Raw genomic sequence first — 249,589 nt, forward strand, 5'->3', positions numbered from 1 at the left:
CCTCCACTATTGCTGCTTTCTGGAACTTTCTAAATGCTCTTGTTCTGGTGATGGTGCACAACTTGGAGGTATGGTTTTTGCATTTTTTTCCTTCTGGGCCAGGTCAAGTCTTCAAATTGAGAACTTCTGCCATAGCTGCCACTCTCTTCCTGTCACAGGAGCGGGACATTTCCAGTTCCATCAACAGCAGAGCGTGGCCATGGCTTGTATTTCTGCTAGACAAGGTTTAAACTCTCACAACACAAGGAGACTGCTGCCCTGTCAGGCCCTGCCTCCAGAGGGTAGGCTTCCCAGGCCATTGCTCTCTTCCCAGTCCTTCACCTGCTCCTTCATCCCCAGCCACCATGGGATTTTTCATACTGTTTCTGGCCTATAGAGATGTTTTAAAAACCCGTTTTTACCTTAAATTTCATGGGAAATAGTTAGCTACCCACCCTGTGTATACCAAATTCTTCGTTACAGATATCTCTGTTAAGATTTCATGGTAAAAGAGAAATATTAAAAACAAAACAAAACACCAATACTTTTGAGGCTGGAGATTTAAAGCACCTCTTGCTTTTGTAGAGGACCTGGGTTCTAGTCTCAGCACCCACGTGATGGCTCACACCATCCATAAAGTACCTCCAGTCCCAGGGACTCCTATGTTCTCTCAGTGGTGAAGAAAAAGACAGACACACAGACAGAAAGCTGGGACCAGATGATCCAGGCTCTCTGTCAGAGAAGCCACAGTACCCCAGAAACTCAGCGTGTTTGTTACACAGAGCTCAAGAGGGAAGCAGGGTTATTGCAAACAGCTGAACAAGGAGGCGGGTATTACATACAGCCCAGCGAGGAGGCGGGGTTTATAGCATATTGCTGAATCAAGGAGGCAGCTTTAGTTGACCTTGGTAGGAGCGGTTTCTGTAGGGAAGCAGTCTTCTGGCTGTAAATATTCCTGGGGTGGCTGGGGAAAGACTATGTTGGCCATTTTCTGCACACTCTGTCTACATCCACACTTGGACCAGAGAAAGGCTTTTGTCATGCTTCTCAGTCTGACACTGGGGCAGCTCATGTCAGCAATACAGTCTCGCTCAGGACTTCATTCACCTGAGGCTTTCTCTGATCCCTACAGGGTGGCAAATATTTCCCAGTCTGGACATATTTCTGCATAAGCATTTCCCTTTTCCAGTATTAATAATGGCAATTCTTACTGCTGTTAGATATTTTAAATGAAAAAAGTTCTCATTTTGTACCCCCAAGCAAATGACTTAATCAGTTTCTCCTTGACTTACACAAAGGGAATTTGAAGTTGATGATTTTGAAAGCTTTCCATAAGACCTTTTCTCCTATGCTGCCCATCAAACTGACTTTTTAGTCTACTGCTAATGATGTTGCAATAGTTAAAATAAGACTCCGAAGCATTGTGTGAAGACAAATAGAGATTCCATTTATATAGATAGAAAGAGAGAAGTGGGATGTACTCACTCATAATTGGTTTCTAGCCATAAATAAGGGACACGGAGCCTACAATTGGTGATCCTAAAGAAGCTAAGTAAGAAGGTGAACCAAAGGAAAAACATATAGTTATCCTCTTGGCTATGGGAAGTAGACAAAGCTGACGGAGAGTAAATTGAGATCTTGGGGGTGGGGTGGGATGGGGGTAAGAGGAGATGGGGAGAGAAAAGGGAGAAGGGGAGGAAGGGGGGAACTTGGAGAAAAAGGAGGATTGGGATAAAGGAAGATTGGATAGGGGAGCACGGAAGCACAATTCTTAGTTAAGGGAGCCACCTTAGGGTTGGCTAGAGATTTGAACCTAGAATGGCTTCCAGGTGCCCAAGCCGAGGTCCCCAGTTAATTCCTTGGGCAGCTGGGGATAGGGAACCTGAAATGACCCTATCCTATAGCAATACTGACGAATATCTTGCATATCATCATAGAACCTTCATCTGGTGATGGATGGAGATAGAGACAGAGACCCACACTGGAGCACTGGACTGAGCTCCCAAGGTCCCAATGAGGAGCAGAAGGAGGGAGAACATGAGCAAAGAACTCGGGACCACGAGGGGTGCACCCACCCACTGAGACAGCGGAGCTGATGTATTGGGAGCTCACCAAGGCCAGCTGGACTGTGACTGAAAAAGCATGGGATAAAACTGGACTCTCTGAACATGGCGAACAATGAGAGCTGATGAGACGCCAAGGACAATGGCAAGGGGTTTTGATCCTATGTAATGTGCTGGCTTTGTGGGAGCCTAACCAGTTTGGATGTTCACCTTCCTAGATATGGACGGAGGGGGGAGGACCTAGGACTTACCACAGGGCAGGGAACCCTGACAGCTCTTTGGACTGGAGAGGGAGGGGGAGGGGAGTGGGGGGAGGGGGAAAGGGGTGGGAGGAGGGGGAGAGGGGTGGGAGGAGGGGGAGGGAAATGGGAGGCTGGGAGGAGGTGGAAACTTGTTTTTTTTCTCATTTTCTCAATAAAAAAAAGATTAAAAAAAAAGAAAGAGAGAAGTGTTGACGTGACTCTTGTCAATGGGTGCACAAGGCAGCTCTGCATCACCCTAAGTCATTAGTGACACATATCGTGTCTGTGTAGAGTTTCCAGTCTGCACATCTCCCACAATGCAGAACAAACTACTTCACCTAAACAAACCAAGCAGAAGGGAAGGAAGAAGGGAGGGAGGGAAGAAAAAAGAAAGAACAAGAAAAGTGGTGTAATTCATGTGTCTTTTAGGATTGAAATCCTCTTAAGTATGACCCATGTAAACTTAGAGGGTACTAGGCTTTATTTTTTCTATTTTTCTCTTTCTGTTTTTAAAGAATTGTTTAGGGTTTGACTTTGCTGTTCTCAGCTTTACTATCTGTGGGTGGGGTGGGGAGGAATCAGGAAAATTTGAGAATGAGTAGTGGAAGGGGAACATGGGAAACATCTAAAGAGGAACCTCATCGATGTAGAAGGGGAACATGGGAAATATCTAAAGAGGAACCTCATCGATGTAGAAGGGGAATATGGGAAATATCTAAAGAGGAACCTCATAACCTCATCGATGTAGAAAGCAAAGCCACCTGCAGGTCAGGCACACAGAGACAGGAGGCGTATCTCCCACTGGGGAGAGGTTACTGGGGAGCCTGTCGGCAATGCAGACTCCAGACCCCCCCTCCCCAGACCTTTACACTCTGCTAATGGACTCCCATTACACCATGAGAAGCTCTGCATCCAGAGATAAGGGAAAAAGTGGACTTGCCAAGGTCACTACTCACAGCAGGGGCAGTTGCTGCTTCATCTTCACAGTGACCGTGATTGTAATAACCTGTCATTAAGTTCCTATTTTGTTTATTTATGTTGATTGGTTAATATTGCTAGGTGTTTATTTTGGTTTCTTTTCTAAGAATAATGTCTAACTTTGTTGATATTCTTTGGTGTATATTTTCTACCTCTTTAATGTCTGCTTTGACCAGTATTATTTTCTTCTTTCTTTGATTTGATTCTAGTATTTATTCTAATTCTTCGGTTAACTTGTAAGAATATTAAACTTTAAACTGTCCTCTTTCTTAATACAAACACACAAGGCTGCAAATTATTCTCCAAGTTTCATGACAGATATACATCTGACAAATTCTGACACATAATTTTGAGTTTCTTTATAGTTCCAAGTATTTTCTAATGTCTCTTGTGATGTGTGTTTAATACATGTTTTGCAATTTTCAGATGTAGGATGTTTGTTAGATACCATTTTCCTTTCCTTTTCTTTTTTTAAAGTTTATTCTTTGTGTCTTTTACATCACGTTTCTTTATCCCATTTATTTCCTGTCCCTGAATATCCTCCCTCTGCCCTTGCAGTCCCATCCCTGATAAAATTTAAGAGAAAAAACGGTGTGTGTGTGTGTGTGTGTCTGTGTGTGTGTCTGTGAAGTCTCATAATGGAAGCTGCAGTGTGACATAGTGAGTCATACAGTGAGTCCTTTTATGCATATATCTTCACTTGCAAGTGTCCATCGCAAAGTCTCATTTGTGTGGTTCAGGGCCTCTGGTTTCTGCTGTACTATCAATGCTGGGCCCCCACTGGAACTCCTCTTATTATCCTGCAGCTTTGGCTTTGCGGGACCAGTCCTTACATGTGCTTCAGCAGATCACAGATGGGGCGGATGTTGGGTTGGGGCAACCCATAACCCACGGTTCTGGGTCTGGGTAGTTGCAGGGTTGGTCAACCCACCAGGTTGTCCTCACAACCAGGGTGAGTTCTGCATTGCCTTGATTAGTTCACCCTTTGCAGCTAAGTGGGGGATGAGGCCAGTTCCCCTACTTTCATGTCTTCAGGCTCAGATCTCCCACACCTCCACCTTCATGGCCAGATCTATTGTGTTGCCCAAGTGTGGTGCAAGGACCACTCTCTTGAGCACTCCTCCGATGAAGTATGATTTGATATTATGATCTCCATGACTGTAATCCTTCATAGATTTGTCAAAGTATGTAGGTTAAAATTCTCCAAGAGATAAATTTTGGTAGCGTATGTAGTATCTAGATGAATTTGGAAATGTATTTAGTAGCTGCTCAATATGTATTTACTATTGAAAATAAATAAATTTCATACACATATAATGTGTTCCCACTGCTCCCATTATTTCTCCTCAGATTCCTCCTTTACCCATATCTTCTATCTTCCTCGATCTCTCTCTATCCCGTCACACCCTCTAACTTCATCTGCTCTCTCTCTTACACCACTGAGGGGCTGGAGAGAAGACCCCGTGATTAAGAGCATTGGCTGCTTTTCTAGAGGACCTGACATACACACGATTGTTCACAACCATCAGTAAATTCAGTTCCAGGGATCTGACACTCTCTTCTGGCCTCTGCAGGCACCAAGGATGTGTGCATAAGGTGCAGGCAAAAACATATACATAAAATAAACAGATAATCCAAAACCCCACTGAGTCCACTCAGTGCTGCTTGTGTGTGCATGTGTGCAGGACCATCTAATGGAGCATGTGTAGCCTTTCAGGGGCAACATCCCTAAAGAAAAATGACTTTTCCTTTCCCAGTATCCATCAACTGACAGTAACTTCTCAGATAGAGGTGCGATTTCTGACTGCTCGCCATTCATGCTGAGATTTGGGCTGACTTGTTCTTATGCAAATCTCGTGCATGTGGTCCCAGTCACTGGAGATTAATATCTGTCATGACCCTGCTATGTCTAGGAAATTCTCTTGATGCAGCTGTGTGCTGCTTCTGGCTCTTGTAATCTTTCTGCACCCTATTTCATGGTGATCCCTGAACCCTGGTGCGACATATACATCCCACTTAGAGCTGAAGGTGCTAACGTTTCTTCTGGCTGCATATTGCGCAGCTGTGGTTCTCTGTATGAATTACTATTTCAAAAGAAACTTCTCTAAAAAGATTAAATTTATACTATATATTATATATAATATATACATTATATATATATATGAACTTAGCAGACAATTTAATACAATCCCCTTTATAGAATAACAGTATTAGGTTCCTTAGTGTTAGAGCCTATGGCCTAGCCAGCCACCAGTTTTTGACCCAGTTAACAGTACTAGACATGGAGAGAAGGCTTTAAGTTCCATCAGAAAGTACTTGGCTGCTCCTAGAACATTCATGCCACTATTGCACCAGCAGTCATATCTAGCCAGGCCAGTTGCTAGTGTAACAGTATTTTTCATATTCTGCTAAGTACTAGATATAATCAAATTTAGAACTATTGTCTGTTTCTGGACAACTGGTTGTTTTGTTGTTCACTGTGTCAGTACTTTTAGCTCTAGTAATGCCTTCTGCCGTACTTCACTCAGCCTGACGTGGGAATTATACAGTAGGCAGGAAGAATTATTCATACTATAAAACACATAAATCATCCCAAAATATGTACAGCATGAGTTTGACTACATCAGAAAATATTTAGAATAATTTGGGAGACAAAAATTAAAGTATTTGAATAATAGTTGAAAACATCTTCAAAAATTTTTATACTGCACAAAGTTTGGAAAGGAAGCTTTATTTACTACAATTGAGACTTAAAATCTGTATCAACAATTAGTATAAAATTTATTGTTTATATGTTCATTTTAAAATGAAAACCCTATATATTTAATTTACAAATCATATTTTACTTAAAAATATAGTATTGTTGTTCAAAAATGAATATCCTTTGTTCATTGATTGATTTTGTTAACCTAAGCTTAACCAAGTTTCCTAAACAAATAAGTTCATTTCACACATACAATGTTATCTTCCTAAACATCTGAATGTGTTCACCCATGAACAGATATACAAAATAAATTTTCCAACTTCTAAAGAAACTTTCAAACTTGCTGGGGCATGATTTACATGCCTTTAATCCTAGAGGCACAGACAGGTAGATCTCTGTGAGGTCAAGGCCAGCCTGGTCTATATAGTGAGTTCTAGGTCAGTCAAGGCTCATAAAGAGGCAAAACAAGAACCAAACCCAAAACCAAAACCAAAAAACTTACAAACTAATAAATATAGCAGGGCAATTTTTCTAGCAAAGTTGAAGTTCTATGACCCAGATACGATTTACCTTCAGTCTGACTCTATCCAAGAATGGAGGGCTGAACTGGACCAGTTCTACCACAGGAAACCCAAACACCAGATTTCCAACTGGGATTGAATTATTCACTTGGTATCCAATGTGTCTGGACCACACTTCAGGTTTAGGTTTTCCATTTTAACCTGGTTGGGTAGGGGCATGTTTCATTACTGATCTCCTCTCAATTTTGTTGGATTAACAACAGTTCAGCTATCTAATTGCTACTGTGTGCTGCAGTTTGTCTACTTGTCATTTGCTTCTCAGCCACAAATATGGTCTCTCTTTACTGACATGCTCATCAGAAAGTTCACAGGAGGAAGTGATATCCATGCTACGGGGCAGGAACTCAAGGCACTGCCTGTAACTCCAGCTCCCGGGGATCTCACTCCCTCTTCTGTCCCCTATAGGTATCCACACACACTTGGAATGCACACACAAAGAATACATGTACACATAAATAAAAAATATAATAAAAAAGCATGTTTCCAATATACTAGGTTGTGAAACAACAAAATTTTTGATTATTTGCTTGTTTTGATTATATTAATTTGAATATGTGTTTTTCTCCAGTTATTATAGTATTTATGTCATTAAGAACTTACAAAAGAAATGCTGACAATTGTTACAGACAAGACCAAAAACTCTGTGCGGGGAAACAGAGACTGAGTATATTCATTTTGACTCCTGGAGATCACACGTGAACCAGGTGAGGGTGGGCTTAGACCACGTATCAGAAAACACCTAGACCCACTCACTGCTCGTGTGTGCAACCCTCAGATTCCTCCCAGAAACCCAGAATGTTCCATCTTAATCTACTAGAAAAGTGAACACGATCATCATCATGATGCTCACAAAAATCTACAGAAGGGTTAGTGAGCAAGAGACCCAAGTCCTTGGAATACCTGTGAGATAGATGGCCCTAGGCTCAATTATAAAAATGTTCTTCAGAGTTAATGTTTCACACTTCCCCTGAACGTGCTTGCAATCAAAACTGGCAAGTTTCACTACAGAAAATTATTTTTATTTAAATAAAAAGCAACTCACTGTCTGTCCCTCAGTGTTTCACCTCTGGGCAACAGTCCCCACGCAAGTATGGAGACAAAAGATCACCCCCATGTTCTAGAACTCTAAAGATGCCACTAAATGCTAAACCGCTTTGAAGTCAAGAGATTTTACTTCAAGCCTTAGCTCAGCACTTATCTCCGATACACTCAACAATTTGGGGCAGTTGTGATGATGGGTGATGAAGGAGAGAAGGAAAAAGGAAGTGAGAGGAGGGGAGAAGGGAGAAAGGTGTGGGTCAGACTAATTAGACAGATCGATGGGAATACTACATGTGGTTGGGATTGCTTCCTGGCTACCTGTCAGGATATGACAGAACTGACAACTAATAAAGGGATGGGCTGTTATGTGGAGCAGGTGGATAAAGCTGAAATTGATATTTAACTGATAAGATTGGTAGGGGATGAAGGTTCCTGACGTAACTCCATCCTAACACAGAGAAGCTTGTCGTAGCTTCTTATGGTAGTCTCATTAACAGCCACGGAGGTAGCTGCAGGATTTTCCTAGAAGCTGCAGTGGGGGACAATGGTTGGCGCCTTTTCCTGCAAATAACGAGTGCCAAGCTGCTAAGACCTAACAAAGTACCGCCCGCACACTGCAGGGAAAATGTGGACCATGAGAATGAACAGAAGAAAGTGAATAGGTTCATTATCTGGGGTGGGACGGGTGACCCACTGTGGTGACAACCCAGGCTAAATTACAGTGTGGGAGGCCATCTACCCCACATTTTTCCTGTCACTCTGAAAGCTTTTTATTCCAACTTATTTTAGGAGTGGCAAAGGTGTGTTTCTAATTCTGTCCCTCTCTTGCTCTTTTTATAGTCCTTGAGTCTTGGCAAATATCCGGAAGAAAAAGGTGTGCCCCCCCCTTTTCTGCATTTTATCAGCAACAAGTATAAAGACCCATATTTCTTGCTTCTATATCTTCCTCACCTGCTGTGTCCAGTTCCAGCTGCAACTCTGAGGTTTGCAGAGAGTATGGCTACTTGCTGGACTGCCTGCTGGGCCATGGGCACTGCCAGCAGATAGATGATAGGCCTTGGTGTTAACAGATAGTACTTAATTATCTGATATTTGTCACAGAGCTGGGGTCAGGGGTCTCAGTCAGAAAATTCTCAACAGGAAATCACTATTTACCTATGAGTAAGACAGCCATCAGTTTGCAGGGGTGTTTTGTTGACCTGTGAAAGGCCACTCTCCTAAGGACGGAGCTGAAGGGCGCTGCAGATACTGACATGGCCTGCACACGTATACCTGGCCTCCCCATTTGTGCTGGCTGGCTTCATTGCCAACAGATGGCACCTTGTTTCCTGTTCTGAGCGCCTTTTGTTGCTCTGGGGCTCCTTTGCCACCTGGACATCTGGCCAACGTGCCAGAAAACGGAAGTCCTGGAGCAGCGTCCACGAATGAGTGACAGGAGTTGCTCTCTACACACCTCAGCTTCCAGCTCTCTGGGGACAGGCATGGTGTGCTTTCAGCTCTTGGCACATTGGCTGCCTTCTCCTCCCGGCCTTCCTTCCCCAAACCCTCAGTATGTCCTGGGTTCATCTCTGGAATCTAATTTGGAGGGAAGGATCCCAAAGATAGGTGTTTCTGGCCAACAGTGGGGAGTCCTGGGGGAAAATGATGAACTCACCTGTGGCTTCCACTTCCTACGCAGTTTGGGGGCCCTCTGGAGGGTGAGTGATAATGACCCCAGTCAGGCCAGTCAGGTTCAGGGTGGAGATTAGTGAGGTGGCTAGACATGGTCCACCAGCATCTTCCCACCAGGCCTTCATCCCATGTGCTAGGAGCTGGAGGTGAAAAATGCAGACTGAGATTACCTGCATCTCACTTACCTTTTAAATTTTACCTGGTTTTGCTTTCTTCAAAGCATTTAGAGGGATTTAGGGAAGGCCTGCTAAGAATAAACTCTTATTTTTTGTTTGATTGAAGATTTTGTTTTATTTTACTTTTTTTCTCTCTTTGAGATAGGGTTTCTCTGTATAGATAGCCCTAGCTATCCTCTATGTAGACCAGGCTGTCTTGAATATATTTTACTTTTGAATGACATTTTAATTGAACATATTAGCTTAATTTAGAAGAATGTGTGTTGGGGAGCAGGATGAGGATACAGTGTGCACACACATGAGGACATTAGAGAACAGCTTGAAGGGGTCAGTTCCCTCCATCACATGAGGCCCAGGGACTTCTCTGGTTATCAGGTTTGGTGACAGTGTCTGCTAGGTTTTGAAGCCTACAGTGGTGTTATTTTGTTAGACTGGGAACACTGCTGTCACACTAGCTCTTCGTGTACCCGAATGCCCGTCTCCTCTCTCTGATCTAGATATTCCCCTAGATGATGCAGGTCTAGGTATGGGCTGTTTTTATTTCAGGACTCCCTGCTGCTCAGATCTGAGGGACACTTTACTAATGCTAAATATGACCTTGGAGGCTTGGCATTGTTTCTTTCCACTCTCTTGAATTCCTATTAGGGATATGATGGTCTTATTCTATTTTCCACCTGGGCCTATCCTTCAACTGACAGACTCTTTCTTCGGCTGTGTCTTAACAACAGCATAGCCACCTACCCTGGAGTAGTTCAAACACCCCTACTTTTCATTTCTAGTTTTCTATTTTGATTTTCTTCAAGTACAAGTCACATTATCCTCACTTGTTACTCTGTTATGGTTTTGACTTGAACAGGTGTGGCCTTTATTCGGAGCATTTTTTTTCTGTGAAAAACACAACAGTTGGTTGTGGTACTGGCTTTCACTCACAGTGGGATGCACCCTTTAATGTTTGCTAGTGTTGTTATTTTAAGCTGTTTCCACAGGAATGCTCTTGTTTTGTTCTGTCTTGTTTTCTGTAGGAATCCAAGACATCGCGGCTCACAGAAGTGCATAATCATCTTAGTTCTGTTGTTGCCAGATGCCTGGAGATAGTCAAGGCAACTAAAGCCCTCACTACCTCAGAGCGGGCTGCTCGGGATCCCTTCTGGGGGCGGAGACTTGGCCAAGTCCCTCTGCCTGAGGCTGCCTCACAGCCCCTCTGGGGCTTTTGAGTCTTTCTTCCTTGATTGATCTTTGAAGCATTTAGTATTCCTCAGGTGGAGCTCCGAGTTCATAAATATTCTTTGGAGAACTGAACCAGGAGAAATCTGTTCTGTAACACCAGCTTTTGATTGCTATCTTTCATCTTTGATCCCATAGGGTTGGGGAGAGTGTGGCCTCAGTTAGCCAAAAGATACTTTAATCCAAGTGCACAGAACGAACATGTCAAATGCTTCTCCGATAAGATGCTAAGGGGCCATGCCAGCTGGGAGCTGCCGGCAGAGGTAAATGACAATGCTTTTCCATGGCTAGGTGTTTATGTTATTACCATCTCTCTCCATTTGTGAGCCAGGATTGATCCAGTGGAAAAGATCTTTCACACAGCAACAGTTTCAAAGGTTCCTGAAGCCACAACAAGGTTGTGCCTGAGGTCACTTTCCTTGGGCACACCTTAGATTTAGGATCCTCCAAATCCATATGACAACAAACAAGTAGAGTTGTTAAGGTCAATGCCTCCTGCCAGCCGCTTGCTTCCCTCAGCTCAGCCATACCCTCTCTGAGGAAAGTGAACACAGCAAGCACACATTTATACACTCCCGTGGCCAAGCTGGAAGTGCAAAACAAAAGGCTTAAATTAAAATTTGACTCACTGATTTCAAGCTCAAAACAAAGTTACATCCAAGTGTGATGGTGCACACATGAAATCCCAGCGCATGGTGGGTGGGGGCAAGAGCACCAAGGGTCATTTCCAGCTACAGGGCCCATTCTGGCCTACTTGGGACCTCTGGAAAACCACAAAAGTAAAATTACACCTGAGGCTCAGCATTATCGGTGTAAAATATAAACTTCCTTAAAATACTAGATTTTGTTTTTAGTTTTGCAAAGACGCTTTGGTTTGGTGGGTTTTTTTTTTTCCTTTTCCTTTTCTTTTCTTTTCCTTTTTTTCCCCATAGACTAAACTGGCTTGCTGTGGGTTTTCTTGGTTCCAAACAGCTATCGCCCTCTGCCCCCTAGTGGCTTGGTGACAAATTGTAAGACTTCTGGATTCAAAGACAACTTTTTTCATTTCTCACTTTCTTCTTGTTTTTCCTGCTGCTCTCAATAAAAGACTTTCTTAAATGCACACAGACTGTAACAAAATGAAATTAATTCTGAGCATTATATTTTTTTACTGGAAAGTAGCCAGGAGAACCTCTTAAAGAGTTAAGCTGAGTTTAGAATTTGATCACATAGGATTTGGAACATGAGACCTTCTCAGCCCCAATTTCCAGGGCCATTTTCATCAGGGCAAATACCTTCTGAGACATTGATCAACACCATGGGAGCCCTTGCCCCTGATAGTAGCAATGAGATCTGAGCTTGACTTCACCTGACTTGCCACTGTAGGCAGCCCTTCTCAGCTTTGCTGGGTGTGACACACTGGGTCTAGGAATAAATAGACAGGAAGGGGTTCACAATCACTCATGAAGGAGAAAGAAGTGACCCATGTTCTGACCTCAGAAAGTCCAGACGGGTTGGCTAGGTGGATTGTGTTTCTCTGTCCACCAGGCACACTTGACATACGGTAGAAAACCCAAGGGTTGAGTATCCCTCTCCTGTCCCTCACTTTCCCTGCCCTCTCTTCCTCCTCTTCCTAACCCAACAAGGTAACTTTTGTATTTGCTTCTCACTGCCTGTCCCTAAGGAAAGTTTACAATGTGGGGTCCAACTTACACGAGGTAGGGTAGTATGCAAATCTGTAAGATAGGAAATAAAGCTAGGGCTGCCAATGCTTGTGGAAAGGACCCTGGGCAGGTGCACCTGTGTGCTGTGTTCTATTTGGAAACATGGGCTCGTTCTGGAGAGGAATAGAAGTGGGGCTGCAAACCACAGGAAGGAAACCAGTGTCACGAAACCATCACCTACAACGTTTAAGGCAGTGCATTTTGTGAGTCTTACCATAATTATGAAGGAAAAAAAACTTGTTATAAATTTACATATACTATAATGTATTAAGGACATAAAAACAAACTGATGGAACACTGTAGAAACTCCAGATAGCTTTATATACTGTCACCTGATTAATGACTCTGGGTAACACTACAGGACAATAAGGAAATGATGGAGGAGAGTCATCTGTCTATGTGTTGCCTTCATTGATTAATAAAGAGACTGCCTTGGCCCTTTGATAGGACAGAAAATTAGGTAGGCGGAGTAAACAGAACAGAATGCTGGGAGGAAGAAGGCAGTGAGGCAGACGGCACAGCTCTCTCTCCAAGATGGATGCAGGTTAAGATCTTTCCCCGGTAAGCCACCACCTCGTGGTGCTACACAGATTATTAGAAATGGGTTAATCAAGATGTGAGAATTAGCCAGTAAGAGGCTAGAGCTAATGGGCCAAGCAGTGTTTAAAAGAATACAATTTGTGTGTTGTTATTTCGGGTATAAAGCTAGCTGTGTGGGAGCTGGGTGGTGGAACGCAGCCCACCGCTCCTTCTACAAGGAAAGATTGGTCTTTTTCAAAGATGATGTTGGTTAAAGTCAATGTCAAAATAAAACTACAATAAGAAGTGATAATAAAGGAAAGTACCCTAAAACCATAAAATATTCATATCTGTAACTAAATTCACTCTTTTTTTTCCGTTTTTTTTTTTTTTTTTTTTGGTTTTTTGAGACAGGGTTTCTCTGTAGCATTGGAGCCTGTCCTGGAACTAGCTCTTGTAGATCAGGCTAGCCTTGAACTCAGAGAGATCCGCCTGCCTCTGCTGGGAATAAAGGTGTACACCACCACGCTTGGCCTAAAAATCATTCTTACTGGTGCTGAACTATCCCTGTAAGATCAGCAACAGAATGGCAGCTTGCTACATCACACTGCAAGTTGTGGCGTGTGAACAAGATAGGAAAGGACATACACAGCTTAGAAACTAAGGAAGTAAATTCTCCTATTTGCTGATGACATGATTGTCCGCGTGAACAACAGAGAAGCACTAATACTGAAACCCCCAAAACTCATCAACAACTATAGCAAAGTTGCAGGACATAGGCTAGTGCACAAGCCAATTGCTTTCTTTGTACCAATAGCTGATAGCTGGAATTTGATATTAAGAACACAACACTAGTTGCATTAATGGCAAAAATTCAAATACTTATTTCTAAATATTAAAAGAAGTTCTCAACTATAAGATCCCAGATATTTATTTAAATTAAGAGATATTTCATGTTTATGGATGGAATTCACTCTTCCAACATTTAGTTATGGAGTCAATATAACCTCAAACAAAATCCAAGCCATTTTGTGGATTTTGGCAAACCATTTCTGCAACTTATATACAAAGAAAAAATAGCTAATATGATACTGAATAAGAAAAGTATCAGAAGATTGACATCAGCCAACTTTAAGACCAAGCTTCAGTGATCAGCATACTGGAAGCTTAGTGAAGGGACAATTAGTCAATGGAAAATAATAGAGAACTCTGACCTGTATGGACAAAGTTGATTAACCCTTAGCAAAAGGGAAACGCAAACTAGTAGGGAAACAATAATCCCTGCAGGTAATGGTGTTTGGTTATAGAAGGAGCAAGTAGGACATATCTTTATAATCTCCTTAGCTTGTTGCTATGTAATAGAAAACTCTTTCTTTAAATCTTTGGTATTGAAATAATGTTTTTTTTTTAATGAAATTCTGAGGCCTGCAACATGCTTTCAATCAATAACTGATCAATTTCTGCATTGCCTTGTGCTAGAAAACCTGTCAGAGCTGCATAGGATTGAATGTATGTTATGTATATAGGACAAAGCCTATTCCTGATTATGTCTTGCAACTGAATAAATAATGAAGTCAATTCTGTATCATCTGGTATAAATTCAGTGGTTTCAACTCTTTCCTAGTTCTTGAATCCTGTCCTAAGCAAATAAGGCTGATTTGTGGAATAGAGACAAGATTTGTTCTTTAAAGAGCTTGAACCTGTGGGTCAGCATAAGGGCCTTCACCAAGAATTTGATATTGGGAAGTCTCAAGGCCTTTTGTTTTCCCTGTTATTCCAAAATTTTTGCTTCTTCTCTGAAATAACATCTAAACATTAATTGTGGCCCACCATCCAGGACTGCTGAAACTAACTGAAGCCAGTAATGTGGTGTTGCGTTGATGCTAGAAGACCATGTCTTTATCATCACCCTAACAAATGTGGAATGCAAGCTATAAGTTACAACAGCTTGCTTAATTTCTTTTAGATCATTCATTCCTATAGGTATCCATTTACCTTGTTTGGATCCTTGTGGGCCTTTAGAACTTGATGCTTTGTCAGAGTAGATTACAGGGTAGGAAGCTAAAACCTTGGGTAAGTCATCTCTGACAGCTACTGGTGATGTTGAATTCTGTCCTTGTGCCTTATTTTTCTGCTCATCAGCTCCAACAATTTCCTCAATTATTTCAAATCTTTTTACCATTGTCTTTTGTAAAGCCTGAATCTCCTGGCCTGTATATATTTCTAGTGATTTCACTGAGGCACCTAGCCTCTGATCCTCATTCTGTACATGTGATTCCAAGGTCTGAAGTTTCTCCTTTAAAGATAACACCTCATCCTTCGACAACAAGGACACTTGCTCAACAATATTCATAGCAGCATTATTTGTAATAGCCAGAACCTGGAACCAACCTAGATGTCGCTCAACAGAAAACTGGATAAAGAAAATGTGGTACATTTATACTATAGAGTACTATTCAGCTGTGAAAAACGACATCATGAAATTTGAAGGCAAATGGATGGAACTAGAAAAAAACATCCTGAGTGATGTAACCGAGACTCAGAATGACAAACACGGCAATGTACTCACTTGTAAGGGGATAGAAGATGTAAAGCAAAGAAAAACTAGATTACAATCTACAGCTCCAGAGAACTGGGAGCATATGGGGAGGGTGGAGGGGGAGAAGGGAGGGAGGAAGGGGAGTGGAAAAATAAATATAGCTCAATAAAAACAATAAAAAAATATTTAAGGCCTTATTTGCATGGGTTTGGTTACAGGAACTGATAAAGTGTTCACTAAACACCACCACCCCATACAGACTATACAGCTTGGGTTCTGCCTGCAAACAGGAAGCGGGTGAACTTTTAACACGTGTCCTGGGATGCTCAGCCTAGAAAGGTGGATGGCTCTTGTCTGTATCAGCAGGATTGCCATTTACATTGCTTCCTTTCTTTTCCCAACATTTCATCTTGTCTCTAGTTATGTGGAAGGAAGCCAGAACAAACATGACAAACCCCTCCAATTTTAATCTGAAGATTGTGAAGATGAAGTTTTATTGTGAGCAAAATGGTCCCACCTTGCATTCACAGATCACTCTAGGGAAACCAGAAATGTTAAACTCAGAGGGCTGACCTGTTTTTCCACCCAGAAGGCTGAGAATGGAGCTGACTGATGACCTGTATTATCTGAAGGGCCAGGCCTTACCTGTTCTCACAACAGAGGTAAAATAGTCTAGATGACTTCTGCATTATCTACGTGACCAGGGGCTCCCCCAAGTCCCCACAACCAGGACTGGAGATAGTTAATAGTCTAGATGACATTTCATTAACTGTATAAGCGGGGGTGAGGGTGTCCCTTAAACTCGCACAACCAGGACTGGAGGTAGCTAACAGCCAAAATGACCCCTTCACTATCTGTCTGACCAAGACCACTCCAGATCCTTCCCTATGCCCTTAATGCACGCAGCCTATCTCTAGAACTCATCTTCTTGGAAGAAGTGGCATGAACTTTGAGCTTCAATATAATGTCTCCCCATACTCAATTACACTAGGCTTAAATGCACTGAACTACATTTCCTTCTTGCCTCTGGCAGATCAACACTCTGCTGACACTGGTGGTTGCAGAGTCCCACAGAATTTCAACTGATAATTGGAGGACAAAGGTGAAACATATATGTAAATGACATGTGATAGGAAAAGAGGACACATGTTTACCTGTGATAGGTGGCTGCTGCTCCTGGGAGGCATGGCACATTTTATAATCTGCTGAGGCACTCTACAGGTAGCCATTAAAAGTATGCTGGATCAGGAGTGTAATTATTCAGCCACAAATAGGGCTGCACTTCCAGGTTCTAGAGTATTGCATGCCCTCAGGCAAAAGTGCCTGAATGTTAAAGGGCCCTGTGTGACCCACACGTGTGCATGTGTGGTTACATCCACTATGACTCAGGTAAGCCCTTGCATGCATGCATGCGTGAGCCCATCATCTGCGTATGACATAGTCATACCAACCTGCTATGTGCATGTGCTAGGTAGCTTATAAAATTCTGGATGCACCATCTTTCTCTTTGTGTGCACACCGATTCCCCAGGCCTGTACATGCCCCCTCTAATAAACTCCTAAGTGGGTTTGTTGCATGTTCTGTGTTTTCTTCTCACTTGTGCCAGGCAATTTCAAGGTGGCCAATAAGAACATTGCTTGGTTTAGTCCTGGCTTACAGGCAACTCTTAATCCTAAGATAGTTTTGGCACTTCCAGGCATATTTGGGAGGCAGTTTTCTTAAAGACTTGGAAATGAGTATGGTTGAGTTCAAACAGGGTCTAGGACTGGACATACAACAATGAAAAAAAGGTCAACTGTCATTTTAATGTCTTTTCAACAGGCAGACTTAGCCATTTGAGGAAAAGTCCAAGTTCACGGGAACAAGACAGAAGACCAGAAAGTGAAAGATTTCAGTGTGAAGCAAGCAGCACTTCCCTGTCCTTAGAAAATAAGAATGACAAGAGTAATTCAAGTTGTGAGAAGGAGCAAGAACATTCTCCACACACTCTGTTGCTTGTCCTTTTACACAGGGTAGAGCATTGTGCTCTTGGAACAAAATAAAGCAAAGGGCAATGAATGTTGTACTTATTTATGGGTAAATTCAGGGTGGGGAAGGTCCAGAATAGGGAAAGCATCTTGAGGGCCATTTGCCCATTTCTTCTTGATGTGTTTGTTCAATGTGTTCTAGAAAGCAAAGGGGCCATCTGAGGGAACATATTCTGTTTTCTGACATTTGTGTGCTGGCTTAGACCCTCAAGGTCTCTCAAGACCAGCAGCCATCATCACAGCTCAACCGGGTGCCTCAGGTTTTGAGTCAGTGATGGGTTCTTGATCAAGGCTGAGTGCATTCAACATGCAAATCATTTGGGGTGCGGACTTCAAGGCCTCCTTTTCCATCATGGTCATCCCCAAACTGACCAGGCCTAAGTGTAAACTTGGTTCCAATTGATAGAGCAGGTAGGGTAAGGGCTAGGGAAAAACAAAACAGTCACAACTACTTTAGGGCTATTTGCATTTTTAAACACATATCAAACATATCTATCAATATCAATACAGTCCAGATCAGAAGCAGTTTGCCTAGAGTCATTTCTATAACATGGGTATTAAGGAGCTGAACTAGAAGAACAAAGCAGTACTCAATGACAGGAAATACACGGAGCCTTTCCCCACCACAATCTGTCTTTCCTCCCCTTTGTTACTTAGGACAGCACTGTGTTGTGCTCTTGCTCTATGCTGGAAGAGTGATGACTCTTACCGTAAGGCTCCTGTTGAGCTGCAGATATGGTCCCTGGGGAGGCAGTTACAGACAGTACAATCCCCACCTTTATGGAGACTCTTCTGCTTTGCATCAGGGATGAATTCAAAAGACCTTCTCATGAGTGTCCAAGGACTGTCAACATAACCCAGCAACATGGGCTAGGGCCAACAGTGACATCACAGATGTTACTCCATAAGATTTCAAGCAAACCACAGCAGCTTTCTGTTTTGCTCTGTTGCCTAGCCCCAGGGATTGCAGGGCTAGGCAAATGCTAGATAGAACTACAATTATGATTACATTTCAGTATTTTAATTTCCCATGGGACAGACGTGCATTATAGGAATTAAGTGGTCACCAATGACACCACCTTACAAAGCAGAAACTGATACAAGGTTCAATGAACACTAGGATTTGATACAGCCTCACTGCCACACTTAGTGGCGAGAATTACTTTCTATTACAATTCGAAGAAAACTGTTAAACAGTTTCTTCCGGCAGTATGGAGCTCATATCTTCCCCAAAGCTAAACCTACCAGTAGACGGTGCTATAACAAAAGCAAGCAAAAGAAACCAGGGTCCTAGTTGGGTCCCTGGCTCCAACCTGGCCTGGAGTTTGGAGGGCCAGGCTAAGCTGAAGGGCAGAAAGCCTGGAGGCCTGTATCTGGCAGCATGTGACTGATCCAACAGGAACCAGAGTCCAGGCCCTAGCAAGTCATTAGCCTTCCTCGTGCTCCCATGTGGTTCCCAGTTCCTCTTCTTCTTCTTCACAAACTTTCCCAGTGGTCTGGATTCCCTCACCGAGGCGAATACACCCTCAGTGAAATCCTTTCTCCTTAATACTCACTGTGCTGATGTCACAGCTTCAGGGGTCTTCAAGTATTAAGTACTTTAAAGCTCAAAACCCACTTCATTTTATAAGCAGCATTACATATAGTATTAGAAGGTATCTTGGTGAACAGAATTTGGTGCGGGAGAAAAGCTGTCATGTTACAAGAACTGAATAAATTCCTCTTAGGAACTAACTGGGGAGGCTCATACATAAAACCATGGAGACTTACCAGTTGGTAAGTCTGTACCTCTTTAGTTCCTTCACATGGATGCAACAGAAGAAACTTCCCCTCTCCATGTACTAGGTATCCCAAGTTTCCAAAGGGAACTTATATCTCCACAGTTTTTCATATGCAGTGTGTCCACAGTGTCTCAATGACAGAATGGACAGAGATGTAAGCACTGAAGGAACCGGGGAACACACACATACCTCTGTCTTGTTGCTTTTTCCCACATCCTTTTGCTGGGCCTGGTGGGAAGCTGCCTCTGGTGCCATCAAGTAGTCCACGAGTACTCACTGACTCTGTTGACACCCTCCACAGGCTCTTCCACAAAGGTGACATGTGAACTCTGCTAAAGTGGGAATCTGGAAAGCTAGCCCAGCTTGACAGGAAGTAAGGCACTGGGAAAAACTAGACACTTGTGTGTGGCTTCTCTGATCCATGACCCACATGGTGTGATGCAGAATAAGGGATGGAAGGGCTAGAGAATGGGGCAGGATCAGGCTCCTGAGATGATGTCACTTCCAGTGCAAGGAAGAAGGTGTCTGCCGTATTTTGGAAATCCAACTCCTTTAGTACTGGGTCTGGGTCTAGCACTGTGCTGGAGGGAGCTAGGCCTTCTCCTGTGGCCTCAGTCAGTGGTCTGGGCTAGTTCAATACTATTCTGGGCAGACCTGAGGGGAGACAGATAGAAACGGAAGCCACCTGTCTTCCACATACAGCTCTTGCTTTGCAGTCACAATAAAAGGTACATTACCCGTTCATATGATCTCCTAGAAGAACTGAAAGCCAACGTGGTTCTGCAGGAATAGATGCTTCCCATGAGCTCTCCCCTATGCAATCTCCAACTAGCCCCCCTTTAGTGTCTTCACTGTATCATATTAAGAGGAAAAGGATAACACCAGCTGTGTATACAGATGACCAGAAGGTCAATTTTACTACCTCATTCTCTGCAGTCAAACTTGTTAACTATTAAGGAAACACACAAACTGCAGTCCATAATGTTGGTGAATCTCAATCTTGCATCTATTCCTTTCAAATGCAAGATGGTATGACTGTAAGATATACCTGGGTGCTGAGACAAAAGCTCATGGATCCAGTGCTTGTAAATTTCATATTTATTATAACAAAAATTATGACATGTCCATTTGTGCATTCTGCTTCAATATAACTCTGGATGTGTAGACAATCTAAGGGACTCTATACAGTCATGCTGATTGTGGCAGCAGGAAGGAACACAATTAAAAAGTGTTAGCTGGGTGGTGCTGGCACACGCCTTTAATCTCAGCACTCGGGAGGCAGAAGCAGGCGGATCTCTGTGAGTTCGAGGCCAGCCTGGTCTATGAGAGCTAGTTCCAGGACAGGAACCAAAAGCTACAGAGAAACCCCGTCTCGGGAAAAAAAGTGTCTGCAAAATGTTCTGGGGTTCCCAAGAGCAGGCTCTTGTCCAATGACTTCAGAACCATGTATCTACACAGAAACACGCTGACCAAATGGCCCACACTGAGGATGAGTGAGGAGGGGACAGGACAGGGAAGGCTCCTCAGAAGGGGCAGAAGTCAGTTCTTTAGACTGTGTCCTTCCGCCAAGACTACAAACACTCAAGCATCACTGTGCAGCATGGAACTATTTACAATAGAAATTTCTCAATCAACTGTTCTCTCAGAGAAAATTAGTGAATCCCAGTGACTTACGTCACCTGACAGAGTAAAGCAACTCCTAGGAGTTAGTCTCCATATTCTACAAACGTCTATCATTTTCAAGACAAAAAAAGCCTTTCCCCACAAAGAAATACACAATTACAATATTATTAAGTCATTTAGCAATGGCAACTTGGCCTGCCTTCCAAATAAAACAAAAAGTAATTTTTAAAAATTACATTATCATTAACTGTTTCTCTGTAATATATTAAACCTTTTGTTCTTTGTCTTTACATATTTGATATGTTAGGGAAAAAAGTTAACAAATTTAAATCATATTGGTAAAGTGTCACTAGAAGAAAAGTGGTAATTATTAAAAGTAACCAATACAAAGAGAGCCTACAGATGAGCTGCAGAGACAGGTGGGGCAGTGTCTGGGAGAAGGGCATGGAGTAACACCCCTGGTTTAATGTGAGCCTGGGAGACTCTCCTGGTTAGTTTATTGTTTAAAAGAGTACTCAGACTGGGTCATAGTGGTGTGTCGTAACAGTCTGGCAGGTGGTCCACCTGGAACTGCCGCTGTGGCTGGGGCAGCTGTGGTGGTGGCAGCTGCTGCTGCTCCTGATGATGTTTCATGATTTCTTTGACTTCCTCCTCCAGCTCTGGGGGTATGATAAACTGATCATCTGGATCTGGCTGAGCTGGGGCTGCAAAATAGCCTCCCGGCTTTCGGAGAGGTGCATCTGTGGCGACCTCTATCACGTTGTGGCTCCTTTCCTGGGGTGCTACAGAGCCATTAGCCCTGCGTCGCCCAATGGTCCCCACAGCAGAGAAGTCTGCCTTCTTGGAGAAACCAGAGTCATCCTCGTTGGCACTGATGACAATGCCCTCATCACTGGCCTCAGCTGGCACCTGAAGCAGATGCTGTTGTTTCTCCTTCTCCTTGGCCCGGCTGCAATGGATGTCCACTTCTACCTCTACCCGGCTGCCATTGCTGAAGACACCCTCAATGGGTTCTTCATCATCACTGTCAAGGCCATTGTCAGAGAAAGCACTGGAGAAAGTGGCGCTGGACAGCTGACGTTGGAAGGAGTTAGACAGGCAGACTGGGTGCAGCATGCAGCGCTGCTCGCTGGGGTAGGCGGGGCTGTTCTCATTCAGGACTCCAGATGGGGGCTCATCAGAGGCTGTGGAGCCCACCTCACTGCTCATCTCAGAGGTGGAGAGTTCACTGCTGATCTCAGAGGCCATGCCACTGCTGGAGGATGGCACACCCAGTCCATCGGAGGGGCGGTCCTTTATCACCATGTTGACGGACGGTGGGAAGATGCCTGGACTAGGTGGTGGCATGCTTCCTCCAGCACTAAGCTCACAGCAGCAGAAGCTGTCTTCTGTGACACTGAGTTGCACTACTACAGCGCTGATGCTTTCATGGCAGCCATAGCTCTGGGCCAGAGTACACAGCTTCTTGGCAGCAGCCAGAGCATCCGGCACATTGCGCACGGCCTCCACAGCCTCCTCATTGGACAGGCTGTCCCACAGTCCCTTACTGCCCAGAATGAAAAACTCATCCTGTGGAGTCAGAAGCACTGACTGCACATGGGGCCGAGGCACCACGCTGGGGTGGAGGAAGGTGTAGCCCAGGATGCGTGTGGACTCTGTCACTCCGTTCACCTTGCCATCCTAGAATTTCCAGAGAGACAGTTAAGGAAAGAGCACACGTGGCTACTGAGCAGTCTCCCTCCTGGCCACAGGGAAGTATTAGAGGGAACTGTTGCAGGAAGAGTTGGCCAGACCAGGCAAGGGGCCCTACATAGAGTGATTAAAGTGTAGATCGGGGCTAGGAAGGAGCAGCAGGGCGAAAGGAAGTGTTTCAGCCATTCCTTTAATAGGGACCACATTCATACTAGATGGCAAGACCTATCTCTTCATGACAAGCTGTAGTGGCATTTTATTTGTATTTTAATAAATAAAGCTTGCCTGAAGCTCCAAAAAGCAAAACTGTCAGTCACTGGCTCTTACCTCGACCTCAGTCTGAAAATGGCGATCCTGCCTCCAGGAATCTCAGAATGAGACTGTGACTGAGAGCTGTCTCCTTCCATCTTCTAATCTCTAGGGATGAGACTAAAGGCATGCACCACTGGGAATAAATGCATGCAACACCTGGTTTCTATGGCAACTAGTGTGGCTAAGGGATTAGAGGTGTGTGACACCACTGCCTGGTCTGCAAGGCTGACCAGTGGGGTTGCTTTACTCTCTCATCTTCAGGTAAATACAAATGAAACACCACTACACAAACTGACATCCAGCCTCACATTACATGCATGTTCACTAGCTTTTAGAAAGGTAAGTCACCCAGAGACAACATCACACCTTTGTTACTGGCACAGCCAGCACATGGAAAGGCGAGGGGGTCCTGTGTGGCACCCAGACATTTGTAGCTGGGTCACAAATCACATACATTTGAAAAGGTGATGCTAACAGAACTACCCATTCTTTTTATTTATTTAGTTTTGTTTTGAGACAAAGTTGCTTTGTGTAACCCTGGCTGTCCTAACCAGATTAGCCTCCAACCTGCCTCTGCCTCCCAATTGCTAGGATTAAAGGTGTGTCTCACCACTGTCTGGCAGAAGTATCTATTCTTATGATTTCCTTGAACCCAACTTCCAAGGACAAACGTAGAAAGCAAAGTTCAGATGGCTCATGCTGTTTAGAGCAGCAGCCAAATCCAGGCCATTTGCCTGGGTAAAAGGTGAGTACTTTTAGATCCTAGCTACATGCAGCAGCTGTGTTCTCTACTTTCCAGATTTGAGGGGCTTAGGCTTACAGCCATGTCTATCCTATGTCCTAGTTTTAACACTCCTTCCCACAGAAAGTTTCACAATGAAAAATGCCACTTTTGTGAGCCTCTGGATGAGCAAGCTTTTGCCAGAGAATGCCCTTGCCCCTCAGCCCCACCGCCTGCCTCCACCTGGGCTTTTGGCTGCCTTTCCCCATGAACATGACCTCACCAGCCATGTTTAAAATAAGGTGACAGTATAGGTACTAAGAAGAGTAAACAGGCTTTCAAGTAGTTTTACATTCCCTCGACTCTAGTAATAAAATCCGCTGCGCCTGGTGTGGGATCTGGCAAGATCATCCTTGCTGCTCCAGCCACCCTTCAGGTTTCTCATCAGTGTGTGCTTTGAGAACATATTCAAGGTACAGAAGCAACCAAGTGAAAAGTTCTCATTGTTGAAGACCGAGCGGAGCAGATGAAAGTGAGGAAGAGAAGCAGCACAGAAAAGGGGGAAACACGCTGACCTGCAAACTGAGTCAGGCAGCAGACATCTTACTCTTCAGAGCTGGCACGTAACAGTGACCACGTAGTTCACTATGTTCTGTATGTTAGACTGTGCCCCTAATTTGTGTTCATCATCTCCTTTAATCCTCAGCGACTGGAACAGACAAGAACTAAGCTTATACGTGGACTCACTTCTATAGTCTCATGGCAGGCTTGTGTTTTTCTTGGGTACTCAACACAGCCCCCTTTTCCCCTTCTGGACACTAGCTTTCACCCTACAACCCATTGTTGTGGAAGTTTGATCACTAGGCCTTGTGGGCAGATACGTATCTCTGGGTGTTTCCAGGCTAATGTTGGGTGACCACCATGCTGGCGAATTAGTAAATGAAGAGCCACAGAAGCTACTCTGGAAGTTTCGCTGACAAGGATTCATGCTGCACTGTTATTCTAGAGTTTGTCACCAGCAGGACTATTGCCATTTGGGACCAGATAATCTCTGTTGTGAGACTGTGCCTGCACTGTAAGCTGTTTACTCATACACCTACCTAGATTTACTCGCTATGTGGCAGCAGTACCCCAGTTTTGATGATCAAATACATCTCGAGGCCTTGTGTCCTGTCCCCTAAGGACTGTTATTACTCCACTGCCCAAAGAGAAGCAGTTACACTGTTTCAGACACTACAGTTTATATGAAGTAAAAAAGGCCCCTACTTTGCACATGAGAAAACGAAGACTTAGGGTATAAAGGTCATATCCTGCAACTGGTCAAGCTGAGACACCAACCGAGCAGTGTGATTTCAGGAGTTGAGTTCTCAACCACCTAACCAGCCTTCGGAAATCCACTGGGACAGTATTCAGGAAGTATTCCTGCTTCCATGGCAACTGACGAATGCTTTACTATTCTATAATAAACTATAGGGATATCCTACAATAATCTAAAGACAGCACCACGGAATTTACTCGGGAATGTTTAATTTTGAATGTCCTCCGAAGACAAACGTTTCCTGAGGAGCCTCCACCAGAGGGGGCTATGCCCCTGTTGTCTGAGGAAAACCTCACCTCAGTGATGATGGCCTTATGCTGCTTAATTCTCTTCAGCTCTTCTTCACAGCTCATGATGTATGATCTAGACAGAGGCAGCGGCTTCCCATTTCGACAGAGAACTGTTTGGCACTTGCCAACATTAGCAGAGGTCAGTGTAAAGGAGCCTCCAAGGTCCACAGGGTCATGCTTGATGTGACACAGGACAGCAGCACCCCCAAGTTTCTGCCCAGCAGTTCCCAGCTTCCTGAACCCAAAGAAAAGGGTGAACATTCAGATGCCTCAGCATATTTTGTTTATAAAAAAAGGACTACATCAGTGCACAGGACTAGCGATTAGACTTGGCCCTTTCCACTAAAGCCACTTGGCTTCTCAGAAGAAAAAGGTCTCTGGAATCTGACAGCAAACACACTCACATGTCTGCTCATATGTGGAGGGAAGTGTCAGCTTTTGTTAAAAGCCCACATTGCTAGTCCTGGCCTGCTGTGTCCAGCCGGCTGCCTTGCGTCAGTTATGTGGCCCCAGCAGTACATTCCAAAACATCAAGAAGGTGCTGCTTCTCTCCCCACCCACTTCTCCAAAGCATCTCTGTTCCTACATAAATCAGAATAGGAACAAACACAGGATGTCCATGCAGGCACTGTAGTAACCCTAAGCACCATCCTTCTGAAGCATCAGGGCAATGCTCTATTCTTGCCCTGTACAGCCAAGAATTTCTTGATCAGCACTCTTTATTCTACAAAGCATACAGGGACAGCATTCTGGTATCAACCACCATGTGATTTGCTTTATCCTTCTATTTGTCTATTAACCCATGTCCTTATTGAACATTTGAAGCACCTAAAATGCTGACCATCAAAAAGTGCAAAGAACGCGGACTGCAGGTCCCACCAATGTCATTCCTCCAAGGCTCCTATAATGAGCCTTGACAGTCATAAAACAAAACAAAAAGCTGCCATCCTGAAGCACTAATTTAAGCAGCTGGGAATAGCCTAGCCATATGTCCTTGACAACAAGGCACAAAAAATAGGCAGTTACTCTAAAGACTGAAGTGCTCACTGCTCCTATACCCTGTTAACTAAGAGATAAAAGTCACCAAGAAGACTCAGCAAGTAGGCCTAGTATATACATATCTAAATTCTAGCTTCCAGTCATCCATGGCTATATCTGACCAGTGTACACTTTAAGACAGCATTACTTTCAAATACACAAAGTTGGTCCTCCTAAGGAGGGGCTTTTGCAACCAGAGCCTGCTAGAGGGTTATGTATAGGGTATGCATATGTGTGTACATGTGCACACATGGTACATATATGTGTGCCTGTGTATGACTTGTTTCCAGTCATGGGACAGGGTGGTGGCTGAGCATCTAAGGTGGTCTCAGGACTGGAGGGCCAGGATCCTGACTGCACAGCCTATTAGGCCTTAATGCACTCTGCTTCAACTCTATGTACCTTGGTTTTACAAGCAAGATCTGAAGAGCAGCAATGCATATCCCACTAGGAAAAATTCAGGGCACGTAAGGTAATTAGAATATTTAACTTGGTAAAACTTGTGCTCAATTGCTGTCTGGACCCACTAGGAATCTGGTAGATGGGATGCATTGGAAGCAAGAGCCAGAACCCTGACTGTTACAGTTCTTTGTGAGGGCTGCTCAGGGCACCGTTCCATAGCAGACACTACCTGCCTTGGCTACAAAGCCATCATCTCTGTCAGATTATCCATGGGGAGAGGAAGCAGAGGAAGGCACCACTGCTGCTATAACTGCAAAGCACTAGAATCCTTAGATCCTGTAAGAGCAGGGTCTGCAGGACACTTCACAGTGAGGCAATTCCAGTACAATCTATAAAGCCCTCAAGGTGACAGATGACTGAAAATTCTTTTGAGAGAAGGAGTCCTTACAGTATTTGACCCAAAGCTCTGGTGCAGGTGTGAGTGACAGGTAGCAGCTTAGGAGTCTGCAACACTTGCTTCCACACTGGGTAACACATAAAGAATGTTCTAACTCTAGCTTTAAATTTGACCCATTCAATTTTAAACCAGTGAAAACATTTCCTATTGGTCAACCAACGGGGATAGAAATGGTCCATAACTCCACCATACGAGGAGGTCTAAGGAGCCTGTGGTTTGGGGGAGGCTGGGTGTTACAAATGATGAAAATATGGAATCAACAGAAGCCAGTAAGGCCCAGTTCTCTGAGAGACAAGTGACTGAAGATTGACATCAATACATTTCAAACTGAACTGCAGTCAATCCCTTAGGACACCGAAAGAGCGAGAATACAGACCCAGGGACACAAACTATAACCCCTCACTCAAGAAGTTGGGACAGGAGGCTCTGAAGTGCAGGGCTGACCTGGTTATGCAGTGAGACTATGTCTTAGAATAAACAAGCAATAATTAAAAAGAACTAGTTGTTTACCTTTGCATGACTATGAAAGTATTGACCATGTATTCATCTTCATTTTTTGTTTTCTGAAGCTCTTCAGCCAAAATGTCACTCATGGTACACTGGAGAAGGTAGGGCACCTCCACATTCCGGTCTCCATCAAACACACCATAGAGGGCCTCCCGGTTGTCACGGAAGTTATTCACAGACAGCGCTGCGACACATAGCCTGTGGGGTAAGAATACTTCTGAGATGAGCCCATTCATCTTTCCTTCCCTGTGCACAACTCATTTGTTTTTGTTTTTGTTTTTTTTTTTTTTAAAGGAATGCACTGGTTTGTTTCTTCTTGTCTCCAGGAAGATCTGGGTTAACAGATCCCAGATGGTTTCTATCAACTAATTTCTGCTTGCCTCTCTTCCTTCTCTTCTGATTTTAATATTTTTTAAATTATTTATTTTTTAAATTTTATAGGTGTGAATGTTTTGCCTGCATGTATGTATGTATACCACATGAATGCGTGTGGATTCCCAAGGAGGGCAATTAAACTGGAACTGCAGGTGGTCTTGAGCTGCCATGTGGTGCTAGAATTGAACCCAGGTCCTCTGCAACAGCAGCGTGTGCTTTTAACTGTGGAATGGCCACTCCAGATCCTATTTCTAATATTTAAAAAGACTTTAAGTGTGTATGTGTGTGGGGGGGTGTTGGGATGTGTGTGCACATGAATGCAGATGCCTACAAGGCTGGAGGCATCACCCTCCCTCAAAATGCAGTTGCAGGCAGCCTAAGTGTCCTGACATGGGTTCTGGAAGTCAGTAGGAACTGAGCCTGAATTATCTGCAAGAGGAATTTAAGTGGTTTTGACTGTTGAGCCATCTCTCCAGCTCCAATTGTATTTTTAATGGCAATGAAAAATGGAGAGTAAGAGGAATGATAAATATTAGAACATAATCTCCTACCTACACATGCATACAATAAATAGTTATTAAGGAAAACTCTCACATCAAAATAGAGTGACAGATTAAACACAGGGAGGAAATAAAGAATGTGAAATGTTTAATAAAAGAAAAGATTAGCATTCAGCCAGTGGTGTTCACCCTGCTTATTTACTGGTTATGCCCTGGAGCTGAAGGAAGAAGACAACAGTGTTGGCTGTGGAAGACCAGAAGGCAGGATCTGCCTCCAATATAAAACCAAGAAACCAGGCACAGCAGCACATACACATAATCCTAGCACCTGAAAGGCGGAAGTGAGAGAATCAAAAGTTCAAGGCCAGCCTGAACTACATGGCAAGACCCTGCCAACAAATCCCACAAAACAACAGCTAAAGAAGACAGAACAGAGAAAGAGGACTTTGTAGGAGAGTGGTGGAACAATGTCAGAAAGCTTAATGAATGCGAAGGAGGACTTAAAATAACTTTATACACTTATAGCTACAATTTCAAATCTGATGAAAACTATAAACCTGTGGATACAAGGAGGTCAATAAACTACTTGTAAGAGATATAGGGGAAAAACTTAACTGAAGCTTAACAAAAGCAAACTACTAAAAACTAGCATGAAGGTGGGAGGATGGATTGCGGTGCAAAGCCAGAATTGCAGCAGACTCCCTGTGGCGAAAATGCAGGTGACTACAGAACAGAATCTTCCAGTACTAAATAGAAAGCAGTCTAGATTCCCAAACCAGTGAAAGACCTGTGTGTACACTGTGAGGATGTGTTACTCAGAATTGTTTAATAAAAAGCTGAATGACCAATAGGTAGGCGGGATTCTCGGTGTAGAGAGAACACTGGAGAGAAGGCTGAATTGTCAGCCAGATGGAGAGGAAGCAACAAGCAGCATACAGAATAAAGGTAACTGAGCCTCATAAAAGAATATAGATTAAAAGATACAGGTTAAATTAAGTTGTAAGAGCTAGTTAGTAACAAGCCTTAACTATGGCTAAGTTTTTATAGTAAGAAGTTTCTGTGTTGTGATTTGGTAGCTGCCAGGAGGGACAGAAAAATCCACCTACATATGGTGACCAATATCCAACCACATATATCCACATAAGACCCGAGAAAGCTTAAAAAAAGTTTCTAAACACACAGAAATGGAGCAAAACATGACTTCCTGGTCTCGTGTCTCTCGTGCCAGCTGCAGTACAGAGACCCCACTCCTGGAGGTGCTTCCTTGTGCGGGCTGCAGTAGAGAGACCTGTCTCCTGGAGGTGCTCCCTTGTGCGGGCTGCAGTAGAGAGACCTGTTTCCTGGAGGTGCCAGTGTGCATGAGTTGCCAGTGCACCAAGAGCTAAACCACGAAGCAGGTTTAAAGTTTTGCTCAAGTAGACAGATAAGGTTACAAATATGCAGTAAAGTTGGTTCAGATGGAAAAAAAAAACTCTAACAGATTACAGTGTGTATAACAATGTGTGTAGGCTTAACATAAAAAAGGGTATAGACACTCATAGAAAAAAATAGTTTAAAAAATAAAGTAAAATTTTCAAAGAAAGAGTAAAGTAAAATTAAAAACTAAGTCACATAAGAATTGAAAATACACAGAGTCTGGACCCTATATGGTGTCTCGTTAATTCTGAATTTTTAAATGCAAATGTACATAAAATAATAGATGCTGAAAGACACTGAATTATAGAAAATGCTAAATTAAACCAACGTATATATTTTAAAAATATCTTAACTTCAAAATGAAAGTTGGATAATGTGTTGCCTTGGGAAAGACTGCAGGGCAGGTGATGTGTAAGCTGTTCGCTTGACATGGGAACAGCAGTGAGATAAGATGAGACATGATAAATTTTATTAGCTACAAAATCCTCATGACTTATTATTACATGCCATCCGTTCATATGGCATGATAGAGATACATATTACAGTTTAATTATACAGTCCAAACACCCTTATAAAGTTTACGGCTGTCTTTTACCTGATCAAACATATAACAAAAATGTCATCTTTAACTGACTTGTGCACACCACACATTCCATACTTGTGTTAATGCAGATATGCATGTTACCTTTAAAAGTTTATGTGTTTTCAGAACAAGGGGACTAGACACCAATGAAAACGGGTGGCCTTGATGATCCAGTCTCTCAGAGTGCCTCTGTTGTAGGTTCCTCAGAGTTCTGCAAACAGAACAACTTCAAAGCTTTTGATTGAGATGGTCAAGACTCACAGAGTACTCTAGTCAGGACTTCAGATAAACCTTACACTTTCCTGTTGCACAAAGACTGGACAACAAATAATATAGCTAACTTATCCCAGGACTTGACCATTATAATTAATATACGTACTTCCAGGGTCTCCTAAAGATGTCAGTGCCATCAGACAATAGGAAACAGTCTAGAGAACACAACGCCCACATTCCCTAGAGGCGGGGTGGTGGTGGTTTTTAGTCATTCAATGGGTTACAGATGATTGTCATCATTTTGGAGGGTTGATTACAAACTGTTATTGGTCATGGCCAGGAAAAACGCTAAACAAAAGAGTTAAATTCAATGATAGAACAAAAGGGTGGATTGTTGAGTTTACTTTTGAACAACCAATAGTCTCAAATATTTTACATTGGTATGGGTTTTGGTTACTGATACAAATTTAAAGTTATTTTTGTTTTACTGTATATATGTTTCTATTCTAGTTTACGGTATTGTACCTGTATAGCTATTATAAAAATGCAACATAAAGTTTTAGTTCTTAAAAACTATTTAGAATAATAAAGAAATACAGGCTAATAGTCATCTATAACAATCAAAATTATAGTCATGTTAGGTATATTTTCATGGCCGTATAGAGATATATTTTAGACAGATAGGAGTATTTCCTCCCAAATTACAAAGTAAAAAAGGACTGAAAATTGTGAGTGTAATTCTTATCTGATAATTGTTCTTATTATACATAGTTTTACTATGTCAGAGTTAAATCCTTTCTTTTATATTCAGACAAAAAGGGGAAAATGCTGTAGAATAATCTTTTTGTACACTGTTAAGATGTGTCTTTGCCAAGGCACCTTCTTATTGGTTTAATAAAAAAAAATGACATGGTCATCAGCTAGGCAGGAAGCATAGGCAGGACTGTAAAACACAAAGGGAACAAGATATGCAAGAGGATAGGTAAATGCCATGAGTCACATGGCAACAAGTAGATGAATAGAAATGGGTTAATTTAAGTTATAAGAGCTAGTGGGACACGCCTAGATATCAGCCAAGTTTTCATAATTAATAAAAGTCTCTGTGTCATGACTTAGGAGCAAGATGGCAGGAAAGGAAAATCCGCCTACACAAAACAGCCTGGAAAAGTTAAAACTGATGACATTTCAGATGTACAACAAAAGGACTTCCCACCTGACGATTTCACTGTAAGAAATACAAAAGGAGACCTGATGTCTACAGAACAATGAAGTACACCACAAAGAACAAGTGAGAAAGACATGTTTTACTGCCACAATGGGAGTGTGGCACCTACCATATGAAGACAAGAAACGCTGTTCAAACCCAAAGTAAATATGATGAAGGTCTCTTCCCCGGTCACCACCTGGCTCTGAATGTCCAGAATACTGATGCTGAGAAACACTACTTGAGAAAGCAGAACACTAAGCTAATAATACTAAAAGCATATTTTTGAATTTTATAACAAACACGTAAGTAAAACACAAGGCAACAAGTACAAAGGCAGAGGCAGAAGTTGAGATGTTCCTAAGATTCTTCATGAAGTGATATAGAATTAGAGGTAAGGTGCAATAAATAAAAGATTATACTAAGCCTAAGTAGTATACACACATACTCATGAACACACATACACACCCTACACAGTACACATACACATGCTCACAAATACACACATACCCTAATATACAAATACAAATACACAGCATACACACACACACACACACACACACACACACACACACACACACACTGACACACACTGTAAGCAACACACATATATTCACACATGCATTTAGGTAGACACACAACTGAAACAAGGAAGATAACATGAAAAATGAGATAAAAACATTTAACCCAAAAAATTATGAAAAGGAAAAACTAAAATTTTTAAAAGAAAGCAAACAAAAATAAAAAATAAGTTGAAATTTAAACTTAACATATTTTCATTAGATACAAATAGGAGATCTAAAACTACCTACCAAAAACAGAAAAAATCAAATGGGGGTGGTAGAGAGATGTGACTATATGCTGCTTATAAAAAAAGAACATTTTAAATTTACACAGAGGCAAATAGGCAAAAGTAAGAAGATACACACCAGCATATCACCTTCTAGCCACTGGTACCTAGAAACACTTGCTACCTGAACCCCAGAGGCACACCCAGCTAGGACCCAAGTCTAGCTTCCACTGTCCTTCACTAGTCTCAGCCACCCCAGCCCTGGAGCAGCTAGTTGCAGGAATCCTCCCACCTACCCCCCCCCTCCATCACACCTGCCTCTCCAGACACTTTCTCTGTCCTACCAGCAGGAGCCCCTCTTCCCACCACACCTCGACTCCCTGGGAACCCTGCCTCTTGGTGTGGACAGGACCCCTATCTTTTCCCATAACCTTTCTCAGCCTTTTCTTCTTCCCATCTCTAGTACACTCTGTCACCTATGGACCTGCAGAAGCACTCGATGCCAGAGAACCCACAGCCACAACACTTTCTTAAGGTCCAGAGAGGGAAGCAGAAACCAGGGATGGAACATCAGTCCAACAAAGACAAGACCAAATATCTGGACCTAGAATTGCTTCAATCATCCTAACTCCAGATGCAGAGATACCAGTGCAAAACACAAGAAGAGCACCTGTGCTCCCACCAGGGCTCAGCAACCCTGCTAAATAGGTCCTGGGAAATGAGGCATAAGACAATAACTTCAAAATAGCTACTGTGAACAAGTTAAAGGACCTTAAAGAGGATGCGAAAAAAACTGCCCAATGAACTATGAAAATACACACTGGAATGAAATAATGAAAACATTCAAGACATGACAGTAGAAGTAGAATCACTAAAGAGAACTCAAAGTGAAATAAAACTGGAAATGAAAAATGCAGAGAAAGAAGCCAAAATGGTTTTATTTGCAGACAATACAGTTATATATATAAAAGACCCTTAAAATCTACCAGGAAACTTCTACAGATGAGAAACACTTTCAAAAGTGTAGCAGGAACACACAGCAATCAGTTGCCTTTCTATACACAAACGACAAACAATGAAAAAGAAATCAGGAAAATATCTTTGGGAAAGACTTATATAATAAAAACTTTAGGGCCCTGGAGAAAGAATGTGAATAAAATCTAAGGAGATGGAAGGATCTCTATTCTTTCCACCAAAATTCAATATAGAGCTTCAACTCTAGTTACAGCAGCAAGACAAGACAAAGAAACAAACGTGATACAGACAGGAAAGAAGAGGGTGTCAAACTACCCCTGTATTTGTAGACAATATAACCCACAAGAAAACTTTCAGAACTGCCAATGGTTAGCAAGACAAGACACGAAATCAGCAGCTGTCCTGTATACCAAGGAGATTCCCAAGATGCTACCAGAGAAATAAAATAGCTCATAGTAGCTTAAAATACAAAATATTAAATAGACAATGATAAAACACATAGGAATTTATCTACCAGAAGAGTGAAAAAAATTCTACAATCAAAATTTTAAGACACTGAAGAGAATGATAAATACAAGATGGAAAGACTACTCACACCCAGGGATTGCAGAATTAGTTTCCTGAAATGGCTGTAGTACAAAAAGCAATTTATATTTCATGTAATCCCCATCTCATTCCAGGCATTCTTTACAGAACTGGAGTAAACAGTCTTGAAATTCATATACCAGTACAAAAGACCCTGGATAGTTTATGCCATCCTGGACAAATGACAATGCTGAGTTAAAAATTGTAGTACCCAACTAATTATTGTAGGATAAACAGCAAAGTTTTTGATAAAAAACAGACACACAAATCAAAGAAACAGAATATCGGACCCAGAAATAAACCCACGCAGCTACAGTCAAAAGATACATATGTTATTTTTTTTAAAACAAAAATATCATTGAGTTCATTTTGTACTGACCAACCATTCCTGGTCATGGGGGTCTACCTTGAAGTGTAGTTAATATACCTATTGAGACCCCATTAGAGAAAACTAATATTTCCTTGGCAAATGAGTATCAACTGCAGATAGCTTCTTGGGTAAGGGTGGGAGTCTGTGTCCACTTCACCTTCTCAGGTGAACCTGAGAGGTTTGAACCTGTGTAGGCCCCATATGTGCGGCCATATGGTGTGGGAGGTCCTTTTGTCTATGCGTTGCTTTTATTGGTTTCAGACAGTGGGATCAGGTCTACTAGGCTTACACAGGCAGGAGAGCATGGCGGATTTCTGCTGCCATACACAGAGATATTTCCAGGCCGCGCAGAGGCAGATTTAGCTATTACTTCAGATAAAAAGGGTTTATGTGCTGCATGCTAATTCTCAGAGTTAAAATGTTGAGTGCAGCTCCTACCAGACCAGGCAGCAATGGTACGTCCACCATTTTGAAAGTAGAGACAGGTGGAACCAGCATCCAGAGTAGCTGCAATCAAGCTGCTTACCATTTTAAAAGCCTTCAAGACAGTAAAGAATTACAGATAATGCAATAAGGACAGATTCAAAAATAAAAGAACTCTAAATGGGTCACAGTATTGCATAAATGTACATAGGCTTGGGAGAGAGAAGAAAAAGAGTATATAGAGAGTTTAAAAAAAAGTGAATTGTTTTAAAAAAAAGTCTTTAAAGAGACAAAGTACAAACAATCATAGATTAAAAGGAGTAAAGGAAAAATAAGCCACGTAAAGATGAAATATACAGAGAGAGTCTGGATTATGTACATTATTGTGTTTTCTCTGAATTTTTTCACTGTAAAGGAGCTAAGTACAGAGAGACATTTCATTGTATGGGCTGCTAAACTAAACCAGCATGTATATTATAAAGGTATCTTGACTTTAAAATTTGAGTCTAAGGATATGTTCCTTTGGAAAAGAGGTTCTTCCATTTCCACAGAGGATGAGAACCTGTGGATTGCTTCCAGACTGGTGTGGTATGATGGACCAAGACCCCCCTGAAAGGTCGCCGTAAACACTCAAAAAATTACTACACCCAACTGTTGACTGAGATGAACCTAGCATATAGGATACACATGAAAGGCCTAATTAACAGTGCCTCCAATCAGCAGAAAACAGTATGAACAAAACTACACCCATATTTCCAAATGTTGTCTATAAATGTTTGTTTACATTTAAAGGGGGTATGATATAGATATAACTAACTTGTACTGATATGGATCTTGGTTTGTTGATATAAATTTAAGACCAATTTTGTTATATGTATATGTGTTCTTGAATAAGATATTGTGTTTGTATAGCTCATTAAAAAATATAATGTATAATTAAAAATATAAGTTAATAGATAATCATCTATTATAGTAAAGCTTGTAGTCATGTTAGTTAGATTTTCTAGATGTATAGAGATATATTTCAGTTAGATAGATATTCTTCAACTTTTTCAGAAACCTTCAAAACATGGCATTTAAAATGTTTAAGAACTTAGGACTTTTCATGACAGTGAAACACATTTGCTCCTGGCAGCACCAATAACTTCAAGAAAAAGATGGGCATCAAAGAGGCTTCTTATGGAGTTTGCTAGCCATTTGGGCAAGAAACTGCTCTTGCCTGGACTGCTTAACTGAGCATACAGGACCTACAGAGAAATGACTGCTGAACTTGCCTACAGGTGAGATGGTCCTTTGGGGTTCCTGCTTCATTAAACACTCTACTAGACATTCTGCAGGATACAAAAGAAAGTGACTGGTAAACTGCCAATATAAGCAAAATTGTCTTTAAAATTTTCTGTGTCGTGAAAAAGTCTGCTGGATATTATGGGCCAGTAGGCTGAAGATGGATGCCCCAATGGTACAGAGGAACTTTAAGTGACTGTCCAGGCAACGAGAAGTCTCTGTCAATTCTAGAGTTTTGGAAGTTATATATAAATACTGTAACTGTAATTCTTGCTTGATAACTGTCTTGTTATATGTAATTTTACTATGTTAAAGTTAAAGATTTCCTTTTTTGTTTAAACAGAAAAGGGGAAATGTGTGGGAGGTCCTTCTGTCTGTGTGTTGCTTTTACTGGTTAATAAATAAAGAAACTGCCTTGGCCTATTGATAGAGCAGAACTTAGGTAGGTGGGGAAAACTAAATGGAATGCTGGGAAGAAGACGGCAGAGTCACGGAGACACCACGGAGCTGCCAGAGTCAGACATGCCAAATCTTTGCGGGTAAGCCACTGCCACATGGCAATACACAGATTAATAAAAATGGGTTAAATTAAGATGTAAGAATTAGCCAATAAGAAGTCAGAGATAACGGGCCAAGTATACAAGTTTCTGTGTGATTATTTTAGGGCTGAGCAGCCAGGAACTAACAAGCAATCCCCTCTTCCTACAGCCATAGTCTTTGTTTGTGGTCACAAGATTTTTGTCCAAGATGCTGAAAGCATACACTGGAGAAAAAAAAATCATTATCTTCAACAAATGATGCCAGGAAAACAGAACATCCAAATATTGAGGAATTAAACTAAATCCCCATTTTTCCCCTGTACAAAAACAAATCAAAAATTGATCAAAGACCTTAATACAAGGCTTGAAACTCTGAAATAAAGTTCAATTTTATAATCATCTAAAATTCTATTTTCCTCCATTGGATGGAGTGATGTAGTTTTTCTTAAGTACAGGGGCTCCCTCAGATTCCTTTTCTATAGAAGCTTTCCATGTTCTCTGGTCTGAGAAGGACCCAAAATACCCAAGTGCAGCTCCCTGCTTGGGTTCCTGAGGATCTGAGCCAATACAAGAAGAAAGCATCTTCCACATGGAGACCAGGAGAGATTGAGATGCTCCCTGTCCCCAAGGGAGCAGACAGCTGGCTCCTGGCTCAAAGGACTAGTTCATTTGTAAGGGAATAACATACACAGAACATCTAAAAAAAATACCTATTTTAAAAAAGACTCTCAAAATAATGCCCCCAAACACATGTGATTAGTCCTAGCAGTGTCAAAGAGTCAAAAGCTGGGAAAAAAAATGAGGGTAGGGTACACTGGGTTTAGGGGTTGTTGTTTGCTTTCTTTTTTGATCCAGCTGGCAGCCTGCAGGTATGTTCACTCTAATAGCTCACAGGTCAGCACATTTGTCAATTAGATAGTTTTCTCAACCTTAAGTTAAAAAAAATACGGAGGAAAACCAGGTCTAATTGTTGTTTGTTTAACTCACATAAACAAGTAGATGATAAATGTCTTGGAATTAGAAAGCAATTTCGTCCTGGAATTTGTAAGACAGTTTTTCTAGTCTAACATGTAACTGCTTCCACAGAGGCATCCCAAGTGTCCTGAAGAATATGTTAATCTCTTAATACAATGATAGCACTAAGTGAGAACAGCCAGAGCCCAGGCAGGTGTTCTGCTAAGTCTCCCGAGAGGTAAGAAGGAAGGGACCCATGGTCTTCCGATGCCCAGATAAGGACTTGGCATGGCAGCACAGCCCCACGTTCAGGCTCCGTGAAGAACACTCAGAAAGCCTGTGGTTTTCAGGTGTTGACACTTCATAATACCTCAGGAAACTCTAAAACTTTCTGATTAAGTGGGTCTAGGGTAGTGGTGAGGCAGATATGAAGGTGGGTGTGTCTGTTCATCAGTACCTCCTCATACAAATAAGCAAGTCTGATCAGCATGACTATATCTCAGGAAAATTCACATTTGTACTGGAGAGAGGGGTGACTGGTGAAGTAGGTCAGAAAAAGAAATCCCAATGAACTACTATTGGTGGCAAGAGAAGAAGATGATGCAACGGGGTATCAAGAACTAAGGCTACCAAGCTAGTGTAGTCCCCAGGCATATTCCATTCAGCACTGTGATCCTGAGTATACACAATTAGCTATTTCTCTCTTGTAAACAGGTTTCCCAGAAAGATAAAGGGGCTTTTCAAAGGAGCAGAGATACATTTCAATACTCAGGCCTTTTCCAAACACTGGAGCTTACATAGATATAATGTGTCAGTTACATCATATCCTATCAACATCCTTCACAAAGGGAGAGTATGTGATGCAGAGCAGGTACCCAGCCTGGTGTTTAGACGTTGAGGAGTGAATCTCATTCTGGAGAAACACACACTAAGAACCTCCACAGTAGAAAAGGATGTGTGCCACCAGGTCTCCTACCCAAGGAAGGAAGCAGACACGGGCATTTTTGGTTCTAAGTTCTACTCAACATACTTGTTTTTTACTCCTGATGCTTCAGTGTAACCATGACTCCATACTGCTGGGGCTCCAGATGCATCTCCTGTTGAAGGTTGGTCAATCTTGAAGCAGCGGATGTTACTAAGGAGAGAAAAGGTAGCAGGAATCATTAGGAGCAGTGGAGTATGAACTTTCACCTTTAACTAAGAAGTGAAAACTGTTAGGCCCTCTCCTCTTACCATAGTCTCTGCTGCATCTACTGTGAATGAAGTATTTATCAGCATCAAGAACCTGCTCCTCAGGGGCTTGAAGTTAACAGTGAGAACAAGGGCACAGACCTGGCATAAGGAGTAGTTTCCATGGTGACACCACAGCAGCAGGTAGAGACAGGCAGACTGTATGCTACACGTCCGCTCTTCCCTCAGTCTTGGCATGCATAAACACAACTTGGGAAAACAGTAAGATGTTTAGTTGGCAAGCTTGAGAGAACCTGACTTTGACCTCAGTATTTGCATAAACAGTTGTAATCCCAACATTGAGGAGGCAGAGACAGGATCCCTGGTCAGTCAGCCTAGCCTAATGGTGAGCTCTGTCTCAAGAAACAAAGTGGATGGCTCTTGAGGAATGAGGCTGACCTCTGGTTTCCAAGTGCATATGCACACACATGAACATGAACACATACATACTTAAATAAAACTAAACTTAAAAAGTTTAGTTGAGTTATAATTCTTACATTGTGAACATCCATATTTGAACAGAATAAATATTACAGTTAAGTGATGGTTAGAGAATTCTGCAGTATTCATCCCCAAATCCATATCATCCATTCAAATAGCCAACAAACGTTACTGAGAACTTGCCATTCCCTAGACCTTACAGTTTCCTCCTTGTATGTCTAAACCATCTATATTAAGACAAATACGATACAGTGGACATATAAAATTACATTAATGAATTACTAGTTAACATGTCCTGAGATATGAGATTTAGTTTTCTCTTTGCTATTAAAGAGTCAGTAGGACTGAAACAAGGACATGCCATAAGGAGTTAAAGCTCCCTGTTTCTAAAGCAGCCTGTCAGACAGCACCCAGTGTCTTTGGGCAGGAGTTCTAGCCCATGGGAAGGAGCCCTAAGAACGAATGCATATTATGTGGCAAACTGAAGCCTGCTCACTGTGTATTACCACTGGGATCTCTTCACAGTATCTGAGCAAAAGAGACAGTAAACACATGCATCATTTCATGACAACCTAATGCTTAACTCTTTTGGTCAAGACCACAAGAATTTTAAATATCAGAATATTCTTTCTAAGAACTGTAAGTGTCACAGCTCAGATGGAAAGGGGTCCTAGCAGTCGGGAGCCAGGGAATACTGAGTGTTACAGCTCGGGTGGAAGAGTGCTCTGGCAATCGGGAGCCAGGGAATAGCACAGGGCACAGAAAGTGTAGCAGCTTACAGCCCTGCTCTAGGGAAGGGTTCCCAATGTAACAGCTCTGCTCTGCAGGAAAGGGCTTCCCCAGAGAAGTTGTAAGTGCTGTGAGTGTTGAAACTCTGTTCTGCTAGGGGAAGGTTTCCCCATTGAAAGTGTTATTACAGTTCCCTCCACTCCATCTCTGCTCCAGTGAAAGACCGACTTCACCCAAACGTTGTTCAAGAGATTTATTGGGAGGGAAGGATTCAGGAGAGGGGCTGCCTCTACCAGGGTGGAAGAAGAGCAGCCGCATACTGAACAGCAGGGCTTCTTAGGGGAGGGGTTTCCCCAGGGAGATGAGGAATTGTTTAGTTTTTCCTGCTCAGGAATTGGTTAGTTTAGTTGATTTCAAAGCCAAACTGTGCTTCTTTCACTGGCCTTTTTAAGCTTGTTTGGCTCTAGTTTTGGGGCCAGGGCGTATTTCTTTCACTGATTCTGATTCTAGGGACAAAATGTGTTTCTTTGACACTGGTTTCAGAGTCAGGGCATGTTTTTGGGTTTTTTTGTTTTTTGTTTTTTTATTTTAGTTCTGGGTTCACAGCTAAAGTATTTCTTTCACAGGCTCAGGTCTCAGAACCAGAGTGTACTTCTTTCACTGGCTCTTGTTTCAGACCCAGGGTAGGTTTCTTTGGCTGGCCCTTTTACCCTACAAGAACCAGTTAAAATTTCACTAGTGTTCATTTTGGTTGTAGAAATACATGATTGCAATTTCTCTGGAATTAATAAGTTTGCTTAAATAAAAAGTTCTAAGGGCTGGAGAGATAGTTCCGAGGGTAAAGCAGGCATGGCTGTGAGCACCTGTGCTGGTTTGGGAAGGGGGCTAGAGACAGGAGGATTTCTGGGGCTTGCTGGCTGCCAGCCTAACTACAGGTTCAGTGAGTGTGGTAGAGGTCATCTGAGTGCATGTTCAGGTGTACACATGCCCCCAACACACACACACACACACACACACACACACACACACACACACACACGAGTACACTCTCAATTACTAGCTATTCACTTTCTCACTTGGAAAACATAGGTGGTATTAATAAAATTAATTCTTAATTTCATAGTAGGCTATTAGGTCATCTTTTCAATGGTTTTGATCTTATCAATAAAAGAAAGGCAATTGTGGAAAATTCATTTACACTGTGTGAATATATACCACTGTATAGCTGAACAGAATAAGGTTAGGCAGGAAAGCCAAACTGGGAATGCTGGGAGGGAGAAAGGCGGAGTCAAGAATCACAAAAAAATGCACAGAGAAAGATGGGCATGCCACTGTGAGAAAAGGTACTAAGCCACATGGCAAAGCATAAATAAGAAAAATGGTTTAATTTAAATGTAAGAGTTAGCAAGTAACAAGCCTGAGTTATTGGCCGAGCATTTATAATTAATATTAAACCTTTGTATGGCTACTTAGGAGTGTCTTGGGCATGAGACAGAGCCCAAATGTTAGGCAACTACATCCACATAAAACCAGAAAGAGCTTGGGAAAGAGTTCTAGACACACAGAATCAGAGGAAAGAGTGACTTCCTAGTCTCATATCTCTCATGCTGGCCATAGTACAGGGATGCGTCTCCTGGCCTCAGCACCATGGGATAAGCCACATGGTCGGTTCCCACAGTCTTTCATGCCGACTGTATTACAGAAAAGCATCTTCTGGCAGTTGCCTGAGGGAGGGAGCTATCTGGCAAAACAGGCTAAAGCCACTTAGCAGTATAAAGGCTCATGCAGTTAGAAAAGGATTACAGATATACAGTAAAGAAAGATTCAGACAAAAAACCCTCTAACAGGTTAAAGTGTGTTTAAAAACATACATAAGCTTAGGAGAGAGAAAAGAAAGAGTATATACAGTCATAGATTAAAAAATACAGTTTTAAAATAATCAAGTCCTTAAAAAAAGAGTAAAGTAATATAAAAGAAAAAAAGCCATGTAAAAATAAAAAATACACGTAGAGTCTAATACTGTATCTTATTGCTTTTTTTTTTTGACTGCTGAGGAAGGAGTAATAGCTGCTAAGAGACATTGGATTATAAAAGTTGCTGGATTAGACTAACCTATATAATTTAAAAATGTCTTGACTTCGAAACGGAAGTAAAACAAACATTATGTTGGGGAAAGGATTATGCTTTTGTTCCCACAGTAAATGAGAGGCTGCAGATTCATTTAAAATTAATGATGATCAGGTTTGATTAAGGAAGACCCACTGAAAATCCTAGCTACAAACATAAAGAAATAAACCAATAAGAGCAAGACACATGATGTATATTTTAACTGCTCAAATATAAAACAACAACAAAAACCATTTTTGGCTGACTTGTGTACAATACACAGTCTATACTTACAATAATACATAAATGGTTTCTACTTTTAAAAGTTTATGTATTTTCAGAACAAGGGGACCAAACACCAGTGAAAACTGAGGGCTCAGATGATCTTGCATTTCAAAATGCCTCTGTTACAGTCTCCTCAAAATTTAAAACAGCTTCAAGGCTGCTGGCTGAGATGGTCCAACCTCACAGACTACGCTAGCCGGGACTTCATTATTATCCCAATTTTCTGGAGGTACCCACAGACAAGTAGTCTAAAGAACAAGGCCCACATTCCCAAAAGATGGGTTGTGGGTGTTTATTATTTAAGGAGGTTTAGTTACAAATTGTTATTTGTCTTAGTTTTAAAAAAACTAAGCTATAGAGATAAATTCACAGATCTCTTTCTAAAGGAAGCAAGGGGGATATGATATAGAAATGATGAGATGAAAGGGTAGATGATTGACTTTGCTTTAATCCAAAAAAGAACTATTAATCTTAAATTTACATCTGTATGGATTTTGGTTTACTGATACAAATTTAAGGTTAATTTTGTTATATTGTATGTATATTTCTACTCTTGTTTAGGGTATTGAGTTTACACAGTTCATTTAAAAATGTAGTAAATAATAAAGAAATACAGACTAACAGTCAGTCATCTATAATAGTCAAATTATAGTCATGTCAGGTATATTTTCAATGTCATAAACAGATATATTTAGATAGATAGATGGTCTTCAAACACTTCAAAGACTTACAGAATATGGCATTTAATATTTTCAACAACCTAAGGCTTTTCATGACAGTGAGACAAGTCTGCTCCTGACAGTGCCAATATACTTCAAAGAAAATGATAGGCATTGAAGAAACACAGTATGGAGTTTATTTTCTTTATGGCAAAAGCTAGTCATTTGGGCAAAAAAAAACTACCCTTGCTGTTCTGTTGACAGTATACTGTCCAAACTTGACCAGCAGGGCATAAAAGGAGACTGCTGAACTTTGTCAATATGAGGTAGGACAGTCTTTCCAAAGTCCCTACTCTTCAGAAATGTTGGTCAGATATACTAGGCCTGTAGGCCAAAATTGGATGATCCAACATTATGGAAGAACCTAGGGTAACTGTCAATGCAGCCAGATGTCCCTGTCATTAGGTTACATTTCACTCTTTATGGAGTCTTTGACAGAGTTGAAGATTAGACAGTCACAGTTAAAGTATTCCTTAGTTATAATCAAATGTAAATTAGGTATAAAACTTTAGAGTTACAAAGATAAGATAAAATACAGAGTATTTTCTCTAAACTAGTCAAATATAAATGAACTGGATATTTTAACTGTAACTCTTAATATCTGTTTTGCTATATATAATTTTACTATGTTAAAGTTAAAAATCTTAATTATACAAAATGGGAGAAATGAGGACTATTCCTTTACACTGTGTGAATATATGTTCTATGATTAGCTTAATAAAGAAGCTGACTGGCCAATAGCTGAATTGAATAAGGTTGGGCGGAACAGCCAAACTGAGAATGCTGTGAGAAAGAAGGGTGGAGTCAGGAGCAGATAGAGAGAGAAGCAAGATGGCCATGCTATACTTAGAAAAGGCATCAAACCATGCAGCAAAGTGTAGATAAGAAATATGGGTCAACTTAAATATAAGAGTTAGCTAGTAATAAGCTTGAGCTATTGGTTAAGCATTTATAATTAATATTAAGCCTCTGTGTGTTACTTGAGAGTGGCTTGCAGGACAGAAACTTCCACCAACAGGCAATAAAAAGTAAATGCACTGTTATGTACTCTCAATAGATGCTATACTATATTTTCTTCCTATAAAATATTATCATGTTCCTGTCCCCATCTGTCACACACTTCTGCCTCTTTCCTGATTCTAAGGACAGCTGATGGTCCATTTCCAAAGACTTTACAGGTGAAAAATTTTCAGAGATATAATTCCATTTTCCAATTGTTATAGGAAAAAAGTCAATGTCTCTGCCTTGTTCAACAATCCTTTGTGAAGCACTTCATCACTCTAGCTTAACTAAGTTACTCAACAGTCGCCTAAAAGATGGCGGCATGAACTCCTAGCATCTTGCCAACTGGAATGGAGCTAGGGCCACAAGAGCTCCCGTACTCACTCACTCTAGTTCCCACAGAACAAGTCCATCAATCCCCAACCACAGTAATGTGTAGAGATGCTCCAGTTATTAAGAAGACACAGTCTCTGTAACACTAACCAGAAGGTAACATTTTCAGTATTATGATTCATCCTTACTAATTATTTTTTAACTCTGAGAGTACAACGCCTTCACCACAGGTCAGTCACTTCAGTAACATATGCTAACTGCAGAAACTTTAACAGATTTTGTTCATGCAAATATTATTGTGGGATCACTTATCTGTTAGCAATATACCTGTCTATATATCTGTCATCTACCTATCTATCATCTACCTAGCAATTATCTGTGATCTGTCTGTCTGTCTGTCTGTCTATCTACCTACCTATCATGCATCTATCATTTATGGTGGTTCAGCATATTTTTATAATTATGTCACAAATATTTTCAAGTTATTTTATATTCATTCCAAATATAACTGGAACTACCCTGGTAATTATCTCATCTGAACTGAAGATCTGTGAACAGTTGATGACTTCTAGGGGATAGGGTCAGTTTTCTTTGAGGGTGTGATAGGCTGACCACATTCTAGTGGATGGCCCCACACCTAGGAGTATAGAGTGGACAGGTCATTTATAACTCAAAAACTTCAAGGGACTGTGAGGTAGGATTGTGTCTGGAAGGAACTAGGGGAAGAATTTGGAGGCTGGGAGTAAAGAAGAAAAAGGAGAGAAAATTAGGAAAGCTAAGTTTTAGTATTCGGAGCAATGACCTAAGCAAGTGTTTGAAAGACTTACAGGATGGGTCAGTTGCTTTTAAAGAAAGCTGTACTAAAGAAGGCAAAGTGCTCTTAAAGAGTCAGTCTGAAATGTCTCAGTATTTTTTTCTTGATATACTAATAAGCTTGAACATCTTTTTGTGCATGGGTATAATTCTTTTTAAAAAAGTTGAATGTCCTTGGCTCATTTTCTATTTGAATTAGAACTAAATTAATTAGAATTAAAAAAGAATTAATTTTATTTTTAATTCTGTATATGTGTACATGCAGTATATTCAGGTAACTTCTTAGGACATAAGAGGTCATTGGATCCCCTGGAGCTGGAGTCCTCTGCAAGAACATACACTCTTGACCACTGAACTATCTCTCCAGTCCAAAATGAGAGTATTTCTTCCAGGCTTATAGGAGTGATTTCTGATAACTGCATTAATGCTTTAGTTTTTCCAGTATTTCTTCCCAACTGTCATCTGTCTTTTAGATTTACTTTTAGTAGTTGTAGGAATAAAGGCATGTGTGTGTGTACACTAGTCTACATATACTGACTTTTTTATTGAGACTTTCACAACCCTTTCTGACATAAAAAATAAATCTATAGTTTACAAATACATTAAAATCATTCCCCAAATTCTTATCTTTTCAATTTTCTCCTAACATATGGCAGATGACTTACAAAAGAAATGAAAAAAACCCATCAGTGTATAGGAACATATGGCAAAAATAATAACTACACTGGGCCACCACTCACATAATCCTACACCTTAAAGGAGAATACTCTTACTATTTGCTACCTATCCTTTAGGGTGTGTTTCAGGTGTATGCAGATACTCACATGTACAATATACACACATTTAATTTGCAAAACATGGGATGATGTGTGTACAAAGTTTTTGGAAGTTTTTTTTGTTTAATACTATATTGTAAATATCCATCTGATTACTACTACAGCTTGATATCGGAGTGTTAATGGCTGTATTTGTGAAGCACAATTTAATTATATCATAAATATCTGGAGTTCTGTGATGAATAGTCACATAGTGGTACCTTTTCTACTGATGCTACTTTATACTTCAACTCATTACCCTTTATCAACATTTACCATTAACTCTCAAAATGGAAGAAAACTTTTGCAGGACCTAACTGCAACTATCCCACACTTCCATTTTCTTTTCCTCAAAGAATCTAGATTTGAGTTTGTAACAGCTTCCTTCACATCACCTACCTGGTTCAAAATCTTTTGGTTACATCCGCATTAGGTGTCACAATCGTGTTACCAGGAACCACTGGGACTTATGTTCCCATTTTGGATAATACCATCCTTCTGTGTTCTGTCCAGCTGTGTATATGACTAAGTCAAAGGAATCTTCCTGTTTCAAATGTATCAAGTTGTAAATCCCACTACCAGTGAACACTTGAGAAGCTACAGCGCTTTGCCAATACTCACTTCAGCAGCTCCAGGCTTTTGTGGTCCAGGGCGAGGCGAGGGTTTCCAGTCAAGTCTAACTCTTGCAATTTAGGCGGCATGTTTTCAGGTAACGTGATTTCGCTCAGCTCATTACAGCTCAGATCTACACACTGACGGAACAATGGAAACAAGGTGATCTGGAGAGGCTGTAGACGAGCACTGACCACTACCAAGGCAGCTGCCTGCCACTGTGCCTCACTCACTTAAGGATTTGGCTACATAAATTCTTTTCACTTTCTTTGACTCTACCATTAATCTTTTCCATTGACGTCTAGCGCTGCATTTAAGACAAAGCATTAATTGAAAAAAACAACAAAAAAAACATTTTCCCATGGCTTATATCTGTGCCTGCTTGGGCCTTCAGAGCTATAATTTCAAAATTAACATGAACTCCAAGGACCTTCTCAATGCAAAAGAAAAGAAGAGAAAGACACAGAACTTTAGAAACAAAAACAAACCTGGACATAAAGAAAATAAATAACAAATTTGAAAATGGGGAATAGGACTAAACAGCTTTTGAAAGATAAAACACAAACAGTTGACCGCACATTTACACAATGGAAAATTATTCAGCTGTTAAGAAAAAGGGAATTATGAAATTTTAGGTAAATGAATGGAGCTAGAAAAAGTCATTCTGAGGTAAGTAACCCAGACCTCAAAAGGCAAATGTTGTATGTTTTCTCTTACATGTGGAAGTTAGCTTTTAAGCTTTAGATGTGTATGCTTCAATCCAAGTAACTACAGAGGTTAGGTACCTAGTAAGGGGCCAGTTGAGAGGAGGAAATCTTCCAAGGAAAGGGAAATAAGAGCAGAGTACTTTAAAAAGATAAAAGGGAAACTAAGATAGGAGAGTTAAATGAGGGAGGGGGACAGAAAGAAGGGTAAAGGGGGGAATATGGGAAGGGACAATTAACATCAAAGTGCATTTGAAAAGCCATATGGAAACCTAGTACTACAGAAGCTTTCTAAAATATATACAAATAGGAAAGAAATCTAAACGGAGTCACCAAGCAATAGGGTAGACAATGCTGCAACCAAACATCTCATGCCACCAAGTGAAACCTCAAGTGACAGGAACTGACTACATCTTTCTGAGTCTATTGGCCAAAGGTGTCCACGGAACCTCCAAATATTATTGATTACTTTTCACAACTTGATACTAAGTCCCTATTGCTGAAGAAAATGTCATCAAACACAAGAGAAGTTAAAAGCTTCTACTGATTAGCATTCACGGTACTTAAGGTACTCTGCATGCTACTGGAGGAGAAATGTAATTAGTATCACCCCACTTCAAACCCTGAGATTACAACAGGAACCTGCCCGCATAGATACTAGTGCAATAGTGGACAAAGGGGGAGTAGCCAACCACTTTTTTTATTGGATCTAAGGCCCAGTCTTGGCATGGAATCTTTATCTGACACTGCTGAAGTGGTCAATACCTGAAACTAGATAGTGAACCAGCCTAGAGGGAAAACCTATGATTATTATTTCGCTAAAAGAACACAGCAATAAAATGACTTCTGATGACATATCTACATATCATATGTATATACTGCTATACCCATAGTGCAGTGTCCCATATATATACCATATGTATACATTGCTATAGCCACAGAGCAGTGTCCCATATATATCTCTCATATGTATACACTGCTATATCCATAGAGCAGTGTCCCATATATATGCCTTATATGCATACACTGCTATGCCATAGAGCAGAGCCTCACTCAACTGACGTTAGAGAAGCTTCATGCTGCAGATGGGATTTAAGCACGGAGATCCACAACTGTACAATGTGCAGAGAGTGAGACACTTTGGAGCATTCAGTCCTAAAGGGGATGGATGTCTTCATCAAATCCTTCACCTCAGGTCTCAGGGATTATGCAGAACAGTAGGTGGAGAGACTGTAAGGGCCAGAGTAGACAGATGACTCCAAGGAAACTGTCTTTCAGACCCAACATGACTGATAACATATGAACTCACAGAGACTGTGGCATCAGGCACAAGACCGGTACAGGTTGAAACCAGATGGGATCCCAGTACTGATAGGGAGAAGTGGACATCAGGTCCCACTGCCACCCAGGAAGCTGTTTGCAAGTGATACACCTGTTGTCAAAGGAAACATCACTTTCTCTAATGGACTGTCCAGGGTATATTAACCACACTCCAGGGAAGGCCATGCGCCCAGAGGTAGTTGGCCTTCAAAAACAAGCTCAATGGTAGTTTTGCTTTGTTGTGGCATTTTTTTGTCTTACTGGTCTTTTGCCTGTTTTAATTTTGTTCTTATGGGATTTTTCATTATTTGCTTCTTTGTTGTCTCTTTGTTTCTTATTTTTTATTTTTTGTTTGAAAGAGAGTGAGAGAATAAAGCTAGCTAAGTAGAGGAGTGGAACTGGGAGAAACTGGGGGAATGCATAATCAAAATATATTATATGAAAAACATTTAATTAAAAATTCATTCATTGAACTTGCATCAGCAATGTAGGAAATGATTAATAATGCAAGAACACAGAAGGCAAAATCAACCCTGGAAGATTGCATAGTGATCCAGGGAGTGATAATAGCCGGTCCTTGGGAGGAAGAACTGGCCAGAACAGGAACCAGTGGGCAGAAAACCCACTGTACCACCTGAGTGGTCTGTTATAGGCCTGGCACATGTTTCTATAGCTTTGGTTACACTATAAAGAAGACCCAAGATTTTCACAGTGAAGAAAAGCAAAATGGTATAAAAAATAATAAAATGCAAAGCAAGCATGAGATTTTTGGCTGAAAAGACCTGAAGAGAAGTTACGAGGACACCCCATACTGACTTCCACATTCCTCAGAGTAGAATCACACTGCCCTCACCCACAGGCAAAGGAGGTCATCTCAGGGCTGCGTCTGAGGACCAATCACAGTGCATCACTTTGTACAAGGGCATCTGTAAGCAGCCGCTGAGTAAGGACAGGAGCTAACACTGGCCCCATTCTTATCTGCTCTGTAAGGTGAGAGACATGGTCTTATAAAAAAGGACATAGTCTTGAATTCAGAAGTATCTGGAGAAACTAGAGTTTAAAAACAGATGGAAATACAGACAGTCAGAGTGCCATAATTTTATAGGAGAAAGAATGCGTAAGCCGAGCTCACTGCTGGTCTGTTCCTGTGGAGGCCAGAACAAAAGTGGCTTTAATGGCCTTCTCTCCTGCTTGCTGCTTCTTCTGGGCCCTTTGAAGATGCTCTGCCCCAAACGAGAGCTGACATCAGAGTCCCTGGTTTTCAGAACATTTCCTATGCCTGTTGCTGAATCTGATTCCAGGACTCGGATGCTGGTTTCTGTCCCTGCTGCTGTATGTGCATCACAGAAGCTGACCTGACTTCAAATCCATGGGCCCAACTACTCTACCCCTTGCACCTTTACCCAGCTGCTTTCTTTCCATCACCTCATGTTCTGGCCACTTAACCCAGCCTTCTCACCACATTCTGGAGATCTTCACAATGAAGCACACCTTTTAACTGCACACTAGTGGAAACATAAAGAACACTTGCTATTACTTGAACTCCAGTTATCAGCCTCCTGAAAAACCAATAATTACTGTATCTGTTTGTAATGGGGGAGCTAGATATGGGAAATGCTACATCATAAGACAAAGAACCAAAAGAAGCTAATTTGAAAACAGCACCAGAAGCAAACATTTAAAAGGGAGCTCAGGGCTGCAGAAATGGTTCAGCAGCTAAGAACACTGGCTGCTCTTACAGAGGACCAGAGTTTGGTGTTCAGCACCCACATAGAAGCTCACAACCTCCAGTTCAAGGAGATCCAGCACCCTCTCTGGCCTTCACTGGTGTGCACAGAATGCACTTTATTTTTAAGAAACAATCCCCACCAGGAAAAAAGTGAACAGAATTTTAAACGGAGGCATAACTATGTTAGAGAGAATAGCAGAAAAAGAAGGAACTCCATAGAAACAGAAAGTACTGATTCCAGAATCCGTAAGTCCAAGGAAAAACCTAGAATAGGATTAGTTTTTCACTCTGTAAGACCATATAGTGAAAATCTGAGCATTTTAAATGTCCATTTCTAATCCCTTCTCTTCTCACCTCTACAGGGCTAAGGCATGACGGTTAGTGTCAACTGACAATCTGACAGAGTCTAGAATTACCAGTGAGCCAGGCCTCTAGGCAGAACTGTGGGGAATATCTTAATTAAATTAAGTGATGTTAAAAGACCCCATCTTACTTGTAGGCGGACTCACCTAAACTGCAAGAACAGAGAGAGTGAGTTCTGCACAGGCATGTGTCATCCCTCTCTGCTGGCTGTGGGGACAGTATGACCAGGCAGCAACTCCAAGCCCCGCTGCTCTGGCTTCTTCCCCAGGATGAATGGTATCTTGAATTGTGAGTTAAAATAAATCCTTTCTCCCTTGAGCTACTTCTGTCAGGGTATTACCACAGCCGCTAAAAATAACTAAGGTAGAAGTAATGAAAACCAGGATTTCGAGAGGGCCAAAAACCACCTGCCAGCAGCACAAGAGAACACTTCCTAAGTAGAAGCCCAGTAGCACAGACACTGACAGCAAAAATAATAAATGTGACCTCCTGAAACTGAGAAGCTTCTGCAAAGGAAAGGACACAGTCAACAAGACAAAATGGGAAAAGATCTTCACCTACCCCACATCGGCCAGAGGACTGATTTCCAAAATATATGAAGAACTCAGGAAACTAAACATCAAACTACTAAATAATCCAATTAAAACATGGGGTACAGATCTAAACAGAGAATTCTCAACAGAAGAATCTTAAAAAAACTGAAAGACATGTAAGGAAATGCTCAACATCCTTAGCCATCAGAGAAATGCAAATCTAAACAACTTTGACATATCATCTTGCATTGATCAGAAGGTTAAGATAAAAAACATTGTTGATAGTTTACGCTGGAGAGGATGTGGAGTAAGGGAACATTCCATTTTACAGCCACCGGAAATCAGTATGGCAGCTTCTCAGAAAACGAGGAATCAGTTTACCTCAAGACCCAGCAATATCACTAGTGGGCATATACCCAAAGGAGGTACACTCACACCACAAGGACATCTGTTCAACTATGTTCACAGCAGTATTATTTGTAATAGCCAGAACCTGGAAATAGCCTAGATATCCTTCAACCAAAGAATGAACAAAGAAAATGTGGTACATTCACACAATGAAATACTACTCAGCAATAAACAAAACAAAACAACCAAAAAAAAAGACATCTTGAAACTTGCAGGCAAATGGATGGAACTGGAAAAAACTATCACGAGTAAGGTAACCTAGACACAGAAAGACAAATACAGTATGCACTACTCTAAGAGAATATCAGCCATAAAGCAAAGGATAACCAGTCCACAACCCCAGAGAAACTAGGACCCTAAGAAAGGCATATATGGACCCCCCTGGGAAGGCAAATTAGACAAGATCTCCTGAGTAAATTGGGAGCATGGTGGGAGGGGGGGATAATGAAAGTGGAGTTGGGCGGGGAGAATGGGAAGGAGAACAGGAGGGCTCTGGAAGGTTGAGTTGGGAGAAGGACAGAAAAGGAGAGAGAGAGAGCAAGGAAAGAGATATCTTGATTGCAGGAGCCTTTCTGGGGTTAGCGTGAAACTTAGCACTAGGGAAATTCCCAAGAATCCACAAAGATGACCACGGCTAAGAATCTAAGCAATAGTGGAGAGAGTGCTTGAACTGATCTTCCCCTGTAATCATACTGAGAACTACCTTAATTGACATAGATTCCTTAACCAGAAACTGATTGAAGCAGATCCAGAGATCCACAAGTAACCACTGGGCCAAACTCCTGGACTACAATTGAAGAGAGGATGGAGTGATAATATAAACAAAGGGGTCAAGGCCATGATGAGGAAACCCACAGAATCAGCTGTCCCAAACTAGTGGGAGCTCACTGACTCCAAACTGACAACTGGGGAACCTGCATAGGACCAAACTAGGCCCCCTGAATGCAGATGACAATGGTGGGGCCACTGGCAGTGGACTGGGATCTAACACTAGTGCACGAACTGACTTTGTGGAGCCTGTTCTCTATAGACAGATACCTTTCTCAGCCTATACACGGTGAATGTAGGGGAGGGAAGATGTGAGTAGAGGAAGGAAGGGGAATTTGGATTGGGTTGTAAAAATAAATTAAGTAAATAAATAAAATTATGATAGGTAAATTAAAATAAATAAAATTATCATAAGCAAGAAAGAAAATTAAGACTTCACACAATTTAGCTATGCAAGCACACAAACAAACAAAACCGCCGCAGCAAAAGAGGAAATAGCTATGCCTAAGAGGTGCATTATATTAAGCCAGGCACAGAAACTAAGCAGAAACAGGATAAATGTTGAGTCTCTATGCTGGCGTGCAACCCTGCATGGTGTACAAGACAGCCACTACAGCACAGCCCCACGTTTGGGAAGCCACTTCTTTGCTGACTTGGAGCCTGGCATCCACAATCACCCACAAACCTTGACTTCTGGGAGCTGCATGACTTCAGGAAAGACTTCAATACAGTTGGAGTGGGCAATCACTGTGTGCATGCGCCTGCAATTCAGGATCGTTGTTGGGATGGCTTTCAGTTTATTCCCACTGATATCAAGTTCTTCAAGTTCCTCCAGTTTTGCCATTTTACTAAGAGAAATGGAGGGAAGAATTATCAATTCACTATAAGGCAGTTTAAATGGACAGACACAGTGATAAAAAGAACTCATGACTTTAAAGATTCACTTACAATAGTCATTTTTGTAAACATTTTTCATTTTTTTAAAAATATTTATTTATGGGCTGGAGAGATGGCTCAGTGGTTAAGAGCACTGCCTGCTCTTCCAAAGGTCCTGAGTTCAATTCCCAGCAACCGCATGGTGGCTCACAACCATCTGTAATGAGATCTGGTGCCTTCTTCTGGCCTGCAGACATACATGCAGACAGAATACTGAGAATATTATATACATAATAAAGAAATCTTTAAAAAATATTTATTTATTTATTTATTTATTTATTTATTTATTTATTTATTATGTATACAGCATTCCTTCCATGTATGCTTGAAGGCCGGAAGAGGGCACCCAGATCCCATTACAAATGGTTGTGAACCACAATATGGTTGCTGGGAATTGAACTCAGGACCTTTGGAAGAGCAGGCAATGCTCTTAACCTCTGAGCCATCTCTCCAGTACAACATTTTTCATTGTTGCTTTTGAGTAGCGAAATGTTTTATCACCTCCTTTCCTCTCACAGAACAAAAACTTAAGTTCAACTCTTCAACTGACAACAAGAAGGAAAATGGAGGTTCTTTTCCTCTTAATTTTTTTTTTCTATGTAGCTTAGTCTGAACTCCAGTGGAAATCCTACTTAAATTAAAAAAAAAAAAAACCTAACATTAATCACGGCAACTGCTTTGAGCTGAGGCTGAATGTATGACTTCTTTGTGTTGAAGATGAGTCCTAAAGCAGATACTGAGAAAACTACAAAGCTCCTATTCGCTACGCCTGTCCTCAGACCCAGCACCCACTGACAATTACAAAGTGCTGGAGCAGAGGAAACTGTTTGTATACAACACAATTCACCTCCTGTTCTGGAGAGCCTAAAGTCAAGATGACTTCATCATCTATGTAAATCACCTCAACCTTGCTTTAGTAACAAGTTTTAATGCAATTTAGCATTTTATATTAAAATATTTTATTTTTCAAACAACTGTAATTTAAACAATTAAATTAAGCAACTAGGGAATACTTCAAGAATCAGAGTGCCATGCTTTCTCTGTCAATCTGGAGGACAGAACAAATTCTCCACCATGGCAGCATCCACTCCTTAGATCCATCTACCACCCTGGTGAAAAGTGACTAAGGAAGGGAAAAAACTTATGAGTTCCTTACAGTTCCTGGCATTTGTTTCTACTCATGATTCTACTTGTTCCAATACATTTAAAAATGCCTTTGCTATGCAAAGTCTCGATGGTTAAAGACTATCTTTCTGGTCTCAATAGAGGCATAGGCCTCAGATATAATGACTAAGTTCCCTTATGAAATCATATCTTTGATATCATCAAACACATCCATCCACCAGGCTAATGTAGTTATATCACAAAAAAATATAGAGTATGAAGATAGCTGGAAATCACGTATCATTTTAATATGCTGTTCTTTACATTAGGAAAGGAATATGAAGAAATCAGTGGGTAATGAGGCAAGAAGAATGATGAACGGTATGTAAATTAAGCCCAAGAAAGGAAAAGTTTTAATTTCTCAGCATAGAAAGAAGGTGACCCAGCAATGGCTTGATTGCTGAGATATGTTCACCATTGTCTGGTTAGGGGTCTACTCTAAAGGAGACAGAACCCTACGGGAGGGAAATCATAGCAAGATTAAGTTTACCAAGCACATAATCAATCTTTTGTATACTTCAGATTGGTGACTGACACCTGGCGTGGGTAAATAGAGGCAGAGTCTCAGAGTCAATGATCAGTTTTCACAAAGAAATTACATAGATACCATCAAAAATCAGACAAGAGAAGCCCTTTTAGGCACATTACTATCTTTGTATTCCACTGTAAAGTACAAAAATGCATAGAAGTAACAGTTTAACCATCAACAGCAAATGAGTGGGTAATGGGAATGAAAACGACATTACCAGAAACTAAAGCAATATCTAAAGTCAGCACATACGTGGATCTCCTTTCCTTCTGCAAAAGCTTCAATGGACTGAAAAGCAGAAGGAATGTTATTTTGTACAGCACATTTCATTTGTATTTTAATAAATAAAGCTTGCCTGAAGATCAGAAAAAAATAGGCACACTGGCCAGCCTTACAGGCAGCAATGACACACACCTTTAATCCCAGTAGCCACACTAGCTTGCCATAGAAACCAAGCAGTAGTGGTGCAAACCCTTAATCCCAGAACTGGAGAGGATTATAAAGTGGGAGGATATTACAAACAATGCTGCTATGAACATAGTTGAGCATATACTTTTGTTGTATGATAGGGCATCTCTTGGGTATATTCCCAAGAGTGGTATTGCTGTAATAGCCAGAACCTGGAAACAACCTAGATGCCCTTCAATGGAAGAATGGATGAAGAAAGTATGGAATATATACATATTAGAGTACTACTCAGCAGTAAAAAACAAGGACTTTTTGAATTTTGCATACAAATGGACAGAAATAGAAAACACTATCCTGAGTGAGGTAAGCCAGACCCATAAGAGGAACATGGGATGTACTCACTCATATTCGGTTTCTAGCCATAAATAAAGGACATTGAGCCTATAATTCATGATCCTAGAGAAGCTAAATAAGAAGGTGAACCCAAAGAAAAACATATAGGCACCTTCCTGAATATTAACCTTCATCAGGCGATGAAAGGAGACAGAGACAGAGACCCACATTGGAGCACCGGACTGAAATCTCAAGGTCCAAATCAGGAGCAGATGGAGAGAGAGCACAAGCAAGGAACTCAGGACCACGAGGGGTGCACCCACACACTGAGACAATGGGGATGTTCTATTGGGAACTCACCAAGGCCAGCTGGACTGGGTCTGAAAAAGCCTGGGATAAAACTGGACTCTCTGAACATAGCGGACAATGAGGACTACTGAGAACTCAAGAACAATGGCAATGGGTTTTTGATCCTACTGCATGTACTGTCTTTGGGGGAGCCTAGGCAGTTTGGATGCTCACCTTACTAGACCTGGATGGAGGTGGGCGGTCCTTAGACTTCCCACAGGGCAGGGAACCCTGATTGCTCTTTGGGCTGACAAGGGAGGGGGACTTGATTGGGGGAAGGGGAGGGAAATGGGAGGCGGTGGCGGGGAGGAGGCAGAAATCTTTAATAAATAAATAAATTAAAAAAAATAAGAAAATACAAATAAATAAATAAATAAAATAAAAAAAATAAAGTGGGAGGAGTCAGCTCTCATTCTCACTCTCATTCTGAGATTCCTGGAGGCAGGGTCACCATTTTCAGACTGAGGTTGAGGTAACAGCCAGTGGCTGGCCGCTTTGCTTTTTTTGGTCTTCAGATTAAATAACTGAATATCTGTCTCTGATTTTTTATTAATCATGTCTCAATTTTGATCTGGTGCCTTTGCTGATCTGCGCCAACCAGCAGAACACCAGAAGGTTAGTGTTTGTGTTTGTGCTGTTTAGGTGTGTGTTCCAAGTCCTAACTTGTAAGAAAAATATCAGTGTAATAGAGTAAATCCTCTTGGCATGTTCAGTGTATGAGATTCTACAAAGTCAGACAGCATGCCACCCCAAACAGAGTCTTCTTGGGGTCATTCTTTAGTGCCAAGCCATTTCTATGTCTGTACAGGTCACCACTCTGTTTTTGTCTTTTTGTTTTCTTCCCCCCACCCTGCTCCTCTTTGTTTGTAGCACTAAAGATAGAACCCTGGGCTCTCTGCACTGTAGCTTCTGACATAGTCACTGATTAGTGGTCTACTATGAAGGAAACAAAAAGTCATGAGGATTTCTTACTTGAACATGGAAATCACCAACTGGCTAGGTTTGCCATTCAGTGAGCGGACTCTGAGACCCATCTGTCTTCCAAAGTTGGGGTTACAGCACATGTTAGCATGTGTGCTTCTCTGTGAGCACTGAGCATTGAAACTGGGGTCCTCATGCTTGTGTTGCAAGTACTTTACCCAGTGGGCCATTCCCTCACACCAGGCATGAATAAAAAATGGCTTCCTGGTTTACATGCCAACTTTTTCCTTCCATGAAAATGAACTAATAATTTAACTGTAGGTAGTATTCACTATGTTTTCAAAAATGTCATAAAATAAAGGCTACAAATGCATTGTTATAATAAATATTATATAAAATTGAGTAAGTACAGTTCAAGATAGTCTCAAGTTATTACTAAATTGCTACAACAGGAGAGTTTGCATTAAGTATTAAATATGGACCAACTTAAAACAATTTTAAAATTTTTACTGTTTGTTTATGTGTCTTGTGTGTGGGGAGAACAGAAGAGGGGGTTAGATATCCTAGAATTGGAGGTGCAGATGGTTGAGTCAGACTTAGGGCACTGAGAATAAAACTTGGGTCTTCTGAAAGAGAAGTAAGCAATCCTAACTACTGTGTTTCCCTCCCATCTCCGCTGCTCGCTCGCTCTCTCTCTCTCTCTCTCTCTCTCTCTCTCTCTCTCTCTCTCTCTCTCCCTCCCTCTCTCTCTCTCTCTCTCTTTCTCTCTCTCTCTCTCTCTCTCTCTCTAAGCTTTCCTTTGTCAATCTAGAGAAATGTATTCTTAGAAGTACTGATTACAATATCCAGCAGAATAATATTACTTGGTAAGATTTGATTGTCAACTCTTTTTAGAAGTAATTTATTAATTTATATTTATTTTATGTGTAAGAACATTTGCCTGCATATATATGTGTGCACCACATGTATGGTGCCTGTGAAGGTCAGAAGAGGGTGCTGGATCCTCTGGGACTGGAGTTATGGATGGTTGTGAGCCATCATGTAGGTGCTGGAAACCTGAACCCTCTGTGAGAGCAAGTTACATCTCTCCAGTCCCCCACATTCCAACCCTTAAACACATTAGTATTTTTGCTTTTGGTTTATCAAATAAAACTGACTAACTAAAGAGAAGCAATGAAAAAAAAACTGTCTATTAAGATCCTATCTTATTTGAAAACCTTAAGAACATTCTAGTTGTTTGGGTATTCGTACTAGAAAAGCCAATACAGGTGTTCTAACAGAATGCTTACTGATTTGGCATACATACAAGATGACTATAAACGAGGAAGAGCAAAGGCATACGTACATTACCTTGAGCTCAAGACAATGAAAGGTAAAGGTAAAGCTTCCTCAGGGGTTCTCCCCTCCTGTGGATAGAGATGTAAGAACATCAGTGTACAACTCTGTTACCTTGCTGGGAAGCTCTGGAGCCGGTTATAGGCCATGTGCAGGATTTTCAGATGTGGGTGCCCTGTTAACAAGGGCACACACTTATCGGTGAGGCTGTTGTTTGTCAAGTACAACTCCTGTAAGATACTGCTTGTCTCCTCAGATAGCGTGGCTGGAGGCAGAGTTTCCAGTTTGTTTGCAGATGCATTCAGGAATCTCAGGCTGCAGAGACAAAATGCAGCAAAGTCCATTGATCGCTCAGAAAATCCAGAAGTTACACAAGCAGGCAAAGGTGGAAGCTGGGTTTAGTAAAAGGAACAGAAAGTCCTGGATTCCAGGAATTCAATTCAGCAAACATACGGAGAGGATCCTTGCAGCAATGAGGTTCCAAATCATTCAAAAAGAAAGGCAATGTGTCATAGCTCTGTTCTCATAAGTAGCCTTTCTGACTCAAAAGACATCAGACTATGGAGGTGAACAACTAGGCATGGAGCACTCAGGGCACAGGGTTACCTGCCCACCGTGGGAATCTGCTACAAGGAAACACCCCATTCTCATGGTGCAAAACATCTTTGTTTGGTATGTAGAGAAGTGTCAAGCCCTAAATAAGACATCCAAATCACACCTCTTCTTCCAGGCTCAGAGATCATTATGACAGAGAGACTGTAAGAGATGGGGGTGGTGGATGTCTATAAGAAAAAAATGCTTTCCAGACACAGTTGGGCAGGTGAACACATGAACTCACAGCCATTGTGACAACACCTATCAGGCTTTTGCAAGCTCAAGTCAGAAAAAAAAAATCCCAGCATGAAGGGGACAGGTGGGTATAATGTCCCACCCCTAGCTGAGGAGTTACTGGCATTTGACAGCTATTCAGAGAGGGATACTCAGTTTTCTTTAGTGGTGTGATCTGTGGTAGGCTAGCCATGTTGCAGGGCAGCCCCTTCCAAGAGTATTTGGGAAACACAAATTGGAACCCTTGGGTTAAGAGGCAGGAGAGTATGAGGAAGAGAACACAAAGTTGGATGGGTTGAAAGGTGACAGCTGATCTGAAAGAAGGTGGAGAAGTGAGGATGATTAGAATCCAGATAATTAATAAAAATATTACTTAAAAATTCATCTTGGTTTAAACATTCAACATGGGTTCTGGACCATTTTAACAAATGTTGAGAAAGAAGAATTTTAAAAGGGAGACTACGTAATGTTAGGTATAGTTACTTTTTATCTTGGATTTTTTAAAAAAAGTCTTCTATTAGGAGCCCTCCCTAGTACTGTCACTCCAAGCTTTCGCGTGCTAATTTAACACTCCAATTCTGCATATATACCACACACACACACACACACACACACACACACACACACACACACACACACACACACACAGAGAGAGAGAGAGAGAGAGAGAGAGAGAGAGAGAGAGAGAGAGAGAGAGAACACTACATTACTTATCTGAGGAAAAGCAACTTCCTCAAAAAAGAATAGTTTCCATTAAAGAAAAACATGCACTCTGTTGGCATTTAAAGAAAATAGAGGGCATGGGGATAGAAGAGGGTTGAGATGGGCCGTAGAGACCATAAAACAGTCATTGGAAATTATAGCTATGTGCCACAGAGTAGAAAATGAACTGGTCTTAACTAGGAAGAAAACCAGTTTCATTACTAAAATTCTTTTATTTTTAGGTCCTATTCCTATAACCTTAAATATATCAGTTAAGAACTTCCTCTGTGTAGAATAGAATAAATTAAAATGTGAGAATTGCATTTTTATTGCCCCTAAAATACTATGGAATGGGGTCAACTGGGAAACCATCCGATAACTATTAAAATACAATTCTCTAGGAAATGTGCAGTTAAAGACACATAAAAGCCTGGAGAGGGAATGAATTTGGGAGTATTTGCATAGTTTTAGACCACAAAGAGAGGAAACGATGCCTTTTAAACCCTGGCACATCAGTGCTCATCTAGAAAGCTGCAAGTGATGGTGAAAGCCCTCGGCATCCCAACAAGAGGAAGACAGTTATTTCCAAGGACTTCTCGTTGCCTTCAAATTGCCAGCTTTTATAGAACTCTACACTCTCTACAGAAAATTAAGAGTGGCAAAAACCTTGTACCACACTCCTCCAAGAAATGAAGCTAAGTTAGCTGGAATTGTGGGGTTACCTCCAAAGGACGGTTCTGAACTACACAGAGCACAACCATACTATCTCCAAACATGTAAACTGACTTTTTATTTTTATCATGATCTCAGGAAAATTACATGCAATAGCCATTCTCTAAAAGAGTCTTTCTTCAATTTGAATATTTTAGCAGAAGCCAAACTGAATCGATTTAACAGTCTAGGTGCCATTCTTCCTCCACAAGGAACAACTACTTTCAATATGCAAATCAAAACCCTCCAGTATGGAGAGTAGCTGATTTCATGACCAGCTGCACGGCTCTCCCCCATCTTCAACCTGATGGATGAGCTACGTCTTCAAGCCACAATGATGTGGTGACTATTCTAAAGCTTCCAACTTAACCAATTTCTGTATATTCACATACGATATCACAAAAGCAAAGAAAGGTTATGTGCTAAGTGATGTTTCAGCCATGAAGTCTCCTCAGGACATAATAATCTAATTAAAAAGAAGGTAATACAATGCTATCAGTGTTTTCATTTATCAGGTGCTTAAGGAGGCAGAGCACACTCCTCTTTTCCATTGCCGTAGATGATCTTATCCCAGCTACCCCTCATATTTCACAGGAGACAGAACCAGAGCTGAGAAATGCAAATCTTTTGGCAGTGTTTCAAACAGTGATGAGTGGCACCGACAGAAATTTCATCAATCTCAACAGATCATTATCCCTGAAGCAGTTCTCCACGATCCCGATGTTAGAATAGTAATCAAAACCCTTTCCAGAGACATTTCCGTGAGCCCCTTTCTCTCAACTGCTGGGGTCTAGGCAGGACCCAAGAGCCTGTGTGCACATACTTCCAAATCAATTCTTAGAATCACCTTCACACAACACCTCCTCTTAGCAGAAAGCCACTTCCTGCCTCCAGAGCTACTGCTTCATTCCTCTGCCTTGGCACACGCTCTTTGCTTGGTCCTATGCAGTCTTGTTTGATTTTTCAGAAGCTCTCATATACTCTAAAATTCTACAGCCATCCTGTCTCTGTAGAAGAGCAGGGCTCGGTGCTATGACAGATTTACCTTGATCATGGTATCTTAGCACAGCAATAGAAAAGTAACTAAGACAAGAATGTTATTCCTTGTTCATCATCACTGGAATGAGGTTGTATAGAGTGCTACTATGTATGGGTTGCTCCACGGTTCCTCATCAGTAGAGTCCAGCTGTGTAAAATGGTACTCCATACAGGCTGCTCCATAGCTTATCATCATTAGGATAAATTGTGTAGAATGATATTCTGTGGAAGCCCCAAAATGTGAGCCTAGTCCACCTTGTCTGAAGGTCAGAGAGTCTGTGCTTGCTCAAAGGTGTTGACAAAAACTGTACACACTCTGACCTAGGGTGTGGTTACTTGCTGTTTTGGATATTAAGATGGCCCAGAGAGGTAGCCACTCCACCCTGACCAAAGGTCAGAGAATTAAAGCATACTTCTGCTCCTTCTTTTGAAATAAGATGTTTGACCTAGGGAGTGTCTGCCTTCTGGATACTTGGTCTAGGGTGGGTTCACTGTCTAAACAACAGAATGCTTTTCTCAAGAATTAATGACGTGATGTCTCAAGTATTGGGGCAAGTAACTGTTCTGGTTGTCCTTTGTATCATGTTAAAGCAGTCGTTTCCTTTTTCCCAGTTTTGTATTGGAGTATAAAAGCATATGGAAAATTAAACACGAGTGAACTCAGAACTCAAAATTCAGCATTCAGTATTCCTGGAGTTGTTACCCCGATACTATCCTGTGTCTCTCTGATTCTTTCTTACGTCTGTTCCACCTAGCTAACTTTTCTAATCTTCACACCCCTACCCTGGAATGTACAAACCTGCTGTGGCTAGGACTGCAGCTGAAGTCACCCCAAAAAGGTGGCACATGACAGTACTCCTCCATGGTTTATCATTACAAGAACGAGACTGTGCATTTCTGGCAGAGACCAGCGGCTATACCACTCTCCATGCACCGTATTAGACGTATTAGATGGAACATAGCCAACGTCTTAACTACTGTCAACATTCACTCAGATTATTTGGTATTACCAATTATAGTCAATTAAACTTCCATTTTCTCCACTTTGTAGCCAATAAATTTGCGGGGAGATCATTTAAGAATGTCAATATCCCACTTATCAACATACTTCTTAAATTTTATTTATTTATTCATCTTTATGTGTATTGATATTTTCTGTCCTATGCATGTAGAATCAGAACACTGTTTGCAGGGATTGCTTTTGCTGTCTTGCCATTTGAGTCCCAGGTACCAACTCAGGTCATCATGTTGTTGGCTCTTGCTTATTATCTTTGGCTTTTAAGAATTTTTTTTCAGTAATGTTAGTCAAACTGTGTGACTCCTTTTACTTATAGTTTGTGATTTGGAATTAAACTGTAAGGAGAATTCTTACTTATTTACTCAATTTTTTACTTTGTGTTAATTACAATTTACAGGAATTTATTTTTATTCTATTGGGAATAATTCGTTACTCTCATTTTGCATGTATCACTAAAACTGTCCCAGATACAACATGTTTTCTGACATAATTTTATGATGCACAATTAATAAAAACTCAGAGAGAGAAATTAGAGTTCAACCCGAAGGTCAGAAAAATAAAACAGTCATCCACTGGCTCTTTCCTCTATCTCAGTCCGAAACGGCGATCCTGCCTCCAAGAATCTCAGGATGAGACTGAGGGTGAGAGCTGTCTCCTCCAGTCTTGTAATTCTCTCCAGGGCTGGGATAGGCATGCACCACCTGGCTTCTCTGGCAACTAGTTTGGCTGCTGGGATTAAAGGTGTGTGTAATCACTGCCTGATCTCTAAGGCTGACCAGTGTGGCTGTTTTACTTTCTGAACTTCAGGCAAGTTTTATTTAATAAAATAGAAATGAAATAACACTATACTTCTGAGTTCACCTTGTGTTTAGTCAGCTCTAGTGCTAGAATCAATCCTGGTTTGCGTCTATGAACTTCAGAATGTTTTTTCTTTGTATAACTTTTAAACATTTCTTAAGTTTATTCTAAGCATCCTATATTTTTATGCTATTTTAAATGGGGGTTTGCAATCAAAATACAGTCTCCCACTGGCTACTGCTTGTACATGAGAAGCCTCTTAATATGAATGTCATATCACGCTACCCTATCTAACTGACATATTTGATACTGAGTTATTTATTACCAACTCTAGAGTTTTTAGGTATGCTACTGTGGGTGTGGGTGTGTACGCACACACACCTGCCAGCTTGTGCATGCATGCACACATGAAAGCAAGAGGCCATTGCTAAACTGGGTGTCTTCCTCAATCCCTCTCCACCTGAGCTTTTGTGGCAGGTCTCTCACTGAACCAAGAGCTCACAAATCCAGTTATATTAGCTGCCTGCCCCTAGTTGGGCTACAGGCACGAGCCACCCTTCCTGGCTTTTTACTGGGGCTGGCGATCTGCAGGTCCTCATACTTGTGAAGCAAGCACTTTACCAATTGAGCCGTTTCCCCAGGCTGGCCCTTCAGATTTTTATACGGCAACTTACTAATTTATCGGTTTTTTTTACTCTAAAATCTTCACTTTATTGCCATAAAATATTCTTTGGATTACAATTCTAAAACTTAGTTCTGTCAATGGTTTGCATTGTTGCTCTTCAAGGACTTAAACATAAGCCACTCCTTTCTTTTTGTTCTTTATTTCATCCCACTAACTTACCATTAACTTCTAAGTTCTTCTTTATTGCATTTTGAATTTTTTCATCTAAGTTTCTGTTTGTTGCTACATTATTACTTTGCATTAATATTTTTTTGGGGGGGGGGTCTGATGACTATCCAAATATGTGCCCTTTAAAGTTCCTTTATCTTTTCAAATACAGTCCTGAAAAGTTTTATTTTTCTGAATCTAAATTTGACTATTAGATTTCAGAGTTGATCACTGAGATTAGTTCAGGTACCTAATTAGTAGATCTTCACAAATATACTTTAAGATATTTTTGTGTGTTATAAAAAGTGTATTGAACTTCAATATTTGTAAGTTCATTCTATCCCACTCTTTCTCTGTTCTTCAAGAGCTCAATATTTAAACTCTGTTCCTTTGGGGCCAGTTTTCCACTTCCCCTATTTGTCTCTAACCCTTTTATTTCTTCATTTCGCATTCACTTTTTTGCCTGTCTTTAATGTCTCTTTCTGAACGTTTATTTGAAAGTAATACCCTTTAACCACCTAGTAGTATGCTGCTCATTTATAAAATGATTGTTGTTCTTTTCCATTTTATGAGTTCAATGACATTTTCCATTTTTGTTCTTAACTTTCCAATTTTTTTTCTTTTTTATATCCTCAAACGCTCATGAGTATATTTAATTCTGCTTGGAATGCTGCCTTACATTTGTATCTAAACAATAACTTAGGGGAGGATGTGTGTTCTTTTTGTTTTTTCTTAGGCACTGTTTATGGGTATGTTCACCATTTCCCTGTTGATTTTCATGGCATCTGGTTATTTATAATGGTCTCTTAAGGATTTTAAAATTATGTGTATATGTGCACAGTTTTATTGCAGTGCCTGTGGAGACCAGAAGGCGTCAGATTCCCAGAGTTGGAGTTAGAGGCGACTGTGAGGAACCTAAGTGCTTGAGTCCTCCGTATGAGTGGGTAGAAAGCCATCATAACCACTCAGCTTCTCTACCCTGTTAATGAGATCATAAGTCACTAGGACTATGTCCTACCCTAAGCAATTCTGTTCACACTGAGAACAGATGGATGTTGTGTACTCTAACTTTCTGTTCATAGATCTTTGTATTCCTGGTCCTGTTTCCCTTCCCTTTTACCAACTGTGTTAGTTACGGTTTCTGCTGCTGCAACAAATCACCATATATATATATAAATCCGTTACTGTTCATCACTGAAGGAAGTCAGGACAGGAACTCAAACCGGGCAAGAACACAGAGGCAGGAGCTGATGCAGAAGCTATTGAGAGGAGCTGCTTACTGGCTTGCTTCCCATGGCTTGCTCAGCCCACCTTTTTATAGACTTCAGGACCAGCAGCCCAGGGATGGCACCACTGAAAAATACTTTACAGCTGGATCTCAAAGAGGCATTTCCTTAGCTGAGGCTCCATCTTCTTATGATTCTGCAGTTTGTGTCAAATTGATACACAAGACCAGCCCGTACAATTGACCTCTTGTTAATCTGACACATAAACACATCACTACTAAGCCACAATTCTTTCTTACTTAATTGATCTTAAATAATTTTAAAAGTCCACAGTCTTTACAAATTCAAACATATAAAATTTTAGTTCCTTTCAAATAGTCAAAGTCTTTTAAAATTTAAGTCACTCAACTGTGGGCTCCAGTAAAATATGTTTTTATTTCAAGAGGAAGAATCAGGGCAGTCACAATCAAAGCAAACAAAATTCCAACTGTCCAGTGTCTGGGATCCACTCGCAATCTTCTGGATTTCTCCAAAGGGCTTGGGTTGCTTCTCCAGCTCCACCCTGCACAGTATTCACAGCTTATCTTTTAGGCTCAGCTGGCTTCCATCCGATTGCTGCTGCTGTTCTTGGTGGTCACTCCATGGTACTGGCATCTCCAAAACGTTGAGGTCCCTCACTGCAACTGGACTGTACTTTCACCAGTAGCCTCTCATAGGCTCTCCTTATGGTGGTGTCAGGTCTCAACCTCTTTGCACGACCCCTTCAGCAATGGGTCTTCAACTGCCACTAAGGCTGTACCTTTACTAAAGGCTTTCCCTGGTCTTTCATAGTGCAAAGCCTCAGCTGCTTTCTTTCTATGACCCTGAAAGACCTGGATAAACCAAGACACCGCACCCCCCGCCCCCAGCAGAAAAAAAGTAGAGTCAAAAATCTAAGCAGGGAGAGAAGAATCAGAAATCTAGATTAACCAGTTCAGTGATTGTTTCAGGAACTAGCTGAAGATAAAGTTAGATTGTAATCTTGAGAAACAGGGAGTTACCCCCTTGTGATTATCACTGGTATTTTCGGAATTTTCAATGATCACTGGTATTTTTGGAATTTTCCAATGACGCCCTCCCTACCCCCTTTGGATTACTGGGCTATGGTTTCTTCCCTTAAATACCCCTTCTCCCAGCTACTCGAGGTCGAACTCTCTACCCTGGCATGGGAAATGAGTTTCGGCCCCAGTGCACTGGCTCCTGTGCTGTCAATAAACCTAGTGTGACTGCAGCAAGGGGGGTCGTGTTATCCTGAGACTTGAGTGAGAGTCTCCCCGCCCCGGAGGTCTTTCAACCCCTTCATGCCTTCAAATCCAGAATCAACTAAGTGAACCTTATACATTACCAAGTCCAGCTGCCAGCACGAGGTACAACCGTGGCTGCCTCTGGAACACAGATTCTCTGTGGTCTCAGGAAACACTTCCCAGAATATTCACCTCAATGATGCTGGTCTCTTCTTAATGACTTAATTTCTTAGCTCTTGCTGACCAGCATCAAGTATCCCAACAAAGCAAAATTTTTGCTTTGGTAGTTCTGATATCTTGTTAATCAGTTGATTCTTCAGCCTCAGCTAACAAGAACCACAGGATCTTAATTCAAAATAATAAATGGCCCTGATAGTCTTTAATATTCCCTCTGAAACTTTACAAACCAGGCCCCCATTTTCTGCACTTCTCTCAATATTCTTATCTTCCAAGTCCCCACAGAATGGCTTTCCTAGCCCTAAGTTCCAAAATCCTTCCACAATTTTCCCTAAAACATGGACAGGTCAGCCACAGCAATACCCCTTTCTATTGCTGTGATAAAACACCAGGACCAAAAAGCGAGTTGGGGAGGAAAGGGTTACACTTCAGCATTGCTGTTCATCACTGAAGGAAGTCAGGACAGGAACTCAAACAGGGCAGGATCCTGAAGGCAGGAACTGATGAAGAGGACATGGGGGGTGCTTATTGGCTTGCTTCCCTGGCTTGCTCAGCTTACCTTTTTATAGAATCCAGGACCAGCTGCCCAGGGATGGCACCTCCCCCACAAATCACTAAATGAGAAAATGCCTTACAGGTGGATCTCAAGAAGGCCTTTCCTCAGATGAGGTGCCTTTCTCTGATGATTCTACAGCTTGAGTCAAGTTGACACAAAACCAAACCAAGTGCCTGACCCTTCAGATAGGTCGCATTGCCAGTCCGTCTCTGTTCTGCCAAATATCTCTTTGTTGGCTTGATGTGCTGCCTGAGGGTAAGATGGGTGGAATGGAATCTGAGGCTGCCTGCTGAAACCTGAGGTTTACTTCTCTCTTAAGTGTCACCTCTTTCTGAGATAAGATTAGAGGATCTGTAACTGAAGCAAGGCTTCCCAACTACCGTAGGAACTCTCTGAGGGCAGCATTCATCTTCAACCCTCAGTTACAGGTAAGTGGTACATGGGTAGACTCAAAATCTAACTACCAGAGTCCTGGCTAGTGTGAAATCACAGTACTGCATACCTCCCATCCTAACACATTCTTGTGATTTCTTAAGAACAGATGAGCCCCATAAGCACCAGTACAAGAGCAAATGATTCCTGATTCCATCTTAAGACAGCACTGGAGTGTGGGTAACAGAGGCCACTGATTTCAGGACAGCATTCTTGAGGCTCTTCCTGGACAGTATTTATTGCTACTCTTATACAAAGACATTTAGAACATTTGGTTAAAGCCTTCTGGATCATTCCTGTTAGACCCATAAGGAATTAGTCACCAGAATATGATCCCTGTCAATATGATCACATAGCTGGCCATCCTCTGATGTTCACCCTTTCCTTCTGTATGATCCAGGGAAACCTTAGAACTTTTCTGCATAGTGTTCCAATTCCCACTGGCTGATTCTCTGCTTTTGACAAACTGACAGCCAATGTTGGTGCTAATAACCCCAGAAGAGCCGCCACATGCAAGTACCAGAGAAACACAAGAGATGAGGCATATACATCCCAAGAGCAGGAACACCCATGGTCACCTTGAGCTTTCACTGTCTAGTGGACCTTGCAGACTAGAATCCCAAGGCTGACCTCATTAAACATGCTGATTCTGGCTCTCCTTCTAACATCTCAGTCAGTGGAACTGCTATGAAAGTCAGGAATCTGCAAGTTCTCTAGATGATTCTCAAAGCATGCTTTTAGAAACATTTTTAATATACCACATCCCTCCAAACATCAGAGCTTCAAAGATAGCTCACTTAAATAAAAAAGTGTGGGCAACTCAGCTCTCCAAAATGCCAGAAATAACTGCCTTTGCCAAAGAGCACCAGTTGTCATGGTCAACTGATCACCTTCTTTTGATTTTCTGTTCTTTTAGTTCCTTTGATATTTACACAAATTCTGTCTGAGTCACTCAAGCTTATGGTTTATGGTGTGACTAATACGCTGGGGATAGTTAATGAGTACAAATGAGAAATACCAAAAACCTCACTGGCACATGGACGGCCCCACCCCCATCTCCTGCCTCTGAGTATCCTCGGTCTGCTCCAAACAGGTATAGAAACAGTGAGTCCCACCACTACTGGGGGTCTATACAACTGTCTTTTAAAAGCATTCGTTCCAGCTTTGCTAGTGGGACTGATTCCATCGGGAGAGGTTATCTGGCCATCAAATGTGCGTGATGAGCCTAGGTGGACAGGGGGTCAGTGACTGCCAAGATTCTACGAAAGAACAGAAGGATGGCAGTACCTCTGGCTGTGACTCATCCACTGGTGACCCACGGGGAATTACCTAGCCTTCCTCTGACCATCTGGTGGTCACAGCAAAGTATCTGAAACTCCTTTGGTGTTTCATGAGAATTCTCATCACAGAGCAAAAAGATGTTCAGCAAGATGAGGAGTAGATTATTTACCAGTTTACTCAGCAGAACCAAATCTTGCCCTCTCTCAGGATGCAGTATCATAGTCAATATCTTAACAATATATGGCCCTCAAATTTCATATCCATCTACAACTTTGAGCTATGAGCTTTCTTAAAATACATATTATTTTTAACTATCTTAAGTCTACATGCATTTACATTTATAGTGTGACATTTCAATTCAACTATAGAGTATGAACTGTCATTTTTTAAAAACAACTCAAATAAAACTCAAAGGTGAATACAAAAAGTAAATTCATAAAATGGTGATCAAGTCATAAGAATACAAAAAAGCTGGCTGCAAGCTTCCAGAGAGAAATGAACACTTGACCAAAAGTCACCAGATTGAAAGTAGATTCCCTTTTCTTGTTTACCAAATGACTCCCTGCTAACAGGGAGAGCAGACAAACATGTGCTATTTCTCAATTATATGATCCAACCCAGAACTGTAAACAATAATTTACTATCACAAAGAATATTTGTAAAAAGTTATTGTTAAGATTTGAATTATGGAGTAAACTGACAGAGGAATAATGCCTGGGGGCCACCTGCTAGACACAAACAGTAAATTCATCCTGTCATACAGCAACCAAGTGTTCTTCCTCATACCAGTGAGCCAGGCTGTCCCTATTTCTGCCTTTTCTGTTCTCTTAAATCTAACTTCTATTATGTTCACTGAGCAGAGTTTTTCAAACTATGTATTAGGGTTTAAGAAACTTGGTAGAAACAGCTACATCCAACAATTTTCAGTGCCTACAGCATCCAGCACAGTGGCTGAACCATCAACTAAGACAGATCACAACTGAATGTGCAAGACACTGGTGACAGGCTGCTTCGTGAAAACCCCCAAAACTCTAGTGTTTTCTCTGATGGTCACCACTTCTGACAGCTGCTTGCAGATCTGCCCTGCGGACCAGAACTCAAAAGGCCTCCCTTTCTCGCCTCTTCTCCATCTCCTTCCTCCTGGCAGTTGCCAAGATTTATAACTTGCCTACTCTGAATTTTCTCTCAACCTCCAACTAAATGTCCACTGAATTTCAAAAAGAAAACAAAGTTTCCCTTAACATTTAAATTAATCCCTGTCTTGGGGTTTTTATTGGTGTGAAGAGACACCATGACCACAGCAACTTTTATAAAGAAACACATTTAATGGGGTGGCTCACAGTTTCAGAGATTTAGTCCATTATCATCGTGGCAGGACATGGCAGCATGCAGGCAGACATGGTGCTGGAGAAGGAGCTGAGAGTTCTACATATTGATCAGCAGCCAAATGGAAGTGAAGTGAGACACCAGACGGCGGAGGCCCCCAAATCTGAGCCTGTTTCCACATTGACAAAGGTCAGAGAGTTGGAACTTACCTCTATTCCTTCAAGGGAATTGTGTTTCTACCTTGGTCCCACCTAGATTTAGAGTAGTGATTTCTGCTCTCTCAAGGTTATTGTCAACAGGTGTATTTCAGACTTGTATTTCAGGAATAGAGAAGCAGATACTTTTCTATCTCAAAGAAAAGTCTAAGGATCTAACTAAGCCCAGTTCACTTAAGGAGATAACTTTGGATTACACCCACAGATTGGTTGCCTATAGAATGTTTTGGTCTAGGGTGTGAACATGACTGGTTTTGTTTAGTAACAGAATGTTTAGCTATGGATGTAGCTTGCGACTTTCAACTGGTCTGTTCATTTCCTTGTATCATGTTAACACAGTTTTTGTCTTACTCCTACCTTTTGGGGTCAGGGGTTTTTAAACAATTGGAAATTAAACACGGGCAATTTCAGTTCAGAGAACTCCCTCTCTATATTATTCTATATGTTATTACTTTATTATTATTAAATGTGTCTTCGTATTCTTTACTATATTTCTAAATCCCAACACTGCTACCCTGGCAAGCGGTATTTTTGTTGAGGCTGGTCCCTGACACTGAATATGGCTTGAGCATATATGAGACCTTAACACCCGCCTCCACAGTGACATACTTCTTCCAAAAAGGCCATATCTACTTCAACAAAGCCACACCTCCTAATATCGCTGATGGGGCCCAATTACATTCAAACTGCCACAATTGCTCATCAAACCAACTTTTCAAATGCTTAGATACCAGTTATTTAGGAAAACTGTACAAATATGAGGGTAAGTAGCTCAGTGGTAGAATGTTTGTCTACAGCCCAACATATCTCAGGCCCTGGGTTTGACTTCTAATACCTAAAAAATCTAAAATTAAACTTTTGATTATTGGGAACAACCACTCACTGTGGGTAGCACCCTTCCCTGGTCAGATTCCTGGACTGTATAAGAGTAAAGGAAATGAGCTGAACACTAACTGAACACAGTTAATTCGCTGTTCTCAGTACTTGACTGTGCATGTGATGAGACAGCTGTTTGAAGCTCCTGCTTAACTTCCCTACATTAAAGGGATTATAACCTGGAACTGTGAGCAAATAAACCCTTTCTCTCCCAAATTGTTTTTGTCAGGGTGTTTTACCACAGCAACAGGAAATGAAGAGAATCAGATAAGTAAGGGAAGCCTAAACTTACCTGCACAACTCCTGCTCAAGGAGTAGTACAAGAGTTCACACCTCATCCCCATGACACATGTTTAGCACAGTGCAAAATACCTTTCTCTACAAAGAGCAGTGAAATTAGTAATGATCTGAAGGGTTCCACACGAAATGGTAGAAAGGTGGCTAGCCAACCAATTACTCATACACCTAGGAGAGACAGTAAATAGCTAATAAAACCCCCAGCGACGTTCAAATCTTTACCTGTCAGCCTTCATGAGGAGGTTAGGTGGGAGCTCAATGAGCTGGTTATGCTGCACATCCAAGACCTCCACAGATGTTCTCTCTAGCCTTTCAGGAAGCCTTGTCAACTGGTTGTGTCCTGCCAGTAATTTCCGGAGACTACTATTACAAAATAAGCTGTAAGAAAGGGAACAAAAACAGAAGGCAACTATTTATATTGGGCTAATTTGGGATGAGGATTTAAAAACGTAAGATTTAAATAATCATTATTTCACAAATTATATATTAATTCAGTATAGGCTAACAGGTTCATTTTGAAGTATTAGATTTATTTATTTTAGTCAATGTATACGAGTGTTTTCCCTGCACGTATGTACGCACACCACATGGGTACCTGGTGTCTGCAGAGGTGGGAAAGGACATTCACTTCCCTGAAACTGTGAGCCGCCATGTGGGCGCTGGGAATTGAACTCAGTCTTATGCAAGAGCTGCAGTGCTCCAGAATGCTGAGTTAGATCCCTAGCTTTAGCAGGTTTATTTTAATATAAACTTGGAGCTATTTGTATTTCAGCGCTTTCTATATTTGTGTCATGGAAGGAGTCACTGAAGAGTGTGGTCTCGTCTTGTTCCACAAGGCGAGCTTTACAAGGCTGTGTGCTTCTTCAGACCCACAGGCTAATGTCCTGTCCCGAGTCTGAACAAACACAGCTGAGCCATCTGCACAGAGATTAGGACTCAGCAAAGTCTTCAATGGCATCAATCTTTCATAAACACACCTAAGAAAATTTTACTTCATACATTGTACATAAATACATTTTACTTCATAATTTAATTTCCCCCTTTCTCTCAGTAATGCCATATATTTTAGGGATCCATAGTTTAACCCTATACCAAAGTAGACATTCTCTCCTAAAAAGAATAGAATAGGTAGGTTTAATTAACTGCAGTATTAATATTAAATGATAACTAGATTCTGTTTAATCCTTCTGGATACTATCTAAGCACTAAGATATTGCTTTTCTTTTCATGTATTTTCATTATAAATAACTTGTTTCATTGAACTCATCACATACCCTCCTTATAGAAACAAAGTTTCAATATCAAATCAATTCTAATAAATCACTGTTGCTTGAATATTAGAACATCAACTAGATTTCTGCAAAATCTACAGTTCGACACTGAGGGAGAAAGTAAGAGATACTGTTTTTGTTTCACATTTTAAAAAATGTAGATAAACACTGGATTGTATGACAAAATGACACTTGGCATTTACTTTGAATAAACATTTTTTTTAGATCCACAAAAGCCTGTACTAGTACAGAGCCAATAAAATACTGGCTTTGAAAAAGCGGTAAAACCTCCAGCTATCTTGTATTTATTAGTGTGTGGAGGTGCACTGGAGTGTAAGCACATTTAGTCCCCGACAAGACAGAAGAACAGTAAGACAGACAGACAAAATCTCCAACAATTTACCTACAGACATATGGCCACTTTCCTTTTCATGTTCCTCTGCTAAAAGGACTGGGCAAAGTCTGTGTCTGTCTGTCTGTTTCACTTTCTCTCTCTCTCTCTCTCTCTCTCTCTCTCTCTCTCTCTCTCTCTCTCTCTCTCTCTCTCTAGTGAGGACTGCTGCATGAGGGTTAGGTTAATTAATTGCTCAATTAACTAATACTCTGGGGGCAGAAAACATTTTTTAAATGAACCATATTTATGGATATTATGATGGCTGAAGAACAAAGAGAAATTCATCTCTACAGGGACTGAAATATAACTTCGATTTATTTTATGAGAGCAATATTCTAACATAATAAGAGCTACATATACAATTGGAAACTCTGGGTGCCACATTAAAAAGAAAAATGAAACAATTCTTATTACTAGATTTACTATGTCTAAAATTGTTTAAGTATTGTTATTATAAATATTTTGCACTAACTATATTTATAGACCTTCTCTAGAACTAGTTATATGTCAGGTGCTCATTGTGTGTGTGTGTGTGTGTGTGTGTGTGTGTGTGTGTGTGTGTGTGTGTGTGACTCAAACAAGTCAGCACTGTTTATCTTCCTCAATCATTCTCTCTCTCCTCTGTCTCTTTCTCTGTCTGTCTCTGTCCGTTTCTGTCTCTGTCTCTCTCTCTTGAGGCAGGGCCTCCCACTGAACTCATGGCTCAACAACGGGCTAGACAAGTTGGCCATTGCACTGCAGGGACCCACTTGTGTCTGTTTCTAGTGCTAGGGTTACAGATATATGTGACCAGGCTTGGCTTTTCTTAGGCAGGAACTAACGATCCAAACTCAGGTCCTTACATGTGTGTGACAGACACTTTACTGACTGACCCATCTCCCCAGGCCCTATTCACACTTTTAAAAGTCAACTGAAAGAAGTCTGATGTGAAGATCAAAAGAAAGGTTAAGCTAAATGTTACTTTTCTCTTATTTGTATTGGTAGCTTTGTTTATACATGGATAGAAACTACTTTCCTCTGTCCTATAACTGGCTAAAAATGTTGAAATAACTGAACTTAAATCCTGGTAGCAACTGGCCATCAATTAAGTTTGAATTATTACTTAAATTAAAATCAATAACCAGTGTCTTGTTCAGAAGAGCCACACTTCAAATGCCAGGCGTCACATGCAGACTCTAGGAGTACTGAGGTACACACCATGTTCATCAAAGAGAGTTCCTATGATGAGCTAGGAAGGCTTCTGTGGTTTATTGACTACCTGACTAGTCACAATTACTTAACTAGAAAAGACTTATCTGTACCTACGGATACTTGAAATCATCACATGGTTACTTTAAAAATTTTGTTATTAAGGAACAAATTATGAAGGGGAGACAAGTTAGTGGGCAGAGCTCTTGCTGTATGTGAGGCCTGACAAACTGCATTTAGATCCCCAGGACCTGTAGAAGCAGGAAGCAGTGGCACTCCTGTATGGAATCCTTGTGCTGCTATGAGTGCAACAAAGCTCTGTGAGGCCAGCTAGGCTGACGTGCACATCCGTGCACAGGACAGATCCTGTCTTCCCCACGTGTGCACTGTGCACACACCCCAACACTGTAAAAACTACAATTATGAAAAAGGTAGGAATTAAAGGAGAAGTCTGTAGATTTCCTATTTCAAATTTGAAATAAAAAGTACAACCTAGTTTATGGTTTCAAGGTTTAGTGATCTAACCATATCCACCTGCCTCGTATCCCACCACCACCAAAACTGTATCCCAGGGCAAACAAAAGTTATCCAGGATAAGGTAGACATATTATCAACAGAGTCGAGTAAGGTCCCTAGGTAAACCATTTATACTGGTTTCTCAGTCTCTGAGCATTCCCTTCAGTTTATTTGTAATTTTTCAGGAACCACTACAGCTTGGTATGGATATGAATGTCAGCATGAAAGTTAAAGCTCACTCTACTCTCACCCCACAATACAGGAACCAAAACAATGCATGTATTTGAAAACAGACGGTCTTGGAGTTCATAACAACAAGCTAACAAGATAAACACTAAGTCAGCATCTTAATACTAATTATCTATTTGATCTGAAATACTTACCGAGCAGGAAGTTCACATATTTGATTATGGCCAATATCCAAAACTTCTAACTTTCTGCTTTCACATACCCACTCAGGCACATTTTCTAGGCAGTTTCTGAAGATAAGAACATAAAAATTATTACTTTAAAAATTAAATCTGGCCTCAAATATGTAATTTAATTTTTTAAATTTATATATGCCTGTATGTGTACATTCATGCAGGTGCCCAAGGAGGCCAAAAGGAAGCATAGGATCCCTTGGAGCTGGAGCTACAGGTAGTTGTGAGCCACTGATATGGGTGCTGGAAATGAACTCCAGTTCTCAGCAAGAGCAGGACACACTCTTTATGCTGCTGGGCCATCTCTCCAGCCCCTCAAATGTACTTTAAGCTCAAAAGAACTACATAGAAACAAAACTTAAAAAAAAATGCCAAATTGTAATGAGCAAGATCAAAAGGATATATGAAAATCACTGTATTTTAAAATCAAGATGAATCATTATAAAAGAGAAGAAATAAACTAACACAGATACGCCATTAGCGTCATCTCTAACATTTAAAAGATCACTACCTCTAGATATTAACACCCCTTCAGAGACCACTGTGAATTTAGAAAGAGGGAAAAGTGATCCAGGTAAGTCAATTATAAACTAACCAAGTATTACTTTCAAGTTCACATTTTTACCATTGGTATTAAAATAATTTCCAATTCTTCCTGGCATCATAAAAATACAGCTACTGGGAAGAACGGGAAATGAAATGGTGCACTACAGTGAAGACTTAGAATTATTTGAAAATGTTTACTTGGGCATTTAACAATAATTACAGTTACCAGAAACAAGTGAACTGAACCAATTATGACATTATTAAATGATCTGACCACTAGAAAAATATACTATATTTGAATTTCTTTCTTTTACCTTTAAATAAAAATATGTAAAGTAATGAGGCACACATAAAAGCACATAGCTATTTCTCCCCTCCTACTCCCAAGCGAGGGCATCAAAGGCCACACACGTTTGTCAAGATGAATGCATGATGAACAGCTGCACAAGGCTGAGCAAACATGATGCTTGGGACGTTTTAATAACATGGTGGGCTGTCCATGAAGTGAAAAAGAATTATGAACGTTTTGATTAAATATGGAAATAGAAGACATTGTTTTCTTACTATTTATATGGGCACACACTGTTATACTCAAAAACTTATTTTATAATAGTTAACTCTTGAACAGATGAACAACACAGAAAAATAGAAAGAAAAATAGAAGTCCTTCAGCAATCACAGCATAAGGAGGAAATTAAAACTATAAATGGTAGTGTAGAATTCTGCACTGAAGAACTCTTAAGGTCCACGAAAAACCTTGCTCAACACCCTGGGAGGCAGGGCACATGAGGTGAACATGCATATCAGATGGGCACACAAACACATGAGGCTGGCATGTGCCAGAGTCACAGAGGAAGATAAGCAATATTGAAGTTACAAATTCAGGGTCTTGGCCTAGGGATTCCTAAGAGGACTATGTGCCAAATACATTCTATGAGTAATAGGAAAACAGGTTCTATAGCCAACTCTCTGAAGTAAATCTATACACAGTATATATATGTACATATGTATACAAACTCCCGATATGTATATTAAATCCTGAGCTTTGATAAGAAGTGGTAGGAAAAAAATCTAAGAACTAAATCAAGTAATGTCTGAGCTTAAGTTAATGAAATAAAACTATAGCAACTTAATAGAAAATTCATGAAACAATTCAAAGAACTTTATTTCTAAGTTCATAGTAAAGTTGCAATTGGAATAATTCTCCCAATAGCTAAAAACTGAAAAGGTATTTATTATTAAAATAGCTAAATTTGTGTGCTTTCATGATGAAAGGTAAAATTCTATACTTTATAACTCACACTGCCATGGGGATTGCAACGATATGGTGATTCACAAGCACACCACAATTCACACCCTCAAATGGCTAACAGTAGGTATCTTCAGAGAGCCAGACTCCTATGTGTTCTCATATTTTGGGTATTTCCTTAAAGTGAGTTTCAATTTTAGTAGGTTAAAATTACTGAAGTTTCACTTGTGTAAATTTATAATGTAGACAAAGTCATGCCTTTATGTCACCGGGGGGGATCTATTTTTGTATTTTTCGGCACTAGAATAAGTAAGACTCACTGCACAAGCAAAGCCGCATGAAAGCCTGTCTACCTAAAGCAAGCTAAGAGCCCAGCAGCTCTCAGAGCTTTTGGCAAGTACATGTGTGTACAAAGTGACAAAAGGGAACTTAGAGACACAGCAGTGTTATAAACCGTAGCCTCATAGTTCCTGGGGGGGCAGGGACACAAGATACAGCTGATATATAAAGGGCTAGTGGACCTTCAAGTTACCCTGAAGTCTCCAGTCTTTATATACAAACCTAGGATCTAAACTGGTTTCAGAGCTAGGGATGGTACCTCATTGGTAGGAGCTTGCTTAGCTTGTAGGAGACCCAGAGTTTGATCTCAGGTATAAGAAAAACACAGATGGCATCCAAAGGTCCTTTTTTTAAAAATGAAACTTTAAATTAAGTTTAATTTTTTATTATTTTAAAACATTTTAGTCAGTATTACTGTCCTTCAAAAATTTATAAAACATCTTAGCATAGGCTTGGACAGAATCAGCTAAAGAACTCCCCAATAGGCCAACAGTTCTGTGAGGTGCTGTCTTCTTACCTTGAGACATCCATGTAAGACAGATAATTTGGAACTGGGTAAACATCGAGTTGAACAAGTTCTACAAAGGGAAGAAGCACAAACACATTACTACCCACGAGCCTTTGTCTGTAGAAAGCACTGTACTTTTGGCCTCCTCTGTGTATTTAGTTTAGGAAGTACAATGCATCTTCTTGTATTACTTTAACTGCAGGAGACTAAAGCCATCCTCCCACGCAACCGTGAGTCATTCATTCTCTGTTCCCATTTGTTTATGTGCTTTCTCGTGGTTCTGTGTGCCAAACTGCACCTAAAAGGTCATTCAAATGAACACCATATTTTTAATACTCATGTCATCCATAAAACCGAAAGGTCTTCCTTGTTGACTCCCTCACAACTGAAACACCATATTCTAGAGCATCACAAAAGAGCTCTGCTGGTCAGATCAAAAGGTTTTCTGAACTTAGGAAATATGACACCACTTTCTGCAGGAGCAGTTTCTGAAAGGCCTGCTCTCTTAATTCATAAGAATTATATAGCTGCTTATTCTGGTCCCAGTAAGAGGCTTATAGATTAATTTTTGGTACCAGCTGTTTTCTTTCCAATGTAACATTTCAGGTACCCACCTTAGAGAAATGAGCCATGGAACACATTTATGGCCTGCCTGCAGGTTCCCTTAGCTCACATGAAGTACATCTTAGTAGCCTGGACAAGTGGTGGTGTGGATTCTCTCGCTCCTCTGTTGTAAGTGTGTCTTGCCTACTGTTCTCGCTATTAATCTGAAAGCACCACTACTAGCACAGACCTCCTCTTCCTAAGGATCTCTCTTAAAAGTCTCACTATCTGATTCCACACCTACATCCCATAATTTAAAAAAACAACCCCCAAATAAGGGTTTTATTAAATAACTAAGAACCTTGCTGTCATGATATTCCTGTGGGCACATGGTTCAGGTTTATCTTTGAGGAGTCCCCTAGTAATGGAACATGAGATTGCAGGTCTTGATTGGAGCCTACAGTGGACTTCCCACCCTCTAGCATTTAGTCAGGAAGTCAATAAAACAGTTTACCTCGCCCTTACTTTAAGCAGAAGAAACAAATGACCAGTGGGAGCAATTTATCATAATGCAAAAAGCAAGCTAGGAACAATAAAATCTTCCCTTCTGGTTCCTGTAAATACCAAGGCAACATTCTTCTTTTATGACTTTTATCTTGGAAGGATTTGATCCTTATTTTAGTAAATGAGGAAAGAAGAAAGTCAGTAAGGCCGAGATGATGATACTGGGCAAACAGCGCAGCCTGGATGTGGTCTGCACTTACCGTTAGAAGAAGCATAGAGCGCTTTTAGGAAATAGCCACAAATGTTCAGTGTCACCAGCTGATTTTTTTCGCAGTGCAGAACTTCTATGTTGTTGAAAACCATAGCATCTAGATCAGCAAGTTTATTGTCTCGCAGGTCAAGCTGGGTGACATGCGGCACAAAGTCCACTTCATCTGCTATAAGCTTTCTGAGTATGTTCAATCTTAAGGAGGAAGGACACAAACATGAGCTACTTAACCACAATACTATAAATAAACTGCTGAACCCATATAGTATGAAGTGATGAGACAGGACTCAGTTCTCCCTGTATTAAAGCTCCCCCTGCCATCTTCAATTTTAGCATCTGCCTTGTTTAACTGGCAAGATACACTAGTTATTTTTAGCTATAATTCTAGAAGTCTGAGCCTTTATGATATATTTCAAAACACAATTTGAAACACTATTTAGGTCATGAAGGCTAGAAGGGAGGGAGCAAGTGTATTGATTTTACCTAATTCACTTCAAGAGAAGAAAAAATATCCACTTAGGCACTTACTTCCAAAGAAAGAGGCTGTAGTACAGATAGCATACTGGAAAGAACATGGGAAACAAACCCAGACATACTACTGCACTGGCTCCCTAGAGGAAGAGACAAATGTAAAGAAAAGTAGATGGGCAATCATAAAGGACAGAATCAAGGACAATGACCTCAAGCCACATATCGAATGGGAACACCAGAGATGGAAATGTAGGTACAGGGATTCTTTATTCTCAGCATCCGAACTGATAGCCAAAGCTATTTCCATACAGAGACTACTACTCAAAGAGCAAAGTGGAGAAGACACTGAACACTGGCACCCAGGATTTGAGAAATCATAAAAGGAAGCATAGGAAGATGGCAGCATGACAACTACTGGACTGAGTGAAGTTATTGCAGATAAGCAGTGAAAGACAAGCAGCAATGGATCAATATGAAAAAGATATGAAATCAATATAACAAATATAAATTTAGTGTCCACTGCAAGAAAACAGATGAAAACATCACTTCTTGGTGCCAAGGAAGTCTACACCTCCTTTGGAAAGAAACATCTCTCTCCCAAGGTGAGAAAGCTCCAAGCTTGTGTACTTGATAAAAGGCATTGTTATTATGCATGGAGATCAAACATTCTACGGGGTTTCTGCTCTTCAATAAACAAAATAGGTATGCATACAAACGATCAAGAGAACTATCATAAAGCCACTGACCAAAACACAAGGATGAGTGACAGCAGAGCAAGAATCTGTCAACAACCAAGGGTAGCACATAGTGTCTTCAAATGTCCCTAAAACGATGCTTAAAAACATCATTCCTTCTTTCCTTGTTCTAGGTTCAAAGATTCAAAATTTGGCCTTAACCCAGAAATGTGCCTATTTCCAAATGCTCACTAAACTATCAGAATGTGCACGATGGATAAAAACAAGCCTTATTTTTGAGAAAACAGAACTGAAAGAATTTAAAGAATGTTTTATGTTCTTCCCAAAATTACACTTTGAATAACCATGATAGTATTATCTTCATTTTATATAGCAACTCACCTACCTACAAGTCACTGTATTGGTACCAAGATGATCAAAAACTCTGTTTTAATAAGGACTTAAAAAAGTCTATGAGGAAAGGAAAGGTGGCATTCCTGTGTGTAGAAGAGCAGCTTGAAGGATTATCTTCTAGCTCTAGGTGGAGAACCCAGAGCAACAGTCACCTCCTATCTGCAAAATGAGAAAAACATCTTTCCTATTCTTCAAAATAGTTAAGAAAATGAAAGAAATACCTGTGCTCCAGTTCTGGGTACACTGTGAAGGGCTGTGGTCATGATCATGGCAAGGACAGGATGATGACCTCTGGCTTTATATTGATCAGAGTAACAAGATGAAGTGCTTTGCACTGTTCCACAGGAGAACTATGAGTATGTGATGATATTGTAGCAATGTACAAAATACAGAGAACCTACAAAGCAGGTGCTATTGAGAAGGAAGCACCCATCTGAATCCCAAGGGTGTGGAGAGCTGGGAATAGTAGTTCACAGGAAGTGGCACTGTGGCTTCCAGATCAAAGAACAATGCAGTTTGTGACTTTCAAGCGTGCTACAAGCTAAGTGGAAGGAGTAGTAACATGGCTGGCTATATTCATGTTCTCCTCCATTCAAAGTACTTAGCAAGGGCTTTACCTACTATATACTAACACTGTGAGATCATGGATAAGTAAGAACATTGCCTAGCAGGCCACAAGAAAGGGCTGTTTTCTAAATTTCTAAGTAATCACAGAACACACAAGCACACAGCTTCTATCACATGACTTGCTACTCAAATCTACCACTTTCATCGGCTGTTCTTCCTGTGTAACCAATCTGTCATATAGTGTGTGAACACAGCATCAATGTCAAGTCACCACACATTTCTTTCTTTCTTTCTTTCTTTCTTTCTTTCTTTCTTTCTTTCTTTCTTTCTTTCTTTCTTTATTTATTTATTTATTTATTTATTATGTATACAATATTCTGTGTGCATTTGTGCCTGAAGAGGGCACCAGACCTCGTTACAGATGGTTGTGAGCCACCATGTGGTTGCTGGGAATTGAATTCAGACCTTTGGAAGAGCAGTCAATGCTCTTAACCGCTGAGCCATCTCTCCAGCCCCACCACACATTTCTAAAACATGGTTTCTATCTCACTGTGGAAGAGCAGCAAGGAACGGCTTCCCAGGCTGTGCTGGAGAATACACTGAGCAGCTCTAAGACAGATCCTCTCGTGCACAGGACTTGTATGCTAGTGGGGTGGAAGCAGGTAAAAGCTAGGAAAACTTAAGACTACTTCACAGATATGGGTGAGTATATAAAAAAGCAAAACTAAGGATAAATGGTCCACTGGCAGCTGAATGAAACTGGTCCCAAGAAGACAGAGGGCTAAGCAAAGTTGAGGAATGATTGATTATACAGAAGAATGCCTTTGTAGAATATTGTTTTAAGTTGTATTGCTTTTGTTTATGCTGCATTTGCTTAATTCTGTGAAGCTGGAATTCTTTGTCTAAACCACCTGATTGGTCTAATAAAGAGCTGAATGGCCAATAGCAAGACAGGAGAAAGGATAGGCGGGGCTGGCATGGAAAGAGTATAAACAGGAGAATCTGAGGAGGAAGAAGGGAGAGAACAAGGAGAGTAGGACATTAAGGGCCAGTCACCCAGCCACAGAATAAGGAAGATCTACAGAAGTAAGAGAAAGTTGAAAAGTCCAGAGGCAAAAGGTAGATGGGTTAAATTAAGAAAAGCTGGCTAACAGCAAGCCAAGCCAAGACCAGGCATTTATAAGTAATAATAAGCCTTGATGTGTGATTTATATATATATTGAGTCACTGAAAAAAAAGAGACCTAAATTCTGAGATATAAAATTATATATTAAACAACTCAGAGTTAATAACATTATGCTTGTAAATAAATTTAACCAGACAAAGCGTTGGTCCCTGTCCCATTCTAAAAAGTTCTCCAATTCAGATAAATTACAACTATTTCTATTTGCTAAATTAAGATTCTAGTCCTGCACACCATTTTTCAAGTTAGGAAAGCCAGCCTTCTTTAGTGTGAGGAGAGATGAAGCCAAGCAACTCTCCATTGGCAGGATGTGTGGTCCACAAGCCAAACCACATAAGTGGGAAGAAAGGGAGCAAATAAAGGCTCTTTACTGAATGAGCTTCAGAAGAAAAGTAGGTACCAAAAGAAGGACAGACCCACTTCTACAAACAGAGTGAAGACGCCAAGAAAGACGTTGAGCAGGCTTCAGGAGTGGAAACAGGCCTCAGTCGGGTAACAACTGAACATAACCCTTTACTGGGAGTATTAGGCAACTCAACTCAATTCTCTCCACAACTTCACGAATTATGCTCTATTATTAATTGTAATTTATAAATCAGAAGCAGAAGCATAGAAATTAACTCGCTCAAGATTTACTATGGCCAACAGGCATCAACTTCTGGTTAATGGGGGGAATAATTTAGTTGAAAAAGTACCAAACTGAGCAAGCTAGCACTAAAGACTCAGTCCTATACATTGTTTTGTAAGAAGTCGAGTCCATAACAGGCTCTTTTCTTTTAAAAAGATAAAACTTAAAAATCTTCCTCCTTGGGCACATAAGAGATAGCTCAGCAGTTAAAAGCACTTGCTTGCCTTTGCTGAGGACCAGGATTGAGTTCCTAGCATCTACATGGCAGCTCATAACATCATTTCTAGGGGACTCGACACCTTCTTCTGACATCAGTGGGAACTGGCGTGTACGTGGTACATATGTGTATTCAGGCAGAACACTCATACACATAGAATAAAATAAATAAATCTTTAAGAGAATGAAAACATGGATCCTCTTGCGTAAGGTAGCTCAGTGATTAAAAATCACTAGCTCAGTGGTGCAGGCACCTGCCTTTAATCCCAACACTCAAGAGGCAGAAGCAGGTGAATTTCTGTGAGTTCAAGGCCAGCCTGGTCTACAGAGCGAGTTCAAGGACAGCTTCCAAAACTACACAGAAAAACACTATCTTGAAAAAACAAACAAGCAAAAAACCCAAAAACAAAAAAGAAAAAACCCAGTAGAACCTGACCTTCCAAAGGCTGATGACAAAGCACCCATGGGCAGCAAGGACAGTGCCAAGGCTTCTAGTTGGGTTTCAGAGTGGTTAGACTAAAATGAAGGCTCTCTGCTTTTATGAGGGATCAGAGTAGAGGGGGCAGCTAACCTTGTATCTGATTGGAGATTAATAACAGAATTTATGTTTTGTGAAGAATGATAAGCAAAACTCTGAGCCACTTGAATGGACAGAGAAGAAATTAAAACATTTTAATTTAATACGTACATTAAGTTAAGGAAAAACAAACAAACAGAAAACAAGAGATGCTCCACAGTATCAAATGTCTCAGACTGGGAACAATGTCCACCATGCTCTCGATGATTTCCAGTTTATATATAGAGTCCTCTGCTCCAGTGCTCCCATATATTCATGCGAATTAAAACTGGATTCAGGTTCACAAAACCAAAGTGGGATTTTTTTAAAGCAAGCTTCAGGGAAGAAGAAACCCCCATAATTCGTCATTTCTTCCCTCTGTGGACTAGTTTACCCAACAATACAAGCCAATCACTCAAACGAGATGCATTTCTCAAAAGAGGTTACCGTAGGTCCACGTGTTTAATATGAGGCATTCTTCTTAAAGCCTGTAGTCTGAGGGTCTCCATACAGTTCCCAGCCATACAGAGCTTATCCACAGCAGTCAACTTCTCCAATACCTCCGGGACGTCAGTGAATTCATTAAAGGAAAGACCCAGATAGCTGAGCTGGTGCATGTTCATCAACTCGGCAGGAAGAGACTGGAGAAAATTCCCATCCAGCAAAAATGTCTGCAGGCTATCAAAGAAGACATAACAATTACACAGAAAAATGTACATTTTCAACATACAAGTTCATGAAGATTGCATTACTGTAACGCTGCAAAATGCATAAGGACAGGCAGAAGGTAACAATGAACAAGGGGGACAAAATTGGAAATAAGGATCTTAACCTTCGATTAAAATGGGAAATGTTACCTACTTCCTCAGCTTGCAAAGGTCTACATGGGGAAGTATGCTAATTGCAATACAAATCTGCCCCAATATGCACTTATTTTTTCTTAAAATTAATTTCTAATACTTCAGAAAATGAAAACTCTCTTATGTTTGGATATACTGATTCATAGGAACTGCAGTTTAAAACTATATTTTAGTTTTTTACAAGCCTTTGAAAAAGTAAAGTCCTAACAAGTGACCTCTACACACTACTCATGCCTTACTGCTAGATGTGAGGCCAGCACTTCCTTGGCAAACATAACAAACTAACATAATGTGAAACTTCCACAGAGCTTCCCAGATTTCCCCGTGGTTTAAAGTACGTACTTCTGCATAGCTCCAACAGCTGCTGGCACTTCTCGAAGAGCATTGCAAGACACATTCAGCTCTGCTAGGGTAGGAATGCTGCAGACTGCTGATGGAAAGACTCCTAAGTGGTTATTGGAAAGGTTAAGGCTCTTCAGCTTGGTGAACCTATCACAGGAAGACAGAAAGAAGAAACAAATGTCACAAGTGCACAGCATAGCCTGGAGGATACTCCCACTCTATTCCCGCATCTAACTGAGGTAGAACTCCATCTCTTCAAGGCATAGGGAGTAGCAAAGTGCAGAGTGAATCGGACCCAAAGGCCAGTGTTTTACCTAATATATAAACATATATCAGAAAGCCTTGCTATTGTAAAATCAGGTTGACTGAGGAATAAGTTCTACCGGAACAACTTTTTAAACTCCATTGTTGGTGTGGGAGGTCCTTCTGTCTATGTGTTGCTTTCAATGGTTACTGAGTAAAGAATCTGCCTTGGCCTTTGATAGGGTAGAATAGAGCTAGGCAGAGGGGGAAGAGAACTAAACTGAATGCTGGGAGAAAGAAGGCAAAGTCAGAGAGATGCCATGGTGTTGAAGGAGCTGCGGGCTGTGTTCCTGCCACCCGGCTCCCAGCTGCCTGGCTAGCTTATGCCCCGAAATAACAACACACAAACTGTATTCTTTTAAACACTGCTTGGCCCATTAGCTCTAGCCCTTACTGGCTAATTCTCATATCCCGATCAACCGATCTCTAATAATCTGTTTAGCACCAGTCTTACCGGGAAAGATTCAGCAAGTCTGACCTGGTGGCTGGCTGCATCGCATCTGCCCTGGAGAGGAGTGTGCATCTGCCTCACTTCCCCTTCCTCCCAGCATTCTGTTCTGTTTACTCCGCCTACCTAATTTTCTATCCTATAAGGGCCAAGGCAGTTTCTTTATTTAACCAATGACCTTCCTCCATCACTATGGAGCCGCCAGAGGAGAGAGACGCAAGCCACTAGCTGGAACCTTACCAGTAGGCCACGAGCCTCATGGCAAAATATAATAGAAATGCGTTAATTTAATATGTAGTAAGAATATGTTAGAGTCACTGGCCAAGTAGTGTTTTAAATAATATAATTTTCTTTGTGGTTATTTTGGGAGTTTGGGCGGCCGGATAACAAACAAGTGGCCTCCTACTACACATTGTCCTTTACACAATTAACACTCGAGTAAAGATGGTCCTGAGGAGCCAGAACAAGCCAAGCTGGGAAACACGGATTTCTGTGGCTTCAGACAAGTCCAAAATTTGTTCTTCTCACCTCCAACCCCAACCTAGTACAAGAAACAATCAAAGCCCGTTTCCTAGATGTCCAAGGCTCTGTAATGACAGATTTAGGAACCAGTTACCACCATCCCCCAATTCCACACAGCACTTTCTGTTGCTGCCCACACAGCCTTCTCAAGACCTCTTCTCGCTTCATCTCGATGACATTTCCTTCACAGAGCCCCTCCTAACTCTCCTTAGTCCCCTTTCCTAAGACTGACACCCCCAGCCTGTGTTTTCCTTGTCTTCTTCTTGCACTACAGTCACTTTCCGTGGAAATCTCACCGCTACCTCAACAGTTTGCTCAATCCAATCACAACCGTCTCTGTTTCAAGCCATTTACCTCTTCCACCAAAAACTAAACTTACCAAATCTTTATCCCACCCCAACATATCTTTTCATCTGCTCTATTTCTGGTGAAATCCTTTAATTTTCTCAGTTGTCCAAGCAACTGCAGGAACTATTTCTAATTCTCACGCTTGTGTACATTTGCATCACCTCTTCATATGAGACGACAATCAGTTAATTGTTTCAGAATCTTCTCCCAGAAGGTTATACTTTTGCCAGGAGCAGCTATATGATCACATGACCTATCTACTGAAATTTATAGCAATAAAGCTGTAGTCCAAAAGAAATGCAGTTATTCAGCATAGAAAACTGATAATGTACCTACTGAACAAAGCCAACTGTTACCATGGCTTTTAAATAACGGTTATCTTACTGGATGCATGGATGTAGCTGGGCAGTGGTGGCAAATATCTTTAATCCCAGCACTCGGGAGGCAGAGGCAGGTGGATTTCTATGAGTTCAAGGCCAACCTGGCTTAGTTCTAGGACAGGCCCCAGAGCTACAAAGAAACCCTGCCTCCCCCCACCTCAAAAAATTGTTTAACTGAATTGCCATTTTAAGTTATTTTAATATTGTACTTTGATCCATTAGAATTTCAAAAAGATTGTTTATTCTGCTTAGATACATCTTCTCCAATATAAGAAGAGCGGATAGGCTCTGCTATTCAAAGTACAGTGGTTAGCAAAGGATGCTCGGGGCCCTCCTAAGAAGTTTCTCACTAAATCCCAAGGTCAAACTATTTTTACAAATAAAAAATTCCAACTTGCTCTGTGCTCCTTTTGCTTTTTCAGGTATTGAACAGACTGTACAAATTGACCATCCTTGTGAAAGCACATCTACTGAAGGCAGAGAATCCAGACAGAAAGTCACAGATTTGCAAAAGCAGAAAACAATGACATCCATGTTGATATTTGTGTTATGTAAAATGGTTTCCAGTTCCTTGACCCTTCCCCTTACCAGCTGCAGCACCCGGGAAAGTGGGCCCTGTACTTGGGCAGCACAGTAGAGCTGACTGTTGGCGAAGGTGTAGGTGAGTCAGCCCCGATGTGGTGACAAGGGCAGAGGGGGATGCCCTAACACAACACCCACACCACTGTCCATCAAGGCCTGAGGCAAGAGTTCGAGCTGGCTCTGGGGTCTCAAGAGCTCCCTATCCTTCATCAGCTGCAGCATTTGGAGAGTGGCCCCTACACCTCACCTGGGCAACAGAGTAGAGCTGGCCCTGAAGGCGGAGATTTGAGAGAACCCACCCTTAGGACTCAAAAGCAGAAGAACTGGCCCTGCCCCTTGCTCTCTCTGCAAGGGTGAATTCTCCAGGGCACTGCAAGAGAGCTCACCCTAGTGGTGAGGACCTGGTCCAAAAACCAGAGCCCTGTATTGGTCCAATGCAACATTCACCCTATCTGTGATCTACTGGAGCACCAAGGGTGGGGCTGGGGATGGGGTGGGGATTGGTTCTGCAAACCCAGGGATCTCCACAACACAGGGCAGCAACAGGATGTCCAGGAAAAGCCCCAGTGAGGGCCCAGCATTGGTGGTGTAGGAGAGACCAGGGGCCTCAAACCAAATCAATTATTCTTTATTGTGAACGCCTACATGTAAAGATGTATGGATGGATAAAGGGATTTACTGTGTGATTTACTGTGTTACACTGCAGCTTCCATGACAAGATTTTCTCCTTCCATTTTTTTCTCTTAAATTTTATTTTGTTTGGTTTGGGGAGGGGGCAGGATTGGGATGCATTGTGTGAAAACACAAAAAATAAAAAGAAAGTAAAAAATTGGTTTTCATTTTAAAAAGTCAATATTATATAAACTTTGGGGTTTTTGTTATTGTTGGTTTTTCGAGACAGGGTTTCTCTGAGCTTTGGAGCCTGTCCTGGAACTAGCTCTTGTAGATCAGGCTGGCCTCGAACTCACAGAGATCCACCTGCTTCTGCCTCTCAGGTGCTGGGATTAAAGGTGTGAACCACCAACACCCATATATAAATCTGTTTTAATTTCTAATTAATTAAAATATAAAGTTTACATAAAGGAAGTCTACTGCTCTGATGTTCTTCAGTTTGTTTTTTTTTAAACATTTATTTACTTTATTATGTATACAATATTCTGTCTGTGTGTATACCTGCAGGCCAGAAGAGGGCACCAGACCTCATTACAGATGGTTGGGAGCCACCATGTGGTTGCTGGGAATTGAACTCAGGACCTTTGGAAAAGCAGTAAGTGCTCTTAACCGCTGAGCCATCTCTCCAGCCCTGTTCTTCAGTTTTTGAGATAAACTACAGAACACCACTCAATATGATGTGCAGACAATTTTTTTCTCTCATTAACTATGTCCCAAATATTGTATAAGATATACTCATGCTAAAAACTAATCATCTATAACTCAACTTTAACTGGTACTTGCTTCATCCCTTTTCCCCCTCAGATATGGTGGCTTTTCCTCAGATAAAACCACTGTTCCCATTCAAACAAAATCATGGCCCTCTTTCTAGATGCTTCCCACATTTGGTGAGAACAGGGTACAGCTTGAAATTTTGCACACTATTAAATTGAGAATTTAAAAAAGAAGATCTTCTGGGAAGGAAATTCATCTGCTAGACATATAGCTTTCCAGAAAGTGGAGAACAAAGATTACAACATCAGTGAGTGTTCAAGAGGGGAACCAGAAGGCCTGGCTTTGGGAGAAGATAAGAACGCAAGGCAAGGTAAAACTTACTTATGCAAACAAATGTACTAGAATTCTATCACTACTGAGAATAAACAAAAGAGTAAAAGAGTCAAAAGCAGCTGACATGCTTAAATGGAAAGGTGGCTCTTAAGAGGTCTCAACTAAATGACAGATCCTAGAGGACTTAGGAAGTAACAATGATCCCTAGGGGCCAAGCATCCTCTAAAGAACTCCGAACAAGGCTACACCTAACAGGTCCATTGAATGGACCACACATTCAAATACATGAGTCTATGGGACCATACCTGTTCAAACCACCACAGGTATACTGATTAAACAAAATTTATCACTAAAATTATTTCACCTGTTTCATTTGTGCTTCTCATAATGCAGATGGCCAATGAGTTATTTAATATGGAAAAGGAATAAAAAGCAAGATCTCAAATTCCCCACCCAAATGATATGCTTCCAGAGCTTGTGAGGGTCTCTTCCCTGGTCCTACCCTCTCTCCTACACATGCGCCACAGGCTCACAGTACAGCATCTGGGCTACAGTGTGACACTCATAAGGTAAGAAAAGGAACTAGAGATGAGATGCAGTGTAGGCTGCTGCTATACACAGGTACACCCAGGGCTTGTACGGGTCGAATCTGCACTGTGTTTTCCACGTTATGGAAGGAACATATTTCACCTTTTTCTAGCTGGACTATAATTTAAACATCCAAATACATAGCTTGTGAACCTCTACTTACATTCTTCTAGAGCTGTGAACTGTAGGAGCTAACTCTGATTGACAAGTACTTTCACAAGTCCCTTCTCACCACATCTCACATGGCCTGGCTCATCCCTGAACAGCCAATTCCCAAAGAGGGTGAGGGATAAAAAAGCACAGTGAGAGTAAAGATTATTTATTTCGAAAAATTCAAGTTACTATCCAAAATACACCAACAATAAATTTCTCTTGTTTCAGCAACTCTGACACTTAACTTTCCTAGAGTTAGCTTTCTGCATATGCAGAAACAGATTATAGCACTGTAGATTCAAAACTCCTGCTAGAAAAAGATCACAGGAGTTTTCGCATAGAATGCATAGAACACATATACCTCTGCTACTCACAGTGGTAATAAATACGCACAGACAATGAACATGTTCTGGGAGACAGAGATGAAAATGACCAGCTACCTTTTCATCATTTTGCTCACTTAAAAAGAAAGAAAAGGGACTAGAAATCACAACATCCTACAACACAATACAGTATAAAGTGCTAAGCTCAAGAGGCTGGAGAGATGTCACAGTGGTTAAGAGCACTGCTTCTGCAGAGGACTGCTGCTCTTTCTAACCTCTAGTCCTCCAGGACTCCATAACCCTTTTCATTCCAGAACAGGCATAAGTACAGACGAGCACACACACAGAAAAATAAAATAAATCTTTACAAAAGACTTTAATGTCAGATAAATAATGTGTATATAAAATCAGTTCTAGAATAACACTAGCTGATTTGTAAGGAAAAAGTTAAACATGAGCATTTGGCAAAATAGTTTTTTTTAAATTAATTAATTTATTTATTAAAGATTTCTGCCTCCTCCCTGCCACCGCCTCCCATTTCCCTCCCCCTCCCCCGATTAAGTCCCCTTCCCTCAAGAGCTCAAAGAGCAATCAGGGTTCCCTGACCTGTGGGAAGTCCAAGGACCACCCACCTCCATCCAGGTCTAGTAAGGTGAGCATCCAAACTGCCTAGGCTCCCACAAAGCCAGTACGTGCAGTAGAATCATAAACCCATTGCCATTGTTCTTGAGTTCTTAGTAGTCCTCAATGTCCGCTACATTCAGCAAGTCCGGTTTTATCCCACGCTTTTTCAGACCCAGGCCAGGGGCCTTGGTGGGTTCCCGATAGAACATCCCCATTGTCTCAGTGTGTGGGTGCACCCCTCGGAGTCCTGAGTTCCTTGCTCGTGCTCTCTCTCCATCTGCTCCTGATTTGGACCTTGAGATTTCAATCCAGTGCTCCAATGTGGGTCTCTGTCTCTGTCTCCTTTCATCGCCTGATAAAGATTAATATTCAGGAGGATGCCTATATGTTTTTCTTTGGGTTCACCTTCTTATTTAGCTTCTCTAGGATTGCGAATTATAGGCTCAATGTCCTTTATTTATGGCTAGAAACTGAATATAAGTGAGTACATCCCATGTTCCTCTTTCTGGGTCTGGCTTACCTCACTCAAGATAGTGTTTTCTATTTCCATCCATTTGCATGCAAAATTCAAGAAGTCCTTGTTTTTTACTGCTGAGTAGTACTCTAATATGTATATATTCCATACTTTCTTCATCCATTCTTCCATTGAAGGGCATCTAGGTTGTTTCCAGGTTCTGGCTATTACAAACAATGCTGCTATGATTATAGTTGAGCACACACTTTTGTTGTATGATAGGGCCTCTCTTGGGTATATTCCCAAGAGTGGTATTGATGGGTCCAGGGGTAGGTTGATCTCGAATTTCCTGAGAAACCGCCACACTGCTTTCCAGAGTGGTTGCACAAGTTTGCATTCCCACCAGCAATGGATGAGTGTACCCCTTTCTCCACAACCTCTCCAGCAAAGGCTATCATTGGTGTTTTTGATTTTAGCCATTCTGACAGGTGTAAGATGGTATCTTAAAGTTGTCTTGATTTGCATTTCCCTGATTGCTAAGGAAGTTGAGCATGACCTTAAGTGTCTTTTGGCCATTTGAACTTCTTCTGTTGAGAATTCTCTGTTCAGCTCAGTGCCCCATTTTATAATTGGGTTGATTAGCCTTTTACGGTCTAGTTTCTTGAGATCTTTATATATTTTGGAGATCAGACCTTTGTCAGTTGCGGGGTTGGTGAAGATCTTCTCCCAGTAAGTGGGTTGCTTTTCTGTCTTAGTGACAGTGTCCTTTGCTTTACAGAAGCTTCTCAGTCTCAGGAGGTCCCATTTATTCAATGAGGCCCTTAATGTCTGTGCTGCTGGGGTTATACGTAGGAAGTGGTCTCCTGTGCCCATGTGTTGTAGAGTACTTCCCACTTTCTCTTCTATCAGGTTCAGTGTGTTCAGACTGATATTGAGGTCTTTAATCCATTTGGACTTGAGTTTTGTGCATGGTGATAGATATGGATCTATTTTCATTCTTCTACAGATTGACATTCAGTTTTGCCAGCACAGTTTGTTGAAGATGCTCTCTTTTTTCCATTGTATACTTTTAGCTCCTTTATCGAAAATCGGGTGTTCATAGGTTTGTGGGTTAAAGTCAGGGTCTTCTATTTAATTCCATTGGTCGACTTCTCTGTTTTTCTGCCAATACAAAGCTGTTTTCAATACTGTAGCTCTGTAATAGAGTTTGAAATCAGGGAAGGTAATGCCTCCAGACAATCCTTTATTGTATAAGATTGTTTTGGCTATCCTGGGTTTTTTGTTTTTCCATATAAAGTTGATTATTGTCTTCTCCAGATCTGTGAAGAATTTTGATGGGATTTTGATGGGGATTGCATTGAATCTATAGATTGCTTTTGGTAGAATTGCCATTTTTACTATGTTGATCCTCCCAATCCAAGAGCAAGGGAGATTCTTCCATTTTCTGGTGTCCTCTTTAATTTCTTTCTTCAAAGACTTAAAGTTCTTGTCAAATAGATCTTTCACTTCCTTGGTCAGAGTTACCCCAAGATATTTTATGCTATTTGTGGCTATCGTGAAAGGAGATGCTTCTCTGATTTCCCTCTCTGCTTCCTTATCCTTAGTGTATAGGAAGGCAACTGATTTTTTGGAGTTGATCTTGTATCCTGCCGTATTACTAAAGGTGTTTATCAGCTGTAGGAGTTCTTTGGTGGAGTTTTGGGGGTCGCTTATGTGTACTATCATATCATCTGCAAATAATGAAAGCTTTACTTCTTCCTTTCCAATACAAATCCCCTTGATCCCCTTATTTTGTCTTATTGCTATTGCTAGAACTTCAAGCACTATATTGAAGAGGTATGGAGAGAGTGGACATCCTTGTCGTGTTCCTGATTTTAGTGGGATGGCTTTGAGTTTTTCTCCGTTTAATTTAATGTTAGCTGTCGGCTTGCTGTAAATAGCTTTTATTATGTTTAGGTATGACCCTTGTATCCCTAATCTCTCTAAGACCTTTATCATAAAGGGGTGTTGAATTTTGTCAAATGCTTTTTCAGCATCTAATGAAATGATCATATGTTTTTTTTTTCTTTCAGTTTATTTATATGGTGGATTATATTGATAGATTTGCGTATGTTGTACCAGCCTTGCAACCCTGGGATGAATCCTACTTGATCATAATGGATAATTTTTCTAATGGGTTCTTGGATTCGGTTTGCCAGTATTTTATTGAGAATTTTTGCATCGATATTCATGAGTGAGATAGGCCTGTAATTCTCTTTCTTGGTTGGGTCTTTGTGTGGTTTTGGTATCAGGGTAACTGTAGCTTCATAAAGGAATTTGGCAATGATTCTTCTGTTTCCATATTGTGAAATACATTAAGGAGTATAGGTATTAGCTCTTCTTGGAAGTTCTGGTAGAATTCTGCATTGAAACCATCTAGTCCTGGGCTTTTTTAGGAAGGGAGATTTTTTGATAACAGTTTCTAGTTCTTCGCGACTAACAGATCTATTTAGATCGTTTACCTGTTATTGGTTTAGCTTTGGTATATGGTACTTATCTAAAAAAATGTCCATTTCTTTTGCATTTTCCAGTTTTGTGGCATACAGGCTTTTGTAGTTAGATCTAATGATTCTCTGAATTTCCTCTGTGTCTGTGGTTGGCAAAATAGTTTTCAAAAAACCTTATTTTAAACTGCCGTTTCAATTCTATTGTATTTACCCAGGCTACAGATTTGTCCTTATAACTGTTCAATATACATAAGAAGAGAATAAATACATTGAAGAGTTTAGATTAGTAAAAAAATATACATTTTAAAGATGATTGTAACAATAATTGCATAATAATAGGGGAAGGCTGATGGTTAAAAAGCTAAACATTCAAGGAAAAAATCATTAAAAATCTTATTACACTTATTACAGTGAGGGAGTATGTGTACTTGTGATGGTCTGAATGAGAACGACCCCCAAAGGCTCACGTATTTAGATACTTGGTTCTAGCTGGCAGAACTGTTTGGGAAGGATTAGAGGGTGTGGCCTTGCTAAAGGAAGTATATTACTGGGGTAAACTTTGAAGCTTCAAAAGACTCATACCATTCCCAGTGTCCCTCTCTACCAAGTGGTTGTATCTCCATATGTGAGCTTTCAACTACTGTTACAGCGCCATGCCTGCCTCATGCTCCCCATCTCTAAAGCTATGAGCACCAAGTTAATCACTCTCTTCTATAAGCTGCCTTGGCTATGTGTTTAATCAGGGAAACAGAAATGTAACCAAGACAGTTATTTTATACATACACATCTCACAGCACATAGTCTCAAGGCTAAAGAAAGTTAATTAAGTGCACAGCCCTAAATCCTTATAATGAAATTTACACCAATGTTTAAATTTATAAACTTAAAAATAGGATTAATGTCCTTATAAAAGAGGGAGGCTGAAGGGAAGACCTTCACCTCACCATGTGAGAATTTGGGGAGAAAGTACAGACTCAAAAATAAGCTCCTGCAGAGAGAGAGAGAGAGAGAGAGAGAGAGAGAGAGAGAGAGAGAGAGAGAGAGAGAGAGAGAAGAAGAAGAAGAAGAAGAAGAAGAAGAAGAAGAAGAAGAAGAAGAAGAAGAAAAAGAAAGAAAGAAAGAAAGAAAGAAAGAAAGAAAGAAAGAAAGAAAGAAGAAAAAAGATAAGTAACCTCCCAATAAACACCAAATCTACTGGTATATTGGCCTTAGGCATTCCAGCCTCTACTGAATTATAAACAATAAATTCATGTCGCTTTCCAATTAGTCATTGTGTAGGAAGGACCAGAACTGTGGTCCAATTTCAACACAAGGAGTGAGCACCCGAGTCTCGGATCCACTGTCACTTAGAGGAGCGATCACTGGAGACACAGAACCCACTGCACCAATTGGAGGAAAAGATGTGCAGACAAAGTAAGAATATGCTAGAAAACAAGAAGAGCAACGTGGCACCCCAAATACTAGTGTCTCTATAGCAGCAAGACTAGAACACCCCAACACAGATGAATCAGAAGAAAACAACCTAAAAATAACTTTAGGAAGATGTTTGAGGCCCTTAAAGAGAAAATAAAAAATTCCTCAAGAAAGAGGAGGAAAAGACAAACAAAAAACTGGAAGAAATCAATAAATTCCTTAAAGTAAACAAAGAAAAAGCAATCAGAGAAGTGAAAGAAACGATTCAAGACTTGAAAACCAATTACTCATTGTAAGGTATAATACTAGAACAGTCAGAGCAGACTAAAATACTGGGCATTGTCCTAATTTCAGGTAGTTTTTTTTTTTAAATCAAGAATAGAAGAGGACTCTGAAGTTGTCTTATTTCCCAATGTCACAGGTAAAATGCTATGAGAAAGTTGTGTGACTACTGGATACAGCCTTGACATCTTTCAACATATCACCATTAAGAATTCAATAGAATTCTACCTGTACATGTTATAAGAACTAGCAGTCACAATTCTTAGCCACAGGTCAAAGGAAGTATTGTAGAAAAGAAAATGCTACCTCTTCACTCATTTTCTCCTATCAAGCCAACAGGGATGCTTTTTCAAATACCTTTTTTTTTTTTTTTTATAGAAGTCAAATCCAGACTAGTGTTCCCAAACTTCCAAAAATATGAAGACTGACTTCACTTTCCAAAGCAAGCAGTCTACTTCAGAAAAATAAAAGTAGCCCATGCCCATTGGTCCATCATCAGAGTACAGAGGGGGAAATAAACATGTACAGAGAACCTAATGAAGAATAATCTTAGCCAATAAAATGACACTGTATGATGCAGTGTTACAGCACAACATTAAACAGACAACATCGGGCAATGCGAGAGTTTAGACTGTTTGACTTACAAGACACTCCAAGGCACATTTTTGCTCCTCAGTACTGGCAGAGGAGTGTCCAAGCACTGGACAGACTCCAAAATTTTCAGAGACAAGATCAGGAGCTTGCTCATTACAAGCAATCTTGACATCCCATTCAAGGTAGGTACCATAAAAGCCCCATGTATAACGAAGTGCAATTACTTGTTAGGAATGGGTCTCAAGCGCCAGGTGCAGAGTGGGGTCAGGGCAGGCTAGTGGAAGGAAATGGTAATCGCACTACGGGTCAGGTTGGTGGCAGTTCCTGATGTGCATCCCTTACTCTATTTACATCCTAGCAGCACGGACACTGGAAAGGAAATGCCCAAAGTGCTAACATATGAAAGGGTGCTGCCTATTAGTCCACGCCATTTTAAGTCCTTAGCTGTTCTTTCTGCAGCTTCACAGACATAACTAAAAAGTAACAGAAAGGAAAACTTGCCCTCAAAAACTACTACTGCAGAGACAGAGCAGTCATTACTTTTGTCCCTTCTCCTTAAATCCAGGGCAACACCGCCATGCAAATGTGTTACTGTCTGTTCTGGCTAGTTTATGTCAACTTAAGAAGGGAGCCTCAACTGAGAAAATGCCTCCATAAAAGCAGAATACAGGCAAGCTTGTAAAGCATGTTGTTAATTAGTCATAGATGGGAAAGGGGACAGCCAACCAGAGCTAGTGGTCTTGGGTTCTGCTCCATGGAAAGCAAGCCAACAAGTCAATAACTCCTCTATGGCCTCTGCATCAGCTCCTGTCTCTAGGTTCCTGTCCAGCTTGAGTTCCTGTCCTGACTTCCCTCAGTCATGGTGTTTCATCACAGGACAGTAACCCTAACTAAGACACTGTCTATACTTAGTTTTAAAGAAAATTTTTAAATTAAATTTTGAGGTATAATCTTTGTGACTACTCCCTTAAGCTAAAGGTATTTAGATCCACAAACCAGAAGAGTAATTAGCTTCTTCCACTGATTAGAAATGTTAAAACACACCAATTTATGTACACAATATTTCTACTATTATTTATCAGCTATATGAGTGTGCAAAACAGCAACCCCACAGCTGCAAGCTTATTTCATTCTGGCTTCCAAGGAACTACTTAGGAGCAAATAAGCCCCACAGTACATGAAGTGGAGCATCCAAGGGCTGGAAAGGAAAAAAAGCTAGTGTTCTACAGCGTCAAAGTTGAGAGGACTGAATAAATACAGAAGTAAGACACACAAAACTCTTCATAAACTTTTTCCTTCTGGGCTTATTTGTCAAGGTTATGAAACATCCTTGATTTTTCTAGTTTCTTAGAATTTGTTCTATCTATCTACACTCAGTAACATACTAAAATTCCTTTTGTACAAGACATGGATATATGTATTTTTACATGTTTAGAAAATAAACCAAGTAGTATGATGATTATTTCAGACATGATATTAATTAGTCTTTGTTACATATAAGTTTAATGTTTTGTCCAAGAACAAAGCACACTTATGATGGAGTGTCTGGATGTTTTTGTTTTGTGAGATCTTCATACTAGAGACTGAACCCAAGGACTCACTCATTTCAGGTGCAAACACTCAAGTGAGCCGTGGCATTTACCCTAGTAGTTCTATTTTTAATCATATCATAAGTACTCAAAGTGAGCATGACAGCAATACCCAGTGAATTGACAGAGAAAAATTAGTACTATTTTTGAACTATTTTCCCATTATTAAAACCATTTTCCATTATTATTATTATGATTATGACTATTAAAGCAGAATTTACTAGTTAAACAAGCGCTATACCAGTGAGCTATATCCTATATCCCTAGTCCATTTTCTTTAATCATTATTGAACATCACTGTGCTAGTTAAAAACAATTCAATAGGAGAAAGGACTTTCATTTCAGAGCAACAGCTCTTGTTAAAATTGTGATTTACCTACTGTGGAACATACTTTTAGAAATTAAAACTTTGACTCAATGTTAAGTCATTAAGGACTGGCTGTAAGCTTAGCTGTGGGCTTAGTCCTCACTCTGTACCAGTTCATCCTTACAGGCTCAGGTGACCTATGCATGGAGAGTTGCCAGGCTGCAGTCCTAAGAACACTCACTGGACGTGCTGCCACAAGAACGTTGCCTTTATTTGCTAACCAAAATAAGACATGCACATTACCACAGAAAACTAGAGAAGTGTGTAAAGAACAAATTATGAGCTCATCCTACTCTTTGCAGTTCCACCTCCCCTGCAAGTTCAGTTCACATCCACATCCAGATACTGATGTTCAATTTTATTGCCAGGGCTCTGTTTTAGCCATAATTCTGAAATCCAAAAGATCCTGAAGGAGAAAAAATTGAAAGTTCTGGCATTGACTCAATTGGTATCAAAGATGACCTATTGACATGAATATTCATTTGTTCTCCAGAAACCAAAACGTTCTGGTCGATCTGTCTTCAGGCCTCACTCCATGTGATATAAAAAATCTCTGATTCCAAAACCCAAATGGGCTCAAAAGTTCCTGAAAAAGGAACTGTGAATTTGTAGTTCTGAAAGTATAACTAATGGAAAAAAGAGTATAGTAATTAATATTTCAATATATGATACAAAATTTTAAAACAAAAACCTGCAAACTCATTCTTCCTATCAGCCATTCAGAAAGAGTTCTTCCACGCCTTCAATCACTGCCACCCACATCCTCCCAATTGTTTCTCATCCGAAGACAAAGATGAAAAGTCAGTTTCATCTGTATTTCTCAGTAAAACTGAACTTTTTTACAAAGGGGATTGGTATTCACAAAATGTCTCCCAAAGACACCCATATCATTTGTCCATTTTTCTAATGGGCTTTTAAAAAGTTTGAGGAACTTTGCGAGTATGATCGGCATATATTATAAATATTGCCTCCTTGTAGTTTTCATGCTGTTGAACAGTATGCGTCTTGCCGCACACTGTTTTTAAGTTCTATTGGCTCAAATTTGTTATTCTTTCCTTTATGGACTTCTTTTTTGTTTTTTCATTAAGAAGGTTTTATTTTTATTTCATCCCAGAGTGATAGAACTTACTCTGAATTTCTTTTAATATTTACTTTCAATAATTTTCATTTTTTATCTTAATTCTGGTCCACATTTACTATTTCTTTATTAGTAATTTTCAGTTAATATAATAAATTATGGAATTTTTACACACAGTGTATATTGCACTTTTCCATTTGCCCTGTCCCTCACTGGCTGCCTCTCTCCTCCAAACAGCCCCCTTTATGTTCTTATGACATCTCCTTTGTTGTAGACTGGTAGGAACAGTCTATTTTCTTTTTAGTCGCTAATTACATAAAAATCATTTACTATGTAAATCATTATTTTTTGATGCTTATTTTAAAAATTCATACACTGAGGAGAATAAGAGAAAAGCTGCTGCTGCTGCTGCTTAAATAAAACAAAGAAAAGCATGGGCAGTAAGATTTAGTTTGTGCTTTTCTGTCTTCCACGACAGATTCCCAAACCATGCTTAGCTACTGGTCTGAGAGGCCACCTTGAGGTACAAACAGTAAGGTTTCTCTTTAGGAAGACTAACCTTGGGAGGGGGCCAAAACCCTCTTTATAGTGTTTATGTATACTTGACCTCAAGGAACAATAGGTAAGCAAATGAATGAGAGAATTCAATCATCAACACACCTGACTTACCATCCATGTACTCTTGCAACTGAAGCCCTTCTTGTTGCTCTATCCAATTGGAAACTTGATCCCACAGTATGTCAGGTGTGACACAAGCAACCAACACGTACAGAACAGTTAAGGAGCAGAGAGTACTTTGCACGATAGAGGCTCATGCTCCTGGATGCAGAGGGGCTCAACAAAAAATACCTTCCGCCCCACTGTCTTCCTGGGGCTGTCTGTAATTGTGGGGACATGAAAACCTCTTGGCTCCCAAGGCCAGCATCGGCATCACTATGAATACCTCCTCAGAAGGCACGACTCATCTTCTGGTGCTCACATTACCATCACACCCCAAAGCTACTGCCCTATGACTGAACTTCCATCTCTTCTCAATTTCCTGGCACATATCAGCCCTTTACAATTCCTGAGATGGATCCATGTGGATTTATGTATGCCCTTCTGCCCCAAGAGCTGAGCAGTCCATCAGCCTCACTTCAGGAAGCACCGCCTGCCTTCTGGGGTTCAGAAGTTCACAGATACAACCATGGCAAACAATGAACTTCTCAACATCTGAGCTAAAATAAACTGAAACCACCCTATCTGTGTTCTCAACACCATAAATGACTCTTGGAGCCAGCAAAATAAACACAACACCATCTCATATGATTAGAAAACAGAAATAAATACATGAATATTTAACTTGGCTTAAATTTTAAATCTACTGTTACAAAAAGATATGTTCAAAATCTAGCAAAAGCTTTCCTGTAGATATTAAAAGCTAAGGCAGCATAGCTAAAGTAGGGGTGCATGCTCTGCACCTGCTAGTTGAGTCAATCCCCAGACCAAGCAGCTTCTAGACAGGAATTTTCTAAAGTAACAAAAGACAGAGAGATAGAATGGTCAACATTAGGAATAATTACAATCGGCCTACTGTAGTAATGGCAAATTAAAGCATTCCCTAAAAAGACATTTATATTTTAATCCTCTTTAATATTATTCAAATAAGAGAGAGCACTTACTGATCAGATCCTATAGTAGGTTAAACACACATACACACATACACACACAAGTAAGAGAGAACACTTACTGATCAGATCCTATACTAGGTTAAACACACACATACACACAAGACAGCTCAAAGGACGATGGCAAAGGCCTGGCAAGATGGCTTACAGGGTAAGGGGGATGCTGTACCAGCCTGGAGACCCCAGTTTGATCCCTGGAATCCGTGTAAAGGTGGAAGGAGAGAAACTCCACAGTTTACTCTGCTATCTAGGTGTGAGCAATTACACACAGCCTCCCTAATAATAAAAACACTCTAGATCACAAGACAGTCATTATGTGGGAAAAAAGCAGGCAGTAGATTTTAAGTATGTCATATGATTCTTTTACAAACTGACAACATAAGAATATGCTATGCTTTAAAATCTCTAAGGAACTTGCTTCTTTTCTTTATTTGCCCATGACCAAATTCTTTCTTTTTTTTTAATCAACAGACCTACCCAGCAGAAGAAGATCTAACCGCCAACACTATTCAGAAGAGGTTTCACATTAACTACTGTGCAAGTAAGACAAGTAACAATGTTAGAAGATTTCTGTACAAGACATAAAACAGACCAGCATTTCCCTTCTCAACACAAAGAGGTGAGTGTGCTTTGTTAAAAGTACAGTTGACTCATGCAAGAATATACGAGGAAAGCCAGAGACCTTCGACATCAAAGCAGTACATCCCCAAAGGAATGAGAAAATGTATATGAGCAAAAGCCACCGAGGAGAGCTAAGTCACAGGAATGCACTATGAGAGATGAGATGAGAGGCGCAAGCGTCTTATCACGGAGAAATGAAGTAAAACCCAACCCCACAAACGTCACAAAGGATAGCTCCTACGTCATCACTCACTGACAAGCTCTGAATCCTCACTGCTGACATGGACGACACAGATGAGAAAGGAGGCACGATGCTACGCTCCAGGCACTCAGAATGTCTGAGCAGAGAGCTGCAGCATATGAAGTAGAAGGTGGGAACTTAGAGAAGAGTGTTGTGCTTGCTCAGAGGGGTCTCACTGTAGGGTGCAACAGGCTGATGACTGGAGACAGAACAGCAGCATTCAGACTCCTGGCTCTGTGACCAGAGGGTCTGACTGAAGCCTGGGACAGAGAAGAGGCTCCAATGACTCCAAGAAACACCAGTGTGTGTCTAGCGTGGGTGCCTCCTGAACCTTATTTTGGGAAACACTGACATAAAGGGCATAACTACAGGGAATACTTGGGAAATAATAAGCACGCAAAATTCAAATAGAAAAGGAATGCCCAGGGCGGTAAAGTCTGGTTAATGCTTAACCACAGAGCATCTCAGCAGAGAGATACTTGTATTTATCTAGAAAAACTTTGTATTTATCACAAAAATAACACCTCCCCTTCCTGTCATCTGCCCAGAAAGAGATGGATGTGCTCCACCTTTTACACAGCCACTGCCAACAACATGCGGGCACACGCCATCATCCAAACCTTCCGTTCCCATCTGAACGGCATGTGGCAAACAGCATCAAAATTAGTTACTTAGGACAAAAACAAACTCTCTTGGGACTTTATCTTACAACAGTGACACAGGTATTGTGTGAACACTGGGAATTAAACGAGAAGGGCAGACAAAGAAACGTTCTGCTCCAGCAGTGTGCTTACACTGGCCACCAAAGGACACATTTCATAAGACATCAATAATGATGCTAAAGATGTCCCCAAGTCCTAAGTCAAAAAGACATTCACGATCCACTGCCATAAGGCAGAGCATCCGCTAGCCTGATGTACCCTAGGAGATGCAGACTGAGCAGCTACTGTTACTCTGAACAGCAACACCGCAAAGGCTGTGTGTGGCACCAGACTCTTAAAATTAGGTTAAGGCTTGGAGAAGATAGCACAGAGATTAATAAAAAACAGAAAAATGGAGTTGGGCAGAATTACATGGCTGAATTACAATCTACCAGAGGCTTTTAAAGTCACTACACTCCCCACATATTTATTCCTAAGTGGGATAAAAGTTAAAGAGCATCTGAGAAGAGGTCAATAGTTTGACAAAGTTAACACATTCTGGGTAACAGAATTCTTTTTTCTTCTGAATTTCTGTTTAGAAAGTGCTGTCTGAGAGAAAGAGAAAACGGACCATGTCTGGCAAAGCTGAGGTGGCAGAGAAAGCTGAAAGGAAGACTAAGCACGCAGGGTCCCAGAGCCCAAAGCCATCCCAAGGCTCGGGGCAGGAAAATAGAAAGCCTATGAAATGGAAAGCATCCCAAGAGGATCCAAATTCCAGCTGCAAAGCCCAGCTGTGCAAAAATCTGCAGTGTGGGTAACAGCTAACTGGAGAGGGGCATTCCAAACACTCTATGGAATTCCTTCATCACCCTGCAAGTCTCAACCCCATGCTGGGAATCTCCATTCCTCCAGCAGCATGAGGTACTGGCTATATTATTCCTTTGCATGGGTGATCCCTGTCTTCAGTGATCATCTCCAACCTTTACAACCTTTATTTACATGGAAGAGTATCCTAAGTATTACAGTCTAAATCTAGTAGATGAGCAGAACACATGTCACTTCTTGTTCCAGTTTGCAATGAGTGCTATCACCACCGAAATGACTTTCCAGAAATTACTGAAAAAGCAAAAACAATTTCTTAAACAAAGCCTGCAAATGTTAAAGTGTGGTAAGGATAATTTAATAACTTCCTACCATTGGAATGTTAAAAGCCCCCACCCACCCAAAACACGACAGGAAATGGGGTCATTTGTTTCCTATCCCATGAGGACCAAATATGTAGAAACTGAAGCAGAATTATGAGTTCCTCCACCTTGCTTCTCTACAGGGGTCACTCTGTTACATCACACCATGCTTGCCCAGACACCTTCATGGTCTCTCCCACCACTCCCCGCTCCTTTTCAGTGAATATAAATTCCACACCTACTTGGAACGAAATTCATTTCTCAAGTCTTTAATTCACTCCTTCCAAGGGAAGCAACTCTGACCTTGTTTTAGGTGATAGACTTATTTATACTACCCCAACTCTAACATACACACCTAAGGTTCACTGACATTGATAGTTAGGTACCACATTACATTGTGAACAATCAAAAGGCTTCTTTAAGGGACCACTGCCACCTTAAATAGTGCTATATATGAATTGCATTGCTCAAGGCATTTTGGAAACCTACTGTCCTTGGTGATGGGGAAACCAATAACTGAACCTTTGTACCTCTCTGCCCTCCCTCCATTCATCCCTAGGCTAGATATAAAGAGGAAACAGGGAATACAAAAGCAGAGACATTCCATCCCTATGGTCAAGAAATTTACAAATAAAAGTCAATTTAAAATATTTCTAAAGAACATAGTAAGAGGTGTGTGTAATAAAAGAGTAAGAATGTTTACAAACCAAAGGAGGAAATAAGCACACAGAACTGGAAATAACCAGACTCTCCAAATGTCTTTGGAAATATGCTTTGAAGGGGAAATGGGACAGAAGTCCAGACCTGGCTTGGGAGGGGTAAAGGCAATAGGGTGTGCATTCTAGTAAGGCAGTGGAGAGAGAACGTGAACTATTTTAGAGATTGGTAGTGCTTTTTGCTTTGCTTTGGGAGTTTTGTTTTAGTTTTTGCTTTCGAAAAACAAAAACATTATCATGCTATCCATTTAAAACTTACTTTTTTTTTCCTACTACCAATTTTTTGTTTCAAATTTCCATGTCATATTTCTTAAGTGGTCTCATTATACAGTTTTTTCCCCCATCAAACCTTCAACCAAAGAAAAATGACAAATTACCAGTTGCACTTCCTTCTACAAGTTGCCACAAAAGCTCATGGCAAAGGAGAGTGTGATCAGCTTGGAAGTGAGTGACCAGCAGCAGTTCCCACCATCCTCTCATGTGCTCATTCACAGGTACTTAATGGTCTACCTCACAGTGGAAATCACCTCTGGGGGAAGCCATTTAGGAATTCAAAGCTGAGTGAAGTGCTTAAACAGAATAAATTGTTTCTTTATGAAAGAGAATTATACTGTAATTAAAACAAAAATCAAATGTGTAAAAGTCAAGGTTATACTACTATTTCTATGCCTTTTTTTAAAACAAACTTTTTTTTCAAGCTTCTCAAAGTAACAGTATTTAGGATTTGTTTAAAAAACTCACTTATTACAGATTATTTTAAATTTTTATATCAAAAAACTTCACTTATCCTTTAATTTACCTGTGGGGTATATTTACATGAAATATAAAATGAAATAACTGGTGTCAAAAGGGAGAGATGGGATAAATATGAATTATAGCTCTATGTAGGTTTTTCTCTCTCTCTTTTTAAATTTATTTATTTATTAAAGATTTCTGCCTCCTCCCTGCCACTGCCTCCCATTTCCTTCCCCCTCCCCCAACCAACTCCCCCTCCCTCTCCAGTCCAAAGAGCAGTCAGGGTTCCCTGCCCTGTGGGAAGTCCAAGGACCTCCCCCTCCTTCCAGGTCTAGTAAGGTGAGCATCCAATCAGCCTAGGCTCCCACAAGCCAGTATGTGCAATAGGATCAAAACCCAGTGCCATTTTTCTTGACTGCTCAGCAGTCCTCATTGTCCGCTTAGTTCAGGGAGTCTGGTTTTATCCCATTGAGCCTATAATTCGTGATCCTAGAAAAGCTAAATAAGAAGGTGAACCCAAAGAAAAACATATAGTCATCCTCCTGGATATTAACCTTCATCAGGCGATGAAAGGAGACAGAGACAGAGACCCACATTGGAGCACCGGACTGAAATCCCTAGGTCCAAATCAGGAGCAGAAGGAGAGAAAGCAGGAGCAAAGAACTCAGGACCACGAGGGGTGCACCCACACACTGAGACAATGGGGATGTTCTATTGGGAACTCACCAAGGCCAGCTGGACTGGGTCTAAAACAAACTTTTATAAACTATTGCATAGAATTCTGTGAAACTGCCAGGGAATAAATTATCACACTCAAACAACAGCAACAAACAACAAATCACTACTGAAAGAAATATTGTGTAAATATCTAATGGTACACTTATCCTTTTTGTATATGCACATTCCAGTGCTATAGTAAAAATGATTCATTAATAATTCAAGTGGTTGCTCTTCCTGTAAGTGGCCAGAGGTGACCTGTGAAATGGTTCGCTACTCTCTTGACCCAGAAAACCCCACAAAATCATGCAAATCGAGAGGATCAAACCTTCGGGTTCACTTTAAAAACACCCGTGAAACGGCCCAGGCCATCAAGGGTATGCATATCCGTAAAGCCACCAAGTATCTGAAAGATGTCACTTTGAAGAAGCAGTGTGTACCATTCTGACGGTACAATGGTGGAGTCGGTAGGTGCGCCCAGGCCAAACAGTGGGGCTGGACACAGGGTCGGTGGCCAAAAAAGAGTGCAGAATTTTTGCTGCACATGCTGAAAAATGCAGAGAGCAATGCTGAACTGAAGGGTTTAGATGTGGACTCTCTGGTCATTGAGCACATCCAGGTGAACAAAGCACCTAAGATGCGCCGACGAACTTACAGAGCTCATGGCCGGATTAATCCATACATGAGCTCCCCCTGCCACATCAGATGATCCTCACTGAAAAGGAACAGATTGTTCCAAAGCCAGAAGAGGAGGCTGCACAGAAGAAAAAGATATCCCAGAAGAAACTGAAGAAACAAAAACTTACGGCACGGGAATAAATTCAACATGAAATAAATGCAGTAAAAAAAAAAAAAATTCAAGTGGTTTTCAAGTCACTTACAGTACAAATTTCTAATGATATTAAATGCTACAAAATTAACAAAATGACATGAATAAATTTAAATCTTGTGATAATAGCTGAATACTAATGGTTTCAATTCTCCCAAGCAAAAAACACAAACGGTTAGAGATGTAAAGCTAAGTTTAGAAAATTAGTTTCCATTTCTTGTGTCTTTGTACCACGCACAATGAGCTGTACAGAGAGACATAGAGAGGCTCCACTCCTTCTGCTGTAGGCCCCTGTTCTATGCTAATCTCTGTATCGCCCTCTCCAGCTTCTGACTCTCCTGCCACCTCTTCATGGCAGATGTCCACTCTCTCTGACTTTAAAACCTTTTTACTTCCCCTTCTTCAATGATCCTTGAACCTCGGGGCAAGGACTGTGATATGCATTACCATTTAGAACTGAGCACTCCACAGCCTCTTACTCTCCAGATGCTGAACAGTTGTGGGTCTCTGTATTACTCATCATCTACTAGAAAAAGAAGCAGCTGTGGTGACACATTAATTTATGTGTATAGAGATACGGACTTGGGAGGCAGAGACTGGCGGATCTCTGGGAGTTCGAGGCCAGCCTGGTCTACAAGAGCTAGTTCCAGGACAGGCTACAAAGCTACAGAGAAACCCTGTCTCAAAACTCCTCCCCCTCAAAAAAAAAAAGATACAGACTTAGGGAACAGTTAATTACTATGTGCACTGAGCAGAATAACAGTACTAGACCAGAGAACTTTGTTTGGTTGAAGTGTCACCCCAGTCCCTAACATCCTTATTCCCAAAGAGTCTGGGATGTTTGAGACCAGGCTTCACCCCAATATTTGGGTGGAAAGTTCCATCTCAGGCTGCTCCCCCCTGGGAGTTGCCTCAGTCCAGACACCATCTCCAAGAAAGCTTGCCAAAGGATGCCCCTCCCCAGAGATGCTCAAGACCACAGGCTACTTAAACTGTCCCCCAGAAAAGAAACACATGGTTTTCCAGTCTCCCTTCCCCTGCCACCCAGGAGTGCCGGCATCCATTAAACCTGGGGTTTTTCTAATTTGGTTTGATTTTGATTATTGCATCGGCGGAGAGATTTATCGGGGTGTAAAAACTTTTCATTCTTAACAATGCAGGGATCGCACTCCTGAAAGAAGCTGTGAACATGGCTTTCCTAAAGCAGATGTGGCCCGGGCTCTTCTTGCTCTTGTTTGCGCTGAACTCATTGACTAGCTTAATCACGGCACACTTACTTAAACCTTACATTATACTTTTGTGAAGTTACTAATGATTTCAAACTAAACTTCCTGTGAACTGGAAAGCCGGAGCCTCCTTTCCCACAACAGATAAGATAGGTAGCTTGTGGTCCCTCATCTGCATGAGCATACAATAGAAGGTGATCATCACGCTTCTGTACTCTGGAAAGACTTTTGCTCAGCCATCAAGAAGCTTCCTCCTGTAGCAGATGGGAATGATGACAGGGAACCACAAACCTTGGATAAGTCTCAGTACCTGTGACTCCTCTCAAAACTTCTCACTCTGCCCCCTACCCTAAACCTCTCCCTCCCAGGGGTTATGCTATCCTGCCCTTCCCCCAGCCTGATCCTTTTTGACTACTTGGCTTCTTGGTACACAAGCTGTCTTGGCTCCTGCTTGGTTCAGCTTCTGGATCTCTCTTGATCCCCTTGCTCTCTTCTCTCCTCCCCCCCCCCCCCCACCATGGTCTGGACCCTTCAAGGTGCCTCTGGCTGTGCTCTCCCTCTTCAACCATACCTAGGAACAGCTGTATTCTCACTTTCCACTCAGTCTTCATCACATCCCCCCTCCTGGAAGAGGACCTGGTAGACAGAGTGCAAGAGCCAGGAGGGAGGGAGGACACCGGGAGAAAAAGGCCCTCCAAACAAGCTAAGCAAAGCTCATACGAACTCACAGAGACTGAAGCAGCAAGCTCAGGGCCTGCACCAGGTCCTCTGCATACATACATACTATGGCTTTCAGTTTAGTATTTTTTGGGGTCTCATGAATGTGTGGACAAGTGGGACTCTGATTCCTGTGCGCTTTCTCTTGGGCTCTTTTCCTCCTCCTCTTTCTCCTTCCTTTTTTTTTTTTGCTTCATCCAACCTCAAAGAAATAGTCTTTGTTATATCATACTGTATTTTATTGGCTTTGTTGTTAGAAGCCTATACTTTTCTAATGAGAGAAAAAAGGGGAGTTTATCCAGTTGGGGAGGGGAGAAGGGGAGGGACTGGAAGAAGCTGAGGGAGGGGAAACTGTAATCAGGATATTTTATGTGAGAAAATAACCTATTTTCAAGAAAATAAGGGGGCACATTAAGTTGGGAGGCAAAAGTGGGTGGGAGAACTTGGAGAGGAACTAGAGGGGAGGTAGTAGTGGTGGATTTTATTAAAGTACAATATATGCAGGCAAGAAATTCTTAAATAACAAAATACCTTAAAACAAAAGTTAGTATTCTTCCTATGAAAGTAGCCCCACTCCAGAGCAGTCTGGCTACTGGTGCTAGCTTTGCTTCTCTATAGCACTTGACAAAGTGCAAGAGTTAGAACGAGGGCTTCCATCCATGTTTATGAATAACAGTGAGAACAAAGCAATCCAAGACAAGCAAAACATTTTCAAGTAACTTCTATTTAACACATACTTACATGCAGCAAAGAAACTCATACACATAAGTCTTTTTTTAAAAGCATGTATGCCAGCAAAGAATGAGCTTATGAAAACTGTAACTTAAAAATGTAATTAGTGATTTCTGAAGTACAAATATATATTATAATTTTTATCACTAGCATCAATATATATGTCTTTATGTGTGTGAGGGTGTTTATTACTTATTACTTTGAAAACAAATTTGAACAATGGATGTCACACAAGTACTGCATAGTAAGAAGGATCTAGTTTGAAGTCTCCTTTGTTTGTTTTCTTAAGGGCAACATAATGTCAGCCCAGCATCTCTAATGTCACAGACCAAGTCTCTTAGCCACACCTGTTCAACCTTAAGGCAACAGAGAAGAAAACAGTGCTTATATAATGTAAAATGTCATTTGATACAGGTCATTTGAGCTGGCCAATCTGGACTGCTGAGCTAAATACCAAGATAAACATTGTTTTGCTTTTAACAAGGAGTAATATAAGAAAGAAATTGGATACATGCACTCACTATATGATCCACTTATGTCTACTATATAAGCAGGTAAGATTGAGTCAGTGTCAGAGGTCAGGACAGAGATCATGAGTGCTAACAAGGGGGCAGAGAGAGGGTTGTTGTATGGTGATAACAATCTATTTCTCATATGGGCAGTAGTTAGATGGACCTGTGTATCTGGGAGGAACCCAGCAGGATACACATGCCTGTGTATGCCTGTCCTATATTTCTGTCACACACACACGGAGGGGGGCGGGGGGACATAAGGAGACATTAGATCTCATCGATTCCAGCCAAAGAGTTTATTCCCAAAGAAACTAACCCAGAGAATAACTGGTTCAAAGACATCAGGCACAGCAAACAAGAGGACTAGACAAAAATCTACATGTATAACCTTGAGATTCTGGTTCTCTTCCACACCCTCTCAATCTTGGCATGCATCATTAAGAAGCCAAAGGAAGCCTCTCACATAGAACTGACGTATCCTGAGGAAAAGATGTACTCACTGTCTTTGCTAGTTAACAGGCAAAAAGACAAATACCTATACCAGCTCCAGAAAAGGAGCAGTATCCAAGTAATAGGTGTTTGGAAGAGTGCTAAGTTCTGTCAGGAAGACCACATAAGCTAAGGAAAGAAAAAAGGAATACAAATGAAAAGGAGAGACCACTAATAAAGCCAGCATCAGAAATGTTACCACAGAACTTAAGTTCCTTAGGTGGGAGCAACAGTTCCATGTTAACATGGTAACAGTGAAACCAACTGGATCATTCAGGAAAATGGGGAAAGAGCTGTCTGTGCATGCAGCATGAGGCAGGAGGGGTGTGAGACAACAGAAGAAACAAGGCCTCACCTTCTTAAGGTAGCAAACCAGGACAGAATGTCCAGCATGGCAGTATGTGCATAGTAGTTAGGGAGATTAGAGAAAACAATAGATCCAAATGGCACAAAAGTAAAACATAGGTGGAGCACTGTACTGGAAATTTAGAGAACTATTTGTTATAAACCTTTAGCAGAATTTTAAAATTCTATATACAGCATTATTTTAATAAGGAATAAGTATACACTTTTTTAAAGCACAAAAAAGTTTTTATACATTTCATTTAGTTTTTTACAAGAAACAGGCTAACTGTAGTGGGATTCTGCACAGAATTCCAATGCCCAGGAGCTGACAGGGCAGGTACAGGGCAGTGAGGGAAGTGTGCACTCAGGAAAGCTGGAGAGGGAAATGAAGGAAGGGGTGGTACCAGGTGCGTCTGAAAGAAACAACAGTCAAGGCGGGGCCCAGATCCCACTTAACTGAGAGCCATCTGGATATGCGATCATTTCACAGATGCTGACTGTTTTGTGAATGTTCTGGAAGTGACAAGAAACTCATCTTATGTACGCTTTAATTTTGGATTACTACGGAACATTTAAGTAGAATGGAGCAAATAATGTCATCCAGGTATTTACAATTGCATTTGTCAAATGCTAACATTTTTGCCATATTCCTTAAAGAAGAAAACATCACATATTGACTGAAAACCCCTTGAGTCATTCTCTAGTCCCAGAATCTAATTTCCTCCTCAGATCATTACTAACTGGAATTTGCCTAGATATCCCATAGTCCTCACCCCTCAAATGGGCTTAGTTAAAAATGAATCCAATGCCCCTTTCTGTTCTAAGATACCAGTTGTCAAACTTAAGTACGGTATCAAAGAATATTCACAACAGTTGAAAGAACAACTAAAGCACTCTCTTAGGGATTGGGCCTAGGGTGTGATGAGGCAGAGAGGAGAAAAATTAGAACAAAGTATGAAGACGCAAAGGTCCGAAGAAATGGTGCAATGAAGTCTATTTGTGCACTAACTTTAAAATGTTAAATTTTAAAGAATACTATCTTATTTTGCTATTAAATATACAGATTTTACAATAAAATTGGTTTGATTTTTCTTTCTGGGTGTTAAAAACCATAAATATATAATCAAAATGACTGGTTAGCATGGCATTTTCTCTAACCATATCAGCCACTTAAAAAGATATGAACCCAACTGCTCCTTGAGCATAGCTACGTCCTTTTCCAGTACAGTCTCTACATGCACTAATGAGGTGGTTCATTCCCACAGAATCAAGGTTGGTCATTACTCCAGAAGGGGACAGCAAAGAATATGGCAAACTCTCAGACCTGCTTTACAGATGCTTCTAGTAGTAATGGGGCAGAATACCCTGCCTTCACACACGACTCAACCCAACCTTCAGATGCCACTGTGTTTTGGATTTAAACCTTGGTTCTTATATTTTTAAGATAAGTATTTTCATTGAAAAAAAAACTGATTCAAAAATTTCAAAACAAAAAAATGTATTCTTAACAGACTCTTGAAGTTAGAAGAAGCACACTAAAGACTATTAATTTCTCACAACCTATTTGCAGATATTCTAGAGAATGTTTAAAAAGCACTGCTCTTTTGTAAATCTACCCAGTGAGTAACTACAATTAAAAATTTTAAAGGCAGGAATCCTTAGGGAAATTTTCAGAGTGATAATTGATATTGTCCTCACTGTATAAGAAAGTCATTTTATCTTGTCTTCTGAGGGGAAAATAGACTTGTAAGGATAGTCAAGAGCAAACTCCCAGCTAGGCTCTTCTGAAGGATTGCAGCACTTCAACAGGCTCACCTTTGCAGTTCACCAAGTCCTCTGGCAGCTGGGAGAGTGGGGCTTTGCCTCAGAAAGTTTTGTTTTAAATTGAGATGAGTAAGGTCTTGGCTGTAGAAGAGGTTGGCAGGCAGATGTTCAAGGCTACAACACGAGAGGTCTACTGAGCTTATGCGCTGGGATGCAACCTAGAGAAAAAAATAATAAATTTAATTCATTTTTCCTGTGACTACTGTCTATTACGATGTACCCTTTAGGGAACCCAGGTGTCTCATGAAAGTAGCATTTCTTGTTCACAGTCAGAAGAAGCAGCCAAAAGCAGAGTGTTTCTCAGCACATGCTAACACGGGGAAGCAATGACAGAGTTCAGGCCACAGAGAAGTGGAGCCACCAGCAGATGTTATGGAGTATTTTAGACCACTGTAGGAACTCTGGCTTTTAATATGACCAAAATAGAATACTTCAAACCGTTTTGAAAAGTGTGACATGCTCACCAACATACTTACATACCTTCCTGGGGTCCTATGTCTCTAGGCTATATGCCTGTAAAGGCAAGGACTGCTTTACGTTGTTCACTGAAGAAACCACACTGAGCATTCTCTATGACCCTCAGGATGCTGTGCATCCTCACAACTCCTTCCTTCTACCACCTTCACCTTCACTAGTTTGCTCTGGCCAATCTAAGTACACTATTCGCTTGGAGTTCAGAAAGAGACAGAAGAGACATGCTCCCTTTGGACTGAGAGAAGATGATTAAACATTAAGTTGTTTTTTGATCCATTCCTCATTCTGGACTACAAGCTGTTCCTGCTGGAATCAGGAGGAAGCAGGCACATTAACAGGATAAAAATCAGACAGCATGGTCTCATGGGAACCACAGTGGAAACATCTATAGTAAGAACATGAATCCAATGGATAACAGCCATAGGGTGAGCAACCAAGGAGACCACAAAGGCGACCACAAGCTGCTTCTTTGACCAGATCCACATCCTGGAACCAAAACAAAAGTCAGTACATCAGCTCAGACCAACCAAGGTACATCTTTTTCAAAAGAGAAAAGTGTTCTTACTAGAAGGCCTGCCTGATACCCAAACAAGAAAAGCTGGACATCCAAAGGAGCTGTGCTACTAAACTCAGATCCTTCCCCAAATCTACAGATGCAGAAATTATTAATAAGGAAGCCACCTGGGTACACCTCAGAGCAAGCAGCCTCTGCTATCCAGCATCCTTTCCAGGGAGTTGTAACTTACTGTTACAGAAAAAAGTGCTGCCCTCATGACAGTGATTCCTCTGAGAGCTGAAGACACAATATTGAGTTCACTCTTCAACAAAATATAAGGAAGACTCAAGGTCTAGCTGGGTCAAATGGAGGTCCAGGGCATAGCTATACTGGCCCAGGGTGTGAACTAGAGCATGCACTATTAACCTCATCCATCATGGCACGGCAAGGACCACTGTTCAGAAATCCCCCGGAAACCAGAGACTAGAACACTGGAAAGCCATCCCTAGAAAGAACTTCAGCTTGGCTGTGAAAAAGAAGCAGTGACAGGCCATGCATGCTCCTCCAGAGAAGCAGAAGAGACCATCTGTGGACAAAATAGACCCTACAGGAGGGGAGACCATCAGGACCATCATTTCATTCCTTGACATCACAGCTCTGCCCACCCCAACACCAAACACTTGTTCACTAAGCAATAGTGATTCCCCAGTGGATAACCAAGGAACAGCGAATCAAACCTGAAAAAGTCTGTAGAAAAAGTACAAAAACGTTATAAAAATCTGGAAAACGAAGGTGGAAAATGCCTAAAATCCTAATTATGGAGGGAATGTGAAATGTGACACGTTCGCTGACAGGAGCCACAGTACTTCTATTACACCAGCAAAATATGAGTCACACAACTAGGGCTCAAGACCAATGTGTGCAAGACGCCCTAACTGTTCTCTAGTTCTGTGGCTTTACACAGTCACGTCATCTATCTGTCCATCAGTTTCCTCACGGATAACGCCGATCACCTAACACATACCTGATCAACATCAATAGCACCCTTCTCATCTTTAAAACTCAAGAGAGACTCAGTAGGACTAACGATTCTCCCTAGTCCATAGCCCAATCACTTCAGGTAGCTACATAAATAATGTGACTTGGAAAATTCTGTATGTGAACAGATTCAAAGTGTATTTCAATTCAAGAAAACTATGGTTTAGGAGATTATTTCACATCTATATTGACAAAAAAATTAAAACAAAACAAAACACCAGGAATGGAGAGATGGTTCAGTGGCTAAGAGCCTTTACTATTCTTTCAGAGGACCCAAGTTCAGATCCTGTACCCATATAGGCAACTCACAGCTACCTATAACTCTAGCTCCAGAGAATCCTTTATGTCTGGAATCTGCATTAACACAGACACAGGCATAAACACATACAATAAATATATAAATTAAATAAATAAATAAAGGCTGATTAGGTTCAGACGGAGCAAACCCTACAACATATATTAATAGAAATATGAATTTTAGCCACTTATTTGGATTGTTGTCTTTTTCAAATGTCTTGTATATGATGAGAAAAGCATATTTAGTCCTCAAGATATTTCCTCCTAACCTTTATGGAGCCGAAAAAATAAGACCAATAAAACTTTTACTTTATATAATAGACATTTATATATTCTCTAACATGCTTCTCTGCTTGACACACTCTTAAATTGTGTCTTTCTTTCTCTACCCTAGGACTCTGAGCAGGAAATCTTTCTGCTGAGCCTAGCTGAGTTGAATTTCTGAACCAGAGTATCTGTCCTAGCCTTAACCTGCATCTGCTATGCTTTCCAACTATCATCACCCTCCAGTGACAGGACTGTTAACTCCCATCATGCTGAGGGCTGCTCAGTGGATAATCCTCTTCCCCAGCCAAGGAAAGTTCACAGTAACATGCGACATTTGATACCAACCCTACCAACCCTCTGTACTTTAGGGGAAGTCACAGCTAGTGTTTTTATGTGCATAGTATGCTCAAATTTAAGTAGACCGACTGAAAGGCTTGGCCAAAGCAGCAGAAATAGCACAAAGAATTCTGCATCTAGACTAAAAGACTGCTGTGAAGTGGCTGAGTCATTACCAGCTCTGGCCTAACTCTAGTGGTTTAGGAAGAAATGTCCCTGACTAAAAGGGCAGTCTGTGGGGAGTTCACTAGATTTTGATAATGATTCTGAACTTCAACTGCTTTAGCCCCACCCACCAAGGCTTTGGGAGGTATAAGCAGAATATAATTTATTAATCTTTATAAGGCACTCTAACACCTTTACATGCGTCTACCTCATTCTCAATAGCACGGTTTCTGTGAATTCCCACTACTTCACGACATGTAATCATTTCTTTCCTCAAATTGTACAGAATGTATTGGCCCCAGACCTTTTCACGGTGACTGTAAATTTTTTGATGCTAATTATCATTTTATAAATTTTGGTTAACAGTAGATACTAAAAAACTAGAAAATTAGTTACAGGTCTTTTGTGTGCATATTCTGGTGTTTTTGTTTGTTTGTTTTGAGGCAGTCTCACTGTGTCCTTATAAGAGTATGTCAAGCTATAAATTTTGAAAGTAGCAAATTATACCTAGAATTTTAATACTTTAATATGCCTTTTCTTTAAAAGGTTAAATTGGGATCATATATGACAAGTAAAGCATGTAAATTTACCCTCCATTATAAATTATTAGAAGCAATCAACTGTAAAATTAACAAAGGCAATAGAAAAAACAGAGACACAGACAAAAATTATAAAGGATCTATTGGAGCAAGAACACAGAATGGGTGGAGGCACCATGACTTTAGGAGGAGGGGTCTACATTCTGGAGAAGAAACAAATTATACTGTTCAAGCACCAAGTTATAGCAAGCTAGGAAAAGAGACACAGTTGGAAAGTTCCTGCCAGGCATTCCTAGTCGTCTGCCATAGAAAGCAAGTGCATATGAATGATAAAGGGGCTAGCCTGAGAGAGCTATTCCGTGTGCAGTTATAACATCTGCCCTTTGTAAACCCAGCACTGAACTACTTGGTCCTCGGTAGTATTTAGCCTTGTGAGGACACAATGAGAGCACATGCACAGCAAAGGTCACAGACCTGAGAATGCCATGCCACCAAGATCAGCTACTGACAGGGCCTCCCTCCAGGGACAAAATGGCTATGCAGTGAGCAGCAATGCTGCTGCATCTTGTCCAGGGAGCTCACTGTGCAGCCTAACTTGACCATGTGAACGTCTGCCTCACACTTCATGAGTCAGAAGCTTCTGAACAGGGTCAAGCACATAGTTATTGCCCGCCCCTACTACCTGCACATAAACCTCAATGTGCTCTCAATAGCAATAAAAGAAAGACCCTCGGACCAAATCTGAGCCTTCTTATTGGCAAAATACAAGCAAACAATGTTGTGAAAATGTTACTACTTGAGTACATTCTAAAAGGTACAGCTACATTCCCCCAAAGACAGCACCTTCTAGACAAGAGGGAACAAACCACTAAAACAGACAAATAAACAAACCTCATATACTAACTTCTTTGTTTATTTGTTTTTTGAGACAGGGTTTCTCTGTGTAACAGTACTGGACTCTGCACTCTGCAGACCAGGCTGGCCACAGACATACAGAGATCTGTCTGCCTCTGCCTCCCAGAGGAGTGCTGAGATTAAAAGGCGTGAGCCACCACCCCCGGCTCTAACTTTCTCAAACCGTTCAGCTATTGCAAATAAACTACTTGTTTTGTAATTAGAAAACCTAAAATCATAAATGAAAAGATTTTAGTTCCAGGTTTTATATGCAAGGTCTACGTGTTGAATATACAGTTCAGATTCTTTTCTAATCATTTCATTAGTTATTTCCTAAAATTATTAATTAGACCAATGAAGAGAATCTAGCCCTTCATAATAATTGGAATGCAATGCAGGATAAAAACAATGGGACTCCTCAAGATAAACAAGCATAAAGTAAGAGATAAATTTTTAAGAATAAATATATATTAAGTTGGCCTAAACTCACAAATTAAAATGATTCAACTTCAAGAACTAATGTGACTAAGGCTAGGCCTGGAGCTATAGGCCTTTAATTCCAGCACTTAGAAGGCAGAAATAAGTGAACTTCTATGAGTTTGAGGATAGCCTTGACTACGAGATGGATCCTATCCAAAAACAAACAAGAAAAAAAAAGCCCACCATCAAAACACACACACATGTGCACACATATACATGTACACACACAGGCACATGCACACTTGCATACTAATATAACTAGATGACAAAGTCTGGTTAAATATGCGGTATTTCTTAAACAACAATACTCCACCAATTTTCAAAGAATCAAACCATGAAACACTGATATCAATTTAACCTGCACCAGAGAACTCGAGGACATCTCATGTTCTGTGTGTGCTATTCAGCATTAAGATGTGGAAGGGGTTCTCTGGCAACATATTCTCCGGCAACGCATGCTGCTTAGAAATCTCCTTTTAATTGTATCTGTGATGTAGTGTGATTCTGTCAGGGAGTCCTAGTTACAGTCCCTTCAGGCCACGCTTGTAAAATAATGGAATTACAAATAAAGAGCAGTGCAGCAGAATGAATTACATATAGCACTGCAAGTACTTTGTACTTCAATTCCTTTCTCTATGGAGTGAGGTGACCTCACAGGGCTGGTGTGAGATCCACCCAGTAACTCTCACTTTTCAGCAGCACCTCCCAAGGCTGCTAGAAAGCAGGTAGAATGTTTGCCACACGAACAGCAAAGCGTTTATCTTTACTATGAACTATGCACATTATTGTAACTATATCATGAATTCAACTAATTGTAGTTTGTAATGAACCAAATAAATCTATTTTATTTTAAGGAAAATAAGCACAAAGCCAGAACTTTAATGTTGTGTTAGCCTCATAACACTAATGAGCAAGTGATTTACTTGGTACCTAATGTCCAAAGCTGGGAAAACAACCGTGACAGACTGTGAGGCTCACAGAGTGTCATGTCAATGCATCTGTCAACACACCAGAGAACACCAGAAGGGAAGCTGCTAAATGGGGATCTGAGACACAAGTGACAGAGAAAGCAGGTGGAATTAATTGCCAGGGACGCTTCTCCTGACAACATGCTGCTAACGAAAGGGTAAGTCAGCACAAGGACACAACGACCACAGCAATTCTACAATACTTAGAGGTTAGCAATCAGGGGAGGATATAGAAATATCTTATTGCACCAGAGAGCAAAACAGGAATATGTACCATAGGAATCAAGATCTCAGTTCACTTAATAAGGAAACCACTGCTGCATAAAGCATATGCTATAGATCAGGGGTTCTCGCCTTTAATGCAGCTCCTCATGATGTGGTCAACCCCTAATCATAACATTATTTTTGTTGCTACATTGTTGCAATTTTGCTACTGTTATGAATGGTAATATACATATCTGATATGCAACCCTGTGAAAGAGTCAAGACTCTGGGGGTCAAGACCCTCAGGATGAAAACCACTGCTATAGACAATGGACAATCAGAGGACAATCAGAGGCAGAGGGAGAGGTGTGAATCAATAAATCTACAATCTATAAGATCTATAAGATCTCTTTTAAATCATATAGTCTATGCCTGTGAACTTGGCACTATTTAATATGGCTAATGTTCAAAGTAAAAGAATACTTGCAAAGAAATTCTCAAATATGAGAACAATTACTTTGAAGAATTGCAATTAATATCACTATCTTGTCAACTACCTTACAGGGGACTTTACCAATACTAAAATAACACTATGACTTTAAATTGTCTCCTTGAAACTTAGAATGTATTTTTATTAAACATAATACTATATAGACAGAATCCACATGATTTTGAAGTACTAATTATATACTACCTTTAATAATTCTAGAGGAAACAAGATTTTTAGTCATAGAAAAGCAAGCAATCACTGGAAGCTGGAAGAACAGGACCTAGCACAGAGAAAGAGATAGGCTTTCTCTTTTTTCCCTCCAACTTCCCCACTTCTCTTTTAGGCAGGGGTAGCAAGAGGGCTAATTCCAACCTGCTGAAGGCAGAACACAGGATGAGTGGAGAAAACAGGGAGAAGGACGGTGGAGGTAGAGGGGTAGGTTTGAAATGGTAATAACCTGAGCATACAAACAGGTACTGTATCAAATGCTATCGCTATGAGATAGCAACCAATGAGATACTATGCTCTCTGTATACATTAGAGAAAATAAAATTAAGTAATTTAAACTGAAATATTTCACAGTGAAGTGAAACCTCCTTCCTCTGGAAGACAGTCACCACAGGGAAAGCAAAGGTCACATCATTACTGTGAAAATAGGAGTGCCTAGAGCACAGTGTGACTATAACAGATTAGTCTACTGCCTGGCAGTGTTAACAGCTTTGCTTATGACAAAAAAAATTTATGCAATCCAAAATACTTCTTTTTTTTTTGGCTGAATTCAGAGTAGAATTTCTAAGAGTCTAAATTCCTAGATCTTATTGGTAATTAAGGTGTAGAAGGAGCTGTGGCCACTTCCCACCACCCAGCTCCTGGCCACCGGCTAGCTATACCCAAAATAACAACACACAAACTGTATTCTTTTAAACACTGCCTGGCCCATTCATTATATCTAGCCTCTTCTTGGCTAATTCTCACATCTTGCTTAACCCATTTCTAATAATCTGTGTAGCACCACAAAGTGGTGGCTTACCAGGAAAGATTCAGCATGTCTGACCTGCGTCCATCCTGGGCTGGAGCTTCATTGCATCTGGCTCAGAGAGGAGAGGCATGGTGATTGCCTCATTTCCTCCCAGCATTCTGTTCTGTTTACTCCGCCTACCTAATTTTCTGTCCTATCAAAGGCCAAGGCAGTTTCTTTATTAACCAATCAAATCAACTCAAAACAGAAGACCCTCCCACATCATTAAGGAAAATTATAATATGGCTTTTGTTCTATAGCAAAGCCCATGATGCAAATCTACATATAGTATTCGGCAAATCATAGTTAAGATTCCACAAGAGAGTACAATGGAAGTAGCAAAAAAAAAAAAACAAAAAAAAACAAAAAACAAAAAAACAATGCATTAACTCTTCTCAGACTGCATAACCAACAGGGGTCAAGCTGTACTCTTATGTATAAGCTTCAACATGTCTCTTCCACAGTGCTTAGATGGTAACATGACAATCTCTATATTTTACATGGGTTCAGCGTTCTACACAATTAACCTTTACAAAAAATAAATTTTCTTCTTGTTTCTGTGGTATAGTAATATGAATGAAAATCCTCCACAAGATCATATATTTGGATACTTGTGCTCCAGTAGGTGGAACCATTTAAGAAGGATTAGGAGGTATGTCCTTGTCAGAATGTCATTAGAGGTGGGCTTTGAGGTTTCAAGTGATTCACACAGTTCCCAGTTTGTGTCTCCCTCTCTCTGCCTCATGAGTGGCAATCAAGATGTGAACTCTCAGCTATTGTCCGTTTGCTCCATCATTATGAACCCTAAACCCCTGAACTGTAAGTCAGATTAAACACGGTATTTTATAAGCTAGCTTGTTCACGATGTTTCATCACAGAGATAGAAAAGAAAATAAGACAAAAGTTGGGGTCCCAGGGAGTGAACTATTGTTGTGACAGGCCTGACTATGTGGGTTTTGTTGGTGGTGGTTTTCAAGAAATGTGAAAAAACTTTAGAACTGTAGACTAGAAAATTAGTTGGCTGCTGTAAGTGGTGATTAATGGCCATCCTAATAGGTGTTTGGAAGGCAGCAGTACTGAGAGCAGTATGACTACAGGCCCAGTTCAAGAGGTTCAGTGGGAAATAATGAGCAACTTGGCTAGAGACAATTCTTGTAATGTTTAGGCAAAGAATGTCCTTGTCCTGAAAATCTGCTTGAAGTTAAATTGAAAAGTAATGAATTAATTTCCTTGAAGGCAATTCTAAGGCAGTCTAATATTGTCTCTGTCACATGGCTATTTGTAATCACTTTCATGAAGCTCAATAATAAAAATGACCAAGTGAGGTGGAAAGAAAAAAAATGTATAGTTTGCAAAGAATCAAAAGAGCAAAGAGTAAAAACAAACAACTTCATTTTGATATTAACGCAGAGTTAAAGTAAAAAAAAAAATTCAACAACATTTTAGCATTCCAATGTGTGCCCATATTTCCATGTAGGGCCTGAGAGAGCTGAAAAAATAATATGTATATGGCTTGTGCAGTCAAAAAATACTAAGAGTGCAGTCAAAGAGGTCCAGACTGAAAAAAAGCTGTAACCAGGTTCCAGTGTGATTTAAAATGTATGTACATTTAAGAAAGAAAGAAAGAAAGAAAGAAAGAAAGAAAGAAAGAAAGAAAGAAAGAAAGAAAGAAAGAAAGAAAAGAGAGTATGGAAAGTATAGAAAGTTTTTTTAAAAAAAATAAAGTTTTTAAAGAGTAAAATAAAAAAAGAAAAATAGAAAATTGAAAGCCACATAAGATGGGAAATATACAGGGAGGCTGGGTTCTGTATGTTGCCCTATTGATTTTGAATTTTTTGAATGCCGATGAGCAAAATATAGCTGCTGAAAGATATGGGGATTGAAAGAGGGACAGCTGAAATAAATCAACCTAGATATTTTAAGAATGCCTTCACTTCAAAATCGAAGTAAAAAATATATTTGTAAAATAAAACTTTAAAAATGCATTGTTTTAGAGGAGAAGTTTTGCTTTTGTTTCTACAGAAACAAGAGGTCATGGATTCGTTCCAAGTTGATATGGATCTAATCTGATCAAGAGAGACCTCCTGAAACTTGATAGGTGTTATCTATCAATAAAGGTTTTAGCTGGTCTTCCCAGGATTTGGCTATTATCTCAGATTTTTTCTCATGTACCCTAAAGATGCTTCATCCACATTCAGCTAGAAGCAGTATAGAGAAAAGGATGCCCACATTACGAAGAGTTGGGATTGTGGGTGGTCTTTGGTTATTTGGTGGATCATGGATATTTGTTATATTTACAGGAATATAGGAATGATAAGACAAAAGGATAGCTCACTGGATCTATTTTAAAGTAAAAACTATTAATCTAAAACATCTTGTATTGTTATGGACTTTTGGACATTGATAGAAATTTAAAGTCATACTTGTTACAACACACTGTATACATGTTTCTACTCTTGTTTAAACTATTTTTTAAATATTTATTTATGTATGTATGTATGTATACTTCTGCCTACATGCCAGAAGAGGGCTCCAGACCTCATTACAGATGGTTGTGAGCCACCATGTGGTTGCTGGGAATTGAACTCAGGACCTTTGGAAGAGCAGGCAATACTCTTAACCGCTGAGCCATCTCTACAGCCCTGTTTAAACTATTTTTGCATACCAATTTAAGGTTGTTTTTGTAACAACATATTGTATATACATTTCTACTCTTGTTTAAGATATTGTACCTATGCAGTTCATTTAAAAATGTAAGGTAAACTTCTAAATTTTGAAAGCTATTATTATTAACTATTTAGGATAATCAAGAAACACAGGTCAGTAGTCAGTCATCTATAACAACCAAAGTCGTATTTATGTTAAGTGTGTCTTCATATTTTAGATAGATAAATGGTTTTCAAACAATTGATAGACCTACAGAATATAGTGTTTAAAAACTTTCCTTAACTTATGGCTTTTCCTAACAATGAGACACATCTGCTCCTGGCAGTATCAATTTATTTCAGAGATAATGGGCATTGAAGAAACTCTTATGGAGTTTGCTTTCATGTGGCAATGTTGGCCACTGGGCAAAGAAATTGCTCTTACGTTTGACTGCTTACAATGTGTAGACTGGACATGCAGGACACACAGGAAAAAGACTGTTGAACTTTGCCAAAATAAGGTAGGATAGTCCTTCAAAATTCCTGCTTCACAGAAGAGTCTACCAGATAGTCTGCCAGACTGACAAAATTTGCCAAAAACAGTCCTTCAAATTTCCTGCTTCACTGAAAAATCTGCTAGATACTCTAGGCCTGAAGGTCGAAGATGAATTTCTCCAACATTGCCGAGAAACTTTGGGTCCAGGTAGATGTCTCTGTCACTTATAGAATCTTGGAAGTTGCTCAAAATGCACTTCCTGTTTGCTTAGGTAGCATTAATGCCCTCTAGGGTCTTGGATAAAGTTGAAGACGAGATAGTTATAACTAGAATTTTCGTTAATTATGAAAGAAATTGAGTTAGGTATAAAACTTTGGATTCACTAAGGTAAAATAAAGTAATGTAATATTTTCTCTGAATTTGCTAAATGCAAATGGGCTGAATATTGTAAATTCTTACTTGTCTGTTTTTGTTTGTGTAATTTTACTATGTTAAAAAAACCTTTTATTTTTATTTAGACAAAAAGGGGTAAATGTAGAATATTATTTCAATGTGTGTTACTTGTTTATGCTGTGGATCATTTGTTTAATTCTGTTGCATTTGTTTAACTCTGTGAAGATGTGATTCTTTGCCTGTCTAAAACACCTGATGGTCTAAAAAAAAAAAAAACTGAATGGCCAATAGCAAGCACAAAGGATAAATAGGAGAAATCTGGAAAGAGAGAAGGAACGAGAAAAGGAAAGGAGGCTGTCAAGGGCCAGTCACCCAGCCACCAAGCAACCCAGTCAGCCACGGGTGAAATTAAGAGTGAAAATTAAGATTTACAGAAGTAAGAAAAGGAAAAAGGCCAGAAGCAGAGGGTAGATGGGATAATTTAAGAAACCTGGCTAAAAACAAGCCAAGCTAAGACCACACATCTATAAGTAAGAATTAAGTCTCCATGTATGATTTATTTGGGAGCTGGTGGTAGGCCCACCAAAGAGCAAAAAGTTAAAAGAGTAAAAATAAGCAACAAGGGCCCCTGAGGTCAGGTGTGTTCCATGAGAAGCCATTGCACGAAGCTGTGAAAGTGAAGTCTGGATTGTGTTAGAGACCCCAAGATGTTAGAGATGCCAGTGCTGTGGGAAATCTGCCAAAGAGAGCTGCACACAAGGAGTGGAACCAGTCTAAGAGAGAAAGTGTGTTGCAGTCACAAAGCTGAAAGGGTGGAGCCATCAAAGCCCTTTGATATCAGACATGGAGTTACAGGATTTGGAATTTGTCCTGATAGGTTTCGATTTTGCTTTGGTATAGCATTTCTTCATTGTGCTTCTTTTCCTTGCTTTCGGGATGGTGTTTTATTTTGTGCCATTATCTGTTGGAAGTATGTAATTTTCATTTTTGTTTGATTTTACAGGGGGTTACATTTAAAAGCCTTTGTTCTCAAAAAAGACTTTGGACTTTTTAAATTGTATTGGATCAAATACATTTTGCATTAGGATATGGTTACAAGTCAGTGAAGGTCAGGGAGTGTAATGTGATGGTCTAAATGGGAATAGTGGCCCTTGTGGGTGGAAATATTTAGGAAGGATTAGGAGGTGCAGCTTTATTGGAAGAGGTGTGTCCCTGGTGACTGGGTTTAAAGTTTCAAAAAATTCACACTATTCCCGGATTGTATCTCTCTCTGCCTCATGAGTGGCAATCAAAATGTGAATTATCAGCTGTCCCTTTGCTCCACCATCATGGTCTCTAAGCCTCTGAAACCATAAGCTAGATTAAATTCTTGCTTCTATAAATTGCCTTGTTCATAGTATTTTAATGCAGAGATAGAAGCATAACATAGGCATCCTTGCTCCTGCCCTTATTAATCTTCCTATGCCTCATATCTCGCATCCAATCTCCCTTATTTATCAATTATCATTACAGAATTGATACAAAATTTTCTTTTAAGATAAGCAGATATGTATGCTAGCAAACCTTTAGCTCCACTTGTGATTCTACAAACTTGTGGACTGCCCTTAGTCAAAAGACTCTTCATTATTTATTTATTTTTTAATAGAGAGTCATCTTTATTCATGTTAATTAGGTTTTCTAGAAATATTTCAGATGGATAGACTTTTTTTTCAGGAAGAGAGAGTCAAAACTCTTTTTTTATTTACTAAAAATTTCTACCTCCTCCCATTTCCCTCCCCTCCCCCTCCCCCTCCCTCTCGAGTCCTAAGAGAAGTCAGGGCACCCTGCCCTGTGGGAAGTCCAAGGCCCTCCCCACTCCATCCAGGTCTAGGAAGGTGAGCATCCAAACAGACTAGGCTCCCAAAAAGCCAGTACATGCAGTAGAATCAAAACCCAGTGCCATTATCAAAAGGCAACCTACTGAATGGGAGAAGATCTTCACCAACCCCTCATCAGACAAAGACCTGATCTCCAAAATATATAAAGAACTCAAGAAACTAGACATTAAAATTCTGAATAACCCAATTAAAAAATGGGGTACTGAACTGAACAGAGAATTCTCAACAGAAGTTCAAATGCCAAAAGACATCTAAGATCATGCTCAACTTTCTTAGCAATCAGGGAAATGTAAATCAAAACAACTTTGAGATACCATCTTACACCTGTCAGAATGGCTAAAATCAAAAACACCAATGATAACCTATGCTGGAGAGATGTGGAGTAAGGGGAACACTCATCCATTGCTGGTAGGAATGCAAACTTGTGCAACCACTTTGGAAATCAGTGTGGCGGTTTCTCAGGAAACTGGGAGTCAACCTACTTCAGGATCCAGCAATTCCACTCTTGGGAATATACCCAAGAGATGCCCAATCATACTACAAAAGCATTTGTTCAACTATGTTCATAGCAGCACTATTTGTAATAGCCATAACCTGGAAACAACCTAGGTGCCCCTCAATGGAAGAATGGATTAAAAAGGTGTGGCACATATACACATTAGAGTTCTACTCAGCTGTAAAAAACAATGAACTCTTGAATTTTGCATGCAAATAGATGGACATAGAAAACACTGATGGAGGAAGGTCATTGGTTAAGTAATAAAGAAACTGCTTGGCCTCATAGGTTAAAACATAGGTGGGAGGAGTAAACAGAACAGAATGCTGGGAGGAAGAGGAAGAGAGGTAAGACACCTCAGACAGAGGCCATGCTCCCCTCTCCCGGGCACACGCGATGAAGCTCCGACCCAGGATGGATGTAGGCTAGAATCTTCCCGGTAAGCGCACCTTGGGGTGCTACACACATTATTAGAAATGGGCTAGTCCATGAAGAGGCTAGATATAATGGGCCAAGCAGTGTTTAAAAGAATACAATTTGTGTGTTGTTATTTTGGGTAAAGCTAGCCGGTGGCGGGAGCTGGGTGGCAGTATGCCGTACCTGCAGCTCCACAACAAAACACTTTACTGAGTGAGATAATCCAGACACAAAAAGATGAATATGATATGTACTCACTCATTGGTGGATTCTAGCCATAAACAAAGGACATTGAGCCTACAGTTCATGATCCTAGAGAAGCTAAATAAGCAGGTGATCCCCAAGAAAAACATCCTGGAAATTGGAAGTAGACAAGATCGCCGAGCAAAAGTTGGGAGCATGGGGGTGGGGGGAGAGATGGGGAGAGATAAGGGAGAAGGAGAGGACTGGGGAGAGCTTGGGGAAGTGGGATGGTTGAGATGGAAGAAGGGTGGATATGGAAGCAGGGAAAAAGATATCTTAATTAAGGAAGCCATTTTAGGGTTGGCAAGAGACTTGGCTTTAGAGGTATTCCCAGGTGTTCAAGGGGATGTCCCTAGCTAGGTCCTTGGGCAGCAGAGGAGAGGGTGCCTGAACTGGCCTTGTCCCATAGCCACACTGATGAATATCTTGAATATCACCATAGAACCTTCATCTGGCAATGGATGGAGATATAGACAAAGACCCACATTGGAGCACTGGACTGAGCTCCCAAGGTCCAGCTGAAGAGCAGAAGGAGGGAGAAGATGAGCAAGGAAGTCAGAACGGCAAGGGGTGCATCCACCCACTGAGACGGTGTGACTGATCTAATGGGAGCTCACCAAGGCCAGCTGGACTGGGACTGAACGAGCATGTGATCAAACCAGACTCTCTGAGTGTGGCTGACAATGGGGGGCTGACTCTTCATTATTTAAAGAATGCATGTTAAGAGTGAATGAAAGTTTCCAGAAAATTCCAGAAAGTTAGAATGATTCTAAGAAGGCTTCTCATTTAGTGCTAGAGATCCAGTATAACAAACTGAAGATGGTCCCTAAAGCACCAAGGACAAGTCAGGTTGAAAGCAAAATACTGTTTAGACTGTATTAAGTATGCATTAAAGATGACTAAGTCTCACTAAAATGTCCCTTGCACTACCACTGACAAGAATCCATCTCAGTCCTATTACATACCAATGGTTTGACTCAACTGGTGGACCTCAGAACACTTTTAAGCACATGACACTAAAAGTTCACTGTGGGTCACCATACAGCTCATTTTTATTTAAAGGGTATCACTTAGTCATCATTTCACAGAATATTGAATTCAGCATGAAATCTGCCCCTGCCCTTCCATAATGATTTCCCTTTCAAACCAGTGCCCGAGATTTAAAATACTATGGTTCTATGGAGAGTTACACAGCAGGTGCAGTAACAGCAGTGACGTGCACAATCTGCCTGTAACTACCAGTACACTGGCTACATGAGCACAGACAGGCACACAGACAAGCTAAGTGGCCCTGATGTAAATCTGGGCTGGTAATCACCATATTTTATTCAAGTAAACCAGGCTAGCTTGATGTTACTGAGGTCCCCCAAGGAGACCATGATCTATCATTTCCTTTCCCCACAGAGAACTATTATTCCCCATAGGGGCTATTATTAGAAACAATTCCCCATAGGGGCTATTATTAGAAACAGTATAGGTTGCACATTCTCAATCTGAAATTCTAAAATCTGAGGTGATCCAAAAATTTTGAGACAAGTAGAAACTATCCTGCAGGACCTCCTGTGACAGGCAGCAGTCAAAATAAAGTGGCATTAACTATACTGTACCAAATCACCTTTATTCTCTAGAAATACGTTATATAAAACAAACTATTTTCAAAATTAAACTTAGGGTCTCTTCCTTGAGGACAGCTCCCTATACATGTGCAAATATTCTAAAATCAAGGGTGGGAATGGGGAACCCAAAATGTTTCAATGCTTTCAATTGAGCCATTTCGTTGTTCAAAGTCAGTAGATGCTAGTGACAAGTGGTAAATCATTTCCAGCTTCCTTTAGCTAATCAATACTCAAAAACATTTGCTTCACTAATCTTTGAATCCTATTTGTGACAGCAATCACAATTATCTGAAACAGGGCTGGAGAGATGATGGTTCAGCAGTTAAGAACACTTGTTGCTCTTACAGAAGACCAGGGTTCAATTCCCAGATCCACCCAAATGCCCTCTTCGGGATTCTATAGGCACGACCAAGTATTTGGATGGTGCAAAACATTCATACTCATAGATAAATATTTTTAAGAATTTAGAAAAAAATAATCATTATCTGAAATGTTTGCTAAACATCAGGGAAAGAGTGACTTTCTGGGTGTATTTGCAAGATATTTCTCACTGTACAGAGTTGTACACACACACAGAGCCCTATACTGTATGTAGATATGGAAAGGAGGTACACACTATGAACAGTGTGTGTGGCCATGAATTGTTAGTTGTGGCAAGTGGGTTACAGATATGTTCGTGTTGAAAATATTATCTCTACTTCAAAATATGACATTTATGTAATTAAAGTTTAAAAAAACAAAACAAAAAAAAAAACACCTGGTGTGGCTCACGTCTGCCGTCCCAGCATTTTAAGGCAGAGGCAAGCAAGCTGCCACAATTTAAAGACTAGCTTGTAACTACATAGCAGGTATCAGGTCAGCCAAGGCTACACAGTGAGACCCCCCCCACACACACACCTCAAGAAACAAACAAACAAAAAGTTAAAAACGCATATACAATGCTAAACCAGTGACCCAAATCCACTTTTAACCTGAAACAGACTTACAGTGTGAAACTGCAGAAATGACTGTAACTTACAAATTAACATACCATTAAGGCTACAGATTCACATGAAAGACTAGCCTTGAAGAAGTCATGAGATCAACCAATATGTTTAAAGAAAGCATGCTCTAAAAATGGGGCTACCAACGTGGACATCTGAAAGCAGGCTGTCCCCTGCCACAGTAAGAACATGCTACACACGTGTCTGGATACTGAATAAATAATCCCTCCCCTTTACACTGCATACAACAGTTTGTTTACTGAATTTTTAAAGTATGCTGCACATTCATATTTTAGAGATGACTTCAAAACCAATATTGTAATCGTCCCAAAGGATTCTTCACCAACACACACCCAAAACAGAAACCAACTGACAACAAAAAACATTTTTCCTACAAGCTAAAATCCAAACACATATACTAAAAATGAAGAACTTCCTTTTAAAATTACTTATCTACTTAATGCTGATTTAAAAATCATTGGAATTTTGCTATTTGTGTCTTTTCATTATAACTAGGATAAAAGAAAAAAGAGCATTAAAATCTGAACTTTAGATTTTTCTTTATGTTGCTTTTTCTTATAAATCCTTTTCGAAATGAATCCTATGATTTCTCAATATAAAGAAAAGGAAAAGAAGTGGTTTTCATGGCGACTCTAAGTATGAATAAAAAGTGTTTAGCTTTCTAATACTACATGTAAGGAATGTAGATGGCATTCAAAATGAAGAGTAGAGGCCATATCCGCTCCACCTTGTGTGAAGCCACAGCCTACTTCTCCTGACATTTGAAAGAGAGAATCATATCATCATTTCCAACACAGTAGTTTAAACAGGAGAGGCCAGAGCCCCATTATATAGAACTTCTACCCAAATGAGGAGTTTCTTCACTCATTTCTTCTGCAATAGCTCATATCATGTTTTTATCATTACTATATTTCAAAGAAGAAAAGATTATGGAATGAAGTATTTGCACTGCTAAAGAGCCTTGGACCTAGAATATACAGGCCAGGTTCCTACAGCTTATCTGCATCCTACTTTCCGGCCTAAGAATTTCTTAAGATGTCTGGTGTTTAAGATTGTAGAAAGGTAAGACAGTTTCCAATGTTTGCACTAAGCCATTCCCAGACCCGTCTTCTCACTTTCCTAAAACAGTTCCTATGATTGAGAGCATAAAAATATATCTCACTTGGACAAAAAACCTAGGTTCCCTTATTTGTTGGAAATAATATAAACAAACAAATCTTTAACTGACTGCCTGATCATTTGATGATGGCAGAAATGACATACATAAAATGAACATTTGTTTAGTCACCCATATCTACAGACATATATATACTTACTATGCCAGTGTAACTCACACTCATCCCACATAAACCATAAGAGATACATTATTCCATCTATTAGATAAAAAGCTTAATATTTAAAATCTCAGGTAGAACCATACAGCAAGGAAGTAGTAGGCTAATAATGATTACCTTATTCAGATTACTAACCTCCACTACATATCGCTCTACACAACACGCGAAGGAACAGAAATGTTATAGTTTCAGCTAACACAACAGAAGTCCTTCCTCCCTCCTGGGAACACACATTTTGGAGATACAAATGTCAACAGTGCTGCATAGTATGCACATGGCACACTTTTGTTACACACAGTGATATCCCATTTCAGCACATAGATTTTAAATACACTCTTGGATTTTTGGTTACAAGGTCTCATGTCACTTGGGCTTGCTTCTAACAATGTAGCCCAGACTAAACTTGAAATCATGATCCTCCTGCCTCAGCCTCCCCAGAGCTAGGAAATAATGTGAGCTACAGCTTTAGGTATCAAACACTGACAGTGCAGTCGTAATCAGTGGAAAGGAAGACTCACAGAAGCACCTTCTTACCCTGCTGCCACCATGTTCTGGCTCATGTTGTAAGCCCTCCCCCACCTCCCACCTCCCATTGCCTCTCACTGAAGAAGTCTGATGTCTGAGTCCGTTCATGACTACAGCACTAGACAACGGAGAAAACACGTTAGCCAAACACAACTGGGAAAGACTAACCAAGCTAACACTGACAGTCACAATCCCAACCTACCTCTTGTGTTTTGCTTCTCTGTCTACTCCTGTAATTGAAGCTCTTTGAAGATTCAAACCATTGTGTGTGGAATACAATTAGTGTTCCGCTATTAGTATGGTAACCAACTAAGGCTTTAATCTCTCACAATTCAAAGTAAAGATCTAGAGTGAGTGTGTGTGTGTGTGTGTGTGTATGTGTGTGTGTGTGTACACGCACGTGTGTGTTGCTAGAGATTAAACACAGGGCCTACACAAGTTCAGCCATTGAGCTACATTGCCAGCCCTAAAAACCATTCGTCACTTTTATCCTTATCCTCACATCTTCACATAACTTATCGGTAATCCTGTCAACCTCCAAAACACACCCAAAGTGTCTTTCCCCAGGTCTCTTCATGACTACTACAACTGTCAATCTCACCTCTGCTAGATTAACCAGTTACTCTTGTCTTGCCCAGTTATCTATCATACATGTAACTTTACAAAGGAATGCTCTGGAATGTTCTGTCACAATATGAGAAACACACTTGAAACTCAGCATCATACTATAGCACAAGACCTCTGCCTATTGTGACTTCCCTTCCTTCCTTACGACTCCGATTTTGTAGGCTTAGGGTCTTCACCCGTCTTCACTCTCTACCTGGAAAGCTTGTCCTATCAAATCTTCAACCCATCACTCTTCTTCTTTGATGTTCACTGAAATATCCCTTCTTCCCAACATTCTGTCCTAACACCTTGTATAACACATTATGAGAACCTGATAACTTCATTTTTCTTTTACATATTTTCAAATTTAGTTAATTTTATATAGTTTACATTTTGTGTGTACAGGTGTTTTTGCCTGCATGTATATATGTATCTTATGTGCTTGGCTGGTACCCAAGGAGGCCTGAGGTGGGTATCAAAACTGTGGAGAGTTACAGTAAGTTGTGAGCTGCCATGTGGGTGCAGTGCATCAAACCCAGTGGTGCATTTAACCACGGAGCCATCTCTCTAGCCTCATTCATTCCTTTCTTGTCCATTTACTTTTAGAGTAAATCCTGCCAGCTGATAGAAATTGAACTTTTCTTTGTTATATTCTCACTGCATAAATCACAGACCTGACCAATAGAAGGTACTGACTAAATGCTTGACAGAATTAGAACTGTAACTTACAAACTGTATAGTGTTCAACATACAAGACAATATTTTTGTTATGACTGTTTCAATCAAAATAATCTGCTATGGTTTACTTGGCAATTTACGTATGCTCTTGTCTATACCCTTGTCACTGTTTAAGAATTTGTATCTCAATTGTTTTTAATGTAAGTAGTTCACATCTGGTCGAATATGCATTACTCTAAAATTGGCCTGTAAGATCAAAAATATTTGCAATAAGATACTCTACAACTCAATCATACTCCTGAAATCTGTCACTCATGGAAAATAGACTGAAAAAACTTGCCATGGAGCAGAGGAGACAAGAGAATATAATGCCCAAATGAACTGTGGTACCTTGGATTAAAAAGAGAACAGAAAAGCAACTACAGAACATATATAGTCTTGTGGATGGTATATAATGATATGCTCATAACAAGGTTGTCTCCTCATTCGAACAAATGCACCATGATTACATGCACAGGAAACAGAACAAGGGGCATATGGAAACTGTATTCTTTACAATATTCTTGTAAACATCAAATCATGTCAAAGCAATTAAAGAAAAGGCTTATGTATAAGACCGCTATCTCAATATAGAAGAAATTACTTCACTCTGACAGAACACTACCATTTTATTCTGAATAAAGGAGGGCATCAACAACTGATTTACTGTCTGGAAAGCACAGTGTCACTTAATTGTGAATACATATTCAAAATTACTTAAATACAAAAGTGTATTACTTAATACTTGTCACCGAATGGCTGCAAGCACAAGATGAATTTTAAAACAACTAGACAAATGTATGTCTCTCCGTTTATATCACAATTACTCCACATGTGAGGCTGAAGTGGAACTGTTATCTTTCCCACTACCAGCTACAGAGTGCTACTCTGTGCACTGAGAACCTACATTTGCCGTAGTGTAGGAGAACCTTCTAAATACTTTCAACCAAAACCTGTCAAAGCTTTCTGGAAGGGAGGGAAACTACAGAGCCTAAGAGCTAGCCCTTAGTAGAAAACAGCAACTTAGCAGTCACCAAATGAGGGAGTCCTATGGAAAGCCTCATAAATGTTACCCTAACTTTACATAAACTGTTACTACTACAATTACCCTCGTACTCACTTGCTTGACAAATAGCTCCATCATGCAGAAGGAAGAATCATACTGAACTTGTGTAACAAATTGGATTATAATTTAAAAGCATGAAAGTGAATTCTGTGGTGATGTTCCTGCACCCCAGAGACCATCACACACCCAAAACCAAAGCACTTAGTGCAGCAATCTAGTCCATTACTTCACAGTAAAATACAAAAATGCCTAGTCAAAAAAGTATCTGAAAAATGAGCATTTACTTACCTTATTTAAATTGTTATTCTAGTTTAATGCACAGGTACAGAATTTCAAGGCCAAAATACACACATAACACACAAGGGAATAGGGCAATGTTGAATGAGGATTCTGTCCTGCTCGGACCCACAGCCATTCAGTCCCAAAGAAACACACAGAGGTCTACATTAATTATAAACTGGTTAGCCTATTAGCTCAGGTTTCTTCTTACCTTTACATCCTTCATTAGCCCAAAATTCTTGTCTGTTCTAGACACATGGCTTAGTACCTTGCATCAGCAAGGCATTCTCATCTTGCTTCCTCTATGTCTGGATTACAACTGCAAACTGACTCTTTCCTCTTCCCAGAATTCTCCTGTTCTCGTTGCCCTGCCTGTATTTCCTGCCTGGTCACCCCGCCTATACTTCCTGCCTGACTACTGTCAATCAGCATACAAGTGACAGGATAAAAGACCATTGTCCCACAGCAGGGGAAAATAAAATGGCCACAGTAAGATAAAAAGAATGAAATTATTCAATAACTCATAATAAAAGAAAATGGGAGAAAACATAGAGTTAGATGGTTTACAGGAAAAATATAATCAAAAGAGGGAAACTTGGAAGCTTTCTAGCATGCTCTGTGGTTTCATATTTATCCTATCCTAGGCGAGCCACTAAAATATTCTCAACAACATGTAATTTATCTATAACATTAAAATAGAAATTCCAGTCTACTGAGTGAATTAAAGGTTTATTAATATCTTATAAATAAAAAATTTTACTTATTATTTTTAGTGGAAAAAAAGAAGCCTACAGAATGGAAAAAAAGTCTTCAGCAATACCACATCTGACAAAGGGCTGATATCTAAAATATATAAAGATCTCAAGAAACTAAACACCAAAAAGCTCAAATAGTACAATTTAAAAATGGGTACATATCTAAAGAGAGAATTCTCAACAGAGGCATCACAAATGCCTGAAATCACTTTAAAAATGTTTACTATCCTAACCCTTCATGGAAATGCAAATCAAGATTCCATTTTATACCTGTTAGAAAGGCTAAGATCAAAAACACAAGTGATAGCTCATGTTGGAAAGGAAGCAGAGCAAAGAGAACATTCCTCTGTTGTGAGATACTTGTTTTGTACACTATGAAGATGTGTCTTTGCCAAGGGACCATCTGATTGGTTTAATAAAAACTGAACGGCTGTTAGATAGGCAAAAGAAGATAGACAAAGACAGGAACTCAGGGAAGGAATCAGAAAAGCAGGGATCACCAGTCAGACCAGAGGAGGTGGTAAGCATGGTACTAAGCAGAGGTAACAAGCCACATGGAAAAATGCAGATTAATTTAAGTTTTAGGAGCTAGTTGGGAACAAGTCTAAGCTAAGACCAAGCTTTCAAAATAAGAGGTCTCTGTGTCATTATTTGGGAGCTAGCAGTCCAAAGAAAGCCGGGTCCACTCCTCCATTGCTGATGGGACTGCAAACTTGTACAGCCACTTTGGAAATCATTGTGCTTTCTCAGAAAATTGGGAGCTGATCTAGATCAAGATACAGCTATACATACATATACAGCTATATTACTCTTGGTCATATAACCATAGGATGCTAAATCATACCACAAGGACACCTGCTGAACTATGATTATGGCAGCTTTATTATTCATAACAAGAAGAACACAGAAACAACTTATATGTCCCTCAATTGAAGAATGGATAAAAAAAAATGTTGTACAGTAACACAATGGATACTAAATGGTTAAAAATGATGACTTCATGAAATTTGCTGGTAAATGGATGGAATGGGAAAAAATTATCCCAAGTGAGGCAACCAAGTCCCAAAAAGACAAACATGGTATGTACTCTCTTACAAGTGAATATTATCCATAAAGCAAACATTCCACAAACCCAGAGAAGCTAAGTAAAAAGGTGGGCTCAAGGAGAGACCCATGAACCTCACTGTGAAGGAGAAATAGAATAGACAATACCATTGGGAGCTGGGGCAGGTCCCGGATAGGGATGAAACCAGGCAGGGAAGGATTGAAGGAGACAGTACTGGGAGAGACAACTAGAATCTGGGGGCATCTCTGGGACAAGCTAGAAACCTAATGCAATTGAAACTCCCAGCTATCTATGAGGGTGACCCTAGCTAAGACTCCTAGCAATGGGGGACCAGAGCCTGTAACCAGCCAATTCCTGTAACCAGGCAAGACTTCTAGTGGAAAGATTGGGACACGAATCCAGCCACAAAACTTTCGACCTATTATTTGTACTGGCTACAAGATGTGCTGGAGTACAGGTGGCACAGAAATTGTGGGAGTGACCAATCATTGACTGGCCCATACCATACTTGAGAGGCCTATACCATGACAGGACCAGACCCAGAGACAGGATAGCCCAGAGACTTAGGATAGAACACAACTTGCCAAACACAAATGGCAAGAAATAAAAAGAAGTCAATGAAATTATTCCTAATGAAATACTCATTAGGAATATACTACATTAGCATATTATATAATAAGTATATTTAGAACATATATAATCATTAGTAATACTATACTATACTGTTATACTCATAGATTGGTGCCTAGCCCAACGGTCAGCAGAGAGGCTTTACCCAGAAACTGATGGACATAGATGCAGAGACCCACAGCCAAACATTAGGGGGAGCTCGGGGAATCCCACAGAAGTGGAAGAAGGAGGAAAGATTGTAGGAACCAGAGGACACTACAAGAAAACTCAAAGAATCAACTAATCGGGGCTCATAGGGACTCACAGAGATTTAACCAACAACCAGGGAGCCTGAAGGGACTGACCTAGGCCCTCTGCATCTGTGTTGCAAATGTGTAACTTGGTTTGCTTGTGAGACTCCTAACAGTGGGAGCAGGGGCTGTCTCTGACTCTGTAGTCTGTTTTTGGGACCCTTTCCTCCTACTGTGTTGACTTGTCCAGCCTCAATAGGTGAGGAGGTGCCTAGTCTCACTGCAAATTAATATACCATGGCTGGCTGATATCCATGGGCGATACAACCTTTTCTTAAGGAAAACAGTGGAAGAGGAGTGGACATGATGGAGGTAGAGGCAGGAGGAGAGAGGGGAAACTTTGGTCGGGCTATCAAAACAAAAATAAAGCAAAAAAAAATTTTTACTTATTTTTTAAAAAATGGCTATGGGTGTTTTGCGTGCATGTATGCCTATACATCACGAGCATTCATGCACTGCCCTCAAAGGCCAGAAGAGGGTGGAAAATCTCCTAGAACTGGAGTTACAGGTGATTGTTAGCTGTCATGTCTGGGATGAGAATTGAACCCAGGTCCTAAGGAAGATCAGCAAGTACTCTTAACCAGCTACTGAACCATCTCTTTATCCCCCATACAAAAATTGTAAATGCTCATTATCATCATGCAGGTCTTATTTAAGTGACCATATTTTTGCGATTTTATGGGTGTAGTTTCCGTGTCATATGTAGAAGTCACTATCTCACAGAAGATGTCCTGGTCCTGGTTCTTACAATCACTCTGCCTGCACTACAGCAATTTTCTCTGAGCCTTAGGTGGAGGAGTTGTACTACAGATGCATTAGTTTAGTCTGTGCATCCCACAGTCACTTATTCTCTGTATTGTGACCAGTTACAGATGTCTGTAATGACCTACATCTACTGCAAAAACCAACTGACTTCATTAGGGGTGAGTGGTACACTTATTTGTCGGTAGAAAGGTAAGTATCTAAAATACAGTTACAAATTATACTGCTTCATGAAAATGGCACTAATATGTTCTCTCTAGAATCAATGACCTCTTTAGTAACAGATAGCTTAGCTAGGTCTAGGTTCACAGTACCAGGCAGGAATTACCTCCTAATGAGTGAACTTTAAGCTAATTAGACAATTAGCTATTGTCTAGTAGACCCAAGAAATGATTGCAACTATGGTACCTGTGGGGCTAGCTTGATGGCTCAGTCACAAAGTTCTGTACTGCTGTTGGGAGGGATTTGAGAGATTACAGTGTAAACTAGACTTTTCTACCTGCAGGGGGTTTATAAAAAGAATAAACTCTCTCTTGATGGCTTCCTTCTTTATTCTTCTCTCCTCTCACGTTCCTTCTATAGAATATATATATATATATATATATATATATATATATATATATATATATAATTCTTTTTCTGTTCTTTCTACTGTATACTTTTTAGGAATTACAATGTGGCTACACTGTTTTTCAAGTGAATGATTACAATGAATACAAAACAAACAGTAAAAAAACAGCATGTTTTCCATATCCCTTTCATGATGAAACATTCTATGTTCTACAGGTGATTATCCCAAGAACCCACACACATTCATACCCAAGCAACTTATGATAGATTAATCATGTGGACAAGCAAGATATTCCTGTCAGGTCTTGGTGTAGAAGGTCCTTCGTCTTTGTGTTGCTTTCATTGGTTAATAAAGAAACTGCTTTGGGCCTGTTGATAAGGCAGAACTTAAGTAGGCAGGGAAAACAGAACCGAATGCTGGGAGAAAGAAGGGCAGAGTCAGAGAGATGTCATGGATCCGCCAGAGACAGATGCTGGGAATTTTACCCAGTAAGCCACTACCACGTGGCAATACACAGATTAATAGGAATGGCTTAAATTAAGATGTAAGAATTAGCCAATAAGAAACTAGAGCTAATGGGCCAAGCAGTGATTTAATTAATACAGTTTCTGTGTGGTTATTTCGGAGTTAAGCTAGCAGGGTGGCCGGAATGAACAAGCAGTCCCTCCTTGCAACAAGGTCTTTTACTGGCAGACTGCAATCTAAAGTTACAAAGAAAGGGCCAATTATTTTATTACTTATCTTGAGAGGTAATCTTATAAGGAGTCTTAGAGGAATCACAAACCTAAACTACTATATATGAAAAAGAATCAGTCAGCTCTACCTTAAATCTTTAGGGTATATACCCACACATCAGCAGTTTTTTATATCAGGAGATTGAGGGGAAAATGGGTATGAGGAATTAATCATTTCCTTTGGATATCTACTAATCCTAGCAAGAAAGGTCCATCAGCCAATGACAATTGGGTTGCTTTGTTCTTGTTCCCTGACCTTAATGAGGTCCACATTTTGTGCCTTTCTAAAACTTTAGATTGTCTTCTTGGGTTTTTCACCACAGAACTATTTAACAATAACATCTTAGTCTAACCTTGTTAATTTTCAAAGCTTTGTTTCAGCTATGATGCACCCCAAAACTTGTGAACATCTCCCAACATTAAGGTTAAAAGAATTAGTGGGACTCAATTACTACTCACTAACTTGAGCTACAATCCATGTGGCTCCTTAGTGAGACTCACAGACCCCAGTTTTGAAACACATCCTTGTATTTATTTTTATTCACCAAAACTCCGTATAAGCTCTTATTATTATTATCAAATTAGACAGTACAGCTTACGGAGAAGTCATCTTCTTGACAATCCACAGGTAAAATTGCCCAGTAGAATGGGATGTTTCCAAGAGCTAAATACACTATATTCCAGTCAGGGGAGGTCTCCCTATAACCACTCACACCATGCTAGATACCAGAGAAAGAGAGCTGCAGCAAACATGGAAAGGCACAGGAGAAGCAAAAGACATTCCAGGGTCTGCAGTTCTGTGGCCCTGCTTAAACAAAATGGGCCCACCAAAGAGTCTCCTGATGGTGTACTGACACCTGCTCCTTTGGCATGGCCAACGGCAGTTCTGCCCCTAGATGAAGAGCTACAGCCAATCAATGGCTGATAAGAGAAGAAAATCAATTTTTTCTAAGGATAGTTATCCAATCCCAAGTGGTCAGCATTAGACATATACTCAAACGAGCAACACTAAATGAACTCAGAAGGTTGTATCACGAATGTGCATACACACACGCACTATACCACACCACACCAATAATAATTAAAGAAGTCATAAATTTGAGAATAAGTGGGGGAAATAGAAGGAGTTGAGGGAGGAGGAGGAGGAATAGACATGATTTAAAATACTCAAATGAAATTCTGAAAGAAAGAAGGGAGGGAGGAAAGGAAGGAAAGAAGGAAGGAAGGAAAAAGAAAGAAATACACCTTAATTTAAAAAATGCTATGTTTAGGGGCTAAACTAAAATTATGCGGGGGGGGGGGGGGGGAGCGTTGCTCGTTTTCACCCATACTTAGCTTTCTAAATACTAAAGCTTGCTAATCACTAGTGTATCCGAGAGAGAAAACCAAAGTGTAGAAAACTGGAACCGAGGAAGGCACAAAGCAAGCGTTCAGGCTCCTGCATAAGCACTACTCACCTTGGAGATTTGCCGCAGCCACCGTAAGTACTCAGTGAAAGTATCAAAGCAGATGTAGTAAGTCTGGCTTTGGGGCCCCGAAGAGCTGAATGCTAAGCAGTGCTGGTGCTTTTTCACTTCTTCCACCTGTGGGGAGCAGACAACAAAGGGAAGTAAGTCAGCAGAAGCTCAGATTAGCTGATAACCACACCTGCATCTCTTCCCACTTATGTGCCTCTTCCTAACAGCCACATCCTTGCATCTCAAACAATAATCTGATTGACAAATAAAGACAGGAGAATTTTTATCTTCATTAGAATTCACCACCCAAATGAAATTCCCTTCTTCCTATTGAAAAGCAGTACAGGCCCTTCCTTTCTTACTTCACAACAAAGTTTTGGGCTTCTTCCTCCTAGAATTAAAACAATAAACTCCCATTCACAATAAATTATTCACAAAGAGAAAAATACTATACAAACTCCTATAATTTTCTTGACCAAAAGGGCCATAAAGAATATACAAAAGGATCTTTAAACTGTCATTATGATGACACTGTTCAAAATGTAATCATATCAGAAATCATTAATGAAAATTAGCTTACGATCTGTGCATGTTTAGAAGATGAACAGCACACCCGTACAGCTCGCTCTTTCCGGGCTGAGGATTGCCGGAGCCTGGGTGTGCAGGACAAGTGTTCCATTGCAGCTAAAAATCCAGTCCGTACATGACACACTTTTCAAATACATACTTCTAAACATCTCAGGCTTTTAAAAAAAAATTATAACCTAAAAGTTTAGAACTAAACAAATACATGTCAAAATCTGTGCAATGAAATCAAGCAAACACAAAGTGAAATTAAACATCTTTTAATATTTAGGAAATTAGGAAATTAATTTTCTTAGCATGGAACTTATTAGACAGAAAACTTAAAACCAAAAGCTGAATGAACTCTCCACTAAATGACAAAAGTAGAAACTGGAGCTGAAGGGATGGATCAGTGGTGAGGAGGCTGTGATCTGACTTCCTCTGCTGGCCTCCATAGGCAACATTATTCAAGTGTATGTACCGCCCCCACAACACAAGCACAGAATTAAAAAGAAAATTAAATCTTAAATTTAAAAGAATGATGTGGTGGCTCAACAGGTAAAGGCACTTGGTACCCAGCCCAACAACCTGAATTTGATCTGAATCCTCCATCGTAGAAGGGGAAAACCAATGCTCCAGGCTGTCCTCTGACCTTCACACATGCACCATGGTACCCACACTGTATACACACTCTAAGTTAACAAAGTCATGATAATCATATAAAAGACAATCAGACATGTACTTCAGAGTGAGTGAAAATCACACCTTGGCAAGCAAACTGGGTACCATCCTGTGATGTGACTATGCTTACCTTCTAGAGGCCAGTAATGTTCTCCAGTGTACACACTCAAGAACAGTGTATTTCTGGAAGCTCATTTGGATTGACCTCTTCACTGTTGAGGACCTGTCTGACCAGCTGTGTGGTGTTTCACTCTGGAAATCCTTGCTAGGTTTCTTAATGCCTTTGCAGCAAGGATACTGGTATTCACCAAACACTCCACCTACTTCTCAGCACTTCCCACACCCCTTACAAAAGTAAAGTCAACATAAATAATTCTGGCTATTTCAGATCTAAATATACAAGAGTGGGGCTTGAAAGAAAGCATTAAACCAGCCACCAGGCCTTCCTTACAAATACCTACAACCACAGCTCCAACGTGGGCAGGAAGAAGACTGCTGGAGCTGCTGACTTCCAGGTTAGCCATGAGGTTCAGGAACAGAAGCAGGCAGCAGTGACTGAAAGGACAGTGGACGTTCTAGTCTCATCTGCTTTCATTCATGTATATTAACACTCAAAACACACATGGAAAGATAACTCTTCCAATAGACAAGAACCAGTTCCTCCTTCCTCTGCCACAGGTCACCAATATTAAACAACAGAAGAGCAGATTATCATGCAAGGTCCCTATACAGTGTGCAGAAAGAGAAATTAACCCAAAATCCACCAACTCATACAGGAAATGTTATAGGAATGAGAAGTTACTATTTTAAGGCAACAAGATCTGGTAATTCTAGTACCATGGTAACACTAACTTCAAAGCTAGTGTATCAATACTTTTTGTTGCTGTTTTCTTTTTGGGTTTCTTGTGCTCCCCTATGTTTCTGTCACTTTGTCAGAGAAACTATTGTCAACCGATGACTCATTGTCCTGTCAGTGCTCTAGGGGGCAGAGGCAGGAGACACAGCCCCCCTATTATCACCTTCATGAGCCTGAGAATTTCCCTTAGATTTGGGCCAAACTAGAATTCACAGCTTCAATGTTGAAAAGAATTTTTGAAAGTAGCCGGTTTATGAAGTAGAGTTGAAGTTTAATAAAAAATGTTTTAATACAGGCTTAAACATGTTGATGAAAAAATGGATACTTAGAAGAAAGCAAGGCATACTCTAGAGCCCAAGTGTGGGCTCCTCGGTGGAGAACTGCGAAAACTGAGACATACCCAAGGCAGTACAGGCTCAAGGGCAAGCCACCTGTTCACTCTTCTGAACATCAAAAACATTTCTACATAATATCGAATGTTCCTGGGCATAGAAATTCTGTTTTAAACAAGAATTTCTGCCTTAAAAATGTATTTACAAGAAGGAATATCAATCTAAGATTATGTCAACAACACTGTAACAACAAAAATATGGAATTTTAATAAAGTAGAACAATCCTTAACATTCATAAGTAGAAAAATTACCTTAAAAACTATAGTAACTATGGAATATTTACAGATTAGAACATTAAAATGAAATTATGTAAACATGACATCTTACAAAATCTATACAATGAAAAGTCTCAATCTTAAAGAATGTCCACTTAATCAAAACCCTCCAGTGGCCTGATTATTATTATTATTATTAGTAGTAGTAGTAGTAGTGGTAGTATTAGTATTAGTATGACTTGATGTTTCACCGTCAGCTTCTGCCATCTACCCAACTAGTGAAGGTATGGCTATCTTAGATAATTCCCTGAACTGTACAGAACAAAAAAGAAACAGCTCATTTATTGCTCATCTTTAGCTGATTAGGTAAAAATATTAAAACCTTACTTAAATACATTAGTTAATAATGAGTTTAACTCTAGAGAGCAAATTTGGCATGAGAACACAATGAATAAAAATTTATCGTTATTTAAAATACTTTTTCAACAACACTTTAAGACAGCTTTAACACCTTTAAAAAACTACAATTGCGTGTTTATGTGTCTGTATGCACAATGGCCAAGATGCATAAGGACATCAGAGAATACAGTTGTGTGTATGTGTGTGTGTCTGTATGTATAATGGCCAAGATGCGTAAGAACGTCAGAGGATACAGTTGTGTGTGTGTGTGTCTGTCTGTCTGTCTGTCTGTCTGTCTGTATGCCCAATGGCCAAGATGCATAAATACGTCAGAGGATAACTTGGAAAGAGTTGGTTCTGGCATTCCACCATGTGGATCCCAGGGATTGAACTCAGATCATCAGGCTTGGCAACAAGTGCTGCTACTCAGAGACAACTCACTGGTACAAGTCAGCTTCCTTTAACAATGAAGCCACCCAAATCGAAGACCCAGATATTAATTCACACACCTTCAAACACCTGAATTTTGACAAAGACACAAAAAAATATCAAATGAAAGAAGAAAGCATATTTAACAAATGGTGTTTGCATAACTGGATGTCAACATGTAGAAGAAAGAAGACAGAACCATATCTATCACCATGCACAAAACTCAAGTCCAAATGGATCAAAGACCTCAACATAAAGCCAGCCACACTGAACCTCATAGAAGAGAAAGTGGGAAGTACACTTGAGTGCATTGGCACAGGGAACCACTTCCTAAATATAACCCCAGCAGCACATACACTGAGAGAAACAATTAATAAATGGAACCTCCTGAAACTGAGAAGCAAAGGACATAGTCAACAAGACAAAACGACAGCCTACAGAATGGGAAAAGATCTTCACCAATCTCACATCAGACAGAGGGCTGATCTCCAAAATATACAAGGAACTCAAGAATTTGGTCATCAAAAGGACAAATAATCCAATAAAAAATGGAATACACACTAAAACTGAGAACTCTCAACAGAAGAATCTAAAATGGCTGAAAGACACTTAAGTAAATATTCAACATCCTTAGTCATCACAGAAATGCAAATCAAAACAACTCTGAGATTCCACTTTACACCAAGATTCAAAAACACTGATGACAACTTATGCTGGAGAAGTTGTGGAGTAAAGGGAACACTCCTGCATTGCTGGTGGAAGTGTAAGCTGGTACAACCCCTTTGATGTTAATGTGGCGATTTCTCAGAAAATTAGGAAACAACCTTCCTCAAGACCCAGTAATACCACTTTTGGGCATATATCCAAAGGATGCTCAATCGTGCCACAAGGACTCATGCTCAGCTATGTTCATAGCAGCTTTGTCTGTCATAGCCAGAATCTGGAAACAACCTAAATGTCCTCAACTGAAGAATAAATGAGGAAAATGTGGTACATTTACACAATGGAGTACTACATAGCATAAAAAAATCTTGAATTTTGCAGGCAAATGGATGAAGCTAGAAAACATCGTTTTGAATGAGGTAAACAGACCTAGAAAGACAATTATCATATATAAACTCATAAATGGCTTTTAGATATAAAGCAAAGAAAACCAGCCTACAAATCACAATCCCAGAGAACCTAGACAACGAGGACACTAAGAGAGATATACATAGATATACATAGGGAAGTAGAAAAAGACAAGATCTTCTGAGTAAATTGAGAGCATGGAGACCTTGGGAGAGGGTTGAAGGGGAGGGGAGCAGAGAAAAATGTAGAGCTCAATAAAAATCAATAAAATTAAAAAAACCAATGAAGGCACTTGTTATTTGAAAACTGTAAAGTGATCATGCCTGTTGGTGTGGAAAACTGATACAATAGCAACTGCCACTGGACTGTGACCATTACCCCACGCTTCACTTCCAGCTCTTCCACATATAAATTACAAAGAAAGAAAAAAGGCTCTTGCATTTAATCTCAGTTTTCCTTTACCAACTAAAACAGGATGACAAAAAGAAATCGACGAACACTAATGAAAGCTCAAATTACAAAAAGTGAATGATTTTCTCCTAACTGGGTCAACAGGTTTTAAAAGACTTGGTTTTCAACAAGCACCATTATTTTTAAAGACAGTGCAAAGCAGGTTTGACAAGATCTGCTTGTAAAAAGCGGAAGCTATTAACTTTCAATTCACTCAACAGTAGAAGTCTATCCAATAACAGGCCTGGGAAACAGGACTGGCCTCTGAACAGCAATGCTAATTATAGATGGATTTTCTGACCTTACCTGAACATTCCACCTGCTCTTCTGCCTCTCTCTGAGTAGAATAATCTTGTTCCCACTTTAAATGTCAAAAGATTTTTCACACTTCAATTTCTATTATTGTTACGTCTTTCATTACAAAATGCTTTCTTCCCCTACAAAGCGTTGCCCTCTTACTAACCTCCCACAGTGCTCTTGCTTTCTGTGCCCTGCTTACAGCTCTAATGCAAATGAAGATGTATCCACCCTTCCTCTCCTGATATAGAATCATAAGCTGTTCAAAGGCACAGATGGTTGACTTCCCATTTCTTAGTATCAAACACAGTACCTTCCCTCACAAAAGCTAAGCAATAAATTGTTATATCACATTTGCCTATGCAAACACCCAGCATGGCAAAAGAGACAGACTTTACATATAAGCCAAACGTTAACTATGTCTGTATTTTAAAAGAATCATCTATGATGACAACATTAATGGTAAACTTTTCATTAATCCATAAAAAGGCAAAATGTGAAACAATAAACTGCACTCAGTGGGCCATGGATGTGTCTGCTTGGTAGAAAACTTGCCTACCATGTGTCAAGTCTGGGTTCAGAAACAAACTAGCTGTGGTGGCAAACATCTGTAATCCCAGGCAGGTGATCAGGAGTCAAGGTCATCCTTAACTACATACATAGTTTCACTCAGCTCTTAAAGCTGAAAGGTTAACCCGCAGTGGTTTCAAAATGGAAGAATGAATAGATTTAAATCTACCTTCTATGGTGAAAAGGCTTGAGGATCAGCCTTGCTGGGGCTAGGGTATGCCAGGAGAGGGCAGCGCAACTAGCACAGAGCATTCCCAAGGACAGACTAAACCACAGAGCTGCTGAACATCAAAGCCACCATCACTATGCAGAGCCAGCCTTTACCTTCAATTCCGACTTCTAGAACGTATCAGACCTGTGTCAATATTTTTAAGTTTGTATTTTCACAAAAATGGCTTCTTATTTTTCCTCTAACTGCATTCTCCATCTAGATCTACATCCTTCCCCATCAAGAGAGAGAGAGAGAGAGAGAGAGAGAGAGAGAGAGAGAGAGAGAGAGAGGGATGGATGAATGAAGGTAATACTTGTTTCATATGTCCCCAATTCCAACAAACTATTTCTCATCTAAACGAGAACCTTTAACAAATGACATCATTTTAAAAACAGCAAACACTGATGTGATTATAGTGATGCTATCCCCAACAGAGAATTTAATACTTGTTTATAAATAAATCATCAAAGAATTTACTACTTCCCTGAGAAAAATGGTTTTATTTTTTAAGTGATGGCTAAAAAATAGTTAATGTGCCCAAAGAAAAGCAACTGGTAATGTGAGACACATCTGTCAAGTGTGTAAGCAACATTTCCAGCTCAGAATGGTCAGTCATAGTAATTAATCCCACTAAGTCCCTGAACACAAGTAAGCAGACGTAATAGAAGTCTGGTCAGACTTCAGCAGTAGGACATGTTAAACCTTCATAAGCACACTTGAATATTTCTATAGTCAGACTTAGGAATGATGTTCTGTACTATGAGTTATGTGCTCAACAAAACAAAAGATGTCTACTTATAATGAGTTTATCATCTGCACTCTAAAATAAAACAATGACCTTCTGTTGATCCACTTTCCCTCATGATCCAATGGTATTGTTATTTTCACAGTTCTAGTAACCAATATCAGGAAGTAGGAGTTCAGACAAGCCAAATACATCTCCCGTTTATTAGAGAAATGGCTGAAACGTCCTTACAAATGCTGAAATACTTTTCAGCATTCTTGTTTTACACTTACTTTCCCACCAATTAGTGGCAGAACATGCATCTTTCCACTCAAGCTGTCTTTCACAGATGATACTATCAAGCACGTCCCACACAGGATAACCTGGCGTCTTGTCCATCGGTTCACTGGCAACTGCATTTTGCCTTTTCGGACATTGTACATTCCTGAGAGCTGAATCCGCTCAGAACTCCCAGTGCTGTGCGGTTTTCCTAAAACGAACACAAGCAAACATGTTACATGTTAGTCTCTAGAAATACGCTTTTATTCCCTCAGCTATATACTAGATCAATTAATTAGGAAACAATAGTTATAGGGAAAAAAAACGAAAATATAACTAAAAGAACATACAGCCAAAACGTCATTGTGGAATTATGGTAATAAGAACAACCACAATTATTCCTCATGTATTTTAGTAACAAGTAAAGCATAACTTTTTTAAAAAAAAATAAAAGGAAAGACTGTTCTAGGTCCTTTCTTATTACCTATCTCATTACAATTTACTATATATTTAACGAGAGATGGATTCGAGATTGATTGTGTGCTAGTCATTAGAAAATTAAGAAGAAAAGATTACAGGCTAAGAGAGAAAATAACATTCAGCATTCCATACTGAATAAAAATAATCAGTCTTACTGGGATTAACTGCCTGTTTTCTCCCCACACTTATTCAATGTATGCTTACTAAAAAGAAGAAATAAAAATTACTGTTCCAATAGGAACATACCACAAGATAAGGGTCTAGTACAGCAATGTTTGTGCTTTCTAGAGAAAGGGGCAGGGGCAGAGAGCAGCACTGACTGTTCTGAAGGTAGTTACTATGTTTGTTTCTACCCAGAAAACCAGGAGCCAGGTGCAGCTTATTGGTAGCTGCATTGTTTTCCCAGATAGACTCTGTTTGCTGTGGCAAGCAGAAGTGCGGGCTCCCTTAAGAAAATGCTCCCTGACCGTTAACTTAGGTAATATTATATCCTTCTGGAGTCTTTGATGGAGTTGAAGACTACACAGATATAGTTATAGTTTTCCTTAGTTATGATAAAAGACAAATTAGATACAAAACTTTAGGTTCACAAAGGTAGATGATAGAATATTTTCTTTAATTTTTGCCTAATACAAATAAACTAAATATTATAACTATGATTCTTTTTTAATACCTACTTTGTTATACATAATTTTACTATGCTAAAGTCAAGTCTTCCTTTTAATTAGTCAGAAAAAAGGAGATGATGTGGGATATCCTTCTGTCTATGTGTTGCTTTTATTGGTTGATAAATAAAGCTGTTTCAACCAATGGCTTAGCAGAGTAAAGCCAGGCAGGATTTCTGAACAGAGATATATAGAGAGAGTAGGTAGAGTCAAGGAGACACCATTTAGCTGCTGAAAGAGTCAGATGCCATGAAGCTGCCCAAGAAACAAGAGGTAACAAACCATGAGTTTCATGGTAAAATAAAAACTAGAAATGGGTTAATTTAAGATATAAGAGCTAGCTAGAAATACACCCGAGCTATGGGCCCCTGTTGTACTAATATAGCTTCTCTGTGACTATTTGGGTCTGGGCAGTCAGGAAACGAATGGGCAGCCTCCATCTTAGTCTGCTTTCTCTTGCTGTCATAAACACAATGGCCAAAAGTAACTTGAGGGGAAAGAGTTTATCTCAGCTTACAGGCCGTTTCCATTGCTGAGGAAAGCCAGGGCATGGGCTCAAGGAAGGAACCTGGAAGGAGCTGATGCAGACGTCATTGAGGAATGCTACTCAGGGGCTTGCGCTCTGGCTGTTGTGTTGAGCATGCTTTCTTATACAGCCCAGGACCACCAGCCCACAGTGAGCAGGCCTCTCCTGTATCAGTCAGTAGCCAAGAAAATGCCTCACAGACATGCTCCAGACCAAGCTGATGGAGAAAACACGCAATTTTGGTTCCCTCTCAAAGTATGTCAAGCTGACAACTAATATCAGCTACCACATGAGTTCAATTTAGGCCTTCTGAATGTGACAGATTCTTTTCAATAGAAGAGACAGTAGGGAACAGATACGATTCCAAGAAAAAAGGAAAATGGTCTAAATCAATACACCGCAACTGATTTCCAAAACCCAGTTTTCTTCACTATAAAATAAAGTAACATTCTCCAACAAAGGATCTGATCAAACACACCCACACCTCCGCACATGTGTGTGATGAAACACACTCACTCCTTCGCACATGTGTGTGATCTAAACACACCCATACCTCTGCACATGTGTGTGATCAAACACACCCATACCTCTGCACATGTGTGTGATCTAAACACACCCATACCTCTGCACATGTGTGATCAAACACACCCACACTTCTGCACATGTGTGATCAAACACTCACTCCTCTGCAAATGCGTGTGATCAAATATACTCACTCCTCCACAAGTGTGATCTAAACACACCCACACCTCGCATGTGTGTGATCTAAACACACACATACCTCTGCACATGTGTGTGATCAAACACACCCACACTTCTGCACATGTGTGTGATCTAAACATGCCCACACCTCCACACATGTGTGTGATCAAACACACTCACTCCTCTGCAAATGTGTGTGATCAAATACACTCACTCCTCTGCAAATGTGTGTGATCAAGTACACTCACTCCTCCGCACGTGTGTGTGATCAAACATGACCACACTTCCGCACATGTATGTCATCTAAACACAGCCACACTTCCACACATGTATGAATGATCTAAACACACTCCACTTCCGTAATGTGTGAATACAAAGCAGTAGATATTTTATTTCCTCACATCACAGAAGCTTCAAGGAAACTTAACAACTATCACATGTATACATATGTGCAAATAACTAAATAATAGAGATGAAGGGGAGACATAAAACAAAAACCAGGGAAGATAAATGAGAGTCTTTCAATTCTCCAAATCCAAATATCTCCTAAACAAGCTCCACAGCAAATCACCAGGCTGACTTAGGCCAGAAAGAACCCTTAAGAGAATGAACAAAGCAACGAAGACTGGATTTTTTTATTCTCTTTATTCTCTAGTAGGAAAATTCCAAAGAGTTTTGGAGCACAGGGCAAGAGAGGTTTGTTCTTGAAAACTCCTGAAGATCCCATGCCCAGTGTTGATCCGTGTGCATTTTGCCCTCTGGCCGCTTCTCCTCCTGGGTGTTCCACCAGCTGCACTCTAGGGAACATGGAGGTCAATGAGGTAATATATGCCTGGGCGGTCACACAAGCACACCCTCCTTTGTGTCAGACTCCCTTATTCTCTGACATCAGAATCATTTAACTATCACTAGTCTTCCAATTGCCAACGTGCTAATAAATACTGATAACACAAAAGAAGGCGATGACTACCAGTTTACAGCGGAGCCAATGGGTACAGACTGGGCTTGAGAAATGCTACACAAGTCCCCTGCAAGACCAAGACATGCTCTCAACTCAGGACATGCTCTGAAAGCAAACTTTTCAAGCTGAAACAGAGGACAACAAAAAATTTTAAATCGCACGTATAGAGTTTCTCTTCTACCTACTTACTTGGCATATGGCAGAACTGACAATCAGAGCTAACAAGGTGGTTCAGCAGGTAAAGGCACTTGCCACTAAACCTGAAGTCCTGAATCCAATCCCTGAGACCAACATTATACAAAGACAGAAAACTCTCACAAGCTGTCTGTCTTCTGATCTCTGCTGCACACACACACACACACGCATAAGATAAATGTAATGTTTTTTAATTGTGTTCTATAATAACCCCCAAGGTCCTTATAGGAAATTACCATGATGTTAAAGGATCTACTTCTTAATGACTTCCTGAACACTCCTCTTCCACATCACAAAGACAGTTTTAAACTTACTTTTATTTCTCATAGTACAGTTGCTGGACTGATAGTGGTGTATAAAATGTTTTCCATAAGTCAAACCTATGCAAAATTCTAGAAGTATATTTTCTTAAGAAAATCTTCCCTTTATTACATAGCTTAAAGCAATATTTCAGAATCACTTGGGTTTCTGTTGCCTATAACAGACCTACAGTTTGGAATCCTGGTAGTCAAAGACCAAATGCTGCTTTCAGCATCACCACCAGAAATTTTGTTTTATGCTAATAAATCTAAGAGGTTTACTACACCTGCAACTCCTCCAAAGTAAGATATTTCCTCCAACAAATGCATTCCTCATATACATGAATTTCAATTTTCTGCTCACTACAAACCAGCTACTTAATGTTTCTATACCACATAAAGCAACTTGAAAAATGCATAAAAGAAAGCTATGAACTCTAGGAGAGGGCTAGAAAGAAGATGCAGTGCTTTAAAAGTATTTGATGGTCTTTCAGAAGACCTGGGTTCAGTTCCCTGCAAATGGCTCACAACTGCCAACAATTCCAGTTCCAGGGGATCTGGCACCATCTCCAGGCCTCACTGGACACTTGCATGTGCATGGGATGCACGCACGCACACACACACACACACACACACACACACACACTAAACACCTTAAAATAGATGCGCATAAACATCAGCTCTGACAGACACTGCAATTGGATTCATGTGATCAACCTCAAGAAAATAAAAAATGGTGATGTTAAGAGCAAGAATCTATCAAATTTCTTCAAATTACATTCTGAACATTTTTAAATTTTGCTATGAACAGTAAATTACTTTGAGAGAATTTAAGTGTTATATCTACCACTTCCAGGGCTCTTCATTCCTTTACATAGACCCGGTCCGTGTGAGATGATCTCATTCTGTCTCGGAGTCTGAGCCATTTCTTGTGGTGCAGATCTGCTAGTACAAAGTCTGTCTGCTTTTATGTACATGAAAACTTTTTGATTTTAATGATATTTCACTGCATGTAGACTTCTAGGTTAACAGCATTCTCTTCAGAATTCTGAAGATGCCCTTCCAGTACCTTCTGTTTCTAAAGTATGCCACCATTCCTCAGTACAGACCATGTCACCTACTGCCTTGCTGCCTCCTGAAGATTTTCTCTTATCAGTAGTTTGAAGCAATTTGTTTTCTCTCTTTAACGCACGGTGTAGGGAGGGCATGCACACAGAAGCTAGAAGACAATCCTGAAGGCAAGACTATGTCCACCCCCTTAGAGATGGGGTTTCTCCCACCTCCCCTCCCAAGCTGGTATTATAGGTACATGTCAACACAACAGCCATTTTTATGTGCATGCCAGGAGTTAGCTCAGGGCCTTGTGCTTTCAAGGCAAGAACTGTAACAGCTGAACATTCCCCCAGCTCTCTGCAGCCTGATATTCGATATGTTATTTCACATTTCGTATACTCAAGACTTAGAACATTTGATATTTATGGTCAAAATTGAGAATTTTGCCAGCTATTACTGCTTCAAATACTTTCTCTGGTATCACAGTTCTCTTTAGGGGCACCATCTGTACAGGTACAAATTACATCTCTTGAAATTGAAACTCAATGACAGTCAGTTCTATCTGCTCTCTATATTGGTTGTGCCAACCACTGTATCTTCAGGCTTACTAATCTTTTGTTCTGCAGTGTTTAAATCTGTTAAAAAAAAACAGTTCTAGTATATCTAGAATATATCAGGTATATCTAAAATAGTATATACAGAATTTAGGATATATAGTATATATAATAGCCCAATTTAGGTACTTGAGCCCACAAAAGTATCTCCTGGCGTGCTAATGCTTCACCTTCAAGAACATATAAAAAGAAAGTGTAGGGGCTGCTTATATTTCCTGGCAGTTAACCCTGTCACTCATACAGCTGCTGTGTCAGTTTAGTTCACTGTTTTGTAAATGGGCCCTTTTTTTTCACATTGCTGATCATTTTTGTTTGAATACCATTCACTGTGAATTCTCCCTGGTGAATGCTAATTTGTGTTTCTACAAATAATGAAGACCTTTTCTAGGGCAGTTATCTGGAAGCTGTTTGTCTTCTTGGAAGTTCGCTTGCAAGACAACAGTCTCAAGTCAATAAGAACACTAGTAAACAGTAGCCTGATGAATCCTTTCCCACTCTGGCTAAGGGGCTGCATGAGTGTCAAGCTTTACCTCTGTCATTCTGGTTAGTGTCTCTCCTCACATGCATCTTCTAACTCAGTGATGGCCATTTGCAGATTTCTAGAATTTACCTCTCCGAGCTCCCCTTTCCTCTCTAACATCCAAGTCCTATAGATGCAGGTTACTTCCTCAAACAACAGAAGTATAAATTTGAGGCCAGTGAAATATCTGCTAAGTACTTTGTAGAGCCTTGTTTTGTTTTATTCTGTGTATACTTATGAGACTTGCAGAAATCAGTTCTGAGGCTCAAACTCAGGTCATCAGACTTGACAGCAAATGCCTTTGCCTACTGAGGCAAGGGCTGGAGAAATGGCTCAGTTGAGTTCCATGACTAAAACCCATGTCGGGCAGCTCAAAGACCCAGGGGATCAGATACCCTTGTCTGAAGGCCTTCATGGACACCTATACATGTCACATAGACTCACATGGATACATGTCACATAGACTGACACAGACACACAAGCACATCCATATATATATATTTGTATATTTCCCCTCCAAATGCTAGAACCTCCTTCCATTCTCCTTCCATGTGGCTTGCTTCTTAAAAAAAAAGAATGGCAGGTTGCTGAGGAATCCCATCAGGACGGGTGAGTGTGTGCTATCCAGGGGCAGACTGTCCCAGAAGAGAGCACAAACCCCCTCCCCCAGCTCCTTCTGCAGGGCTGTCTTTCTTTTGCAGGACCCAGCACCCCCAGCACCCCTCCCCAACCCTGCCCTGCTGTATGCTAGGACCAGTGCTCAAGTACAGTTTTAAGCTCCTAAACTAAGGCGACCCCCCAGAGTGGTGAGTGCCTGCCTACCAGGCAGGCCTCAGGGTCCCCTGTAAGGGAGCCCAGCACCTTCAGCTCTGTCGCCAGGCTTCCTGCGCGCTCCTAGATACCATCCCCCCCTTGCTCCATTCATCCTGTTGGCCCTGGATCATTGGGCTACTGGCGGCCCTGTTTAGTTGCTGAGTAATCCCATTGGGTCGGGAACGGTTCCTACTTCTACACTGAAGAGATATACCCAGAGAGTCAATCACAGCAAAGACCGGACCAAGAGACCAGGCCTCTCGTGGCTCCATTTGAAGGAAGAGATGGGAAGGCGCCAATACAAGAATTCCTCCAACAACCTGAAAGGCAACATGACACCACCAGAAACCAGGGATCCCGAAATAAGAAGAATTGTACACCCTACGCCTGAAGAAATAGAAAAAATCGACTCAAAAGTTAACTAAATGAAAATAATAGAGGACCTTAAACAGGAGGTGAAAAACTGCCATAAACAATTAGAGATTACAAACAAAAAGGTAGAGGAAATGAATAAATCGCTCAAAGACACGCAAGAAAACCAAGAGAAACAAGAAAAAGCAATCAAACAGGTTAGGGAAGCGGTTCAAGACATGAAGAATGAAATGGAAGCAATGAAGAAAGCACAAACCGAGGGAAGAATGGAGATGGAAAATCTGGGTAAACGAACAGGAATGACAGAGACAGGTACTAACAACAGATTACAAGAGATAGAAGAGAGAATATCAGACACTGAAGATACCAAGGAGAAAATAAACACACTGATCAAAGAAAACAGCAAAACCAACAAATTCTCATCACAAAACATTCAGGAAATTTGGGACACAATAAAAAGACCAAACCTAAGAATAATTGGAGTAGAAGAAGGAGAAGAAGTGCAGCTCAACGGTACAGAAAATATACTTAATAAAATTATAGAAGAAAACTTTCCCAACCTGAAGAAAGAGGTACCTATGAAGGTTCAAGAAGCATACAGAACACCAAATAGACTGGATCAAAAGAAAACATCCCCTCGCCATATAATAATCAAAACACAAAATATACAGAATAAAGAAAGAATATTAAGAGCCGCAAAGGAAAAAGGCCAAGTTACTTATAAAGGTAAACCTATCAGACTTACACCTGACTTCTCTATGGAAACCATGAAAGCCAGAAGGTCCTGGATAGATGTACTGCAAAAACTAAGAGATCATGGATGCAAGCTCAGACTACTATATCCAGCCAAGCTTTCGTTCACTATAAATGGAGAAAACAAAATTTTTCAGGATAAAAACAAATTTAAACAATACGTAGCCACAAATCCAGCCTTACAGAAAATTATAGAAGGAAAATCACTAACCAAGGAGTCCAACAATGCCCACAATAACTCAGTCATCTAGAGACCTTTCACCAGCACATCTCAAAGAAGGGAAACACACAAACCCTACTACTAAAAAAGTGACCGGAGTTAACAACCACTGGTCATTAATATCACTTAATGTCAATGGGCTCAACTCACCTATAAAAAGGCACAGACTAAGGGATTAGATACGAAAACAGGATCCAACATTCTGCTGTCTACAAGAAACACACCTCAACCACAAAGACAGGCACCTACTCAGAGTAAAGGGCTGGGAAAAGGCCTATCAAGCAAATGGACCTAAGAAACAAGCAGGTGTGGCCATACTAATTTCTAACAAAGTTGACTTCAAACTTAAATCAATCAGAAGAGATGGAGAGGGACATTTTATACTCATAACAGGAACAATTCATCAGGATGAAGTCTCAATTCTGAATATCTACGCCTCTAATATAAAAGCACCCACGTATGTAAAAGAAACATTACTGAAACTCAAGGCAGCCATCAAACCACACACACTAATAGTAGGAGACTTCAACACTCCTCTCTCACCAATGGACAGGTCAATCAGACAGAAACCTAACAGAGAAATTAGAGAATTAATGGAGGTAATGAAGCAAATGGACTTAACAGACATCTATAGATTATTCCACCCGAACAGGAAAGAATATACCTTCTTCTCTGCAGCTCATGGAACCTTCTCGAAAATTGACCACATACTCGGTAGCAAAGCTAACTTACACAGTTACAAAAAAATATTAGTAACCACGTGCGTCTTATCAGATCACCATGGATTAAAGTTAGAATTCAACAACAATGCTACCCCCAGAAAGCCTACAAACTCATGGAAACTGAACAGTCAACTACTGAACCATACCTGGATTAAGGAAGAAATAAAGAAAGAAATTAAAGTCTTCCTTGAATTCAATGAAAATAAACAAACAACATACTCAAACTTATGGGACACTATGAAAGCAGTGCTAAGAGGAAAGTTCATAGCACTAAGTGCCCACTTAAAGAAAACAGAGAAAGCACATATTGAAGACTTAACAGCCCACCTGAAAGCTCTAGAAAAAAAAGAAGCAGACTCACCTAGGAGGAGTAGAAGATTGGAAATAATCAAACTGAGGGCTGAAATCAACAAAATAGAAACACAGAAAACAATACAAAGAATCAATGAAACAAAAAGCTGGTTCCTGGAGAAAATCAACAAGACTGATGAACCCCTATCCAAACTAATCAAACGGCAGAGAGAGAACACGCAAATTAATAAGATCAGAAATGAAAAGGGGGACATAACCACAAACACAGAGGAAATTCAGAGAGTCATTAGATCTTACTACAAAAGCCTGTATGCCACTAAACTGGAAAATGTAAAAGAAATGGACACTTTTTTAGATAAATACCATTTACCAAAATTAAACCAGGACCAGGTGAACAATCTAAGCACACCTGTAAGTCGCGAAGAATTAGAAGCTGTTATCAAAAACCTCCCTACCAAAAAAAGCCCAGGGCCAGATGGGTTCAATGCGGAATTCTACCAGAACTTCCAAGAAGACCTAATTCCTATACTCCTCAATGTATTCCACAATATAGAAACAGAAGGGTCATTACCAAATTCCTTTTATGAAGCTACAGTTACTCTGATACCAAAACCACACAAAGACTCAACCAGGAAAGAGAATTACAGGCCAATCTCACTCATGAATATCGACGCAAAAATCCTCAACAAAATACTGGCAAACCGAATCCAAGAACACATCCGAAAAATTATACATTATGATCAAATAGGCTTCATTCCTAAGATGCAGGGCTGGTTCAACATACGAAAATCTATCAATGTAATCCAGCATATAAATAAACTGAAAGAAAAAAACCATATGATCATTTCATTAGATGCTGAAAAAGCATTTGACAAAATTCAACATCCATTTATGTTAAAAGTCTTGGAGAGATTAGGGATACAAGGGTCATACCTAAATATAATAAAAGCTATATACAGCAAACCAACAGCTAACATCAAATTAAACGGAGAGAAACTCAAAGCCATCCCGCTTAACTCAGGAACACGACAAGGCTGTCCACTTTCGCCATACCTCTTCAATATAGTGCTGGAAGTTCTAGCAATAGCAATAAGACAACATAAGGGGATCAAGGGGATTCGAATTGGAAAGGAAGAAGTTAAACTTTCGTTATTCGCAGATGATATGATAGTGTACATAAGCGACCCCCAAAACTCCACCAAAGAACTTTTACAGCTGATAAACAGCTTTAGTAATGTGGCAGGATACAAGATCAACTCCAAAAAATCAGTCGCCCTCTTATACACAAAGGATATGGAAGCAGAGAGGGAAATCAGAGAAGCTTCTCCATTCACGATAGCCACAAACAGCATAAAATATCTTGGGGTAAATCTAACCAAGGAAGTGAAAGATCTATTTGACAAGAACTTTAAGGCATTGAAGAAAGAAATTGAGGAGGATACCAAAAAATGGATGGACATCCCTTGCTCTTGGATTGGGAGGATCAACATAGTAAAAATGGCAATTCTACCAAAGGCAATTTATAGATTCAATGCAATCCCCATCAAGATCCCATCAAAATTCTTCACAGATCTGGAGAGGACAATAATCAACTTTATATGGAAAAACAAAAAACCCAGGATAGCCAAAACAATCCTATACAATAAAGGATTGTCTGGAGGCATTACCATCGCTGACTTCAAACTCTATTACAGAGCTACAGTAATGAAAACAGGGTGGTACTGGCATATAAACAGAGAAGTCGACCAATGGAATCGTATAGAACACCCGGATTTAATCCCACAAACCTATGAACACCCGATTTTCGATAAAGGAGCTAAAAGTATACAATGGAAGAAAGAAAGCATCTTCAACAAATGGTGCTGGCACAACTGGATGTCAACCTGTAGAAGAATGAAAATTGACCCATATCTATCACCGTGCACAAAACTCAAGTCCAAATGGATTAAAGACCTCAATATCAGCCCGAAAACACTGAACCTGATAGAAGAGAAATTGGGAAATACCCTACAACAGATGGGCACAGGTGATCGCTTCTTAGGTATAACCCCAGAAGCACAGACATTAAGGGCAACATTGAATAAATGGGACCTACTAAAACTGAGAAGCTTCTGTAAAGCAAAGGACACTGTCACTAAGACACAAAGGCAACCTACTGACTGGGAGAAGATCTTCACCAACCCCACAACAGACAAAGGTCTGATCTCCAAAATATATAGAGAACTCAAGAAACTAGACTTTAAAAGGCTAATTAACCAGTGGGGCACTGAACTGAACAGAGAATTCTCAACAGAGGAAGTTCAAATGGCCAAAAGACACTTAAGGTCGTGCTCAATCTCCTTAGCAATCAGGGAAATGCAAATCAAAACAACTTTGAGATATCATCTTACACCTGTCAGAATGGCTAAAGTCAAAACCACCAAGGATAGCCTTTGCTGGAGAGGCTGTGGAGGAAGGGGTACCCTCATCTATTGCTGGTGGGAAAGCAAACTTGTGCAACCACTGTGGAAGTCAGTGTTTCGGTTTCTCAGGAAATTCGGGATCAACCTACCCCTCGACCCAGCAATACCACTCTTGGGATTTACCCAAGAGATGCTCTATCATATGTCAAAAGCATTTGTTCAACTATGTTCATAGCAGTATTATTTGTAATAGCCAGAACCTGGAAACAACCTAGATGCCCTTCAATGGAACAATGGATGAAGAAAGTATGGAATATATACACATTAGAGTACTACGCTGCGGTAAAAAACAATGACTTCTCGAATTTTGCATGCAAATGGATGGAAATAGAAAACACTATCCTGAGTGAGGTATCCCAGACCCAAAAAGATGAACATGGGATGTACTCACTCATAATTGGTTTCTAGCCATAAATATGGGTCACGGAGTCTACAATAGGCGAATCTAAAGAAGCTAAGTAAGAAGGTGAACCCAAGGAAAAACATATAGTTATCCTCTTGGATAAGGGAAGTAGACAAAATTGCCGGGGAGAAAAGTGGGATGTTGGGGGTGGGGTGGGATGGGGGTAAGGGGAGATGGGGAGAGAAAAGGTAGAAGGAAAGGAGGGGGGACTTGGGGAAACAGGAGGATCGGGATAAAGGAAGGTTGGATAGGGGAGCACGGAACCCCATTTCTTAGTTAAAGGACCCACTTTAGGATGGGCAGGAGACTTGACCCTAGAGGGGCTCCCAAGTTCCCAAGCTGAGGCCCCCAGTTAGTTCCTTGGGCAGCTGAGGATAGGGAACCTGAAATGACCCTATCCTAGAGCAATACTGACGAATATCATGCATATCATCCTAGAACTTTCATCTGGCGATGGATGGAGATAGAGACAGAGACCCACACTGGAACACTGGATAGAGCTCCCAAGGTCCCAAGGAGGAGCAGAAGGAGGGAGAACATGAGCAAAGAAGTCAGGACCACGAGGGGTGCACCCACCCACTGAGACAGTGGAGCTGATCTACTGGGAGCTCACCAAGGCCAGCTGGACTGTTACCAAAAAAAGCATGGGATAAAACTGGACTCTCTGAACATGACGAACAATGAGGGCTGATGAGAAGCCAAGGGCAATGGCACGCGGTTTTGATCCAACACAATGTGCTGGCTTGGTGGGAGCCTAGCCAGTTTGGATGTTCACCTTCCTAGATATGGACGGAGGGGGGAGTACCTAGGACTTACCACAGGGCAGGGAACCCTGACTGCTCTTTGGACTGGAGAGGGAGGGGGAGAAAAGTGGGGGGAAGGGGAGAGGGGTGGGAGGAGGGGGAGAAGAATGGGAGGAGGGGGAGGGAAATGGGAGGCTGGGAGGAGGTGGAAATTTGGTTTTTTTTCCTTCTTTTCTTTATTCTCCTTTTATCAATAAAAAAAAATTAAAAAAAAAAGAATGGCAGAAGCAACAGCAGCAGCTTGTAACCTCCAAAAATGGGTCATAAAAGGCACGGGGCTTTTTTTAGTAAGCCATACTACTTAGTTTCTCTAAGACTTTACAGACAAAATTCTTTAACCTGGCTGCGTTTTCATGAGGACACTCACACAAACTCATGAACGGCCAAAGAGAGGAGGTAGAACTTCTTGCTAGCAGTCAGCTAGGAACTGAGACTCTAAACAACGGCCATGAAGAAATCCTAACACAAATAGATGCTGAAGCTATTATGGAGCCCAAAGAACTGGAGTCCCCGGGGCTACAGTCTGTGTAGTCCCATACGACTGCCAGCTTTACAACAGAGCCTAAGTCAGAACACTCAGCAAGCTCACACTTGAGCTCCCGGCTCAAAGAAAGTATGAAAAACTAAAGGGATTCTGAGCCACCAAGTTAAGAACAGTGACTAGTATAACCTTACATACTGGTTTCACTTAGTTCTGTTTACTGAGCATAGTGAAAATTTAATAGCTTTGTATTTCTCTAAAAGGATCTAAAAAAAATGTTTCTAAAACTTTGTATAAATTAGTTTAACTGAAAAGTTTTTTCCAAAGAGTAAAAATGGCACATTAGGCTGTCAAAACAATTTCCAAATGTTATGAGACTATACGGCTTCATGTCAAAGCAGAACAAAAAAACTTAGACTATCTGAGAACGATGTAGTTAACAGAGAAATCAATATGGCCCTGGGATGAGTGACAGTGCTCAATGCTCTCACTCCAACCGCTCTCTTTTGAGCTTAAGCACTGATGAGCTATAAAGTGTGTTCTTACTGGACTCAAATCCTTAAATCCTTTTTGACTACTTCTGTGATAGAAAGAATGAATTTAATCACTTGTCTAGGACCATTTCAAGAGCCAGCAAACAGACAGAAATGACCCTGTATCAGACTAAAGACCTGAGCCCTAAACCCCATCTGGTAATTTTGTCTCTGACCAAGACACTAATGCCACAATGACAGCCCTGCCCAGAGCTCTGAAACAAGCTTAAGTCTGGTTGCTCTAAACTAATGAAAATGACAACCAGCCACGTACTAGATTGGGAAAGGGTTACTTTATGCATCAAGTTATTTGCCCAGTAACTCTTACTTCTTCCTGATGGCTATTCAGTGTGATTAGGGTTATTTAGAGCTCTCAAACTGCTACAGACTCTTAATCCTAGAAAATACTAGCAGGTTAATTCACTTTACAATACTCATTAAGGAATTCCAGAAAATGTGTACTATCCCCCAATGGCCTTAATGATTCAATGAACACAGAACTAAAGTAATTTAAATGTTATTGCTTCTTTCTATCCATTGGCTTTAAAACTGCTATAAATCAAAGAGAACCAAACAACAAAAAGCTTCCACTTCTCAATATTTTTCCGGTAGGACTGAGCATCATTCCACATATTCTAAGAACATAAAAAAGGAAGGAAAAATAAGAGCTTTAACAGAAAATCCAGCTCTAGCCCAGACATGCTATCATAATGGAAGTAGATTCAACTTTGCTGACACCAATATTTGCATTTAAATAAGACATGTAAAGAACTGTTTAAAGAAAATACCCTAAAAAGGAAGGGAAAGAGGATGAAGTCCATATGGTCTTCTGGTGAAAACTTTGGTATTTCTACTTAAAACACATTCTAATTTTATTTATCACTCTATATTGTCCTTTTTGCTCCCAACTACCTTTTAAAATATGCTTTTTCCATAAGGAAAAGAAAGAGTCACTAACAATCATCAAAAGCAAGTGTGCACTCCACATCCAACAGCATAGCAGATGCAAACAACCACAGCCTCTATGCGATGACGACCATGGGTCTTGCCCTGCTTGATGTCATAGAGCCCTATGGAATAGTCACTCCAGCCTAGGGTACTGATTTAATTCCTTGTGAGACACATTCGCAAGTCAAACCCTTTTCTAACCACTTACGTCCATTCTTCCTGTATTTTGGAGTCCTCCTAGTCTAACCCATCCCTAGGCTTATACATTCCAACATAGTCAAAATACAGGTACATCTTTTTCCTTATGTGCAGGCTCAGACTCACTAAGTGTTCTGCACGTTACCTATCAGAGAAATGAAAATACTAATCTGTTTAGGTCAAAGAAAGCCAATTCCCAACTATGCATCAAATTAGTCAAACAATAAAACCAGCTGAAATTTGGGGAAAGGAGAAAATGAGTGTCTCTAAGTCAATCTTCATACTCTCCAATAATGCTCAGTTTATACAAATAAATAAAACACTGTCAAGAATTATCAGCCCAATTATTTCAAGCTTCTCTTCTAGAAACATTCTAGAAGGATTTTGTTACTACATTAGTATGTTAGAAGCATGTTATGAACAAATATGGATATAAATTCATAAAGTAGAAATAAGTCCAAAAAAGTAATAGAAATCATAGCAGAAAAAATAGTCAGGTAAGAGTTTTGCTAGAGGAATAACAATCTATTAGTTTTAGCATCCTTGGAAATTAGCAAGCAAACTCAGGCACTAAAATTTACTGACCACAGAAAGAAGCATTTGGTAGCTCAGACTACAAATAAAGTGACAGGCACAGAATCTCTACAGAGACATGAAATTACAGGCACCGTAAAACCTTACATTAAAAATTTTAAAGCCAAGTCTTCATTTTCACTATGATTTATAAAGGCAATATGATATTCTAAGGGTTTTTCTTCTGAACTCATACTTTCAATCCTAAGTTATAGAGAGAAATTCTCTCTATAAATCATAAAATGTCACTATTCAAAATAACACAGAAGACTTTCAGAAACGATTAGAATACACATAGGAAAAATAAGTTTTGCTTCGAAAATTACAAATACTATGTGAGGAAAAACAGACTTATTTTATATGAATGCACAAAAGTCACAATGTGCTGTTCTGCCATAGACTGCCTAAATTTTTAACAATTCGATTTTTAAATCCTGAACATACACGCCCTCTTTTGTACTCCAGCGGGTTCAAACAATTCTTGGCATTCTTCAGCTAGTGGAAGCCTAACTCTAGTCTTCCTCTATGACTTGACATCACCACCTCCTTGGCTCATATCTCTACATTATTTTCTTCTAAAGGTGTCTTGTTGGATTCAGGGTCTAATCTAATCAATAATGGTCCCATCTTAACTAATTACAGCATATTGAGGCTCCAACAGGATAATAATTTTTGGAATAACCATTGACTGTACAACTGACCTCTGATCTACAGAAATCTAATTTTCTTGATATTTTTTAATTAGAAAATTAAGCATTTACTACCTTTGGCCATTATTATAATACTTTTTCAGTATAATGCTGTTGAAGGTGTTTACAAAACCTAAAATCACCTAATACCAAGCAATTAACCCAACAGAGCCCAATATTGCAAGGCACAATATATTGTTTTGACTTCAAAATACTAAAGGCAAATGACACCAAAATGAATGTATCACCTTCTGATCATCCTATCTGCAGATCCAAGCAAATAAAGGCACACGAATCCTGTAAGCATGTAGGGAGGGTTTTCTTTGGGGAAGGGGGTGCAGGAGGACAATAACTTAGCACAAAGTCCAGTCAGTCTATCAGCAAACAGTCAATGTGAACACCTCATGCTAATGTAAACCTGGCTTATTTAACTATTTTAAGAAAAGCTCTTAGCAATTGAAAAGAACTTCAAAACCACAAAGATCTTGTAAACAATCATAATCTTACAGATTCAACGTATCTTATCACCTTCTCACGACTAAGAGAGCTAGCATCCACCATTAAATCTAAAGTAGATGGTAAACTACAAGTCCACTTACTATGCAGAAGACCTCCATGACTACTATAAAACAATGAACATGCAATATGTTTTAAATGAACAGTTAATATAAAAAGTAAAAACACAATTAAAAAATAATTGCCACAACATTCAAGTAGCTGTGACACGCTGATAACGCCAGTAAAGTAATAAAATGACTTCAATGTATTGAAGGTGACACTGTGGGATTATCAACGCTACATACACAAAAGCAGAAGAGTCAACCCCACATCTCAGCCTCACACCTACAACAAATCTCCGACAGAGCCGGAATCTAACAGCCATTATGTAGCTATGCTTTCCTCTCACTTATGCTCCCTTGTTTCCATTCCCCAAGTCACTGTGCCAGCTATCCACATCCATTAACACCTGGCCCTAACAGGCAGAATCTATGAATATGAATTCATACATAAGCAGGGTCTTTGCATATGTGACTAAATTAAGATAGATTTTTATTAGATTAAAACAGCTTCTAATCCAATGACTATAGTCTATAAAAAGAGAAACTTGGAACACACGGAGATGGAAAAGGGCAAGTGAGAAATGGAGGTAGGGGCTAGAGTTGTGGCTTAGTGAAATGAGCACTTACCAAACATGTGCAAGGTCCTGGGGCCAATCTCCAGCATGGGGAGAGCAGAAACAGGCAAGGACATTGACTGGGAGCAGAGGCAGAAGAGCAATAAGGAGAGGCAGAGAGCAAACATGGAGTGGAGACCCAAGAACAGCAGGGCTCACGGAGGACAGGGTGTGAATCCCTGGGGGAAGGACCAGCATCTAGAGCAGCAAGAAGAGAGAGGGGGTACCCACCCTGTCAGAGCATGGGGGCCAGGGCTTGCCAGGGCTAGTATGGAGTTTGGAACTTCCCATCCTGGGAAATAAAAAAACACTTAAGGAGGACTGTGAATTTGAGGTGAGCTTCAGATCAGCACGGGTTTCATGGCCAGACACTGTCAAAAACGGAGAGAGAAAGGGAGAATGTAAGAGAACAGATGAGAGGGAAAAGGAAAAGAGGAGCAGAGATTACGGGGTGGCATATGCAAAGCAAAGATCACTGATAACTGCAAGCAACCAGAAGCTAGGGAACCTTAGGAGGAAGTCAGTCACTGGCGCTGCCCTCTTAACGGGTGTTTTGTCCACAGCCTTGCTTTTTCTCATTTGCTTATGAGCTACCATGAGGTAAGATGCTTTGCTGCAGTGCACACACTTCCATGACACTGTATCACTGCAGCCCCAGAAACAATGAAGCCAAAGGAATCAGGACTGCAACCATGGCCATAACAAATCTTTCACTTTTAAGTGGATTTTCTCAAGTATTTTGTCATGGCAACAATAACCTAGCATAACTGTCTTGTCACCAATAACTTCAATAATACCTAAAAATTAACTTGAATAAAGAAAGCTCAATTCATGTATTCATCTTGTACTAAACCGGACAGTAAGAGCCACTTCATAAAAGTTTCAGAGAAAAGCTGACAGTGTTAAGAGTAAGTGGCATATTGGGCTAATTAACTGCTAAGAACTGAGCCAGCTCTGGGTTTTTACTCTGGAGTCTCTTCAAGTAGTTTTGAGTCTATCTTATCTACTATAAACAATACTTTAACTCATATAATCCCAAATAAATTTGCAGGGAAACAAAACGGTGTTTACAAGTTTTAGAGTTGAAGAATATAATCTAATATTAAGATCTGAAAACAAAGTTCTGCATAGACAAACAGTAAATGTAGGATTTCAAAGAGGACGTCAAATCCTCAAATACATACTTTTAACCCCTCAAACAACATTTATGTATGCCAACTATACAATATGGTGTGCACATAATACACCATAAAATCCTTCATTTTCTGTTACCCTTGGAAGTGCTACCTGCTACCTTGAAAATGCTATCTTTCAGAAGAATGAAGTTTCTCAAAACCTTAAAACCAGCAAAAACATTTTAAAATAAAATTATTTAGAAGAATAACAAGCTAACTTGAAAGTATAACACTTAATTATCAGTTCCATTACTATAGTCATACGTAATCTTTAAAATTGATATTTTAACAATAAGTTCAAATTTATCAATTATATTTAACTGCGTTATAATCAAGTTCCATCTAAGGTAATATAGATCCTTAAACCAGACCATTTTGTATAGGGAAGGCTGAGATATGAAAAGACAATACATAAATGTCTTATAACTAGGAACACAAATTAACTGAGCTCTATACACGAATTGAGGACACTGATAACAACAGGAGGTGACACAGCTGCCTGGCTTATTCCCTCACACCTTTCAAATCTTGGAGCAACTACCAACAATCCTGCCTTAACCACCTGATCCTTAACAGCACAGCCTGCCTCCTTTCAGCATCACCTTGCTTTTTCTTTGTCTTTTAGAATACATTATCACTTCATGTATTGTTACTCACATCTATGTCACGTTGATTGTTTATTACTCTGCTCCTGCTGATAGAATGAGGACTATTCATGAATGTATCCTGGCACCTACAACAGTACTTGGGACAAAGAAGTCATTCAGAATCTGACACGCACAGTAGCTTGAATAAGCACTTATGGAGTTATAAATAGCTGCAATATATATGACATGCTTTATTACCTAAAATCCCACTAGTGACAAAAACAATTCTTTCCCAAAATACTTTAGCTATGCATTTTCTTTCCCTAAGAATCTGAAGACTTAACTAAAGCAATTATATATTATGACCGGACATCTGTACTTCACTTGAACAACATTTATAGATACCCTGGCTAAAAACAGAATTCTAAGAAATGTCAATTTGGGTTTCGATTACAAAAAAAAGGAACCAAAAAAAAACAGAATTTTTTTTCTTCTCAAGCAATTAACAATGCATAAATAAGACACTAACAGTTTTCTGAAACAACTAAAAATTTATAATAAGTTTCTTTCTGGGTTCCAGCAGATGGCTGACCAAAGCAGCGCTCTGTTTGTGTATTTAACAAATTCTCACAATGAAAAGTCGTGTGCAGATGCTTTCCCTTGTCTCTGTCTACAGAAGGCGTCCCTGGAACAGTCTATGAAAAGGCACCTAGCTGATGGGGCTGCAGAAGGAAAGGCTGAACTTTTCCTAGTTTAATGACCTTCAACTCTTCCCCACTTCAAATATTCAAATGCTTCTGTCTCAAAGTTCAGCCAAGTTCACAAACTATCTGGCAAAACAACAAAATACAAAGGACCCGAAACCTTGGCAGGGAAAGGAATGAAGGTTAAAGCTATGCTTAAAGGATTCCGGCCTCCCTTTCCTTTTTCACTCTGTCAACTCATTAGGGAAGCTATATAGCGGTGCTTTAAAAAAATGTATTCTGAGCCAGATGGGCCTACATCTGCTCCACTCCCAACAGCCACCCCTCTTAGCTCCCTCTAAAACTGTAAACAACAGTTCCTTCCTCCAGAGTGTGTGATAAATACTACTCAACCCAGTGTTTCTTGAAAATTTCATGACTGGTACACAGTATTATGACAGTGCTAAACTTTATCTGCAAGCTTTACAAACTTAAAACCTATACTTAACCCTTTACTTCCACAAGACCTGTATTACTAATAAATATTAATTTGTCAAGGAATCAATCATAAGCTATAATCTATTAAAGGCAGGTTTGGAGAACAAAGTAAGAAAAGTGTTCAGCATATGGAATGCTCTTCTAAAGAGTCAGCATCAAACAAGAAGTTAAGAAACCACTAACACACCTTAGATATAATGGAGAAGAGCTGTATCTCAAGAACAGTCCTTTGGGAGACCAGTGCAGACTAAATCAGCAACAGAAACAGTAAGAAACCTGCACTACAACAATGAGACAATAGCCCATAACTGGGGAATGAAAGTTTAGATTATAAAATAAATTAGAAAGGAAAAAGTAAATGCTTAGTTTCTACTGCTGTAATAACCACTGTCAACGGAGGCTGCTTGTTCGTTTCCGGCTAATACGGTTTGATCAAGCAAGACCCTCGAATCCACAGCCCAAATGGTCCAGCATCTATGACAGTTTCAGGACTGCTGGATGAGATGGACCTACCAAACAGATTACCCCAGAAAAGACCTGATTAACAGTGCCCCGATCAGCAGGAAGTAGTCTAGAGAACAATGCCCAAATTCCCTAAATGATTGTTGATAAATGCTCGTTTACATTTAAAGGGAGATATGCTATAAAGATGAATACTTTATATTGGTATGGATCTTGGTCTACTGATACAAATTTAAGGTCAAATTTGTTATATGTATATTTCTGCTTTTGATTAAGGTATTGTGTTTGTGCAATTCATTTAAAAATGTAATGTTTATTAAGAAATACATGTTAATAGTCATCTATAACAGTCAAGCTTGTAGTCATGTTAGGTTTTCTAGATGTACAGAGATATATTTCAGATGGATAGGTAATCTTTTAAAAAAAAGATTTATTTATTTATTAATTATGTATACAGTGTTTTAACTGCATGTATGCTGCAGGCCAGAAGAAGGCACCAGATCTCATTGCAGATGGCTGTGAGCCACCATGTGGTTGCTGGGAATTGAACTCAGGACCTCTAGAAGAGCAGACATGTTCTTAACCTCTGAGTGAGCTCTCCAGTCCCTGGATAGGCATTTTTTAAACCTTTCAAAGACCTACAGAACATGGCATTTAAAAGATTTTAAAAATTTAGAACTTTTCATGACAATGAGACACATCTGTTCCTGGCAGCCAATCTACTTCAAGAGGATGATATGCATCGAAGAGGCTCCTTATGAAATTTGTAAGCCATTTGGGCAAAAAACTGCTCGTCTGGACCACTTGATGGTATGCTGTGTAAACTGAACATGCAGGACCCACAGAAAAATGACTGCTGAACTTGTCTAAAGGTGAGACAGTCCTTCAGGGTTCCTGCTTCCTGAAAGACATTCTGCAAGACACAGAAAAAAGTAATTGACGAACTGCCAATATAGGCAGAACTGTCATTGACATTTCCTGCTTCATGGAAAAATCTGTAGACTGAAGATGGATGCCCCAAAGTTACCGAAGAACTTTGGGTGACTGTCCAGGCAACAAGATGTCTCAATTCAAGAGGTTTGGCAGTTGTTTACAATGCACTTCCTGTTTACTTATGTAACATTATATCCTTCTGGAGTCTTTGATGGAATTGAAGAAAGATAAGTTATAATTATTAAAGATTGGTTAGATATAAAAGTTTATCATCTATCTTATCTTTATGAGTCTATAAAGTATTTTCCTTAATTTGCCAAATATAAATGGATTAAATATTTTAACTTAATTCTTACCTGATAATTGTTTTGTTGTATGTAATCTTACTATGTTAAAGTTAAAACCTTCCTTTTTATTTAGACAGAAAAATGGAGGTGATGTGGGATTCTACTCTGTATGCTATGAATATGTTTTATTACCATTAATTAATAAAGAAACTGCTTTGGGCCTATATCAGGGCACAATATTGCCAGGTAGGAAATCTGATATAGAGAGAGAATAGGGAGAGTCACCTATTAAAAACACCATATATCCGCCAAAGGAGACAGATACCTCAGAACCTTACCGGTAAACAAGGAGCTTTGTGGTAAAATATAAAATAGAAATTGTTAAATTAAGATGTAGTTGATAAGAAGCCTGTGCTAATAGGCCAAACAATGTTACAATTTCTATGTTATTATTTTGGGTCTGGGCAGCTGGGAAATGAACTAGCAGTCTCCAACTACACCACGATTTATTTGGTTTACAGGTTACAGTTCACCACCAGAAGAAGCCAAAGCAAGAAAGAACTTAAGACAGGAACCTGGAGGCAAGAACTGAAGCAGATACCATAGAAAAATGATGCTACTAGCTTGCGCTAGTTAGCTTGCTCAGCCTCCTTTCTTACACACACCAAAACCACCTACTCAGGTGCAGCACCACACACAGCAAGCCCACCCACATCAACCATTAGTTAAAAGATTCCCTAGAGTCATGCCCACAGGCCAATAGAAGCATCTCAAATGATATTCTCCATCACTTCCAGATGGTCCTGGCTTATATCAAGCTGGCAAAACCTTGCCAGCACAGTTCATATCCAAGGGGATAGCAGAATGCTAAAGTGAGTTACAATACATAATAGATTTGTTTATCTAGCCCTTTGAATAAAAAAGCTTGATAACTACTGTTCTAAAGCACACTAAAGAAGATTTCAAAATGGGTGAACCAGTACAATGAGGAGTCTAGATGCTGCATAGTGTGAGGCCCAGAATGATTCACTACTCTGTACTCTGTCCCTCTGAGAGCAAAGTTAGTTCCTGACCATCACTCTACCCAATGCCCATTTTCTTATAAAAGTACACTGGTACTCATTAGAAATCACTTCTCTCCAGTACTACAAACATCAACTCTACAGTCTCCTTTGAGCATTTAATTACCACAAGGCCATCTTTGTTTCTTTCTTTTTAATTTGATTTTTGATTTATTCATTTTATGAATGAGTGAACCATCATGTGCGTGTTGTAAACTGAAACCAGGCCTTCTGCAAAGAGTAAGAAGTGTTCTTAATAGCTGAAGATATCTTCAGCCCCATTTATCCTTTCTAAACAACAAATCTGAAAACATAATCTAACTAATGTCTGTTGTACAAACAAACAAATAACTGGCTAAACTGTTAACCGAAATCCGAAACAGTTCATTCTCTCAATCTTCAAAATCACAGACTCGTACACCGACTCGCAGAATATTCCATGAAGACTTGACTTGGTACTTCTCCTGGGGAGAGAAAAGCACAACCAAATACATTGGGGGATGAGCGTGTGCTGCATGTCTCTGTGTGTTCGTGGACATGCACAAGTATACAGATGTGCCTAGAATATTACATAAAATTTTGCCTTGTGTTTTTTAAAACATCGCAGTCTTGGAGAGAGCCACTTACCCACAACACAGAAATGTTGACTTATTTAACCTGGTTTCTAGCAGAGGTCACTACATATGTAGACAGCAACAACAAATAAGACCCACTGACAGAGAAAGCAAACTCTATGATGTAGATCTGATACTATAGGATTAGAATCAAATGGTAAAACAACCAGTCTACCCACAGCAGCTAGAACACCGGAGTTAAGAGCTGGAAGACTTGTACTGGAACCCTGCCTCTAATGTCAGATTGAAGACAGAGACAATACTAAAATATTCCTCTGTGAAGTAGAGGAAACGGAATTGTTTATCTATAGTATTTGTCAGTTTCTGATATATAGTAAGCACTTTACATTCAAGCCAATATAGGTTATGGTTACTACAGGAAAAGAATACACTATAGGAGACTGGCCTAGCCCATGTCAGAAATGGTTAACACTAAATATTCATTAGACCAAGTTCTATCACTGGCATTTCGAATGTGGTGATTCAAACTGGCAAGTAGGCAAGCTAGCATGAAAGAGAGTCAGCAGCAGATAAAGACCTACCTTGGAATGCAGTCATTAGTTATGACTGGACCTGTTACATCAATGGAAAGCACTTGCTCAAGCACACTCACTCTGTAGGCCTCAGTCATACTTTCTAATAGACTGTGCTCTCATCATTACTTTACCATGAACGCATTCTTAACCGCAAGTTATTTCATTGTGCAATGCCTACAAAGCTCCAAAAATGGGGATAGCCCCTTTTTTCAAATGAAGAAAAAGGAAAAGAAAATTTAAAAACACTTTGCTCCAGCAACTGCTTCAGTGGGAAAGGCTGCTTGATGCCAAGACTGAAAACTTGAGTTCAATTCCAAAACTCACATGATAGAAGTAGAAAATCATTTAAAAGTCACCCTCTTCCCTACCCCCCCACACGCCAGTTTTATATTAATTTTTAAAACTTCCATTGGGATTAAACTGTTTAAAAATTCCAATGCAAATTCAGCCTGAAAGTGAAAGAGAATCAGTAGTTTAAATCAGTGGCTTTTCCTTTATACTGTGTGCAGGGAGGCAGATACTCTGAGAAAATTATAAAAATACATTGATTAGAAGGTGAGAGGAAGAAAAAAAGCAAGGAATAAAAGTGATAATTTAGTGAGAAAAGAGTATTTTCCAAAGGAATAGTTGATACCATCTCAAACTTCTGAGAAATCATTTATCCTAAAAGAACATCAGCAACAAAACCAACTGCTTCATAACTACATCCACAGAGCACAAACGGGACAGCAAATTAGTTTTGCTCTGGAACCAAAAAAAAAACCATCATCAGAAATTGAGGAAGGCATGTCTGAGAAAGTATTCTTTTCCAGAAGCCTTTAGGCTCAAGCACTTTGAAAGACAGGCACCTCTCCAACTCTAGAAATAAAACTTAGTCAGTACAGTACACTCCCCTGCAGCTCAGCTGCTTTTTCTGCAACATGCTCAGGGAAGGGATAGCTGAAAGAGGTCTATGAGTCAACATTCCTGATTAGAAAAACATATGCTGAGATTTGTAAAAACATCTCCTTGGTTATAGGAATTCAGTTGACTATATCCAGACTGGAAAAAGAAAACTTATTTTTATGAGTTCTTTATTTGGACAGAGAAAAATGCCTCACTCGCTAATTAATAAGTAGGGTGCTCATCAATTAGCAGAGTAGTTATTAGAGACAGAAAACAAAAATGGTGCTAATCCAAATCATCTATGCTGCTGCACTAGGTCTACCTCCTACCCACTGACTCTCAGGCTTTCGGCGACAGCTTCTGCCATTATTAAGCAGTCATTTCAGTAAACAATGTGATCCACTGAAAAGACTAACATCTTTAGCCCCTCCAAAGTTCCTGCTGCCATCAGAAACCAACCCAGAGAAACGTAGCCATAGCGTCGTGCTGTCCAAACAGCATTCCTGCAATGCTCAGCTATAAACTTGAAATATTTGTCTAAGCGAAACATTCAAAGACACAGCAAGAGAGCTATCACAATGAGAGCAGGAAACAGTATATCCTCTTTGTAGTTTGGAAGTCATGAGCAAGTCATCTCTTCATAGAAGAAATGCAAAGCCAAAAGACAAATATGGTGGGAACTTCTCATGAGGTTAGTGGTAATTATTAATATACTTGTACTTTTAACACTACATGGAAGTAAGCACTACACAGTACAGTAGAATTTCCACAGACCATGCAGGCACAACCATCACAGCTAGCTTCTGTTCCTGCTCCCACTAAAAGTGCACGAACATGTCTTTTTACTTTTTGTAAGTAAAAACTAGGTATCCGAACAAAGTTTATTTCCAAGCAAATGCAGTCATCCCACAAAATTCAAAAGAACTACAAACCAAGCAGTAATTATTCAGCATTTACCAGGGCAACAATGAAAGCATGCCTGTCTTTGCTTGCTTGGGGATCTGCTGAAAAGAACCACTCAGAGCTCCAGGCCTGTACATCCAAGCTCCTGCCAGGTCTCTTGCCAACTCAACTCAGCACTCCATAACAAAGCCAGTTTTCCTCCTTGCACAATACACAGTGCCCCGCTTCTGCAGTAGTAATGAACGCACTGCCGGACCAAAAAACCTGCAAAGTCTAGATCACTTTTTTACTTAGTCCCTCACTTTTTATATCCAGCGAAACACTTCTTTCACAATTTTTCCCCTAATTCTTGCATCCAATCCTTCCACTCTTCAAGGACGCAGCCCCAGATTCTTGATCTTGGTTTCTCCAAGTCCTACTTTGCCATAGTCATCTAGCTCCTTTTCCTGCCTCTGGTCTCCTTCACTACCAGGAGTTACTACAAGAATATTTACTTAGAAGTCTGTGACTGTGTCTAGTTCATTTTCAATCTTTGTAGCTATGAAAAATAATAAATAGCTTTCTGAGGGTTGTGGCTCATGTACTGATACAGATCACAGGGCTTTACAGATGCCCAAAAGTTAATTCTTTTGGCAGTAAGTTTTACTTCAATACTTGAGAATATCATATAACTTGTCCTGCCTTATGACAAACTAAATAAATACTGAATATTCTTTTCCTAATGACTTCAGATTATCATTGCAAAAATACATAGGAAAGTAATAAATTATATTCATAAAAATGTTCACAGAAATGACAGGGGTCCCAGACTGGCTTGTTTCCATTTTATGGGAGATACTTCTAACATACCTGACGTATCTATGCATCTACAGATTCTTTCACGCTATCTACAGGCCTCTTCTGCTAGCCTCTAGGATTAAAGTTATTCTTGGAAGTGATAAGATTATCTCAAAACCAAACATCAAATGTATTAGTTAATTTTTCATTGTTGTGATAAAAGCAACCTAGGATGGAGGGTTTAGCTTGGCTCAGGATTTACAGACATCATGGCAGGGAAATCAAGCAGCAGGAGCAAGGCAGAAGCACAGTCAGGAAACAGAGAAAGGTGAATTCTGTAGCTCAACCCTCTTTCTCCTTTCACTCGGCCAAGACCCCAGCCTTTGAAAGCAGGCTTGTCAGTATTTAGGGTGATCCTTCCTTCCTCAACTTAATCTAAAATCATCCCCACAGATATGCCCAGGGTAGTCTCAAATTTTACATCCTATCAAAGTTGACAATATTAACCACACTGAACAAATGTGCCTGTATTTATGTTCATATTTATAAAGTCTTCCCTTTAAAAAGTCTTTTTTATGCAATCTAAATTTTCTGTGACTCCTGCTACTGTTCATCACCCTTTAATTCATGGACTCATCAGCCTCATGGGGAATTTTTTAATTAGCTGGTAGATATGTACTTTCAAACAGGACTTTAAACATAATAAACAATATATGGAGCCCATTAAAGTTGTTGCTATAGAAAATAACAAAGATTTATACCACTTATTTTTCTCATATAGAATAGATATAAACCTCGCCTTTCAAGTGCAATCTTAGCCCATTTACCTTCATTAGACAGAAGTAAAAAATTACAACAGAATTTTGTAGGATAAAGAAACAAAGCCAGACAAACCAAGAACTTCAAACAAAAGCTTTGGAAGCTACAGACTGAAATTTGGGAGTGTAGACAGCCTGGTGCTGTGTAGAACCCTGAGGAAGGACAGAGGCGGTCCAGCCCCACCTTCTGCTGCTGGGCTGGCCTACCGCACCCATACCATCAGGGCACAGGAAGACCAGGGTTCTGCACACCACCTTCCAAAAAACTTTTAAAAAAAGACTAGAAAATTCTTTTAACAAGTTTTTTTTTAAAACCCCAGGGTGTATTTGATTCTTCAAAAACAAAAATATTGTTTTTACTTTCTTTTAACTTGGTGTCATGAGATTGATACAGCTCTATATGTGCACATAAAGCCATCTGAGATTTTTAATGACATAATTCTACAGTTCTCTCAATGCCTCTAGCCATGTGGAAACATTTACCTCTATGGTTGGTTTCCATGAAAACAAAAGGTGACACACACACACACGTTTTTCCTTCCCAGTTAAGAGGAAAAGCAGACATCAGTCTTACTTTATTGTTCATCATGGTCTCCCACTTCCCCATAGGTACCATTTCACATGGGTAACAGTGTGGCTCTCTCTGTCTGGTTCTCTGCCTTGACACAAAGCCTTGATGTGGCTTTGTTTAATTTAGCTTTATGGGCTTCCCTGCCACAATATCAACATCTCCAATACTGGAAAATAAAATAAGCTGCCTCACTAGTAGGTTAGAGCCGGTTTTTCACTGTTCCATTATTTGCTTACACCAAGATAGAAGGGCAGGTAGAACTGGTTTCTGTCACAGACAACAATGGGGAAAATTACATAAATGTATAAAAATACATATACAAATAAGATATAAGAAATTTTGCATACAATTATACATGTCAACAAGGGGAAAAACAATATATGAAATTTCAAATATACAAGTGATTTTAATGGACTATAATTTTTCTGAAGATTAAAAGCAGTCTATGAGCACATACAGTAAGTAACTAAAGACAAATGAGACAGGTAGTTAACAGTGGCAGTAAGATTTTCCAGATATTTCTACTTCCTATAGTCTACATAGATAAATAAATTAGCTACATTAAAAAAAAAAAAACAAGGAGCAATCTAATCTCAAAACAAAAGAGAACGGAGGAGCATCCTTTTGAATTAAAATACAGTCTTGGATTTTTCCCTCCACTATAAAAAACAAACCCCATGCCATAAAAAGCATTTGGTTTCTATACATGTAAAACAAGTAAGTGGGATGTGTCTTTAATCCCACTTGGGAGGTAGAATTCCAGGTTAGTTTAGTCTACACAGTAAGTTCCAGGCCAGCCTAGGCTATGTAGTGAGACCCTATCTTTAAATAAAAAGGGAGGGAGAGAACTGGTTTGCAGGAAAAATTTAGAGAGCAATTCTGGGATGCTATAGCATAGAGCTCTCAATGGGTGATTCTGGTAGAAGCTCAGAAGACTAGGATACGAGTGAAAGCCAGGCTGCCATCGAAGGCCAGGCTGATGAGGTTCTGCTTGTGAAAAAAGATGCTTCTGAGGACTGACCTAGAAGTTGAACATAAAATCCTCTGGTAAGAAACTGTTCATATTATACCCATGGAAACTTGTGGGAAGCCGACATATTCATCTAGCTGAGAAAATGTTAAGTCACTGAAACATTAAGATCGGCATTAACATTAAGCACTAAGACATAACGACTGCTATTTTATCTAAGTTTAAAATGAGAATTGGGTGCAAAAAGCAAATCTAAAAGTAAGAAGTCTATGTGTAGTTGCGCCTATATAACGCTTAGTTTCTGAAGAGATTAGTGCCATTCAAAATGAGTCAAAAGCTGAGGATGAACCTTGATGTAGTTAAGCTAGTACACAAAAGGCTCAGTCCCGATATAGGCCAATACCAAAACAAAACAAAACAACCAAAAGACACTTGTTCTCCAAATACCCACACAGATATGACTGTCTGGATCATTATAGTTAGACATTGCTTCAAAATAATAAGTAACAAAGTCAAGAGCTCTACATGGGACAAAAGAAAATGTGTGATGAGGTCTCTCAGGAATTACCCATCTTAGGTTCTGGGTTATGAATGAAATACATTTCCTTAAAAAGCAAACAGATCTAGAGTGCATTGCTCACACAAGGGTACCTAGGAAATAGTTCAGGATTCATCTCTTGAGCCCAGTCACCTAGGAACTCAGATACCACTGCTACCATGGCCCATAGGACCCACCTATATCACTGGCATCTAACCATGTTGTCATCCCCATCATATAGGTTTGCCAAGCATGACAAAGAGAATAGTTGTAGGGTCATGGAGACTTGTAAGATTTCAAGGGAGGAATTGAAGAGATCGTTCAGCAGATAAGAAAACTAGTTGCTCTCATAGATAACCTAGGCTTAATTCTCAGCACTTACATGGCAGCTCACAATAATCTGTAACTCCAGTTCCAGGGGATCCTATGCCTTCTTCTAGCCTCCTTGGGTTCCAGACACATGCAGGGTATATCAACATATATGCACTCAAAACACCTGCATAAGCACATACACACAGTATGCACACACACACACACACACACACACACAGAGAGAGAGAGAGAGAGAGAGAGAGAGAGAGAGAGAGAGAGAGAGAGAGAGAGAGAGACTGCTCTTATGTTTCCCAGCCTCCTAGACCCGAATAATCCCCACAAAAACTATTAACTACAACACTGTTTGGCCAATGACTCAGGTGTATTTCTAGCTAGCTCTCGCATCTTAAATTAACACATTTCTATTAGTCTATGTATCACCATGAAGCAGTGGTCTACCAGTAAGTTTCCAGTGTCTTTCTCCTTAGGCAGTTACAAGGCATCTCCCTGACTATGCCTACTCTGTCTCTATAACTCTGTGCAGATTTCCCATCTGACTATATTCTGCCTTGCCACAGGCCTAAGTAGTTCTTTATTAACCAATGGTAATAAAACATTCATAGCATACATAGGGAAATCCCACATTAGCTCCCTTTTTCAGGAAGTACATTGTTGTTTTTTTTTTTTTTTTTTTTTTGGATTTTTCGAGACAGGGTTTCTCCGTAGGTTTTGGTTCCTGTCCTGGAACTAGCTCTTGTAGACCAGGCTGGTCTCGAACTCACAGAGATCCGCCTGCCTCTGTCTCCCGAGTGCTGGGATTAAAGGCGTGCGCCACCACCGCCCGGCCCAGGAAGTACATTGTAAGTAACTGCCAAAACTCTAGAACTAACAGAGGTATCTTGATGCCTGGACAGTCACCCAAAGTTCTTAAATAACGTTGGGGCACCCATCTTCAACCTACAGGCCCAAAGTATCTGGCATACTTTTCCATGAAGCAAGAAATTTCAAAGACTGTTTTGCCTCTTTGGGCAGTTTGTCAGTTACTCCTGCAGAATGTCTGGCAGTTTCCTCTGTGAAGCAGGAACCCTAAAGGATCATCCCGTCTTTTCGAAAGTTTAGCAGTCACTTTTCTGTGGGTCCTGCATGTTCAGTTCATACAGCACACCATCAAGCAGTCCAGACAAGAGCAGTGTCTTGCCCAAATGGCTAGCAAAAGAGCCTCTTCAATGTCAATCAAGCTTTTGAAGTAGATTGTCTGTGCTGCCAGAAACAGACATGTCTCAATGTCAAGAAAAGTCTAAATTCTAAAACATTTTAAATACCATATTCTGTAGGTCTTTGAAAGGTTTGAAGGATACCTATCCATCTGAAATTATCTCAATATATCTAGAAAATCTAACTAACATTAACTATTATAGATGACTATCTATTAATCTATATTTCTTAACTATACATTACATTTTTAACTGAGCTGCACAAACATACTACCTTAAACAAGAGCAGAAATACATATACATACTGTAACAAAATTCACAAATTTGTATCAATAGACCAAGATCCATACCAATGTAAAGTATTCATTTCTATATTATATTCCCCTTATTTTTTTTAAGAAATTGACTATAACCACCATTAACTATTTATAATCAACCCACTTTAAATGAAAACATATTTATAAACAGTATTTGGAAATTTGGGTGTAGTTTTTTAGAGTACTTCCTACTGACTGGGGGCACTGTTCATTAGGTCTTTCCTGGGATATCCTGTGTGGTTGGTCCATCTCAGCCAGTAGTCCTGAAGCTGTCGTGGATGTTGGACCACTTGGGCCATTGCTTCAGGGGGTATGCTTTGATCAAACCATATTGGCCAGTAAGGAATCCACAGCTTTCGACCCTCTGTGGAAACAAAAGCAGAACCTCTTTTCCAAAATAACATGCCCTCAGACTTAAATTTTGAAGTTGACATTCCTTCAAAATATATGATGGTTTAGTATATATAATCCAGATTCTCTATGTATTTTCCATCTTTATGTGGTTTTTTAATACTTATTTTATTATCTCTACTCCTTTAATGTATGACTGTCTGTACTCCTCTCTCTAAGTCCTTGTACACTTATCCAAAACTGTGACTCATTCAGAGGTCTTTTTCATCTGAATCTGTCTTACTGTGTATCTGTAATCATTTGCTAAGCAGGAGAGTTTTTAAAATGCTAAGCAGGCATGGCTAGGACCAACGCTGCAGCTTTTCCTGTTGACCCCGCCCCATCCAACATGACAGAGGCATGTTCACTGCATCTGCAAGCCATGTTCACTGTCCCAGCTCCAGCCATGTAGCAGGTCTATGTCACCATTAAGCAAATAGTAGTGTGCTGCTCACAAACCCCATTCAAGTGCCCCATAAAAGGACCTCCAAAAGATCCAAAGCCATTTGTGCCACCAGCATAAACCAGAAAGCTGTTTCTTAAAGGTGTCTTGCAGTGCTTGCTGCTAACGCTGAGTCAGGAAGCCTTCTCTTAAATGAGCTGCACCTCTGCTTGCCATCAACAAACAAAACCTATCTGAAAAAAAAAATGCAGCTACCAAGAATTCGCTCTCTGCTCCTGTTTTTGTGGGTCGAGAAGACCTTTTTTGTTTTTTTAAAAAGCTTTTATAGGTCTTATGTGGATCCATGCCAGACAGTGGGCGCCATTATGTAAACGGAGACGGCTCTTACATTTTCCATCCACCGAAACCCGAATAATCACACAGAAACTATATTAATTACAACACTGTTTGACCAATGACTCCGGTGTATTTCTAGCTAGCTCTTACATCTTAAATTAAGCCATTTCTATTATTCTATGTATCACTTCAAGGCTGTGGCCTACCTGTAACAGTCTGGCGCGTTTCTCCTTTGGCAGCTACATGGTGTCTCCCGGACTCTGCCTACTCTTTCTATAGATCTCTGCTTAGATTTCCCACCTGGCTACATTCTGCCCTGCCATAGGCCAAAGCAGCTTCCTTATTAACCAATGATAATAAAACATATTCACAGCATACAAAGGGGAATCCCACAATACAGACACATACAGGAAAGGTCTAGGAAGCCAGGCAATAGATAGCTGAGTCAAGATCTCAGGAGGCAAAGTATAAATGAACAGTGTGTGAAGCTGAGAGGGTGAAATCAAAGCTATACAAAAGACCCTGGGATGTTGGTGATGCCAAGAAGTAGAAAGCAACCAAGGAGAGCTATAAGCAGAAAATGTTTGCTGAGTCTAGCAGAGAAGACAAGTTGCTACAAACAGCAAGGCCCCTGGGGTGAGCTACCTTAACAAGTGCAGCTCATACTATGCCACTTTGCACTCTGGTTACCAGAGACTGAACTTTTATACAATGTCATAATACAATATTGTCTTCCTAGGTTTGGGTCTTGCTTTAGCCCAACCCTTCCTTGTATTCTCCATTTCTGCCCTTTTGGGATAATGTATTGGAAGTCTACAAGTTGCTTTTTTATTTTAACAAGAACTTAGGGTAAAGAACCTGCCTTGAGTTTCACAGTTTCACAGGAGCCTGTGGATTTTGACTGTCAAACTATTTTGGAATTGTTAAGACTGGAAGGTCTTAGAAATGAACTAAACGTATTTAGCATTAAAATGCCATAGCCTTGTAGACTGTCCTGGCATGAATATGAAACGCTGCTACAGGCACCCTGTGTTGAACACTTGATAGCCAGTTCATGATAGCCTACACAGAAGCTTTGTGGGAGGACACAGCTGGACAAGGGAATCACGGCTGACAGGTGTAGGAGAGATCCCATCCCTAGCCTCTTTCTTTCCTGTCTGCTTTCTAGCCATCATGATGTGAACTGCTCTGCTCCATCATGCCCTCCTGAACTTGATGGCCTAAAGAAACCAAAAGTGAGAACAGATCCTCCCACCCTAAGCTGTTCTTCCAGGTTACTTTCATCACAGTGATGAGAATAACTACTATACTAAAACACAGTTTAGAGTTCCATAACAACCAATGCAAAGGAAGGAACTTAAAAAGGGCATCTTGCTAATCCCCTGGAGATCACAGCCTCAAACAAACAGAAACATTACTGAAGGTTATATCAGCAATTGACAAAACATGAAGATCTGCACTGCTTAGGACAGAGATGAGCCAAAAAGGTCTGATAAGGCTACAAGAGTTCTCTGAAGCATGGCAACTTACTCCCACCAGAGAAAACGCTGTTCTAACCTCCTTTTAAGCAACCAGCAAACTAACTAAATACTTCCAACACCTTCGGCAAAAGACAGCAGTAAAGTTCACAGGACTATGGGGTCTTTCACTTGTATATGTGGTATGTTTCTATTTCTCTTGCTGAATGGGACTCAAACCATCATATAATGCTAATTATACCTTTCATATTAAATTTTATATAGAACAGTAAAATAGGAAAACAAGTTTCTTGTTTGTTTTGCTTTTCAAGACTGGAGAAATGGCTCGGTGCTTAAGAGCACTCACTGCTTTTCCAAAGGTCCTGAGTTCAATTCCCAGTGCCCACATGACAGCTTACAACTGTCTAATGCCCTCTTCTGGTATGCAGATATACATGCAGATAAATTACCCATATACATAAAATACATAAATAAAAGCTTTAAAAAGTATTAAATTGAATACTTTGGAGAAAAATCAACAAAGTAGATCAATTAATAAACAATGAAATAGTTAGGGGGAGAAACTATAATGGAGCAAGGGCTTACAAAAGTCTAATACCTCATTCTTAAATAACAACTCCATTCCTGGCCCTCTGAATGTTACACTAGAGAACACTGCTCTGTTCAGAATGATAGTTTAGAGGCAGCTCTCCTGGCTCTCTATGTAGTCTACAATGAGGAAATATAAAAAAGAATCTCTATTATTTTAAGTTGCATTACTTAGTTTTTAACTTAACTGATAAAAGTCCAGTTCTATTCATGTTCATTGAGGTTTTACATGAAAGAAGATCAAAGGCATAGAGACAAATGTCAACAGTTGCTTGACAAGTGTCAGCTTTCAAAGTGACAGTTCCTTAGCAGAAAAAAACTGAATGGTAGGGCAACCAGAGCACATTATCCAAATTATTTGCAACAAGTATAGCTACAATTAATGGCTATTATTTATGGACAATCTTTAAGTGGGGATATAGGAAAAGCAGAAGAGTTTTCATTCATCTGTTTGTAAACAGCATTCTTAAATTATAGATGACAGTTTTTCTAAAGAATTAGATGCTCAAACAGAAAGTCTGGTACACCTCTCTCCCCAAAGATGTACTAGTAAAATATGATGAAAACAGGTTAATAATAATATACCCAAGGGTCACAGAACTAGAAAATAATATAATGAAGGTACTCTGAGTCCACGGACTTAAGTTTTAACTAAAAAAATAAGGGTGGTAAGGATCATGATTTTAAATACCATGATGGTCGTATAAAAAAAAAACAGTAAGAAACACAGTTCAGGGAACAAAGCTCAAGAAATGAGAAGCATTAATTAGTCTACTTGGGAAAATACAATAAACATAATGTAAGCTTTTAAGTCTATGTCACTCTAGATGGGGACAAATACTTTACATGCTCGCTCTCCCCCATGGACATTTTATCCACAGATATCTATATTAAGAAATGGAATACTTTAGGGCTACAGTGCTTGCTGAGCAACCGTAAGGACCAGAGTTCAGACCCCAGCACCCACATAACAAGCTAGGCATTCCACATGCCCTGGAGCCCAACTCCAAGGGGATAAGAGTCAGGAAGATCCCTGGGGTTTGCTGGCTTCTAGCCTTGCAGAGAAAATGGGAGCCCCGGTCAGGGAGAAGCCCTGTCACAAAGCAGTAAGTGGGAAGTGATGGAGGAAGACGACACCCAAAGTCCTCTTCTAGCCAGTACACATCACCACACACCCTGTTCTCCCCACCACACACATACATGCAGGAATAAAAGAATTAATGAAACAGAATGCTTCTCCTGCAGAAAAATATTTTTTCATTATTTCAGGCATTTGTGTACAAGAATGAATTAAAAAATTGGAGAACACAAATGGCTATTGTTAATCAGTTTATGAATAACAAGAAACAAGAACTAAGGGAGCCTGAGCTAAATAGGGCTAAGACAGGCAAAGAACTTGACGAGATACATTTAGGAAGCATGCACATCCCTATTATAATAATAACAACAGATGCCTGTTATTATTACTACCTAGAAATTATTATAGATACTGATACTCTTGCCTATGACAGAAGATGTACAAAAACACAATTCAGTCAGGCCTAACTCACCTACTGCTCAGACTTGGTACCACTCTTCTCCTTTGAGGGCTACCCCAAAGGATGGCACGGTTTCCTCACTGCCAAAAAAGAACTACCAGGCAATATCATCTTTTCTTATGTGAGCTCCAAATCCAGTATGAAAGGTAATGATCCAAGAAGAAGGAGAAAATTAAGAGAAACAGCCCAACAGGCTGTGGACAGCCGAGGGGACAGCCTCTGGCATTCGGAAAAGCAGGGTGGTTCACTGTTTGGCAGGTCATACCATGGAGCCCAGGCTGCTCAGGTACCACCACACAGGCAGAAAACCAGCTTTAACCTTCCTAGACCAGGATGGAAGGGGGAGGACTTTGGACTTTCCACAGGGCAGGGAACCCTGACTGCTCTTCAGACTGGAGAGGGAGGGGGAAAGGAGTGGGAGGAGGGGGAGGGAAATGGGAGGCTGGGAGGAGGTGGAAAATTTTTTTTAAATAAAAAAAAATTAAAAATTAAATTAACCTCTTCCCACCTGTGAGAAAGCTTTGTGGTTTTTGTTGGTTCTACCTGTGTTGGTTTGTTATCCACACACACACACATCAATACTGCAGTCATTTTCTTTTCCCAGTCAGATAGTACTAATGTGTAAGCAGTATTAAAATTCACAGTCGAGTTACATCAGTCTTACTCAACACTGTCACACCATGTGGCTATATGGAGGCAAGCACAGTATGGAAAGAAACCAGAATTATTTTCTCTATTTCAGTCCCAGTGTGCAGCTGCTGTAACAAAGAGCAACTGCTACTCCTCCTGTAAACAGTATTCTCTCTTCCCCAAGAATAAATACAATTTGCAAATTATAAATAATTAAATGTTGTAAACAGCATTTAAAGCAACAGAACAGAGGAACACAGTAGGAATCTTAACACTGCTTCCAATTTTCCACAAACGGCCCCCCTCTCCCCCCGTCCTGTCCCCTGTGATTATTTCACTGAGTCTTCGAGCGTTCTTCCTCTGTTGAGGGTGACATCACCATTGGCAGCCCTGCACTGTAATTGTTCTAGGAGCACATCTCATCGCAGGGCTGCTATCACATGCGTCCTCAGCTCCCTCTCCACCATCCAAACACTGTGTTTAGTGAGCAACATAAACAACACATCAATTAGACTCTTTTAAAACTGAGAGTCAAACAGAAAGCACACCAATTATCTGGTTTTCTATGTTTAACAACAACACAACCTTAGAGCTCTAATTTGTCTTTTTAAAAGTTGAAGATAATGAGTTTTTCAAGTTATTCTCCTTTTTTCTATATTTATATGTCAATCTTTTTTCCATAAATATCTATATATCCTGACTCATTCCTCCCTAGAAAGACCACATCAATTTCTCAATTATATCAACTCCATCAAAAAATAAATACCACTAAATGTAAAACAGGGTCCTAACTCTACGGAAAAGAGAGTGAAAAGATTCTAAGACCCAGTGGGGATGAAAAACACCAAGGACACAAGGCCTTCTAGACACAACAGACCTGGCACACATACGAACTCACAGAGACTGTAGCAGGATTATACAGGGCCAGCACAGGTCTAAGCCAGATGAGGTACCAGCATTAACCTAGAAGCTATCTCCAACTGATAACCACTTACAAAAGAAAAATTAGTTTTCTCCAACATAGTGTCACCGAGTATATAAACCACACTTCAGAGCAGGCCTTATGACCAGCAGTAGATGGCAAAAAACAAATGAACTCAATGGTATTTTTGGAGAATTTTTTGTCTCACAATGCTTTGTCTGGGCATTGTTTGTACCTTACAAGCTTTTGCTTTTATGTTAGGATTTCTGGTTTTATGTTTTTATGGGATTACTGTGTGTGCAAATCTGTGTGTCTATGCATGAGTGTTTCTTATGCTTTTTCTCTGCCTTTTTTTCTATTTCTTTGTTCTATTTTATTCTGGTTTGTTTCTATTTTTTTAAGTTGCCTATTTGTTTTCTCATCAGAAAAAAAGGATGTGGATTTGGGCAGATGGTGAAGGATCTAGGAGTTGGGGGTTAGAAAAACTATAAACAGAATATATTATATGAAAAAAAATCTATTTTCAATTTAAAAAACAGGCCTAAAAGGTTTGTGATTTAAATATTCAAAGTAAGAGGGTGTTCTTTTGTAATTCACCCTCAGAAAGCCCACTTGTAATAATGAAGCAACAGGAAAGCAGCAAGTTAGCGATGATAGCACCTGCAGAAGCAGACCATAGCCCACTTTATAAACCAAAGCAGGTTTAACTGATGACAAATCTCATTTCTTCAGCACATGGACAAATTGGCTTTAGCAGTGTGTAATGGTTTGTTCTCACTGTTAATTTGACACCGAATCAGGAAAGTGGAGACTTCAACTGAAGAACTGCCTCAATTAGAGCGACTGTGTCAGTGTCTGTCAGAGGCTGTGGGCTTTCAGCATTGATATGGGAGGGCCCAGTCCTCTGAGAAAGCAGCACCATCCCTCAGTGGATGGGCCTGAGCTGTATAAACAAACTAGCTGAGAATGAGCCAGAACACCAGCCAGTAATGAGCCTTCCTCCAGTGTTGGCCCTGAGTGATGGACTGCTGGCTGCAGAATGTGTGAGCCACATTGCATCTGGTGGTGATGTTTATCACAGCCTACGGTAAAGTAAAACAAGCAGTTTCTGAATTTGTACCACTCATGTAAAGCAAACTGTCCTGCACTGAAATGAACCTAGACCCTAAACTTCTCTTCCATCCAAAGACAAGGAATGTAAATAAGGTCATAAAACCTGTGGGAGACTTACAATACCTAGCACACCAACTTCATTCTAAGAAAGTAACTAAAATGGAATCTCCCATTTTTTCTTTCCTATAATTTCTCTGGATGGTCAGAATATTATACATCTCCTACTCCTCTCTGATTTTTTTTTTTTCAAGACAGGGTTTCTCTGTGGCTTTGGAGCCTATCCTGGAACTAGCTCTGTAGACCAGGCTGGTTCCTACTCCTCTCTGAAAGGATAATGCTTAATACACATTTCTCACCTTAGGTACTACTAAAATTTTGAGTCGGGTAATTCTTTCTTGTGGATTGTAGAATGTATCACTGTCCAACAATAACAAAGGACAGAATTAGTCTTCATAGTTCTGACAAGCAAAAATATCTTCAAATGTAGCCACATGTCCTTGTAAGCAAAACCAGTCCAGATCAGAACCACTGTCTAGAGCTGTCCCACCATCTGCCTCAGCCTAGAAGGAATGGGCTCAAAGACAGGCAGTAACTTCAAAGCTCTCCCCTTGTGTCAAAGGCTGATGTGAACTCAGGCCAGCAGCTGGAGCAGCTCCACTCTAAAGAGACTGCTTTGCTCCTGACTAGCAAACTAGATCCCTGCTGTGTCCGCCACCTAACTTGGCAGGTCCTTGAATGAACCATAAGAACAAAACTGAGAGCAGATGCATTTTCTAATGAAACTATTTTTTATTTTCATTATGTAGACTGCCTATAGTCATTCATTTTGCCCAAGATGAATGATGGTTCAATTAGATTAAATCATTAGTTATGATATTCAAAACATGAATTGGTAGCTGCTCTAAGGGGAAAAAAAAGAACAAACATGCACCAAGAAGAAAGGAAACCTGGACATGGGGCATTATCCCTGCAATCCCACTACTTGGAGGCAGAGGCAGGAGGATCCCTATCAATCAAGTATGAGGCCAACTTGGTTTACATAGCAGATTTCAGGCCAGTGTCTGCATAAAAAGATTCTATTCAAAAGTCAAACCAAAAGAGAGAGGAGGAGGACAGGTGGGTGATGGTGGCTCACACTTTGAAATCCCAACACTGGAGACTCAAGGAGAAGTAAGAAGTAAGGGTTTGAAACAAGCCTGTGGCTGCATAGTTAGTTCCAGGACAGCCAGAACTATAGAGACAGTAACAGTGTTTGTTGTTTTGTTTTGTTTAAAGACACGGTTTCTCTGTGAAACAGCTCTCCTGGAACTCAATTTGCAGACCTAACTGGCCTCGAACTCACAAAGATCTGCCTGCCCCTGCCTCCCAAGTGCTGAGATTAAAAGCATGTGCCACCACTGCCTGGCATGGAGATCCTACATTTAAACAAATGAACAAACAAACAAAAAGCAGAAAAGTTCTTCAAAGTTTCAAGTGTGCCCTTCTTGGTGTTCTATCCATGGAGGAGTGTAACACAATTTTCTTATAATAACTCTAACATGTGGTATTTACCTAAAGACCTGAGGATCAAAATCAATATCTAGTAACTATAGGTGAGACATCTTTTATCTCTGGAGGGAAATAGAACTCAGCAAGTTTTCCATGAGTACCATTAACTAATACTACTTACATTGTCTGCAAGAATAACTTTGTACTAACCACTAAACTACTCAATCTCTCATAAACTTCATTAAAATTACTGACATCATGCAGGCAGAAGTGGCATACACCTTTAATCTCAGCACACAAGAGACAGAGGCAGGTGGATCTCTGAGTTCAAGGCCAGCCTGGTCTACAGAGTGAGTTCCAGAGAAACCCTGTCTCAAAATAAAAACAAAAAACCACCACCAATATCAACAAACCAAAAAACGAAAACAAAACTATGGACCCCTGAGAATATCTAAACAATGGTCAGGCTGTGGAGATGGCTCAGGGATTAAAGGCACTTGTGCCACACCTAACAGTATGAATTTGATCTCAAGAACGTACATGGTGGGAGAATCAACTCTGGTAAATTGTCCTCCGACCTCCACGTGAGTTTCAAGAAATCCACCCTCCTCCATATATTTATATGTAACATAAATACGCATTAGATATAATTGATTTGATTATGATTAAATTGATTTTAACTCTAGTACAGGCATCAAAGAGTAGATAACTGGAGGAAAAAAGTAGCTCTCTTGCTCAAAAACATCTGAGGTTCAAAATCACAACACTGTTTTTGTTTTTTGTTAACTTTATTTTTTTAAAACAATTGTTTCTCATTTTACATACCTATCCCAGTTCCCACTCCCTCCCCTCCTCCCATTCCTCCCACATTCCCCCTACCCCAGCCCCCCATCCACCAATCAGAGAGGATAAGGCTTCCCAAGAGGCGTCAACAAAGTCTGACACAGCACTTTCAGGCAGGACTGAGGTCCTCCCCCATATATCTAGGCTGTGCAAGATATTCCTCCAAAAAGGGGGGGGGGGCTCCAAAATGCCAATTCAAGCACTAGGGATAAATCCTGGTCCCTCTGCCAGTGGCCACACAGACTACCAAGCCACACAACTGTCACCCACATTCAGAGGGCTTAGTTTGGTCCTATGCAGGTTCCCCTGCTATCAATCCAGAGATAGTGAGGTCTCACTAGCTCAGGTCAGCTGTTTCTGTGGGTTTCCTCATTATGGTCACGACCCTTTGCTCATGTTATCACTCCTCGCTTTCTTGAATACATTATTTTTTATATATGCCATCTTTAACAACATTAGAAGTCATTTTTCCTTGTTACTTCCCCAACTCAGAAAAATGTATCTGTAAGCTGTATCTTTGAGACAGATACTTGAATCAATGAATAGGATAAAATTACCTTTGTAAATTCTCTCTTTTGTAAATTCCCTATATTCCCTCTATTTACAAAACATAAATTTGATACAGACAACAGAAGTCATATATCTAAATTGATGCAAATAAAATGTGTATATGATGTCTCTACTGCATCAAGATACCTAGCTACACTAGAACTAGAGAACATAACTCCATTTCCAGTGGACCTTTCACAAACTCTACAGCCACACAGCTGCATCCATAGATCCAATCAATTATGGCTCCAAATCACTCATGGGAAGAAAGGTGGCACTGTTCCATCTGCATTGAAGATGGTCACACTGGTTTGTTATGTCATGAGTCCATGGCAACTATTTACATTGTACTAGATAAAGTATGTAGAGGGATGTGCAAAGATTTTCTAGAAATACTATTTATACACAGAGCTTACCCATCCTCAGATTTTGCTTGAGGAAGGAAGTGTCCTCATTCTAATAACCCGTGGCCAGCAAGGGGCAACAATGTTCAAACACTCATAGCAGACACATCACACAGTTCCAGATGACAATCCTGCATGCCGACCTTAATATTCTACCATATTTAAATATCAACGTTCAATCAAGTGAAACTAGCACATCTCATTGCTTTGTTCATCAGAATTTCCGTGACTCCAAATGTAAATAATAACGTATAATCTGGGGCTTATGTCTTCCTCCACAGATGTAAACAACAATCACAGGTAAGTGCTCAAATGGGCAAATTTGTACAGTTTGTAAGATCCTCTGAACAGATGGATCCTGGTGGAAGCGAAATAGAAAGAGGGGGGAAAAAACATGCTGTTTAAATGTTAGACACAAACCAAACCCTTTAGTGTCTGAAATACATGAAATCATAAGTGTGGCTGAACATACACCATTACACTTGGTCACAACAGAAACAGAAAGAGAATGTGATGACAAGGACAGATCACTGACCCTCCAACACTGCCCCAGGCAATTGTGGGAGCAAAGACTGGCCCTCCCTCTCACTCAACAGTTGGATTCAGAATCCAAGTATCAGAATTCACAATAGAACATTTCTCAAGTATATCCCAAACTAACTAAAACATGTGACTGTAGGTTCTTTTCAAGCAAACAAAACAAATCAAGCTTAAAAAAGGAGAAAGAGACAAAGACCCAATTTGGAGCACCGGACAGAAATCTCAAGGTCCAAGGTCCAAATCCGGAGCAGAAGGAGAGAGAGTACAAGCATGGAACTCAGGACCGCGAGGTGTGCACCCACACACTGAGACAATGGGGATGTTCTATCGGGATCTCACCAAGGCCAGCTGGCCTGGGTCTGAAAAAGCCTGGGATAAAACCGAACTCGCTGAACATAGCGGACAATGAGGACTACTGAGAACTCAAGAACAATGGCAGTGGGTTTTTGATCCTACTGCACGTACTGGCTTTGTGGGAGCCTAGGCAGTTTGGATGCTCACCTCACTAGACCTGGATGGAGGTGGGTGGTCCTTGGACTTCCCACTGGGCAGGGAACCCTGATAGCTCTATGGGCTGACAAGGGAGGGGAACTTGATTGGGGGAGGGGGAGGGAAATGAGAGGAGGTGGCAGGGAAGAGACAGAAATCTTTAATAAATAAATAAACGGAAAAAAATTGGAGCTGAATATTCGGAAGAAAACTTTGACTTAAATCTAGCAAAGTCGAGATCATACATTTACCTACCTCTAGCTATACTGTTTTCAAGTGAAAGCAGAAGAGAATCTCAAATCACACTGTAACCTTGAGGGCTGCAGTCAAGAACAGACCACAGCAGGTCATCAGAGCAAGAAGGGCCTGATGAAGAACTGGGAGCAAAGTTAATGTCCAGGACACCGCCAGGCTGACACAGCATTCCCAACAAGCAAGGAAACATGGGATCTGTGCTAACACTGCAAACCTCTCTAGCTGTCTGCTGCCAGAAGTAGGCTCAGAAAGCAGCTTAGGTGAATGTCCTCATTTGCTTTCATTACTGTGATAAAACACTGACCAAAAGCAATTCGAGGAAGAACGTGTTTATTCAGTTGACAACTTACACTCCATCACAGAGGGACGACAAGGCAGTAACTGAAGCAAAGACTATACTACTTACTGGCTTGCTCCCAATGGCTTCCTTACAAACACATGCCCACTGGTCCAGGCGTGACACTGCCTCACAACAGTCATTAATCAACAACATGCCCCACAGATATGTCCACAGCACAGGCTTGTGAAGGTTCCTTCTCAGGTGAGTCTAGTTTATTATGTCAAGTTGACGAAATCTACCCAGTACAGCGGGTGAGACATAAATAACTGGAACACTGGCCCAAACATTGAAATTTTAGTTGTTTAAACTAACATGTATGTTTTCCTCGTTTAAAAAGATTTGACTTTTATTTATGTATGTGTGTGCACACAAGTGTGGATGCCCTTGGAGGTGAGAAGAGGAAGTCAGATCTCATGAAACTGGATTTGCAGGTGACTGTGAGCCACCCTAGAAATCAACCCTAGTCCTCCGCAGGAGAAGTAGGTATTGAGCCAGCCCTCCAGCCCACATTTAATTTTTCTAAAATCACTAGTTACTCTATGAAGTAGACTTTATATAGCTTATAAGTCATCAGAAAATCTTCTTAGACAAATATCACCAAACTCACTTTAAATATAAATATAACATATTTATAAAAATTTAAATATAGGTGGTTTTGGTTGGGTTTTGTTTTTTGTTCTTTTTGTTTGTTTGTTTGTTTTTAGTTACATAGTTTTCCCAACTCAAATAACCAATGAATGATAGAACTAATCTTCTAAGGCTGATTTTATTCTAAAGCCAGGGTTCTCAACTGAGAAGCATAAACTGCCTATCACCTCTAAATGCAAGTTTGGCATACAACCCCAAAAAGTTAAAGTTACCTGCAGCACCTTGTTGTTGAGGACTTCATTTGCATTTGAAAACTCCCTATGTCTCACCCTATCAGGAGGCTGGGAAAGGATATACCATAAGAGGGAATCGATCCAAGCATCACAAAGTCAACAGATTATGAGGACTGCTTCACTACAGACTACGTGATGGAACAGAGTTCTATAATGTTTCTTAAAACTGGTATGTGACTGAGCTGGTGGCATGCAACTTTAACCACAGAACTAGGGAGGGAGAAGCAGGCAGATCTCTATGAGTTTCAGGCCAGACTGGTCCACACAACAAGTTCCAGGCCAACCAGGGCTACACAGTGAGACTATGGCTTTATTCTCTCTCCCCTCTCCCTCTTCCCCCTTCCCTTCTCTCTTTCTCTCATATATATATATATATATATATATATATGTGTGTGTGTGTGTGTGTGTGTGTGTGTGTGTGTGTGTGTGTGTGTGTGTGTTTGTGCGTGTGTGTGTGTGTGTGTTGATGTCAATAAAGAATTACAAAAATTGTATTCACTGCTGGTGAGAGTGCAAATTAATACAGCCTTTATGGAATTCAGTTTGGAGATTGCTCAAAAAATTAAAAACAGAACTAGCATAAGAACCTGTGCATATTTCCAGAGAAGTCCATATCCCACCACAGAGGTCTCTATACCCTCATATTTACAATTGTTATTCTATTCAACAAAGAAGGAGATGGAACGCATCTAGTTGTCCATCAACAAATGAATGGATGCTTAAAACCTGGTAAATATTTTAAAAAATGGAATATTAGTCAGTTCTAAAGAAAAATGTAATCACAAAATTGGCAAGAAAATGGATGGAATTAGAATATGTAATATTAAGCAAAGCCACCAATACCAAGAAAAAATGCCGTGGTATCCCTTATACGTGGAGCCTAGCCTATAATGTATACATGTGTATATGCAAAGGCAAAGAGATGTATATTGGTATAGTATCACATGTAGCAAGGAAAGCAAGAAAGAACATCAGGTGATGATGACAGAAAGAAGAAAGTATGGTACAGACAAGTCCTGAAGGAGTATAAAAATCTAATCATTTCCCGAGCTTTAACTGTCGAAGACATTTAGTTTTATTTAGTTTTTGTGGTGGATAAGTTAATAAAAATGTAATAGACAGTGAAAGTGTAAAATTCAAAGTAAAGCTCTGTTGCTTCAGAAGGGCTGTTCTAAATGTACAGAAGTGCATTGAGAGGTGTAGACTTTGGATCTAGTCAAGCACCCATTTGAGTGGCTATGTTAATCTAGCTCTCTGATATTTTCATTTGCAAGTTCTTTATAATAGTATGATTTTCATTTTAAAAACTATGTGATAAAACAGACACTTTAGGCTAAAACTGCAAATATTCTTAAATGATTTTTCAACCAAGAAAACACTGGGGATCCTTGAACTAATGTTAAAAATCAAAGAAGCAACCTAAAGATAAACTGTTACTGTTCATTTAAATGCCTCTTTTTAAATCAATGCCTGTCATAAATAATGCACGGTATCCTTACCACCACTACTGCCAAAAACAAATATTTGAAGTGAAATAATAAAAGAAACCATTTTCAAATCCTGCAAGGGATTTTTTGTTTTGTTTCTTTCTTTTTTTTTGGGGGGGGGGGGGGTTCGAGACAAGGTTTCTCTGTAGCTTTGGTGCCTGTCCTGGAACTAGCTATATGTATACCAGGTTGGCCTTGAACTCATAGAGATCCCCCTGTCTCTGCCTCCTCAGTGCTGGGATTAAAGGCGTGTGCTACCATGTCCCAGTCTCTGCAGCTGTTCGGCTGAGTGAAACAAACTTGACTTTTCATTCTTGCAAAATTAAATGATATCTAAACATTATCCTAGATACCAAATACTCATACAAAATGACTCGGTTACGCCCAGAATTACGTAATTACACACTGTTAAAGGAGACAGATATTTGCAATCATTTCATTCATCCCTACTATTTTATGAATTAAGAAAGTGAGAGCCAGGAGCTTCTGCCATGGAGCTCATACCAGTAGAATTACAAGAAGAGCCTGAGCTTCTTCACCTCTGGGTCTGGGACTCTCAACCTGCATCACTGTGTACTAACTCAACAAGAAACCAACACACACCAGCAACAACCTCGTAATTAATATGAATTTCTTTAAAAGGACAACATTATTATTCAGCCATCTGTCTTAAACAAATGAAGGAAGTGAAATGACAACATAACATATCAAATACAAGACAGAACTTTATGTCTGGACATCAGCTCCAGATACAGGGTATCTGTTTCTACAGTAATTGAATTCTGTACCACATAATGAAAAGACAGATCAATTACTGGGCAATCTAAATGGCAACTGTATGAATTAGTACCTGTTTAGTCACAAGTTGGTTCTGACAAGTCATTTTATTTCAATGAGAGTAACTATGAAGATGACAATCATTTCTCCCAACACTTAGGGCAACCATCATGTGTTACCTTCCACAGGGACACATCAGTAACTGGATAAGCAAGCAGAAAGGTAAAGGCAGTTGAGAGGACCACTGACCCAAGAGTGTGGTGTGCACTGAGAAGACAGTAAAATCAGCCCAGTGAACAGGCGACGAGTAGGTGCAGAGACTGATAAAAAGCCTTTTCTAGGCGGTTAACAATGTTGCCTGTAAAAAAGTATATGGCCTGAAGGAAAGAGTAAAACCAAAGATGGCAAAAGAGGACTGAAGTGTAGCAATAAAGGCCTGGGCTTCCCGGCCAGAGACTGTGGTTGAAGCAATGACAAAAGAGGAGTCCCTAGGTCTGAGTGAGCTGTTAGAGTGTTTATATCTTCCTCAGCATGATGGGAAACCCCTGGAAGGTCTTAAATAGAGCAGAACAGGGTCTAAATATATAAAAATACAACAAAATAATTGCAAAGACTAACCACCCTCTTAGATTTCACCACCAGCAACAATCATCCCTGAATTAAAGATGACCAAGCTACAGTTAACTTCATGGTGACAAGTAATGCTAAGATACAATTCTAAACCTAAGCACACCACCATGCTTTAGACATTAGATCAATAAACTAAAAGATATCACACAGTATGCATGTATCTGTCTTCTGGATACTCTATGAGTTAGCTACAATGACATTAATGTAAGTTTTATAACTTTCAAGAGCCTACTAAAGAATAAACCTAATTTGAGCAAACACACATGTATTTCTAAGAATATAGAATTGTGGTGGTTTGAGTAAGAATGGTCCCATACAGTCATAGATTTGACGGCTTTGTCACCAGGGAGTGTCATTATTTGAAAGGATTATTTAAAAAAAAAAAACACAATTTCTAAGCTGCCTACTAAACTCTTGAAGTCAGTCATCCAGCACCAATATCTGTCTTAACTCTAAAAGCTTCCCCCTCCCACTCACTCCCCCAAGAAGAAATAGTTCTGGGTTCCCATAGTAGTTTAGGTGCTTGGGATAATATAAAATTCACCGTATAAACAATCTGAGTAATAGTAATAGGGGTCATAAAAAGTGAGTCACACCCAGGTCTTCCAAGTTTGGGATTATTCCTCCACAAAGTCAGCCTCCTCTCCTCACCAAATCCTGTAACATGGAAATTCCATTAGAGGACATCACCTAAGGTTAAGGTATTTCTTGGGAAATGATTATTTACTGAGGACTTTTCAACACACAATAATAACAAGCAGACTGGGTTTTAGAATAGAATAACTTGTGACATTATGAAAATAGATCAGAGAAGGGAGACAGCAAACATAGGGCACCAACAAGAAAGATGTTTTCACGTTAAGTCCAAAAACAAGGCTAGAGTCTAAGAGTCTTTGTGGGGGAACAAGGCAGTAACAAATAAGCACTCTATAGCACATAGTGAACAACCCTGGGCAATGCCAGAAGATAGAACATAAAAGTGCATCATCAGCTAGAATCTCTCAGACACCTCATAGAGTAGAGGCACTTGCAGCACAACCCTGGTGTGTTGAAATAGGAGCAGCGGGGCTGAGTCCCGGGCACCCGGCTGCCCGCATGGCTTATGCCCCGAAATAATTACACAGAAACTGTATTCTTTTAAACACTGCCTGGCCCATTAGTTCCAGCTTCTTATTGGCTAGCTCTTACATATTTATCTAACCCATTTCTAATAATCTGTGTAGCCCACGAGGTGGCTTACCAGGGAAGATTTTAACCTGCGGCTGTATCGGGTGGGAGAATCATGGCGACTCACTGACTCGGCTTCTTTCTCCCAGCATTCTGTTCTGCCTACTCCGCCTACCTAATTTTCTGTCCTATCAGGCCAAGCTGTTTTCTTTATTAGTTAACCAATGAAAGCAACAGATAAGATACAAGACCCACCTCCATCACTGGTGAGCTGAGGGAAATTCCTGGAATCTCCAGAAGGGAGAAGGATTAAAGTAATTCCAATTATTCTCTGACTTGTACAAACATGCTGTGTCACAAGCACACCTGTAGTAATAAGAGCGGCGGGGCTGCGTTCCCAGCACCCCAGCCGCCTGCTCGGCTAGCTTATGCCCGAAATAACAACACACAAACTGTATTCATTTAATCACTGCTTGGCCCATTTCTATCTAGCCTCTTCTAGGCTAATTCTCACATATTAATTTAGCCCATTTCTAATCATCTGTGTAGCGCCCCTAGGTGCGCTTACCGGGAAGATTCTAGCCTATGTCCATCCTGGGTCGGAGCTTCATTGCGTGCATCTGCCTGGGAGCTGGGAGCATGGCATCTCTGCTGAGGCGTCTGCTCCCGAGAGGAAAGCTGTGGAGTCTGAGCTCACTTCCTCTTCCTCCCAGCGTTCTGTTCTGTTTACTCCTCCCACCTATCTACTAACCAATGAGGGCCAAGCAGTTTCTTTTTATTTAACCAATGACCTTCCTCCGTCACACACCTGTATTCACACACATACAATAATAATAAATGTTTAAAGAAAATGCATAAGAAGCTGAAAAATAGGTTAAGATACGTAAAACACACATTCACATCAACTCTTAAACCCAGTAACAACCCAATGAGAAGAGACGGCAAAAACCCATACTTGCATCCCAAATGAAGATGATGTGAAAGGCAAGAAAGAAGAGAGAGTCAAGAGTCAGGCCTGATGGCTTATACCAGCAACCCCAGCACTCGAGGGCTTGAAGCAGGCACATCCCATGGAGGCAACACTGGGCACAAAGAAAGAACCTGACCCCAAAAACACAAAAACAAACAAAAAAAGTAGCCCAGAAATTGTTCATCAGGAAAATGCAAATTTAAGCAGAAAGGCACCCACCCATCAGGACAGTTAAATTTAAAAGACTGACTACACTGAAAAGGATGGAGTAACTGGAACTTTTGAAATACTGCAGGCGAACCACCTGAACCTCCTTGGCAGTCTTCTGCAGAGTTTTAAAACAAGTAGCTACAAGTGTGTTGCTAAACACAACAGCAAGGTGCAATATATTTAGAAAAAATTTTATACAATATTATTCATATCAGAAAGAACTAGAAATTATTCATTTCCATCAAAAGAACAGCTAACCTCATGCTCATACCATAGAGTATCATTCAGTAATTTAAAAAATAAAAAGAGGAATGAGCTACTGAATACAATGTAAATGAAGCTCTAAATTTTCACACAGAATCCAAGCAATCTAAACAGAGAACACAGCTGAGACTGTCTCAAAAGAGTTAGGCAGTATCCCTGTGGATGACACCCATGATTCTCCTCTGGCTCCACATGTACGTGTGCATTCTTACACACACACACACACACACACACACACACACACACACACACACACACACACGCATGCAACCCTACCAAAGGACTTAAAAACAAAGTACACAGCACAACAGATGGCTAAATTTTGCATGCTAACATGGCATCAAGGCCCAACTTTTTGTCAAACATTAGTCTAAATGTTTCTGTTAGCATATTTTATACAAGGAACAACTGGTCTACAACCAGTTGACTTAAGCAAACTTTCCTCAATAATGTGGGTACGTTTGATCCAGCCAATTTTAGGACACTAGGCCAAAAACTGAGATTCTCAGACTATCTACGACTCTAACATAAAAACCCTACATAAATTTCCATACCGCCTTATAGGTTTTAGACTTAAGACTACGTAAGCTTCTATTTGAGCTTCCAATCCTGCCAGCTAACTATAAATATCTCACAAGACTGTAAAATAATCTTGAATGAATAGGTTTATAGCTTGTCAGTTTGTTCTAAAAGCTCTGACCTTGCCAGCCCTCAAAAATGAGTCAGTTGTCTCTCTCTATACAGAATATATATATGAATGGGGGAAGACAATGTCCCCTATAGGTTCAGATGTTGTAATACTTGGGCCCCAGTTGGTGGTGTTGTTTGGGTAGTATTGGGAGATATGGACCTTCTGGAGGAAGTGTGTCCCTGGGGGTGGGCTTTGAGGTTGAAAATGCTTACACCATTCCCACCTCTCTCTCCGCTTCCTACTTCTAGCTCACGATGTAAGCTCCCAGCTTCCAGCTCCAACCACTCTTCCTGCACTCTGCACATGTATTCTAAGCCAAACGCAGCCAGAAATCCAAGCTCTAGTATAAGTTGCCTTGCTCATGTTTTATCCTAACAATATAAAAGTGGCTAACACAAGATTGAACAAAATAAGCACGATGGGATATCATAAAGTTTCTTTTGAAAATACTGACTTATACAGCATAAATTTACAGAAAACTAAAACTTGGATAACTTTAAATAATTTATAGGACATTTATATAAAACTTATAGAAATGCAGAGTAATCTATGACTGAAAGCAATTCACTGGTTCTCTAACATCCAAGATAGAGTAGAAATGAATTACAAATTACCATGAGAAAACTTCTGAGTAATGGAAATATTTGACCTCTTGACTATGGTGGTAGTCAAGATACTGCCACATATTATATACATTTAATGTGTAAATCATAACTCAATAAATTATAGCTAACATAGACTCAAAACAACAAAAAGTATACATACTGAAGCAGTCACTTTTATTCATATCAAACTTTAGCTCTATTGCAGCATACATAGTTAAAGCCAGAAGGGCTCATGAATGTGAGTCTAGGCCTCCAAAGGACCCAAAGGGTGACTCTATAGTAAATGCCACTTTTAGAGCTATACCCAAAAGAATACTAACTGCATTGCTAGCGACAAATTTGATAACTACAAACTAAAAACTAAAGCAACAAATATTTCACAGCATCTCAGATTAAGATTTTTTATGACCGGCCAGGTGGTGGTGGCGCACGCCTTTAGTCCCAGCACTCGGGAGGCAGAGGCAGGCAGATCTCTGGGAGTTCGAGGCCAGCCTGGTCTACAAGAGCTAGTTCCAGGACGGGCACCAAAGCTACAGAGAAACCCTGTCTTGAAAAACCAAAAAATAAGGATCAATTTTAATAGACCTGTAAATAGAACTGGGTCAATTTTAGAAAGGAAAATAAGGTAACAGTGAATTTTTCCAAGATTAAAGGATTATATGTTTGATTCGTTTCTATTTTTAATTATGCACACATATTATGCCTGTCTGTGTGTGAATACATGCATGTGAACATATGCACCCATTCAGGCCAGAGGGATATGACCTTCCTACAGTTGGAGTTAGGCAATTGTGAGCTATCTGACATGGGCACTGGGAACCAACACAAGCTCCCATTCATTAACTTATTTAACATAAAAGATCATCTTAATTTTGTAGCAGCCTGGAACATACCATATATCTCACGGTATTAGTATGTCAAAATCTGCTTCATTTGGTTTCATGGTGAATTGTAAATGAATATATATTGAAGGCAGGAAACTAAAGAAATAATGACATGAGAACAAAAATAACCTCTTTCAATTGACAATATGAATTAATTTTACAAACCAAGGAATAGGAATCTGTTACAATTACAAAGCAAAGATAATGCCCCCCTTGATAAAACTAGGAGTTGTCCATGATATTGAAAAATTAACATGCATGGCATTTGATGAACTACAAAAACAAGAAGCAATGGCAGGAACATGTTTACAGTATGGAACCAATGGTAACAAGATAGACAAGCACTAGATTTAAGAATTAACAAATAATGAACAGTCACCTGCATTCAAAGAATATTATTGATTTTTGCCTAAGTCTCTTTAAAACCTGGAAAATGGTGAATAAGAATTCGGGTTTACTAAGTTAAAACTACCATTAAAATTTCTAATGAAGTTTTTAACTATTCCTTTGTTACCCTGTAAATTATATTTAAAGTATGGATAAATTTAAAAGAACCCATTGGAGCCAGTGAGATTGCTCTGTATTTTGTCAGCAAGCCTCAGGGCAGCAATCCAAACCCCAGGACCCATTTTGTCAAGGGAGAGAACCAACTTCCACAAGTTGTCCTCTGCCCTCTACACATAAACCATGGCATGCATGCACACAAATACAGACACAGTAAATGTAACTTTTTCATTTTAAGGGAAAAAAAGAAGCTATTGGTCCCAAAAAGTAAATAATGTAGTAGGGTATTTTTCCTGTCAGAGAGAAAATAAAGTAACAGACATTTATATGCATGTCTTAAAGATATACTTTTGAAAGAAAATATCCAAATTCGTCCTAAGTTTGTGTTCTTTATTCTCTTTCCTCACAGCAGACACATTTAATTCTTCTACTCATTTCAAAGTTAAAAATAATTTATTTCAATCTTGGTCAATAACATGTCTTCTACAATGATGTATTTCAAAACCATAAATACCCAGTATTAAACAGGGAGTATAGGAAACCCCCTGTATGGTGCTGCTCAATGCTGGGCTTCTGAATCCAAGATACTGAAGTGGTTAGTTAAGACTGATCTGTAGCGCTCCATGAAAATTAATTATGTTTCTATTCTATAACTTCTAATTACATTTAATGTTGTTTCTTTCAATCATATGTTTTCTGAAGTCTGTACTTTGAATGCTATATAAATGAACAATTCATAACAGTTTCTAGATGTGAGCAATTTCTACAAGTTCACTCTATCATAATCTTTATGATATCTGCATCTGCATCCCAACCAATGACTCCAGAAAACACAGAATATACATCAATTTAGATATCTATAAAATAGTTATAACTTCAATACCTAAAACGTAAAGAAGCACGAATGTCCTGTTAGGTAATGATCTAGTTGCCATTCCCATCCACATTTTTCTGATACTGTCACTGTAAATGCCCACAGCAGTCTCTTGCCCGTCTGCATATTTCTAGTATAACCATAACCAAATTTGGCAATGTTATATGTCGACAAGGAAACCTGATCTAGATAAGCTTTAGTGACATAAATTTGGGATATTCAGAGAATTTTGTGGCATATTTTCACATCCCACATGGAGTTGCTCCAGACCCGTTTGCAGTACTCCTCGCATTTACAGAACAGTGTAACTCATCTCCCAGAGTCGTGGATCACACTGCTTCACAGCTAACCAATGACAGTAAAGATTAATGTGGTGCTTCCTGCCCCACAGGACGTTTGGGGCTCTTCTCCATCCAGTCTCTTTCATGTTCAAAGTGCCTAATCGCCTTAGATAATGGGAGATAATGTTGTGTTTTAGGGTTGTTGTAGTTTGTTTTTTTAATTTTTTCAGTAGCTGAACTTCTTTACTACACGGCACCTTTCAAGACTTTTAGTATTACATTTCTTTGGATAGTTTATAAGATAAAAATCAAAACTGAATACCAAATGAAAACAACTGTACAAACAGATTCTTGGTAACAATCCTCACCGCTTCCCAGATGCGGTAGCAATTGATGGACTTTTCATATGTCTCTTAGGAGCCTAAGACAACCTCACCTCATATCCACTCATGTCTGAGGTGGCTACCAACACCAGTCAACACTGTATGTTAGCATCTTTTGCTACAGACCACTTTGTGGGTAAAGGCGGCAGAAGTACAAAGCACTACTCCCTAAGGTGATGATGGTGAGGGCATTGTTATTATTTGCTATGGTATTTCATAAAACTAAATGGGGGAGGGGAATTATATTAACTTCTGAAATGTAAAAACAACACATTCTTGCCTTTCCCTATTTTCTGGGGCAGCTCCATCTCTGATGTCTAAAACTCTCTGGCCACAGTCATTCCTTTGAGTCACTGCCTCAGAGTCCATGACTAGCCACAGCTGTTGTGCTCCACACCATCAAAGCACCCAGCTAAATCTTGTGAAAACTGAGCTGCCGGTCATGTGTGTGCTCTACCTTTTCACATATAGAGGAGAGGTACAAGTTCAACAAAATCTGCAAATAATTTCCCTCTTTCTAGCTTGTATGGCAATGAATATATTTTTGCAGACTGTGGGGCTTCCTCAACTGTCAGTAGAAATTGTGACTTCAGGCTTTACTAATCTATTATAAACATATTATTTAAACTGTCCTCAATCCCTTTGGAAAGTTAATTTTATTGATCTGCTATTCTCTCATTTGAACATTTTTTGACGCTATAATAGTATAATTCAGAGCCTGATACCAAGTACATATTCAAAGAGAGCTTTGGTTTGGTTTGGTTTGGTTTGGTTTGGTTTGGTTTGGTTTGGTTTGGTTACAGTGCTGGATAGACTAATTCCAGGTCTCATGCCTAGGCATGTGATATTTTTCATTTTTTGTGTCTATATTCACATATACACATGTGAATGTGCATATCCATCCTATAATTCCAGTGTGCATCATCTTAAAAAGCTGTTAAAGGAGAAACCCAAGTTCAAAAAAAGCTTGGGATTCTTGTTTCCAAAAGAAAAAGAATCTCATTTAACATTCTTCAAGAGGTAGAGCTTAGCAGTTTGATTTTAGAGATAAGACTTTTTGCTGTTAAACTAAAAGATATTCAAAACTAAAAGGCCCTATTTTTCCCTACCCAAATTCAAACCAACAAAAGAAAAATAGGAAATTTAAACAAATCACAGAATAAAAATAGAACTTACTAATAAAGCCTAAGTTAAAAAGTAGTTTAAGTCAGTGTCTTAGGGTTTTATTGCTGTGAAAAGACTCTTATAAAAAAAACCATTTAACTGGGGCTGTTTACAGTTCCGAGATTTAGTCCATTACTATGATGGCAGGAAGCATGGTGGCATACAGGCAGACATGGTTCTAGAGAGGCAGCTGAGAGTTCTACATCTAGATCCACAGGCAGAAGGAAGAGAATACCACACTGTTGCGAGAAGGGCAGAGTGGCAGACGCCATGGAACTCCTGCCTGAGTCAGACGCTGGTTAGAATCTTGCCAGTAAGCCACATTCATGTGGCAATACACAGATGAATAGAAATGGATTAAATTAAGATGTAAGAATTAGCCAATAAGAAGTTAGAGCTAATGGGCCAGGCAGTGTTTAAATGAATATAGCTTGGATGTAAGATAGCTGGGTGGCAGGGACGACAAGCAGTCCCCCTCTTCCTGTTACACCACATTGGAAATAGTTTGAGCATCTGAGACCTCCAAGCTTGCCCCCAGTAACACACTTACCTGCTCCAACAATGCCACACCTCCCAATAATGCCACTCCCTAGGAACCTATGAGGGACATTTTCTCTCAAATCTTGTAGGCACTTGTGTACATCTCCCTCATGAATAATGTCACATAACATCTTTCTTTGAGACTATCATTTCATGCAGTGTTGGTGCGGGAGAATTATCTGTTCTGTCAATCATGTATTTTAATAAAACACTGATTGGCCAGGAAATATAGGAGGGTCAACCAGACAGGAAGTAGAGGCGGGGCAATGAGAAGAGGAGAATGCTGGAAACCATTCTGACCATTCCAGCCCAGAACACCAAGAAGCAAGATGTAACCTGCCCGGCTGAAAGGTACTGAGCCACGTGGCTAACATAGATAAGAATAATGGGTTAATATAAGCTACGTGAGCTAATAAGAAGCCTGAGCTAATGAGCCAATCAGCTTTATAACTTATGGAGATCTCTGTGTGATTTTCTTTGGGACTTGCTGGCTGTGCGGTACTGGGAGGGACAGAAACCCCAACGAGCTGGCCTTCATGTTACACAGTGTGGAGCGATACAGTGCTGAGCTTGAAGAAAACTCTGGCCAGGGTAGGCTGGGCTTGGTGGCAATCCCAGCACTCAGGAGGCAGAGGCAGGTGGATCTCTGATAATAGTTCAAAATGCTTCTATTTACCCTTAAAAGTACTACCATCTCATATTCCCAATAAAGCACTTAAAACATATTAAACAAACACTAGTACCGAGAAAATGCCGTATTGCTGCTGTATTAGTAACGTACCCTCAGACAACCTTTTTTCCCCCCAGAGTCTCTCACTAGCCTGGAACTTGACAAGTAGACTAGTTTGGCTAATCAGCTTGCTCCAGAGATCTTCCTGCCTCCAACTTCCAGTGACACTTTAACTTTGTATTGACTCTGTGGATTTCACATCATGCACCCTAATCCTACTCATCTCCCCATCCCTTCATATCACCCTCTGTTCTTGCAAACCCCCCCCCCAAAAAAAGAAAGAAATCAAAGGTTTACACCTCTACATCACACACACACACACACACACACACACACACACACACACACACACAAGCTCATCTGACTGCATCCATCATTTCAAATTGCTATTATCTATCTAGGCAGCTAACTCAAAACAAAAGCTGTTAATTGTTGAAACTTACTTTGGTACTAAATATATCCTAAAAAGACAGCAAATTAATGATTCCCACCACACATTATAAAATTTTCTTAAACCCATGTTTTCTTCTCATTTATAAGTGGAATTGGGTACATTCATATGTCATCTTTGCCCTTACATCAAAATGAATGGCAAGCAATGATGATCATGACCCAGCTGAGCAGCCTCGCCCTCTCTGGTGCATCTGACAGGAGGCCCTGCCTTTGAACCTGTGGAGCAGAAGCTGTTTCTTAGTGCATCTCCTCATACTCCTCAAAGCACTGCCCCTCAGCACAGCTCAAACTGCCATCTTTATTCATCCTGTTTGGATGAATAAAGTCGAACACATTTATAACACCGACATGTTGTGTTTTGGGGGGGGTTGTTTTTATTAAAGGACAAACTCACCATCCTCCACACCTTTCAGAGTGGCTAGACATAAAGACGGGGTCACTACACACACTACCTGTGGTGTGGATACACACTAGTACACCCTGGCATTTACACTCATCTAATCTGCCAGAGTGACAGGACAGGTGATGGGAATGCCTGTCCTGTGGCGCTGAAGGAATTCCATAGCAGAACAGAAACAGCTGAGCAAGAACCTAGGCACCACCAGGAGGCCAGAACCTAAGACAAAGCACAATGGGCACACTCCCCAAATGCAAGGCAAGATGGAAGAACAGCAGTTCACAGCAGCTGCCGTGGTGGGCAAGACGGCAAGGGCAGCGGGCTAATCATGTGCAACAAATGCTTTAGTCAGTCTTTAGTAAGAATCTGTAACAGGGGACAGCAAGGTTGTTCTAAAGAAAAAGTAACAGTCGTGGGATCAAAAGTAATTGTGATTTCTTTTTCCACTAATTTCTTAAAAATCCACCAACTAAAACTTGCAGACAAAAAACACAAACCCTTTTAAAAGCAAACTTTAAAGAAACCACACTGCTATAGTCTAATTTGTGAGAAGGTAAGCCAACAACCACATCATCAGTCATTACAAGAGGGAACCAGGGTAAGAGTGACAATGGCAAGCTGCAAGCAAAAGGCGACAAATGAGCTTCTGAAGTCCCACTATGCGGAAGGACACCCAAATGAAGCTCTGTGAGTCTGGCAGAATGTAAAATGGCTCTCAGGTCCCCGTGTTAAAAAATTTGGCCCAGCCAGGCGTTGGTGGCGCACGCCTTTAATCCCAGCACTCGGGAGGCAGGGGCAGGTGGATCTCTGTGAGTTTGAGGCCAGCCTGGTCTACAAGAGCTAGTTCCAGGACAGGAACCAAAAAAAGCTAAGGAGAAATCCTGTCTCGAAAAATCCAAAAAAAAAAAAAAATTTGGCCCACTGCTAAGGGCAATTTTAGTGTGCTCTGTAAACTTTGGTTGGGAGAGCCTACCTGAAGGAAGGAGGTCACTTAGGACTGTTGTCCTTGGGGCTAAATCTTGTTCCCAGTCCGTTCCTGTCCCAGACATGATCTTGAAGGAAATTATCACACCTACCAACAAGAACATTTACAAAGAAACTTTCATTTTATATGTTGCCTTGGTCAGGGTATTCTTGTCGCAAAACAGGAAAGTAACTAGGGCTAGAGAGATGGTTTAAAAGCATCAGCTGTTCTTCAACCATGGCCACTGACACCCAGAGTTAGTTCCGGCTCCAGGGTTCAGTGCTCTTTTGTGACCTCTGTGGATAACAGGCACACACACTGAGCACATACACACATGCAGACAAAACACCCATACACAAAAAATAAAATTATAAGACAAGAAAGGTAACTAATACACCAGCACCATACAGCAGGCCAGAGGGCAGAACCAGGAAAGTCCTTGGAAGCTTGTGGTCTCCCTAGCTTGGAGTACACCATGAAACAACAAAGAAACCATAACCCAAATACAGTAGAAGGCAAAGACCAATGTCCTCCTCTGGCCTCCACACATGTCACATGTGAGCATATAAATAAATATAAATAAACATATAAATAAACAGAAACATTTTTAAAGACAACCTTACTTAATTACAAGCTTAAATATAACAAAATTAGCAATAATTATTAATCTCAAGTTGCCAGAAAATTGTCAAGCTGGGTGGTGGTGGCAGAAGCAGGTAGATGTCTGTGAGTTCAAGGTCAGCCTGGTCTACAGAACAAGTTCCAGTACAGGCTCCAAAGCTACAGAGAACCCTTGTCTCAAAAAAAAAGGACAGACAAAAACGCTGCACTATTTTTTCCAAAAAGAACTACTGAATGCTCATTCTCCATCTGTATTCCATCCTATGGCTTTCTCACTCATCCAGTGAAGGACTTCACCTATAAGTATTCTTTCAATCATACTCCTTAGACTGCTGTTTTTGTACATTCATGGTTTAAATTACCTCACAGTTGAAACGCCATAGTACTCAGTATGTCTGTCATCTTCACCAGTTATTCAGTGGTGTTGCTTTCTTGCAAATGCTTCTCAGACTTATGAAGCTAACTTGGTTTGTTTGAGTGCACAGCCAGCTAAGACTCTAGGAGGCCAGAGGTCACACTTGAACTGATCCAGACACCCCAAGACTTAGAAGAAAACACTGTATATCAAAGTAAACTCTGAGATGACCATCCATTCCATCACTCTACTTTGCAAATGATCAATCAATAAGGGGGAGGAAGGAAAGAGGGAGAGAGGGAGGGAGGGAGGGAGGGAGGGAGGGAGGGAGGGAGGGAGGGGGGAGGGGGGAGGGAGGGGGGAGGGAAGCTCGGCTAGATCAAACCTGCCTTGGGTTACAGCACTATGGCTGAGGAACCTATGCATCACTTGTTTCCTCTCAGGAGCCCATCTTACGCATGTTGACAGCAGCTTCTCAAAGAAATCTTAAATCATTCTCGTATCCCTCCTTACTTACATGTGCATTCAAAGAAAAGAAAAAACTGAAACTGAACATACAGATCAGTTCTGCATCCATTGGTAGATGGCATATTCTAAACCAGACTTAGGATAATATCTATTTTTACATTGTGGAAGGAGGGGAAATGGCTTCCTTTAGCCTCTTTTTCTTCTCATTTGGATTTTAAGATGCTCGCCTAACAATCCCCCACCCTGCTTCTCTTCTCCTACCTTCACTGCTAATACAACCTTAAGAAAGAAAACAGTACTTTAAGTACATTCAGTTGAAGGAAATAAATCCTTTGGAGCACATAGCTACCTATTCTTCCCATGCCTGCTACCCTCATCTGACCTTGGTGCTTTTTTTCCTAAGTGTTTATGAATAGAGACCACAAGACACATTTTCTGTTATATACCAGGAGTTATCAATCCACCGGGTCACTCAAGAATCTCCTTTAGAGCTATCTTCCTGAGTGTGCTTTTTGTCCCAAGTTTGGTTTTGTTTTAAGGGACAGAACAGGAAACAGAAGAAGGAAAAGAGATCTTCACAGCCCTCCCCATCTTGCCCCTCCTCCACACCACCCCAAATGACTGTGAGAACTTCCTGAAGTGAGAACACTATGAATAGGGTCTGGCACGCAGACAGGAAAGATACTGCAGGCCGAAGAATTCTCTGAATAAGGCTTCTATGCAGCCATGAAACTAAAGGGATTCAGGAGCCACACAAAGGGCCTGGCTAGTTAATGGATTCAGGCCTTTATTTTACAGTATAATTAGGCAGCATACAAATGAAAGGCTTTTCCAGGGAGCTGGACTGAACTAACAAGGCCAGATGAGTCTCCTCTACATGCTAGTCCTTCCCCTGTGAGCTGATGTTCTACTCTTAGACAAACACTTTGGGAAGAAGATACCAGATATAATAATTTAATCAACCCACCTGAAGTCATTTCTTACACATTCAAGTTTAATTCCTGTGAAAGTTCTCACACACGATTTGTTTTAGAGTGTTCAGACAGGGAAAAATACTTCCTTATTCCCTCAAAGACCCCACGTGCCTCACACTCCCTTACAGAGTAATATAGTCTCCACACAGCTCTGCCCGCAGGTTATGAATAAGTCTCCCAAACTCTCAGATAGGTCGCTTCCTTAGGAATCAACCCACAGCTCACTTTGAGTGACCGTCAGTGTCAGTACTCAGACCCTAGATGACAGATGATACCGTTTTCTCTTTCCTCAGTTTAGTTTTGTGTTAATGGCAACTGTCTCTCTAGGTATCTGACAGCAAGGACCAGCAAGATGGCGCCCCAGGTAAGGATGGAACCCGTCTGGTGGAAGGACAGAACTAACTCCTGCAGGCTGTCCTCTGACCTCTACACATACGGATGCACTCACAAAACAAATGATGTGAACTCCACAAATGTATCCTTGTATCATTGGACTTTAATTTTTATTTCTTTCTTTTCTTTCTTCCACTAAGGCCTTCCCTTCAAAAAGGATTGATTTTACATCTAAAATTCAATTTAGATTTTACATCTAAAAGGCAGCTTTTTCTATTTCTGAGGTATAGCAAAATGAAATGTACAAATGAATTACAGAAAAAGTATACAAGAGAGAATCTTGTTAAAATCCCTCTAAGTCAGAACTACAGAATAGCATCTTTCCAATTAAGTTTTGCAAGTAGCTAGAAACTCAAAAAAAATTTAAAAAGAAATAAAGACCAAAGACAAAAATCTAATAGGCATTTAGAGACAAGTTAAAATGGAGCAAAACTTTCTAAAACACTGTAAAAATGTCATGGGCCACACTTTAAAGACTACAAAGACATTTTCCTCTTCCACTGTGGCTGTACTAACATCATACACAACAGCAAATGTGCTGGGATGGGGGTAACACATACAAAGGGAGCAGAGCAAGTGGGAGAAGACAGAAACAAGGAGTCTAAAGTTATCCGTGAGTTTATCTAAACTCTAAGCCTCATGGGGACAAGAACTAGGTCCTATTCACTATGTCTACACTATATCTAACCAAAGCACACACATCTTCACATAGGTAAAATCAACACCATTTGCCAGAAGAAAATGGGTGAAAAGGGTTGAGGGGTGAATTCTGTCTCCTTCACTGAAAACATGCCAACTCAGCATTTGGTAGTATTAAGGCTAGGGTTAGCCTATTTCTACTGCCATCAGAAAATGTCAAACAAAACCATTTAAAGTAGGAAAGATTTATTTTAGCTCAATTTTAAAGTTACAATCCAGAGTTAATTGGCTGTCTCCACTGCACTGAGGCCTATAGCAAAGCAAAAACACCACAGAGTGGGAGCATGAGGAGACTGCCTCTCATGATGGGCAGGACACAGTGAATAAAGCTGGCTGGGACCAGGTATAACCTTAAAAGACATATACTCATTGACCCTACCTCTCAATTAGGCTCCACCCCCTAAAGTTTCCAGAACCTCCTAAATATTGCTACCACTAGGGACCAACATTCAAGAGATGATTGCATGGGGACACTCATTTTCAAACCATAACACACTATCAAACAAAGCAGGAACACTGTATTAGTCAGGGTTCTCTAGAATAACAGAACTTAGAGAATGAATAAATACACACACACACACACACACACACACATACACAAAGGAAATTTATTGGCATTATTTACAGGCTGCAGTCCAGCTAATCCAACAGCACAAGATAAAGCGCAGATTAAAGGTGTGTCTTCCTGCTTCAAGATCCTGATCAAAGATGTGTCTAGACTAGAAGCAGATTTATCCACTTCAAACCTAAGCAAAAAATCTCTCATAGGTGTGCCTTCCATTTCTGGACTATAATTTATTCCAGATGTAGCCAAGTTGACAACCAAGAATAGCCACCACAAACATGTTTATATTCAAGGAAACTTCCCCGTAAATTTTTTTCTATTTTCTTCTTTTACTAGTAATTATAATAGAAAGTAATTTATAAACTATGCAATTCTGTCTTCCTCTTGGAAACTCAGAAAGAAATCCATCAGTGAACTCTATAATTTAACACCAGTCAGTCTTTAAAATTGTTATTTGTAGTAGTTCGAGTTTTCATCTTTAATTTAAATCATAATTTTCTTCTAATTTGTGAAAGCTCATCATTGATATGCAAGGAGAAAGATTAACACTCACTATCTGCAACTATTTTCTAAAATTACAGTCACAAAGAGCTAGAGCCATCGCTTAGTTGCCTAGTGTACATGAAGCTCTGACTTTAATCCCCAGCATTACATAAACATGGTGCATGCCTATAATTCCAGCACTCAGGGGGTAAAGGTAGAAGGACCAGAAGCTCAGAGCATCCTTGGCTATACACTAAATTCAAGGCCAGCCTGGGAAACCGGAGCCCCTACTGAAAACAATAAGGATAGAATCACCAAAAGAGGGGCAATTATACCATTAAGAATTTCCTTTTCAATCAGAAATCCCCTACATATTTAATAGACCAGTGATTAGAACCTCAATACTGAAAATGCTTTGGAAATGGAGCATTTTATTGAGTACTTATGCTGTTATTAAAATCCTACTAAAAATGCCCTCTTAATTTCTTTCAGCATTACAGCTCCTCCCAGTTATAGTCCCCAACTCTGCATAAGGAAGGTTGGATAGGGGAGCACGGAAGCACAATTCTTAGTTAAGGGAGCCACCTTAGGGTTGGCAAGAGACTTGAACCTAGAGGGGCTCCCAGGTGCCCAAGCCGAGGTCCCCAGTTAGTTCCTTGGGCAGCTGAGCATAGGGAACCTGAAATGACCCTGTCCTATAGCAATACTGACGAATATCTTGCATATCACCATAGAACCTTCATCTGGTGATGGATGGAGATAGAGACAGAGACCCACACTGGAGCACTGGACTAAGCTCCCAAGGTCCCAATGAGGAGCAGAAGGAGGGAGAACATGAGCAAGGAAGTCAGGACCACGAGGGGTGCACCTGCCCACTGAGACAGTGGAGCTGATCTATTGGGAGCTCACCAAGGCCAGCTGGACTGTGACTGAAAAAGCATGGGATTAACCGGACTCTCTAAACATGGCGAACAATGAGGGCTGATGAAAAGCCAAGGACAATGGAACGGGGTTTTGATCCTACGTAATGTGCTGGCTTTGTGGGAGCCTAGCCAGTTTGGATGTTCACCTTCCTAGATATGGACGGAGTAGGGAGGACCTAGGACTTACCACAGGGCAGGGAACCCTGACTGCTCTTTGGACTGGAGAGAGAGGGGGAGAGGAGTGGGGGGAGGGGGAGAAGGGTGGGAGGAGGGGGAGAAGGGTGGGAGGAGGGGGAGAAGAGTGGGAGGAGGGGGAAGGAAATGGGAGGCTGGGAGGAGGTGAAAACTTTTTTTTTTTCTCCTCTCAATTAAAAAAAAAAAAGACATCACATAATCAGTAGCTGACAGTTTCTCACGCCCATCCATGCCACTCAGGGAGACTAAAATGGAAACACCTCTCAAAGACACTAAGTTCATAATAACAATGGCTACGAGTTTCTTGATGAAATGTTAATTTTTTAATGGTCTGGAGTCACTCAAACCACATTTTCATGTATTACCACTGGGTAATAGAAATAGACTAAGCTGATGGTGAACATGGACTGTTTCTCATTCTTAACCATGCTAGGCAAACATTCTCCTGTATTCAACGTGTAAGAAGAGCCTGACCTAGTCCACTGTTTTTTATAAAAGGTCAGAACATAAGCAGGTCTAAAAGCTACTTTAAAAAAAGAGAAATCTCAAAATCAAGTTCTATTTTAAAGCTTAAAAATAGATTTATATTAAACAAATTCTATTAAGTCCTAAAATGAAATGCTAATCTTATGTAATTTCTGTTTTCAAGGATATTCAAAAACTAAGTGTAAAAACATCCTGACAGGATATGTTTCTCAATAACATCAGCACTAGAGAGGCTGAGAAAGCAGGTTTTTACAAATTTGAAGCCAGTTTGGACTACACAGCAAGTTCCAGGCCACCCTAATCTACTTAGAAAAACATACATGTATACATATATACATACATATGCACATACATACATATCAAAATTTATCAAACACACGTCTCAAATTATCTTCACGTCCTTCCTTGCTCACCTTAGCAGTGAGTTAACATAGGCTACATATACAGCGGGAATTCAAACTCAAAACTCTCAGTGCAAGGTCAAAAATAAACTAAAATCTAGGCACAAATTTACATGTTATTAATGTATAAACTAAATATTTATGTACCTATACAAAAACTATTTCTACTGTTGTCTAGCATTATATAAACAATACACCATTAAAATAATCACCTTTAACACAAGTCAATGAAAAAAGCATAATAATATCATTGAAATTTCAAACACAGCTGTGTGTTCCATGATTTTTTTTCTTGTAATTTCTTTCCTAGAAGTTTATTGTGCTTGTTCCCTCTTCACTAATTCAACAAGAACTTGGGTTCTTAAGGATAGAACCATTCTGCAAAGCATTAAAGCTATATACCTTGGGGGGGGGGGGGACAAGAGGAAGGAGGGGAAACTATGGCTGGTATGCAAAATCTTAAAAAAGAAAAAAATTATAAATACAAATTCCCTCAACGGGGAGGGCCCCGAGAAAGTCAGACAATTAAGGCACAGAGAGCATCGCAGCTTCCTGATTCCTACAGACCAGCAAGCCCACTAGAGCCAAGCAAGAGAACCACACAAGGGAAGCAACTGGAAGGTGGGAACAGGCATCCTACTCCCCAGCTCCAGTCAAAGGTGCTGCTACACAGGCCCAGTGGCAATGTTTGACTAATGACAATTAATTTAGAAAGATTTCAAACTGTATCCACCAAATACAGCAGGTAATGTGGGCCACTTGTAGCCTATGCACACCAGATCTCCACACTGCTCCAAGTCCTCTAAAAGATTTAAATGCTCCCATAATAAAGAAATCCTAAAACCATTTCATCTCTTTCCTGTTCCTGACAATTCATGTCTTCAAAAGTAAGGAAATAATTCAAAGGATTAGGGTTGTCTTTGTCCTTGGATCATGGCCCTAGTAGTGTGGGAGCACCCAGAATGACTGACTGACTGGTGAGGAGCAGGTGGCTGGAAGGGTGAAGAGAAGCCCTTCCTGGGGTGCCTTTGGCCTCTCTTCTTCCTATCCCTCCTACTGAGACGATAAAAGGCAAATTATAAGACGAGTGATGGTGACCACCACTCACCGTGAAAACGGAAACCGTAAAGAATATCTGTAAAATCAATGCAATGAATTATTATTCTTAAAATAAATTTCAAAACACTAACTAAGACCTCTAAGACCTATGTCATCAGACACAACAAATAATGCAGATTAGCCTATTTTGTATTTAACTTAAGGGAAGGTAGAGCTGTGAACTAAACGGTATACAAGCAGAAGTTGGCCTCAGGTCAGGACCTGCTCTGTGTTTCTTATGTCTGTCTGACAGTCAACTCCTTCACTGTAAACTTTCCTCTAAATCCTTGAGGATGCTGAGTTTCCGGCCTCAAGTCTTCATACATTCTGTTCCTCTATCTGGAACACTCCCATGTATTATTTATTCCAAACATTACCCAATAAAAATTACAACATACTCTATTTACCCCTAGAGGTACATATCACTACTACAATTAAGTGACTATGTAAGTATTTGGTAATTTTTTGAGGAATATAGGAGGTGAGACAAGGCTGTCCTTGAACTTGCAGCAATCCTCCTGCCTTGTTTCCTAAGTGCTAGATTGCAGGAAAGTGACACCACATCTAATTTACCATTTGGTAAAGCTGCTCTTTACTTCAAGTCCCGAGAATGGGGCCTTATCTGTCTGGCTACAGACTGACATTTCATAGGTACCAAGTTTAAGAAATCACAAGAAAGGAAAGAACTATCCTTGTGCTTTTCTTGTGATAATCTGTGTCCTCGTGCAAATTAGTTTAATCTTTAAAAAAAACAAAAAAAAAGGGAGGGGTTGGGTTTTTCCCTTTTTCATCTTTTCTCTCAACCTCAAAACACCGTATACTACCAACTCTGTAACTGTTTGAGTTGACAGAGTGGGGGGGGGGGCAACAGTATCTCATATTTTAAGTTTCTGTTACACTGACCAGTGACTTTTGAACACAAATAAAACTTCATGCCAATAGCTGCTAACCCTGTAAATACAAAGTTCCTATGTAAATAAACAGCAAAACTGTGGCTCTCCCAGCTGCTCTGTTGGGCCTCCGGGTCCTGGTGAGATGAGCAAATCTCCCCAGCTGTTCTGTCTGGCAATCCGGCATGGATATGAGGAATTGCCCATCATGGCTCTTTCTGAAGAGCTTCTCTGCTCCTGAATGGTGTTCTTAGAGACCTGTGCTTAAGCCATGAAGTAGATAGTTATGGGAGATGGGGTCAGGGAGATAGATGGATTTGTCAGCCAAGAATCTGTATGCAGGTTAAGAACGCAAGGTTAATGCCTAGCAATGAGGTAAAGGTGGCTCCGGCTGGCCACAGTGTCACAAGCAAGAGTTTCTTTTATAGTCCTTAAGAAGTCTATTATTAGAAATTTATGGGAACCAAGGCTGGGAGATGGTACAATCAGGAAAGTGCTAGTCACATAAGCATGGGAACCTAAGTTCAATCCCCAGCACCCAGTAAGAAGCTGGCATGAAGGTGCATGCTTGTAAACCAGCAGGGACCCAGCTCCTAGAACTTGCTGGCCAGCCAGTCCAGACTAAGTGCAAAGCCCAGGGAGAGAGACTCTCTCAAGAGAGGGGAACAGGTCCCCCCCCAAAAAAAAAACACCTAAGGTTGATCACTGGATTCCACACACATGTACATATACACTTACACACACGTACACACAAAGAAGTTGAAACTTAGAAATGAAATAGCTAGACGATCTAGGAACTTTCAAATGTATTAAGAACAATCAAAATAATACCAAAACTGGGCATCAATTTGAAGTCTCTGCGTATAACCCAGTAATGAGCACAGAATAGGGATTCAGTGCTTATAATGAAGAAGGAAGAGGACACAGCAGTTCCTTACCAGTATTTACCATCTAGAATACATTAATTGTCCTCTGTACCATCTGGTTTACATACATATATCTGCATGTATGTGCATGTGAACACACACAGAGGCACACACACACACATATATTTAAAAATGGCCTTATGCTCATTTTATAAACAGATTTAAACTCTAAATCACTTTATTGATCTAAAAAGTAAAAAAAGCATTCAGCAAACAGCTCTTATCTGCAAATATAATCAAGTCAGACTATATTTCTTCCCTTCCAGAGGAAAGAAAAAAGTCAAAATTTTATCAAAAGTAATCCAAAGGTGATTTTACTAACAAAAAAACAAACGATAGAGAAGGCAAAATCCCAGTCTGTCATTTACTACAAACTATAAAGCATCTAACCACATTGCCAGCCTCCTCTCCATCCACGCCTCTCGCACCCACACACTCTTACATTAAGAGAGAATCACAAACTGCTATCAAAACAACCTGCCCAATCAAAGCAAGTCCAGCCAAATCTACAAACCCACACCTGGCAATCTGCTCCTTATCTCGTGTTTATCGTCACCCTCCTTCCAGTGCACTGTGACACTCTAAAGCAGCAACTCAAAAGAGTCCAGAATTCCCAATCTACTCACTGACTGATCGACTCCAGAGAAGGGACACTACAAGAAATTCTAATTCACTAAAAAGTCTGAAGCCAAATGAGGCTCAACTCTGAACTCTTAAAAAAAGAATCTTTTCATTTTTTTAAAAAAGATTTATTTTGTTTTAATTCATTTTATTTTAATTTATGGGTTTGTAAGTGAGTCTGCTTGAGTTTTTCCACACCACCTGTGCATGGAGGAGCCTGCAGAGGCCAAAAGAGGTGTCATGGTTCATATATACAGACAGTTGTGAGCCACCTGGTGCAGGTGCTGGGTCCAAAAACAGGTCCTGAGTGAGCAGAAAGTGCTCCTACTGTTGAGCCTCTCTCCAGACCCAGGGCCCTTGTCCTTTACTCATCCTTTCTTAGTCTCAGGAATATAGATAGGCAGCCCAAGGGTAAGGCCATGGATGCAAGCGATTCTGCCTCCTATTATTTCTTCAGGACTTTTCTTCCTTTATTTTCCTTTTCCATTCATCCATCATCCTTTGCCACTGTCTCCTCCTTTCATCTCAGGATAGAAACAATGTTCCTCTCAGAAGCATTCACTTCTACTCCTCGCTGAGGTATGCCTTGTATGTGCTCAGCCCCAACTGCAAAGAAGTCAGTCTGAGTTCTCTCTCTAGGAGACTGAACTTCAGATCAATGCCAAAACCTGAGACTTCTTATGTGCTTTCCCATTACTGACTCTCCAAGAGAAGCACCACCAAAAACTAGCCATTAACTGCACAGCATGCAGACTATCTTTAAATGTCTGAAATTGTTTTCATTCAACATAACCTATCAACACTTAAGTAAAAGTGTTGTTCCTTAGAATTGCTTTCTCAGAACTGTGCTCATCCTAACACTCATTTTGGCTGGTTACTTTGTATTAACTTGACCCAAACTAAAATCCCTTGGGAAGAGGGATCCTTAATTAAAGAATTGTGGGTATATAGTGGGGCATTTCCTTGGTTAATGATTGATATTAGAGGACCTAGCCCACGGTGAGCAATTCCATGCTGGGCAGGAGGCCCTGAGTGTCTAAGACAGCAGGCTGTTTCTCCACTGTTTTTTGCTTCAGTTCCTGCCTCAGGTTCCTCCCCTGACTTTCCTTCATGAGACTAAGCTGTAAATGAAATAAACCCTTCCCTCTGCAAGCTTCTTGTTTGTTTTGTTTTTCAAGACAGGGTCTCTCTGTGTAGCCCAGGCTGTCCCTGGAACTCACTCTGTAGACCAGGCTGGCCTCTGCCTTCCCTGGGATTACAGGTGTGTGCTGACACCTTTGGCCCTCTCCAAGCCTCTTGGTCAGTGTTTTATCACAGCAACAGAGATGTAAACTAGGGTACATTCCACTTTGAAATTCCACCAAGCCTTTAACTAATTAATTAAAATAAATGATCTCTGAGCTCATCAGACGTACTCAATGTCCTTCAGGACGTCAGACTTTACTATTCAAATTCTAATTCATCTCTCCCCTCATTTAAGGAATTGTCAAGAGTTAATTAATGGGGATTTCAGCCACTCACACTGGAAATCAAATCAAACCGACATCTAAAGCCCTGCCAAACTTGTTGATACCGTATTTCTACTTCTCAAAATGCAGAACATATTCAAATTAGCTCAGAAATGAATTTTAAAAGACTCTAACTTGCCGCCACCCCCCCCAAATGCACATTGCACAAATGATTAACTACTAAAACCCAACAACCATCTTCCAGATACATGCATACACAGCCCAGAGCCATAATGACTATGAATATGGTCAACATATCATAAATTCACTTTAAACATGGAGGGATTTTTTTTCTTTTTCTGTAACTCAATTGTATGGTTCTTGAGCATGAACTCTGTAGAGAACAAAGTCAAGTCAATGCGGACAGGTTGGACACGCCCTTCCTCGTGGAACAGCTCTGCAGCTCTACCACCCCACCCCAAGCCCTTTCCCACACAGTCCTGCTTCCTGCTCCACTCGTTCTGATCTTCAAAACCTCTGAACCTCCTCAACCAAAGCAGAGGTGATTGCTTTCCTATTTGACACAACCACATTTTCAAACCTTTAAAGTGGCAGGGTCAATAGTGTTAATTTTTTTCTTCTTTCCTCTTATGCTGAACTTGAGGCAAAGGTCACACATCACATCTCTCTGTGGTAACAGGAAGCATTAGTATAAGTGCATGCCATGAATGTTTAGTAACGCTCCAGTCCCCCTTGCTCTAGGAACTTCCTACAACTCATCCTCCAGTTGTCTGTCATTTAATATCCTAGAATACAAACCTAATCATATCACCCTTCAATTTAGTTTATCAAGCCTTTACTTAGCACATAAGGTCATCCATCAAGTGACCCTAACCTTCCTTTATAATCCCATTTCTTACCATTGTTAATCTCATCGTCTGACCCTTCACCAGTCCAAGTTACTCACCATTCCTCATCCACACTGGGAAGAAAAACATTTACCAACTATTTATAGGGTCCCATTGATAAACCACAATTCCACCAAAGCTCAACTTGAGGGACCACCGAGTTTACTGGGTCAGCTACAGAGCATGGATGGAGAGTTATAAAGGAGAATGCATACCCACAAAGCAGCCAGGGTCTCATTCCAGTGCACATGTCAAGTTTCTCCTAGCTGCACAGATGGACTCTCCCTCCAGTTAACCCTCCACAGCCAACATACACAATTGTGGCAGAATTATATACAGCTAAGTCGGGAGGTACCAGCAGAAGTGGCCTGGGAGGTCACGAGAAACCAAGGACTCACCCCACCAAGCCCTTCTACATGAGGGGTAACAGCCAAAAGGCCCAATCTCCTGTGTCTCTTGCAAGTAGTAGTTATGAGGAGGACTACAGCTACCATGCCTGGAGGACAGTGTTCAATACTTTTGTTCCTTACATAGCCAGCCCTTTCCAGGAAGCATTTCCAGAGCATTCTACTTTCAGGAAGTTGGATGCTAATTGCTTATGGAAGTCCCCACCCCACTAGACAGGAAAACATTGCCATTCAAAAATAATACACCCTGAGAATTTCATAAATCTAATACAAACATTCTTCCTAGACCTCTTCATTTGTGTCCCATAGGCAGTACTTATATTTATTTTGTATTTTAAAAAGGGTAACTAAGCAAATGATATTTCTATCACCATCCTGAGTACACACACACACACACACACACACTAACCAGTGGAAGGAACAACAACCTGTACTGAAACTTGAAAGCTAGTGTAAACCAATGCTGCCAGCTGAAGCAGGCGGCTGCAGCCAGCTCAGTCCTATCTATCTCAGCAAAGTCAGTCCTCCAATGCGCAGTTCTATAAATAGAGCAGGAGGCAAACCCTCATTCACGCCAGCTTCTACCTATAGTCCCAGTACGTACATCTTACTAAATGAGTGATACCTCATACCTACCACTTTCATACATTGACCCACTATCCTCCCATCACCCATCACTGAAGACAGTCAATTAGCTAGTGAATTCCAGGATGATACCCTTAAGTCTCTTTTCCTTCCTCTTACTGCTCTATCCTGGGCCCCATTGTCTCTCCTGAATCATACCTCAATCTTACACAGTCAATCCGTCCCCGATTTATCTAGCACTAGAACTCAAAACCTAAGGTTCTGAAGATATCTTAGGACCCTGTTAAAATCATGACCCTCGGGAAGTCTGCAGGGAGGCTCTGAGAGTCTGTGCCTCTAAAAGGCTCCCAGGAACTGCTGGTCCAAACAGCACGCTTCACAAAGCAAAGCCCCAGAAATGCTGTCCTAGAAAAAAAGGGGTTACATTTCTAACTTGTAGGCAAGGACACAAAATGACCATCAGCCAAGAGTTTCCTAAATGCAGGTTTCTCTGAGAGGTAAAAACTGGAGTGGTGGTGAGTGAGCAGCACAGACCAGCGCATCTTCAGAACCTAGATGTCATTCAGCACAAGGGATGCTGAGACAAGAGGATGGCTTGCCAGGGTTACATAATGAGACCCTAGCAGAAGGAATGGGGTAGACAGGGAGCAAGGCATGGTCTAAATGCCCTCTGATCTCTTCCATTGCTAAGATTCTAAACCCTCTGGGATATCACCAAGGCTGTCACCCAATTTACACCAGTAAAGCCCAGCAAAACTATACTTTAGCAAACATTACACTTCAATCGTGCTCACTTGGTTTTGACTTGATAACTGTCTATAAACAATACTGGTCTATTCTTAAAAAAAAAAAAGTTCTATAAGAAAGAATAGACTGTACATGGATTAAGCATAAATGTGCATATCAAAGTACTTTAAAGATAAATGAACACTATTTATGCCTTTTTCCACCAGTATTATCTGGAGGTAGATGCCAGCTGGGCTAATCTGTCAGTTCCTTAACACCAGGACTGTAAACTGCTTTGTTTTGTTTGTAGTGAGGGAAGAAGGAGCAATGGCAGCTCCAATTCTCTATTAGTTACCAGCTGACTCAGAGTAGATCGCAAGCACCATGAACACACAAGACAATCACTGCTCTCAGAAATGGTCTTTTGTGTGGCATCTTTAGAACCTTGCCCTCTTAAGCAGTTCCAAGATACACACTTACAGAGCGAGGGTTCTGTCTTAGGGAACAAGGGTTCATTGAGCTTCTGCTTTATAAGCATAAGCAGCAGTACCTATTCTTATGATCACACCACTGATAACCGTCTGCTGATACATCCCATGAAATCAGCCTGTCAGGTACGGATGCTGTGGCCATGAGTCAACTAAAGCCACTGAAAACATTTCCAGAGGGCAATAGTGCTAATGGTGGTGGAAAAAGCATACTGGCAAATAATTAGCCTGAATGCTGATCAGTCTGATTTATAAGTATTTTTATTTGACTTAGAAGCAGGACTCATTTTTGTTAGACGGGATTGGAAATATATTGTGATATATATCAGAATTTTACAGCTAATGTAAAAAATGTAGAATGAAGCTCTTCCAGAGTTGTCATTCACATTACTACATTCAATAGTATTTCACAGAGTCAGCAAGATAATTCATAAGACCTCATCAGTAAAGACCTCACCTGGCCAATGAGAACAGAAAGTTGTCCTACACCTGCTGTGGAATGCACACACACGAACACACACACACATATACATGCATGCATACACATAAATATACATATACATGTCTATGCACTTACACGTGTATAAATAAATACTCATAAACACATCTATACATACACATCTATAGGCCTACACACATGTACACATATACACATCCTACCATGTGTGCAATACAGATGTTGTAGCCAGGACGGGAAAGCCAATAAGTTGGTTTTGCTTATATGAACACCTAAGAGTTGTACCTATTCCTAGTTAACACAAAGGTTTAAAGAAAAAAAATATGGCCCATGAAGTTTCAGACAGTAAAAGTCTAATAATTTTTTAAAAGCATCAAGGTCATGACCAGTTTGTTATTATTGAAATTTTACATTAATGTGGTCAATACATACCATTAAAGTTACATCTTTCAAAAGATAAACATAGCAAGTCCCATAAAAATTCATCAAGCAGTATAAAATAAGACATGACAGGTTTTAAAGAAGAGAACAACTTTTAGTAGTATAATGTGGGCCACAACAAGGCTTCAGGGCACCCTCAACATGCACACATTCACATCTAACCAAAAGAGCAAAATTAATAGATGCTCCCCAAAAGCACGCCCCAAATAATTCAAACAAATAAAAGTGCCTAGGTGACTAGAGGAGTAGCTGGCCGATTTAAAGATGAAATTGCAATGGCTAACACTAACAGTCTTCCTGGGCCTAGAACCGGTGGCCCTAGGTAAGTCAGGATCCAGAATTCAGGCAGCATTATACCTTCTGGCCCTCAAGGGCTCACGCTTTCCCAGAGAACGCCCCTCCTCTTCTGATATTAGAACGACCTGTGAGAACCACGTCTCCTTTAAAAGCATCACCTTTCCATCTGGAAATGTTACCATGCTACTGAAAAGTGCCCTCAAGTCTACAAGCATCTCAAGCATCAGTTGCCTCTGATTAAAAACACCTTTGGCGTCTTAGATTTTCAATAGTAACTGCTGACTGAATGTGGTCCTCCAGCAACTGAGCGGCAGGGCCAACAGTATATCTCATCTTCCTTAATGAGCCCTAATTAACACTCATTAACATTGGCAATTTACTATTGCCAAAAATAATAGAACAACATTATGTTTATGTAACATCTCACAGTTTACACAGCACTTCCACATATATCCTCACATCAACCTCACAAACTTCTTTCAGATAGATTTTTTTTAATCACCTCTTTTCCCTCCCTGACAAAGAGGAGCTGAGGGAGGTTAAAGCATATTAAGTGGAGAGGCTCACAGTCAAACACAGGTCTCCAGTTTCTCAGTCAAGGCTCTTCCCGCCAAAAGAAAAACTTGGCAATGTGTGGCTAATTAGTACCTGGTTTGTGACACTGTGTCCTCAGCACTTTCATTCATGCCCCACTTGAGCCTCAACAACTGTAAGCAGTAGGCAGTAAAAGTACGGCTGGAGACACAGAGAACTCGGTCCCAGAACCCTAAAGAGTTCCGAGCCTGTACTTCCTAAAACCGACAAAGAGGACACTTACTAGTGAACTAATAATTAATTCTGGCATAAGAGACACAGACCTAAATTTTACCTCTGCCTTGCTCTTTATACAAATCCAGTCAGACTACAGACTACAAACTGGCACGTCAGTTTCTGTACCTGCAATACTGTGGAATAACATTATCTACTTCATGGGGTTATGATAAGAACTAAATTAGTTAATATGTATAGAAAACTTGATACAAGGCCTCAAACTGTGATGTGTTTGCTCAATAATAAGCTACTGTGCATTTTTAAAACGGCACAGCAGGATCAACAATGCTGAGGCAGTTTAAATAATTTGCACTTAATTTTACAAATTAAAAGATGTGAGCTGACTTGTTAGTGTGGGGGAACATGATGTTTACTGTACTGATTACTATCCGCCGACTGTCGCAAGGCTGGAGTGCTCTGGGAAAAGGGAGCCTCTTTTGAGGAGCTGCCTTCATCACAGTGGCCTGTGAGCATGTTTCTGAACATTTTCTTGATTACTGTTTGACATGGGAAGGCCCAGCCCACTGTGGTGCCACCCTGTGCCAGTGAACAGCACTCCTCCTTGACCTCTGCTTCAGTTCCTGCTTCCACATTCCTACCTCAGGTTCCGCCCCCAACCCCATTTCCCTTCATGAAAAAACTATAAGCTGTAAAGTGAAATAAACACTTTCCTCCCAAAGTTATTTTGCTCATGTTCTTTATCACACCAAGAGAAAGCAAACAGACCCACTTGCATGTAACTTAAATCAGCTTGCCAACTACAGCTTTATTTCATTTAGTATCTCAGAGCCATAGATCTGAATATGTGTCTTCAAAACAAGAACATATTCAAATGTAAAATCTACTTTCAGCAATGGTAACTTGGAACCTCAGCAATACAACTAAAAGCCCATGACCAATTGTAGTGTTATACACTGGAATCCCAACACCTAGCAGGCTGAGGCTGGAGGATTGCTGCAAGTTCAAGGAAAGCCTGGGCTACACTGTAAGACCCTGACTAAAATAATTCTGTAGAAAAGAAACCCAGTCCTCTACCAAGCAAAATCTTGTAAAACCAAAAGCTTAATAGTAGTACAACTTATACCTTGTGGACACTTACAATTAAAGAATTGGTCACCCACCTTAAAAGACTGCTTACCAAAGATGACAAATGCTCTCATCATTTTAATTTTCTACACTTCACCCTCCTCCAACCCCACTAAAAAGCACTTCAGCATTTCTGGGAGTTCATGTACAGCAGGTTCACAATGCTCTGCTATATCAAATGAGAGTTCTTCCAAATTACACATTTTTTAAAGTGTGTGTGTGTGTGTGTGTGTGCGTGCAGATACAAATGCACATGAAGGCTGGGGACACCCAGGTGTCATCCTCAAGAACACCACCTAAGTCCTTTCACACAGTGTCTCTCATTGGCCTGAAGCTCCCCAGTTAGACTTGCAGGGCTGGCCAGCACAGCAAGTACTCCTCACAGGCGGCCACACCCAGCATTTGAGGGTTCTAGTGATCTAACTAGGGTCCTCTGCCAGACCAAGCCATCTCCCAACCCTTAACTGACGCGGGCCTGGGGATGTCATCCAAAGTGCAATACACACTGCCTAGCACACGAGGCCCTGGGTCAATCCCTAGCACCTAAACACAGGAGTAATAATTATGATCAGTCATGGTCACTACTCATGGACTTCCTTCCCAGGTCAACCAAAAAAACCTGGAAGCTCCAACAGCAGCCAGGATGACTGCTTTCAAAAGGTGCCTTAGCCTTCCTTTTTCTAAACTCCAAAAATAAACCACTTGTATTTCACAACAGCCGTCAAGGTAATTCAGATTTCTCCAGAAAGAGAACTAAAGAAATTTTCGGTAATTTAAATAAGAAAGTGAGATTAATGCCTAATCAAAAGAAGTTCAAATTTAAAACACAGAACCACGTTTTTAGATTTTTCTTTAGGTGAAGGGAAGGAAGGATGGATATGGCCAAGATACTTTATATACTAGAATTAATTTTTTTTCAAATGCCTTTAGGGCCAGCGAGCTCAGTGAGTAGAGGTATTTGCCACCAGACCTGACGACCTGAGTGCCATCCTGGGCCCAGCATGGTAGGAGGGAATGACTCCACACACGTGAACAAGCAGATGTGACAGGATAAATACTATGATAAGAATGTGAAAGTGACTTTAATATATAAATGAGAAAAACTATATCCAAACAGTATTTAATTCCACCTGCAAGCCAGCTCTCAACCTAGCCACTCTGAGATCCTAAGGGATCCAGAAAAAAGTCCTGTGTTGCAACACTTTTCAGTGATAGTGGAGACATCCCTCAGTGGTTTAACATGCACCACACGTGGGTGTGGATGTGGAGGCCGTAGCACACACCTTTGATTCCAGCACTTGGGAAACAGGCAGGCTGATCTCTGAATGTGAGGCTAGCCTGACTACACAGCAAGTTCTAGGACAGCCAGGGCTACTGTCAAAAACAAAAAGACTTTTGCAGGCACAGCACGTGGAATGCACATACATTCAGTCAGGCATACACAGAAAATAAATCTTTTGTTGTTTTTTTTTTTTAAGTAATGGCCATATAGGGAATGTAAAGCATTAAAAATAAGTAAATAAAAGGCCGTAGTAAATTGACTCAATAGCCTTCGCTCTCTTATTTTTTCCTCAACAAATTCAAGTTACTGGACCAAAAATTCTCCTAAGAAAAATCTGAATTTCCTATCAAGTTAAAAACAAGAATCTCTGGGGAATATTTTCAATGAGTGAAGAAGGCAATTACTCAATAAAAAATATGGGGACAATTTAAATTCTTTACCTCTTATTTAATCAAACAACAGAGAGAGAACTGAAATTACAGAAAGAACATCTGAAAGGACCGGTTTTCAATCTTGGGATAAGGAAGGATGACAGGATACAGGGGCTCAAAGATCAATAAGAAGGGAATAGATAACGAAAATATTAGTGACTTGGGAAACAAAACTTTTCCATAAACAAATCTTATAAATCATCAAGAGAAAATCACCCACTCAGATTAGTGACAGAAACAAGCACTCACATTAAACCACCAGTGTGGGAAAAAAGACTCAAGTTAATACAAACAGCAATTTGTTAAGGTTTTTTTCTTCCCCAAGAAGATCCCATGCATAGACTTCACCCTCACATGACCCCTGCTGTAGCCTACCTAAAAACACAGTGTGCATGTGAGGACAGGACAGAAGTCTGCTAACTAGAGCAGTATTTATGCTTAAGAATTCCTTGTTATTTAAATCTGAATGTCAACCACACCTCACCCAACCCATCTTCCTAAGAGATTATCAAGAGAAATTCCCCCTTGTTTTAGCATCTGAGATACATACTAAATCTTCCAGATGCAAGGTAACGTTACCCTTTTGTACTTCTGCACTTTGAAAAAGGTTCTATTCTCACCTTAAAAATGACCAGTAATCTTTAGGGAATCAACTGACTCAATATATTACCTTCTATATAGAAAGGTAAAACTCTTGCTTTCAGAAATGATTCAATTAAAATAGAGATACATTAACGGAAAATCTCTTAAACCCCTAAAAAACCTGGAACTCTGTTTCCACAGCTCCCAAATTATGTTTTTGTTACCACAGATGATAGATAGATACCTCCCAAAAGATACGTCATGACACGGACTTCAAAATTCAATACAACAGAAGTACAAGGATCACTGAACAAAGTTTTTTCAACTGTTCACACTACACAAAGGAAGAACCATGAACAGGCACTTCAGTAGAACTTAACACAGGCACTGAAATAAAAAACTGCACCGTTAACTTTATATTAAAACATTTTAATTGAAATTATTAATAAACATTACTATTAATATTTTTAGTGCAAACTCATTCTAATTTTTTTCTACTAATTAATTATTTTTATCTTTTTGTTTGTTTTTTTTTTTTTGAGACGGTTTCTCTGCGTTACCCTGGCTGTCCTGGAACTCTCTCTATAAATTAGGCTGGCCTTGAACTCAAAGAGATTGGCCTGCCTCTGCCTCCCTAGTACTGGGATTAATAGCATGATTACTTTTTCAAACATTTCCATTCTTCTAACTACTTCAACTTCAAAGTTGAAGCAAGCCAGCATTGATACTGTAAAACTCAGCCTCTTCTCAGCAAGCTGTTATAAATTCTATCCTAACTCTCCCAAATGGTAGGTAACATCAAGAAAGAAATCTAATTTCCCTTTGTTCTGTCTGCTTCTCAGTTACAGGTTCTCCCCTTACAGTCTGTCACAGTGATATGCCACCTCTCAAAGGCACTGATTAGAAAGAAACAAGTAATAAAGAAATGTTGAAATGTGTAAAGAACAGTCTTCAATCCTTTGTATTAAACATAAAGAACATCTAAAAACAGTTAACCTTACAAGTTCATAATGTGTGGAAAAGGACTGGAGCACCTATCAAAATCTGGCTGTGTTCTTAATTCTGATACTGACTTATCACTGATTCTCAACTACAACCTCTTTAAGTTTACTTTCCTCATCTAGTAAACACAGCTGCCCTAAATTATCTTAGTTTCCTGAATTCCATAATCTAATAAATGTACTGTGAATTTTCATTTACTTTTTGTGCTTTTCCTGCCGTTAGAAGGAACTAAGGTACTAAGCTCACCATGAATTAAAACTAACTGATCAGACATGGACACTGGCTCACTGGCTAAGAACACTTGCTGCTCTTTGCAGGGGACCCAGACTCAGTTCCCAGTACCCACATTGTGAGCAGCTCACAACTGCCTAATAGCATGTCTGGTTCCCTCTTCTGGATTTCATGCGTATCTACTCACACATGCGCTTGCTCACACACACACACACACACACACACACACACACACACACACACACATGCTCAGGTTAACACACATCCATAAAACAATCTTAAAAAAATAATCAACTGGCAAGTTTTGAACAGTGAGGTTCTTCTACATGTAATATTACAGTAAGCTATATAATACAGATTGTGAAGGGAACTTTATGAATCAATTAAAAAAGAATTTAACTTCAATTTATCTCTAGCATGCCAGATTCTGCTTTGGGAAGTATTAATGACAGGGAGGACAAATAAAACATTATCTTCTTTAGTCTGAATCCTATCCAAACCTTAAGTTAGATGTAAGCCCTTTCTAGGTGACTTGACAGTTTTGAACCAAAACTACAGAACTCCAAACAACTACAACTTTGAGAATCTATCTAAAATTAGGCTTGTTACTAGAATCTTAGAATTTAAGAATCAGAAGAAATCCTGGAATCGCTGTTTTACAGATGACGAAATCACAGTGCAGCACAGGTTAAAATGAATACCCGAGTAGGTCTGCTAGCTCACACTTGTGAGTCCAGCAGGGAAAGAACAGAAAGACTTTCTGTTCTAAAGTCAGATTAGGTTACATAGCAAGACGTGTCTCACAAAAGCAAGGACTGAGGATGTGGCTGGATAGTCCTGTCTTATATGTATCAAAGACTTTGGATTCCCTCCTCAGCACCAAGGAGAAAAAAAAATAAACACCTAAATCATATCAAGTTTACCAACTCTCAGAACAAAGTGGATTCTCCAAATCACAAAACCACTTCCTCCCAAGCAGACTCTGAAATGAGAGAAAACTTTTACCCCCGAAGTTTTGTTTCGATAAGAAACAGTTTACTTATCCCTGTTTCCCAAAACATACACTGAGCATTAGCGGAACCCAAAAACCAGGAAAAGTAGTGTCAACAATAAGGCTGCATCTAGCCACACTCTCAAAGTCCTGGATAGGAAAAAAGAAAGTTCTCCCAAGGAATACAGTTCTCAAAGTAAATCTCAAAAACTGAATCTATTCATAAAAAAATCTCAAAATCAGGAACAATATTTCAGAAGTTAACCGAATACAAGACCCAATAATTATTAAATATGCAATGAAAACAAGCAAAGCTCCTGCCTACTGTTGCTGCATTTAAAAATATGCATATGTGTGTGCTTGACAAGAAAGCCCAAATGCTGTGACCTACTAATTGAGGCAGAAATATTAAAAGATCCATTCATTCTCCAAGTGCTCTTCATGAGACATGTGAATCAGAAGAAACACTGACAAACAAACCTCTTCCTGCTTGGAAAAAATGAGGAAAACAAACAAACAAAAACCACTCATTCAAATTTACTTAGACTTTAAATTTCTAAATGGAATTTTCACTGATCATTGAAATGGTCCACAACTAAATTTTTTCAAATTATATTTAATCTTAACTGAATGCATTTATGTAATCGGAACTAAAACTAATTTATCTTTAGTCAAGCTTCATTTAGAAAACTTTATGCCAAACACTTTGGAAATTTTTCCCTTTTACTTTGCCCAGTTTTAACACAGCACTACAACTGGAGACACCACTAGACATACACCTCCTTCAACCAGACTTCATCATTAAATGTCTTAAAATGAACATAAACAGTATCCGATATGCTTTGTTTCCATCTAACATACTAAAAGGTGTTGCAGGACAACTCATGCTTACAAGAAAACCATTATACCCAAAATATTTAAGCTCTATTTCGTTAACTGATGGCCACTATCATACATGATAAAAATTACTATATGACGTGTGTTGAAAGAGCTATGTCATGGCTAACCGGATATCCTAATGTTCTTTAATCACAGTACCATTAAAATTCATTCTTTCCAGACCCTTGAGTTTCAGCTTACTAGAATTTTCTAAATCCTTAATTGAGGCGACATGTAAATCTAAACAGGCAATCAAATAGTCTTAGGCCAAAAATACCTAAAATACCACTGCCGTGTGAACTCCTTCAGCCAATAAATAGCCTTTGAGCTACCGGCCCACTTTGGGCACGATCTCATGTTCTACAAATGCAGGTGAAAAGCGCGTGGACCTCTTAGCTGAAGGAGTTCCCATAGCGCTCCACCACGGCAGGTGTTTGGTGTGTCGTTTAGCCTCCTGTCTCTAGAAACCCAAAGGCAAATACAAAGAGTCTGCCTTAGAAGTCCCAGAACCCTAAGTGGGATAAACCCTCAGAGCCAGGGCTCCAGCAGATGGATGTGATTAAAGGAGGGGACAACTTAAAAGGTGGGGTGGAGGAGGCATTATCTTCACACACTGTTATGAGGCATTTTGATAAGACCTCTCTTTCAATTTTCACAAATGCCGGGTGCTTTTAAAGAAACAGCTTTCCCATTGAACAGACTTTCAGAGTTTATAATTAAGCCTCCTCCTGTCCAGCAGCCTGGGCAGCATGAAATGTGACACATAGGAAAACCATTGAATGTAAAATGTCTCATTTGACAGGTGTCTCATTAAATAAATCTCAAAGTCAAGGTAAGAGATGCATTTGAAAGAGGCGAGCTATTAACTCCAGGAAAACTTGGAGGGAAAACTGTTCTCTGAAAGTCCACAGAGCTCAGTCACATGAAAGAGAAGATATTAACAGTATGTGGCCCATCTGAAACCTCCCGCCATGGGAGAAATGCCTCCGTGTGCATGTGTGTGTAACACATCCCTGGGGACCCAAACAGGATGGAAGTCAAAAAAAAAATCAGGGCACACTCCACCAGATGCTTAACAAACTACACAGATTCAATCCAAACAGAAAGAAAAGATTCCAAGATTTATACAAGGCACGGTTCCTATATGATGTCAGGCACTGTTACCTTCCTAATAATTCAAAAGCTAAATTTTGTAAGAAGACAATAACAAGCATGTATTACACAACCATTTACAGCGGCTGACTGTCTATTTATTTAGTTTTATCCTGGCAGTGTGGACTGACCTCTGAGACTCACACGCTAGGTCTGCACTCTTGATTAATCTCACCTCAAGAAAGAGACTTCCCATAGACTGATTTATCCTATGTGCTTGCTACAATCATAAGTACAAAACCTCTACCATTTTCAAAACATTATAATGAAATTCAGAGAATAAATGCTCTCTAGCTCTTGTACAAGCTAAGAATCACAAAACGGTACAAGAAAATATCAATAACGCACCATTTACTATGAAGAGTACTGGTAATTCAGCTTTCAAACAAACAGATAAGCTCTTTCAAGTTGAGTATTTTCATTGCTTTAAAAGAAGTGATCATAAAACCCACTCTGAGGTTATCTGCTCAGATAACTTCCCAATAAAGATTTAACAAACAAGAAATACTTGGATTAAAATGTAATCACTACATAAGCCTTATCAACTTTAAGAATCATGATTTATAACCAGAATATTTAGAACACTAATACTTTCTACACTGCTCTTACTTGTTAATCTTGGTTCTTTACATTTTTAAAGGCCATGTGATAGAAATAGTCATCTGCATTTTACAAGGAAGCACCCAGAACTGCCCGATAATAGCACCTCATTACCAATAAACATAGCATATTTTCTGAAAACTCAAGTGTAAATGAAATTCAGCACCAATTCATAGACAGTGCGTTGAATCACAAACTTCGCTCCCTTGTCTCAGCTCTGCCAGGGGCTGAAAACCCTCAGCTGTCAACACACCATCTCCATCTGAAAGGAGGCTGAGTGACACCAGGACTCCTCCCTAATGGTTCTTGAAAAGACAAATGAGACCATTTATGTGAAAGGCCTTTAATATTTCTGAAGACAATAAACCCCAATGTATGGTTTTATCAAACCATAGTTAAAAGACATCACACACTTCATATGGCAAATAAATATATGAACATAACAAACTGTTAAGCACAGAAAACAAAATAAACTGAAAGCCTTTGTACTTAAAAGCACTACTGAGGCACACACTGGAGTCACACTTAAACCACACTACTCAGCACTGCTGTAATTATAGTAATAAGAACCTACTTGTCAATGCACTGCTGGTGCTAACCACCCTTCTTGGTTTCCATGCAGGAAATCATGGAAGGTCTGAGCATTCCCAGAAGAGAGAGAGGATAGAAATATGAGAAGGGGAGAGAGGCGAACTACCAAGCAGCCCCAAGGAAGCCCACATGAACACATCTTCCAAGGTGCAGGGTGTGCTCTCCATTATGGTGACAATCTTTCACTGTTTGAACTGAACAGACTACAGAGCTAAAACAAAAGGTGATGGAAAAGATGTAAACATGAGTTTACCGCTGTCCTATGACACATGCCCCAGGGAGTGAAGCAAAGCAGCCCATTCATGCCTAGGTGTTCATAACTAAGACCAGGTAACTGAATTCGTGAATTTTTTTTTCTAACAAAATTACTCTTTCAGGTATGTCTTAAGTTGTACATTTTTTTTAAAAGAAAATTAAACCTTAATATAATCAACAAACTTAACAGAACATTAGATAATACCAATTTCCTCCTATTTTAAAACTCAAATAATGCTTTTGCAATAGGAGCAGTAACAATTTTCAAACTAAGTTTTTGGTAACTGCAATTAGAAGTTTTGGTAACTTCTCATCCAAGAGTGGCCTCACTTAAAGACTTTCATTTTAACTTACCCAAATAAATACTTAACCATTCAAAGTAACCACAAATAGCTTCCAAAGCCCTTAAGCAACCCGAGGAAGATTATAAATACTGAAATTTAATTGAAAAATGACCCTCAAGAGAATGGAAGGCTTCTGCTGGACAACAGCATTGTGAAAATAAGAAACAAGGTGGCGGAGGTAAGAACACAGACAGTGATAACGCCCTCAGTTTAAACATGGGAAAATATTATCAAGCCATCTCAAATTACAGCTATCTTTAACTCCACTAGAAAAGACATGCAACAATAAATTCAAACAGTTTATATGTATAATTATTGAAGCAAATCAATATAGAATTTTCCAGTGCCTTTTTAAAAGAAATCATTTAAAACATACATGAATCGTTCTCTTCGTACACAAAAGCACTAACAATCAAAACACAAAAGCCTCCTTTTGGCTGTCCTATATTCCACAGGAGCAGAAGCAATTTCTAGGAATCTCCCCAGCCTGGGGCAAGCCTCCACCATATGTCCTGACAATTGAGACAGGCAGGGCCCCCTTTCAGCAGTGCCCTGCTGTTAGGAACACATCCTGGTGAAAACTGAAACAGCATCTAGTGATGCTGAGCTTTATTCTAAGACAAACACCAGTCCAGAGGTGCTCAGTACTTTGATTTAGGCTTAAATTAAGTCCAACTTTGCTTAAATGCCAAAATAAGCAGTCACACAGCTTTGCAACAGCCCAGACACCTTTCTTCTAGAACACGTGGACACAGACTTCACGTTCAAGAGCGGGCTGGACAATCTGTGTGGGGCATCCTCATTTTATTAGTCACTTTTATGAGCATATACGCTGACGCCTGCATCTGTTTATGCTGTGCATAGAAATACTGTAGTAAGTTCAGGAGGTAACAATCACTACTTTTCATAAACAAAAACAAAGATTAAAATAACCACACCAGAAATTAAAGATTTAATAAAAAATCAGATCAACTTTAAACTGAGATGAGTGTAAAATAAAAGCAAACTGCTCACAGCCCACTCAGAATGTTTTAAACACTGCTGAAAAAAACAGCCAAACAGAATCCAAGATTTAAACTTCAGAACTGTGACACCCAACCTTTCCCACAAATCTGATTCTAATCAACCTATTCAGTCATCAGCAAAGTGGAGAGAAAAGCTTCCTCCATACATAAGAGCAAGCTCAAATATTTTCCATTGCATATACCTTGTTTTATAGCCATTTCCCTCTATGTGATTAAGAAAGATTATCATTCTCATCCTAAAATACTCTCCCTTCCAGGTGTGATTACTATCTGATGTCATTGCAAAGAAATATTTCACAAGTTACATGAGCCATGAAAGAAAAAGACATAGTCATTGGCCTTTTCTGGGCCAAAAAAAAAAAAAAAATTTAAAGGCATATCTTCAATTAAGATACTATCTCCAAGAAAAATGCTACTGTATCACAATTTGGTTTCCTTTATGAGGCAAATATCAATCAAAAGGCCCACTTAAGTCCAGAACAACTTAAACAAAACTTAGAGAAACACCTCTCCCAGACGCGCTGTCTGTCTTCCATATCTCAATGTGGGTATGGAAGGTTAATGCATGCAAACTAAACTCCAGCTAGAACAGCAGTGGAAGAACAGCTATGGAGTCTTGGGTTGTTTGCAATATAACACCCAAAGTTTTAATTCTCCTATGCTAACTATGTTAGACAAAGGTTATGACCACCAAGAACTCTAAAGCAGAGGGAGAGTGCAAGCGGCTTACAAAGCTCAGATACAATACCCAGCACCCAGGTACTGAAGAGTCAGGTCATATCAGAGGCGGGAACCACCAATGCTATGAACTCCAGTCTGTTCCGAGTCCTGCCACAGCTCTGACAATAAAGACTCTAAGACAGAAACAGGCCAACTCTTTTTTTTATGCAAGGATTCAAACTTGGAGGGGAAACTGTTAAACAAAAGCAATGAAAAAGCACTAGAGTAAGCAGCACTCAAAATAAAGAATATAAACTTACCAGGTGTCTAAAAACTCAGAGTAAATAAGCTTGGCAGGCAGAAGAACAAACAAGGGCATCGGTTGACAAGAGCACAGCTCCCAGCAGCCCACACTACACTGCGAAAGGTAAACTGTGGACTCGTAGAACAACATAGGGAAGGCACCCTGGAGCACTTTTGGTTGGTCATTGTCCTCTGTCCATATGAAAGCATCAGGCATTTTCCTGAAATCCCAAACTGCCTGCAACCCTGAGCAGGCCTGAAGGTAAGCACCTCTACAGTTACGGGCGGCTACCTCTCTCACGTGTTGACTGTTTCCTGTATTTCCAGGCGACTCTGTCACCTCATCCGCCTGGTTTTCCAACCTCAGCCCTGGACAGCCGACTAAAACTTGCAGATTTAAAGAATGCTCGATTTAGTACTTACACAGACGGCATGTGAACAAGCTAGAAAAGGGTATCAGACTCACCAGGTCCATTGAATCATTTATCGGTCCCTGCCAGGGTTAGAAACCACACATCAACGTGCAGGCAACTTCTTACCTGCGTAGAATCTGATGAGGCAGCCAATCTCCGAGTCCATGCCTTCCTCCTGCACCCTCCACAGCTCCCCGAATCCCAGTTGGAAGAGGTAGTCATTTTGGATCTGCAATGGCTTCTCGTCCGCCTCGAGGCGCCGGGTAGTCTCTCCGTGAAACTGGACATAGAGGGAGGGCGGCGAAGACGTCTTCTGCGCGGTCTCCCGGATCCGTCCCGGAGTCGACGGAGGGCCGCCCGGAGTTGCAGCCGCCACCACCTTGTCCTCTCTGGAACCCTGGCAGGCCATCCCGCCTGTGCCATCGACAACCCTGGGAGCTTTCGGCTGCAGTGAGGGCGAGGTCTTCGGGGAAGGAGGTCGAGGCTGCGCTGGGCGGCTGGGGCGGAGGGGAGGCGGCCCAGGAGCCCTGGTCGACAGCTGGGCCGGGTCAGCCTCTAGCTCCTCCGACGACGAGGAGCCGCCGCTGCTGCTGTAGGGGTCCAGCCGGTCCGACACGCTCTCGGCGCTGGGGCTCAGGCTGAAGCTCTCTGTGTCGGAGGCCGGGTGCGGGGCGCCGGGCGGAGAACCCAGGCCACCCGCGAACAGCTCCCCGGGGCTGCAGTCCGAGGGCGCGGGGCTGGCGCGGGGTGCGCAGTGTGGCCAGGAGCCCCCGGGAAGCGCCAGGTCGGCGGGAGGCGCGCGCGCAGGGCCCCCGACAGCCCCGGGAGCGCTGCTCGAGGGCGGTGGCTCCACTTCCCTCCCGAGCCCGGGGTCCGGACTCTGGACGGCCGCGGCCGGAGCGGCGACGGGAGGCAGCCCCTGGCCCAGCACCTTCACCACCCCGCCGCCTTTGTGGCCCAGCTGCAGAAGCCGAGCGGCCACCTCGGCGGCTGTGGTGTCCATCGTGCAGAGCACTGGGCGCAGGTAGGACGAGGCCATGTGGCGGTCAAAGACGTGCACGCAGCCCCGCTGGAGCTGGTGCCTCACCCAGTCCCTGTCCGACGGCTGCAGCTGCAGCAGCTGCCGGTGCTTCAGGAGCAGCGTCTTCCTGTCCAGGCTCCGAGTGCACAGCGACGCCGAGGCCGAGCAGGAGGCCGGGAGGCCGCCGGCGGCCGAGGACGGGGACGAGGAAGACGAGGCGGCGACCGAGAGATTCCTCTTCAGCCGCCCTCTCCTCAGCAGCAGCGAATTGGCGCCGCCGCCAGCTGCGGGCACCGGGACGGCCCCGCCGGCCGCGGGCTGAGGCGCCCCGCGCCGCCGCCTGCGCCCGGTGCCTCCCGCGCGGCCGGGCATTGGCCCCGGCGGCGCCTCGCAGGGGGCCTGCTCTAGCGCCGCGCCGCCGTTCCCGCCGCTCGCGGCCGTGGCCACGCTCAGCGCGGGCTCCGCACTCCGAGCGCCCTCGGCCGCCGCCGCCGGGGCTCGGTCCTCACCCGCGGGGTCGGCGAGTCGCTGTGCCGGGGCTGCGGCGGCGGGCTCCATCGTAGCGGGGCTTCGCGTCGCCCCCCCCAGCTCCGGAGACAGCAACGGAGGAGGAGGTGAGGCGAAGGTGGGAGACGCTGCGGCGGCGCGCGGAGAAGGGAGACGCCGATGGCGTTCGGCGCGGCCGTTCCAGAGGATTATGTGGCGATCAGGAGCATTCCGTCGGTGTCTCGGTGTTCCATCGCGCGCTCCCGCCCGCCCGCTTCGTCGCCACCGCCCCCCCACACGCCCTCCCCGCGGGTCGCGGGCTCCCCAGCGCCAGGCCCCGCCCGCTGCCGGACCGCCTCAGCGCCCGGGAGCTGCGGGCCGAGCTCGGTCATGAATATTAATGAGGCGCGGGAAGGCGGGCGGGGCGGAGTTGATCATGAATATGCATTGAGAATGACGACATTCCTGGGCGGAGCGGGGAGAGCGGGAGTCTGGGGCGGGGCCTCAGGGTAAACAAACGTGACGCGTGCGTACGGGAGCGGGGCGAGGCTATTTCCCCAGGAGGTTTCTCAGCGGACCAGAGGCGAAGGGCGAGAGGAGCAAGCAGTGCACTGTGGGGGTTGTAGTTCAGCTTCCGGGAGAACATGCAGGCGAGACAAATAGCAAACTACAAAACCCAGAGATCCTCAGGTTCAGCCCACCCTCACCTAGGCCAAGCCTCTGGCCCTGGCCAGTGGGTTTTGTGCCCTCTGCTGTTGAACCCTGTGTCTGGTGAACGTTTTTCATTAACTTGCTCCTAACCCGCTTTACAGATGAGTTTTATTTTCCCGGCTAATTGAAAGTGAGGGCTTTCAGGGACTCTATGTAGGCGAGGCTTTGTGTGAGACACAAATACACAGTTCCCAGGAGCGCCGGCCAGGTCTTCCTGACATTTTCTCAAGACCCTTGAAGTCTGTTTTAGAAGGGAGTTGAACGTGCTTAGTGGTAACCACTGAAATTAAACTATCCCCTTTCTTATCAGGACAAAAACAGCTAAGGACTTGTATTCTGATGATTTTAAGTTTAAAAGGAGGTTAATGACACAGCAGTGGACGAAAAAAAAAGATTAGAATGGAGACATAGTGGTATGGGCGGGGAGTGGAAACTGACGAGAGAGAGGGGGGGGAGAGGGGAGAGGGAGAGAGGGAGAGAAAGGAGAGAGAGAGAGAGAGAGAGAGAGAGAGAGAGAGAGAGAGAGAGAGAGAGAGAGAGAGAGAGAGAGAGAGAGAGATTCCAATCAAGGCACCTAGTTTTTAAGTTATCTACACAGTTTCATTAAATATGGATGGAGAAAGCAGCCAGGACAAAAAACAGCTTTTCAAGAATTTTTGGAATTCCTAAACATTATGTTCTCTATTCTTGCAGAGCTTCCTCTGAAGGCAGCGCACCATGTGATGCACAGACATACTACAGACAAATCACTCGTACACATAAAAATCTATCTTTTTAAAAGAATAAGTCTTCGCTTGTAGTAGGGAGGCTGAGACAGGCAGAGCTTTATGAGTTCAAAGCCAGTCTGTTCTACTTAGCAAGCTCCAGGACGGCGAAGGCTACAAAGTAAGACTCTGTCTCAAAAGAACCAATAATAATGATATTAATAATAATCTATATCATAGCTTTTGGTTTCAAAAACTATTTATTATAGTAATATATGAATATATGTGTATTCACACATGTAAATATATGTGTATACATAGGTATATGGATACACACATAAGTATATGTGTGCGTGTCTATGTGCATAGTTTATAGTAAGCTGGAGTGGCAGTGCCTTTAATCCTAGCACTCAGGAGGCAGAGAATGGCAGATATCTGTGAGTCTGAGGCCAGCCTCATCTATGTAGTGACACCCTGTCTCAAAAAGAAAGTTATAGGAATAGTTGCCAGACACTGTTAGCTCAATGGATTAACTCAGACGCTTTATTAAATCCAACTTGTTTGGATTTAGAATCACCATGGGAAAGTCTCTGGATGTGTCAATGAGCATGATTTCAGAAAGGTTTAGCTGAAGAAACACCCAAGCCGCACCAGCTACAGAATTAAAAAAAAAAAAATCCCTGCAATGATGTTCTCTCTACCTTCCAACTGTGAGCCAAAATATATCCTTCCCACCATAACGAAGAGCAACAGGTGTTGGAACTGGAAAGCCGGTTCAGCAGTTATGAGCACTTGCTACTCTATGAAAGGACCTGGCATCAAGTCCCAGCACCCACATAGTGTTTCACAACCACGTGTAACTCTAGGCCCAGGAAATCCAATGCTTAGTGTAGCCTCTGTGGACATTGATGTGGTGCAGAGACATGCATGCAGTCAAAATACCCATATGCATGATAAATAAAATTCTCAAGAATTATCTCTTAAAAGCAGTTGTTAAAAAAATGAAGTTTTGCCAGATTTCATGGCTAGAATCTATAATCTGAAAACTGGCCTCTCCCATACTGCTCAGGAATCCTACTGGCAGGGAGAACAGAATGGCAAGAGAGACCCATGATGCGATCCTAAACCTTCCTGAAGAGACTAAACCGAGATGTGAAAGGAAAGAAAGAAAATGAGAATTACTGAGAGTGTAGAGCATCCTTGTAACACCAGATAAAGCAGAGCCCCGTAGTTGAAATAGCAAATTGGTAAAGAGCAATGAAACTTAAGCATGGAGCTTTCTAGTACCGTGGAACACCACTCAGCCCTCTGTACCGGCCCATAGTATACACCTGCTAGAAATAAAAGAAGGATGGTGTCATTTTGTTTTTGTTTTTTAATGTTTTCCAGGCAGCTTCGAATAGTTGCAGGTGGGGAAGGCATCATCGTAATCCCACACCACTTCACACTATGGCCTCCCCTTTGACATGTTCCTAGCATGCAGTCCTCTGCTGTTTCTGCCCAGCCACACCTTCCAAGCCATCACTTTGTTTTGGAGCTTGACCCCAGGTCCATCTGCATACTGGGCAGGCACAAGGAATGGCATCTTTCTTTTAATGTTGTGTGAGTGTGTGTGCATGCGCGTGTGCGCATGCTTGCTTATATATGTCTATGTGCTCACACTGCGTGCGTGTGTGTCGCTGTGTGTACTCACACATGTCTGCATGCGTGTGTGTGTGATATGTGTGTGTCTGCGTGTGCCCTGGTTCACATGTGGAAGACAGAGGACCAACCACAGGTGTAGTAAGCATCTACCACATGGGTCCCAGGAATTGAAATCATAGTTAATGGCAGTGACTTGACGTGCTGAGCCATCTCACCAGCCCCAAAGAGTCACATCTTAAAATGCTAAAAGATAACCCTGAAAAGAAACATCAGACATAAAAGACATAAAGTTTGTAAGCCTTTATGTCAACTTGCTAAAATATTTCCACAGCTAAATTCTGTGAGAACATAAAATTCTATTGCTTTCTGTTGTGTGCTTTATAACTGATTTGCTGCTCTGAGTTAATCCTGGGTACATCCTTATATCTAAGATAAAAGAAACCACTTTTGAGATTATTTTCTAATATAAGCAGTTGGAATTTTAATGGAAGCATGAATTGATAGCTGGGACAGTTTCTATGTGAACTATTAAGGGCTCAGCTGTGTCCAGAAATAAACGTAGAAAGATACAATTTACCATGTAATATTTTTAGTTTGTACATTATGAACAAGGAATCTAATTATAGCTTCACATTTGTACATCCCTTGAGCTACTCGTGGTTTACCATCCTAAATTGCTCAGTGTTTACTCATTCTATTTTACTATGAGGGACCCATTTAGCAAATTACTGCTCTAGTGCACTAAATGGGCCCCAGGTGGCCCAACTGGATTAATATGTTCTCAGTTCAGTGACAGGATGAGACCGTGTGGTCTCTCTGAAGTCATACCCTTCCTCATAAATAGCCAGTGTGAATTCTGCCAGGATCTGAGCTTGCACCATCTTTCTTCACAGGACATTGTATAGATATGGCTTGATAATCTTTCAGATTTTAGCGACTCTTTTTAACACCATAATTGTATCTTTTTTGAGTGGTGTATGTGGGTGTGTGTTATGTGCTTGTGTGTGTGCTTGTGTGTGAGTGCAGAGTGAAAGGGAGAGAGAGAGATTCCTAACAATTCCTTTCCTATATCATACCAGAGCATTTTCTGATGTGTCTATGACTAAATAGCAAAGTGTTCTCCAGACAATGAATCCTCAGAGTCTGCAGATTTACCTTCAGAAAGCAGCTAGGTGTTCTCCTTTTTGCTCCACAGTGCAGACATTAGAAGAGATGCCGCCAGTCCCTGGAGATCTCACCCTTTCCCTTCTGCCTCCTGACACACGCAGTAGTCTGGCCTCCTTTCTGTCAATGATGAAGATTGTGAACTGAGTGGCTCAGGGTACAACAATGCTTTCCTTCATGATTCTGGAGCTCAGAAGTCCAAAGTCAAGATGCAGGCAGTCAGATTCTTGCTTCCTCTGTTTAGTTTCTGGTGATTGTCAGCATTGCTTGGTTTGTAGCTCTGTCAGGAACCCTGATTCTGTTTCAGGGAGATACAGAGAGTCTGGAAAGGCAGTAGCCCCTATAACAGGGCCCACCCTAATCCTTCTAACTTTATTCTAACTGGATTGATCCTGGTGGTCTGCGTATCTATAGACTAGGGAGAAACATTGAGCCTAGTGTAATAGATGCTTTGGGACTCTCCTCAGGAACATCAATCTGAAAAAACAGTAAAACTTCATTTATTATGTTTATTTAGTGTTTGGCTTGTGGGGAGCAGAAGTTCTAAGTGAATGATGTATCTTGTTGGCATGAGCATGGGCATCAAGGACCCTGGTGCCTCAGATCCACGGGGAATAGCAAAGCCTTCCCTGTTCCCCATAGAGGCCAGAGACTGCTCCCTTTAGAGGCCTCCTTCCTAGGTTAGCTGCTCCCCTCCTCTGTTGACTGTACACAGTAAATTCACCTCATCCATTCAGATGTATAAAATAAATGTGCTGAGTTTCCAGGCTGCTGCTGGTGTATCTTCACCAGAGTGTAGAGTCCACCTAATGCCAGCTTTCTGTATGTGAATCTGTAGTTTCTTCATCCGTCCCTGAGCATGACCGTGGCAAGACATCACATGACTTCAAGAAAGTTGATTCGTTTACTAGTTTGTGCTGTGAACAGGACAAAACTGAGCAGTGTCTCTAAAATGTCTTATACCACAAACAATAAATTTCTGATTCTATCTTAAAAGCAAAATTGTCTAATTTGGAACATTGGCAAATGTTTTTGTGAGTCATGAAGCAGAGATCTTCACATTTAGATGCTATTAATTTGAAACAACAAAGAATGTTAGTACTGATTCTTGCCATTTAAAAGATTTTTAATGCATTGAGAGTAACAGCAGGTTTGTTTGACATTTAAGACAGCTGCTGGCTGTTTAATCCTTTGAAATATGCATTTGTCACGAACAAGAACCAAGGTGGGAGAAGTTCCTCACCTCTGGGTCCCCAACTCCAGGGTATCATCAGTTAATGCTTTAGGATCCTGAGTGGGTCGAGGCCATATTCACGCAGTCTAGGCAGATCACGAAAATGAAATCCTCTGGGCTTGGGAGGATATGGACCCCAGGGTCATGGATAGGAGAATAAGAAGAGCTGTGAGTCCTAATACCAAAATCTGGAAATAACCTGAAGGCCCAGCATTTGGGTAAAGAAATGTAACATAGCCCAAACCTGAAATACTAGTGAGGAAATGGTAGCACAGTCCCGGTGGGGTTGCTGAAGAACAGCAAAGCTAAACAGACTGCCCCAGTATCCAGCAAGGTGAAGAAACTCACAAACATGTCCATCGAAGAAGCCAGGCAAGGGAACACAGGAGACAGCCTCTGCCTTGACTGTATTTTACCTAGCGGTGGTGGGACAGTGATGTACATGCTCAGGAGAAACTGTGCCTTCAATCTTGGACTTGGGTCTTCTCCCAGGCTAGTGAGAGATGCTGGCAGAGGCAACAAGTCACACCCCTAAGTCATGTGACCTTCAGGGTCCATAGCCAACACTCTACAGCAGTGATTCTCAAAATGTGGGTCGCAACCCCTTTGACAAACCTCTTTCTCCAAAACTATTTCCATTACGATTCATAACAATAGCAAAATTACAGTAATGAAGTAACAATGAGAGTTATTTTATGGTCGAGGGTCATCATAACATGAAAAACTATATCAAAGGCTTATAGCATTAGGAAGGTTGAGAACTACTGATCTACAGTATACTGTGTTCCCAAAGCTGAAGACACCTAGATGACGAAGTGTATTACAGCTTACAAGGGGTTCATTGGATGGGATTCCCTCATCTGTTAAGGAACATGTGTGTTTACCCCATATGGTGGTTTGAAAACAGATGGCTCCTGTAGGTTCATTATTTTGAATGCTTAGGGAGTGGCACTGTTTGAAAGGATTAGGGGGTGTGGCCTTGGAGAAAGTGTGGCATTGGGGTGGGATTCGAGGTTTCAATAGGCCAAGCCAGGCCCAGTGGCTCTCTTCTGGCTGCCTGTGGATCCTGGTATAGAACTCCCAGCCACCCCACACCACACCTGCCTGCGTGCCGCCATTCTCCCCACCATAATGACAATGGTCTAAGTCTTTGAAACTGTAAGCAAGTGCCAGTTAAATGCTTTCTTTATCAGAGTTGTTGCGGTTGTTGTGGCCATCGTGTTTCTTCATAGCAATTCGATATGCCACATATCTAGATCAAGTTCAAGAACAAGCCAAAGTCATCCTTATGGTCAACAGAGAGAGTGGAGCTGAAGCAATGGAACAGAAGACAGAGGGAGCAGGGGATCAAGGTCGTGCGTAGGAAGAAGAGGACATGCTCTGTGTTCCTTTCTTGACTCCAGTGTGTTCAACTGGGCACTCATGTCTTATTTATATTTTCCAGATGTATATTCTTCATAACAAAAGTGTTGTAAAGATCAAACTGTATAGTTATCTACTTGAATTTCTGTATTTTATCTATTTCTAAGAGTTTAAACGTTATATTGTCCCATGTTATAATTCTTCCACATTGAGATAGTCTCTCCTTCAGGGAAGAGCTCATAGGAGTCAGAAAACTAAGACTCATGAAGTCCCTCCCTCCTCAGGGTGATATAACCAAGATTCAATTGCTGAGTGCAAGGTCTCTTCCGTGGCGCCCTGCGGAGTGTCCAGGGAACTGTGGCAGCGCAGGGTCTCTTGGGTCTCTTCCGTGGCGCTGCCTCGGAGTGTCCAGAAAACTGTGGCAGTCAAGGGTCTCTTCTGTGGTGCAGCCTGTAGAGTGCTCAGGGAACTGTGGAAGCACAGCTTTCCTAAGTCATCACCGTGCTAGGTGCACTTTTCAGGGGTGTGACTAACTTGAGTGACTCCCGCTCCTGTAAGAAACCCCAGTAAACCCCTTGTTCGGTGAGATGAACCTGGGTGCTCTCTGCTGTCTGGGAGCTAGACATCTGTTCACATACCCCAGAAAACGTTATGTGCTACCCCAAATTGCTAAATTCAGATCAGTTTAACAGTATTTAAAATGGCTGGTGGATTATACATATAACACAATTTAAGAGAGAACTTTAAATATCATTTTACTTGTAAGACCAATGACTTCATCACAGAAGATATAAAGAAAGAGGCCACTTGGTACTCTTGATGGTGCTCTTGAAGCTCCTCCTACATCCTAATCAGCAGAAGTCAGCTGCATTTTCCAGCCTGCTTTTCTTACATAAAACTCTACCCCAAACACTGTTCAATGTCGCTATAAACTCCACAAATGTAATCTTGTTCCTTAGTTGGTTGTTGGTTTTGTATGTTGTGTTGGTGATGGGACTCGAACACAGTCCCTCACACATTAATGGGGTGTTCTACCACTGAGTTACATGACAAATGCTCAGTCTTAAATTTCTAGATAAGAATACTGTTTTGGGGGGGGGGGTTGGTTTTGTTTGTTTGGTTTTTGTTTTGTTTGGTTTTGTCTTTTTGAGACAGGGTTTCTATGTGTATCCCCGACTGTTTTAGAACTCACTCCGTAGGCAGGCTGATCTCGAACTCAGATCCACCTGCCTCTGCCTCCCAAGTGCTGGGATTAAAGAAAAAGTGTGCCACCACTGCTGGGATTTTTTTTTTTTAGTATTTTATGTATTTCTACTTGTAGAAATAATAATTAGCATACAATACATCTTGCCATCTCCGTATTTTCCCACCATGCAAATCACATTTAAATAAGGCTCTGACTGGGGCTCGCTTTAGGTGATGTCATGAGGAAGTGAAAATGAGGAAACACTTGTCACAGGCCTATCACATGCCAGGGTAGGGAGGCCAGATTTGGCTGATAGAGATGGAGGACTGGGGCCTGGCTCGTGGTTAACAGTGCATCCTGTTCTCACTAAAGACCCGAATTTGGTTTCTAGCCCAGACGGGAGGCTCACAACTACCTAAAACTCCAGCTTCATCAGGTCTGATGTGCCTGATCTCTGTATGCAACTGCACACTCTTACTTTCTCATTTAATATCTGAATGTCAAGGTGTTCCCACTGGGAAGAGAGCTCAAAAAGGTTCAGTGCCTTTTTTAAGGTCACCCAGCTAGAAAGGAACAAAGACAAGATAGTAGCCCAGGGTGTGTGTGTGTGTGCGTGTGTGTGTGTGTGTGTGTGCGTGTGTTTGTGTGTGCATGTGTGTGTGCGCGCGTGTGTGCGTGTGTGTGTGTGTGTGTGCGTGTATGTGTTTGTGTGTGCATGTGTGTGTGCGCGCGTGTGTGTGCGTGTGTGTGTGTGTGTGTGTGTGTGTGCGTGTGTGATGCTTGTGGTGCATGCATGCGAACATGCAGGTGTGTATGCCCATAAACGTCCATGTACAGGTCACAGCAGAGTATCCGCTGTCTTCTCCATCACTCTCTGCCTTATTGCTTTGGGTCAGTATGAGACAGTTAGGGTGGTTGGCCAGTGAGCTTTTGGGGTTCACCTGCTTCAGCCCTCCAAATCTGGAATTATAGGAGCTTGGGGCCATGCCTAGCTTTTTATTTGGGTTTTGGGGATTCAAACTCAGCTCATTGTAGTGTAAATGCTCTCACCGCCCCAGACTAAAGCTTTCTGAGACCAATAACAGGGCTCCAAAGTGTGTTCTTTAGCACATTCCCATCATGCTGGGGTAACATGGACCTGCCTGTCTGGGAAGTTGCACATTTAAGGTCCCCGCTTGTTATTATTGTTTCTTTTTAGCTTTCCATCACTTGTTTGAACTGCTTTGTGAAAAATAAGACTTGAGGAGTGGAGGGGGAGTACTAGGTCTGGTGACAGCCTAGCTACTGCACCTGACTCCAAAAGTGAGGTCCAGAGCACGGCAAAGATGGCTCAGTTTGTAAAGCACTTGCAGCACAAACGTGAGGACCCATGCAAAAAGCTAAGTGTGAGGCGTTATGGTTTTTGTCTCTTTAAGAGGCAAGCTACACCCACTCCCGGCAACCCCTGCTCCTCCCTCCCCGCCATCTTGGATCGCTCACTGTTCTCTCTTCGGCGCGTGTCTCTCTGGGGCCTTTCTCTGTCTCTTTCCTCCTCTTCTTTTCTTTTCCTTCTTCCCCCACACTCTCTCTCATAAAATGAGGGAGCATGCTTTCAATCCCAGCACTAGGTGAGCCAAGAAAAGTGGATCCCTGGGGCTCCCTGGACAAATCAGTCCATTGAGTTGAGAGACCCTATGACCAAAAGCAAGGAGGCTGTTCATGAGAAACATCAATTATCAAAGGCCATTCTCTGGCGTCTGCATAAATGCAGACTCCACCCCCTGCCACACACACACAATTCACCCCCCAGACAGACAGACAGACAGACACACACACACACACACACACACACACACACACACACACACGGTGGGGTTGGCAGGCCCAGGGGAGAAGGTTTTAACTACAACACAGCCTCTTACCCTTCAGGAGCCATGAGACCCACCATCTTTCTAATGAGACAATTTTACTTCAAATGTTCCTAAAATTTTCTAGGTCAATGAATTGTTTAATGTTTCTCATTTTTATCTTAAATAAGTAAATAGCAATAAAGCTCCCAGAAAGGGTTCCTCTGAGGTAAGGGAGGGCTTGTGACATTAGTTCTATGATGAATCCTCTCCTAGCCTGGGCAGGCAGGAGCCTCCCCCACCCACCAGCAGAACTGGCTCTTCTGCTTCCCATCTTTCTGCCCCCTTCCCCACAGGAGCAGATTCCTGTTAACCTAGCCACTGGCCTGGGGGCCAGTGACTCAGATGTGAGTTACTGAGGACACCTTCACTTCCTCTCAGAAAAGAGGGGAACCACCATGATGCCACTCCCCTTGGTGTGACTGAATTTTGGAAAGATTCCTCCTGCTGGCAGCCCCTAGCCTCAACATTTCTTGTAACATTTACTTAAAAAAAAAAATGTCCTTTTAATTTCACCATGCATCCCTTTGGGGTTGACATATAACTTTTTTTTAGACTCTGGCCAGCATTGTGACCCAGCCAGGGAAGCATACCTTTGAAATGTGGTTTGAAGGAGACAGCAGCTCTAAATGCAGTTGCACAGGGGCCCATGGGGCCTGACTGCAGTGGCTGCTCCTTCTGAGTTGTGAAATGACTCCATATAAAGATATGAGGAGCTTATTTTCCTCTTGGACAACGTCAGTTAACACAGATGACCTAACATTCCTGGTGCTGTCTGCTTTTTCATGACAGTCCCACCTCTCCTTCCCTCGCAGAGCTCAGTTCACACACTCCTAGTCCCTGTGTGCAAGATTCAGTGGAGAAACTGCCTCGGTGAGTGACAGGAGTCACTCGCTGTCACACTTGGGCTCCCACAAGCATGTGCATATATGTTCATGTCCACTACACACACAAGCACACTACACATATATACATGGGGGAAAAAAGAAGAAAATCTTTCCACTTAGAAGAACAGAGATGAACCTAGAGAACAAGAGGCAAAATGAAATAAGTCAAATAGACAGATATCTATATGTGAAATCAAAACAGTCAAACAGGAGCAGAAGACACAGCAGACACTCCCAGGGCCTGGGGAAAGGCTAAAGGGGAGGCAGAGGCCAGAGAATACACAATGCAGGTACACAACACCATGGGTTAACAACACTGCATTATACACTAGAAATTTTCTAAGAGCGTAGATCTACTTTTTAAAATCATGTATATGTGTCTGTGTAGTGTGCCGTGAAGCCCTGAGATATCAGATTCTCTGGAGATATAGGCAGCTGTGAGCCAACCAAGTGGATGCTGGGAATTGAACTCAGGTCCTCTGCATGAACAGTACATTGTCTTAACTACTGAGCCACCTCTGTAGCACAAGATGATAGATCTTACTTTTAGTATTTATCACAAAAATTAAATCACATATGCATTCATAATTAGGGTGGGAGAAATTATGGGGGCACGATGGACATGTATGACCTTGACAGTGGTAATGGTTTCACAAACACATGCTCACCCCCAAACTTACCGTGCTGTGTACATTAAATATAGAGATCTCTGCTGATCTATCTTAGTTACTGTTCTGTTACTGGAGGGAGACACCATGACCATGGCAACTTATAAAGAAAAGCATTTAATTGGAGGTTTGCTCACAGTTTCCAGAGGTAAGTTCATGATCATCATGGCAGGCAGGAACAGCAAGCAGGTGGTAGGCAGGAATGAGCACCAACTGAAAGCTTACATCTGATCCACTAGCAGAAGGCAGAGAGAGACTGGAAGGTCTAATGCTACATACACCTCCTCTAACAAAACCACGCCTTCCGATCCTTCCCGAAACAGTTCCACCAACTGTGGAACAGACATTGAAATATTTGAGCCTATCGAGCCGTTCTCATCCAAACTACTATATAACCATACCTCAATAAAGGGGTCTCCAAAAGATAGAACACACATAGAGATAGGTTGATGACTGATAGAAGAATAGGCGTATAGATCACGGATATATATCTGTGGCAGGACTGGGATAATCTGAAAGATGAGTGAAGTATTGTGATGACAAAGGTGTCAGCTAACTGTGAGTGAAACTGGAAACAACTGTTTACAATGCAGGACTTCCTACAGATGTGGAACTAGACTAACAAAATAGCTCCACTTGCCACAAAGCCTGACATCCTTAGTGGGATTCCCAGGATCCAGGTAGTGGGGATAAACACCTCCCCAAAATTGTCCTGTAACCTCCACAGGTGCACACACTTGCACACACACACACACACACACACACAAATTACAAAAAAGTCCTTTTGAAGATACAGACCAGGGCCACCAGGCTCTTCTGAATAGGAATCAGGAACAGGATGTACAGTCTCTTTAGGAGGCATATACACCACTGGGTCTCAAATGTCCTTCACTTTCTGGAAAATTGATTGCCCTTCAGAGTTTAATCCATCTTCAGTACACAGAGAGAGAAGGTCCGAGGATGGGGCATGAAGTTGCGAGTTCTGTGCTAAGATAGAGGGCACACTCTGCTAGACTCCTCTGCCTAGCTCCACACACAAAGCACCTGCCCAGCTGTAGCATTGAGCCCGAGCAGAGCATGTGCTGAAGGGCAAGAGAGGCTGAGCCTGAGCAGAACATGCGCTGAAGGACAAGAGGGGCTGAAATACAGCTCCTCTGTTGGCCAACCACTGGCACAGGCAGTGACCGGAGGAAGAGACAC

General features: G+C 40.6%; 1 protein-coding gene across 1 annotated transcript; it reads right to left on the reverse strand.

Moving 5' to 3' along the window:
* Window positions 1–20,311: 20,311 nt before the first annotated feature.
* Phlpp1 (PH domain and leucine rich repeat protein phosphatase 1) lies at window positions 20,312–237,259 on the reverse strand. The gene is made up of 17 exons (XM_075987628.1): window positions 235,563–237,259; window positions 148,185–148,381; window positions 141,033–141,158; window positions 113,379–113,545; window positions 85,939–86,085; window positions 85,184–85,414; window positions 80,020–80,222; window positions 78,722–78,782; window positions 76,032–76,127; window positions 72,502–72,657; window positions 58,798–58,998; window positions 53,395–53,557; window positions 46,894–47,024; window positions 38,830–38,934; window positions 27,592–27,786; window positions 25,191–25,419; window positions 20,312–22,531 (listed from the first exon to the last, which is right to left on the reverse strand). The coding sequence occupies exons 1-17, from the start codon at window positions 237,013–237,015 to the stop codon at window positions 21,377–21,379; spliced, it is 5,016 nt and encodes a 1,671-aa protein (XP_075843743.1). The 5' UTR covers window positions 237,016–237,259; the 3' UTR covers window positions 20,312–21,376.
* Between the last annotated feature and the right edge of the window lie 12,330 nt (window positions 237,260–249,589).

The sequence above is a fragment of the Microtus pennsylvanicus genome, chromosome 10 (genome assembly GCF_037038515.1).
Source record: "Microtus pennsylvanicus isolate mMicPen1 chromosome 10, mMicPen1.hap1, whole genome shotgun sequence".
In the NCBI taxonomy this organism is placed as follows: Eukaryota; Metazoa; Chordata; class Mammalia; order Rodentia; family Cricetidae; genus Microtus; species Microtus pennsylvanicus.

Excerpts from the sequence above, each read along its gene's own strand:
- Phlpp1 (XM_075987628.1), bottom strand. The coding sequence starts at position 237,015 with ATGGAGCCCGCCGCCGCAGCCCCGGCACAGCGACTCGCCGACCCCGCG. Across the intron at positions 113,546-141,032 it reads GGCTGCGGCAAATCTCCAAG|GTTGCATCCCAGCGCATAAG; the intron begins GTGAGTAGTGCT and ends TTTTTTCTCTAG. Across the intron at positions 27,787-38,829 it reads GCATCAGGAGTAAAAAACAA|GCTATGTGTCGCAGCGCTGT; the intron begins GTATGTTGAGTA and ends CTTACCCCACAG.